A 288,358-nucleotide genomic window follows, 5' to 3' on the forward strand; every position below is an offset into this window, starting at 1 on the left:
CTCTATTAGATGTTATCAATATTATGTTCCTTTTATTGGGAACAATATTTAATTGTATGGATGTACCAAGATTTATTTATCCATTCACCAGTTGACGTATCTTTTTCTTGCTTCCAGTTGCTGCTATAAACCTTTGTATACAGTCTTTTATGGACATATGTCTTCATTCTCTTGGTTAGAAAGTTTTTAATTTTGATGAAGTACAGGTATCAATTTGGTTTCTTTCATGGTTTGTGCTTGGGATGATCTAAAAGCATTTTTCCTAATCCAAGATGGAAAGATTTTCTCTTACGACTTCTTCTAAAGTTTTGTAGTTGTATGTTTTGTGTTTAATTCTATGATCCAATTAGTGTTGATTTTTATGTATTGTGCAAAGTATACATCAAAGTCTCCTTTTGTTCATGTAGATATCCAAATGGTGCATCACCATTTGTTGAGAAGACTATTCTTTCTCCATTGTATTACCTTGTCAACTTCTGTTGAAAATTAATTACTGTTATATATATAAGCCTATTTTTGGACTCTATTCTGGTCCAATGATCCTTAGGCCAATATCACACTATCTAGATTAGTATAGATTTGTTGTAAGCCTTGAAATCAGAAATTGGGAGTTCTCATACTTTATTCTTTGTTTTCAAAATTGTTTTGACTACTTTAGGTTCTTTACATGCCCATAAGTACTTTCAAATAAACTTATTAATCTATAACAAAACAAAAAGCAAAAAAAAAAAAAAATGGCTGGGAGTGTGTCTGAAATTACTTTGGATGTACAAATCAATTTGGGAATAATTGATATTTTAATAATATTGAGTCTTCCAAATAAACTTTTCATTTAGTTAAATTTTCTTTGATTTCTCTCAATGATGTGTTAGTTTTCATCATATTCATCTTATACAGGCTTTGTTAGATTTTTCCCTAAGTGCTTCACATTTTTTGATCCTATTATAAATAAAATTTTTAAAATTTTGATTTTCAGTTGTTTACTGCAAGTATAATTTTTATTTCCCCATTTATTTAGTTTTTATTTTTTAAATTGACTATATTTTGTTAAAATTATTCCTATAGATGTCATTTTTCATACTGTTTTAAATAGTCTCTTAAAATTTAAATTAAAAGATTTTTTATCACTGGTATATATAAAAAATGATTTTAGTAGGCCTTGTATCCTGCAACCCTACTAAATACATTCATTGGTACTAGAGAAAATTTGTAAATTCTTTGGGATTTTTCTATGTAGACAATTATATCAAAGTATGAATAAAATAAATTTTAGTTATTTCTTTCTCATCTCTATACTTTTAGTGTTTTGTTTTGTTTTGTTTTGTTTTTTTGCCTTATTTTACTGGTTAAGACTTTTGTTATGATATGAGTAATAATGGTTAGAGAGGACATCACTGCCTTACTCTCCATCTTAGCAGGAATGCATTTGTCAATATTACTGTACACATATGAATATATATATATGATATCAGCTGCTTTTTTTTTTTTGGTAAGTGCCTTTAACCAGGTTGAGAATGTTCCCTTTTATTCCTCCTTTGCTGACAGTTTTTATCATAAGTGTCAAATTCTTTTTGGAAAAGACAAGGAATGAAGTGTTCCTAAAAGCCTCTGGAGAGAGTGCAGCTTTGCCAACTCATGATTTACACCCACTTATACTGATTTCAGGCTTTTGGCCTCCAGAAATGTGAGAGAATAAATTTCTTTTGTTTTAATCCCCAGATTTGTAGTAATTTGTTATAGCAACTAGAAGAAACTAATACAATATTCTGGAGGGATATTTAGTAGGATTTGTCTTCCCCCTCATAAAATGAGTTGGAAATTCTCAACTTTCTTCTATTTCCTGGGAGAATTTGTGTATAACTGGTACATTCTTCCTTTAATGTTTGTTAGTATTTGCCAGTGAAGTTATCTGGGCATGGAGTTCTCTTTGTTTGGAGGTTTTTAACTAGAAACTCAATTCCTTTAATAGACACGTAATCAGCCCTGTTATCTATTTCTTCCTGAGTGAACAGTGGAAGTTTCTATATTTTGAGGAAATTGTACATTTTATTTAAATTACTAATTTAGTGACTTAAAATTGTTCATAATTTTGCCTTAATGTCCTTTTAACTGGGGTTTGGCAAACTATAGCCTGAGAGCCAAATCTGGCCCTGTTTTTATACACCCCACGAAGTGAAAATGTTTTTTACATTTTTAAACTGTCACAAAAAGAGTCAAACAAACAAGAATATGCTACAGAGGCTGTATTGTGGCATGGAAATTCTGAAGTATTTATTTTTGGTCCATATAAAGAAAAGAAATTACCAATACTTGCTATGATGTCTGTAGTATCTAGAGATGTCACTTCTTTCATTGCTGATTTTGGTAATTTGTGTGTTTTTTTTTAATCAATTTTGTGATCAATCAGGCTGAGGATTATTAATTGTATTGATCTGCTCAAAGAACCACCTTTTTTGCTTCATTGGTGTTCTTTAGTGTCTTTCTGTTTTTAATTTAAATGATTTCTGTTCTTATCTTTATTTTTTTACTTCTTCTTTCCTTCTTTTTTTAGTTTTAATCTATATATACCTTTATAAATAAAGTAGTTTCTTTATAGATCATACGTAGCTCAGTCTTGTTTTTTATCCAATCTGATAAGCCCTTCATTTTATCTGGGGTGTTTAGACCATTTCAGTTTAAGTTGATCTGGGATATGATTAGTCAATCTATTATATTAATCCTTATTCTCTGTTTGTTCCATCTATTCTTTGTACTTTTTTCATCCTTTTTCATGTCTTTTTTTTTTTTTTTTTTTTTTTGCGGTACGCGGGCCTCTCACTGTTGTGGCCTCTCCCATTGCGGAGCTCAGGCTCCGGACGCACAGGCTCAGCGTCCATGGCTCACGGGCCCAGCCGCTCCGTGGCATGTGGGATCTTCCCAGACCGGGGCACGAACCCGTGTCTCCTGCATCGGCAGGCGGACTCTCAACCACTGCACCACCAGGGAAGCCCTTCATGTCTTTTTGTATTAATTATTTTCATGATTTCATTTATTTTCACTACTACTTCTACCTCTTTTTGAAGTTTATTTAGTAAATATTTAGTTTGAAATAATTTCAGACTTACAGAAAATAATGATAAAAAGAAATATAGGGACACCTTCTGTGATAGTCCCAACTGTAAAAATTTCCCCACACCTTTGATTATTTTTTCCGTATATACATATTCTTCTTCATAATATTGTTACTAATCATTATCATTATTATTGAACTATTTGAGGGTAAGTTGTAGACATGCTGTCTCTCAACTCTAAATACTTTTGTGTGTATTTCCTAGGAACAATGATCCAAATTAGGAATTTAAGATTTTTACAATACTACTATATAATTTATAGACATTATTCATATTTTGACATTTGTTCCAATAATGTTGTTTATAGTGAATCTATCTTTGTCTATTTTACCCTTGATATTTTCTAAGAGAGTAGACAAGTTATTTTGTAGAATGTTCCTCTGTCTGGAGTTTTCCGACATTTCCTTCTGACTAGATTTAGGTTACATGATTTTGGCAAGAACACAAATGAAAAAATTTTGTGTCCTTCTCCAAGCATTATACCAGGAGGCACAGGTTATTTTTTTTTTCACCCATTTCTCCCACAATGCCATTCCTCACCTCTAGCAACCACCAGTATGTTCGCTGTGTCTATGAGTTTGGTTTTGCTTTTTGTTTTCTTTTTTTTTAGATTCCACGTAAAAGAGAGATCATACAGTATTTGTCTTTCTCTGGCTTATTTCACTTAGCATAATACTGTCTAGGTCCATCCATGTTGTCACAAATGGTAGGATTTTATTTTTTTTTTATGCCTGAGTAATATACTTACAATTCGTATCACAATTTCTTTATCCATTCATCCATCGATGAACACTTAAATCGTTTTCATATCTTGGCTATTGTAAACAATGCTGCAATGAACATGTAGTTGTATATGTCTTTTTGAGTTAGTATTTTTATTTCTTTGTATAAGTGGATTTGCTGGATCATATGCTAGTTACATTTTTAGGAATTTCCATACTGTTTTCCAGAGTGACTGCACCAATTCACATTTCCATCAACAATGTACTCAAGTTCCCTCTTCTCACATCCTCACCAGCGCTTGTTGTTTTTTTGTAACAGCCATTCTAACAGGTGTGGGGTGGTATCTCATTGAGGTTTTGATTTGTATTTACTTGAAGATTAATGATGTAGAGCATCTTTTCATGTAACTATTGGACATCTGTATGTCTTCTTTGGAAAAATGTCTATTCAGATCTTCTGCCCATTTTTTAATCTGATTGTTTTGTTATTGAGTTGTATGTGTTCTTTATATATTTGGGATATTAGCTTCTTATCACATATATGATTTGCCAATATTTTCTCCCATTCATTGGGTTGCCTTTTCATTTTGTTGATGGTTCCCTTTGCTATACAGAAGTTTTTAGTTTGATGTAGTTCTACTTGTTTATTTTTGCTTCTGTTGCTCTTGCTTTTGGTGTCAGATTATAAAAGTCTTTGCCAAGACCTATGTCAAGATGCTTACTGCTTATATTTTATTGTAGGAGTTTTATGATTTTAGGTCTTATGTTCAAGGCTTTAATACAATTTGCATGTATGTTACTCATATTTCTTTTCCTTAGTAGTAGCCATAGGGCTTACAATATTCTTCTTTAACTTATCACATTTTACATTCAAATAACATTATACCAATTCACAAAGAGTTTAAGAAAATTATAACAGTATAATTCCAATTATGCACTCCCATCCATTCTACTATTGTTTTCATAATTTTACTTTTATATATGCTGTAAGGTCCACATTATATTTTCACATTTTTGCTTTAGAGAATCAAATATGTTTTAAAGTATTAAAAATAAGAAAATATGTAATTTCTATTTGCATCTTTTTTGTGTGTATTATTTCCCACATTCTTTTTTCTTTGCCTAGATTGAAGTTTCTATCTAGTATCATATTACTTAACATGGTCTGAAAAATTTCTTAACATGGCATGCTGTCAGTTAAAAATGTTCTTTATTTCATCTTAGTTTTCTGTAAGATATATTCTTTGGATGTACAATTCCACTTTGTTTTTATTTTTTGCCCAGTCCTTTGAAGATGTAAAAATCTTGTATTCTGGCTTGCATAATTTCCGATCAATAAGATTATTTTTATTTTTTCTTGGTGTGTAATGTTTTCTTTTCTTCTCTGATTGCATACAAAATTTTGAAAATCTTCTTCCCCCCACACATTTTGACTATGATGTATCTAAGTGGGTAGTTTTTTTATCTGTTTGTTTCTCTTTGTATATATACTGATTAAGATTCTATGGGCATTTTGATCATTATCTCTTCAAATATTTCTTCTGCACCCAAATTTTCTCTTCTCCTTCTGGGACCCCAATTACACATACACTTGACTGTTCCATGTTTTTTCTCTGCTCTTGGATTCTCTCTTTCTTCTTCTTTCTCTCTTTTATGTCCATCTACTAATAAATCCATTAAAGGAATTCTTTGTATCTGGTAGCATTTTTAGAATGCTAGTATTCTTATTTTACCTTCTTATGTTATCTATCATTTTACTAAACTTTCCTCACACATGTATGTTGTCCACTTTTTCCAGTAGATCCTCTAACATATTAATTTTAGTTATGTAAATGTCCCTATCTCATAATCCAAGACCAGGGCCATCTCTGAGTCTGATTTTGTTGATTACTTTATCTCTTGACAATAATTTTAATTTTTTGCCTTACATTTTTCAGTGTCTCATAATTTTCTTGAGTATCAGGAATTGTATGTAAAATAATAAAGACTGAAGTAAATAGTTTTTATGCTCGTAAATGGTCATGCCTCTTTTGTTATGTTGTTAGTGTAGGGGGATGAGCTAATTTAGTTTGTAGTTGAACTCTATTTGGGTTTTGTTATTGCTATTAGTATCTTCAGGATACTATGATGGTTAATTTTCTGTGTCATCTTGACTAGACTAAGGGATACCAAGATAGCTGGTAAAAATAGCTTGTTTGTCTGTGAGGGTATTTCCAGAAGAGATTAGCATTTGAATTGGTAGATTTAGTAATGAAGATTGCCCTCACCAGTTCATCATTCAATCTGTTGAGGGCCTGATTAGAAGAAAGAGGCATAGGAAGGGCAAATCTACTTGCTCTTCTTGAATGGTGTTATCCATCTTCTCCTGCCCTAGGACAGCAGGGCTTCTGGTTCCTGGGTTTTTGGACTCAGACTGGAACACATATGTCTGGCCTCCTGGTTCTCAGTCATCTGGGTTTGGACAGGAACTACACCAGCTTTCCTGGGCTTCCAGTTAGAGATGGCTAATCATGGGACTTCTCAGCCTCCCTGATAACATGAGACAACCCCTTATAATAAATCTTTCTCTACACGTCTGTATGTATATATCCTATTGGTTTTATTTCTCTAAAGAACCTGACTCATACTGATACATATTCTTCAAATTCTTCTAGTAATGGGCTGTTGTTTCCTTGTGTAGAAAATAGGGAGTAGAGAAATAGACATTTTTTAGTGGCCCTCCTCCTCTTTCAACTTTAGTCATTTCTGCACACCTGCAACCATGGATAGGCTCTTTCTACATGACCTCGCCCTTCCTAATGCCAGGCTATTGCTGCCTGTTACTTGTTGCTTGAACTAAGTGGGATGTGGAGATAGTGGTTCACTATTGTCCTGGTCCAGCCTCAGTCAGAGACTAACCTGGTGTTATCAGACTTGGGAATAGGACTTTCTCTGCGTTTATTCTCTTCCTCCTCATGGCAGCCAAGCTCCTCTTTATGACTTCAGTTGGTCTTGGGTGAAAGCTTCTACAATATTCTAAATAAAAATCAGTTCAAATTAAGTATATTATTCTAAAATATTTGCATATGCAAAGTAATCTGTTAAAATTGAGAAATACATCAGCATATAAAATTGGTAATAGCTGCCATTAAATGAATAATTACTTTTTAGTAGGATCTGTGTTGTGTTTTTGCATATATTTAGTATTTCATTTAATCCCTGGAAGAAATCTTCCACTTTATATTATTATACTTATTTTATAGATAGAGTAATGAAAACTCAGAGAAGTTAAATAACTTGCCCAGGGTTACACAGCTACTAAATGGCAGAGCTGGTATTTACATCCCAGATCTTCCTAACTCCAAAACACTGCTGCTTTCCACTATACTTCAAAAGAATTTAAGTAGCTACTTAAAGCTAAGAGCGTAATTGCTTCATTTAGCTAACATGATGCTAGCAAAACATCAAAGAAGGGAATTGCAAATTGGATACCAATGGTAAAAAAGCATTGATTTCTTTAATCATAAAAGAAACTTGGGGCTTGAATATCTAAAATAACTAAAGTGACTTTTTCCACCTAAATTTAAAGATATCTTCTCAGTTTTTCTTTTCATCTTAATTTAGTAGATGCATGGGTTTATTGACAGTAATTTATGATTATAAATTAAACTCAGGGTATCAGAACCTATTAATGAAGAAATCAGTCTCAGAAGCCTCAGCTCAAGTGTCTTTGTTATAGCCTCTCATTAAAGAGATCATAAGCTTACTCAAAGACAAGATTAAATAATCATGATGTTATAGAAGTAAACATAATTTATCAGATATAGAAGTACAAGCAGTAAAGGTGACTACAGAGAAATACTAGAAAGTAAAAATCATTCATATAAGCAATAGGACCCATGATTTCTGAAGTTTAAAGTTACTCTCTGGTAATAAAATAGATGTTTGTTAGTATCCCAAATATATTTAAAGCTAGCATTATGTATAACACAAATCAGAGAAGAGTTCTGTCAACTTATGATATCATTTCCTGGTAAGACATTGTTTACAGTGAAGTCTGCAGCAAAGTCTGATACTTTAAGTTTCACAACTGAGCTTCATCTCATGCATGACCATGTGATATTGACAAGTAAATAAGTAAAGAGTTAGGTCCTGAGCTATTGTTGATGATGATTCACTGTATGTGTCATCAGTGCAAATGGAGGCTTTGTTTTAAGTTGAACAGAGGAAGGCTTGTAGCCAAAGAAACTTAAAATACAACCTGTCTCTAGTTACCAGGCAGAAGGCCATTGATACTTTGGGAACACATGGATTCAATGTAGACTCCAGAGACACCATTACTCAGACTGGAGATGGAGGTGAGTTGTTGCAGTTGGGGTGGGGAGGGGAGGTGGAGAAAAAACTTTAGTAACGCGGAGAAAAAAACCTTCAGTTTATATTTCACTGAAGTGAAATATAAACATCCCAGAATTGACCAGAAGATGTGGAAAAGAACAATATGGTGAATGCCAGGAAAAAACACAAACTGGATCACAGCTTCTCTTTTATAAAAAGGTTAAATATTATTACCTGTTACTTAATGAAGAGAAACTAGAAATTAATAATAAAAGCCACTCTCCTTTGGAATTCATTGTGTATAAGTATAGTTTAGGAAATTCTACATAGTTTTCATAAATGAGTGTAGATTTACTTATGCTCAATAAATCCTTTTGTCGACTTCAAAAATTTCTGAGTTAAATGAAAACACTTTAATATTGTTTCATACTGATATATGAAACATGTGAATATTTTCTGAATATTAGAATTAAGATTTTGGTACCCAGAATGAACAAAATCAGGAATAAAACCCCTTTCTCAAACAATCCTGCATTAATGAGCCTTAATTTTATTTGGGTATGATACACCTCGTAGTAGCATTTACTCCTGTATTCTGAAATCTGTATGTACTCTTTGTCTCCTAAGTAAGCTGAGATTTTGGAGGGAAGGAAATCATGAATTATCCATCTTCATGTCTCCAGTGCCTAATATATGCATGGAATACAGGAGGGGCATAATATGTTTATTGAAATAAACTGAATTAAGTAGAATGAATAAAGACTAGGATAAAAGAAGCAATGTGTCATTGCCTAAAGAGGACTGGCATGTGGATTAGGAAGTGGTCTTAAATGGTGACTTTGGCATTAATCAAAGGATGTTTAAAGGATTGAGTTCCTTCATCTAACAATGCAAACCTTGAACTAGATCACTTGTTTTTAAATATTTGGTTTGGTTTTGGTTTGGTTTTGATTTTATTTATAGTCCTGTTCTCAGATTAAAAACTTACCACAAATCCCAATATACAAAAAAACTTAAAAAAGAACTGAACTGGATAAATCAGGGGCACAGGTTATAGAGCCCTGCTTGCTCCTTCCACTGCTGTTTGCTCTTATCCCATACCATCCAACAACAGCAATCCTTAATCAGTCTCCTCAGTAAGAGTTGGAAAGAGTAGAGTTTGAAAACCAGCATTCTACTATGTGATCTTCAAGCAATGAGTAGGTATAAAAAGCACTATATATATAAAATGTGTGTATGTGTAAATAATAAAATATATAAGTATACATCATATATAACATAATAAAATAGAAGTATAAATAAATAAAATAGAAAAATATAAATAAAAAAATAAAAATATAAAAATAAAATATATAAAAATAATAAAATAGTGTTGTATATTTAAGATAACATGCTATTATTTCAACTTTTTTTGTAAAAACTATTTTTTACTTCCAAAATGCTGTTTATTATTTATATAAACTAGTGTTCTTTGCTCAATTAATATACGGGTTTTTTTCAAAGTGAAAAAAAAAAAAAAGATAACATGCTATCACCATACCCTGCTCTTGCCATGCCTGCCTTGCTATGATTGAGTCAAGGTTTTCCTATATAAACAATTAAAATGATCATTTGTGCTTGTTCTTACAATTCTGTATGACTCCTTTTAATATATCTTCTTTTTAATATCTAATCTAGCTGTAATTGCTAAAGAAGTATATAAAACAAGAAAGGTGATTCAGTATTAAGGATTCTTCCTCAAGTGTGATTCATTTTGAATTCCATATTTTACTCCTCAGCTGCTTTGTAAAAATAATTTCCTTAATCTAAATTATTGCCATACTCATGAATTTAATGAGTACAAAATTATATAGTAAATATTTTCTATTAATTACATGTTTGAAATATAAATGAAAACTTATTTTAAAATTGCTATAACAGGTTTATCATAATTTAAAATGGTATATAGGTTGTGTTTTACTTTGTAAATATCAAAGTAATTTGATAATTACTTTGTAATCTTGCCTTGATGTGATCATACATATTTCGCTTGTCTCCATCAGTGCCCTTTATACTAATAATATTTCCTGATTAATATAGTTTAAAATATTGTCTAACTTTTATGAAAATGCAAGATAAAAATTCTTCCGAAGTTATTCACTGCCAAGGAAATAGAATAAATTCTCTGTTGTATGCTTCAAACCCACAATTTAAACCCATCATAGGTTTTATAATTTACACTTGTAGATAAAAACAATTATTTTGACTAGGATTCATATATTCCTTTTGTGCTTATGTATTCTGCAAGAGAATGTTTGTGTAGAAGATCAAGCCAAACACAAGCCCTTGCTTTTATGCAGGCTATGTATATAGTAAGCAAAAAGCAAAAATTCCATTAATAATAATACCCTAAGTTTCTCGAGTGTTTAACTTATGCCAGTCTCTGTTCTAATATTAAAGATGTTAAACAGAAAAGAATTTAGGAACAGACTCATGGCTAAGCCCCTTGGAAATGACTCCCTGAACCTGTCACATCAGGAAATTGAAGGATCAGAAAGCTGCCTCTGCAATTTTTAGCTACAAGAGCACATTGGCTTGCAGTTATAATCAGGAACTAGGAATTCCCCCTCCAGAATGTTGGATTCAGAATCATATCACTAATCCCTCAGCAGTAGAAAATAATAATAATTTGAACACTTCTCACTCCACTTAACTCATTTCCAAATTCAAATCTTATACTAATTCATTAACTCCAAGATCCTAGCTCCTAAGAAATCTGGGAAACAGTTTCAGCATGCTAGAAGGAGATTGGAATAGGGATTCAAGTGGGCCAATCTACTAAATCCAACAACCACAAATACTACTTTTTGTGTTAAGATTGTGAATTATTTTACAGATTGAGATTGGTTATTTTTAAAATTGGATCATGACAGAGGATCAAGAAAATCTATTTCTCTCCTCCAAACCTATCCATCATAACGTGGCATAAATGCTATTTTTGTTAAAGGAAAACCAATAGCCCTGGAAACCAAAACTGCACCATAAATAGGCCATGTATTTTGAAAAACTTCTAGGAGATAGACTAGAATTACAATGAGGAAGAAAGAAGATTGAAGAAAGCCCATCACAATGTAAAATACATATAAGAGCAAGTCACTGAAAGGTTATTGTAATTCCATGATATTCCTAAATTAGCATCAAGAAATAAGTAATCAAGAGGGACTTCTTAGTCAATTCTCAGAGTTAATATTTGATTAATAATGCACCTTCCCCTGAAGTTAAATTTATTACAATAGCACAACTGTCTAAATAGGTTTATAATAGTACGTGTGGGGGGATGCTAAACCATGTACCTATATAAATAAATCTGCATTTTCATTCGGTAATACAATGAATTTTCTATAATTGGGGGGGGGGGATAAGTAACAGACCTAAGGAAAAGGACGAAAGTGAGTGACCAAAATAACTGAACCCAAAAGAAACAGAATGAGTCAAAGAAAATTCCAAGACTGTCATACAGAGTGAAGTAAGTCAGGAAGAGAAAAACAAATATTTGTGGGACCTAGAAGATTGGTACAGATGAACTTATTGGCAAAGCAGAAATAGAGACACAGATGTAGAGAACACTTACGGATACCAAGGGGGGAAGGGAGAATGGGATGAACTGGGAGATTGGGATTGACATATATACACTACTATGTATAAATAGATAATTAATAAGAACCTACTGTATAGCACAGGGAACTCTACACAGTGCTCTGTGGTGACCTAAATCAGAAGGAAATCTAAAAAAGAGGGGATATATGTATACATATAACTGATTCACTTTGCTGTACAGCAGAAATTAACACAACATTGTAAAGCAACTATACTCCAATAAAAATTAATTAGAAAAAGAAAATTCTGAGTATTTGAAATGCTAAGAGCAGTTTTTGGGAAAAATTAATCCTGAAAAAAAAAGCCTGTTGTGAAAGAGGAGAAAATATTAAACAGCAAAACACACTTGTAATTTTTAAATACAAGCTAAGTAAGTTTGAATTTGGCTAAAAGTAAAATTCATTGTCTGAAAGGGAAAATCAGAGAAATCTTCCAGTACCTAGAGGATCAGTCTAAAGGAGATTTTTAGAACTCTGTCTAATGTGTTTTCCTTAAGATGAGAACAAAGAAAATGGAATAGGAGAAATGTTTGTTGCTTTTGTTGTTGCTTTTGCTTGTCCTTGTTAGGATTTTTAAGAGGATAATTTGTCTAAAACTAGTCCTTAGATTGCATCTATCAAATGCTGAGAAACAGTTCATTCTTTCCTTAACTTTGACCTATCAATAAGCTAGTAAAATTATAGAAATCTTAAGATAAAATAAAATTTAAAAGCTTCAAGAGGGAAAGAAAATAGTAACTTTAAAGGAATAATAAAATTTGCATTAAATTTCTCCTTTTCAATATTGGACACTAGAAACATAATAATTTCTTTAAATTTCTGAATGAAATTTATTTTCAACTCAGAGTTATATTCCCATTAATAATTAAAATCTGGAAAATGAAACAGATATATTTTTGGTAAAAATTACTCACCAAATAATAACTGGTACTTGGTCAGTTTGTCATTTGGAGAGTTTGGAAAGAATTTTATAAGAATGTAAGGCAGAATTTTTTTACAAATGTATTTAAATAAAGAGATAGAATACAATAGACATTAGCTACAAAATAAAATGGTTAAAGTGATATTTAAAATCTAAATTATTTTTTACGCATACTGAAAGACATTAAGCTATGGATCACAGTTTGTATTTTTAAAAAGCTGAGAGGAGCTTCAAGATGGTGGAAGAGTAAGACAAGGAGATCACCTTCCTCCCCACAAATACATCAGAAATACATCTACATGTGGAACAACACCTACAGAACACCTACTGAATGCTGGCAGAAGACCTCAGACCTCCCAAAAGGCAAGAAACTCCCCACGTACCTGGGTAGGGCAAAAAAAAAAAAAAAAAGGAGGGAGCTGTGAAGGAGGACAGGTTTCCACACACTAGGAAGCCCCTTCGCGGATGGAGACTGCGGGTGGTGGATGGGGGAAGCTTCGGAGCCGCGGAGGAGAGCATAGCAACAGGGTTGCAGAGGGCAAAGCAGAGAGATTCCCGCACAGACGATCGGTGCCGACCAGCACTCACCAGCCCCAGAGGCTTGTCTGCTTACCCGCGGGGACAGGCGGGGGCTGGGAGCTGAGGCTCCGGCTTTGGTCGGATCCCAGGGAGAGGACTGGGTTGGCTGCGTGAACACAGCCTGAAGGGGGCTAGTGCACCACAGCTAGCCCGGAGGGAGTCCGGGAAAAAGTCTGCAGCTGCCGAAGAGGCAAGAGACTTTTTCTTGCCTCTTTGTTTCCTGGTGCACGAGGAGAGGGGATTAAGAGCGCTGCTTAAAGGAGCTCCAGAGATGGGTGCAAGCCACGGCTATCAGTACAGACCCCAGAGGTGGGCATGAGATGCTAAGGCTGCTGCTGCCGCCACCAAGAAGCCTGTGTGCAAGCACAGGTCACTATCCACACCTCCCCACCCAGGAGCCTGTGCAGCCCGCCACTGCCAGGGTCCCGTGATCCAGGGACAACTTCCCCGGGAGAACGCATGGCACGCCTCAGGCTGGTGCAATGTCATGCCGGTCTCTGCTGCCGCAGGCTCGCCTTGCACTCCGTAACCCCTCCCTCCCCCCGGCCTGAGTGAGCCAGAGACCCCGAAGCAGCTGCTCCTTTAACCCCGACCTGTCTGAGCCGGAACAGACGCCCTCAGGCGACCTATACGCAGAGGCTGGGCCAAATCCAAAGCTGAACCCCGGGAGCTGTGCGAACAAAGAAGAGAAAGGGAAATTTCTCCCAGCAGCCTCAGGAGCAGCGGATTAAATCTCCACAATCAACTTGATGTACCCTGCATCCGTGGAATACCTGAATAGACAATGAGTCATCCCTAATTGGGGAGAGGTGGGCTTTGGGAGCAATGATATATTTTTTTTTCCCTTTTTCTCTTTTTGTGAGTGTGTATGTGTATGCTTCTGTGTGTGATTTTGTTTGTACAGCTTTGCTTTTACCATTTGTCCTAGGGGTCTCTCTGTCTTTTTTTTTTTATTATTACTTAAAAATTTTTTTTCTTAATTACTTTTTATTTTAATAACTTCTTTATTTTATTTTATCTTCTTTTTTTCTTTTTTTTTCTCCCTTTTATTCTGAGCCATGTGGAGGACAGGCTCTTGGTGCTCCAGCCAGGCATCAGGGCTGTGCCACTGAGGTGGGAGAGCCAAGTTCAGGACACGGGTCCACAAGAGACCTCCCAGCTCCACGTAATATCAAACGGCGAAAATCTCCCAGACATTTCCATCTCAACGCAATACCCAGCTCCACTCAACAACCAGCAAGCTACAGTGCAGGACACCCTATGCCAAACAACTAGCAAGACAGGAGCACAGCCCCATCCATTAGCACAGAGGCTGCCTAAAATCATAATGCCACAGACCCCCCAAAACACACCACCAGGTGTGGACCTTCCCACCAGAAAGACAAGATCCAGCCTCATCCACCAGAACACAGGCACTAATCCCCTCCACCAGGAAGCCTACACAACCCACTGAACCAACCTTAGCCACTGGGGACAGACACCAAAAACAAAGGAAACTACGAACTTGCAGCCTGCAAAAAGGAGACCCCAAACATAGTAAGTTAAGCAAAATGAGAAGACAGAAAAACACACAGCAGACAAAGGAGCAAGGCAAAAATCCACCAGACCTAACAAATGAGGAGGAAATAGGCAGTCTACCTGAAAAAGAATTCAGAATAATGATAGTAAAGATGATCCAAAATCTTGGAAATAGAACAGAGAAAATAAAAGAAATGTTTAACAAGGATCTAGAAGAACTAAAGAGCAAACAAACAATGATGAACAACAAAATAAATGAAATTAAAAATTCTCTAGAAGGGATCAATAGCAGAATAACTGAGACAGAAGAACGGATAAGTGACCTGGAAGATAAAATAGTGGAAATAACTACTGCAGAGCAGAATAAAGAAAAAAGATGAAAAGAACTGAGGACAGTCTCAGAGACCTCTGGGACAACATTAAACACACCAACATTCAATTTATAGGGCTCCAAGAAGAAGAAGAGAAAAAGAAAGGGACTGACAAAATATTTGAAGAGATTATAGTGGAAAACTTCCCTAATATGGGAAAGGAAACAGTTAATCAAGTCTAGGAAGCACAGAGAGTCACATACAGGATAAATCCAAGGAGAAACACGCCAACACACATATTAATCAAACTATCAAAAATTAAATACAAAGAACAAATATTAAAAGTAGCAAGGGAAAAACAACAAATAACACATAAGGGAATTCCCATAAGGTGAAAAGCAGATCTTTCAGCAGAAACTCTGCAAGCCAGAAGGGAGTGGCAGGACATATTTAAAGTGTTGAAGGAGAAAAACCTAAAACCAAGATTGCTCTACCCAGCAAGGATCTCATTCAGATTTAAAAGACAAATTAAAAGCTTTACAGACAAGCAAAAGCTAAGAGAATTCAGCACCACCAAACCAGCTTTACAACGAATGCTAAAGGAACTTCTCTAGGCAGGAAACACAAGAGAAGGAAAAGACCTACAATAATAAACCCAAAACAATTAAGAAAATGGTAATAGGAACATACATATCGATAATTACCTTAAATGTAAATGGATTAAATGCTCCAACCAAAAGACATAGACTGGCTGAATGGATAAAAAAAACAAGACCCATATATATGCTGTCTACCACAGTCCCAACAGACCTAGGGACACATACAGACTGAAAGTGAGGGTATGGAAAAAGATATTCCATGCAAATGGAAATCAAAAGAAAGCTGGAGTAGCAATTCTCATATCAGACAAAATAGACTTTAAAACAAAGACTATTACAAGAGACAAAGAAGGACACTACATAATGATCAAGGGATCAATCCAAGAAGAAGATATAACAATTGTAAATATCTATGCACCCAACATAGGAGCAACTGAATACATAAGGCAAACACTAACAGCCATAAAAGAGGAAATCAACATTAACACAATCATAGTAGGGGACTTTACACCCCACTTTCACCAATGGACAGATCATCCAAAATGAAAATAAATAAGTAAACACAAGCTTTAAATGATACATTAAACAAGATGGACTTAATTGATATTTATAGGACATTCCATCCCAAAACAACAAAATACACATTCTTCTCAAGTGCTCATGGAACATTCTCCAGGATAGATCATATCTTGGGACACAAATCAGGCCTTGGTAAATTTAAGAAAATTGAAATCGTATCAAGTATCTTTTCTGACCACAACGCTATGAGACTAGATATCAATTACAGGAAAAAATCTGTAAGAAATACACACACATAGAGGCTAAACAAGACACTACTTAATAACCAAGAGATCACTGAAGAAATCAAACAGGAAAACAAAAAATACCTAGAAACAAATGACACTGAACACACAACGACCTAAAACCTATGGGATGCAGCAAAAGCAGTTCTAAGAGGGAAGTTTATAGCACTACAATCCTACCTAAGAAACAAGAAACATCTCAAATAAACAACCTAACCTTACACCTAAAGCAATTAGAGAAAGAAGAACAAAAACCCCCCAAAGTTAGCAAAAGGAAAGAAATCATAAAGATCAGATCAGAAATAAAAGAAAAAGAAATGAAGGAAACGATAGCAAAGATCAATAAAAATAAAAGCTTCTTCTTTGAGGAGATAAACAAAATTGATAAACCATTAACCAGACGTATCAAGAAAAAAAGGGAGAAGACCCAAATCAATAGAAATGAAAAAGGAGAAGTAACAACTGACACTGCAGAAATAAAAAGGATCATGACAGATTACTGCAAGCAACTATATGGCAATAAAATGGACAACCTGGAAGAAATGGACAAATTCTTAGAAATGCACAACATGCCGAGACTGAACCAGGGAGAAATAGAAAATATGAACAGACCAATCACAAGCACTGAAATTGAAACTGTGATTAAAAATCTTCCAACAAACAAAAGCCCAGGACCAGATCACTTCACAGGCGAATTCTATCAAACATTTAGAGAAGAGCTAACACCTATCCTTCTCAAACTCTTCCAAAATATAGCAGAGGGAGGAACACTCCCAAACTCATTCTATGAGGCCACCATCACCCTGATACCAAAACCAGACAAAGATGTTCAAAAAAAGAAAACTACAAGCCAATATCCTTGAGGAACATAGAGGCAAAAATCCTCAACAAAATACTAGTAAACAGAATCCAACAGCACATTAAAAGGATCATACACCATGATCAAGTGGGGTTTATCCCAGGAATGCAAGGATTCTTCAATATATGCAAATCAATCAACGTGAAACACCATATTAACAAATTAAAGGAGAAAAACCATATGGCCATCTCAATAGATGCATAGAAAGCTTTCGACAAAATTCAACGCTCATTTATGGTAAAAACCCTCCAGAAAGTAGGCATAGAGGGAACTTTCCTCAACATAATAAAGGCCATATATCACAAACCCACAGCCAATATCATCCTCAATGGTGAAAAACTGAAGCAATTTCCACTAAGGTCAGGAACAGGAAAAGGTTGCCCACTCTTACCACTATTATTCAATGTAGTTTTGGAAGTTTTAGCCACAGCAATCAGAGAAGGAAATGAAATAAAAGGAATCCAAATTGGAAAAGAAGAAGTAAAGCTGTCACTGTTTGCAGATGACATGATACTATACATAGAGAAAACTAAAGATGCCACCAGAAAACTACTAGAGCTAATCAATGAATTTGGTAAAGTAGCAGGATACAAAATGAATGCACAGAAATCTCTTGCATTCCTCTACACTAATGATGAAAAATCTGAAAGTGAAATTAAGAAAACACTCCCATTTACCATTGCAACAAAAAGAATAAAATATGTAGGAATAAACTTACCTAAGGAGACAAAAGACCTATATGCAGAAAATTATAAGACACTGATGAAAGAAATTAAATATGATACAAATAGATGGAGAGATATACCATGTTCTTGGATTGTGGATTGTGAAAATGACTCTACTACCCAAAGCAATCTACAGATTCAATGCAACCCCTATCAAACTACCACTGGCATTTTTCATAGAAGTAGAACAAAAAATTTCACAATTTGTATGGAAACACAATAGACCCTGAATAGCCAAAGCAATCTTGAGAAAGAAAACGGACCTGGAGGAATCAGGCTCCCTGACTTCAGACTATACTACAAAGCTACAGTAATCAAGACAGTATAGTACTGGCACAAAAACAGAAATATAGATCAATAGAAGATGATAGAAAACCCAGAGATAATCCCATGCACATACGGTCACCTTATCTTTGATAAAGGATGCAAGAATATACAGTGGAGAAAGGAGAGCCTCTTCAATAAGTGGTGCTTGGAAAACTGGACAGCTACATGCAAAAGAATGAAATTAGAACACTCCCTAACACCATACACAAAAATAAACTCAAAATGGATTAAAGACCTGAGTTTAAGGCAAGACACCATCAAACTCTTAGAGGAAAACATAGGTAGAACACTCTGTGACACAGCAAGATCCTTTTTAACCCACCTCCTAGGGAAATGGAAATAAAAACAAAAATAAACAAATGGGACCTAAAGAAGCTGAAAACTTTTGCACAGCAAAATAAAACATAAATAAGACGAAAAGACAACACTCAGAGTGGGAGAAAATATTTGCAAATGAAGCAACTGACAAAGGATTAATCTCAAAAACATACAGGCAGCTCATGCAGCTCAATATCAAAAAAACAAACAACCCAATCCAAAAATGGACAGAAGACCTGAGTAGACATTTCTCCAAAGTAGATATACAGATTGCCAATAAACACTTGAAAGAATGCTCAACATCATTAATCATTAGAGAAATACAAATCAAAACTACAATGAGATATCATCTCACACCGTTTAGAATGGCCATCATGAAAACAGCTAGGGCTTCCCTGGTGGCACAGTGGTTGAGAGTCTGCCTGCCGATGCAGGGGACATAGGTTCGTGCCCCAGTCCGGGAAGATCCCACATGCCATGGAGCAGCTGGGCCCATGAGCCATGGCCACTGAGCCTGCACGTCCAGAGCCTGTGCTCTGCAACGGGAGAGGCCACAACAGTGAGAGGCCTGCATACTGCAAAAAAAAAAAAAAAAAAAAGAAATCTAGAAACAATAAATGCTGGAGAGAGTGTGGAGAAAAGGGAACCCTCTTGCACTGTTGGTGGGAATGTAAATTGATATAGCCACTATGGAGAACAGTATGGAGGTTCCTTAAATATCTAAAAATAGAATGACCTTACGACCCGGCAATCCCACTACTGGGCATATACGCTGAGAAAACCATAATTCAGAAAGAGTCATGTACCAAAATGTTCATAGCAGCTCTATTTACAATAGCCAGGACATGGAAGCAACCTAAGTGTCCATCAACAGATGAATGGGTAAAGAAGATGTGGCACATATATACAATGGAATATTACTCAGCCATAAAAAGGAACGAAACTGAGTTATTTGTAAGGAGGTGGATGGACCTAGAGACTTTCATACAGAGTGAAGTAAGTCATAAAGAGAAAAGCAAATGCTGTATTCTAACATATATATATATGGAATCTAAAAAAAAAAGAAAGAAAAAATGTTTAGAAGAACCTAGGGCCAAGACGGGAATAAAGATGCAGACCTACTAGAGAATGGACTTGAAGATACGGCGAGGGGGATGGGTAAGCTGGGACAAAGTGAGAGAGGGGCATGAACATATATACACTACCAAACGTAAAATAGATAGCTAGTGGGCAGCAGCCGCATAGCACAGGGAGATCAGCTCGGTGCTTTGTGACCCCCTAGAGGGGTGGGATAGGGAGGGTGGGAGGGAGGGAGATGGAAGAGAGAAGAGACATGGGGACATATGTATATGTATAACTGATTCACTTTGTTATAAAACAGAGACTAGCACGCCATTGTAAAGCAATTATACTCCAATAAAGATGTTAAAAAATAAAAAAATTAAAAAGAATAAATAAAAACATCACACGTATTATCTCATCTAATTCTTTAAAAAAAGTTGATAATTATAAGGTCTAGAACTGATTAAAGTGATAGTATACTATGACAATATGATTAATTACATGAACAAACTGTAGGATCAATTACCCTTATTTAATAAGGTGAAAAATCTCACCATAATCTTGATTGATAATGAAAAAGCATTCTAGAAAGTTTAACGTGCATTTGTGATTACAAAGAAAGAATAACAAATTTATATTTTACAACAAATTTTTAGTTAATATATATCAGAAATATATCAAAAACGTCGAAGTTAATGGTGAAAGATTAGATACATTTTCTATTATGGTCAAGGACTGGACAAGAATGATGTTATTACTCAGTACTGTACTAGTCATTTTTTTATTGACTTTATTTTTTTGGAGTAATTTAAATTTCACACTAAACTGAGGGGAAACTGGAAGTATTTTGATAAACACTCACACATTATATCTTTTAAAAATGAAGAGTTGTAACTGTCTTTAAATGCATCATATAAGCTGGTTATGTAAACTCCATAAAAGCAAGGACTATTTTGTCCTCAGAGGCTAGAAATTGCGTTGCATATAGTGGGTACTTAATACATAAGTATTAAAGTAGCCAGACAAAATAATGATGTATAAATGTTGATAACCTTCTTATACAACATAGAAAAAATTAAACCAAAAAAAAAGCAACAAAGTTATAGAAAATCTAGGAATAAAACTTATAAATGTGTCGAATCCATATAAAGTTATGCTGACATTTTAATTATGGATATAAAAGACAACTAGAATAAATTTAGAATATTTCATATTGTGGAATGGAAAATCTTTGTAATATAAATGTGTGAATACTTGTAAACTTAATGTTAAACTTCAAAAAAATGATAGACTATAAGAAAATAATTGAATATATGGAATGCATTAGTAGCAGAATGTATAAAGAGTTAAAGAATTTTTTTTAAATAAGTCATTGCAAATATGAAAGTTGCTAAGAAGGTAAATCTTCAAAGTTCTCATCACAAGAACAAGTTGTAGTATTGTATGGTGACAGATGGTAACTAGACTTGTTGTGGGGATAACTTTGCAATGTATACAAATGTCAAATCATTATGTTGTACACCTGAAACTAAGTTGGGCCTTTAGCTGATCATCACCAAGATTCACCAGAGGTGAATCCTTTCCTTGGTTAAAGCCAGCAGAAAGGGAGATGATAGAATTGCCTTATAATCCCTCTCGGAATGCATTTACTATGTATTAGATTTAGTTCGAAGTTTTTTGGGTTTGGTTTTGTTTCTTTTAAGAAACCAAATTTGTTTGTGTTATCCCTCCAAAAGTCTCAAAATCAGATCTTCCTGGTACCAAACATTCACAAATACTAATCTGAAATGATTTTTTCTTCCTTTCTTTTTAAAATTTTCTTGGAGTACAGTTGATTTATAGTGTTGTATTAGTTTCATGTGTGCAACAAAGTGATTCAGTTATACATATACATATATTCATTCTTTTTCAGATTCTTTTCTCATATAGGTTATCACAGAATATTGAGTAGAGTTTCCTGTGCTATACAGTAGGTCCTTGCTGGTTATCTATCTTACATGTAGTAGTGTGTGTATGTTCATCCCAAGCTCCTGATTTATCTCTCCCCGCAACATTTCCCCTTTGGTAACCATAAGTTTGTTTTCCATATCCGTAAGTCTGTTTCTGTTTTGTAAATAAGTTCATTTGTATCATTTTTAAAATTAGATTCCACATATGAGTGATATCATATGACATTTGTCTTTGTCTGACTTACTTCACTTAGTATGATAATCTCTAGGTCCATCCAAGTTGCTGCAAATGGCATTATTTTATTCTTTTTTACGGCTAATATTCCATTGTATATATGTACCACATCTTCTTTATGCATTCCTCTGTCGATGGACATTTAGGTTGCTTCCATGTCTTGGCTATTATAAATAGTGCTGCAATGAACATTGGAGTGCATGTATCTTTTTGGATTATAGTTTTCTCCAAATACATGTCCAGGAGTGGGATTGCTGGATCATATGGTAGCTCTATGTTTAGCTTTTTAAGGAACTTCCATACTGTTCTCCGCAGTGGTTGTACCAATTTACATTCCCACCAACAGTGCAGAAGGGTTCCATTTTCTCCACAAAAAGTCATCAAAAAGTCTGAAATGATTATTTCTTAAAGGTGATCTGGAAGAAAGAAAGGAGCTATGAGGCCATTTGTAGGAGTCACCTTTTAATCTCTAGTACTGAAGCAAGATAATTATCTTTCTTCTTTCCACTGGTCTCCCAGATTCTTAGAGAAGTGAAGAAACTGACTTTCTGCTCATAAAACATTTTGGACTTTATAATTCTTAACTCTGCTGTTTTCTGTTCCCAGCTCTCTATAAGCCATTGTGTGATTTTTAACTCCCCACACACTGGCAAAACTTTGACTTGAAATTCTGTTTATGTTCCTTGAATTTTATGAATTCCCCTTGTCTTTTTCAATATTTATTTTTTTGTCTAAGTTTACAACTACATCTCTCAATGTTTCATTAACATGAAAGTTCCATTTGCTCACTGACAAAAGCAATCTTTCACCACTTTATCTTTTTCACTGCTGTGGCCTCTCCCGTTGCGGAGCACAGGCTCCGGATGCGCAGGCTCAGCGGCCATGGCTCACGGGCCCAGCCGCTCCGCGGCATGTGGAATCTTCCCGGACCGGGGCACGAACCCGTGTCCCCTGCATCGGTAGGCGGACTCTCAACCACTGCGCCACCAGGGAAGCCCTACCACCACTTTATCTTTTGTTTGCTCTGAGAAAAGCAAACCTTCTTCTTCTTTTTTTTTTTTTTTACCACATTTCTCTTCTAAAAGATATTTTTGATATGTTTAAAAAAAATTTTTTCCATCTTGGGATGATATTGTCATACTAAAATGGAAGTCACCTTGCTCCAATGATGATTTATAAATGTCAAAAACTGAAGGCTGGGCATTGGAGAGGAAAGACCAATTAATTCTCTTATTAACTAGTTTTTCCAAAAGGAGATCTTGAAGACTACCAAAAGTTTCTGCATATTAGGAAATATAAAATCTTTGTTTTTTTTTTAAATCTCAGAATTTTTTTTTTAGTAATCTTGTTTCTCATTTTTGAGGTTAATTCTCTCTTTTTTTTTTTTTTTTTTTTTTGCGGTATGCGGGCCTCTCACTGCCGTGGCCTCTCCCATTGCGGAGCACAGGCTCCGGACGCGCAGGCTCAGCGGCCATGGCTCACGGGCCCAGCCGCTCCGCGGCATGTGGGATCTTCCCAGAGCGGAGCACGAACCCGCATCCCCTGCATCGGCAGGCGGACTCTCAACCACTGCGCCACCAGGGAAGCCCGAGGTTAATTCTCATATAAATCCTTACTAAGGTGACAATTTTCAATGCTCTTTTTTAAAAAAGTAAATTAAGTGTAAACATTTTTAGAATCAAACTGATAAATATCCATTAAATGTCATAGATATTTTGGGAGAAAACAAAACATGAGTATTCTCCACGAATTTAAAATTTAATTACAGAAATAACATGTGGACATAATACAAAGGAATTTACAATACTATGAAATGAATAATAAATACCAAATGAGGTTTATGGGATAAAAGTTATTCAAGGGTTTAGTGTGGGAACAAATTGCTTAAAATGGAACTTAATCTGCATTTGGAGAGACAAGCACTTGCTGAAATACTGGTCAGCAACTGACTGCTCTAGTGAAATAGGGATGTTTGGCTCATAATACTTGGATATAGAAATATGAAGGAGATTTGAAGGTACTCTTAAGAGTGCTGACTCCTGGTATTATTATGATTGTTTTGTTTTATTTGTACAGAGTAGAGACAGGAGGCTTACTCTAGTGATTTAATGCAGAATTAATAGAAGGAAGGAGGACTAGATGCAATAAGCCAGTTAAAAGTTGTTCTGGTCATTTCTGTGAAATGATAAAGGGCAAAATTATAACGGTGGCTGGAGGAAATGTGGTAACAATTTGTCAGATTGGGGGTATTTCCTGGATATAAATGGCCACTTTCACCACAGGAAAATGTATACTATGCAAATGTTAAACCCAATCAGGTTCACTTGCTTCTTTCTGCCATTTCTATGTGTCAGACCCTATTTTGAACATTAAAATATACAACATTTTTAATGAAACCTCTTTTACAAATTCAGAAAATCGGAATGTAGAGGGAAAAAAAAAAAAGGCATTTCCAGAAGAGTAACAACTCTATCTGATCACAATATGTGGTACTTTATTAGGCACTCAGTGAATACATGTTAAACATCATATGTATAAGCATGTAAATATTGGGAAACATGGCCTACATCACATATCAACACTGTCATACCAACATCTTATGACACATATACACATATGTTTCAGGATTTATATTAAGTTGTGACTGACCAATACATACAAACCCATTTAGTATGATTATTTTATAGTAGAGAAAGTAGATCACTGATTATTTGGGGCTTTATGCTTTGGTTAAAAACTATAACCCTGAATTTTTATTAATGCAATAATCTGAGAATTCAAAATTTCAAGTTTGCATGACTAATACTGATTTTAGTCAAATTCTGAATTCTTGCTTAAAATAAACTAGTTAATAGCCTTACCAGTTAAAAGCCAAAGAAAAAAGAAAACTATCTATAGAGTGCCTACTATGCCCCTATACTGTACTAGATGTATAATTATTGTCAGGTTGAATTCTCTCAGTGACTGTGAACTAGATTTTAATTAACATAGTCATAATTCACAAGTAATTATTTATTCCTAGGTAGTGTAGCACAATGCAACATATGTGTCTAGCTTTTTTTTAGATAAAACTATTTTATTATTTTAATGTGTGACTTTCTCTGTGGTTTCAAATATGCATGCACACCATTTGTATACATAAACAATATTATTCCAAATAATAATGTATCAGTCATAAGAGGCTAAATTATATTGTAGAAACAAACAAAAACAGAATTGGATAACAGGTACATTTATCAGGTGTGTTCCAAGTGCAATAAAGATCAGCAGAGGAGCTCTGCTCATTTTAGTCAGAGACCTGGGTTGACAAAGACTCCACCTAGACTTGTTCTCAAGGTTACTGTAGCAGGAGAAATAAAATACGTGGAACCACACACTGGATTTTAAAGTTTCCTGTCAGAAAAAATACATCCTGTTAGCCAAATCAATGCACACAGCCACCTCGAACTTAGAAGGAGATTTACATTTGTTTATTCACATTTATTTACATAAAAACTTAAATTTCTATGTTTTCTAGCTAGCAACGTAATAGTAAATTGTTTGTAATCAGGCTAAGAAACACTCTTTATCTAATGGATTCGTCTCTATTCTGAAAGATCTGTAATATTTTCACTATTGAAAAACTAAAGATGAATTAATTTTCACTTTTGGCCCAGTATTTAGCCAAAAAAAAAAAAAAAAAAGACCTACAGCCTCTTTCAGATGAACATGAATCACAATGAAGTATTTGAATTATTTATAAAGAATGAGTTCTGAAAATGATATATTGAGATATTTCCATATGTCTTACTAAGTAATGGACAATGTTAAGATGCATAAATTTTAGAAGAACATCTTCTATATGACTTGATAAATACTTCCTCCAAGTACCCCTGAATTTCAAGTCATCATTTTTATGGATTTGTTTAACTACCATTTACGTACTGACCTCATTTTCTTAACATTCTAAAATCTCTGAACACCCATTCCTTTCCAAAAGTAATTTTATTCAAAGTCTGTGGGGAAAGGTTAGCACAATCAAAATGAATATATTACTTTAAATTTTGTATCTCCTTAGCTCTCCGATTCACTGTATCTGTCTTTTAAGCTCTTGGCCTTTTGACATCCCTAGACACAAATTCAAATAATGTGGAAAATATATTACATTGTAATTTGTGTGAAATACAGAGCAATGGCAGATTTTTCATGGAAATGAATAAAGTTCTGAACAAGTGAGATGGCTATAATTTTTGAGACATAAAAGTCTTTTTCGGGGCTTCCCTGGTGGCGCAGTGGTTGAGAGTCCATCTGCTGATGCAGGGGACGCGGGTTCGTGCCCCGGTCTGGGAAGATCCCACATGCCGCGGAGCGGCTAGGCCTGCTGAGCCGGCGCGTCCGGAGCCTGTGCTCCGCAACAGGAGAAGCCACAACAGTGAGAGGCCCGCGTACCAGAAAAAAAAAAAAAAAAAAAGTCTTTTTCTGAGTCATTGGGAAGAAAGCTAGACAAATCAATTATATAAATGAGAGAAAAGGAGAGGGAGAGAGAGAGAGAGAAAACAGAGAAAGTTTTGTTTTTTAACTCACCTTATGAGTCTATAGTATTATACAAAGCTAAATATTAGTTCATTCCAAGATTTTATTTAATCTGCGTGTTAAATATAAGACCCTTAATAGGAGGAAAAGGAGATTAACATCTAATGAGCTTCCACGCTCTTCTAGACATGATGATAGGCATGTGGCCAAGTAGGTAAGAAATAAGATAGATGATAGATATATGTGTATGCACACACGTTTCATGTATATATATATATATATAATATATATATATTATATACACATACATAATTTGAATATAATATATGTATATAAATACATACGTACTTTGGGTGAGATATTTTCTAGCTATGCTTTCATTTTCTCATTTATAAAATAAAGATATTAATACCTACCTTCCTGACTTATTGAGAGGATTAAATAAGGTAATTACTAAAAGCATATAAGTACTGTCTTCCTTCAATAAAGGTCCCATTTTATGACCATTATTAATTCATTCATTCCACATTGCATTTTTTTTTTTAAGCACATGCCAGTTGCCAGGTACTGTGCAGGCCCTGGGAATTGCTTGTGCAATAACACACATACAAGATAACTGCTCTTGTGGAACTTGTATTCAACTGACTCCATAACACTTAAAAAGAAAGAAAACTTGCTTGGGAAACTTTTGATTTTATGGTTTTCACCCCCACTTTTGATACTAATTTTTGAAGGCAATGTCCAAATGAATAACCCTTCCTCTGTTGTTCAATGAAATAAGTACCATATTATCTTCAGCCTTTCAGAATTTTATAGATATAACTTCATTTTAATCTTGAAAAATCAAGTATCCAATGGAGTTATGGTTAAAAAGATATAGACAAGAAAAGTTTCTGTTTTTGTCTATAGTTTTTTCTTCTTATGGCTCAACACAACTAGTTTTCTGTTGGTTATTATTGCTATCACTGGGACATGGCCTCTGACTTGCTGTGATTCTTTAAATCCTAAAAGCCAGCATTGTGCCTAGAAGTCAAATAGCAAAACACAATTCACTGTGGTCTTTACAAGAAGAATAAGTTTCCAAACATTCAAGAAAAAATAATTCATACTTTCATATTCAAGAAAAAAAATATTGGGTTGGCCAAAGCTTTCGTTTGGGTTTTTCCGTAAGATGGTATGGCGAACCCGAACGAACTTTTTGGCCAACACAATAATTCATATTTTCAATGCACAATTTGAAGTAATGAACCACAGGTCTATAATTTTAGAATAGAAGTCTGAGGCCAGAAGATACAATAGGGTCCAATTTGCAGGCCCTGTATTTGTCACTTCTTTCCTCTACTTTAACTCAATAGCTCGTTATCAATATTGTGAAAATAGCTATATATAAGTTTTAATTTTTGGTTTCATTTTTTTCCTGTTTTATGGAGAAATAATTGACACTGTAAAAGTTTAAGGTCTGTAGGATAATGATTTGACTTACATACATCAAGAAATGATTACCACAGTAAGTTTAGTGAACATTCATCACCATATATATATATATATGTATATATATATATATATATAAAGAAAAATACTATCACAAAATACTTCTGATAGCTATCAGGATTAACTCTTTTAACAACTTTCAAATATAACATCCAGCAGTGTTCATTATATTTATTATGATGATTATATTTATATTATATTTATCATGATTTAGTACTGATTTATCTTATAACTGGAAATTTTTACATTTTGACTACCTTTATCCAATACCCCCTCCCACTACTCCCTGCCCATGACAACCACAAATCTCTTTCTATGAGTTTGTTTTTGAAATATAATTGACCTATAATATTATGTTAATTACTGGTGCACAACATAGCTATATTTTAAATAGAATAAGGTTGAACAGTATATACAGAGTTTGTAAAAGCCAGCAACATAGAGAATTTCTGCAGAGATCTAGATGTGATCATGTTTTCCTCTTTCATATTGCAATAAAGATTACTAATCCAGCTATTCATGCTGAAGATTGTCTAGTAAATCCTAATCTTAACCTTTCTCAGGGCAGTATTTTGAATTCTTTTAATACTCTTTCAAAATATTGCTAACGAAATTATTGCAAAGCATGATGTTCTGATCTTCAGTCATCTTGATAATGACTTAGACATTTATTGTACCCTGGAATTTTATAGTCACCTATTGAGACAAAAATAATTTTGTACTTCCTCCCTTATCCTTGTAAGAGGCAGAAATTGAGCAGTAGAATTTTCAAATGAGGAAACCAGAGTTTATAGAACCCAATCATCAAATAACTATGGTTAGTTAAATGTTAAATTTAAAGAAAATCTCAGGTTATGGGGCAATCCGTTGGAAGAGTCAGTCAGTTAATATGGATGAAGAGTTTATTCCTCTCAAGCACAGTTTCCCTTGCTCTTTGGAGTTCTCATTTACAAATGAAAAGCAATGATTATTAATTAATCTCCAGGAGGTACATCAATTGACTCTGACTCTTATTAATCTCCTCTCCTACCCAGCTTGTCACCAGGTGATCATACTGCTTCCGATTCTTCACACTCATCTAGCAGTTTCCGGCTTTCATGCCTTTGCTCATTAGCTCTGTCTTCTCAGTGCTCTCTTTTTGTAGAGCTAACATCTTCTCCTCCTTCAACCCTCAGCTCAAATGTCTTTTTTTTTCTAGGAAGTGTTGCCAGAATCCCAAAGGTGCTTCCTCAAAGCACTATTAACACCCTGTGGATTTCACTATCAGAGCATAAATCTCTTTAAAGTGAATCCATGTCAATATTCTTGTTTTAACCACTATGTTACAACTGATTCGAAGTCAGATTCTGTGTCTCATTCATTACATCAATGAATTTATGCAACAAATTTAATGCTCAGCAAGGCATTAAATAAATGTTAATGTGGCTGTTTATTTTGGTGTAGGGATGTTCTATCCAATACATTCATTCAGAGAATCTGTAATAAATACCTGCTGAATACCTACCAGGTGCCAGGTACTATGTTGAATAAAAGAGCACACGTTTTACAAGCAAATAAAATAGTTCAAAATTATTATGATGGGGTAAATGTAAGGCACAACTGCAGCACACAAGAGATATTTCTAATCAGTTTTGGAATACAGGAAAGGCTTTGACAAGAGGGAAATATTGAAGCTAAGGTTTAAACTGTAGTACAGTTCATGATCCCTTTTCTGAAATCCTGTAACCAGATGCATTTCTGACTTCAGAATTTTTCACATTTTAGAAAGATAATATGGTGCATACTTAATATATTATGTAATGTCTCTAGTGAGATTTGGGGTAGCACACCAGTATTCAAAATATTTATATTTCAGCAGAGAAATGAAAATATACACTTTAATTTTGTAAACAACATAATAGTATCACCTTAGTTCAAGTCATATCTTGTATCCAGATAAGCACAGGGTTCGGGTTGATTTTCTTGCCAAATAAATTCCAAAACTCTTTGTTTCCAGAGCTTTTTGTAATAGGAAATAGATAATTTTGGATCAAAAATAAGAGCAAACATTTATCAGGTTCTTACTTTTTGCCAGGCACCATTGCTTTATATGTTTATGATTGAATCATTGTTACAGTCTTATAATGGATGCACCTGTACTACTTTATGAGGCAGAGAGGTTAAGTTCACAGAGAGACTCAAAGTCACACTGCCAAATGACTGAATCAGATTTGAAAGAAGGCAGTCTTGTGCCAGAGTCCTCCATGCCTTTAACCATACACTGAAATGTTTTCTGTAAGTTATGTAAATGAATGGAGTTGACAATGGAGAAGCAGGAACAGGAAAATGAATGAGGAGAGAAAGTAGGGCAGAGCACAGTACATATCAATATGCCCCAGGTACAGCACAAAAGGTTTTCTTTATAAGGCAGGTAACAGAGCTAGTATCTTGTAATTTATTTGGAAATGAATAGGCAAAAGGGCAAAGGAGTGTTAGGAGATAGAGTGTGGAAGAATTAACTTTATTCTGAACATTGTGCATTATTCCAAGGGATGTGTTCCTACACAGTTGGATAAGTGTGTAGCTTGGCAAGGGGTTGTACGGTGGATTTGTAGATATGAGGCTATTAACAAAAGGATAGAAATTAAGCCATGTGGTTGAGTAATACCTAGGAAAAATATACTAAGAGAGAGGCAGAGAGAGAGAAATAATGAAAATAGGAAAAATAATAAATTCATCAGGAAACAATTATGTAAAAGAAGATCAGAGGAGCCTAAGAATAATGCAAAGAAAGGAAAATGATAAACTAGAAGACTGTGATGTTCTGGAAGCCTGAGAAATACAACACAATACAGTAAAAATAGGAGTTAATTTAGTAAATATTAAATAAAATCTAAAGTACATAATATGAAGGTGTTAGATATATCTTCTTTCTTAATTTAAAAAAAGAAAAACTTTGGTCAAAATAAGATCCCTAAAACTGCAGAATAACTACAGAATAACTGCAGAATAATGTACTAACAAAACATTAAGAAGCAAAATTGTATGATAAGGCTAAAGAGGACAGTGGAAAATCTGTAAAAAAAAAAACAACCTATTTTTTATGAAAAAGTAATATTATATTGGAATTTTGAAATATTCTAAAATTGATTTATGGTGATGAATGCACAATATGGTCAAATCAATAATTGTTGAATTTTTACACTTGAAATTGTGAATTTTATATGTAAAGTATATCTTAATAAAATTATAAAACAGTAATACTATGATGAAGTAATAATGTAATTATTATGAATTAATATATTATTAATATAATATTATATATTAATATATTAATATTATATGAGCTAAACATCTAACTCAAGAAATTGGAAAATAAAAAACCCACAAAACCAGAATAATATTAAATATGAGCATACATTAAGCAATTAGATATATAAAATCAGTAGGCAGAAGTTAATCTCAAGGGATATTTCTTTTTTTTTTTTATTGCAGTACGCGGGCCTCACGGCCTAGGCCCGTGAGCCATGGCCACTGAGCCTGCGCATCCGGAGCCTGTGCTTCGCATCGGGAGAGGCTGCAACAGTGAGAAGCCCGCGTACCGCAAAAAACAAACAAACAAAACACAAATATTTAGATGTGTCAAAGAATTAATGCACAAAAGGCAAAAAGAAAAAAAAATACAGGAAATAAAGCTGTAAAAGCACTTGAAAAAAATACACTAACCATATATATTGTTTTCATATTATTAGAATCAGGAAAGCTTTATTAAACAAGGCACAAATCCAAAAGATTGAGAAAATTGAGTTTACCTAATATATTAGTATATCTTTAGAAAAACCTTCGTGAACAGACTCAAATGCAAACATTACACTGATGAATCCTGGGTAAACAGAATTCTGAGATGGCTCCCATGATTCCCTGCTCCTGATAACCACACAGTTGTATAATTCCCACCCCTTAAGTGTGAGTGGAATTTGTGACTTGCTTTTAACCAGTAGAATGTAGCCAAGGTGAATTAATGTTACAGGTGTAATTAAGGTCCTAGATGACTGACTTTCATTAATCAAAAGGGAAATGAACCTGTCCTGATTTTAAAGGTGAGCTCTTTTATAAAAGATACAGACTTTCCCTGAACAAAAGAGACACAAAGCAGCAAAAATTCTCCTTCTCACCTTGAAGAATTAAGCTCTTAGGTTGTGAGAGGACCTGGGAGAGAGCCATGTGGCAGGGACAATGGGCAGCCTCCAGGACCTGAGACTGAAAATTTTACTTTGGGAAATGGGACTGAGACTCTGAGCTATACTTAAAAATTATTTTAACCTGTTTGAAATGTTTATCATTGCATATATTACTTTCATAATGGATTTTAAGAAAACATACTTGAAGAGGAAAGTAACTATAGAGTCAGTGCCTATGGACAACAGTGTGAGGAGACTGTGAAAAGAAGATATTAGATAAGGCAATAAGGCAATAATAAGATAGAAATGAGAAATTGAGGGTTTTCTTTATGAGATATTTAATGCTGTTAGAAAAGATACAGAAATTTAAAGAGTTTGAACATAAAAGAAAGTAGGAAATGATATAATGAGAGCTCCAAGAATGAAGAAAGTAGTGGGTATGAAAATACAGTTGACCCTCGAACAACTTGGGGTTTAAGGATGTTAACCCTTTGCACAGTCAAAAATCCCCTTGTGGGACTTCGCTGGTGGTCCTGTGGTTAAGAAGCCACCTTCCAATGCAGGGGATGTTGGTTCGGTCCCTGGTCGGGGAACTAAGATCCCACATGCTGCGGGGCAACTAAGCCTGTGTGCTCTAGAGCCCCTGTGCCACAGTTAGAGGAAGCCCTTGCACCGCGACGAAGAGCTCATGTGCCACAATGAAAGATCCTGCATGCCGCGACTAAGATACGACGCAGCCAAGTAAATAAATATTTTTTAAAAACCTCATCTGTTTAAAAAAAAAAAAATCCACGGGCTTCCCTGGTGGCGCAGTGGTTGAGAGTCCTCCTGCCGATGCAAGAGACACGGGTTCGTGCCCCTGTCCGGGAAGATCCCACATGCCGCAGAGCGGCTGGGTCCATGAGCCATGGCCCCTGAGCCTGCGCTCCACAACCGGAGAGGCCACAACAGTGAGAGGCCCGCGTACCGCAAAAAAAAAAAAAAAAAAAAAAAAAAAAATCCACTTGTAACTTTTGATTCCCCTAAAACTTAACTACTAATAGCCTACCATTGACCAGAAGCCTTACTAATAACATAAACAGTGATTGACCCATATTTTGTATGTTATATTTACATGTAATTATTCTTACAGTAAAATAAGCTAGAGAAAAAGTATTAAGAAAATAATAAGAAAGAGAAAATACATTTACAGTACTGTACTGTCTTTATCATTACAGTAAGTTTATGTCATCTGTTTACAAGATGAATCACCTGTCAATACCTACATCAATATTGTCTTATATGATACAAAACACTGTAGATGTTATGCATATTACTAACACTAGACATTAAAAATTAAAAGACAATGTGAAAAATAAATTAATATTTATTTACAAGTATAACAATTCATGCATTTACAATATAATGAGGCAGCAATATGATTACTTCATGCCTGCCTAGTATAATTGATGTGATTGCTTCACTGTAGCCTAGCCTATACACTAATAAATAGGTCATTATAAAATTTTTATGGCATACAGTATCACAGTCATATTCATAATAGAGTATTAGAAACATTACATTTTTATAAAAATACTTATTTTGATGATAGACTGATATGCATTTTCTCTAATTACAAGACAGAGACACATACTGTACAGTAATGTAATTCTTTGAAAGCAGAGTTATAAAACAGTAAGAAAACTTACACTTTATTAATTTTATATTAAATATCACTCACCTCATGCCTATGTAAGGATAGGCTCTCCACTTCAACATGAATCTTGCACACGATGGTCTACATGGTAAATACTTTGATGATAATGATGATGATGACACCAAAACGTCTCATACAGTTCTTGCTGTACAGTTATTAGATTTTCACACAAAAACACATACGACACAACAGATAAGTTTATTAACTGTAGAGCATGAGGACAATTTACTCTTCATTAGCTGAAAGTGGATCATCATAAAAGTCTTCATCCTCGTCGTCATCTTCACATTGTGTAGGCTAAGGAGGAGGGGAAAGAGGAGGGGTTGGTCTTGCTGTGTCAGGGGTGGAGGAGGTGGAGGGGGCGGAAGAGATTGAAGGGGAGGCAGGAGAGGCAGGCACACTCAGTGTAACGTTACTGAAATACATCATAATTTCTGTCTGGACTTTTTTCACTTTTTTATTTCTCTAAAAATATTCCTATATGTTATCAGCCCCTCATCTAGAAGCAGAACTAGAGACATTGTGATTGGGGGCAAGTAGATCAGTTCAGTGTCTACAGGGTTGAATGCATGGGGTTCTGGGTGGCCAGGGGTGTTGTCCAACACCAAAAGAACTTCAAAAGGTAGTCCCTTACTGACAAAGTACTTCCTGACTTCAGGGGCAAAGCATCAATGGAACCAATGTAGAAAAAGGGTTCTGGTTGTCCAAGGCTTCTCGTTGTACAACCAAAAGACTAGCAACTGGTGTTTATCTTTTCGCTTCAAAGCTCGGGGCTTAGCAGCTTTATAGATAAGGGCAGTCCTGATCATGAACCCGACTGCATTTGCACAAAACAGTAGAGTTAGCCTATCCCTTCCTGCCTCAGATCCTGATGGTTGCTTCTCTTCCTTTCTAATAAGTGTCCTTCGTGGCACTTTTTTCTAGAGTAGAGAACTTTTGTCTGCATTAAAAAACCTGTTCAGACAGATATCCTTTCTCTTCAATGATTTTCTTAATGGCATCTGGGAACTTGCCTGCTGTCTCTTGGTCTGGAGAAGCTGCTTTTCCTGTTAACGCTGACATTTTTTAAGCCAAATTTCTTTCTGAAATTATCAAACCATCCTTTGCTGACATTAAATTCTCCAGCTTTAGATCCTTAACTTTCCTTTTGCTTTAAGTTGTCTTATAATGACTTTGCTTTTTTTCAAATAATATTAGAGTCCATAGGTATGCCTTTGTTATAGCAATCGTGCACCCATATAAAAGCTTCATTTTCATTGTGAGATAAAAAGGTATTTGAAAAAAATGTGCAAGGCTATTGCACCTGCTGGCATAGCTGCAGTGATGGCTTCTTGAATTTCCTTTTCTTTTTTTACAATCGTCCTTACACTGGATTCATTGATCTTGAAACAGCAGATAACCACAGCTACAGACCTGAATTTACGGTACATATCAAGCAACTTGACTTCTTCTTGTAATGTTGTGACTTTTCTCTGCTTCTTGGGAGCACTTCCAGCATCACTAGTGGCACTTCGTATGGGTCCCCTGGTGTCATTCAAGATTTACAAAGTTGCACTAAACGTGGTGAAAAACACGGGAAAACCTCGAGAGATGACGTTTTACCTTGATATGCGATTTACTAGAGAGAAACTGCTCAGGCAGAGATGATTACATGACGTTTTAAGCAGATACACACAGCACTTGCGTTCACCACAATAGCAACAGGAGGTGGCTACAAAACTATTACAGTAATACAGTATGTACTACAGTTAATTTTATGCAATTATGATTTAATACTGCATCTTTATGTTTGTTTACCTTTCTCTCAACTGTGACATGTATGGTCTGTGTTTGTAAGTTTTGATCAATTTAACTTTTTTATAATAGATTTGTGTGTATTTTATAGTAGTCAATGATAAGATAGACTAGTATCTACATATATTTTATGCATTCATGGCATAACCAACTTTTTCTTAATTTTTCTATATTTCTAGGCTACTTGGTTCATCTGTAAGTTTTTTTAAATTGTTACAAATCTCCAAAAATTTTTCCAATATTTTTATTAAACAAAATCTACATATAAGTGGACTCATGCTGTTGAAACTGGTATTGTTCAAAGGTCAACTGTAATTCAGTGCTGCATCATTGGGCAATCAATCTTACTACTCAGGGGAAATTCACAAGACTTGGTGAGATTAGACCAATGACACACTAAACCATCAGAAGACAATATCTTTAAACTATCTTCCAGCATTTTCCTGTATGCCTTTTTTCCCCTAACAACGTCATTAATTTCTTCGCACCGAATCAGAAAGTAGCCTAGAGAGTATGTAGTCCGGTGATTTCCATGCTGTGTTGAAGAAGAAGACAAAGAGACACAGTGATTCTCAAGTGAGAAGAAAGGTCAGAGGGCAGAGTAACAGAATATAGTTGTGGGGAAGTGCTCAGCAAGAGAGAAGATATTTCAAAGAGCTTTCACATTTATAATCTAATTTTATCCTTAAACGTCCCTGAGGCAAGTAAGCTAGGGCTTATTATTTTTATATTTCAAAGGAGGATCTGAGGTGCCAAAAGGTTAAATGACCTTGCTATATGTCGTTTTCTGCACATAGTTTGGTGATTTCTATCTATAACACCACGTGAAGACGAAGGGGCTTCAATGGTTCTTCTGATGATCAAAACACCTTTTGATTGTTTTTGAGAGCTTAAAGGTTTTATACTCTCTAAACTTTCTTCTCTCTTACCATTAAGTGCAATTTTGTTTTGTGATCCAAAGGTTTCTTGACAGTAGTTATCTCAGAAAAGAAGGGATTATAAATGATTTTTTATTTTTCTCATCTTCATTTTACTACAATAAGCATGTATGAGATTTATAATCCCTAAATTATAACTGTTATACACTTTCAAAATTTATTTTAATGCATTTAAGAGACTTCCTGACTAGACAACCATGTTTGATTTATCCTTAAAAATATATAATGCAACATGAAATAACTTTTTAAAAGAGTGATATATTTCTATTGAGGACTAGAGTAAACATTTAAAACCAGAGAGGATGTTGCTTAGAGTATGGGTTATAAGCACGGTCTCTGAAACCAGACTCTCTGGGCTCCTATTCAAGTTCTGTGTAACGTAACAAAACTCAGTAAACATTTGCTGCTGATGACAATTAGGTAAAATGGTTAAGGTGCACAAACTTTAGCATCAGTAAAATTTGTAGTGAAAAACTGGCCTCATCATTCTTGAATTTATTACCTTCTACAGAGTACTGAAGCTCAGTGTTAATTATGTGTAGAAGAGGAAATATAGCACTTTGTTTACAAAGTTCATTGAACCAATAATGATTGCTATTCATTATTAATTAGATTGTCGATAACAATAAATTATTGCTATCTTTAATAACTGCAAAGCCTAATTATTTTATGTAACATAATGATACTTATGTAGAATAACTTTCATTATGCTGACTAGGTGATTCTCTGAACCAGCATAATCAAAATCATTAGAGATGCCAGGGATATAAACATAATTCTACCAGGATCAACTAGATATTAGAGAGAGAGCAGTTTCCTTGGTGAGCCACATAGGTGCCTTACATATTTTTTTAGCTTTGTTGAGAAGATCCACTGTCTTCCATCCAAAGGGTATTTCAGGGGAAATGTTGAGTTCATTGATCAATTTCAGAACTAGCTTACATACTAAGAAGGACAAATATCAGCTTCTCTCACCCACATATCATTACCCACTGTCTTTTTCATTCAACATATATTGACTGTATACTTACCATATTCCAGTCATTATTGTTGGGTCTGGAAACACATCAATAAATGAGCAAGACAGACAAGCTCACTTTCCTTGTCAAGCGTAGAATACAGGGAGGAGAAAAAACAAATATGTAAATAAGATCATTTCAGATAGTTTAAGTACCATGAAGGGAAAAAAACCGAACAGATAAATTAATAAACCATAATTTGATAGAGAGTGACTCGGGCAGGGATGAAAAGCAAAATATTACATAGGGTGGTCAGGAAAGACCTCTCTAATGCAATGACATTGGAGATGAGATCTGTATGACAGAAAGGAAAAATGCATGAACAGATCAGGGACAAAGAACCTTGCAAGCAGAAGGGAATACCATAAGCAGTGTAGTGAATGAGACTGAGAATGGTATACAGTGAGATTGTAGCAGTAAACAATGTCCAGATTCTGCACAGCCTTATGGAATTGGTCAGGCATACAGGTACATTTTCCTTTGTTTCTGAGCAGCTTTGGGAAGAGTTTGCCTGTCAGTGGTGGTAACTAGCAGCTGGGGAATTCCACACTGGCTCTGATCAGCAATGCTGTAGGGACAGGACTCAAATCAAGTACAACCATATGCATTTGTTTGAATCTCAGACTTTGCTTTTTAACTGCTGCTATAACTAGTTTAAAGATGTCAGATATTTTGCACTGCTTACACTTTATTCTAAGCATGTATTATTTTAAAATTCAATAAATAAGTAGCTGGTGATCCCTCTTAAACTAATTTTGTAGGTTAATGGCTTATTTTGAGTCTAAAAGAAGAAATTTTATTGTTTTTCTAAGAATCCCATGATCAAGTATACTCCAATATAAAATAAAAATGAAATTATTTTTTAAAAAAAGAATCTCATATTTGTACAATAAATATAATATTAAAAATAATATATTATACTGTCTCCTCCTATGTTAGGGATTTAAAATGTTTCCTTTAACAAGTACTAAATCTTAAATTTAACTCTTTAAGAAAGATCGATTTACCTGGAATGCCCCAGGAAAAAACAGAAGAATATGGGTATAGAATACCATCTCTTATTCTCTATTTTATGATCCATTCAGATGTGTCATTCAACATAAGCACTAAGTATCATAGCACTAAGGCAAGGGACTATTCATTGAAATGTTGGGGGAAAACAAGGCAATAGCAGACTGATTCTTCCCCTCCCCACAGTTTCCCCAATCTCCCAAGGCAAGAGCCTCTTGAGGAAAGAACATCATGCCCTACAATGGTGTTTGCCAGCAGTAGATGCTGGGGCTCTAACTCATTTGAACCACATTTTGACTGCTGCTAATCTCTCATTAATGAAATGAGGCTTGCTGTATGTGGATAAGTTTTCTTCCTCTAGTTATAGTAGGAAAGCGTGGACTAATCCTATTCTAATTCTTTGCCCTTGACAGTTTACACTGTAATTTGAGTTCAAGAATGTGAGAGTGATTGGCAGTCTTACTTCTCTTTCCTTGCATACTTGTAGACTATCTTTCCTAGTTTACCTTGCAGATAGAGTTGGCAGTTTCACATATTGGTAGTCATGGAACGTAAGCAAAAGTGGTGTCTATCACTTTCTGAACTGACCTATAAACATCTCCTATGTGCAGCCGGCCACACTGTTGCAAATGTCAGATTGATGAAGGCAAGCACCGCAGACCTGAAAGCCATGTATTGAAGATGGTGCAGCCACAGGTGAAAAAGCCTCGACCCCAAATCATCTCATGGAGAGCCATTGCTGGTCTGGAGCTTCATGTGAGTCAGAAACATGTTTCTCTTGTGTCTGAGCTATTTTCTGATACATTGGTCTTGACAGTTATTGTTACCTTAGGGAAACAACAAGTATTTTAATTCAGAAAAAGAAGATATGGAGAAGTTAGCTCTTTTCTGCAGCATCAAATGAAGTGGTGTAAACAAAATCAGAAAGTATTTCTAAGAGGATTTGAAACATCTAACATATCAGACACATAATCTTTCAATGAAAGCCTTCCTTTAGGAATAACAAATCTTCCACACTTGCTGGAAAGCCATCTTATAATTATCAGGCCACTGATTGTTGACAGATTTAACAAGAACAGATGAAATTGGGTTATCAGAAAAGTAAAATAAAATTATTAATAACATTTGTTTGACTAAATAAGAGAAATATGTTCACATTAACTAAAAAAATATATATGTTTTGCTTTTAACCTATGTCTAAATTCATGGAACCATGATTTTACATTTTGGGATAATAAGAGGAGTTTAAGTCATGTTTATCTCTAATTATATTCAATAAAAATATTGCATGTGATATTATAGGCTTTGCAAGGGGTGTTTGTGATATTCAGTGGAGCGCATTATATAAGTGCTTACGTATTTGGCCTCTGAATTGAAATTTAGTCTTAATTTACAGCCACACACACTTCTATCTAAAAGCTGATATCTTATATAAAGGCAATGGAATAACATAAAAAATCAATAAAAAGAATGAGGGTTACAAGGGGATTAGAACCATAGACTCCAAATCAGGCTTTCTGGCAAATATACAGATGTAATATGGTTCTTCTTTTCTAACTAGCATGTCACAATTTCAAAAAATAGAAAATTAAATTAAAATTTAATTAAACAGTAATTCCACTACATCAACTCTATTCACACCACAAAGAGCATAATCGATTGACACAAGATTGTATTATTTTATTTAGGAGAAGGATTGGTGAGGTAACAGAGCATAGCATAGTTATTAACAAAGTTTTGAAATTTGAATGGTCTAGATTTATTCTGTCCTTTAACAATTTATTTCACATCTTTGGATTTTACTAACCTCATATGTAATATTGACTAGAAATGATACATATAATACCTGTGAGATTTAACAGATAAAATGCCTGCATGATACATCACACAACATTTGGCACGTTGCAAGCTCTCAATAAATGTTAAACATATTTTCTAAATAATCTTTATTATTCTTTTTTTTCTAATTACAAAGTAATACAGAAAACTTCATACAAGATGGGGAGTACATAAAAACACAATACAATAATGGCAATGAATCCTTGTTGAACATTTTCAAATTACCAGGTTCCTTTTAAAGAATTTCCCATGTTTAATTCATTTAATCTTTAAAAGGTATTCAATACAAATAGTATTCACTTTGCATCAATGAGAAAACTAAGGCTCAAGAAAGGTGAAGTACATTGAACAAAATCACAAAACTAGTATCCAAATAAATTTAAATAATTTTCAAATGTAAGCTTTTAACCAACACACCACACAACTGTTCTCCATAATCCCAGTAACCAGAAATCTCACTGTCCACCTCTAAACCCTCTGACTAGAAATAAGCGCTAATATATTTGACATATGTCTTATTAGTATTTGTTTTGGTCAGATTGTTGATGATGATTTTTAACATACCCTTTGTACTAGTTTCCTAGGGCTGCCAGAACAAGGTACCGCAAACTAGATGTCTTAGAGCAATAGATATGTTTTTCTCTCAAGGTTTTGGAGGGTAGAAGTCTGAAATCAAGCTGTTTGGTGGGGCCGTGCTCCCTTGAAGCCTCTTGGGGATGGGGGATCCTTTCTTGCCTCTTCTAGCTCCTGGTAGCCTTAGGCATGCATTGCCTTATAGCAGCATAACTCCAAACTGCCTCAGTCTTTACATGGCTGTCTTCCCTCTGTACCTGCTTCTTCATATGGTGTTCTCTTTGTGTATTTCTTTCTTCTCTTCTTATAAGGACACTAGTCTATTGGATTAAGGGCCCACCTCAGTTCCTTATGACCTCATCTTAACTAATTACATCTGCAAAGACTCTTTCTCCAAATAATATCAGTCTCTGAAAAACTGAGAATTAGGACCTCACCATATCATTTTGAGGAGCACAAGTCAACCCATAACACCTATAATAATAACAGAAAGTAAACTAGTTTCTTAATTTACATACTTTTAAAGTGCTACCAATCATGTATCTGTTAGGAGAGTGAAAAAGAAGATTCTAACGTTTAGGAGATTGTTTTAGACCAAAAATATGTTTTGTCCTAAAATATACCAGAAAACTGTAAACTGTATTAGTGTATGGATATTTTGATTTCCTATTTTCATGAGTTATCTGGATATATACTTTGTTTTCTCTTGGACTCTCCAGGCTACAGACTTTTGCTAATAGAATGGACTAGAAATGAAACCAAAACAAGGTTAATTTCTATCCCTTAGGGTATGAAATTAGATATTAATCAGATTAGAACATAAAAATCCTAGACACCTTTCTTCAGCCAAACCAAAAGTTGCTGAGGAAAGAGAAAATAATTTGAAAGTATTTTTACATTTGTGGAAGTAAGAGAAACAGGTGCTAAGGCTGTTCATTAAGTAAGAACAGGTGAGTCAGCATTTTCAGATCAGGCACACTTTCTGCTCTATATTTCCTTTGTAACTTCGCTGAGATGCTTCCATATAATTGCTGTAGAACAGGAATATCACAGTAAGCATGGAACCTTGATTTTTATCAGGATATATGTCTACAAACGATGAAGGATCAAGAGTGTCCTTCCATTCACTGTCAATGATTCATTAAAACCTATTAAGCATAGAGCATTATACTAGGTACAGGAGGTGATTCCAAAATGAAGAAACTTTCCTAGATCTTAATAATCTAGGAAACAAACTGAGTAAAATTTCAGTCTTGTATCCATGTAATTTCATAACTCTGTAGATTTGTTTAGTTTTATACAAAAAAAGGATTTATGGAACTCTTAAAATACATATTGTGTAGTAATATTTTAAAAAAATAGTCTTTGGAAAAATAATCTAAAATGATAGAATTTGAATACATTTTAATGTATCACAAATATTCACATGTTAAATATTTCACAGATATTTTTGTTACAGGATCTAGAGCATAGAGTATCAAATGTCTTTCCACTAAAATATAGCCATGCATATTTTTTTCATTTCTAGAACAAATAATAGACCTGGAAGTGATTATGTTTTGAAAATTAACTAGTGCTTACTATTAGAATATTTATTAAAACAGCCTACCAGTGATTTTAGCTTTGGTGAGCATTCATTACTGACTAATGGGAAAGCATATGTCTCAAAACTCATCAATTTTATCATTTTTACCTATCTTTAAAATAAGATCCATACATCCAAGATGTTGAATATGTATATGTATATTTCTTTAATGTAATTTTTTTTCTGAAGAATATACATACAAAAAAGCACAAATCGCAAGTGTACAACTCAATAAATTTTCACAAGTTAAATACATCTATGTGACCAGTAGCTAAGCCACAGAGAAGACTATCAGATTCTTCATATCCTTTCTAATTTATAATCTCACAAGTGTAAATACTTTTAGCATAATGGGTTAGTTTAATCAGGTTTTAACTAATGAAATCATATGTATTTATCCATAGTATAGGATGTAATTTTGTTATTCTCGATCTATATATTGCTATGTACTGTTATTCTCAATCTATATACTGCTACGTATGTATTTTGTATATATTTGCTATATGTACAAAACATATACATTATAATACTACAATTACTTTATCCACTCATATTTGAGTATTGAACATATTAGACTTAACTCTCACAGCTCTGATTTTTAAAATAGTTTTTAAAAGTTAAAGATATATATTTAATGAATACTCTTAAAAACCATGAAAAACTTCATGTATGATTTAAAATATACTCAGTAAACAAATCTATTGTAAATAGTGGAATGAATCTTGACAAATCAGTATTTTGACATGTGGAAATCAGAGTTCTGTTGTACAATCTTCTATTTCAAACTTTTAACAAATAATTGTAAAACTTCTCCAAGGTGTTACAGCTTAGAAATTGCTTGACTGTTTTTTTTTTTTAACATCTTTATTGGGGTATAATTGCTTTATAATGGTGTGTTAGTTTCTGCTTTATAACAAAGTGAATCAGTTATACATATACATATGTTCCCATATCTCTTCCCTCTTGCGTCTCCCTCCCTCCCACCCTCCCTATCCCACCCCTCCAGGCGGTCACAAAGCACCGAGCTGATATCCCTTTGCTATGCAGCTGCTTCCCACTAGCTATCTACCTTATGTTTGGTAGTGTATATATGTCCACGCCTCTCTCTCGCTTTGTCACATCTCACCCTTCACCCTCCCCATATCCTCAAGTCCGTTCTTCGGTAGGTCTCTGTCTTTATTCCTGTCTTACCCCTAGGTTCTTCATGACATTTTTTTTTTCTTAAATTCCATATATATGTGTTAGCATACGGTATTTGTCTTTCTCTTTCTGACTTACTTCACTCTGTATGACAGACTCTAGGTCTATCCACCTCATTACAAATAGCTCACTTTCGTTTCTTTTTATGGCTGAGTAATATTCCATTGTATATATGTGCCACATCTTCTTTATCCATTCAGCCGATCATGGGCACTTAGGTTGACTCCATCTCCAGGCTATCGTAAATAGAGCTTCAATGAACATTTTGGTACATGACTCTTTTTTTTTTTTTTTTTTTTTTGGTTTTTGGTTTTTGGTTTTGGTACGCAGGCCTCTCACTGCTGTGGCCTCTCCCGTCGCAGAGCACAGGCTCCAGACGTGCAGGCTCAGCGGCCATGGCTCACAGGCCCAGCTGCTCCGCGGCACGTGGGATCCTCCCGGACCGGGGCACGAACCCGTGTCCCCTGCATTGGCAGGCGGACTCTCAACCACTGCGCCACCTGGGAAGCCCACATGACTCTTTTTGAATTATGGTTTTCTCAGGGTATATGCCCAGTAGTGGGATTGCTGGGTCATATGGTAGTTCTATTTGTAGTTTTTTAAGGAACCTCCATACTGTTCTCCACAGTGGTTGTATCAATTTACATTCCCACCAGCAGTGCAAGAGGGTTCCCTTTTCTCCACACCCTCTCCAGCATTTATTGTTTCTAGATTTTTTGATGATGGCCATTCTGACTGGTGTGAGATGATATCTCATTGTAGTTTTGATTTGCATTCTCTAGTGATTAATGATGTTGAGCATTCTTTCATGTGTTTGTTGGCAATCTGTATATCTTCTTTGGAGAAATGTCTATTTAGGTCTTCTGCCCATTTTTGGATTGGGTTGTTTGTTTTTTTGTTATTGAGCTGCATGAGCTGCTTATAAATTTTGGAGATTAATCCTTTCTCAGTTGCTTCATTTGCAAATATTTTCTCCCATTCTGAGGGCTGTCTTTTGGTTTTGTTTATGGTTTCCTTTGCTGTGCAAAAGCTTTTAAGTTTCATTAGGTCCCATTTGTTTATTTTTGTTTTTATTTCCATTTCTCTAGGAGGTGGGTCAAAAAGGATCTTACTGTGATTTATGTCATAGAGTGTTCTGCCTATGTTTTCCTCTAAGAGTTTGATAGTTTCTGGCCTTACATTTAGGTCTTTAATCCATTTTGAGCTTATTTTTGTGTATGGTGTTAGGGAGTGATCTAATCTCATACTTTTACATGTACCTGTCCAGTTTTCCCAGCACCACTTATTGAAGAGGCTGTCCTTGACTGTTAAAGGACTTGTTCTGACATCTTATTCAGTGATGCTATATTATTCATGATATGTGTAGAATTAATTTTCTTTGCCCTGGGGGATTGTAAAGAATCATGCATCATGACTGAAGAGAAATTGAACAGTTAAATCCTTAAATACATGTGACAAGAAGTAAGACTACTCCTCTACATTATCCAGACTATTTGGCTGGCTGCCAGTGATGTTCAAACTAGAGGGAGACCTCTGACAAGATGCACTGTCTCTGAATTAGAATGTCTATATTATAGCTGATGATGAAAACACAAATGTCAGTTGAAATGACCCAAGTCTTCGAAACTGCTGACATTACTTTTCCTTTATAATTCAAATAAAATTAATATCTCTTCATCCACTCAGTTGGACATCCAAGACCCTTCTTTTATCTTCAGGATGCCTGGCTGCCTGCTGCAGACTGAGGAGAGGAACTGTTTTTCTTCTCATCACTTCTGGCCCCACTTGTCTCTCCTTTTAGGCCAAATTGGGTGCATCAAAGTATTTTGCTTAAACACAAGTACATTTAATTTAAAAGGAAAGAACACTTTGCATTTGTCCTGAAAACTGCTTACGTCAGTTGTAGTTTTAAAATGCCATTTTTCTTTTTTGCTTCCTTTCTCCATTTCATTGCTTTTTTATAATCCTTTATATTAAACAAAAATCTATAATATAATTTAAATTTTGCCATAAATGTATTTATTACTTTCTTTTAAGGTTTGTTTAAGACCTATCTTCCAACCCCAGGATCGATTAACTCCTGTGGGGATTTAGTTCTGTGCAAACTTCAAAGATCTAAGAACTCCTAGAATTGTTTCCAAAATACTGTAGTAAATGTATTATTTTTTAAATTTTTTATTTGAGTATAGTTGATTTACAGTGTTGTGTTAGTTTCTGCTGTACAGCAAAATGTATCAGTTATACAAATACATATATCCACTCTTTTTTAGATTCTTTTCCTATTATAGGTCATTACAGAGCATTGAGAAGAGTTCCCCATGATATATAGTAGATCCTTATTAGTTATCTATTTTATATGTAGTAGCGTGTATATGCCAATCCCAATCTCCCAGTTTATCCCTTACCCCCTTCATTCCCCCCTGGTAACCATAAGTTTGTTTTCTACATCTGTGACTCTATTTCTGTTTTGTAAATAAGTTCCTTTGTACGACTTTTTTTAGATTCCACATATAAGCGATATCATATGATATTTGTCTTTGTCTGACTTACTTCATTCCGTATGACCATCTCTAGGTCCAACCATGTTGCTGCAAATGGCATTATTATGTTGTAGTAAATGTATTATTAAAGAGGTCCATGATCCTGACATAACATACTTGGATTGAATGTCAGTTTTGCTCTTTATTAGCTGATGACCTTTGACAGATTATTTAAACTTTCTTCCTTACATAAGAAATGGAAATAATAATAGGATCTATTTGATAGGGCTGTTGTGAGTTGATTTATGTAAGTTACTTACTGCTTGGCACATAATAAACACCGGTGTGTATTGATTATTATATTAATATTATAATTATTATTAAATGGTCCTGAAATTCCATGTAAAAATATTAGCTGTGAAATTCCAAAGTAAAAGAAAATCAGAGTAATGTGGTCTTGGAACCAGGAAGGTTCTGAATCCTACCTCCTTTACACCTGTGAGACTTTAGGCTATAATATAAGCCTTTTGGGCTTCAATTTCCTAATTTGTAAAATGGGCACATTATTCGCACCTTAAAGTGTTGTTTCAGGGATCCAATGATGTAATTAGAGGCATGTTCCAGCACGTACATACAAAACTCCCAATAAGTATGCTTCCTTTACTCATTCTGTTTGCTTTGATACCTGAGTGGGGCTTGTTTTTTATAGCCTACAGTCACTTGACAAGGGTAGAACAACCAACATTCAAGGAGTTGGTAGATTACAGGTAGAGAGACAAAATGAATCATCCCACCCTCACATGTCACATTTTATTTCATACTCCTGCTCAACAAAGCAACAGAAAAGCACAACAGTATGAGATCTTTAAAAGAATGAAATCTATTGCACAAATAAAACATGACATATTATATTCCTGACAGTTTCTCTACCACAGCAAGATTTATTTTTACATTTAACCAAAAAGATAGATGTAACTCAGGTTAAGATTTACAAGCACTGTGAGACTGGATTAAAATAAAATTTAAGCAATGACTTGTAATCACAAGGATTAAACTTATTTCATATTAGAAAAAGATAGTTGAAAATGTCATTTGATCTTCCAATTATTTTCTTTACTGATAGTTACAGTTGTTGTAAAAGATATGATTGGAGAGAGCCAAAGAATGGTAAGAATTCAAAGCATAGTATTTACTTGTTCTACAATAATATTTTTTCAACTAAAGAAAAATACATTTCTAGATATTTCAAAACTTTTATATATCTAATCATTTGTTGGTTACTTACACTAATGGCAAAGAGGGAGAATTATACCAAATTTCATCTAAAACCTCATTTAAATATTCATTTTTTGCAAGAGAAATAAGAGGATAACCAAATATTCACAAATACACATTTTTGATATATAACAGACAGATACAACTGAAAATCAGGCTCTGTTGTTTTTAAAAATTCAAATAAGTGAATGAATAAATGAATGAATAAATATAAGCTAAGAACCACAACACTACTTATCCCTTTAAATTTCTAAAACTATAGCTAGTGTCATTTCTAAATGGGAGAAACAAAAGCAAGAATTAGCTTTGGGGCTCTGAAGTTTCTGAAGATTTTGAATAATGAGAAATCTTTACATATATGTAACATCCATACAATACATCATTTTTCCTTGAAGTATTTACCACCAAATGTAATTGTCATTCAGATATCTTCAGATTGAAACTCATTTGAGCTTAAAATACAGAAATTTGACTGCCTTGATTCTCATGTATCAGGGCACCAAACCAATTTGTAATTTCAAACTAATGGGACTCTTGTGTTCTAAAATTGTCCTAGATCTAGGTTCTTTGGAGTTGAATCCAACATATAAATTCCATTTTCTGTCTGTCTTCCTGAGACTAGCAAAATTAACATGTTTGAGTAGTATAATTCTAGAACCAATCCATCCACCTAGGGGGAAATGTCAACTCAAGAATGTTGGGGAAGTGGAATAACTTTACTATCTTAAGATTTTTCTATCAACAATACATTTGTAAAAGACTTAGTGACCACTCTCAGTCTGGTTTTTGTTGTTGTTGTTATTAGGAGGCATCTATATTTATGTCCCTTTTGTAAATAACAGTGTTCCCCCATGTTAGAACTTGAGAATTCACTTCTGTCTCTGACATATCTTCTGATGTCATCCACATCTACTGCTTCAGGGAACATCCATTTTCTGATTATTTCCAAACCTCTATCTCTAACTAAGATCCTTCAGACCCTCACAGACCTCAAACTCAATAAGACCAAACTCATCATTATCTTTCTCTTCCAACCTACGCCCTACTCCAATGTCCTTCCCTCTAGGAGCCCTTTCCTGAATATTGTTCTCCATCATCCACACCAAAGTCAGTGGTACGAGAGCAGAGTGGGAAAGTTCAGTACACAATTTGCCTTAGAGGGCTATTGCAAAGTGATTAAAATGACTGCCTAAATTTACTGTAAATTGAATATAGCTAAAGAACAGAAAAATCTTTCTGCAACTTGAATTCAGTTTTATCATAAAGTACAATTTTGCTAAAGAGGAGTCACCATTTTTTTCAACATACCAGGTAATAGAACACTTATATGATTATTTAAAGTGAATCAAATATCATTAAGGCTGAATTACTTGAGGAAATATATATATATATATATATATATATATATGTATATATATATAAAGGCAGAGATGTTAAGTTCTAGCTATTATTTGCCAGATTGGTTTAAATTCCAACTTCAATATTTACTAGTGCCATGAATGTAGGAAGTCACTTTTTTTTTTTTTTTCTTGAAGTACACGGGTCTCTCACTGCTGTGGCCCCTCCTGTTGCGGAGCGCAGGCTCCGGACGCGCAGGCTCAGCGGCCATGGCTCACGGGCCCAGCCGCTCCGCGGCATGTGGGATCTTCCCGGACCGGGGCACAAACCTGTGTCCCCTGCATCAGCAGGCGGACTCTCAACCACTGTGCCACCAGGGAAGCCCAAAAAAGGGATAAAAATTTTAAAACAGAATAAACCAGGAAGAAATATTTAGAACACAAGTAGCAGGCAAAAGGTCAATTTTTAAATCATAAATGTGTCATTCAGATTAGTAAGAACAATATAGTTATGTAAAGAATGAATAATGCATCAGAAACATATTTAATATGTAAAATAGCCAGCAAAAATTGAAATCTTTGGCATATGCTATGCTGGAGTACTGTGCATTATGCTTTACAAACATTACTTCATTTAATTCTTCCAACAATCCCATGAAGATAGATATCATTATTAACCCTATTTTGTAGAGGAGGAATCTGAGGAACAGAGAGGTTAATGAATTTGTTCAACATTAGACGACTTTAGCAGTAAGCGTAGATTCAAACCAAGAACTGTCTGAATAAAAGATCTAAATTACTATGGTAGATTGACAATTCCAAATTAGGGAAGTTTATAAAGGAAAAAAATACAGTTTTAAAGAATGTCCCTCTTTTCTGTCTTTACTTTGACACACTTACTTGGGAATCCACAGCTTAGTTAAATCCAACCCTCCACCTGCTCTATTCCTTAGCTTGTGCAGCTGAACACATTCCTATCAACATATAAAATGATGAAATTTCTCCCATCATTTCCGATTAGTTGATGCCTCATTTATTGGTACTTTTTGAAACCAAACTCTGAAGATACTCTTTGTATCCAATTTCTTCTTTAATGTTTCTCTCTTAAATTTATTTATCCAGCTCTGACTTTTCCACTCTTCAGAAACTACTCTTATTCAGGTTGACCATGACCTTTACTTGGCTAAATTCAGTGGTAAAGTTCCAGTCGTCGCCATATTAGACCAATCTGTAGCATTTAAAAGAGAAAGGTACTCCTTTTCTACATGAATTTTCTATACAGACTTGGCTTTCAGGATACATCACACTCTTGATTTTTCTACTGCCCCCAACATTATTTCTTCTAATTCTCTTTTATTGTTTGTTCTCCTTCTTATCACTCACTTAATGGTTGAATGCCCCAGGGCTTAGTTTGGGAGCATTGTCTTTTCTATCTAAATTCAGTCCCTTGGATATCCCATCTAGCCTCATCATTTATATGCTGACAACACCCAACTTAATATTTCCAGTCTAGACCTCTCCCCTGGATGCCAGATCATATAAAACTTCATTATCTTTACTGAGATATCTCATGGCTTTTCAAACTCAACATACCTACAACTCAAAAACAGTGATACCTTCCTTAATTTCCATATCAGGTTAGAGGAATTATATCCTTCAGTTGCTCAGATAAAAAAATCTCAGGGTCGGGCTTCCCTGATGGTGCAGTGGTTGAGAGTCCGCCTGCTGATGCAGGGGACACAGGTTCGTGCCCTGGTCCGGGAAGATCCCACATGCCGTGGAGAGGCTGGGCCTGTGAGCCATGGCCACTGAGCCTGCGTGTCCGGAGCCTGTGCTCCGCAACAGGAGAGGCCACAGCAGTGAGAGGCCCGTGTACCGCAAAAAAAAAAAAAAAAAAAAAATCTCAGGGTCAGATTAATTCCATTCTTTAAAAATTTCTTTGGTATTTGTTTTATTATGTTAAGAACACAACATAAGATTTACTCTGAGTGTATTTTATCAGTGTATTTATTGTTAACTATACTTACAATGTTGTGCAGCAAATGTCTGGAGCTCATTATGCTTAACTGAAATTTTATGCCTATTTATTAGTAATTTCCAATTTCCCTCTTCTCTCAGCCCCTAGAAACCTTCATTCTACTCTTTGATTCTATAAATTTAACTATTTTTGATACTTCATCTAACTGGAATAATGCCAGTATTTATTTCCTGTGACTAGCTTATTTCAATTAGCAAAACATCCTCAAAATTCATCCGGATTGTCAGTAATTGCAGAATCTCCTTTTTAAGGATGAATGTATACATTCCATTGTATGTAAATATCACATTTTCTTCATTCAGCTGTCGATGGACATTTAGGTTTTTTCCACATCTTGGGTATTGTGAATAGTGCTGCAATGGCCATGGAAAAGTTAATATTTCTTTGAAATCTTGATTTTGATTCTTTCTTATAAAAACCCAGAAAGAAGTGGAATTGCTGGATCATATGGTCCTTAACTCCATTTCTCTCAAATCCCACAACCAACCTATCAGGAAATCTACTTTAGCTGTACCTTCAAAATATATCCTGAGATTTGGGACCTGTGAATTTACAATTTTCATCAAATTTGGAAAGTTTTCAGTCATTGTGTCTTCAGTTTTTTTTTCAGACCCTCTCTGTTTGAAGTTATCCCACAGCTCTTCTTCTCTTTTAATTTTTAAATTCTTTTTTCTCTGTATGTTTTATTTTGCATAGTTTCTACTGCTATGTCTTTAATTTTGCTAAGCTTTTCTTCTGCCATGCCTAATTAATCCCTGTTATCCATTAATGCCCTTAATCCCATTCAGTGTATCTTTCATCTCAGTCATTGGAGTTTTTATATCTAGAAGTTTGATTTGGATTTTATTTATACCTTCTGTGTCCCTGTTTAACAATTTGACAGTATGTAACATAGTTATAATGTCCCTTTCTGCTGATCTAAAATTCATTTCAGTTTTTATTGGTTGATTATTCTCCTCATTGTAGGCTGTGTTTTATTGCCTTGAGTAATATTTGATTGAATGCCAGACTTTATGAAGTTGTTAATCAAAATTTCAGAATCAAAGACCTGATCAAAGTAAAGAAGCATTTATTTGGGGTTTGTAAGGACTACAGCCTGGGAGACACGGATTCAAGAAACACTTGAATTATGTTCTGCTGGACTACAAAATGGAGAAAACTTATAAAGGCAAAAACCCTAAGGTCACACTTAGTTACTTGAGTTGTTTATAAAGAATTGTAATTGGAACTAGCAAGAAGTAAGAGTGCTTGTTAAGCAAGGATTGGTTGGGGCTTAAATGGTTGCATAGTTATAAGAAGCAACAACCTTGAGGCCACAAGGTCGAAGCTAGCAGATGTTCTTTTAAAAACGGTTGGTAGTGTCCTTGAGTTTGGTACAGTTCACAGAAAGTTGGAGTTCTCAGTGGTGCAGGGACATGTCTGAGACCAGATGCTCAACGGCCATCCAACTCCATTTTGTATGCCCGAACTATGATTACTCCATTATGATTTCAATCTGTCTAAATTTTACCTTGTAGAGTGCCGGATTTTTTTATATTCCTATAAATCTTAAGCTTTGTTCTGGGTTGTAGTTAATTTATTTGGAAACAGTTTAATCATTTCAGGTTTCGCTTCTATGATTTGTTAGGTAGGTCCTGAGCAGAGATCAGCCTATGGCTAATTATCCCCAAGTACTGAGCCAAGACCTTCCTGAGTTCTCTATTCAATGTTCTTTGAATTATGAGTTTCTCTAGTCCAGCTCCTGAGAATAGACATTGAGATCATCCCTGTGTGAAAGCTGGGAAGTGTTCCCTCTGTCTATTTGAATGGTTCTGTCCCTAGACTTGAGTAGATTCCTCATACATTTACTCTGATGAGTAATTCTCAGAATACACCAGACTACCCTCTGCAGATTTCCAGAATCCTCTCCCTCTGTGCAGCTCTCTCATTTCTGGTAGTCTATCCGATGAACTATAGTTAGCTTAGTTTCTCTGGAAGCTCAGCTCTTTCTCCTCAATTCACAGAATCCTCCAGGCTCAGCTTTAGTGGTGCCTCCTGTACTATGGCCTGTAAACTCTCTCAAAGCTATAGAGGCCACCTCATTTGCTTCCCGTTTCTCAGGGATTACCGTCCTCCATTGCCTAATGTCTAATGTGTTTAAAAAAATGTTGCTTTATGTATTTTTGTCTGATTTTTTTTGGACCTTTCAGATATGGGAGCAAATCACATCCCTGCTACTCCAGTTTCAACAGAAGCAGAAGTTACCTTGTGACTTTTGTAAAAATAGAAAATAAAAAGAGGGATATAATGTTTTCAAATATAGCCAAATAGCACATATATGTGTTTCTTCATACAATACTGACTTCTTATACATTTTTAAACTATTTCATATAGCTTCATTTTCAAATTTATTCTTGCAATGTTTATATTATTTAAATTTTGCTGAACTATATCAAAAAATTTACATTCTTTGAATAAGTTAAGTTAGAAATAAAAATAATTACATTTTCTTACCTTTATTGGATAGACCAATTACATTTGCTCCTTAAGGATAGAAAGGAAATATGATATCACTTGCAATCTGAGATATTTAGATAGAAATAGTTTTTGAGATAATTAAAATTAACCTTCATCAAGAAATGACTCTTGTCATCTAATCTAGCTATCTAAGATTGCATGGCATTTGGGCAATTTACCAAAATCATGCCCAATTTAAATTATTTCATCAAATCCCAGTTGATACTGATATGGACAAATATGAAAAAGGATTATTAATTTTAAATCAGCAACAATACTCCAATGTCTTCCTTCATTTGGCATGTTATTGACTCAGAAAAAAATTAAAAATGACTTCAGATAATTTCCTCATTCTTATGTAAGACTGTCTGAAAAATTATAAAAGAACTAAACAATACAGGCATTACAAACAATACAAGAAAATGAAAGTTAATTACCTACTTTGATTGGTGTTGTTCAAACAAATTAATATTTTATGAACTAAAAATGAAGTGCTTTCTGGAGATTCAGTGGGAAGTCCACTTAACTTGGAAGAGAAATATAAATTTGGGCACAGCATGTGTTTGAGCTTTGGCAGATTACTTAAATATTCTGAACATAAGTATCCTTATCTATAAAATCACATTAACTGTTTATACAAATTTGCTGTGAAGATTAAATGAGGTAATACATTTTGCAGAGCTTTACACATGCACATTGATATAATCATTTGTATTATTAAATATTTCAATATTTATATTATAAAACATTAATTAATCATACTATGAGTCATAGCAGCCTGAAAGTTTATCTTCTCAGTGAAAGATTCACTTTAAATTCAATTTCCCTAGTTAAAAACAATTCTTTATGATATGAAGATTCAAATGTCATTCTCACTGTCAATGAGTATTAAAGTACACGTTGTTCCAGTATTAAACTGTCATTCATAATTTAATAAGTAAGCAACCAATGTTCAATATTCTGCACTGTACACAGGAAGTTATTTATGTATATATACGATTTATACCACTATAGACTGTAATATATTTTAAGTTATTGTTGAATGTTTCTATATGCTAAGACTACAAACTTTGCTCAAATAGGAATAAGGACTTTAAAAAAGAAATCATTCACAAAAGACAACTAATTCAATATGGGACAAAGTTGCCTGGGAATATGATAGGCTAGGAAATCTGAAGGGAATCTTAATATAACTAGATCTTACATAAAATATTTTTTTAATGTGTGCCTGGGCTCCCAAGAGGGAAGAAAATCCCTATGTGACATCTTCCCTACTTGAAAAGCAAACACAAATAAACAAAAACCAGTAAGCTAAAAGGTGAGGTAGCCTAGAAGAAATACAAACTCAGAGATTCAACTTGAAGCTTAGTTAAAGTGATGACATTGAACCTATGTATCCTCTATTTAGCCTCTTTAATAGGACCAAGGTTATCGCAAGAAAGTAGTACACTTGGAGGCCTGCAGGACCAAATACAAATTTTCTCTGGAAAAAAGGATACCCAACATGGGTTCTCTGGATTTCCACAGATTAAAATGAAAATTGTTGAACTCATAAACAAGATCACCAAACATATAAGAGAACATGGAACTATCAGGGTCAGAGAAACAAATTGAAGGAATATTCCTAATTAATTTATATCTTCTATAATTCTTCAGATAACAGAATATAAAATAGGTAATAAAAATAATTATATAGAAAATATTTTAAAAATAAAAGATAAAAATCACACAAAAAGTAGGAAACTAATAAGTATAAAAAATTCCCAGAGATATAAAAATGAAATGAGAATTTGAAAAACATAACCCATAAATATTGATATAAAAATATTAATAGGTGAGTTAAACTGATACAGTTGAAGAAGGATTTAGTGAACTGAAAGATCTGAGGAAATTACCCAGAATGCAATGCACAGAGGTTAAGAGAGGAAATTATGAAGGGAAAATAAAAGAATCAATATAAAGAATAGAGTGTTGTATTCTAATGTATATCTAATCAGCCTATTAGAAAGGAGAGTAGAGAAAATGGGAGAAATCTGATATTTAAAGAGAACATAACTGAGTAAACTCTACTGATGGTGAAGGATAAGAATCCACAGACATAGTGCAAGATATTCTAAACAAGGTGAAAAAAAAAACATAAAAAACCTGTATAAACTATAGAACATTAAGTACAAAGAGTTGATCCTGGAGAAATAAGTAATACTGAAGTCAGACTTCTTACCAGAAAGAGTGTAAGCCAGAGAACATAGGAAAGATTATAAAGGGTTTGAGAAACTTCTTTTAAGGAAAAAAAATATACTATTAGAGTAAAGGTGATATATGTATACTTTTGGGAAAGTTACTACCAACAGAAATATATGAAAAGACATTCTACAAAATGTAGAAAAAGAGGAAATAAATTTGGAGGAGAAGATGGGAGATACATAGATAGAAAGGATAGATATCCACTAAAAGAATAAAAATAGAATGTGTAAGAAAATAAAAGGTATAACCTCTAAACATATAAAAAAGAAAAAATATATGAAAAAAGAAAACTTCAGGTATTGCCCCCAAAAAAGAAAAGGGCAGAAAAGAGAAAAGAAAGCATAAAAAGGGAAGGACAAATAGGAATCAAAAGAATTCACATAGAAATAACTCCAAATATATTTTTAAAACTCTCAATAAACAAAAATGAATTAAGTTTAATATTTAAGAACGAATTGACAAAACAGATTTAAAATATCCAGATACCTGCTGTTTAAAAGCAACTTATTTAAAACATAAGGATAGTTTAAAGTATAAAGTAAAAAGAAGAAAAAAGTTAAATCAGGAAAACTATTTACACAAAATTATATTAAATTCAGGTAACATATTTAAAAATAACCTTTATTAGGGATAAATAGGATCATTACAAAGTTATGTTTATTTTACCAAGAAGATACAATAATTCTAAATCCATGTGCCTCTAATAAAATAATCTCAATTACAGAGAGAAAAAATGATAAAACTAAAGGGAAAAATTGTAAATGCACAGTGATAATTTTCTCACTTATTCTTAGATCAGGCAGAGAAAATTTTTATAAATATTTATAAATTTTGAATAATACAAGTAACAGTTTTGTTTGAAAAGGTTGAACTCCCCACCCAGTATTTAAATAACAAACATTCTGCTTACACACTAAGTCATAAAACAAGTATCAACAAATTTAAAAGAAATCTGTATTAAACATAATATATCTTTCCTTAACTTGTTAGAAACCATTCCCCATTATTTTGTAAATTTTTAAAAAGTATCCTTCTTAGTAATTATGAGTAAAGAAAGAAATCATCCTAAAGGAAATTTAAAATTAATTATAATGGAATAATAAAATTATTATACAGAAAATTTGTGGACTTCAGTAAAAGCGATATTTTTAAGGTAATATATGACCATCAATGTTTATATTAAAAGAGTGGAAAACCTTAAAATTAAAAAGTCCAGTGTTTAAATGAAGAAGGTAGCAAAAGAACAAAAGAATAAAACCTGAGAATCACTGGAAAAAATAATGAAGTTAATACAGAAATTAACAACAAAAAAAGAAATATTGTAGACCCTCCAGTTTCAGCAGATGTGGAACCCCAGATATGGAGGGACAACTGTAGGTATATGCATATAAAGAGATATCTTCTCCAAAACCAAAAGCTATTTGTTCTTATAAAATATTAATAAAATTAGAAAACTCCCAGTTAGATTTCTATCGTATTAGAATCCTCATTACTGGCTCAGGACTTGGTTGCCTAGAATAACTGCTACATTTTTCAACGTCTCTGGCAGCTAGTTTTGCCCATGTGATTAAGTTCTGAGCAATTAGACGAAAGCGGAATCTTCCTTATAAGGCACGAGCCACATCCTTTTTCTTTCTCCTTTTTGCCTTCCTTGGGCTGGATGGAAACTTGATGGCTGGGGATGAAGGAGACTTCTTAGTCCGTGAAGTGCTTTTGGGAGTGGAGACAGAGGAGTGAATAATGAGCTAGAAGGGGATAATGCCTATAGACTTGGGGAGCAAAGCCCTTATATCTGTGCTGATCTACCTGCCTTCAGACCTAAACAGAAGTAAATTAATATATTTCTATCTCACTTGAGCCACCTTTATTTCTAGTCATTGCTAATTTGCTGAAAAAGATAGAATTTTGCAGGAGGAAAAGACTCTCACATGAGATACCTTCTATTTCTTTTTCAATTAAAATAAGGTGAATCATTAATTGATAATTAATTGGGTTGGGAGGATGAAGTTGAAGTTGTGATCAGAGAGGATAAATAATCATTTCAGAAAGTAAACATATCAGGAAACAAGTTAGTATTGCCACCCTGATAGTGGTGACAGTGATTTAGAATTGTACCAATTTGCCAAGTAGTATAACTTTTCTCCAAGATGTTTCAAATGTTTGGGTTGAAGTACAGAGAAGGGTGATAGTTGGAAAGAACCAGTATGGGTGTTGCCAGGAAAGTATTAAGGCAAAAGGTTGAAGGTGTTTGACAGATATTTATTATAATAAATGGGGCACAGGACCTAGATTAGTCAAAAGGAAAAATAAGTGAAAAGTGAGGAAATGATGGATCTTAATGCATTTTAAGAATTTTGTAGATAACTCAGGAAGAGATATGGAAGTTTTGAAGCTCATTGTCTGAGAGTGAAATTATTTCACTCAAAATGTTCTAACTTCTCTCCAAATGTTCAGTTCAAAGACCTTTCTTCTCCACTGTAACTGGTAAAAACAGGACTGGATGAAAGTTGGGAAAATTGCCTTATGCAGTTACAGGTAAAGGCAATGTTGTTTAATGAGAAAATTTTAAACATTAAAAAAAAAAAAAAGAAAATGGTCTTCAGAGAACCCCATTTCCAATGGCTATATATAAGTTCTTCATGAGGTATAGAACCACTCGTGCCCTAAGAATTATCCTAGAAATTAGTATGAACATACAAAATGCTAATAAAAATATAGGCATTCTCATTATCCGAACTCTCATTAGGTGAACTAGATTTCAATGTACTTTTCCAGATTCTTGTGGAGAAAACCATATCCCTTACCATCTAAATTCTTACTACTTGAACTCTCCTTGATATTTGAAATGGGAAGCCAAATATATCCTCGTAGTAAGGGAATCCACTTAGGTATATATGTTACATTTGTCTTTCAATCTTAATCTTCAATCTAAAGTTTTTATTCCAAATATTTTGTACTGTATTATTAATAAACTTTATAAAAGATTTTAACATTGTTCTCCACAGTTTTTTGTCACCACTCCATTTCTTATACCTGATTAATTCAGTGATATCCTGCTGGCTTCAGTCTTAAAATTTTTCTACCTCCTCAAAAATTTTTAAGCCATTTCACTTATATCCTTCATTAGGGTTTTTTTAAAAAGGCAATCTTGAAAAAAAACATTAAAAATACATAGAAAATCAGTTTCTGAAATTTTTTCATGCAAAACAGCTCATCAGATTTCAAATACCCACATATGTCAGAAGTCATATTCAAAGAGTGGTGTTCAACGTGCAGAGGTGGTCAGGCTTGGCTGAGTTGCTACTATTAACGGGTTTCTTTTGTATTTCCCAGGTGGGGTCCACTAGCATTACCAGTGATTTAAATTGGAAAGGTTATAATGAGCATAATTTCAGAGGGTTGAAAGTTGGCAAAGGAAGATCATAAATTGTAATATATGACTGTGGGAGTAAATTTCATTCCAAGTGGAATCAAGATTCTTGAAACAGACGTAAGCTTTAACCTTGTGTTATTTCCATTAAAAAGAGAAGTTTAAAAAAAAGCCATATCAGTATAATGTATAGATCATGAAGAATTATGGATTTTAAGAATTTATTAAAGACATGATTTAAAATGAGCTACAGAAATCACAGGCATCCATAGGCTCTTAGCCTCAGACACATTAGACAGAGCCTAAAATATAAACCACAGGCCATTATCACTGATGAACATAGATGCAAAAATCCTCAACAAAATACTAGCAAACAGAATCCAACAGCACATTAAAAGGATCATAACGCCATGATCAAGTGGAGTTTATCCCAGGAATGCAAAAGGATTCTTCAATATATGCAAATCAATCACTGTGGTATACCATATTAACAAACTGAAGGAGAAAAACCATATGATCATTTCAATAGATGCAGAAAAAGCTTTTGACAAAATTCAACACCCATTTATGATAAAAACCCTCCAGAAAGTAGGCATAGAGGGAACTTACCTCAACATAATAAAGGCCATATATAACAAACCCACAGCCAACATTGTTCTCCATGGTGAAAAACTGAAACAATTTCCATTAAGATCAGGAACAAGACAAGGTTGCCCACTCTCACCACCATTATTCAACATAGTTTTGGAAGTTTTAGCCACAGCAGTCAGAGAAGAAAAAGAAATAAAAGGAATCCAAATCAGGAAAGAAGAAGTAAAGCTGTCACTGTTTGCAGATGACATGATACTATACATAGAGAATCCTAAAGACTCTACCAGAAAACTACTAGAGCTAATCAATGAATTTGGTAAAGTAGCAGGATACAAAATGAATGCACAGAAATCTCTTGCATTCCTATACAGTAATGATGAAAAATCTGAAAGAGAAATTAAGGAAACACTCCCATTTACCACTGCAACAAAAAGAATAAAATACCTAGGAATAAACCTACCCTAGGAGACAAAAGACCTGTATGCAGAAAACTATAAGACACTGATGAAAGAAAATAAAGATGATACAAGCAGACGGAGAGATATACCATGTTCTTGGATTGGAAGATTCAACATTGTGAAAATGACTATACTACCCAAAGAAATCTACAGATTCAATGCAACTCCTATCAAACTACCAATGGCATTTTTCACAGAACTAGACCAAAACATTTCACAATTTGTATGGAAACACAAAAGACCCTGAATAGCCAAGGCAATCTTGAGAAAGAAAAGTGGAGCTGGAGGAATCAGCCTCCCTGTCTTCAGACTATACTGCAAAGCTAAAGTAATCAAGACAGTATGGTACTGGCACAAAAACAGAAATATAAATCAGTGGAACAGGATAGAAAGCCCAGAGATAAATCCATGCACATATGGTCACCTTATTTTTGATAAAGGAGGCAAGAATACACAATGCAGAAAGACAGCTTCTTAAATAAGTAGTGCTGGGAAAACTGGACAGCTACATGTAAAAGAATGAAATTAGAACACACCATAATACCATACACAAAAATAAACTCAAAATGGATTAAAGACCTAAATGTAAGGCCAGACACTATAAAAGTTAGAGGAAAACATACACAGAACACTCTATGACATAAATCACAGCAAGATCCTTTTCGACCCACCCCCTAGAGAAATGGAAATAAAAACAAAAATAAACAAATGGGACCTAATGAAACTTAAAAGCTTTTGCACAGCAAAGGAAACCACAAACAAGACGAGAAGACAACCCTCAGAATGGGAGAAAATATTTGCAAATGAAGCAACTGACAAAGGATTAATCTCCAAAATCTACAAGCAGTTCATGCAGCTCAATACCAAAAAAAGAAACAACCCAATCCAAAAATGGGCAGAAGACTTAAATAGACATTTCTCCAAAGAAGATATATAGATAGCCAACAAACACATGAAGGAATGCCCAACATCACTAATCATTAGAGAAATGCAAATCAAAACTACAATGAGGTATCACCTCACAGTGATCAATAAGAATGGCCATCATCAAAACATCTACAAAAATAAATGCTGGAGAGGGTGTGGAGAAAAGGGAACCCTCTTGCACTGTTGGTGGGAATGTAAATTGATACAGCCACTATGGAGAACAGTTTGGAGATTCCTTAAAAAACTAAAAATAGAACTACCATATGACCCAGCAATCCCATTACTGGGCATATACACTGAGAAAACCAGAATTCAAAAAGAGTCATGTACCACAATATTCATTGCAGCTCTATTTACAATAGCCAGGACATGGAAGCAACCTAAGTGTCCACCAACAGATGAATGGATAAAGAAGATATGGCACATATATACAACGGAATATTACTTAGCCATAAAAGGAAACGAAATTGAGTTATTTGTAGTTAGGTGGATGGACTTACAGTCTGTCATACAGAGTGAAGTAAGTCAGAAACAGGAAAACAAATACCATATGCTATCACATATATGTGGAATCTAAAAAAACAAAAACAAATGGTTCTGGAGAACCTAGGGGCAGGACTTGAATAAAGATGCAGACATAGAGAATGGACTTGAGGATATGGGGAGGGGGCAGGGTAAGCTGTGACAAAGTGAGAGAGTGGCATGGACATATATACGTTACCAAACGTAAAATAGATAGCTAGTGGGCAGCAGCCACATAGCACAGGGAGATCAGCTCAGCGCTTTGTGACCACCTAGAGTGGTGGGATAGGGAGGGTGAAAGGGAGACGCAAGAGGGAGGCTATATGGGGATATATGTATATGTATAGCTGATTCACTTTGTTATAAAGAAGAAACTAACATACCATTGTAAAGCAATTTTACTCCAATAAAGATGTTTAAAAAAAAAAGGTAAACTGTATTCAGACACAAAATGAATATACTTCACATCAGTAGGCATAGTTCTATGCTTTTTAAACATAATGACATTTAATTTAAAGTTCTAATGAGACTCAAAGACAAAAGTAACTCTGGGAAAATGTAAAAATAATTCACAGAAGAGGCTACAGGCAAAACTGTGTCTTGAAGTCTGAAAAGTGTTTCAATAGGCATAGATGGATGGAAGATAGGGTGCGTGGCAGGGGAAAAGGAATCACATACAAAGTCGCAAAGAAGGAGTACATACAACCCATTTGGGGGTCAGGAAATACTCCACTACAGACAGAGGATAAAGTGCTTAAAGGAAAGAGCAAAGAAAAATAGTAAAAAAAATAGGGTCTGTAATTTAGGATATGGTCATATTATGAAGGACCTTCTATGCTTTGAATTTTTCCTTGAAATGGTTAGCTACTGAACAGTACGCTGATGTGATTAGATTTGGATTTTGGAAAGAAACCTCTGCTGAGGAGATGGAGTGTGAATAGGAATGGAGAGAGACAAGGCATGAAATTTGTTCAAGAGACAAAGGAAGGCGAGGCCTAAGGGAAGGCAGCAGCATTAAGGGTGAAGAAAGGGGAAGGTCCAAGGGGCACTTCAGCAAAGAAGCAACAATTTCTTTCAACTGGACCCAGGGTATTTTTTGTTGACAAGAACTGATGAAGGTTTGAACATGAGAGTGGGGAAATAAAACAGAAACAACAGTGACTATAAGCATTCCCTTTTGACCAGTAGTGTGGGTGCGGCCTCCCAGACTGTCAGTAGATCAGTACCTCAGATACCTTTCTGAGTGGATGGGTGGTACCACACAGGTATTTGTATGGTGGTGAGTATAAGAATTTTCCTGGACGTGAAGGTGTTAATGCATATGTTTCCACAGAGGCTTTCAGATGCCATTCTCTTTGAAATGGCTTCTTAACAGATAACAAAATGAGACAAAACAGAACAATAAAACTAATTGGGGAGAAATAGAGTGAATACAAAAATCACTTTACGTTCACTGGCAAACCCTGGCAGTCAATCATATGTTGTTCAGGCAAATCTATTTTGTTAAATGGAGACATTGGCTATAAATATAGAGAACTTTAATATATATGATTTTCCCTCTAAACTCTACCACTATTACTTTATTAACAAAATTATTTCTAAAACACTCACCTGGATATAAAATATTGGGGATTGATCACATAAGTTATACAGACTACATCGTCCAGAGACTACTAAGGTGCATATACTTATGAAAGAACCAACAGCCTTCTGAAATGTTTCTCCTCAGTGAGTTTGGCACTATTCACCTGGCATTTATTAGTGACCATGCTGGAGGTGGACATTTTTGGGTTGATTTGTAAATAAGGTACCTCATGTAATCCATATCAAAGCTCACTAATCCAAAATCAAGATGTCAGATCAATTATTGCCACCATCTTCACAAAACCACAAATCAGCTCATTATTTTATGATCTTCACGCATTACGTGAACTCTGGAAATTACCAAAATGATAGTGCTACAGAGTAATGCAGATATCCCTTGAGAAGAAGATGTCTAATGGGTGAATCATACACCTCAAGGGAACCACAAATACCCTTAGCTTATTAGTCATTGCTTTATAAGCAACTGTGTCTCTGTAACTTAAAAATGATTTTTATTGTGTACTGGAAATTTTTCTCTCTTTATACTGTAAGATGATATTCATGAATATAAAACACAAAATTAGATCATCATATTTGCATTTGTTCCCAGGTTTCCTTAACCTCCATAAATGTGTGCAAATAAATCTTGAGAGTCTACTAAAATGCTTTTTCTAAGAGGAAAAGCATTTTAATAACATCACTACATTTTTTTTTTTTTTTTGCGGTACATGGGCCTCTCACTGTTGTGGCCTCTCCCGTTGCGGAGCACAGGCTCCAGATCACTACATTTTTAAAACAACTTCCAGTGTACAGCTAAATGAGTTAGTCCCATCAAACAGGAGCACTTTGTTAAATATTTATTAAAAAGGAAGACACAACAAAGATTATACATTAATCAGGAACTGAGGCAAATCAGTAAAAATCAGAATATTTTATATATTAAAATTATTCAATAAAGAATTTAGTACAATATGTGGTTGTAAGAATCTAGTATATTAAGTTATGATTGAGTTTTAACTTGAAGTATTTACCCTGGTCTTTTCTGTACATCCTTCCTCTCAGGCATTTTCCCTTGTACCCTTTATATATTAGTAGAGTTTATGTATTCACTTCATATGCAGTCACAAAGATTGAAATCCATGTGTACAGAAATCTGTGTACAGAAAATCCAAGATTTTCCACCCTCAGAAAATAATCAGTCAGTGCTGCACGATGGTAGAGCTGGTGCTGAGGTCCCTTTACCTCTTCCTGGTCGTGTGACACTGGGAAGCTATTTAACTTCACTGTGCCTCAGGCTTCCTACTAGTAAAGTGGGCATAATATTACTACTTTCCTCATATTTTCTGTGATAATCAAATGAGTACATTCATGGAAAATTCTTTATGTAAGTGACTGCCAGAGTGAATCTAGCTCAATAAATGTTAGCTACTGTTGATAAGTATTGAACTACAGAGAAAGGAAGAGAAAATGAGATAGCCTAAAAAGCAAATAATGGAATGGATAACTTCCTATTAGACCAGGAAGACCTCTCCATCAATACTACCTGAGAGCAGAAGAGGAAGTCTACTCAGGGCCAGTTGCTTGAGGAACTCATTACCAAACCAGAGCCTGGAAATCAGATCCTGTGGATAGCCAACCATGTGATGATGGAAGATACCCCCAAACACTTCTGATCAGTGCATGATCCTGGTAGAGGATCATGGTACATTGGATCAACTTCATCCTGTGATCGAAGTAGGACTAGAGATGAGCAGATAGAGATTTCCCTATGAGCATGAGCCAGGTCAGCAGTAGACGCCTCACTTCTGTTACACATGGTTGTGATTTGCATGGTCTGACACAGTTCTTCACTTTTCAATTTGGATATCAACACATTTACACACAGTACAAAATAAATAAATAAGTAAATTTTATCACAATAGAAAAGAGTCTAACAATTAACCTGTTGCTAGTCTTTAAAAGGCATTTTTGCTAATTGCAAGGATGATAGAACTTTATTTTAAAATAGAACATGGACCATTTGTACAAGTCTGCCTGCCACCTGAAAGCAAGACCATATTTTCCTCTACCATTGATATCTCCTCTGACTTAGAGATAGAAAGTCTATACCAATATTATCTGTCTGTAGAGGAACTCCCCAGAAAGTTGGTTGGAAACTGGGAAATGGAAATGACACTTGTACATTGCACCTTGAAAAACTTAATTCCCAAAACTTAACTGTTGTGGATGAAGAGAAAAAGACCTGTTGTAACTGTCCCTTCTGGTGATTGGATTTAAAATAATAACGATAACCATAACAATGCCAGTGATTTCTAACATTTATTGAGCAGTCAATATGTACTGGGCACTGTATGTTACCTAATTCAGGGAGTATATGGTAATGAATATAAACTTGATTAAATGTACTGAGGAAGTACAAGGAAGAAGTAATGGTATTGTGGTTAATCTCAACCTGGGAGAAAATAAATGTGTGACTGTTCTCTTCCTGATACAGTGATATAGAGGTGGGGGAAGTCCAGTGGGCTTTCCTCCAGAAAGGACTCAGAATTTCCACATACAAACTTTGTAATTTACCTATATCCAATGTCTGATTCAGAAATAAGACATTTCAGCAAATCATTGAAAGTTCTTCTCTTGGTGACAGACTCATAGTAATCTAAATGTGAAAGTGATTTATAAAATCAGAACAACCATGATGCTTATCTGTAACAACAGAAACTATTTATAGAGACAAGAACATTCCTAGTCTATACACCCAGCACATTGTCTCACTGTAGGCAGACCTAAATGAGAAGCCAAATACTGATGAAGAGTTAGCTCAGTGTGTAAGTGTGATATTGTGATGTATAAGAAAAATATATGTTTGGTCTTCAGATGACCAAAATATATTTCTCACATATATTTGGTCTTTTCCTATGGTTCCTGACTCACAACCCAAAACCCTTAGAATTTCCTTAGTGCTGTGCGCGACAAATGTGTCTTTTGTTATGTTAATGAGGTGACCTAAGGATGGGGGCTGATTGCCAGGGGAGCCAGCCCTGTGATTAGAGGGTTGGAACTTTCAGTCTTATCTCCCTGAGCTCCTGGAGGGGAAAGTGGGCCAGAGAGTGAATTGATTGCCAATGGCCAAAGCTGTAATCAGTAATGCCTGTATAATGAAGCCTCCAAAAAAACCCCAAAGGAGAAGGTTCAGAGAGCTTCAGGCTTGGTGAACACATGGAGATTTGGGGAGAGTGATGCCCTAGGAGAGAGCATGGAAGGTCCCTGCCCTTTCCTCATAACTTGCCTTGTGCATCTCTTATATCTGGATGTTCCTGAGTTATATTCCTTTATAATAAAACTGATAATCTAGTAAGTAAAATGTTTCTTTGAGTTCTTTGAGCTGTTCTAGCAAATTAATGGACTATGTGGAGGAGGTCATGGGAACCTCTGGTTTATAGTCAGTTGATCAGAAGTGCAGATAAAAAATGGACTTAGAACTGGCCTCTGAAGTCCAAGGAGGGGGTCATTGGAAACTCCAATCTATAGCTGGTCTGCCAGAAGTACAAGAGATAACCAGAGCTTGTGATTGGCATCTGAAATATGGGGACTGGGTGAGGGGGTAGTCTTGTAGGACTGAGCACTTAATCTGGGGAATCTGAAACTATCTCTGGGTAAATAGTGTCAGAATTGAGTTGAATTATAGGACACCGGCTGGTGTACCAAGCATTGCTTGAGGGTGTGTGGTGAAACCATGCCACCGCTAACATACAATTTGGAACTGGTACCAAAACACCCAATTTAGTAAATAATCAGAACAAAGGGATATGATAAATTGAATATTAACCTAAATTAGGCTTACTTTGCCTGATGCAACGATCTGACAGTAGGGATGATTTTGTCCATACTCAAGGACCAGGGTATTCTGATGCATTTGCTAAGTCTCTCTGTTCTGGGGCAGAACTAGGATGGACACTGTAGGTGCTTGCTTTAAGGATCTACTTTTGTTAGTCTTCTGTGGCCAGCCAACAGCACTCTGATTGACATTTGTTATTTTGAAATGTTAAAACTTGTAATCAAGTTATAATCTTGTCCATATGATCTGGAAGATATTTTGTCTGCTAAATATGAACTTGAAACTTCCTTTTTGACTTCAGGGTTTAATTCTCAGAGAGAAAATTTAATTCTCTGATTTCTAGTATCTAAGAAGTTGGCATACATACCTAATTGAGTTTTTAAATTTTTGATGCAAAAAAATCTGGACCTAAAATAGAATATTAAGTCAATCATCTAACTAGTAATATGCCTTTCAACTGAGAAGTTTATTGTGCCATATGTGAGTTTACTATGCAATTCTTAGAATAGCCTAAGAATAATAATTGCAATCACATAAAAAGTGAAAACACATGCAGCTGTGATCTGCTTCCTTAGAAGCTTAGCAAGACAAATCCCATTTATCTTGACTTTCAGTCTACAATTGTTATACCATAAATAACTTCTCTTTCTTTGTACATTAGCTTTAAATATGCATATCCATTCATCCCATTATTCTTAACCTGCATGAACAGCTGGATTCATTACAAGAACAGAACTTTCTCTTTCTTCCACCCAGAATGAGATGAGAGAATAATTTTAAACATTTACAACAAGATTTGAATGAAATGGCAAATAGGCAGGATGCGGATGCCTTTCCGGGCTTTCTGTTCCAGTAGCTTCTTGTTTTCCAGTCGGCAGAGTGCTGTGCTCTTCTTAATGAAACCCAAGTGTTCTGTATTGCTTGCCCTATAATTTTCTGGACTGAGTGAGCTGTTGTCTGTGCCAAGAGAGAACTACACACTTCATTATCTTTTCAATAGACCTGAAAATTATTTGTTTAAAAATATTTCCCACTGTCATTTTTAGAGGTGTTTGCAAGAGTGATTGTTATAGAGGTCCCAATAATTATAATTTAAGAGTTGCTTCATATTTATTCTCTCCTATATTTCAATAAGAAACAACGTGAGATTTAAAAATCACCTGTCTTCCATGGCTTTGTTTCTTTTCCCAAGAGTTGTCCATTCTTTATTCATCAATATTTTGATTCACAACCTACTCCCTTCTCATGAATTCATTATTCCCTTTTCATTCTCATGAGAGCACTTCACAGTGCATCTTCTAAGGGACAGATTGTACCATGCCCTTGATTTCTCTCTTCACTACCCACAAAATCATCACGTAACAGTGCTGGAAATTTATCTTGTATGTACAGCATTTCATTGCTGATGTTTTTTGAGCTTTTTTCCCCACATTTTCCCAGTGTACTTTTCTAAAGTACTTCATAACTCAATTCTACAAACATGTCTACAATTTCAAGAGTTTTATAGAAATTCAACCATGGTCTGTGTATAGACAATTTATATTTTTTAAGAAAACTAGCCCAGAGCTCCCAATTCCCTCTTTATTCTAGATCTACATAACTGCTAATGACAAAGCCAATTTGAAATACTATTGATTCCTGACATTGTCATATTTTAATATCCAGTAAATTACTTTTTTTCACCAGATAGATTCCACTTCCTGCTATTATCCTTTCTTTCCTAGTCTTTCCACACAGTGGCAGATAAAAGTTCTTGTCCCTGCCTTAAAGAATTAGCATACATCATCTCAAATCACTTTCTTTTTTATACCAGTTTACATTAAAGAGCTCAAAAGGCAATACCAAATTCACCCATCTGCATTAGGAGTAGCAGGAAGGCACCAGGAAATGAGTAGAGATGTAAGTGAAATCCTTTTTCTGCTGCTTAACAGCTTTTAATTAAAAAAAAGACCTATTTGCATGTAATTGTGATTTTTTTTTTGGTCTGTTTTGCGGTACGCGGGCCTCTCACTGTTGTGGCCTCTCCCGTTGTGGAGCACAGGCTCTGGACACGCAGGCTCAGCGGCCATGGCTCACGGGCCCAGCCACTCCGCGGCATGTGGGATCCTCCCGGACCGGGGCACGAACCCACATCCCCTGCATCGGCAGGCAGACTCTCAACCACTGCGCCACCAGGGAAGCCCCTGTGATTTTTTTAATGTCGTGTTTTATTTGGAGCAGACTTTATACTATATTAAAAATTAATACTTTATCAAGAATTCGGTGTAATGGTTCTCAACAGCTACTCTACTATCTTCTGAGCATCTTCAATTTCAGACTCACCTGCAGCTAGAGTTCTAGATTTGATTTAGATTCAGACAAACAGATAAACTCACACAAGAATTGAAAAGTGAAAAACAAAAGAATGAAAGGCATCTTCTGGCTGTGAAGCACAGTCTAGGAGATGTGGAGTTTTCTACAGTAATATTAGCAGTAGTCCCACTCTTCCATCTCCACAGGACTTGAAAGCAGGGCACAGGTATTTTCCTGATAATGATAATGATAGTGATAATTAATGATAATGGCAGTTACTTGGTTATGATGGTTGATTGTGGCAGTGGTGTTAGTTCTGGCACCGGTAACTCTCTGATTATACAAGAGGTAACAACTCCCTTGACAGCTGTTCTGCAACACATCTTTGAGAGAATTTCCTAACCTAGAGCTTCTTTCTGCAGTCTTCCAATGAGTCTCTATACAATTCATATGCTATAAGAAATCCATTCTTGTTTTCTTTGGTCTGCATCTTAATGATGATTTTTAAAATAACTGATGGCAAGATTATTTGAAAGTAATGGATTCTTAAGAGAATGAAAAATTGGAGTTGATTAGGTGACCTGGTTTAGTTTTAAGTTGGCAATGTTTCTACTAACATGAGATGGGCTATGGGTAGTCTATGACATGCAATGTTAAATGGGTTACTTGAATTATGAGAGATAGTATATGAGATTGGTTGAGGTCATAGACTTTAGAGATTTATGGCTTACGATTGAATTCAGGTTCTACCATACAATTAGCCGTGTGGTCTTTCGCAAGTTATTTAATTTATCTGCATCAATTTTCTCATCTGTATGATAGTACTAACTTAAAACTTTGTATGAAGATTATATATATATATCTAAAGTGCCTAGAAAGATGTCTGAAAGGGAGTGCTTTTTTGTTATTTGTAAGTATTATCATTACTATCATTTTTGGTAGTTGTTATTTGTCAAGAACTGTGAAGTCTAAGATTATACCCTACATGTAAGCTAACAAGTTAGCCAGCCAGGTTTTCTGAATACTGGCAGGAGACATGAGATTCCTGGGTCAGAGACAGCTTTTTTACTCAAAGCCATAGCAATAGCCAGCATATCAGGATGTTTGCATATATTTCTTGAGCCCCAATTCCTACAGAACAACAAAAAGAGTTTCAAAGAACACCTGCTTGATGGGTTACATTATAAGAGAGGAACTTCAAGCTTAGAGAACCTGAATTTTTTATAATGGGCAATAAAACTCCCTGACTTATGCCTCAGTGAAAGACATTATCATTATCATACTGGATTGTAAACAACTAGACTTTGCTACTGTCTTTATCTTCCAAGGCTGTTTGTTATACAAATGTATTTGAAAAGAGTCTGGGACAAAGGCAGCCAGTGCCTCTGCTGATGAGATGTACAGAAATTTGAGCAACTCATGGAGAATTGTTTCAAAAAGATCTACCTCTTATTTCTACACCATCTTGGCTTCTGGTGAATTTTTCCATGAGTATATGCCACTTTATTGATTCTTCTAATAAATCTGACTGATCGAGGCTTGGATTATATCTGTTCAGCTTGTCTCGTACATCATTTAACTAGGGCTATCATCAATTCCTACTCCAAGACGGAGGATGAAACAAACTGCACTATTGACCATAACCATGGTCTCCGAGGTCCTCACACATATCCAGCTGAACAAATCCCATAAAACACCAAGGCCTAACTTAAGAAGCCAGGAATTTTTCTCTGTAAATCTTTGTACTAACGTTTCCCCTTGTCCTGAGCCATTAATCTATGTAAAACAGTGTGTAGTAACAATCACAGACAATGGCCTAGTCCTCAAGGAGGAAATCTAGGATGGTTCTATCATTCCTAACATCTCTGGCCAGTGAGTTAAAGATTATCTGAATGTCTTCATGGGTCAAGGCAGTGTCATTTACCATTTCAGATAAAGTCAGGAAAAAAATTTCCTACCACCCTTTCTAATTGGACTCCCATTATAGGGATAAACTGTCCTCAGGATATCTATAAATAATGAGTCAGTTATCCCTCCAGGAAGTCCCCCTGAATAATCAAGGATAACCTTATTTTGGAAAGAGCTCTATAATCTGAGGGCTAAATGATCTACTGGCAATGGTTCCTTAAATACTTGAAAGTCTCTAAAGTGCAATTCACCATGTTTCAAGCAGGAAAGGAAGTTAGTGTCTGGTTTCCATGCAAGAATTATAGTCCTGAAGCACATTTGTTCCCTTTGAAAAGAAAGTGTTATTTGCAATTATCAGGGCCCTCCAACTGGGACCTACATAAATTGAGGGGCACAGGTTGCAATGCTTCCACTGTGGCTGAGAAGAGGAAAAACATGAAATTGTTAGAGGAGGAGAAAAGATATAATTATGAAACATAGCTTCATCATCAGTTGGAAAACAAAGGACAGAAGTATTTACTCATAATTTCTCCCTTGCCCTATTATATATGGACTTTTTTGCTTTTTTTCTCTTCCTTTTGTCCATACTTCACATAGCCTATGGTTGTAGGCATAGGCTTTATGTCATCATAGAATGTCAACACAGAATTGTGATTATACTAATGAATATTGAGACTGAACACCTCCCAGAGAAAGATTCTATGACTGCTAGAATTTGTTTTTGGTTTTTTTTCCTTTTGGAGAGTTGCTGAAAATATTTTTACTGTTCAGTGATGGTTTAATTATGTTTAATATTAGCTTATTGTTATTTCTGTTGTGGGATTTTTTTTTTTTTTTTTGTAAATTTAAGTATGGAAAGAAGGGTGCTTGTGGAAATAGAGTAGTCAAATGGGTAAACTGACAGTAGGGTGACTTCCTATATTTTGGAAGTTTGAAAGATGAATACTATATAATTCAATTTCTGGCTGATTTATGTTTGACCAATCAGATGCTATTCTGTGAGATTTGAAGACTGATGCAATCTGAAGACTGTGCTTCTGTTGCTTCAGCAGTTTCTGCTGGTAAGGGTGGTAATGGCAATTGATTTTACTTTGGCAGCATTAGCAGATATTCCAGTCACTAACCTCATAGATATTAAGAAGAAGGACACAGCATGAATCTTCCATTAAAGACTGTATGTGGCACAATGTGGTTCGGGACCGAGGAACATCAAACTAGCTTCCTGATTGGGGGTCTTCTTTTTTTTTTTTTTAACATCTTTATTGGAGTATAATTGCTTTAAAATGGTGTGTTAGTTTCTTCTTTATAACAAAGTGAATCAACTATACATATATCCTCATATCTCCTCCCTCTTGCGTCTCCCTCCCACCCTCCCTATCCCACCCCTCTAGGTGGTCACAAAGCACTGGGCTGATCTCCATGTGGTTGTGGTGTTACAGATCTTGGACCAGTCATTCCTTAATTATAGAAGAGAACAGCCTTGCTGGCCTGGTCCACAGTGAAGATATTTTCCTGTAAATTCATCCCATATTCTATTTTATTAACCTTCCTAACAATTCTGTAGGCTCTTTTTAAAACTCTGTAATAAATTATTTCCTGCTTAACATGGGTATAGTGGGCTGTTTTCTGCAACTGAAATCTGATTGATATAGTACCATAGGTTTACTCTATAAAAATAATTATTTTTAATGAAGTAGACAGTTTTAATGCCCTATAAATTGTGAGCACAACTCATATAAGATAAATTCCTTCAAGTTCCTGTATATTTTCTTTTAAAGTAATCTGTAGTCATTCTAATTCCTTCGGACCTAAAATCAAAATCAATCCATTTACATTTGACTGCTTTGAGTTACTGTATTATTCAGGCACTGGATTTTTTTTTAATAGTTTCTTATTTCAGAAGTGTGCACAATGTTTACAGAGACACTTGCAGTTTTTCCATAAGTAGTTAATTACAAATAATTTTTTTAATAGCAAATACTAATACGATGGCCACAGCTGCATCTTGATGTATGCAATCTTAAGATGTTTTCTAGGCACTTATCTCTTTAATAAGGTGATTCTGTTTTATTATTCAGTTGAATAATAGAAGATACAATTATCACGGACAATGATGGAAGATTGAATATTGTCACCACATTATCAAGATGAAGTCATTCCCCTTTGAGCTTTCAAGTAAAATTTGGCTGAAGTCAATTGCCAGATTTTCTTTTTAGAAACTCATTCAGTCAGGAAATCTGTTATACATGTATTGAACATTTAGTGTATACAGAGAACTGAAGTCTTCAATAGAGCACAGGAAAAGCAATTACCAGAACATTATTTTGAAATGGTGACACTCACTTGCCCATGCTGTTTTATATGACTGAGACCACATGCAGAAAATTAATCAAACAAAACCTCAGGGGTAGGATCTGAAGGCATCTACTCGACTTAGATTCCTGGGGTTCCTTCCCTACTGCTCTGCCACAGAGCATGGAGTTTCATCCTGGAACTTCCCAGTGGATTAACACGTGATTTTTGTAAAGTTTTACTAAATATCTAAGTAACTTATACTCATATTAATTCCTTTCAAGGCAAGATAATTATAGAATTTAATGAAAAGACTATGGAATTTGAAATTCAAAATATTATAAATACGGTTTTAGGAAAGTTATTTAGCCTTAGCCCAAAAGAAATTATCCAGAATGCAGCACAGAGAGTTAAAGGCATGGAAAACATAAAAGGGAGGCTAAAGAACATGGAGGATAAAGTGGGAAACTCTAACATATGTCTAATGGACGCTCCAGACCAAGAGGGGAAAGAGAATAGAAGAGAAAGAATGTTATTTAAAGAGAGAATGATTGAAAAGTTTTCAGCACTGATAAAAGAAACAATCCACAGATTTGACAAATCTCACTGAATTTCAGTCAAAGCTGTGAAAAAGACGGGCATAATCCCCATAAGTAAGAATATTATAGACTAAAGGGGAAAACAAATATTGAGTAATCCTGGGTCACATAGGAGCCCAGTGATGAGCACAGCACATGCAATCAGGTACAGGTTTTCCACAAAGGTGACTCGGATTTTCATTCAGAGTCTAGGTCGGTGGGAAGGATGTGGAAATAGTACTAGCTTCACCAGATAAAGAGTTGGGTATGAAACAGGACTTCTCTCCTCCAGTGCAATGCCTATTAGTGGGATAGCTGAGAAAGGCAAACAAGAAATGATGTGGAGCCTAATTTTGCTCAATATATGTTTACAAAGTGTTATCAAAGTTTGTCTATGCTTTGCTCAAATCAAATAATAAATTATTATCTAGTGTTCAGTTCTATTGTTATTACAAAATTAGCTATAACTCCATCAAATTTAAAGTACTGAAGTTCAATATTATAGAAATTATAATAATGTATGTTCAATAACAAGTCATTAATAGTGACATCCTGTATAAATAGAACTTCATTCTTCTGTGCAGAAAGTGAAATTATAAAATCATTCTTTCAGAAATTAGTACTGTACTACCTTGAAATATGCTAATCAAATAAATTAAGCTTATATTAAACATGTAGGATGTGATCACTATTCCTGTATCAAAATTTCTTATATGGTATAAAAAGCACCCTAATTATAATCTTTGAATAAAGAAGCAGTAATATACCAAATACACATTTAGCTGTAAAATTTATATTAAGGGTAAATGGCAAGTCCTAGTTTGTGGAAACAGGGAAGACCAAGTCTTCAAATCTTGATTGCTACTTATCTTTTCTCAAATTCCAACTTTATTTCATTTTTGTCTATTATACCTATCACTACTGTTACCCAGCATGCATTATGAGCATAACGGGTAATGAAGATAGGAAGATATTCTAGTTCCATTCTTGGTCATCAACAGGGACTTGATTTCCATCATTTATAACACATGTTCCAATTCCACATCAGTTCTGCTCATCTCTTCACCCTTTTGTTTTGATCTTGTTCCTACAATTTTGAATCTGTTGATTGTTTGTAATTGTCCTGGAATATTATTTGCCAGAATGATTTCTGTTTGACATTAATCCTCAGTCTCCTTCCAGTCCTGGATCATTTAAGATAGGAAACAGAGAAAGTAAAGCTTCTAACTCCATAGAACATCCTTTGAAACCTCAGTTCCTCCATTTCTGAATCTGTTAGAGCAAAGGTGATGTAAAAATTGTCTTATATTTGGAATCTAAAAAAAATAAAATAAAAATTTAAAAGCTGAACTTATGGTAATAGAGAATAGAATAGGGGTTACCAGAGGCTGGGACATGGTGGAAAAGGGGAGGTAAGACAAATAAGAGTGATGGTTGCCAGGGGTGAGGGGCAAGGGGTCATGGGGAGTTATTGTTTAATGGATCCAGAGTTTCAGTTTTGCAAGATGAAAGGAGTTCTGGAGATGGATGGTGGTGACGACTGCACAACAGTGTGAATATACTTAATACCACTCAACTGTACACTTAAAAGTGGTTAAGATAGTAAATTTTATGTTATGTATATTTTACGACAAAAAACGAGGAAAAAACGGACACTTATGGAATATTCCTCTCCTACATCTTGTGATAAAGACATACTTTGTTTTCACTTTTCTAATAAGAAGCACTTTTCCTATCAGAATATAAATTCTAATAAATTCCTTTGGTGATAAAAAAAACATTTTGTCCTCTAGGAGGACCCAACTTGTCAGTCATGACGCATTTACCTGAGCCACCAATCAAATTACCTCCATAGTTATTGAGACACTGTGCTGATGAGGCAATTGCGAATGTAGTAAAGAAGATGGCCTGTCAGCTCAGTGTAAACTAGACATGAGTAACTTTGATGATAAAGATGTATATAGCAAAATATATGAAATACATGTGCTCTTTGGGCTTCTACATGTTAGTTTGTATTTTTATGTAATATACACTATGCAGACCTATAAATACTAACAGTTCAATTATAAATTATATCATCCTTTAGTAGTTGAATTCTATCAAGTGGAAAATACAGTCACTTACATGAGTATTGAGTGTGATAGTCTTTTTTCCCCTCTTTTTTATATATTTTTAAATTTTATTTTCATTTTTGGAGATTTTCAAAGTAAAAAAAAACAATTGCTTAAATGTAATAGCCAATGTTTTGAGGTATATGCTGAAGCTTTGCCTCTCTTCAATGGGCACAGCCTCTCTTCCTGCAGAGAGGTGGGCCCAGCAAATGTGCTTATTATCTTTTTTACTCTAGATCATATAACTGATTGAATGAAACTGATCCTATCAAATTATTTTACTCAAGAATTTGAATTAAACTACATAGGCAGTGAGTCTTGTTACTCCAGCACATTGGTAAAATCCAAAAGCCAGTCCTAACTTCCCTGAGTTCAGGGGCTTTATTGCTCACTATGGGACATCTTATATCCTTTCCCTGAGTTCCTTTTGTGCTCAGACTAGTTGGAAGTTGCTCGTGTTCTTAGTCAAAGAAATTGTGGCTAAGATACTGACTGTCAGTAAGCAAGATACGATTTTCAGTAAAATACTCTATCTGAACTTTGAAACTACCTAAACTTACCTAAAAAAAGTTCAATATAATTACGGGATAGGATACCAGAAAATGAAAAAGAGGAATGCAATGATCAGTATGAGGTAAAGTTTTTAAAAATTAGAGAATTATAAACATTTTTCTCCTCTGGTACAAATTCAGTTGTCTGGAATGGATTGGACTTTGAGAGAAGCCTTAGGGTGACCCTATACACACTCATTGTGAAATCTTCCTGTAAGCTGGTTTAGGGGACAAGCATAATGACTTTAAAATATTGATAAACTCTTTCATTTTTCTATTTATCTGGCATTCCATGTGTATTTTAGTTAGAAAGTAAAACTAGCTTTCAAACAGTAAGTTCAAGAGCTATTCAAAACTGATATGCTTCAATTATTAGTTTACATTTTTTCATTATTCTACATCTTAAGACATGATTTAGAAATTCTCCATAAGATTATTTTTATTGATTCATGGAAGAAATGTTATAACATTTCAAGCCACTTATGGAATAAGCTGTTCCACAGGAGTGAATTTTCCAGGTAAATGAACCCTAAGTAATTAAGCTCCAATTTTTAATTAAATTTTAAAAATACCCATTTCCCTGATTTCTTAAACCAGAACACTGGATATAATTCAACATTTTCTGAAGAGGCAATTGAGGGATTTAGTGCTATTTTTACTACTTGCATCTGGCTTCCCATTTTTCTAGTTTTCTATCTGTATCTGAGAACTTCCAAGAGTTAATATTGGCCCAAGAATATAAAACCTTTTCCATTTGGCAGTGCAACAGTCTTCAAGAATTACCATTTTTGAGTCTTGCTGCTTTCTCAGCAGTTTCTTTGGTTTTACAATTTAAAGATGAGGCAAAACTTCTAATGCCGTAGAAAACCATTTGAAACCTCCATTCCTCCCTTTCTGAATTCTTCAGAGCAAAGATGACATAAATGCTTCCATTTATAGAATGCTTTTATTTACATGAATTTGACAATGCCTGGAGTATAAATTGATATTGGGGAAACTAGCTGAATGATGTTGAAGAATGTGGCTTTGTGGCTATAATTTAACTGAGATGTGAATTTGAAGTGATAAATATTCACCTCATTATTTAAGTGGAATATACTTCCCTCCAGTCAAATAGTTTAAAAAATGTTAGAATACATAATTTTTTAAATATTTGATTAAAAAGTGTAGGCTGAAAATGACAATTAGAGTGTACATTTTTAATACATATACTCACATTGTTCATAATTAACTGCAGGTCTATGGGGTAAAAATTAAGAGTAAGAGTAACTTTAATTAATTGATTAAATAGTAAAATTTCAAGAATGCATACTTTATTACATAAATTTGATAGCTTCACTTAAATTCACTATATTTTGTAAAAAACTAAGTTGTTACATTCATTTAACTTTATGTTTGTTTCTTTTTTTCTTTACTAAGACTAAACTATAGACTAAACTAAGAGCTATAGGAAAAGCAAGCAGAAGTCTCCAAGAAAGAAACAGATTAGAGTCCATGATAGGTTTATAAAATGAAAACATGTTGGCACATGGCTGTAGAGTAGAATTATTGGGGGAGTTTAAAAAATTTCTCATAACCCCTCCTCTCTCAAGATTCTGACTGGGGTAGGACGAATGTTTTTTTTCTTTTTTTTTTGGACGAATGTTTTTGAAAAGTCCTTAGGTAATTATAAACTGTGGCTAGGGTTGAAAAATACTGTATGAGAACTTACCATGTTGATAAAAAATTGCCTTGTTATTATACCTTTTTGACATCCAAAAGCATTTAATTTCAGTGATATTAGCAATAATAGCAAAGGAACTCATGTCAACTATATTGCGTTAAATTAAGAGAATAGATCCAACAAGAAAACTGCAAGATTTCTGCTTAATAAATAGAATGATGAACTTGAGTCTATCTAAAAAAAAAGAAAATCTTATTTATTTTATTTAGAAGTTTCATGTAAATGTGACCCTTTTTATGATAGAAGGGAGCTAATTTTCTGGGTGAACTTTAATATTTTCCATAGCACCACTCTCTTAAAGTGTTAAAGAGATCAACATTAACAATTTGTGATACCCCCCCTAAAATTTCAGGGTAGGTTTGGACTTTTCCTCTCACCCTATAACCTTTTTATTTTAAAAAGAAATTTAAGAAACCAATAAAATTTAAAACCACTATTATAAAATATTAGTGTTATATCCCAATATAAAAAAGTCACATTTACAATAAATTCAATTCTTGTAAGCAAACACGTAATGAATGATTAGAGTATAAAAAACACAATTTTCAGATCAAATATATTTAAATTAATTTTAATAAGTACAAAAAGATAATGTTTAGCATTAATCTGCATGTGATTAATTAAGAATGTTTAAACAGCAAGCATACTGACACATTCAATAAGGGTCAAGTTATCTTACATACATAAAAAATGACTTTTCCCAATTACAGCAAGGTCACAAATTACAAATATAATTAGCTTCAGAATGATTTTTTCAAACAAGAAAACTTACCATACAAGCGTACTGTCACCCTGAAAATTTAAAATTAATGAATACTCAAAGTTTAGTTTTGGAGCTTTATCATGCATTATCTATGCATGTGATTGTATTATTAATGTGTAGCAAGAGGAAAACATTCCTTTCCTTTTTGTTTTTTACTTTTCTAATTTAGCAACAAGTATGAAGCTTTCTTAAGTTCCCATGCATGTGACCTCTAAAGGGAATATTTCATGAAAGGTCACATTCCTCTATTTGGAGCACCCTAAAACCTGAATTTGTATCTGCTCAAGAGAATCTTGAAAAAAATGAGATACCAATAAATCTGAAATCCATTATGGAGCAGGCACCCAAGATCAACAATCAAGGACTTATCCATGGATGGTAATGTTTAATTCATGAAAACTGTAACTCAAAGTTCAGTTTCATTTAGGCCTTTCCAATCATACATTAAACTTGTTCACATATTATGCTGGGTTTAAAACACAGCCAACTGCTTCAACTACTGTGTTGAATATTTAAAAATAAGTAATTGGGAACAAATCTTTAAGCCATTATCCCTAATGTAATTCTGTCTAACACTTTTGTTTTGCTTTCCTAATACCATTTGTTTTCATAAATCAATTTTGTTGGAGTTACACTTATCTATCCAATAATACAGGCTTGCATTTGGCAACTTGTTGTGGTAAAATAAGTCTTCTAAAACAAAGCATGAAAAACAAATTTTTATACCAACTAAGCTAATTTTTATACCAACTAAGCTAATTTAACACTTACAGTGCCAATACTGGTATTTATATGGTGTCAGATTAGACTTCTTTCTATAAACAGTAATTTGCAACAAACTAATGAAATCAATACATAATCCTTGAAGTTCATGTTTTAAAAGTTATAAAACCAACAATATGGCAAATAAAAACAAAATCTCTCCAACCCCTAACACAAAACTGTCAAAAATTTTTTTAAAAAAAGAAGAAAAATAAAATAAAGAGGGAAGTGCTTATTATTTTGTGTGCTTAATCAACTGTAATCATTTTTTATACATTATTATACCTATGGACCAAAGAAGAAAAATGTAATATATTCCCAGAAACTAAATTGTAAAGAATATTAGTGAATAGCTAGTTTTACAAAAAGGGATTCTTTGTTGCTGTACAATTCAAAAAGATATAAAATTAACCAGAGACAAATACAGTAGATGACTTGGTATTTACAAGTGATCAACAGGATATTAAATTTAATGGAGGCTTTAACAAACCTCCATTGAGAAACTTGGAATTCAAAGATTTTTCTATCTTACCTTATCAGCACAATTGTGATATCATTTTGAATTTAATGGCTCAAAAGAGCCAACCAGAAATACATCAGAAAAATGTTGACACCCTTGTAGGAAGGATATTTTTTAAGAATATATAGGGCTCAAGACTAAATTCCAATGAATAAATTGGTTGGATCTATTGAAAAAAAACTATTCTATTGACTAAATTAATCACTAGTTTAATAAGAGCTATGTTTGGAATTAGATCCATTATAAAATAAATTGTTTAGATTTCATAAATTTCTCAAAATATTCTTTTATACCTGGAAAATACACACAGATACACACACACACACACACACACACACACACACACACACACACCCCTACTTCTAATCAAAGCTAAGACCTTATTAAAGGTTCTTTGAAAGTATTACTTTAAACTGACACACAAACCTGTTCTTTGTTCTTCCCTACTGGCAATATTAACTGATATTATGTATTAACTTCAACGTAAAGTGGTTTGAAATGGGGTATATAATTACATGTATTAAAAAAAGTTCATCATAAAAACAGGCAAAAATACAATATTTTACCTAAATAAGGTTGAAAACTGTGGTCTAAATATGTTGGATAATTAAGAATTTTTGAGAAAAACGATATAAAATTCTTATAAGAAATAGATTTTCATTACCTTTCCCAAATGCCTTTCACATGAACTTAATCTATCTTAGTATTTTAATCATGATGCTTACCTTGATAGAATCATGACTGTTAAATATCTCTGTATATACTTATGTATGTATAATTTCTCACCTTTCTTAGAAATTAAAAAGGGGAAATGCCTCATTAGGTTTAACTAGCAACAGACATTTTTCAAGTGGGTTTTTCTCTTTGATTTTTTCCCCCGTTTTTGAAGTCTTGAATTTGTTTTTGAGTTTGATGAAAATATGAGTGCATAAATATTAATGGAAAAGATTAGTATCTTTCATATAAATGTTGATAACACAAGATTATGGATATTAAGAATTTTATTAAATGCTGAATTTCATTTCTTAAAGCATGAATTCAATAGAGAAAAATATCATAATTTGTCTTGTCCACACTGTTATGATTTTGATTCAGTGTCTCTGGTTCCTAAGCATGCAAGTGTTAAAAATAACCACACCCCACCCCAGTTTTAATTTTATGCTTCTGGATACTTTGGATTAAGAAAAGGTAAGCCCAAGGTTCCCATAAGACCTCAATTAAAAAGAAAATAACTGCACTACAGGGTAGCAATCAGTCAACTCATAATTCTCTTGAAATTCTGAATCTTTTTATAGGAAAAAAATCTGAGAATTACTTCAAACATATGCAGATGGATATACGAATGCCAGAAGACGAATAACAAGAACACCAGTATAATAAAGCTATTAATATGGTCCCAAATTTCAAAATAAGTCATAAAAATGTTGATGTTTCACAGGCATTGTCTGAGGGTAACAAATATGAAGCATTTGAAAAAAAATTCTTAATAGATAATGAAGAGCCATGACTTTGCAGAAGGTGGACCTGAGCTACTTCCCTTATCCTCCCATTGGGATGATGACAGGCTGTGTCAAAGTACAACATCCATAGGCTCCATAGAGCTTCTCTGCCCTTTTAGAACCTATGATATTATGGCAGAGTTGAGTTCCTTCAACCAGCAATATGAAAAGAGCCACATCATAAAAACTTTATATATATATATATATATATATATACACACATATATATATGTATATATACCAAAAACTGTGAGTGAAGTAATAGCTTTTGTGCTCTTTTTAAACAAACTATGAACTATTCAAAAAAACTGGAAATGTGGCTCAGGGGGATCATTTATCCAAACCTGAGATAAATTCGAAATAGAGAGATCCCTGAAAAGACTGCTAAACATGAAGATTGGCACTTTAAAAATCACTGAAGTTTAAAAAAAATTATTAGATGGTTCTATATTAGTTCCATTTTATATTCAAACAAATAGAAACATAAATAGAAGAAAAGAGCAAAACAGTCACCATCTTACCACACTCGTGATCTCATAGCTCAATAAACAACTCTCAGTGCTAAATTAAGTTATATATTACATTTGGTCTTTTATTTAAAGTCTTTATAAGAATGAGATGCACTTTGATTTTCAACTGAATTCTGTGGATGTGATGTGAGTGGTAGTGACACCATCCAGATGGCATGGCTAATAGTAGGAGGTAAAAAATTTTTGTTGAACAAACATTACCTTAATCAGAGCAGTAACTATACAATAATGAGATTATATCTCTATATATGTACATGTATTTATCTACATTTTGTACATACCATAACTCTTTATCTCAATATACAGCTGCATAAAATAGTCATAATATTATGAGCCAAAGAGACAATTGTTAGTTTATTAAAAATGTTTCCCAAAAAATTAATCTTATTTTAATAAATCCATGTAACTTTTTTGTGTTTTTAAAATGATTTATGGAAGGGAGAATAATTGTAAAGACTCTGCTTCTATAATTTAAAATCCTTTTCCATGGAGCATCCTCCCTCTCTCCAGCAAGACTAAAAGCTCCTTTCAATTTATATAAACTTTAAAAGATTAAGAAGTGTGTAAGAAAAAATTCCACGAAAGTAAGAGAAATAATAGAAAATCCTGATCCACATTATTGGAATATCTCAACCGTCAGGATATCATTAGGCTCAAATTAGATTTTAACAGTTGGAAGTAAAAATAAAAATAACAATAATGATAACTTTTCTGGTCAATCTACCATAAATTTTAATAAAACAGGTACCATCAATGCAGGTGCAGCCTTTTGCCAAAGGTACAGATGAGTCTTTTCTGTTGTCCTACAGAAACTGCTATTCACAAATACTTTTACATATGTACATATTTATAAATTTATAATGTATAGTCACACATTAAGGGGGAAATGCAGAACTTATAAGAACAATATTTAAAGTGTCAAACAATACATACCATACAAAGCATTTTTTATTGCTTGTCTTCAGGCATTGTGTACTGTCTTAGACTACCATACCCTTCCCCAAACAGCCCAGAAGAGCTATGATATATTTAAATATGTAAGAAAATAGGTTATCTTCCATTCCAGTGTATGAATAAAGTGCACTTTTAAAAACAATTTAGATGACAAAGAAGATGCTTTTGGAAGGGAATTAAAGAAATACATTAATTGGCTCATGTAACAAATTTATTTTATTAAGGATTATGGATTACTTTTCGTGAGGGAATTTTTAATGTCAAGGCTGTCTTCACCGCAAATTCTGTTAATAAGATGCATTTGTGACCTTGGTATTAATACAATCATGCAAAGCACATAACAGAATCACACTGAAACAAAAGAAAATGAAAAAAAATAAAATTTAAACGAGGCAAAGAAATAGCAGTTTTTGTTGTGATTTTGCTTATTTCCATAAGATACTCCTTTTATTGATTTTATGAACATACCTATTTATGCACTATACTGAAATACTGTACAAAACTGCAAGAAATGCCACTATTTGACTACTTACGTTTCTACAAAAACACCATCATATAGGTGTATCTATTAGTAAAAGTCAACTAATAACTGCTAATGTATATGTGAGTCAAAAGGATTTTAAGTTTGCCCAAAATGTTGAATCTAGGCATGAGACACAACTATTAATTTCTATTAACATATCTCAGGGACATAAAGAGTATTTTTTAAATACTGAAAGGAAAATGAATTTTACTCATTAATAATTAGTAATTATATAAAATTGAAAATTGTGGTTTCTAATTTAGCTACATGTTTGTGTGTGTATCCTAATTGAGCTAATTGTGTGTGTGCGTGTGTGTGTGTGTGTGTGTGTGTGTGTGATGTCTGTGCATGTGAACTAATCCGCAATCTGTTGGTGATGCTTTAAAGTTTCAGTTTAAAAATGTTCAACTCTTACCAAAACCTCTTCAGGTATACAAAGCTGCAAATTTGAGTCAGAGAAATTTAAAGTTGCAATTTACAAAAGCAGATTTACATTAATTCTTATCTGAAAGAGCTGCTTTCAAGACAGAAAAATGTGCCAATTAACTGCCCTTTCCTTTGTAATTAGTGGCTTCTGAGTCCTGATGAAAAGAAGCCTTAAGGCAGAATTTGCAGTAAACAGGAAAGGAGAGAATCATAGAAGTGCTTATATATATTCTGTGACTCCTATGAATTCTCATTGATGGGAGTTTTTGGCACAATTTTCTAATCCAGTATGAATGTTGTTCCACAGCAGCCAAACTGGATGTTTTTTCCAGTTTCCAGCACCAAGAAAATTTAGCTGATCAATTTCAATACAACACATACTGGAAAGAGTAAGACCTATTTATTGTCTTTTTCTTTTTAATTTAAGGTAGTTTCCAATGATTAAAATAATCTGTAGGATTTCAATTATTACTTTCAAATAAACTCTAATGCTAAAAATGTCATATCCACGACATTCCAATAGTTATTAAATTCTAGGCATAATGAACATCTTGTCAGGGTGACTCATAATTATTTGAATTTGTCATGCTGTAATATGTACATGGCTATGGACACTCTACAGGGTAATTAAAAGCTGATTTCAAATCTCTAGTTTCTCTTCTGATGTGTACTAAGCTTCCAATTATACTAGCAGGGATTCTGAGCACTTGGGAAGGGAACTGATGTTGCAGATATGAGGTTCTGTTATTTAGAGGAATTCATCTTGGAACGACAATGTTACCTTACGTTATAGTTAGGCAACAGTAGAAAATACTCCTATGTAAGACCTAAATCAAAAGGGTCCATAAAATGTGGTGTAGGATCTCCATTTTCATCGCTGTTAGGAAAAGAGAAAATAAATCAGGTCATCTGAAATCCACTTTAAACCAGTTCCTAGGGTAAATCTTTTCAAAAGGCAATGGCTTTTTGGGCATGGGGTGCTTTCTGCCTGCAGTACCACAAGTTAGCAAATGCGTGTCTCTATTAGAGGTCTATAAGCTATGTTGCTATATACATACTGTACATGTTGGTTCACAAATTAGCAGTTATTAGTCAGACTGTACATGGCAAAACAAACCAGGTTTAATGTTGCTATACATCCCAAAGACAACCTGTGTCTAGATTCAAGGACTGACCCCTAATACAGGTTCTCTGTTTAAGTATGTAGCCCAGTAAACTAAATTAAATGTACCAAACAAAACTGGGAAAACTATTCTAGACATTCTGTCAATTTTGCTAACACTGTTGAAGGTTTTCTTGGCTTCAGCTGGCTTGTTTTCCGGCTTCTTGTTGGGCTCTGGCGTGGTTGCACTCTTGGAGATGGTGGAGAGAACTGGGTCTTTTGAAAGATTCGGGGCATAATTGGCAACTGCCACTGCATAAGCATTGTTCTGTATCATGACAGAGGCTTTTTCTTTTTTCTATTGAAAAATACAAGAATTAACAGAAGGTGGGTTGAGACTGCTTCTTAATATTTTCCAAACTCCAGTTCAAATTCTGAAGAAAAGTATCTTGATAAGCATCATTATCCATTAGAAAGAAGGAATTTAGGGAAATAAATGTAGTTTATTAAGTCCTAAAACCATGAGGGAGAGGAAACCCCCAGAGTAAATCAATGATATCATTTTCCTGGAGAACCATTTTCTTGTTGTTTACATGGATCACTGACAATCAAAAATACAACTTTAACAAATGACACATTTTTGACTCTTACAAGTCACTCAAATATTTGTTGAATGAATGTGTGAATGAATAAATGAAATGTAGACATAATTTAACGTGAGAAATGATCATCTACAGTGAATGAGCTCAAATTTTGAATTAATAATTTAATTTCTTTAACTTGATAACAGGATTTCTCCCCTTCATGTCAAAATCATACAGTAATGTTTTACTCAGATGGTAGGAAATTGTATCCATATACAGATGTTAGTGTAATAAATACTAAGAACATAGAAGGAAGATGAAATACAAACTTTTGGATTTCTGCCTAGCTCATCCACATGTTTCTCCTCATACTTCCCAGTTCAGTTCTGACCCACTTTAGTCTGGGTCACAGTTTTCTCCTGCCTGGACCAAGCAGCATTCCTTTGTACTCTTCCACTTGGCTTGACCTCATCCAATCATTAGTCAAACTACAACCCCCATGGGGACTTTTTAAAGACATAAATTGGATGAGGTCACCTGTCTGCTTAAATCTCTTAAATACCATCTCATGAAACTTAGAATAAAATCAACACTTCCTGCCATGGTGTCTTTTTTTGTTCATTATATACCAGTCTCACTGAAATAACTTGCATTTGGAGAACTTCTTTGTTTGATGCCTTTGGCTATGCTATGTCCGATAGGGCCAGAGTAAAGGGACAAAGTAGGTAATTAAATAGTTAATCCCACTAGGGGACTGTAAGTAAAGAAAAAATTATGGGAGACTCCTGTAAGTTAATGGACACTCTAGAAAGTAGGTTTGCTTAGCCACAAAACCAAGCAGGCTTGCTTAACAACAAAACCATGAAACAGAAGCACGAGACATGCCCCAAAACAATAAAACGATGGTGGCATGAGACCCACATCCTACCCAGTGAGCTCAGTAAATTAATGTTTCCTAGGACACGTTCCTATATGCACACTAAAAACAAAAATATACGGAAAGGTGACATACTAAAACCTGAGATGATTTCACATTTTTAGCACAAGTTACTGCCTTTTTGCTCATTTCCATTGAGGCATGACAGTCCCAGCTTGACCATGTAGGGACAAGAAAACTCCCCTGCCTGACATGGAGGAGGAATTGATGATAGAAGCATGACATCTACTCAAGAATGAGGAAGAAGGGGTTTTTTCCCCCTCCCACTGTTCCTTTGATTATAAAAATGTAGCCTGCTAAGTTCTTGGGGCACAGCACCCTCTGGCCTGCCTGCTTGTAATCCTCACAAGCATCCTATTCTAATACATCACGTCTTATCTATCTCTTTGTCTCTCACTTAATTCTTTCTGCACTGAGACATAAAGAACCGGAGCACGGAGTCCCCTGAAATGCCACCTAGTGTTTTCACTTCCTCATCCTGGAATGGCTTCCCTGCATCCCATTTTCCACATGATCAATACCCTCTCATATTGTGGTCTTGGTTGAAGTGTCATTTCCTCAGAAAGTACTTCCTAACCACTCTATCTAATGTCATCCTGGCTCCCCATCTATACTCTTTTAGAGCACCCAGTTTACTTCCATCATGTCATTTTTCAAAATGAGTAAATGCTTTCTTTAGTTGTGTGATTATTTGACTGACATCTTCCTTTCCTATTAGAATCTAAGTTCAATGAAGGCTGGTGCTATTTCTGTCTTGTTCACCATTATAACCTTAGCATGATTCCTTCCATGAAGTAGGCAGGTAATATGTAACCAAATTAATGAAACCTGAAAATATTTACTCAACATTAAATAATAATATTTAATGAAACCTGGAAAACTATTTAACTGCACTTCTGTATTAATACAAACTCATTGCTAGTTATCTAAATGCAAACAAATTTGAGCAAGCAATGAATTATCCAAAATAATGAATAGTGTAAATCAACAGATTTATAGAACCAACTGACCTAGAACAGAATTTCAAGTATCAGTATCTCACAATGTCCAAGTAAAATAAGATAACAAAGGGCCTCTGAAAGCCCAGGAGGATCTGTAAACAGGCCCACGTTTCCTGTCCTTCACTGACACTGGGTTTCTCCCTCACCTCTTTCCCTTGCTGATAAGGCATTCTTCCAGAACTGGCTGGAGGAAAAAAGGAAAAGGGGTAAGGGATTACCATTTGTAGCTTTATGAAAGCTATAAAACATCTTTTCTCATGTTGCACATGGAGGGTAATCCTCAAGCATCTAACTGGTAGCAATGATAACTAACACCCTGTGAGCCCTAGGATGCGTCAGGTTGAGTGTTAAGCCTAAGGGTGTCATTGCTGACAAAATTCACTACTGGATAAGAAGTAAGTTCTATGTTGTAACCCCAAGTTACAAAATCAGAAACAGAAGCTAAAGAGCTTTTGTGACATGACCAGGTCTCCTGTCTACTAAGTGGCTAAAAAAGCACACAAACTCAAATGTGTGTGGCTTCCAAACCTCTGCTTGGAGCATGCCTCGTGACTACCTCTGAGGAAGCTTGTGAGTATCTTTTTCTCAAGATTTTCCAATTGAAGTTTATATTACTAGGTCAACCTTCTAAAAGGACTTTTTAACCCATAAAGTTCTGACATATAGTGTTTATATTGTTATTATTTCAATTATACCTAAACATCACTTAAACTGATATCGAATTGCAGAGATTGGTCAATGCAGAATTCCTAGCAAAGTTCCTGGCACAGGGCAGGCTCAAAAAATGTTTGCTTCATGATAAATGAATGACATCGACTAGAATGATTACTGTGATTATATATATATATATATATATATATATATATATATATATATATATAATGTATATAAGCATATAATGTATTTTATAGAATACAATAACCATTTATTAGATTAATAGAAATAGATTCTAATAGTGTGTTCTGCAATTCTATTATGTAATTATCCCAAAAGTCCTCAATTTCAGCATCTATAGATGTAGGAGACTGAGAAATAATAAAATAAGCTCAACTGAAAAACAATGCTGCGGAATTTCCACGTTTGTGGAAACTGTTTCACTTGTGATTGAGACATATAAGAAGGAAGTGGGAAAATATGACTATACACTAAAACAACAAATGATTTATTTTTATACATTATCTGGGGAAAAAAAGTAAATTATGCTGCTTTAGAATCAGTGGATGCTGTTACTTAAGTGGAATGAAAAGGGAAGATAACCCATACTAATGAAACTTTCTTTTTTTTTTTTTTTGCGGTACGTGGGCCTCTCACTGTTGTGGCCTCTCCTGTTGCGGAGCACAGGCTCCGGACGCGCAGGCTCAGCGGCCATGGCTCATGGGCCCAGCCACTCCGCGGCATGTGGGTTCCTCCCGGACTGGGGCACGAACCCGTGTCCCCTGCATTGCCAGGCGGACTCTCAACCACTGCGCCACCAGGGAAGCCCTAAACTTTCTATTTTTTAAATGACGTTTTATAAGAATCAGAATATTCTGAGGTTATTACTTTATTAGAGTGTCCAAATATATAATTAAAATGTTAAGTCTGGAAAATTCCTGATTACAGAAATCAAAACATCTTACATCATCGTGGCAAACCAGTTTTGGCTTTCTTGGAGTATTAGATAAAATGAAGTGTTAGTAAATTGAGCAAATGCTCTAGCTAAAATATAGACACCTAGTAGTGAAGTGACCTAGGATATAAATGAAAATAACAATCACATAGTTTCAGAGCTGGAAAGAATCTCAGAGACTGAATAAGGAAATGGAGCTTAGAATAAGGAAATGGAGCTCTCATAAATACAACAGTCTTTGGAGAAAACCCCAGGTTTACAAAGTGGCAAATTTATGCTTTCTACATACCATGTTGCTTTTTTACAGTCATTGTGGCTACTAGAAAGCCCATTACTTGTAAAACAGCAACATGCTCTCTTGTCAGATAATGCTATTGTTAACTGTCTGCTAACCATCCTGACTGAGAAAAGTGATACTTACAGAAGATTGTTTGAAGGTTATACAGTCCATCCACTTCTCTAAGTACTCTAAAGTCTTTCCTTGGATTAAACTGGGCCATGAGAAAGCTATATACTTGGACCATATTAGCTTAGCTCCTTGAAGAATTGCCTTCACTGAGTTGTATATTAATGTAATGCCTTCAGCTTTTATTGAAGGGGACTACAAGAAACATCAATATAAAATTCATTACTGCTTTTACTGGGAAAATGTTGACATTACTTGCAATAGCATCCAACTTTCCCTAATATAAAACCCATATGATATTGTTTAAAAAAGAGATTTTTAGTATAGGACAATCGTTCTTTCTGAGGAAATTTATACATCCATTTTTTGGTTTAAGAAAGATAAGTTTCCCCCATGGTTTACTCTCATAGCCAAGAAGCTCAAGATTTGAATCTCAGCATAATCTAGCTATGAACTACAGTTAATGTTCTGGCCCAAATGGTGGACATATTTGCAGTCTATTTTCCTTCATCCTGATTTTCTACTTCTATTTATATCTTATTATAATAATTTAAGTAATGTATTCTTTTGGTAAACTGCCCGAAATGCTTTTGGAACAAGGCATGATGTTTAAAAATGTGTATAAATGAATAAAAACACCTGAAATACAATGTTTTCTATGAATTGCATGGAGTGAATCACAAAACAATGGCACATTTCATGTTAGTTTGGATATTATGGTACTATGCCTATATTTCAAGTAATTTAATATATAGTGTATTTCCAGAGAATATGCTTTTCTTGGCCAGTGTAGAACAACTGACTCAGATTTAGAAATAAAAACAATCTCGAGACAAAAGGTATTTTTAAAAATTTAATTCAAATAAACTATGTGCTAAATGCTATGTCAGGTATTGGCAGAGAAATAATGAATAAGACAAAACTATTATCCTCTTAGATCAGGTAACGTACTGTTAGAAACAGATTTGTTTATAATAAAAGTATAATTTAATGAGGTTACATAAAAGAAATTCATGCCAGGTACTGTAGAAGGATAATGGGAGGATGGCAATTAGATACAATTGGATAGATTTGAAGGAATAAGTAGTTCATCAGTTAGAAAAGAAAGGAGAGGGCATTTTAGCAAGAGGGCTGAACACATCTAATGCCATGGAGATGTGTAGGAGCATGGAATTGGGAGATGTTTTTAATGGCTAGAGGAAGCATATGAGCATGGACTTTAGATTTGTGTTCAATCTTGGATTCACCACTTATTAGATGTGTGATCCTGAGCAAGTAACTTTACTTGACCAATCTTATATTTCCTCATTTCTAACATGGAGATATTCCCAGGCACATAGTAGTAAGTGCACAATAAATAACACACACACAAAATTTCTTATTATTCATCATGTAAACAAATATATGAGAAGGCTATATATTTGGACCATATTAGCTGAGCTGCTTGAAGAATTGCTTTCAAAAATTCATTAAAGAACTGAAAAATTAAATGAACAGATTTCTGTTTTAGAAAGATAACTCTGGCACTACTATAGAGGATGGATTAAAGGGAGACATGATTTAGAGATAATGAGGAATAAAGAGTCTCAAAATAATGAGAGATGGCAAGGGCATGGTCTATGACATATAGGTAGGAGAATGGACACCATTCAATGACTGATTAGGTCTTAAGGGTAACTTCCAAGTTGTTGGTTTCTGAGATTAGGTTTTGCCATGAACTAAGGTATATATGAAAAAAAAATGTAGGCATTTAGGAGATTTTTTGTTTGTTGTTTCTTTCACCTTTTAAAAGAGATATGTAAAGACTGAAATGTCATATTCATGTAGAAATGCCTAAGGAACAGGCTGGATATATGAGCTTGGAAGTTAAAAGAAAGGTATGGAGTATAGCTGTAGATAATAACTGTGGAAGGTAAGATAAAGGTGTTGGCTGTAGTTGTGATTTGGTTATACTTCATTAATTCATACCATATTTATTGAGCAACTAATATATACTAGGCCCTGTGCGAAGGGACAAGGATAAATGATTTATTAAAATAAACATGGTCATTGTTATCATGATCAGTGAAGGAGGTGGTATATAAGCGTGCAGTTACAAACTGTGGTAAAGAATTAAATGCAAAAGAGCAGGATACTATACACACTTATAAAGTGATCCAATTATTCAGGGGTGTGGGGAGCAACTGTTCAGAAATTTCCTGGGCATTGGTATATGTGCTGAAGATGAGTGGGTTTTACCTGTTTGGATATAATAAATAATGAACAGTGTTGCTGACATTCCTACAAGTATTGTCAGTAAAATCCTTAAAGTGAGAATCACATATGAATAGTAAAAACAAAAACATAAAATAAATGTAAATGACTATCTTTGGGGATAAACAACAGCAGATGCTAAGGAGATTGGATCTACTCTGAACTCAGGCAAAGAATCTCAAAGAACAGAATGAATAGTGGTAGCTGCCAAGATTTGAGGAAGGAAGTTGATATTCTAAGGCCTGTTTTAAAGGCCTAACAGAAGAGAAAAAGTTGCTGACTTGGGCCTGAAATGGAATCTTGGAGTATAACAGTATTCAGTGGATTCAATAGGGATTCCTTAAGAATGGAAAATTATCTTATCTGAAAATGTAGAGGTCGTTGCTGTCCTTCAGTTATAGGACAATGAATGGAAAGAATTACAGTGAGCTGAGAATTAAACTAGAAATGAGAATATACACATTATAAGCAATGTTTTCAAAAAGCTTGAATGGAGAAAAAGAGGGTGGAATCTGATAATGGGGGAATGGGTGACATACAATCTGGAGAGAGTTTTGGTTTTGCCTTTATGGTAAATTAAACATATTAAGCATCTTCAGAAACTTAAAGCAAGGAGACAGTTGAAAAGGAGAAGATAGCTTTGAAGAAGTAAGAGAAGAAAATAATAACTGATGCTTCAAGATTGAAAAAGGGACAAGAAGAAAAGAATCAAGAGATGGGGTGGAAGTCTTGAGGAAGTGGAAGAACACTGGGTGTAAGAGAAGGTTCCGGAAGAACTTGGGGGGTTGCATAAGTAGATATTTTCTTATAAGGAAGGGCATAAATATTTGCCCTTCCATATAAGTTAGATTATTTGATCCACCACTACATTTTTAGAATGATAAAATTTTGTTGACTAATTTCACACCTGAGGCTAAATGTATAGTGTATACACTTGTGCAAGATCACAGAGCAAGGTAGGCTTTGTCTTCTAATAGAGGGCTCAAATGTGTCTTGAATATGAAGTGAGTGGATTTATTTATTTATTTGCAAAAACTAACTTTAAAGATCAACAGAGCACAATCTACATGAAAACTGTATGTTAAATACATATCTCTTTCTTTCAAACATATAATATTAATATGAATCTCTGAGTGATTATTCTTATGAGACAAATTAATACTTGCCAGTTAACAAACCTTTAATAACTTTTTATATACTCTTTGGATTGACAGATAATTTAAGTGCATTTACTCATGTTTACTAACTTCAAAAAAGAGGACTTCCTCCAGTCTGGTTAAACTGAAAGGATGCCAATTTGGCTGATGGATAAAAACTTTGTATTTCAGGAGAATTATTGTTCTCCACTTAATTAAATCTAAGGATAACTAAAGCAGAGGTAAATTGCACTGAAATATTTTTTTTAGGCATATGTGCTAGTTTGGGGCACTATACTAGTTTTCCTTTTAGTTCTAAGGACCTGGTTACTTCCAAGGTAGGTTTAGGAAATACCTCCCCAGATTCATTTCAATCATGAAAATGGATTGAGTACCCATTGATAAATTCACCACTGTAAAGTTTTAAAAGTCTTTCCGTGAAGGCAAAGAAGTCTTCTCATTGGTATTACATTGCCAGATTTAACATCAGAAACTTATTTATTCTTTTATTCAACAAAACTTTCTGAAATGCCTACTAAGTGACTGGCACTGTGCTTGGCACTCTAGCTGTGGAAAAGTGATTAAGAACAAGCAAGGTGCCTGATACAATGTTCCCTTTAACTTATCCACTGAACTTGAACCACTTATTACTGAAATAATACAAATTTGTTAGTTGTTTTCCTGCAAATTAGGTTGGAACATAAATGATTTCAACCTAGATTTAGCTTCACTATGTGTGATCTGCTATGTGGGTGGAGTTAAATCCAGTATTCATCAGTAGTAGGTTATTGCTTTTAGAATGCATTATCAAGAATGTGTTTTTCGCATTTATAGGTACTTCTCTTTTCCAAGTTCAGAGGGTGAGAAGGCATATTATTTGATATGCCAAATCACAATATCAATTTGATTGACACCCTCATCGCATTAAAAATAATATATCAGTATATTTCTACACAGGGCATTTACACTACAAACCACTATTTATCTTTTGTGACATATTTACAAAGCATTTTATCTTCAAAAAAAGTTAGTATGAAAGTGCATGTGTAACTAATATAAAAAGAAGTAATTGCATAGATAGCAATGGAAAAGCAGTATATTTTATGGGGAATGAAAACATCAATCAACAGTAAAATGCAATGGAAATGGTAAAATAACCTAGAAGTTAAGCGTGGAAAATTAATCAGATTCCCTTTAATATTTACTCATTGGCTATTAGTATACAAAACATAGCTTATAAAATGAAATAAACCAGCAGTCTTATGAGAACGTTTACAGTTTACAAAATTAGGGAAAAAGAGCAAGACTTTTAAACTATAACGTCAACTGTTTGTACGTTTTAACTGCAATATTGTCATAGAAATTTGAAAAGAAAAATTTGTATTCAAATAACTGAAAAGGAAAATCAGCAAGTATGTTATTCCAAATTTAATGGAAGGGTATTCAGGTAGATATTTTATTAAAAAGGAGCCCTCCAAGTAGAACTTTTTACTATTATTAAGACTACATTATATCTCATTGTGACATATACAAAACCTCCTCTTAAGACAGATGAATAATAATCTATAGACTAAGAAAGGAAATGGCTATTTATCAATGCACAAAACTCCCACTTCCTTCAGTACTTGAAACCTAAAAATAGACACCTGAAATAATTACCAAAGAAGTTAATCTTCAAAACAAATACTTTTTCTCTTATAGACTTCAGGAGCAACTTAAAATGTCTAGGCATTTCTACCTAGTTACTTATTCCATACAACATGGGAGAGATTACGATGCTGCCAGTCTTTTACATCCAAGCAACAGAGATGGGGGTAGGTGAAGAGTAACTCAGCCCACCTGATAGGGCCTAAAATTCTATAACTGGGAAAGTTAATGCCCACTTTTGTTTTCCAAATCTTTTTCCTATAAACCAGCGTGGTTAAGAGCATGAATTTAATGGTCAGGCAGATCTGGGTTTAAGTATACTTATTAACTTGTGTGAGCTTGAGCACGTAAATAACCTCACTAAGCCATCCATAGCTTCTTCATCAGAAAAAAATGAGAATTAAAAAGAAACCCTAGTTATAAAGTTGTAAAGATTACATGAGAGAACATATCTAAAAAACTTAGCACAGTGCCTGACACACAGAGCTCAAAAGATGCTAGGAAGTGGTTTTAACAGAAGTAATACTACCAGCACTCCTAAAGGATTTCAGGCAAGAGCGTACTTTGAAAGAAATCTTTTATGTTTGAATGTTCTTAATGTCAGTTTTGAGGAACAGTATCTGTTGCAAGCTAAATCTGTTGGAGGATTCTCTTAATCACGGTGAGAAGGAAGTTCTCACTTACCTTGTCATTTACTACACTCTTTCCATCCCAAGCCCATCCTCTTTTGGTGAAGTAATTAACAGTTGCAAATTCAATTAGAGCAGAGAACACAAATGCATAACAAACAGCAATAAACCAGTCCATGGCAGTTGCATAAGCCACTTTGGGGAGAGAATTCCGAGCACTGATGCTTAGAGTTGTCATTGTTAGAACAGTTGTTACTCCTGCAGAAAGATAGGAAGCAAAAACATCAACAAATACCAGCAGGACAGCATTGGAAATACTTTTTTTTTTCTTTCCCAAAGGTACTTTCAGTGCCACCTCTAGCCATTAAAAAAGCAAACAAAAATCTTCAGAAAGAAAACAGTGCAAAGTTAATTATTGTAAATGGTTATTATACTTTTTGAAGTGATGACTCTGAAATGCTTTCATTTTCCATTTTTGTTTGTATGAATCTCCTTTTTCTCTTAAATACCGTTGAGGTTAGAAAGATTGGTGAAACTGAAATAGAATTTCCTACGAGGAAAGAAGGACTTGAAATTGACCAATTGTCCATTAACATTAATTAAAAAAAAATCTTTCACAAAGCCTCACATTAATTTGTTCATCATTTATTTGAATCATTCTAAGCAGACGACCAATCATCCACACTAGTAGTCACAATAGAACTATGATTAAGAAGTTCTTCATTCTAAGTATAGCTACCTAAGGATGAAATTAATTCTGGATTGCCTAGCATTGTGAGGACATAATTTCTTTCATAATGCAGCTTAGAATCTTCAGAAAATAAAACAAGCAACTAAATCCCAAACCTTATAAAATTTAAATCACTAAAAAGGTATATTATATACTTTTGTTGGTTTAATAAGTAATTTCGTTCCTTGCATTATAAAGCTTTTCTGCCTATAGTCTGGGAAGTCACAGTGGTTAAGTAAAAAGAAAGCAATAACTCAGAAGCCAGTCACAGTATCAGCAGGTCAAAATGTCTACAATTACCTGGTTTATCAGAGATTCAAGAGAAGATTAATTATGTACATAGGGGATACATTAAATTAAAAGACAACTGAAATGTTAAAGAAATGTTCATTCATATACTGAAATTTTTTATATTTAATTTTTACTTTCCCTTAGGATAAATAAAACAGCCTTTTTTCTCACTTACCATAGAGTTAGAAGTTCAAAATAGCAATAATTCTATTTAATCATGAGTGAATGCATCTGGGAATATGATGGTAGTAGTAGGGATAAAAAGTAGAAAAATAAATTTATCTCACCTGCTGCTGAGTCAATATTAAAAAACACATTTACAGAAATACATTGTGTTTGCATGCATCAAACTGTGAAATGTTTTAGATGGTGTCTTCTTTTGAGAATTTGGTAGAGGAGAATAATTAAATAGAACACATGCCAGATACACCTACACATACCCACAAACACAACCATATCCACCTGTACACACACACACACACACACACACACACACACACACACATATACATGGCAATGAAAATGATGAATCAATATATGAAACTATATTTAACTTCACCAGCAGTCAGGGAAAAAAAAAGCAATAATGAGATACCTTTTCAAAACAATATTATCAGCAAAATGTTAGCAAAACTTTAAAAGATTGATACTATCCTGGCATTGAAGAGGATGTGGGGCAATTGACATTCTCTTTAACAGGGGTTACAAATATCTAAGAGACTGTTGCCTAATCTGAGGTCATAAAGATTTAGGCCTATATTTCCTTTTGAGTTTTATAGTTTTAGTTCTTACATTTAGGTCTTTGGTCCTTTTTGAGGTGATTTTTGTGTATGGTAGATGTCCAAATTCATTCTTTCTCATGTGGATAGCCAGTGGACCCAGCAACATTTGCTGAAAAGACTTTTCTTTCCCCATTAAATGATCTTAGCACTGTTGATGAAATCAATTGATCATAGATATATGGGTTTACTCTGGACTTTCAATTCTATTTCATTAACCTACATGTCTGTCCTTATGCAAACTTCACAGTTTTGATAACTTACAGCTTTAGAGTAAGTGCTGAAATTGGGAAGCAGGAGTTCTCCAAATTTCTTATTCTTTTTAAAGATTGTTTTAGCTTTTCAGGGTCCCTTACACTTTCCTATGATTTTATGGTCAGTTGCTCATTTTTTCAAAAATGATCACTGGAGTTTTGGTAGGTATTGCATTGAATCCCTTGTTTGGGGAAGTATTACCATCTTAACTACATTAAGTCTTCCAAGTCCCAAACATGGGATACATATCTATCCATTTTAATCACATATACATATAACATCTCCATTTATTTAGAACTTTAATTTCTTTCGGCAACATTTTTTTTTTTTTTTTTTTTTTTTTTTTTTTTTTTTTGCGGTACACGGGCCTCTCACTGCGTGGCCTCTCCCGTTGCAGAGCACAGGCTCCGGACGCGCAGGCTCAGCGGCCATGGCTCACGGGCCCAGCCGCTCCGCGGCATGTGGGATCTTCCCGGACCGGGGCACAAACCCGTGTCCCCTGTATCGGCAGGCGGACTCTAAACCACTGCGCCACCAGGGAAGCCCTCGCAACATTTTATAGTTCTCAGTATACAAGTTTTTCATCTTTAAACTTAAATTTATTTATAGGCATTTTATTCATTTGGCTGTTACATAACTAAAAATAGCTTCTTCTTAATTTCCTTTTCAGATTGTTCATTGCTACTATATACAAACAAAACTGATTTTTTTAATGTTGAGCTTGTACCCCGAAACTTTGCTGAATGTATTAGCTCTAATAGTTTTTATGTGGCTTAATAAAAGTTTTCTATGTATAAGAACATGTGATCATGTGATCTGCAAATACAGTTTTACTTCTTCCTTTCCAAATTGGATGCCTTTTATTTGTTTTTCTTGCCTAACTGCCCTAACTAAAGCCTGAAGTATGATGTTGAATAGAATTAGTGAAAGCAGACATCCTTGTCTTTTTCCTGATGTTAGAGCAAAAACTTTTAATCTTTCACCTCTAAGTGTGATGTTAGCTTTTCTTTGATCCTCTTTGTTGGATTAAAAAGTCCTTTTCTAGTGCCAGTTTGTTGACTGTTTTTATCATGAAATGTGTTTCATTTTGTTTTTCAGAATCTACTGAGATGATTTTGTGTTTTTTCATATTTCATAAATATGTTTGGTATTACATTGATTGCTTTTTGTATGTTGAACCAACCTTACATTCCTGAGGTAAACTCTACTTGGTCACAGTGCGCAATCCTTTGTATATGTGGCTGGTTTCAGTTTGTTAGTTTCTTGTTGAGGACATTAACATCTATATTCATAAGGGATGTTGATCTGCAGGGTTTTTTATTTCCCTTGTGATTTCTTTGTCTGGTTTTGGTATCTTGGCAAAATGGCTCTATAGAATGAGTCAAGAAGTTCCCTCATCTATTTTTTCAAAGAGTTTGAGAAAGAATGGTGTTAGTTCTTTCAATATTTGGTAGAATTAACCAGGAAAGCCATCGACCTTAGGCTTTTATAGATTTTTTTGATTACCCACTTCATGGCTTTACTTGTTATAGATTTATTCAGACTCTTCAGTCAACTTTGGTAACTTTCTGATTTGAGGAATTCGTCCAGGTTATATAATTTTTTGGCATACAGTTGTTCACAGGTTCCCTTATAATTCTTTTTATTTCTACAAGGTCAGTTGTAATGTGCCCTCTTATTTTCTGATTTTAAAATTTTGAGTCTTCTCTCTTTTTTATCTTGATCAGTCTAGCTAAAGTAAAGACTTGACAATTTTGTTGACATTTTCAAAAACCAACTTATGGTTCTATGTTGATTTTCTCTATTGTTATTTCCTTTCTCTATTCCATTTATCTCTGTTCTAATTTTTATTAATTCCCTCCTTCTTACTTTGCGTTGCGTATGCACTTTTTTTTTTTTTTTAGTTTTTAAGGTGGAAAGTCAGAATATTAATTTGAGATCTAAAAAAAAAATAATGTAGATGTTTACAACCATAAAATTCTCTTTGAGAAATGCCTTTGTTGTATCCCACAAGTTACAGTATGTTGTATTTTTATTTCCATCCATTCTAAAGTATTTTCTACCATCTCTTGTGATTTCTTCTTTGACCCAATGGTTATTTAGAAGTTTCTTATTTAATTTCTAAATATTTGTAAATTTTCAAATTTTTATCTATTATTGATTTCTAATTTCATTCCATTGTGGTCAGAGAACATGCATTGTATGATTTCAATCTTTAAATTTATTGAGAATTGTTTGTGGACTAATGCATTGTCTTCCTGAAGAATGTTCCATGTACACTTAAGAAGAATGTACATTCTGCTTTTTTTGGGTGGAGTATTCTATAGATGTCTGCTAGATATGGCTGGCTTATACTGACATTCAAGTCTTCTATCTTCTAGTTCTAGCCACTATTGAAAGTGGGGCATTGAACTCTTCAACTATCATTTTTGGACTGTTAATTTCTCCCTTCAATTTTGTCGTTATAGTCATGTATTTTTAGGCTTTTTTGTTGGGTGCATATACATTTATAATTGTTATAACTTCTTGATTGACTCTTTTATCATTATTTTATATTCTTATTTGCCTCTGGGAAAGTTTATTGTTTCAAAATCCATTTTGTCTGTTACCAGTGTGGACAGTCAAGCTCTTTTTTTGGTTATATACTATTTCCATCCTTTTATTTTACCCTTATTTGTATCTTTGAATTTAAAGTTAGTCTCTTGTAGACAGCATATAGTAGGATCATGTTTTATTTTTTGTTTTTTATCCATTCAGCCAATTTCTGCATTTTAACTGATGGATTTAATTTATTCACATATAGCATAATTTCTGGTAAGAGAAAAGTTACTTCTGCCATTTTCTATTTATTTTCTATAGGTATTTTATATTTTTATTTCTTAGTTCCTTCATTACTTCCTTATCTTGTGTTAGATATTTTTTAATGTACCATTTTAATTCCCTTGCTATTTCTTTTACTATATGTGTTTGAGTTACTCTCTTAGTGTTTGCCCTTGGGGATTAAAATGTCTAATTTGAATTAATACCAGCTAAATATCAAGAGTATACTAAAAATTGCTCCTTTATAGCTCCATACCCCTCTTTATGCTGTTATTATCACAAATTACATTTTTACATTGTGTGCCCATCAATATAGATGTACAATTCTTGCTTTGTGCAGTTGTCTTTCAAATCAGAAATAAGGACTTACAAACAAAAAAATACATATTTATACTGTCTTTTATATTCACCTGTTATTATCTATTTCTTTCTGTGGATTTGAGTTACTATCCTTTCATTTCAGCCTTAATGGTTTTCTTTAGCATTTCTTGTGTGACAGTTCTGCCATTGACAAAACTCACTCATTTTTTGTTTATCTGGGAATATCTTAATTTTTGAAGTGTAGTTTTGATGGATATAGAGTTCTTGTTTGAGAAACTTTTTCTTTTGACACTTTGAATATGATATCTTACTGTCTCCCAGCCTCCATGCTTTCTGATGATTCGTTAGCTGTTAATCATATTAAGAGTTCTCTTTACATGAGGCATCACTTTTCTCTAAGTGGTTTCAAGATTCTCTTTTTTTTCCAGTTTGATTCTGATGTATCTATTCATGGGTCTCTTTAAATTTATTCTATTGCTGGTTTACTGAGCTTCTTGAATGTGTTGACTTGTGTTTTTCATTAAATTTGAAAGTCTTTAGTCACTATTTCTTCAAATATTTTTAAAACCTTTATCTCTCTCCTTTCCTTCTGTGACTACCATTATACATATACTGACATGCTTGATAATATGCCTGAGGTGTCTTGGGCACTGATTATTTTTCCTCCTTTTTTTCCTTTCTGTTCCTCATACTTAAGAATCTTAATTGACCTATCTCTGAATTCAGTGATTCCTTCTTCTGACTGCTTAAATCTAATGTTAAGTTCTTCTAGTAAATTTTTCTTTTCAGTTATGGTACTTTTGAATTACAGAATTTCTACCTGTTTACTTTTTATAATTTCTATCTATTGATTTGATATTCTCTGGTGAGACATCATTATTATACTCTTCTTTCATTCTTTAGACATGGTTTCCTTTAGCTCTTCTATTTTAACTAATGTAGCTTATTTAAAGTCTTTGTCTACTTAGCCCAACACCTGGGCTTCCTTAGGTACAGTTTCTAATGAATCTTTTTTTTGGTAAATGGGCTATACTTTTTTTTTTTAATTTGCAGAACTTATATTTTTGTTGTAAACTGGATTTCTTTTGTTTTTGTTTTTGTTTCCAGTACGTGGGCCTCTCACTGTTGTGGCCTCTCCCGTTGCGGAGCACAGGCTCCGGACGCGTAGAATCAGCGGCCATGGCTCACGGGCCCAGCCATTCCGCGGCATGTGGGATCTTCCCGGACCGGGGCACGAACCCGTGTCCCCTGCATCGGCAGGCGGACTCTCAACCACTGAGCCATCAGGGAAGCCCATAAACTGGACTTTGAATACTGTAATGTGGCAATTCTGGAAATCATATTCTTGCCCTCTCCAGGGTCTTTTGTCAATTGCTACTTGTTGTATTTATTGTCTCTGTTTGTTTAGTGACTTTTCTTAACTAATTCTGTAAAGTCTGTATTCTTTTCATTTGGGATCACTTAAGTCTCTGTTTTCTTAGCTTAGTAGTCATCTAATGATTGCATAGATTTTTGCTGAAACACTTGAAACCAAAAAAACTCTCAGTCTTTGTCAGGTGATTCTGTGTGCAGGTTGGGATATGTCTTCATCATTCAACCAGGCAGTTTACAACTCTGCCTTCGCATCCACTTCCTGCTTGTATAGAGGCTCAAGGTCAACAAGAGGGGAGAGCTTTGGGCTTCCTCAGTCTTTTTTTGTGTATTCACATAGCTCTATGTATGCATGTGGCCTTCTAGATTCCAGGAAATATGTCAGTGCTTTTCAAATCACTTATGTACAATTCATTCACCAGCTTTTCCTCTCAAACCTTTTGGTCAGCCCATTGTTTGCCCCAGATGTTATCCAATGCCTCAGGCAGAAGCAGCTAAAATATTTGCCTGGAAATGCTTTCAGTATGCATCCTTCAGGTGGTAGCTTTGGCACTGGGGGAATTCTGAGTCAAATGAAATAAAAACAAGCTTTTTGAGAAGATCTTCCAGGGAGGCATAATACAGATGAAGTAATGACAATTCTTTTTGGATGAGCTCCATTTTCCTCCTTCTGGTACCAGGAATTCAGGCTTTATTTTCAAGACTACCATTTAGGTAGGGAGTGGGTACGGGACTAGTGTAAGTTGCAACACCATAAAGATTACTATTCTTTACCAAGATTCTACCATTTTTCTTGAATACATGTACTCAGGGTTGCAAGCTGTTGGCTAGTTTCCAAAGTTCTGAAAAAGCTGATTTTAACAGTTTTACCAGTTTCTTATTGCTTTTATGAAGATGTGGGATTTTAGTATTTCTTATTCCACAGTTTTCGGTGATGTCACTTCTAACATTTTGAGGGTCTACCCTGAGACCTAGGAGTTATCTTTCTAGATAAGCCAGGGCAGTATAAAATACTGGATAACAGTATAGATATTTCCTCAGAAGGCCTTATCATCAGATGGCTTGGGTTTGAATTCTGGCTCCATTACTTGCTGCCTGTGTGATTTTGAGCAAGTTTCTCAACTATTCTCATTATGTTCATCTTCAAAATAGAATTTTAGACTATATCTACTTCAGAAGAACGTTGTGAAGGTCAAGTATGCATTTACCACAAAGCCTGGAACATTGTATTAAATGTTACTTATTTTACTTCTCTTTTTCGTTGTTATTACTATTACGTCTATCAGAAATCTACTTTACTTAAATGATAGCAGAAAAATATTTAAAGGTAAATGATACACAAGGCCCTTTACATGAATACTGCTTATAAAAGTAAGAAAGTGGCAAAAGTGGCATAGTCAGTGTTTGGTAAATAGTTTAATAAATTGTTGAATACCTACATTAGTAATACCAATACAATATTGAAAAGAATAAAGTTGGGCTATACATTGATGGCAAAAAATCTACAATACATTTTGCTTAAAAATGTTTCATGATTCAAGATTCATGAAAATATACACAAATGGATTTGTGCATCAACATAGATATACTGCATGAACTTAGTAAAAATAAAATCAGAAAAGACACTCATCTTAAGTTACCACTTTTGTAACTTTAGGGGAGAAGATAGCACATGGTTTGGAATGATGAAACAGAACTGGGCTTGTGACTGATTTTTAATTCTTTTACTTTTTTTGGTATTTTATCAGGTAAATATAAAAGGACAAAATCTCTAAGGATACAATCTAAGACAATAATATTAGTTACTTTGGGGAATTAACATTGAAGGAAAGTCATTCTTAAAAATTTTTCCTGGAGTGAACCTGCTTTGATTCTGTGATAAGAAAAATACAAAATTTTTGATTTAAACAAGAGATACTTAATGACTTTTAATCTTTTCTAATTCAAGTGTGAATTCCTGGGAACGACTGATATATACATTAGTGTTGACTAACTTAAAGAAAATCTACAAAAAATGCATGTTCAAATTATGGCCAACTATAAATTTAACTATGATTCTAAGTCTATACTGCTAGCTTAAAATTAGATTTGAGTCTAGTCATTCAAGCCAATAAAATGTTATAGCAATTTCAATATGAATCTACTATGAGGCTCTTTTTCACCATATTCAAATCTTCCCTATATCTAAATTTTATTTTCTTTCGTCTGATTGTGGAAACTTGACATTAAAATTGTTAACATGGACTATAAGCTCCTTCCTCCTTCCCTCCCTTCCTTCCCTTTTTTCCTTTTACTGGAGGGGTAAGATTCTCATATGTCAGCTTTTCTGGCTGCTAGTTGAGTCTAGCCTGGTCCCATTACACTGTAGATAGAAGAGCTAAGAATTAAAGAGCTGCACTTAGCTAGAAAGAAACCTCACAAACCTTCCACAAGCCCATCTCCCAACAATGGGCATTCTTCTATACCTAGTAGGACCTCTACAAATGAATGTTCCCACAACATTACTTTAACAGACTTGTGTCTTCCCTTATCACCTCTGTGTGACCACCAAATCCCAATGCTTCTTTGGGAAGCCTAAGTTGCTTTTTCAGTAAAATAAAAGGTAGGTATTTTAAAGTGCTTTCAGCCCTAAAATTCTATGCATATATGTGAAAACTATGCGACCATTTCCCATACACAGATAATATCTAATGTATAGCTATTTTATATTCTGATTTTATTCTGTGTAATATTTATTTCAAGGTGTAGGTGCCAAAAACCTCAACTCATAGTAGCTGAGAAAATGGTGTCAAAGTAAAGAAATGCTAAGTATTGAGTGAAAATATACATTGAAAGGAGAAAATCAAATCAGGGGAAATGATTTCAGCACAGAGACTGAGACTGTGGGCTCCAAGGCCAGATGCCTGAATTCTAATTTTGTGACCTTAGGGAAATTTCCTAGCCTCTTCGTTCCACAATTTCCTCATTTGTAAAGTGGGGATTAGGTATAGTGTTTTCCCATCCTGTTGTTATAGCAACCAAATGAGTTACTGCATGTAAAGCAATGCCTCTGTTATAAAAAAGACACCTCAGTGTGTGTGAGAAAAAAAACATCACTCTGAAAGCAAAGTCAGGACATATTTAAATCAGAAAAATAAAATAAAATACTCCTTGAGACCTTTATCCCCATCAAATGCTTGTTTGTGGTTAGGGTGTGGGAAGTTAGGAAGTTAGGAAGAAGTGTCAGAAACCAAACAGGCACAAAAACTGCAATAGAACAGAAATGTCAGATTGTTTGATACCACCTGCTGGCTACTGCTAGAAATGGCAGAAACAACAGACATCCTGGAAACAAAATGGTGGATTCCCCACCCCACCCCTGCCTGCCCCTTCAGCCCAATGGACAAAGCAATAATCACCCCTTCCCCCGAAAAATGATAATAATAACATTTACAAATACAGTATAAGTGCAGTATGAAAGGTTGTAATTTTAGTTTATTTCTCAGGTTGAAATTTTAACGCATAACTGTACTACATCTGAATAACAGAAAAGTTGAAACTTCTATGTGTTAGAGACAGAAATTAGAACTTGGATACCATATCATTGCCCTAAAACCTAATTATCTCAAATTCCACTAATTTTAAATTTGTGAACTATTGATTATAATCTAGAAGAACATGATCGAAAGGTTAATTATAATGTAGACAACACTGTGAGGGATTACAAAGTTTTCTTTATGATTACCTGAATACATCATGGATTTAATAAATCAAAGCTCATATCCCTTTCCCCAAACCCTTTGTATCTTGATGTCCCTTTCTCAATGAAAGGCCTCTGCGATCAGAATGAACTCATTTTCATATTCTGTCAGTTTGGGCAACACATGGTTTCCTCTCCCTAGAATCTTTTCCTTGTCACACATCCTTCTTTTTTACCTAGTTAAATCCTATTTCTTCTCTTAAATTATTGAGTACCTACTTACTGCAGTACTTTTTGTAGGCACTGGGAACATACCAATGAACAAAATAGAAGAGATTCCTGCACCTAAAGAATGCACATTGGACTAGTGCTGCAGTACACACAGCTCAACTTGTTCTTTCTGCAGGATTTCATCCATAAAGGAAAAAAAATAGGCACCTATGACCTGGTCCTATGCATACCTCCATAGGTCGTGTCCTTTTAAAATTTTCTGTTGGCTTACATGACTGTATATCCCCAATAAACTATATGGATTACAGTTTGTTTGTCTTCTTCTCCCCGAAATGTAAAAGTGTGCACAACAGAGGGTAGGAGAGCATTAAGTAGTTTTTAAATTAAATAGTTTTTAAATAAATAGTGCATAGCAGAGTGCAGGAGGTCGTTAAATAGTTTTTAAATGGAAACTACTCCCCCAATGATCTGTAATTGATAAGCCTTTATTTATTAAGATAATGGCAAGAAATCTCTTCCTTCTTTTATAAAGCAAGTAGGCATTGAGTTCCCGTTCTGTGCTGGGCTCTGTGGCGCTGTGAATGGAATGCGAGCCAAACCAAATCAGCTCTCTACGAGACATTTTCTCAAAAGAGCACAAAGTAACATAACATCACAAGTGGGCAGGGTCTATGATGAACTGTAACGGGGTGACCGACCTAGACGGGAATTTGGGTTAGACTTCCCCAAGGAAATGAAGGGATAAATTAAAATGGCCACCAGACAATGGAAGATAATACTAGACTGAGGAAAGAATATGCACAGGACCCAACCCAGAGACATGGGGAAACACGGCATTGCGAGGCATGGAGAGAATCCTGCAAGGTGGGAAGGCAGAAGAGAAGGGTTTCGTGAAGAAGAGAGAGGGGGAGGCAAGAGCCAGACTATCCAGGGCCTGTTTGATGGTGTTCAGGTGATATAAATTCTTTTCAAGAGCAATGGGAAAGCTTTACAGAGTCCATTTTGAACTGGTTAGTGACATGGTCAGTATTTCTTGTTTAAAATATTACTCTGGCTATTGTTCCTCTATAGTTAAGGTGGTTGCTATTTTCTTTATTTTTCTCCAGCATTTTCTGTTTGCCTTTTGTTTAATATAGTTTGAATACGATATGACTAGGTATGTTTATTGTTTGTTTTGATTTGTTTTGTATTTATCCTTCTTGGTGTTCTCTGAGCTTTTGGACCTATGGTTTGGTCATTAATATTTGGCAAGTTTCAGCCTGTTAATGTCAAATATTTCTTCTGTTCTTACTGTCTTCTTCTTCTGATATTCCAATTATGACTATGTTATACCTGTTAAAATGGTAGCACAGTTCCTGAATGCTTTGTTGTTTTGTTTTTGTTGTTGTTTATTCAATTTTCTTTTCCTGTTTGAATTTCAGTCTGTGAGGTTTCTAATGATCTACAGACAAGCTCAGCCTTATTGAGTTGATTGATGAGCCCAGTAAAGGCATTTCTGTTATTGTTTTTTTTTTAATTTCTATCATTCCTTTTGATTCTTAGAGTTTCCATCTCTCTAATTATATAACTGATTTCTTCTTGGATGTTGTTTCCTTTTTCCATTAGAGACAGTAACATATCAATCACAGTTATTTTAAATTCCTTGCCTAATAATTCCAACATCCCTGGCATGTCTGAGTCTGGCTCTGTTGTTTGCTTTTTCTTTTCCGACTGTGTTTTGTTTTTTATTTTTCCTTTTGGCATGCCTTCACAATTTTTCCCCAAGTTTTATTAAGATATAATTGGCATGCATCACTGATAAATTTTTGTTGAAAGCTGATCATGTTGATTTGGGTAATAGGAACGGAGATAAATAGACCTTAAGGGTAGGATTTATGTTAACTTGGCTAGAGGTTGGCTGTGTTTAATGTTTGCTGTCATTATAGGTGCCGCAGGATTCAAGGGTTTTTTTGTGTTCTTGCTTTGGCTTCCCCTTTTGACTTTGGACTTCCCTAGCTACTCCTCCTCCCAGGGAGTCTTTGTCTTCAGCTCTTTCTGCTGTAAGCTGCTGCTCTTCTACGGGCGTCACCTTGGCGTGGCAGTAAGGTGTACGGGAGGGAGATTGGTCTACAATCTTCTGATTAGATCTCAGGCTTTTAGGCAGCCCGTGTCTCAGACTGTAGCTTCGCAGGTGTTCCTCCACTTGTACAGCTTTCTTCCCCATTCTGCTTACTCCTTGCAGTGGCTGTAGCATGCCCAATCTATTTCCTTGATGCTCTGATCTCTGTTGATAGTATTTCATTTCCTCAAACCTCCTTAGGTGAGAGAGTAAGACTGGCCTTCTGTCAGCTGGGATGAGGCTCTGGCCAAGTCCCCTCCCCTGGACACAGGCTTTGGCTATGGAGAAGGCTCTGGGTATATTTCAAGAAGCTTCTTCTCCCTTACCCTTTCCTCTGCCATTGTCAAGAATGGATATTTCTCAGATCTTTCCCTTGAGAATCTAGTGGGGTTCCGGGGAGGTAAAACCCATGAATATGTGGGAATCCCCCATAAGATTGTGGCCTTAGGAGTTTCTTACTTTCACATGAGTACACGCTCAGTTTCTAACAATTCATGACAATGACCATTCAAGTGCCTCTACCAGATGCTTAAGCAGCATCTCTTTCAGGTAAAAAGAAAATCTTAGCTGTGTCTCTCAGTGTGTCTGCCTCTTCACAATTTGGGATGGCAGTTTGCCTGTCACCTTGATTCTTGTACGAATGCAGTAAAAGCCCTTAATTTTCATTTGTTTAGCTTTTTCATATTGTAAGGATGGGAGGGACAGCTTGCAAGCTCTTCACATGTCAGTGCTGAAACCTGAAGCTCAGCGCCTTGATTTTAATACATGATTTTTTATAACTTCCCATGTTATTAGTCATACGTATATTTTTTCTCTTCTGGGTTTCTGGTTGTGTCTGGGTGGTTGAGTTTGACAGTTAATCAGAAAAGCTAGGTAATATTTAGCAAGGTAATGAATCAATATAATATAGACAACCTTCTGGAAGTAAAGAATGAACTGATATCAGCAGATGACTGATAGTCAACAAGGCAAATTCATGAATCTCTGCATTTGGCCAGCACAATTAAATTTGAAACAGATGCTCTAACAGTTCCCTGTGTTCCTGCTAACTGCATCTTAAAAGAAGAAATTTGAAGACATATAAAAATGAATTAAAACGAATTATAAGGTCAGAGTATTTTTATATCACTATATTGAGATCATTTAAAAATAACTTGTTAAAAACAGGAAAATTCAAGAAATCAACCAAATTTTTAATCATATGTACCTGATTTATTCAATCAGTACCTGATTTATTCAACCAGCTTGCCTAATATTTGTTCCCCCACTAACTGGCTTGATTATATTTTTGGCAAAAATATTACTTGTAAAATCTGGCCAAATTATTTAATGCTTCACTACAAACATAAGCAAAATCATATTTTAAGATTGAAAGTAAGAAGAAAATTCAAACAATAATGTTACTGACCCTAATTTAACATCTATGCACACTAGTTGTTAAATTAATAAGATATTAAGAACCTTCATGGGTACAGACTGCAATTTATTTGCAATCAGTGTATGTGAAAGTACATATACATACATGCATATGAATATTCAGGAACTCTGGGGCATCAGTGGTGGAGCCTCAAGCTATGAGGATCAATTAATATACCAAGTCTGTGTTGAGTGCCCCTTCCAGGTTATCAGAGAGCACCCTGAATATTCCCAGAACATAACATATCATAATATAAACCATTGTTTACCTTCCCTTCTCCTCAAACAGACTGTAACCTCTTTGAGTGTAGGAATAACATCTTTTTTGTTTACCTTGTGTTGCTAAGGTCTAGCAAAGTGTCTGGCACATATTTTCTAACTGAATGGATTAATAAATATAGTTTTGAAGCAAATACACCTATTTGTGTGGATATAGACATATATTATAAATGAGTGGGTATGTTTGTGTGTGTTTGGGGTTAAATACATAAATACACAGAAACAGTCTGATACTAGCTATTTTTTTCCCAGAATTCAATGACTAGGGAAGTGGATGCCTTGGAAGATTTGGGATTAAAAGATGTCCAATCATTTAAACAGTTTTAAGTAAATATTTTACGTGCTCCATAAGTCTAATCAAAATATTATATATGTAACATTATATATATATATACACACACACACACACACACACAAAATAGTGTGTACATAGTATATGGTGTACTATATACTAATATATAATGTATATATATATATGACATATATAGTTATACATGTAATATATACATATGTAAAATTACATAAATATACTAATGTTATGGTTAGTTCTTAGAAAAGTTATTAAGCTAAGCACCAACTAAAGACTGTTCTCTGGAGTGAGCAAGTAGGAAAGCAGACAAGATAAAATGAAAGTACCACCTCATCCTCTCTCTCATTTAACAATTGTGGTGGAAGACATCCAAGGGTATGATTGTTGTGGTATCAGAGACCTAGGCTTCCTCTTTCTTGTTTCTCTGCCATTTTTAAGGTAGTGCCCATGTCCTTGAGCTTGAAGAGGGCTTGCCAGCACTTGGCCTGCATTCCAGCAAACAAGAGGGGAGGGAGAAGGAGGGGCACATAAAATATTTAGGTTCTTAATATCTTATTAATTTAACAACTAGTGTGCATAGATGTTAAATTAGGGTCAGTAACATTATTGTATGAATTTTCTTCTTACTGTCAATCTTAAAATATGATTTTGCTTATACTTGTAGTGAAGCATTAAATAATTTGGCCAGATTTTACAAGTAATATTTTTGCCAAAAAATATAATCAAGCCAGTTAGTGGGGGAACAAATATTAGTCAAGCTGATTGAATAAATCAGGTACACATGTCTTTGAGAACTTAGTCGTATGGCCACATCTACCAGTAAAGGAGGCAGGGAAATGAGTGGGTGTGTACATCAAGTCAGTGTAGTGTTCACTTGATGTACACAGCTAGAATTGAGACTTCTAATGTTCTGTAAGTTATTAGGGAATAACTAATCACCTCTGACAGATGGAGGCCTGTGATGCTTTAGGCACAGACTATATAAATTATCTGAAAAATTGGGAAAGGAAGAAAGGAGTGTTTTATATTAACCCTCTAACGTATCAAATTACCTACTAAAGCAAAACTCTACATACCTATGTACACTGGCCTCCTGCAAGTTATTCCAATGGGCTTGCTTTGCAAATGCAGCTTTGAGACAGTCCCAAGGCCCACTTCCCAATAGTTTGGTCCTATCGAAATAGAGATTCTAGACCTACTATTTCCATGCACATTCTGTCTTTCGACCACTCTTCTTTAGTTCTCTCTGTAGGCCGTTCGTTACCACTCGTAGCTCGATTGTTCAGATTGCACAAGGTAACATAATTGCTCTTCTACTCCTCTAACTTTACTGTTCTCTCTGGGCAATATAATTTACTCTCATTTCCTAACCTGTTCCTACATGACAAATATCTTTAAGGATGTATCTTATGAACTCCAGTGCCAAATATCTCACTCTGGCCATCTTCTGGATATCTCTAATGGGCTCAATAAAAGTTTATTGAGCTTCCTATGTGACATTTTTTTTTTTTTTTAGATTTTAAAAAATTAATTAATTTATTTATTTTTATCTTTGGCTGCGATGGGTCTTCATTGCTGTGCGTGGGCTTTCTCTAGTGCGGCAAGCAGGGGCTACTCTTTGCTGCGGTACGCAGGCTTCTCATTGCGGTGGCTTCTCTTGTTGCAGATCATGGGCTCTAAGCACACGGGCTTCAGTAGTTGTGGCATGCAGGCTCAACAGTTGTGGCTCACGGGCTCTAGATTGCAGGCTCAGTAGTTGTGGCGCATGGGCTTAGTTGCTCCACGGCATGTGGGATCTTCCTGGACCAGGGCTCCAACCTGTGTCCCCTGCATTAGCAGGCGGATTCTTAATCACTGCACCACCAGGGAAGCCCGATATTAGTTTGTTTTTTTTTGCGGTACGCAGGCCTCTCACTGTTGTGGTGTCTCCCATTGCGGAGCACAGGCTCCAGACGCACGGGCCCAGCCACTCCATGGTATGCAGGATCTTCCCAGACCGGGGCATGAACCTGTGTCCCCTGCGTTGGCAGGCGGACTCTCAACCACTACGCCACCAGGGAAACCCTAGTTTTTTAATTAAAAATCTATCCAATCTACTACATGTCTGCACTTTGTTATACATGAGTATACAAAAATATGAATTATATGCTCAGGGAGAATATAATCTACTGGAAGATGCAGATAATCAATAGGCAAATTTTGCAGATGGTGTAATAAATAACAGAGAAAATATGGGGTGCTCTGAAACTGCCTAAAAAGTACCTGTCCAAGATTTTGGGATCGGAGAAGGCTTCCTACAGGAAGTGATATATAAAAGGAAATTTGAAGAGTCTGAGGAATATGTTCAATGAAGAAAAAACATGTTCCTGGGTCTAATGTAAGTCAGTGTAGCAAAAGGTACCCTCACAACAGGTTAGGTTGGGGAGGCCCATGAAGGCCACATAAACATGGTAAGTGTTTCAGTCAATGGCTGTAACGTACAGTCATGGAAAAGTTTCATGCAGGAGAGGGTTATGTGACTAGATTTGAGTTTTAGAAAGATCACTCTTGCCACACTGTGTAGAATGGAATGAAGAATAGTAAGACTAAGGACAGAGAGATCAGAGAAACCTTTTATAATAATCCCACACTGTTAAGTCCCATAGAAATCTCAAGTTTTAAACCTTCACAACTGAATCTATAGTCTAAGCCAAAACCTACCACATCTCCCATAATTCTCTATTGTAGGGAATGACGTTACGTTTATCTAGTCACTCAAGTAGAAATCTAGGAGTATTCTGCAATGCCTAATTTCTCTCCCCGTCAGATTCACCATGTCCTGCATATTCTTCCTCCCTAGCTTCTCTCAGATCTATAACTCTTTCTCCACCAATATTCATTGTCCTATTCAGGCCTTCATTATTTCTCACCCAGATAATATCAATTGTCTCTTAACTAGTCACCCTCCATCACTAATACCATTTCAATCTATGTATACAATATTCCCCATAATAGTCTTCCCCTATACTCAAATGCCTCCAGTTTACTCCCTCAGTAAAATACCCTTCAAGCAGTTTCCATGGCTTTAGCGTGGAATGTACTGTACACGAACTGGCCTCTGTCTAACCATCCTTACAAACAAATGAATCCCATGCCTGAGATACACCGAGCAGTAATCTGCTGTTCTTCATATGCTCCATGTTGCTTTTGATAATCGCGCACCCTCTGCTTAGAATATGGCCTTTTCCATTATGCTAATTTGCAAGGCTTGAGTCGATTCTTCTTCCCTTGGGGTTTCTCTGACTTCCTCAGATTTAACTGCTTCCTTCTTTTTGCTCTTACCTTATTTTGGAATATTTCTCTCCCAGCCCCTATGATCCTCTATACCACTTATTTATTTACATGTCTCTCTCACTCCTCCATACTCTGAGCAGCCTATAGGCACGTGGAAATGCTACCACCTCATTCAGATTCTGGCAAGAGTAAATCCTTATTGTTTGTTGATTCATCAAATGAAATAATTAATTTAAAAATCTGTGAACAGTAACACTGGGAGACCATATTCACAAATTCTATAAGAAGGAACATACAGGTTAAGAAGCTAATAAGCTTTAGAATGAAACAGAGGTTTAATCACAACACTGTAATATAAATGGAATATAAAGATAGTGTAAATTGATGCCTTTTCCACTTAAATCGCATATTCTTACGTTACTCCAGATAGAATTAAAAAGTATCATTTAGGAGCACCTACTATATGCCACATCTTATTATAAGAACTTTTCATGTATTAATTTGTTTAATTCTCATAACAACCCTGTGAGTTCGGTATTATTATCATCCTCATTTACAGTTGAGGAAACTGAGGCTAAGTGAGGCTGACTACCTTACTAAAGATCGCACTGTTAGCAAGTAGTAGAGGTGGAATGCAAACCCAGGCAGTCTGCCTCAGAAGTCCACACTCTTCACTAAATTGTACTGCCTAGGGCTTCCCTGGTGGCGCAGTGGTTGAGAGTCTGCCTGCCGATGCAGGGGACATGGGTTCGTGCCCCGGTCCGGGAAGATCCCACGTGCCGCGGAGCGGCTGGGCCCGTGAGCCATGGCCGCTGAGCCTGTGCGTCCGGAGCCTGTGCTCCACAACGGGAGAGGCCACAGCAGTGAGAAGCCCGCGTACCACAAAAAAAAAAAAAAAAAAAAAAAAAAATTGTACTGCCTAGTCTATAAATGGTCTTCTCTTTCAAAGCCAATTATATGTCCATATAGTGTCTTTTTCAAAATCATGATTCTAACACTTCAGCCCCTAAGCTCTTTATACATTTTAAAGTTATATCGTGTATTAAAATGTTTCGATTGCTTGAGAAATGGCTTATACATAGAGACAATGTGCAGTAAAATCAGGCACAGATTTGGATTCTGCTTCTGCCACAGCAGCTCTGTGACCTTGCTAAGCTTCATTTCCATCTGTAAAATGTAAATGATTTTTTTTTGGTGGGAGGGGGACTGTTGAGAGGATAGAGTATGAGCATGTATGCCTGGTACGTAGAATTGTCCAACAAATGTTAAATTATCCTCCTTTCTCTCTCCCTCTCCCTGCCACCTTCTCTCTCTCAGCCTCAGTGACTTTATCTCTAAAATGGGAATTATGATATATTATAATATAGTATTTTATATACTTGAACATTAAATGAGACATGCAAATGTCCCATTTGGAACCTGTCAAATAAAAAGTGCTATAGCTTCCCTGTTATTTCTGAGTTGTTTAAGCCCCCAATATGTAGATAAAGCAGCTAAGAATCCAAACCAAGGATGCAAGAGCCCCATCTAGTGGTGGTTTAAGAAAAAAATCAAGACACCTAAGGATTATACTACTTAAATGGTCGCCTAGGAAGCCTTGGGCTATTTTGTTTTATTCATTTCCCACCTTGAGAAATAATCTAATGTGGCTCACAGGGAAAGAGAAAGGAAAGCCTTGAACTGGATTCTCCTTTGTTCTTCCATTGTTCCAAGAATGTCCAAAATCTTTTCAGAATGGATCCACAGATTTCCGGTCTTGTTAAACTCATTATCTTCATTGCTGAACTACGCTATTCCTAGATTTCTAAAAGGATGTGATTCAGCTCCTCAGTTAGGCATGATTTGATAGCCTAATGCTATCTTATGGATTCAGCAGTGTCGTTATGACTTAAGACCAATCTCTCGCAAGAACACCCATCAGTCAAAATCTATTACATTTGAGAGGTGACTTCCAAGAAGTCTAGCATATGGTTTACATCTAATCTCAAATGATATCAGGAATGAGGTGGAAGTTCTGGTTAAGGTAAGGCTAGATCTAAAAGTGGTTGAAAACAGCCTTTCTGGGATCCCTGCACCTCTGCTCCATTACCCAGGGAAGTTCAATCCAGCATAACTGCTAAATACCCCAGTGATTGTTATGAACTAACTGCATGTTTGTGTTCCCCCCAGATTCATATGTTGAAATCTAATCCTTGATGTGATGGAGGTGGCGACTTTGATAGGTAATGTGGTCATGAAGTTGGGGCCCTCATTAATGAGATTAAGGCCCTTATAAGAAGAGGCCAGAGAGTTAGCTCACTCTCTTTCTGCCACGTGAGGACACAAAGTCAGCAACCTATAATGAAGGAGAGGCCTCTCACCAGAACCCCACCATGCAGGTGTCCTGATATCCAACTTTCAGCCTCCAAAACTGTGAGAAAGAAATTTCTGTTGTCTATTAACCACTGAATCTATGATACTGTGTTAAAGTAGCTTAAACTAAAACAGTAATATTCTGATTTCATAAGTTTAAAAGAAAATAATATATTCAGTATGATGACAATAAGGCAATAAAAGAACAGACCACAGAAAACACTATCTTGTATGAACTCCCCACTGTTATCAAATCTTTTTATTATTTCAATCTTGTAATTGTATTGTCATAAAATACAAGGTGACTGTTCAAATATTAATAGTTTTGGTGGTATGGTGGTATCTTATAGCTCCCTGAGGTGATCTAACTAGGGAGATATTATGTTGTTTGTGATAAATAATGCATTATTAAATAATTTTTATCAGAAAAAAGTCACCCAAGTAGAAATCATTTCCTTGAAAGACTAGTAGGTATTTGAAAATAAACAATAGTTTAAATTTTTTTGAGAGTTTAAAAACTAAGAATAAGGCTTCCCTGGTGGCACAGTGGTTGAGAGTCCGCCTGCCGATGCAGGGGACGCGAGTTTGTGCCCCGGTCCGGGAAGATCCCACATGCCGCGAAGCGACTGGGCCCGTGAGACATGGCTGCTGAGCCTGTGCGTCCAGAGCCTGTGCTCCGCAACGGGAGAGGCCGCAGCAGTGAGGGGCCCGCGTACCGCAAAAACAAAAAACAAAAAACAAACAAAAAAACCACTAAGAATAAATATGCACTCAAAATTTTGCTATAGTGAAAATAAATATTTAATGATCTAAACCCGTTTAAATAGTAAAATAATCAGAGTAGAAAAATCTATTATTTTCCACTTTGTTATTTCAAGGCGTACGTGAAGAAAAAAGAAAACAACTAAAAAAAAAACTAAAAAAAAAAATCAAAACGAAACAACGACAGTAACAAAAAATCCTCCTCTTGAAACACCTAAAATCTCCCTTATATATTCTACAAGGTTATCAAGCTTTCACAGATGAGTTCCAAGACAAAGTACATTATAAGAAATGGTTTTACAGAATGCAGTCAAAAGCAGTCATAGAATTCTCCACCTCAGATTAAAATTAAACAGAAGTTTCTAATGACTAAGGTGAACCTATTATAAGTACCTATACTTTTAAAGACCTGGATTAACTAGGTTAATTTTGCTTAAAAATGCAGAATATGACACCAGGACAGAAGAGAACTTTGAAAAGTCATTTAATGCATTAGTTACTATACCATGATGTGACCGTATCAACTTCTGGGCAGGAAATAGGGCAAGCAATCTGAAATACTTCAATAAGCAGCTGCTAATGCCAAAAGTTAACTATTGTTCAAGTCTGAACATTCACCTCTAGTTCTGATCTATGTTTAGTAAGCCTGACTCTCAAACAGAAATTACCTATGTTTGAAGCAATCACCCAGGAGATTTCTGATTTCAAGCTCTAAAAGAAAAGAAAACAAAACCAAAAAGAAAGGGAAAAAGTAGTTTGATGGCATAATGGTGCCGTAGAAAAAGTGAAAAGATTAGAGTCAGAGAGTGTGAGGTCAAATTCTTTCTTTGTTACTGACCTGCTGTCTGATAATGGAGTAGTCTCTTGATACTTTTGGACTTCAAAATTCGTGTCTGAAAAGGGGAAATAATTACTTTCCTAACTGGGGATATATTTTTTTCAGAATTAAATAGTGATTAAATTTGAAGTTTCTAACACAGTATATAACCCATAGAGGTGCTCCGAAACACGCTTTAAATTTTTTTTCTCATCACTATGACCACATAGATTTCAGTGTAGGAAATGGGATTGGATAATCTGCCCTCATAACTTGAATGGTTATAACTGTATTGAAGTGACATTGGCATGTCCTGAAAAGAATCTAAAAAAAAAAAAAATCCACTGACAAAATAACAGCATACACTTTTAATTCTCTTCCTGTGCCCTTACTAATAATCCATTCTCCTCAATCAAGCTTAAGCACCTATATTCCTGAAACAACTTCTAAACCTGCCCCTAGACTCGGACCAGCAAAGCTTTCTAATCTTCCTTGCCATGGCTTATTAACGTATCTTGCTTCAGTCACTTTCCTAATTGGCAGTGGCTGACTGGGATGAGTCTACCAGCAGGGAGGAGTGTGGCTGGTGGGCTGGCAGCTTGCTGATTTGCCTTGTGCCAAAGTCAATTATGGGATGCCAGGTGTGCAGCCTGTTAGCGCTCTGCAGCCCATGCCTTGTGGAAGACAGGGATTTGGAACGAGGTTTGCAGAGACTTTTTTTTGCCCTGCACAGGCTTTCTGTTCATTGCTTTCATATCCTGCTACCACCCAGACATTCTACTCCTGCTGGCACTTTCTCCATACTTTCCAATTAAAACCGTCCATGTCTCCTTCTAAGGCTGCCCCGATTCTTTCGCCTAGATAGGCTGAAGCTGTATCCAGGTGATTTTCTGATTTTCTCTCTCTTTTTAAAGTTCTTTTCAGCTTGATTGTGGTATAATTGGCAAATAAAATTGTAATATATTTAAAGTGTACAGTGTGATGAATTGATATACATTATGAAAGGATCCCCACCATAGAATTACTTAACCTCATCTCACATATTTACCTTTTTTCTTTCTTTTTGGTGAAGACACAAGTTCTATTCCCTTAGCAAATTTCAATTACACAGTACAGCATTATCAACTATAGTTACCATGTTATACATTAGATCCTCAGACCTTATCCATCTTATAACTGAAAATTTGAACCCTTTTATCAGCCTCTCCCTAATGCCTCACACCCAGCCCCTGGCAACCGAGATTCTATTCTCTGTTTCTATGAGTTCAACTTTCTCTTTGCTTGGAGTTTTTGCTCAGTTCTTATGCAGTGCTCTTTCCTATCTCTTCATGCCTTCAGCCATAGACCACTTGGATTCACAGAACATTCTACAGTATCCTTGGTTCTCAGAAAATACTCAGGCTTGCTATTTGTTGAATATATAAGACAGTAAAAATGTATGTTTACTTTAAGATTTAATAAAACCTGTACACATATTGTTTCAGGGATCCTCTTAGCATCCCAATGAGGTAGACAGCATAAGTTTTACATCTATTCATAGTGGAGAAAATCTAGACTTTACAGAGGTTACATGCTTGCTTAATCTAGAGGTGGAATCAGAACCTAACAGAAGCTCTCTTCATTTTTGGTGCAATATTCTTTCAAACATGTAGTTAAGTGCTCAACATTATTTGCTGTTTTATTTAATAATTTTATTTATTATTATTAGTTGTTTTATTATTATTATATTTGTTACTTCAGATCTTGATTATCTCTTTATTAAACTACAATAACCTCATTATTAAGGGACTTTCTGCCCAGTAGGTGACTGGTTTCTCAAAAGTTGAAGTGGAATGTTCTTCTTATCTGCCATTTTTATGATCACCTATAGTATGTGTTTCATGTAACGGGTACACAGAGCCCACTTATTATATAGCTTTCCTGAACTAAATGAAGAAGCATGTTTTTCACTCACCAATTCCACTGTAAAAAAGATATTTCTAATATTGAATAACTTGTCGGACATGCTGGTGGAGGGGAGAAATGCTCCAGAGTAGGACTAATGTTGAGACCTATAGGGAACTAGACAATGATGAGGGCAACAGGATAAAGGGAAGGTAAGCATGAGGGAAGGGAGGAAGACTAGTGGCAATATTGAGAAAGGTATGAAGAAAGCGGATATATTGGTAACTCAAAATGATAGTCTAATAATTAGATATTTAATATTTGGTTTTATAATGTATACAGTTTACATAATATAGAATTTTAACCACACCCAAAGAGAGGTCAAGCCTTTGCTCTCAGCTTCTGGGATGTGATTTCTAGACCTGGAATGTCACACTTGATAAGAGTGGCTTTGCCTGGGGGCTTCGGTGCAGCTCAATAGTGACAGTTGAATTTAGGGTGGGAGTTTGGGAACATGCCATATCAGCTCTACCTCCTGAGCAGCTGGAAACTGAGATCAGCCACAAGACCAATCAACCATGCCCATGTGACAGAGCCCCAGTAAAGCCTCTGGACACCAAGATGCAGGTTAGTTTCCTGCTTGGCAATATGTGCTGTCACATATCAGTGCCAGGAAAGTACTGCTGTCCCTGACTCCATGGGGAGAGGCCAATGAAAGCTCTGCATTTGGTACTTTGCCTGGACTCGACTCTATGTGCTTCTTCCCGTGGCTGGCTTTAATCTGTATCTTTTCCCTGTAATAAACCATACCTGTGAGTGTAACAGCTTTCACTGTGTTCTGTGAGTTCTTTTAGTGAATGAACAACTCTGAAAGTGGTTTCGTGGACTCCCTGAACTTACAGTTAGTGTCAGAGTGACTGCAGCCCTCTGCCCTGTGTTCCTTCTAAACTTCACAGTTGGCTAACCTATTGCAATGAATAAGTTTTATTTGCTTATTGTTTTTCCCTGTATCCATACAACCTTCTTTTGGAAACAGCACTCTGATTCCCTAATTTTAAAAATTAGGAAAGTACCCCACTTGACACTTTTAGTCTCTATAATTTTGCTAACCTAACTCTCGTTGAACTCACAAATGTGCTTATCTATACTATCTATCTATCTATCTATCTATCTATCATCTATCTAAAATCATTTTCCATTTACTTATTGCCTCAGTTTAACCTACTTAATTGGCCATCAGCTTAAAAAGAGGTAAAAATAACTGCCCTCTTGAAATTTAAATTCTTGTCGGGGAGGCAGATTACACAAAAGTATATATTTTTTCTATAAAATATTGGAAGATGATATGTGCAATGGAAAAAAAAACATAGAATAGGGCCAGCGGGAGCAGAAGATTCAGGATTGGGAAGCAGTTCACGATTTTAAGTTAGGTTGTCAGGTAGGTCTCTTCAAGAAGATGACATTTTAGAAAAGCCTGAAGGAAATGAAGGAGTTAGCCACACAGATATCTGGGAAAAGAGAAACCCAAGCAAAGGGAAGAGACAAACCTTAGAGGTGAATGGCTAGTATATTCATGAAATAAGAAAGAGACCTGAGTGGATGCTAGGGGAAGGGAGGTCATAGGAGGGGTGTGAACCTGTCCATGATGATTGTATCAGGGATAAGAATGTGACCCATGTCTAACCAATAAGACTCAATTAGGGGACTTTGAGATGGGATGCACATCTAAGATGTTGTTTCTTATGGATATCTATACAAGCTCATGATTAATTAAGAATAAAATTAACAAAGAGGCTTAAGTCCGCTGGACTTGAGCTTCATTTGACATAACAAAGGAGACTCGATTAAAAACTGAACACACACTGGCGTATTTCACTTAAATACAGGAATATCAAAAATTCTGAAATTCCCTTCAAACAATTGAACACTGATGATATGAATATCAAAGAAGTTGGATAACTGCCCAGGTACGTCTTACCTAGAGGTGTATAGAGTTCATAACTCCCAAAATATGCCATCTTGGGATATCCAACCTAAACTAAAACAAGATCTGACCACTCTTTACCTATTTATTGATAAGAAGGAGAGAATTAAGTATTAGATAATAAATAGTAATAATAATAGCAAACGATTACATAGAATTTACTATGTGCCAGAATTGTTCTAAGTGTTCCATGTGTCTATGAATGTATGTGTGTGTGTTGATTCCCTAAAATACCTAATGAGGTAGATATTATAATCCCAGTTTTACAGAGGGATGAAACTAAGGTACAAAGAGGTTTAAAAAGACTTTCCATAGCTTACCTAATTTGATCATAGAAGAGCCAGATTTTGAACCAAGATACAAACATACCTTGGACATATTACAGGTTTGGCTCCAGACCAGCACAATAAAGTGAATATCACAATAAAGCAAGTCACATGGAATTTTTGGTTTCCCAGTGCATATAAAAGTTATGTTTACACTATACTATAGTGTATTAAGTGAGAAATAGTATTGTCTTAATTAAAAAATACTTTATTGCTTAAAAAATGCTAAGCATCATCTGAGCCCTCAGTAAATTGTAATCCTTTTATAATAGTAACATCAAAGGTCACTAGTCACAGATCACCAAAACAAATATAATAATAATAAAAAAGTTTGAAATATGGTGAGAATTACCAAAATGTGACACAGAGACATGAAGTGAGCAAATGCTGTTGGAAAAATGTCACCAATAGACTTGCTTGATGCAAGGTTGCCACAAACCTTCAATTTGTAAAAAATGCAACATCTGCAAAGTGCAATAAAGTACAGTAAAACGAGGTATGTCTGTGCTCTGATTCCAGAATATGTGCTCCTAATCATTTCATGACCTTCATAGCAAACTGCTATTTTTTCTTTTTTTTTTTCTTATTGTAGTAGAAACCACTAGCTCCCAATCCAATATTTAGTCAATCATAATATTGGAACACTGAATTTATTCAAGGTGGCAATTTCTCAGACTCTCCGGTTATGAGACCAAGTTAGGCTAATAATATATAAATAGAGATTGCTTGAAGGGACTTCTGGGAAAGTTCATTAATGGCAAACACAGAGCTGGAACAGGTCTTTTGCCCTTTTGCTTACTCCTTCCTGTTCCTGGATATGAATGTGATGCCTGGAGCACCAACAGCCATTTTGGACAATGAAGCAAAACTCCATGCTAGGGATATAAAAGAAGAAAGATGAAAAGAGACAGACTGCCTGATGCCCATGATATTATCATATTAGTCTTGGAGGATCTACTTGAGGATTTTTTTCACATGAGAAAAAAGAAACACCTCATATAATCAAGCCACTATCTTTTGGATTCCCTAACATAAGCAGTCAAACTGAATCATGGAAATCTGTGATCTAAGTAGAAAAATGAGCAATCCAAAAATATCCCTTATGGAGTTTTAGTTACTCCAAAAATATAAGACAAGCAGGTAAGTCACTTGCAAATGCAATGTACTTTGTATGTACAAACTTTGCAGTATAAGGCATTTGAACTCCCTGTACTCTTTTACCAGACAAACATACACCCTAACAGACGTTTGTTACTTGGTTTTAGTTCTTAATAGAAAAAAACTCTCTATTCCATAATGAATATAATATTAAGACAGAAATACCAGTACATATTTCTTATATATAAACTTTATTCATATACTCATATGTTCATATATTAATGTGTAGTAATATATTCATAGATAAACTTACTCATAAATTTGAAAAATGATTTGGCTTCAAATATACAAACAATAATTGGCAAACTCGTTATCACTATTCTTATTTATAGGAAGTTCTGAAGGATGTTAAGCAACTAAAAAAACCATAAGCCACAATTTCACAAAATAAGCTATATGTTTATACAAACACAAAATGAGGTTTGTACATTGCAAATACATTGTTTAGTCACAGGAGGCTTGAAAGCATAAAACCTGAAGTTTAAGGTTAGAAGTTTCCCAAGTGCTTTCTTGTACCGTTGGCAACAGAGAGCAACTACCTCATCGTAAGGGTGTTTGGTTTTATTCAAGGACATACCCCAAGTATCTAGAACCATGTGATAAGTAGGTGCTCAGTAAGTATTTGTTGGTGTTGAATGAACTGGATGTGAGCACTCAGAGAAAGTCAAAGGAGGTTTTCCTCATCTATCATTGCAAGATACGTAGGCAGCCCCTTTGAAGATATATCTTTGAAATATCAAGCTGCCCCTACAACCACAAAATAAATGCAATATAAAAAAACTGAATAGATAAAATCTAACACAATGGAACAAAGTTTCTAATATCAAAAGGGTGCACATTCTAATTTCAACTCCTCTGCCTGCTGTCTTATTTGCTCTGTTTTCTTATTCTATTGACAGCATAAAGTCAGACCTCAAACGCTGAGAAATTTGGCATCTGTGTCCCAGGGCATATTAATTTCTTAACTGTAATAGTTGTTGTTGTTGTTGTTTTAACTTGGGGGGTTACCCACCACAGAAAGCCTCTGAGGCAGGAGGAGGGCAGATGATTTAATGATATATTGTAGACCTGATTTAATGGTAAACAGCTTGTAGACCTGACTGTGGATTCAGGGAGAGAAGTTTGGAGAGGGTAGACACTTTGCTTAGGTAACTGCTGTGCATCGGTCAGAGAATGATGTTGAGGAGGCAGAAAACAGTGAAAGATAGAATGGGGGTGGAGAATAAAGAGGCTGGGCAGGTTTCAAATCTCATTCCACACGGGATGTAGGATTTTTAGCTTTTACTTTCACACACATATACACATACACTCACATGGAATTATATTTATTACAAACGTTACACAGAATAACTTGTAGAGATAATACTAAGAATGGCTTTACCACCTAACTGTTTATATTTACATGACAATATGACTTTTGGGTCCTTAAACCTGTACTGAGAATCATTCATACACAAATGAATTTACACATCCACATATAGCCTGGATTTTTAACTTTGTATGTGTTATTTTTATAATCAGTCTTTAGAAACTTTTGTACATTTGTTATAGTTGAACCTAGCAGCCTAGATACTAACACATTCTGTTGATTCACTGTTAAATATTTATCCATCTATTTATCTCTCCTTATACTTAGGTAGTCTTCTATTGGTTTTTTTTGAAAATATATTCCTCTCTATGATTTATGCTATAAAATCTGTCTTTATTTACCTCAATGCAATATTTTGTTTTCCTTACAACCTTTATTAAGCAAATACTTCATCATTTAATTTTATCTGATATGCTATATATTTATATATAAATTTAGATCTTTCTGGAATATCAACTCTGTCCCAATCATTTCCTTTCTGTTATTAATTATTATGTACTTTTCCCTGAAACTTTATTTTCTGTATTATTTGTGCTCTGAAAATCATGTAACCTTATTTTTCAAGTCATTTGAGTGGAAGTTTTGTCATATTTTTAGCCATGTCCGTTTTTTTTGTCTTTGATTCAATAACTTGAAAATTTTGAAATAGATATCTAAGAAGATTCCTAAATCCTGGGAAATCCTTGGTGTGCTCATCAATTTTTTTTTTAAACTCGTGACTTAAAAATTATTTTACGGAGATGAAATTCACATAATATGCAATGAATTATTTTAAAGTGTACAATTCAGTGGCATTTATGCATTCACAGTGTTCTGCAACCATCATCTCTCTCTAGTTTCAAAACATTTTTATCACCCTAAAACACCCTGTTCTTACTACAAAATCACTTCCCATTTTCTCCCGCATCCATCTACTGGCAACCACTAAACTGCTGCCTGTCTCTCTGGATTTGCCTATTCTGGATAATTCATATGAAAGGAATCATACAATATGTGACCATTTTCATCTGCCTTCTTTTACTTAGAATGACGTTTTCAAGATTCATACATGTTGTAGCATGTTATCAGTATTTAATCCTTTCTATAGATGAATAATATTCTACTGTAAGTATATACTACATTTTGGTTATCCATTCATCCACAGAAGGATATTTGGGTTGTTTCCATCTTTTGACTATTAGAAATGATGCTGCCATAAATACCTGTGTACAAGTTTCCATGTAAACATGTGTTTTCATTAATCTTAGGTAATACCTAGAAATGGAATTGTTGGATGATATGGTAATTCTATGTTTAACCTTTTGAGGAACTGCTGAACTGGTGTCCACAGAAGCTGTACCATTTTATATTCCCCCAGCAATATGAATGTTTCTATTTCTCCACATTCTCACCAATATTTATGTCCTTTTGTTTTGTTAATTATTTTGGCCATCCTAGTATGCATAAAATGTACTTTATTGTGGTTTTGATTTGTGTTTCCTTAATGTACAATGATATACATCATTTCTTGTGCTTGTTGCTATTTGTATATTTTCTTTAGAAAAAAGTCCATTCAAGTTCTTTGCCCATTTTTTAAAATCAGGTTTTTGGTCTTTTTGTCTTTGAGTTTTAAGAGTTCTTCATTTATTCAGGATATTAAACCCTTATCAGATATATAATTTGCAAATATATTCTCCCATGCGTAAGTTGTCTTTTGACATTATTGATAATGTTATTTGAGATACAAAAGTTTTCATTTTAGTGAAATCCAATTTATCTATTTTTTCCTTGTTACTCATGCTTTTGATGTCAAACCTAAGAATACATGGCTAGATCCAAAATCATAAAGATTTATCCTATATTTTCTTCTAATAGTTTTATACTTCTAGATTTTACATTAATGCTTTGTATCCATTTGAGTTAATTGTGGTATCTGGAGTGAGGTAGGGGTCCAGCTTCATTCCTTTGCACATGGTGGTCATAGAGTTGTCCCAGCACCATTTGGTGAAGAGACTACTATTTCCCCACAGAATGGTCTTGGCACCCTTGTTGAAAATCCATTAGCCATAGTTGTTTGTTTGTTTGTGGACTCTCAACTTTATTCCATTGGTCTATATGTCCATTCTTATGCCACTACCACACTGTTTTGAATAATGTAGCTTTGTACTAGGTTTTGAAGCTGGGAAGTATGAGTCCAGCGAATTTTTTTTTTCTTTTTCAATATTGTTTTGGCTATTTGGAGCCCCTTGCAATTTCATGTGAATTTGAGGATTGGAATTTCTGCAAAAAAAATAAAAAGCCACTGGATTTTTTACAGGTATTGAATTCAATCTATAGATTGCTTTGGGGATAATTCTATCTTAACAGTATTGTCTTCCTCTCAAAAAACATGAGATATCTTTCCATTTAATTAGGTCTTCTTTAATTTCTTTCAACAAAGTTTTATAGATTTTAGTGGACAAGTCTTTCACCTATGTGGTCAAATTTGTTTCTAGGTATTTTATTATCTTGGATACCATTATAAATGAAATTATTTTTTAAATTTCTTTTCGAATCATTCTTTGCTAGTATTGAGAATAAAATTGAGTTTTTTCCATTGATAATAAGAATAACCAACAGTTATATAGCACATATTAAATGCCAGGCATTGTTCTAAGAGCTTACACATGTCTATGGTCTCAAAACACTATAGTCTATAAGATAAAGGTACACTATCTTAGCATGGCCTACAAGGACTTCCCATTAGGCCTCAAGCTATACTTCTATCTGTATGTATATCAACTGACACTGAAACAGCTCACTGTCACTGAATATACTATGTTCTTTCATCCTTCAATGTCACTGCACACTTTATCCTTTTTTGGCTAGGATTCTTGTCCCATATCATCTGTCTGGGAAACTCCTACTTATCCTTCAAGAATTAGCTCGAATGTTGACTCAGCTACTTAATCAGTCCTTTTAGGGAGGATCCATGCTCCTGTCTTTTTTAATGGTTTATATGTGCCTCTTTTATAATGATTTCATCTTGTGTTGCCATTATCTTTCCTGCTTATTATGATGCCCTCCACTGTACAGAGATAGTTGAATGCACCTTTTAGTTGCACCTTTAGGGCCTGATGCCATATCCAACTTAGTAGATTCTCAATAAAGCTTTCCTAGATGAATGAGTGGACCAAATACGCAAAGGTGATCTACTTTGTCACAAAATGTACTCATCCTAGTTCATATATCCAAAAAGCAGTAACCAAATTCCCCTGCATGGTTTAAATCAAGAAAATTAACTTTGTTATTAAACACACTACTGGTAGCGAATGAGGGAGTCTTTTTCTCCCTCTCTTTCCCTTCCTCCCTTATTCTCTCTCACTTAAAGTATTAAGGTCATTTTTGTTCATCTAAAAACCAAACAAAAAAATGAAATGAAATGAAATGAAATGAAATAAAATAAAATAAAATAAACATAGCTTAGAAATATGGTAATGTTATACTTTACATTAAAACCTCTAAGAATATTCTCCTTATACTAACATGGAAAGAAACGTTGATAAGCAAAATGATTTAACAGAAAGAAGACAATGTAATTCAGAAGATTTGAGAACTTCTTATATTCCTTTTTAAGAGTGTGATACTGACTCTGTATTGTACCTCTCTGAGCCTCAGTTTCCTCATCTATAAGGCAAAACGAATACTCCCTGCTCTGCATACCAGAAACTACTGGGGTGAAGATCAAGAGAGATAATGCTTTTGAAAGAAAGCCATGAAACAAAATGCGCTGCACAGCAAAGTATGTAGTTATTCACTCACCAAACACAGTTCTTGCAGGCACAGATTCTCTATTAAGCCAGAATGACACTTGGGAGAGAATGACAGTCATGATGCAAGGCAGATATGTCTGAATCACAAAATACCCAATTTTTCTTTTCAAGTGGAAATGAGCTGTCATTACGGTATATTCACCTAGAAGAAAAATTTAAGAAGCTTAAGAAACTGTAATAGTCAATAGTTTGAACATTTTGGAAATGGAAGGGATTAGGCAAAGAACAGTCCCTGATTTAAAAAAGGAAAGAATTTGCCCCATATATGACATGGAAAGTATATAACATTAAAATGCCCACTTAGCATAGCAAGAGTATTTAAAAGAAAATTTTCATATGACCAAAAAATTTGAATGGCATGTGTATCGTGTGGAATTTGTTTTTCTCTCTAGGTCATGCTTACTGACCAAGGGATAGAGGATTCATAAATGCTCTGACCATGGATTATCTTACTTGCTCAGGTTCTCATCCCCTTTGGTCCCAACCTCAAGCCTCTGTTTTGACTGTTTCCAGTCCAGTCCTCTCCGGCTCTTTAAAGTATTGATCTCTGGCCACATCTCCAAGATGATCTCCTGGCCCAGATTTTCTACTTTTAATCTTGTCACCAATTCTGAATTTATGTGTTAATGTCTGCTCTAAAATAGTGGAGTCAGTTCTATCTGATACTCATAGCTACCTTCCTTTCTGCTCTCTGGGTTTTTATCTGCCAGATGTGAGATCATTCGTTCATACAGCTGCTTTTTCTTCGAAAGGGCTTTAGCTTTCCCACACAGACCAATAGTAATTATCCATAATCAAGAGTTGAATAGTCATAGCTTATCCAGAATAGGGGGAAAAGAATTAGAAAGTGAGGGGAATTGTAACACTGTGTGAAGGTAAAATTGGCTTCTCTCAAAAGACACACATGTTTTGAATTGGGAGCATAAGTTAGACTACTGTTTTTTAAATTTTAACGCACACCTTGGTATCTCCTTGAAATCTTGTTAAAATGCAGATTCTGACTTAGTAAGGAGTCAGGCCTGAGATTCTGAATTTCTAAAAAGCTCCCAAGCACAGTCTGCTGCTCCTTCTTAGGGCACAAAAGGTTTTAAGCAAACTGACACATTTCCAATGACATTCACCCATTAATCTTCTCAGGAACTAGCTTTTCTTTAGACTCATTTTACTAACCTGTACTGGATTTAATTGTCTCCTTCCCAATTGATTGGCCCAGCAGATCATACTGATTTAACCTAGAGCCATCAGGAGCAACTTGTACAGAATCAGATGCATTGTATGTCCAAATGTAAGTGACCTCCGAGGTTGTATACGCATCTGTAGGAAATCAGGAAAAAAATCTTTTTAAGCATTTTAGTAAGAACTATCAATAACATCCAGCATCAAAGGTCACATATTTCATAGAATTATTGTTTACTATAAAAATTGATATTTTTTAGGGCAAAAAAGTGCCTTTGAAATTTACAACTTCAGTATGAAGGGTGTGAAGCAGACCAAGAGAGACAACCATGACCACAAGAGTATTTTCACTGTAACCACTTTGAGAGATGAAGAGCAAATTTCTCTTTAGAGCCTGCGAAAATCACTGGGCCCTGAGATGGTTAAAACATCCTCCATATTCGCAAGGTAGTAGATGACGGCATTGCAGTAAACAGGTTATGAATGCCCAAGGCCCATTTAACCAGTTAATTTAGAAATAATAATCACTCACGAAAAACTTATGTCCATGTGAGAATAATGATGACGTGTTTATTTTAGGTATTATTTTTGTAGTTTTGTAGGTTTTTCTTCAAAACGTTCACCTAGTTAAGAATTAAGTGACTTGGGCTTCCCTGGTGGCGCAGTGGTTGAGAGTCCGCCTGCCGATGCAGGGGACACGGGTTCGTGCCCCGGTCCGGGAAGATCCCACATGCCGCGGAGCGGCTGGGCCCGTGAGCCATGGCCGCTGAGCCTGCGCGTCTGGAGCCTGTGCTCCGCAAAGGGAGAGGCCACAGCAGTGAGAGGCCCGCGTACCACAACAACAACAAAAAGAATTAAGTGACTTAACTATCATAGTACAATGCATTTCATTAGAAGAATGAGAATTTTGCAGAATATGCAAAATAATTCAGAATGCTATAGTTTCGCAAGTTGAAAACACTTTTTAAAACCTGTTCATTTTAAAATTAATTAATGCACACAGATCTCACTGAACTATACTTGCATAGCATCCTAATTAAGCTATGGATTGGCAGGAGGAGACAAATCACATACAGACCAAGTATAATTTTCTGATTTATTTGTCCAAGGATACAGAACTAAGCAGAAGTGAGATGACTCTAACGCTGGAAGGCAGGCAGCCTATCTTGTCTCAGTACTTCTCTGGCCCTGGCATTTCCCTTGTGCCTGTAGGGGGAACAGCTGACCTCTCCATGCGGGCAGAGTCTTTCCACAGTTGAATAACCAGACAATTCCAGCTGTACTACTGACCTTTCAAAGAACTTCTTCGCACTTTTGCTCAAGGGAATGTTTAGAAATATTAGTTACTCCTGGTCCTTGAGCAAAACTCAGTATCACAGTTACATTTTCAGTTGAGGGAGAGAAAGAACCAGCAATATCTCTGCCTCTAGCTCTCCAGGACACTGGAAAAGCTCATTTACCTGCCATCTAATAGGTTTTTCTAGGTTAATACCATTGTTCCGGGGTGGTTCTGGTACTTACCTTGATCTAAAGTCTGTGATCACAAATCCATTCCCACTTAAGCATTAGTTACAATAAAATGAATGCTGTGTCTTATTCACTGTGTGATCTTTTAATGACATACTACAGCGTTGTCTGGTTTTCAGAATGTTACTAGTAAATGTTAATATCAGTGAAATACATGTATACACCTACATCCACAAATAATTATATTATGTGAAACAATTTTTGAAATAGCATTCTAAAAAAGGATGTATGTATGTATATCATTATACATACTTTATATCATTATATGTATATATATATATGTATTTGTTTTAATAGCAGATCTATTCCTACAGCTTGCATATGAATGAATTCAGTTACCCTAAGGTCTAAATTTTTATTAATTAATTTCAATTAGTTAATCATTGATGATTCTGCTGTTACGTATAAATAAGTAACATTAGTAATGTGTATAACTAGCAATGCATTTGCAGATCATCAAGTGGCCTTCTCTTCAATAAAATTTCAAATGACACGGAATTTAATAAACCAAAAAGACATCACACGCTCCAGTTCATATTAGAAGGCCTCAGAGTACTCAGTAGTTGTGGATCTTAATAAATTATGAGGTTTTATTTTAAGCAATTATAATAATTCTACTTTTGAATTTTGACTTTTACCTATAAACATAAATAAGAGAAGATGAAACTCTACAAACATAGGTGACATTTTAAAGAAACTAGTAAGAGACTAATGGGAGGGACTCTATCTTACTCATATCTATACGTCTTGCACCTGGCACAATGCCTGTCACGAGGAAAATGTTCTCACTTCATTCTTGCTAGATTAATCAATAAACTCATAATATTTTAATTCTGTTATTTACTGTTATGAAAGATGGAAATCTGGATAGAAGCCTAAGAATATGTTAAAGAAAATGACTGATCCTGCCCATGTCTTTTATAAAAAAGCAATTATTTATTTTCATTTTTTAGGCAGGAATGTTTTTTAGATTGGGGGTCTGATGAGAGAAGAGAGAGCAGAAAGTTATGTAATGCAGATTAGAGGCATTTCCTGGCCTACCAACACACATATAAATTTGGAGACCATTGTGATTTTTCAGTGAAGTATAAAAGGAGAGACAGACAAATTTCCTTATAAATTCCATATCTAGATTAGGTTTCCATTAAATAATTTTATTTAATTTTATGCAGTAATCCATTTTGAGTCCTAATCTGCATTAAACATCAAATGCATACTGACCGATTCTTAATATTTGATAACCAAAACGATCCCCAAATCATTTTTATCCAAAAAGAAAATTTATAATTTCTTTTGGGATAATGTCCAGAATACTCTTAGATTTCCATTCAGGAAGTTTTAAATCAAATTAAATAGCAAGGAATTATATAAAGATGTGAGGCAACGGGAATAACGCAAAACGAAACTGAATTCAAAATTTAAATTAGTAGAAAAGATGCTTCTTTTATTTGAGAACAATGATAAAAAGTTCCAGAAATTCTATCATTTGTGGGGACACAAGGGAGTTTTTTAAATAAGTGAGGAGAAAATGACTAGAAGAAAAAGTCATGTCTGCTTCCGCTAAAATTTGTTATGCCAGCATTTTAAGTTTTAGATTGGCTTGTTAGTCTATACACCATGCTCGTGTCCATACTATTAACACTATGTCTCAAGTACCTACTATTGGCAAGGATAAATAAAAGAATATACAACTTTTTTACTCAATGTGTCAGAAAATAAATATGGAGAAAACTAAAAATAATTACTTCAATAGAAAATGCCTAACAGTAAGCTCTGTGTGTTGCCTGCAACACTTCTAGATACAGAAAACCATATTCTCAAATGTACAATATTACACTACTCTGAAGATGCACTCTAAGGGATTTTAAAATTTCATTTAAAATATTTTCAGGTGTATTTATTTCAAATTCAGAATTGAGACATCATACGTCATTTATATTTGGTATCTTAATGGCACTAACTTGTCCACTGAAAAATGCCTTTCCTTCTTAGACCATAACTGCATCTTGAATAAATCCTTTCTTTGGTGTGAAGTCTTTTCAGTTTTCTATTTAATGCCATTTATGCAATGCAAATGAGTTTTTATGTGCTGCATCTGCTGCAGTTTTTCCAGCATCATGTTTACTTTGTATAACAAGATTGACTATCTTAAATAATCTTCGAAAAAGTGCCAGTATTGAAGTGATGGTTTCCGTGAAAAGAAAAAAGGGTTTATTGTTAAACAAAGGGGAGATTCTCAAAGAAAATAGAGAGCTGACACCTTTCGTAAGATTGAACAGAGCAAACAAGATTGAACTCATTCCACAAAACTATGGCCATCAATAAAATTAGAGGGTTTTGCATTCATATTAGCCACCATTCTTCTCTTTTCTTTCACTTGATACAGTCTGTGGGGAGAAGGCATATTATTCAGTCATACATATTTGTATCAGGTGAGAGAACTGCATTTCTATGCAAGAGACTGAAAAGTCAAAACTGCCCAGAATGGACAAAGATGGAGGTGCCAGAAAGAGCAAAGGTTTCTGAAAAGGTCAGGCTATGGAACACACTCACAAAAGAGAGAAGCTGCTTAGCTGTGTCCATGAATTTATCCTGAACCTGCCCTGAATGCCTTGTGGGCCTAGGGAGATGATTTGACCTTCCCTCTTTTCAATTATTCTGGGAGAGCTAATGCTTCTGCTTGACATATAAGATACAACCTCAGTGACCTAAAGAACAGCCAAACGCACAGAGCCTTTTCTGAAATATTTTATGTACACAGAAAGTGCCCACATGTAGCAATCGAGTTACATCATCTCCTTCAAATTTATTTTAGAAAGAAACTTTCCTTCCATTATTAGAGAGTAGAAAGGTAATTAGAGATCCAGCTTTTTTTTTTACCTATTCTCTGTTGCCATTTGCAACAGGTTGATCACTACTTTAACAAATAGAATCTATCCTTAACATTTCATTCTTAGTTGAAAAAAAAGCCATTTATTTAGCATTTTTAATGGGTTAGCACTTGAAAAAGAAGGTAAATGACATAGTCCTGACCTTCAAGGAGCTCCCAGTCTACTTTTTCACATTGATAAAAACACAGGGTGTTCTTTATTAGCAGTAAAGCAAATGACAATTAAACACAATGATTAAGATATGATATTTGAGAGTACAATAGGACTAGCCAATTGATTACTTGAGGGAAATCAGTATGTTTTTTATTTCTGCATCTTATTGGGCAAGTATTAAGCATCCCGTCATATGAGAAGAAAGTATACAATTAAGTTGTGCTGCTGCCTATCCCTGATTTTATTGACCCAAAACATGTACCTTCATCCCCATACTTACAGCTGCCAAATTTCAGAGGACATGAGTGGGCATCCATTGGAAAATCCTCCAAGTGCATTGGACACTCAGCTTGAACTGTAAGCCTAAAAGTCAAAATTCCACTCTTTGTTTACGTAAATTTGCAAGTCAAGATAAATCACTGCTTATTGTGGTCAACAGAATTAATGATGAGGTAGGACCCTCATTAGGGCATCTGATTAGGCTAATTCACATTTAAATATGCTTTTGTTCTTTCCCATTTAGGCGATCCTTCAGAAGACATTTGCACCTACACAATCTGAGCTCAAGTAACAATATTTATTTAAAAATATACTTTAAGCATTTTGTACTATATGGTTAGTTAAGAAGAAGTTATGTACACATTTTTGAAGGTTATTTTCCCATTAACTTCAGCATTAACATTTGAAATCTTGAAGAAAAAAATGAAAAACAAACCTCTGTCATAAAAAGAATGCTATTTTCTCCCAACATTCCATCAATAACCATATAGCAAAATTGATATAGGAATTCAATAATGCCTCAGAGTAGCACCCTTCAAAATTATGTAAATTGTAAATGAATATCATATACTGTATATAGACACATATATATAAATATAGACATAGTTACATATGTAGATATATCTCCTATAAATATCTTGTTGAGACTAGACTATTCAAATTACAGACACAGGTTATGAATGTTAAAGAAATATTTTTTTGTATATACGTGATCACATTAAAGAGTAATCATAGCAAATTTGTTTTAAAGAAAATTATCTACTATTCCATTTCAGACAAAGGTAAATTATATAAAATAGGGAGTAAAGTGAACTTACAGAAGAATCTCTGACAATGAGCAAAACAAATGTAACCAACAATTTAATTATAGCTTATATACTTCCAAGAGAGTATTTAAGTAGAACCCTACACAATATTTTTCCAAACCCCAAATTTCCAATCATTGTCTTAATTCACAGGACTAATTAGCGTGTAAAATCAAGGGGGATACGGCATCAATATTGCAAGATTCAGAGAGAGAAGCAGAAAGAATAGCTAACTTCCATTTTAGGCAATGGTCATTTAGCAATGAGAACTTAAGAGTTTTCTTCTTTAAAGATCAAGACTGTATTATTGTCCCTTCTTAAATAACTTTCACAACTGAAATCCAACACTTAACATTTCATATGAAATAATACATCAAATGCTTCGAATACACATCTGTCTATATACAATGCTGATGAAAGTTATCTATGTTTTAAAGTCTTTATCAAACATTTACCTTTTAGATTATACACCATTTTATTAGATTTGTGATTGTTTTCTTTGTTACATAATATAAGTAACTTATTTTAAAAAGAGTAATTCATGAAAAGAGTTCAAATGGAACAGTGATTAGAGTCAACAACTGTATATTTCTTTTGATAATTTTTTAAGATTGAATCATCTGAACTTGATGTCACATGATATCACTGAGGTTATAAAAGTATTTTTCTCCCTTCATAAGAAGGATTAAAATATTAAATTAAGTGAAACTTGCTTAAAAATCACTTAAAAATTTGATGGGATATTTCATGAGATATTAAAAATAAAATTATGTGCTTGTATAAAGAAAAATTTAAATCATACTATTAAAGTTGTATGTAACTAAAATATAGTATGAAAAGTAAACTGCCAAAAAAAAATCAATTCTTAACAGCTAAGGCAATTTTTAAGCCTTAACACTCTAAGATGAGTGTCAAACTCATAACCTTTATTTTTTAAATATCAAAGCATTTATAAAGTATATTCTGGTTACCTCAATAATCTGTTATGAAAATGTTCAACTTGCTAATACTTGACAGCTAAGTTGGCTGGTTGGTTAATACACAGATTCCTCAGTATTTAATGGCAACATATCAAACCTGAACACATACCTCATTGTGTATAGCAGAGTCCCATCATCCTGGATTCGAAGAAGCTTGTTTGGCATTGTCATATTATGTGCTACTGATTTTTTCCCGTTGTGGAAGAAGGTATCTGGTGTCCAGATTTTGCTGGCCATTAAATTGTTAAGTCGAAGGATGTTCATAGGACCTTTAAATTTTAACCGTTCATCTTTCCATTTTTGTCGAAAGAAAACATCTATTGTATATTCCTGAAATACAAAATAGAATTATTTTGAAAATAATAAATGTTTTAAATACAAAGACACTATAAAATTTTAACAAAAGTAATAATATAAATAATTTAAAAAGAGAGAAAGCTATTTTGAGAAGTGAATTTTGAAAGATCATTCCTTTATCTTATCAATAAATGTTGCCACTTACAATGGGATAAAGCATGTGTATTTGCACAATTAGCTACATATTATTATGAAAAGAAAATAATAAATTTACTTTCTCTGGTGTCTTTCAGTTGAACAAGGTCTTAGGCAAACTGCTTTACTACATTGTATAGTTTAGAACCACTCGGAAAGGGGGCATGCTTTGGCCGGGTCTGGGTGGATTGTCCCAAATCATTCATCTCAAGAATGAGTAAGGAGGCAAGCAGGCAGCCTGATTCTCAGTAGAAAAAAAAGAAGAAAGGAAAAGAAACAACTATTAAATACACACACTGTGGGATCTATATGACATCTCCTGTTGCCAAAGAAACTATAAAAAAAAATCTTATTGCTTTCTTAATCCTAAAAAAATGGTGAGATGTCATACTGTTAACAAGAATGTATTGGGGAAGATGATTTCAATAAAGTTTATTTAATGAAATTGTAATAAAATACTTTGAAAAGGTATTAGAATACTTAAAATATGAATATTTTGCAAACAAACACCCTCAGGTTAAAATGTACTTTTAAATATTCATACAGACCAGCTAGTGATCAATTCCCCTATTATCATCCTCCAATACGTTAAAAGTTGGTTTATTCAATCTCTCTGTCTCTCACCCTCTCTCTCTCTCTTTTCTCGTTCCCCACCTCCCCTCTTTTTTCATTTTCTCTCTGTCTTAGGATAAGAGGATGTATACATTTTAGATGAGATATACAATTCACAATTATGATCGATACTGACAATTTTTCAGTATTAAAAATTTTGGTCAGTGTATGTTTGTGCAGACATTTCCATGATAAATAACTAAAATGTTCATTTATGCACCTGAGATTGGAAATTCAGAAACTGTCCTTTGTGCATAAAGCCATAACCATCACATGTTTGAAAATAAACAACTTAGCAACTGGCAATTTCACTCAACTAAAATTATGTGTTTAAAAAAGGACATTAAAAAGGCCACATACTTATGACAATAACAAATCATTTATACAAACCTTACTCAAGTAAATGAAAGTAAAAGATTCCCAGGGATTGCTCAAAAGTTGAATGGATGAAGATAACAAGAAATGGCCACAGGTAATGACATATGGACAGGAAGTAAAGAGTGGCTCTGGGCTCCTAACCCTTAGAAGAAAATATCATCGTCTAATCCACCCTCACTCTTTGTGGTTTAGTCATTGTTTTTAAGTTCAATTCTATATAAGTGTAACTCAATTTTTAAAAAGAAGCTGGATTAAGAGATGAGTTTTTGCTATCTGACAAATTTTTATGCAAATGTTTCTTCCAACTGTGGTTCTCCCAAATCCAAGCCTGATGTGAACACATTGGACATTTGCTTGTTCAGGCACACTGAATATATTTTACAACTTTCTGTAAAACTTCAAATTCAATTTTTCCATTTCTATAAAATTATGAGATGTTTTATCTGTTTTCAAAAGCTCTTGCTATAGGAGCAAATATTTCAAAAGCTCTTGCTATAGGAGCAAATATTTCATTGTGCATTATTTTACTTAGTCTTCAGAGACATAAGAGAGTGTAAAGAATACTACAAACACTTTGTAACCATCACCAGCAAGAATCACAAATATTATTGAAGCATTCTCTCTCCTGTGTATCCCTCCTCAATCACATTCCCCTACTCTATGAGGAAGTAATCATCTTGAATTTGGTGTTTATCATTCCCATACATGGGCTTATGTATTTACTATATAAATGTATGTGTTCTGTGTCACATTTTTAACATTTCTATAAATGAGATCATACTGTGTATACTTTTCTGACAGATTTTTTTTAGTTACATTGTTGAGATTTATTCATAGCAATATGTGTAGTACTTTGGTTCATTTTCATTGCTACCTAGCATTACCTTGTAAGAACGTTTTACAGTATTCCTCCTTTTTCCATGTTCTTTAATATTTTTTCTATTTCCTTTGTCACTATTGTAAGCAATACTGTTATGAACATTATCAAACAATGCTTTCAGGTGTAAGAGTTACTTTAGACCAGAGGTCGGCAAACTTTTTCCATCAGGGGCCAGTTAGTAAGTGTTCTAGGCTTTGCTGGCCATATGGTCAGTATCACAACTACTCAACTCTTCTATTGTAGTCTGACACAGATAACATTTCAATGAGTCAGAGTGGCTATACTGCAATAAATCTGTGTTTACAAGGAAAGGCGGTCAACAGGATTTTGCCCGTGGATCATGGTATATCCATCACTGCTCTAGAGTAAATGGACAAGTGGGGATACAAAATTTATTATATGTGCAATCAATAACAAGATATTGTCAAAATGAAATTGTAAGAGGTGTATACATTGCAATAAATAACAAGATACTGTCAAATCTTCAAAAATAACAAGATATTGTCAAGTTGAAATCCTAAGGGATGTATACATTTATATCCCCACTAGGTTCTCTACAACTTGGTATAGACAGAATATTTCATTTTAACCACTATGGTTGGCGTGAAATGGTTCACAGTGCTGCCATTTGGCTTTTTCTATTAACTAGTAAAATTTAACACATTTTCATATGTTTATTAAATGCTCTACTTTTTTATGGATTGTTTGCTCATGTCATTTTCTCAGTTTCCTTTTGGGTTGTCCTTTTCTTATTGAGTTATAGAAATTCTTCATATTTTCTATATACAAATATTTTAGAAAAATACAGAACTCACTAAGAATTATAATAAAGATCATAAAGGTATACAAAAGATCATAAATATACCCCTGTATGTTTCTCTTAAACATGTCAAAGTTCTGCTTTTAACATTTAGGTCCTGGAATTACTGTGTATCATATGAGGCACAGATCCAAATTTTTTTTCAAATGGAAAACAACTTTCTGGTACCATTTATTGACTGGCTTATCTTTCCCCACAGCTCAGCAATGGCATTTCTTTCATGTATCTAGTGCTTATATAGGCAGGGATCTGTTTCTGTTTATATTTCAGTCGAAGACATTTTATACTTCCTATTACGGCTTTTTTTTTCTTTATGTGGGAGATATTGTGAAGTATGTTTTTATGATTCCAAATATATCGGTTTCTTTTACTTGTATTTTTGTCACTGATGTTTAATTTTACTGCTTTATGATAAGAGATTATGCTCTGAAGATAGCAATAATTTTCAATGTACTTAAAATAGCTTAAGAAAAATTTTTGTTGAACCTGACCATTTCCATCTTTTAATGGTAAGGCAATTCAGTCCATTTGCATTTAATGTGATTACTAATATATTGGATATGTCCCCAGGCTATATTGTTTTTAGCAGTGACAAAATGATGAGGATAGATGGGATAACTTATTTAGATGTTTCATGATTAACTGATTAAAATAAATAAGAACTCTAGAAAATTATGGAAGAGGAATCATAAAAGAACACAGATACATGCACACATACACAATGAGTAGAGGGAGAGAAAAGTATCAAACTAAGAGAAAAGAAATTTTAAAAGTATATAGAGATTAACAGTGTCAAATAGTGGTGAAAGATCTTGAACGCTTAGTGGAAAAAAAGAGTTCAGAAACCAAAATGCAATGGGTTGAGGAGTGAACAGAGCATACAAGTGGGAAAAAGTAAAGTATAAGGTACTCTTTGCCACTCCTGATTTTGTAAAAGCCATTAAGGGAAATCAGAGTTTAACCAGTAAAATCTAGAGACTAACTTATACCATTTAGCTATTGCCGTGTTAAAAGACACCTAAAATGCAGTAGTTTAAAATAGCAACCATTTATTATTAGCTCATAAGACTGAAGGTCAGCTGATCTCACCTGGGCTCAGTTGATCTCAGCTGTTCTTGTTCATGCATCTGTGGGTTAGGCGGCCATTGGCTGACCTGAGCTGTTATTGTGTAGAGACACTGGGGCAACTCAGCTCTGCTCCAAGTGTCTCTCATCCTACTCCAGGGACCACTGGTCTACCCTGCGCTTACATTTCTCATGATGATGGCAGAAGTACAAAAGAACAACCCCCAATGCACAAGCCCATTTCAAGCCATTGCTTGTGTGATGTCTGTTAACAACCCATTGGCCGGAGAAAGTCACATAACTGAGTTGAGTGACAAATACTTTAGCAGGTCACCTCACTCTCAGTGGGAGGGCATTACGAAGTTAATGAAAAAACATGTTGATATTGAAAGGGGTGAAGAATGGGTGCCAGCACTGCAGCCTATCACACTAGCCCTCTGTGAGAGAAAAATAAAAGATTTTTGTGAATGAAATGAGATGTTTGAGAACATCTGAAACTTCATCATGTGACGCCAATGAAAGTTACATGGGTCTAATATCGGGGGGCAGGTTGGTTATAAGTTAGTAAGTATAACTGTAATCAACTGTATTGTACCTCAATTAAGTGTGGGCCCGTGAGCAGAAGCAAGATTATCAGCTTAGAGCAGTAGCTTACAAAGTGGGGTATGTACATCCATTTGGGTGTAGGAAGAAAATATTAGAATCTTTATGTTTATATAGAATTCTTATCTAAATATAAGAAGTAAATTAAGCTTTACTAATAATATATGGAATGATATGGGCACTCTCACTATGTCCATAAGTAGTAGATGATGGTCATGCATGAAAGGCATGCTATGGGAAGAGAAGAAGGCACAACAGGGAATGGTCAAGTGATGCTGAATTCATTTGCATTCAGTGTACTGTGATTTGTACTCAGGTGAATTTTCAAGTTATAATAACTAGTTTTGATTAAACTAACTAGTGAAAATAGCCAATTGGCTTAAAAATTATTGCTAAATGACACCATGGATCGAAGAAAACACTAATAATTACACAAGCACAAGTGAACAATAAGAAAAGGGGATATCACTTCTATGCCTAATATGAGTTCTTCATTAGCCACATAAAGAATGATGAACTAATAAACTCTACAAAGAAATATGCAAAAGCAAATTCATAATTTTCAATAAGGCTCCTTAAAATACGGGTTTATACCCACTACATTTAATGATGAGCTTCATCTGAAGCACGTGTTGTGCCATGAAATACTGGTTAATGATAGCATAAGGACTATAAATAGTAAGTTGTTTTGAAAGTAAGTTGTAAATAGTAAGTTGTTTTGAAAACCAAATATCCAGAACATGAAGATGAACAGCTAAACTTGGTAGATGGGTGTTTTAAAAATTGGCATGATGGTTCAGTAATCCGTAGCCAATGATGCACTTCTTAAATTTACATATCTTTTTCATCCATGGCAATTATTAAGACAAGTATTAAAATAATATAAATTTAGAATCAGACTTTTTTTTTTTTTTTTTTGCGGTACGCGGGCCTCTCACTGTTGTGGCCTCTCCCGTTGCAGAGCACAGGCTCCGGACATGCAGGCTCAGCGGCCATGGCTCATGGGCCCAGCCGCTCCACGGTAGAATCAGACTTTTGATTGCTATATTATAAAATATTAAAGAAACATATTTATAAATAATAAAGCACAATTTAAACATATTAAATGCTAAAATATTCTCAGGAATAGAAATCTTAAGTATGAGTAAAACTAAATCTATTTTAATAATGACACAATAATTATTCCTGAAAATAATATGTATTTTAACTTTATCTCATTCCAATTTCTGCTTTTGTGCTTCTCAGAATACCTCAATATATTAGTACAAAAGCATATAGATACAGATATATAGATACATAAACAAATAAATAAACAAATAAATAAACAAACAAATAAATACAGCTGATTCACTAGTTTTTATGGTTTTGCTTTCAAGATTAAAATAACAGGGAAAGGAGACATTTCAATCAAATAATATTCATGTTATATCCGCTAAGTTACTACAGGATTTCCAGACAGATTATTTGCATGTGATTCTTTTAAATGCATATATAACACACATTCTCAGTACTTGAAAAGAATATTTTTGAAAGGTTTCTTAAAATAAAACTCAAGTCTGTCATGAGTATATACTAATATAGTAATTATTTGATTTGTGTATTACAAGAAAATTGCCAGAAAGTACAAAACAATGCAACTTCTTCATACAAATAAGACCTAGTCCCTTGAACCAAGGTTCTAAAAGAAATAATACCAAGATCAACTACAAAATCGCTCAGAGAATACACAAACAACTAAGGAGCACAATTAGAAAGAAACAAAAAAAATTCATAAGGACCTATCAGCATGCAGCTATCCTCTGGCCTGTGTATAGGACGCATGAGGCTGTTAACTGAGACTGAAAAGTTGAAGAATCCGTACACTTCAAGATTTGAAAAACTCTTTATGGGAAATTTAATCCAACTTCTTCTTATAGATGGGATTATAGATAAATGTAGTGACTGCCCTGTTTCCAAGCTTGTAAGGGGCAGAACCCAGACAAGGATGTGATTTCCAGCCTAATGTCTTTACTACCACTAAGTGTTATTTCCATGAAATGTATTGCTAACAGGGAAATCACTCTCTATTGCACAGTTTATTGAATAAACATGATTTCAAGGACACATTAATTTAGTGAAGACAGCATATTTTTTAGTGCCTGGCTACGTTAATTATAAGTCAGTGCTTGTAGCCAATTTCTGAAGAATTAGATCTACTCACTAAAACATAACCAAATTGCAGGACGGCTCTTGGAGTGATTTCTCATTTACTTTGATTTACTGAGTGTATTTTTTTTAATTTTTAATTTAATTTAATTTAATTTTGACTGTGCCATGCGGCCTGTGGGATCTTAGTTCCCCGACCAGGGATTGAACCAGAGCCCTCAGCAGTGAAAGCACAGAGCCCTCACCACTGGACTGCCAGGGAATTCCCTCCTGAGTGTATTTTAAAGTACCAGAATTTATTTCATTATACCCTTTTGCTATTAAAGGTTAGTCTCCTCTGAGTAAGTTCCTATCAGTGTGTTTCTTCAATAACGAAGAAAAATGTGGTTTATGAAGCATGTATGTAGCAACTGAAGAAATAACACCCTGAGACTATACAAGAATGGGTAAGATCTAACACTTTCAGTTGGTACTCAAAGGGGTGTGAACCAGGAATTTAGCCCAGTATTAGCATTGCAAAAATTGCAAAAAATGAAAAGCTTAAGAACAGATCAGCAAAAAAAAAAAAAAAAAAAAAAAAACCAACAAAAAACAGATCAGCAGTGTCAGTAAACCCAATTAGTGCAGTTCATAAAATTTTATTATGCAAAGACGCTCACACAAACAGACTGCAGACCACCACATCTACTGCATGTTCCTGACTATTGTGCAGGCGAGATGCCTGGGCTTTCTCTTTGGAACTAGATGCCTGGCAGGTTTACAAACAAATTAGAAACTGATACTAAAGGTTCAGATTCTAACAGTAAATTATTAAAATATATCTAATCAAAATACTTAAGATGATTAATAGAATATGTTAATTGCAATTCACTTTGATACAATTTATTATTTAAAATTCATAATAACCTTATTAAATATACAGAACTATTCCCATTTCACATATTCATTTAAAAAAAGAGGGCTTCCCTGGTGGCGCAGTGGTTGCGGGTCCGCCTGCCGATGCAGGGGATACGGGTTCGTGCCCCGGTGTGGGAAGATCCCACATGCCGCGAAGCAGCTGGGCCCGTGAGCCATGGCCGCTGAGCCTGTGCGTCTGGAGCCTGTGCTCCACAGCGGGAGAGGCCGCAGCAGTGAGAGGCCCGCGTACCGCAAAAAAAAATAAGAGAGAAAGCCAAAATTTGAACTCAAACCTTATGTTTCCCAACATCATGTTCTTTCACTGTACCATATGTAAAAACAATCCTTGGAGGTGGGACATTAAAGGGAAATTTCCTTCTTTATAGACTAAAAAATAGACACTAGTCATGTATTATGGAAAGTTGCAGGCTGAGACTGAAGTTTTGGAATCTCTGTCAAAGTCTTCTTTCCACATTTAAAACTGACTCAAACACAAGATTGAAGGATAACAGCAATAATAATAAGTTGAGTAATGTGAAATAGATGTTAAGTGCATTCAATCTTAAGTCAGATAGAATAGGGTACTGGACCTTTAGCAGGTCACTTAATCTCTCTTTATTTCAGCTGACATATCTGTAAAATGGTGATAATTATACAACTTACTTCCTTAAGGATGAAGTGGTATAATACATGTAAAGTTCTTAGAAACAATTTGGACATCAAAGAAGGTAGCCTGGTATGAATCATCCTCAAAGTGTCCTTCTCCCCCCATTTCCCATACTCAAGAAGGTGGCCTGGCAAGAGAGGGACACCCAGAAGCAAAAGGGCACAAAGTAAAGTGCCAGGGGCAGGAGCTAAGTAGGATGCCACAAGAGGTCCATGAAAGAATAAGCCAGCTGTGCGTCTGGTGTTTTGGATAATAAAGAGGTCTTTGAGAAGAAATCACAAGTGTGCCCCATGAGAGGTCCTGTATTTATCTACCGGCCATTCAAATGTCATTGATTGCCAGGAGAGAACCACCAACAGAATAAGCTAAGTAAAAAGGAATTTCCCCCCCTTTTTATAATCTCCCTTTTTCTTGCTTCAACTCTGGAAGACCCAGAAAGAGGAGAAGAAGCGTAGATCATGGCCTCTCACCAACTGTGCACCCCTTACCTGTGACCACAGCTAAGAAAAGGAGAGAAGCTCTAAATGGCATACGAGATTGAAGTTAAAGTTGGACTGTACTGGGCTCTTTGATGTGTGAAAGTGAACAGAAAGCTACAAGATGCACCCCAGATATTGCCATGATATGGCAAAAGAAGATCCAAAGAGTGAAGTGCTGCTGAGTTTGATCAGTTGAGTTTCTAAAGCCTTGGAATGAAGCCCAAATGCTTTCTCACAGCCTCCAAAGCCCTGCAATGACCCCTCCCTCCCTTACTTCTCTAGTCTCATGCTTAGCAATTCTCCATGTATGTTGCCTATAGCAATAGTGATACTGCAGGGCCTCTGACGTGTCATGCTTCACCTTACTACCCAAACTCATTGATCTCCCTTGCAGTCTCTCTTCCCTGTCAACCCCTACATTTGGCAACTTTTACTCCACATTGAGAACAAGTACAAAGACCACCTTCTTCAATGTATCAACAGTATCTATCTGCCCAGAACATAGGAAAGAAGCAATAATTAGTCCATGAATAAACAAATGAGAGGAGCCACTGGAAATTAAATAGAGTAACAAGGATTCTGGGCCATAACAGCTCAAATGGTGCACAAGGAGAAAGGCATCAGCAGAGGCAGACGGTAGAAAAGCTCTCAGATATCTTATCTCAGTCCCCTGCATGCAATACCCTAATCCTTAAATTCACAAGTGTGAAGTGTGTATGTTTATGTGTGTGTGCATCTGTGTAACTATATTAAACTAATCACAGTAGGCTTTTATATGATATTTACTTTTTAAAATATATTGACACATATTAAAAAGTCAGGCTATAATAAGATCTATGGTAACAGAAATCTATGTTTTAAGTTTTATTTGGAGATGGCTTTATGGTGTTTTGGGGCATTTGGCTACAATGATCTGATCTGATTCATGATCTGATTCTAAGTTATTTTCTAGCTTCATCTGATTCATGATCTGATTCTAAGTTATTTTCTAGCTTCATCTCCCCCAAAACCTCTAAGAGTATTCTGGGCTGCAGTCACACTGAACTTTTACATTTTACTAAATTCAACAAGCTCTTTCACTTTGTGCTAAAACACTTTTCCCATTACATAGCCAGCCAGTCCTTGTTTGTCCTCCACTATCTTCTTTTCCTAGAAACCTTCTCAGATATAGATATCCTCTACCCACATCTCCTCTGCCACCATATTAATCCATAAATACTTCAATAAAAACATGACCACACTGTTTTAAAGTGGATTTTTTTTTTTATCTTAGCTGTTCCCCACTACACTGTGAACAACATGAGGGCAGCAACTGGGTTATACTTAAGTATTTCAGCTCCTAACACTGTGACAGACAGAGTATGTACTTAGCAAATCTGGTTGAAAAGAACAAACACAACGCATGCCTTCTAGTAGCTCAGACGGCAGTAAAGAAGAAAAACACGTTCAGATTTTTATAATCTAGCGTGCAAAGTCATAAAAACATGTGGTGGAGCACAGGTACAAGAAGGACTGACTCTACTTGGAGTAGCCTAGAAAAACATCAGGGAAGATGAAATGGAGCTTGGCTTTGAATAAATGAAAGCTCTCCAGTTGGCCAAGGAGGAGGGTAGGCATAACAAGAACAGGCAAAAACATCTGCAAGGCCAGAGAGTTGTTAAAGATGATGGCAGGTTCCCAGAACAGTGAGAAGTTCAACGCAATCTTTAAAAATAAAAGCCTGTCTGATAGTTATAATGCCTTGCAGCTACTGCCCCCCGCCTTGCCTTCTCTCCCCGACCACGCTGCTTAAAAATGTTGCCTCCACTCTTTCTCCATTTCCTCACCTCCCACATGCCTCAGCCCACTGCAATCTGGTTGCTTTTACCACGATCAACAAATATCTCCTTGTTCTAATCTAATGACACATTTAAATCCTTTTCTTGGCTTTACCATAATATATGACACCGTTGTTTTCTCCCTACTTTTGTAATGCTCTCCTGCGTTGGCACTAAAACCACAGTCTCCTGGTGTTGTAGTTAACTCTCGGGAAAATGCTCATCATGGGACCTGAGACCTCCTGTGTCTGACAATAATCTACACGTAATGGTATCTCCTGGAGAATGTATGGGAGTAACACCGGTGGTTGGTTTCTATTATTCCTCCTCAAGACATACAAGTTCTGCATAGTTTTCCCCAAAAGACGGTCCCACCCTTGTAACCTGGGGAAAGAACTTGCAACTTCTGCAATTTTTATTTTAAAAAATCACTTCATGTTCAGAAATCCTAGCTGTTTTTTATTTAGTTTTTACAAAAGAATGGAGGAGTGGTAAGGAATGCCCTCCCCTGAGGCAGCCAAGTGAGCTATGACTAGATATATGTAATTCCTACAAGCCTCCCTCCTGCAGAAAGGTAATGGATCGAGTCAAACTAGTTCAACTACCTTTATCTGCACTCTTTTATGGAACTATTACCCCACTCCCTGGGTGAGATTTCACTGTGGGCAAAACCTATGGGTTCATCCCATTACTAAATGAATCATACTTCCTTCAGGATACAGAATCCTACCTGGACAGAGGGCCATAAATTATACAGACACCTGACTACTGAACATTGTTGCATCTGATAAGGAGGGAAAAGCAGCGATCTCTGATGTTTGTTCTTAAGGATCAGAGCACAGTCTAGTCAGAGAAGGGAATGCACCTCCATTTGGACAGACATCCATGGTTGCTCCTTCTCAGATTCCTCTGCAATCTTTTTTATCCTCTTCTAGTCTAGAGCTTCTGTCAGGGTATGATTACCATCTCATCCTAATCTCTTTCCTTGCACAAGTTCATGTATGCCTTCAACTACCATCAGATGGCTCCCAAGCCATCTGCACTCTAAGTTCTCTTGAGCTCCAGGTCTATTCCTGCTACCTAGACATCTCCAATTAAATCTCTCACAAAGACCCCCAACTCAATACATCCAAAATGTAAATACTCATCCCCTAGACACCAAAACAAAAGCAAACAAAACTTTTCTTCCTGTGTTCCATATCCCAGTGAATGGTACCACCATCCACCCAATGCCCCCAAGCCTTCATCCTATACATCTCCTTCAACCTCTACTTCCAACAGATCACAAAGACTTATCATTTCTGTCACATCTCTTAAATCTTTTCAGTTCTTTCTTTCAGGGTAGTAGTCCCTCTACCCTGACCCAGTCTACAATCATTTCTTAGCTGGCATATATCAGCTTTCAAACAATTTTTTCCTTTCCTTGTCCTCTAATACAAATTATTGGATTGCAGAAAATCTGACTCTTCACATTCCTTCTGTATTACCCCGGTCCTCCACCTATCCTATGATGGTTTTTGGCTGCCCTCAGCATAAAGTCAAATACCTCAACCCTGTTAAAAGGCAGACTGTCATGCCCCACAACAAGCAATTATGATTCCACAGATCGTAGAAGGAACCTAGAAAACCACTTTTTAAATAAATACTCCAACTGATCCCAACACAAGTGTCTATCATTCTCATTTTGAGGAACATTATTAAAAATTCTAGGAGGGTGCTGAAAAATATTGGTTGAATATTAGCTAAGTCTAATTCCTATCCTTCCAAAATATCAATAACTGTCCAGTAATCAACTTCTACATTCTGACTTGAAAGTGAGGAAACATTAACAGATGGCAACTTCTGATAAGTGTTGACAGCTTAAACCCAGTGTTAATTTTCGGCCAAATATCAAGATCTAATAATTCTCTAAAGCTCTCTATGATGTTAACTACTGAACTACATAATATCCCAATAGCTTCTGGGGTTTCTAAGAGTTAATGCACTCTGTGTTTTCATAAGATAGACAAGTACTAACTAAGGGGATTGATATGATCAATAAACCAAGGTCACCACTTACCTGGCTGCCTGTTTCTTAATAGCCTAATGGTAAACTCTAGATCAGAAATCTTGAGATGACTTCAAAGTGTTCATCATTCAAGATCTAACCCTAACACTTAGCAGTGCAAGAGGTAACCATTTGGGCTGAGTTCTTAGTCTAGGTTTCAGTGCAATAGTTGGTGGCTATACCACTTATATCTGAAGAATATGCTCACACAGTGAAAATGCTTACCAGAATGGGAAAAGACCCCCTATATAGACCAAATAAAAAAGTAAAAACTACACACAGAAGAGCTATAAATTGCTTAAATGTGCAGTCAGCTACTACCAACTTTGTCAATTAGCTGCTAGTACATCCCCAAGTTTACCTTCTTACTCATGAATTTTTTTAAATCTTGAAATTAAAAAAAAAACTGTACTTAATTGCTTAAAAAAATTTTTTTAAAAACTGTACTTAATTTGGCTGTAATTACAATCTTTAATTATAATTTAGATCTGCAACTTTCTTTGGACAATTTCACTAGATAATGATTCTGAGACAGCAGTGTGTGTGTGTGTGTGTGTGTGTGTGTGTGTGTGTGTTTGCTCTTTTGCTTCTTAATTCTTTTTGCTAGGCTGCTTTTTCCTCTCAGGCTAATGTCATAGCAAATCTACATCAGTGACCTGCACAGGAGGACTTAGGAGTTTAAGTCTTGCTACTGAGTATGCACACTGCATAGAAATAAGGGTATTAGCTAAGCTACCAAAAGTGAAATTAAATTTATTCTTTACTGTTTTCCCATTAACGAATTTCTTCTGTAAGACATGAATTAGATATCTTCATATCCACTTTTATGTATAGGTAATAATAATGTGGGTATCTTGTACCTCTGCGTCATACTAAATTTCTTTCTCTTTCGAGTCGCACATATAAGTTTCATTTCTTGACCTGGCCATCCATACTAACATATATCAAACTCGTCCTCATTATTTGTTTTGCTTTCCAACAAAAGTAATATCAAGATTGGAAATCACTCCATGTGAGCACCGTGAGGTCCAAGTCATTTCTCTTCACAAAATGTATACATGTTTTTAAATTGAGCTCTGTCTTCCCTGATATATTTATAATATGAGTAAGTGTGTGTGTTTGTGTGTGTCTGTGTTACATGTGTAAATGAATTACTCAGCTTTCATTTTCTCCTCTAGATTTGGACACGTATCAAACAGCAGCTGTTGCATGGTCAAACTACCTCTTGACTCTCCCTCAAAATCCTCCTCATATCACACATTATTATGTACACCTATTATTAGTGAATTGCCTCTCAGCTCCAAGTCCACCCTCCTTTCCCCTTCTTTGTGACACAGGAGAAGGGCTCTGTAAACAGTGCTCCTTCACCAGTTCACACAATATTAGGCTTTGCCATTAGAAGGTGCCGGAGGGATACTGCCATGTCATAGCAAGAGAAGAGGGCTTTTCTTTCTGGTTCTCTTCCTGGTTCAGGCGCACTGTCATTCTCTGACACAGCTTCAAAGAACTGCCGAGCTGTTAGTTGTCAGCCAGCAGGCAGGCTATTCCTCTGACCAGCTTCAGCATGTACCCTCATATGTTTCTTCACCAGCAGGAGGTGCATACTCCTCTAACCACAAAGTCCTCTCCAGTGAGCTTTAAGTCTTGGCCTTAGGGGAAGGACTCCTTTATGAGTCCTGAGTTCCTTCCTTGTTCATGATGCTTCACCCCAGAAGCAGATGCTGCCCTCTGCATCTGCTAAATCTATATTGCTTAGAGTCTTCTTTTACATTTTTATTTAACCATCTTGTACTAATCTATAATTCATTCTATGAGATTTTCCCTGTTCTGATTACTGTTATGGATCCTTTCCTCTAACTGGGCTCTGATGATAGAGTAAGTAACCCAGTTAGTGGTCTTGCAACTAATTAGACTCCCCCCAACCCAACTATTGGTAAGACTGAGTAAACAAGGTGCATAAAGATGGAAACAAAGTAGAAAATTTGACATGACCAAAGACAATTATATAGGACTATGTTAGGCTAGGTGATTCAAAGAAAATGTGTATTAGGAAAAAACGTCTAGGGCCTTCAAGCGTCTCAAGAGCCTAAGAGATGTTAAATATGTATTTCATTTTAGGGAATTTCTCAGTATACAAGTGCATGTGCTCACATACATACACACACATAATCCAAAATACATAAAGAAAACTAAAAAAATAGAAATAAGTGATTTTTTAATATTTAAATGTTGTCAAACACAATTCTACTCAAGTTAATTCAACCTATATGGCTTGGAATATGAGTGCATTTTCATATTTAATATAATGTCTGGTAGTGTCCCCCAAAATAAGAAAGCCTAACTTGAGCTTGTTAAAATTTCTTTAAATTCTTGGGCTAAAGTCACTGAAGACACCAACATTCTGAATTCAGTTCACAGATGAGTTTAAATTTGCTCTATTGCCAATGACTATACGCCTAACATGAGCTCCCACCTTTTTATTTTTATATATTTATTTTTGCATATAGCTTATTAATATTTATTTCAAATTTATTTCAAAATGACAGCAGCAGACAGGACACACAACTGCTAGACACATTATTACCTGATCATGACTGCTTCACTCAGACACGGTCCTGTCCCAGTTCTGGGACTTGTTGTCCTTAACCTTGAGTGTTCAGCTTCACACATCAGCATTCCCTGCTCTGGGCTGCAACTTGACATCCGTGGATTCCTTATGCTAAGCTTTAATTCTTGCAGGAGAATTATAATGCTTTTTCCCATTTTCTTATTTGATTTTTCCCAGAATTTAGGATTTGTAAAAATATATAAATTTCCCATCAAATGCCTGGAAGAAATTCCTACATGGAAACACTAACTAAACGATCACAGTTTCTTTTTATTTTCCTTTTTTTTAAGAAAAATTCAGCTTTATTGAAGTATAATTGACGAAAAAATTTAAGGTATTTGAAACAATCATAGTGGTGATTTGATATACATAGTGAAAGGATTCCCTCTGTCTAGTTAATTAACATATCGCCTCATATCTATTTATTTATTATTTTGTTTGTTTTTAGCAAGAACATTTAAGTTCTACTCTCTTAGTGAATTTCAATTATACAATACAGGGTTATCAACTATAGTCACCATGCCTTACATTAGATCCTCAGACCTTATTCATCTTGTAGCTGAAAGTTTATACCCTTTCACCGACTTTTCCCTATTTTCCCCACCCTTCAGCAGCTGGCAACCACTTATCTAACATCTCTTTATGACTTTTTTATTCCACATGTCAGTGATACAATGCAATATTTGTCTGGTTTATTCACTTAACATAATACCCTTGAGGTCCATCCATGTTGTCAAAAATGCCGGGATTTCACTCTTTCTCATGTGATATATATATATCACATCATATTTCCATATCTTGGCATTGTGGAAAATGGTGAATAAAAAAAGGAGTGCAGGGAATTCCCTGGCGGTCCAGTGGTTAGGACTCGGTGCTTTCACTTCATGGGTCCAGGTTCAGTCTCTTGTGTGGGGGAACTAAAGATCCCACAAGCTATGCAGCACAGCCAAAAACAACAAAAAAAAACAGTAGTGCAGATTTCTCTTGGGGATCCTATTTTCATTTTGAATATACATACCAGAAGTGGATTACTGAATAATATGATAGTTCTATTTTTAATTTTTTGAGAAACCTCCATACTGTTTTCTATACTGATTACACCAACTTACATGGCTGCCAACTGCACAAAGATCCCCTTTTCTCCACATCATTGACAACATGTATCTCTTGCCTTTTTTTAAAACTATTTTTATTGAGGTGTAGTTGATGTACAATATTATATGTTTCAGGTATACAACATACTGATTCACAGTTTTAAAGGTATACTCCATTTATAGTTATTATAAAATATTGGCTATAATCCCTGTGATGTGCTCTACAATATATACTTGTAGTTTATTTTACACATAGTAGTTTGTACTTCTTAATCTTGTACCCCTATCTTGCCCCTCCTCCCTTCCCTCTCCCCACCAGTAACCACTAGTTTGTTCGCTCTATCTCTGAGTCTGTTTCTTTTTTGTTATATTCACTAGTTTATTTTATTTTCTAGATTTCACATATAAGTGGATAAGTGATATCATACAGAATATCTTGTCTTTTTGTTGATAGCCATTCTAACAGGTGTGAGGAGAGATCTCCTTGTGATTTTGATTTACTTTTCTGTTATGATTATTGATGTTGAGTATATTTTCATGTACCTCTTGGTCATTTGTATGTTTTCTTTCAAGAAATGTCTATTCAGTTTTTATTCCTTATTTAAATTGGATTGTGGTTTCTGTTTTTTTTTTTAATATTGAGTTGTACCAGTTCTTTATATATTTTGGTTGCTATCCCCTTATCAGATTCATAATTTGCAAATATTTTTTTCCCATTCTGTAGATTGCCTTTTCATTTTATTGATGGTTTTTGGCTGTGCAGAAGCTTTCAGTTTGATATAGTCAGTCCTACTGGTTTATTTTTGCTTTTGGTGTCAAATTTTAAAAAATCATCGCCAAGACCAATGTCAAAGAGCTTACTCCCTATATTTTCTTCTATGAGTTTTATGGTTTCAAGTGTTACATTCAAGTCTTTAATCCATTTTGAGTTGAAGCTACCAGCTTTCTAAATTTTTCAGTGATCCCAAAGAGTGGTCAGAACAAAGAAGAGGAGGATTAGTTTAATCCATTATCACCAGTGGAAAAAAGTCTCTTCATATATTTTGCCAAAAATGTAACTGTTTGTCTAAAACCCTCAAATAACAAACAATTGCATGTCTAGAAAAAGCATATATGAAGATTTGTTTACTTCTGATTTTTTCAGGTAAAAGAACTCACTCTGCAAAATGAACAAACAAAAAAACTTTAGCATAGTAACTGTTAGTATTAATATTCACTACACAAAATCTAAAACATTGAAAACTTTGATATTTTGGGGTCCTATATCATTTGCCTTTCTGTTTTGGCTGGCGAGAAAACACCATAGCTTACCATATAAGAACCATAATTTATATAATATTCTGCTAATTTTTCAATGTAGTGCTTGACAAAATTCTGACTCTCTGCACTTGACTCCACATAGAGGTTAGGTGCTCATTCTCACGGTCTCTAAGATAGAGAGCATTTATTAAGACAAGCTTCACAGAAATATTATCTTTACTGCCAACCAATAATGTTTGGGATACACACTCTTACTAAAAATATGTATCTGTGATCTTTTCAAGTTTGTGTACACTGAAATTAACCTATGGAAAGAGGAGGATTAATATTTCACGTCATGATATAGGATACTGCAAGGGAGGAGGAGAGTTATGTTGAAAAGTGGGATTTTTCCTGTTGTTGCAGAATTGTAGCTAATGCCTGAAGTTGGGGAACAAAAGCACTTAAATCTTCACATTCTAATTTGAAAGAACTTCAAAGATCAGCAGTGTTTGGTATCAACCACCTCCCCAAAATTGGGGGTCATCACCCCTCTTCCACTTTACATCTTCAGCCATCCAAGTTAATGTAAAAAAGAACTATGAGGTCAGAGAAATGGCTCTGGGTGGAAGAAAAACTGATTTTTTAGTGATAAAACCAGCATATCTGCTCCCTAAAGGAAAGGTAGGGAGGTCCCAATAAAATGGATAATTATGGGAATGTAAATTGGTATAGCCACTAATGAAAACAGCATGGAGGTTCTTCAAAAAACTAAAAATAGAGTTGCCATATGATACAGCCATCCCATTCCTGGGTGTATAACTGGAAAAAAACAAAAACTCTAATTTTAAAAGACACATGCACTCCAGTGTTCACAGTAGCATTATTTAGAATAGCCAAGACATGGAAACAACTCAAGTGCCTGTCAATAGAAAATTGGCTTAAGAAGATGTGGTATATAAGTATACAATGGAATATTACTCAGCTGTGAAAAAGAATGAAATATTGCCATTTACAGCAACATGGATGGACCTAGAGAATTTTATACTTAGTGAAGTAACTGAAACAGAGAAAAACAAATAATGTATGATATTACTTACATATGGAATCTAAAAAATAATACAAATGACTCTATATACAAAACAGATATAGACTCACAGACATAGAAAACAAACTTAAGGTCACCAAAGGCGGGGGGGGGGCAGGGGAGGAGAGGTAAATTAGGAATATGGGATTAACAGATACAAACTACTATACATAAAATAGATAAGCTATAAAGATTTACTGTATAGTACAGGGAACAGTATTCAATATCTTGTAATAACCTATAATGGAAAATAATCTGAAAACAAAATAACTGAATCACTATGCTGTACACTTGAAACTAATACAATATTATAAATCAACTATACTTCAATAAAAAATAATTGGCTAATATTGTTAATGAGCATCTGCAAAAAAGGAAAACCTTTAGTTTTGTGTGTTTATCCAGGTGGAAAACCTGCACACTTATCCTTCCCCTTGGGGTATCAGATAAAGGGAAGAAATCAGGAAGAGATGACATGATGGAGAAAGGCCAGGCAAAGCAGGGACAAGGGCATCTCCTCTAATTCTCATTCCCTGACCATAAGGAAGGTGGATGAAAAATAATTTTTACAAAAAAACTTCTATAATAGAGCACTGTAGATAGCAGTAGAAGTGGAAGATGGATTACTAAAATTCTTATGCTTAACCAAGGATTTATCGATGATGTATCTAGTCCACTGATTTCTAACCCAACAGACTAATTTCCGTCTTCTACTGATCTCATTTTAAAGAAAAATAAAGACCAGTTCCATAGAATTCAAGAATGTTAAGATTCTAGTTTTCTTTAGATTAATTTATATGTATGAATGTATGTAGTGTATTTATGTAGCTAGGATGACAAGAAATCCACCTTACTCAATGTTAATAGAAGGTTTCCATTTGTAACACCGACCGTAACCACAACCTGTAAGAAGCAGTTATCTATGAAACTGCCCCAGACGTATGGAAGTCAAATAGGGGCCTTAATTGTACAAAGTGGTTTGGGCTTCCCTGGTGGCGCAGTGGTTGAGAATCCACCTGGCAATGCAGGGGACACGGGTTCGTGCCCCAGTCCAGGAGGATCCCACATGCCGTGGTGCGGCTGGGCCCATGAGCCATGGCCACTGAACCTGTGCGTCTGGAGCCTGTGCTCCGCAACAGGAGAGGCCACAACGGTGAGAGGCCCGCGTACCGGGTTCTCAGTAATATCATTATTTTTATTTAAACAATTGTTTGCCACACTGCAGCTGGGTAGAAAATTTTGAAGATAATATAAAATATGAAGGGTTAATCTGAACACTCAAGTTAGAATGTTGCACACAGATATAAGCAGATTAACAGTCTTAACTCTCCATGTATTTGGGCAGACTAAATAGGCATGAGACAGATCCAGAATCTATTACATTAAAAATACGTGTTTATTCTAAATTACCCCCCAAACTTCCCATTATATGAAGTAAAAATACTGTTTAATGAAAAACTCACCATATCTGTATCTGAGACGGGGCCAAAACTGGTCACATAGATGTTAGTGAAGACTTCAGTAATACTGTCTGGTGTAAGAAAAAGAGATTGAATATAGACATTATATAATGAGAACCACAGGAGAGAGAAGGGGTCAAGTACATGGCATGGTTAGAAAGTTCTGTGATATTTGGGAATATTTCGTTTTTGCTTTCTTTTCAACCAACAAAATCTTCACAACCAACAAAAATAGCTGTATTACTTAATTACTTCATAGGGTGTAACAATCCTAAATGCTAAATGCTTAGAAGGATTATGACATTCTTATTTGGAAACTATACCTGACTAGAGCATTTTGTTTTCAGCACACTGCTCAGAATGAATAGTTTCTCAGAAACTATCTTAAATGTACCACCAGTATGGAAAATAAAGTACAGTTGGTATGGTTACTGTTTGATACAGTCCTGTAATTGACCATTAAACCAAATATTTCAAATGGTATTTCATGCTGGTAGAGATTTAGTTTGTAAATTAGTGTATCTTCTCAATAAAGCACAAACACATTGTTAATCATTATAAATAAACATAATTCATATTTTATAAAAAGCTTTATCATTCAGTAACATAAAAATAAAGCAAATAGCATTCATTAATCACAAGGATTACTTCCAAACAAGCTTGCCTTTACATGTATCTAAGAATGCCTAAACCGCAAAGATTAAATTGAATTAGATTTGAAATTTATGTAACTTATAACGTGTAGCACAATTAACTGGATTGCTTTATTAACCAGGTGATTTAGATCTTTGATTTTAAATAAGCCAAATGGCAATGGGGGGAAAGCTCAAAGGAAAAATTTAAAACTAAAACCCTTTCAGTGTTCTTATAAGAAAAAAGTACATCATTAATTTCTACCATCATGAACTTAATGCCTTAACTGCTAAGTGTCAAATGTGTAATTCTACACAAACAATATCATGAAATATTTTAATATTATACTGAACATTAATTCACAACCATGAAAGAGACAGTAAACTGAGTCTGGAATATTGTATCCACTAAAGCAAAAATAAAAAGTAAAAGGATTTTGAAATAACAGAGTCGACTGAATGCTTACTCTTAAAAGGACTTGAAATGTAATAATCTACATGAGAAATCTATGAGATAGATTCTCTGTTATCATCCCAATATATCTGTACACTGATGTACGGGAAGTTAAGGAAGTGTGCCCCATGACCCACACTCTGTTGGGTGGACAGAGCCAGGTTTTAGGAACTAAGCACTCTGGCTCCTGAGCCCTCAGGGTAAACAAAGCCCTGTACCACAGTCAAGAATAAATTTAAAACTAAAAGTATTTTCTTATCAACTACATATTTCTATTTACCACAATACTCTGTGCCAAAAGCACACTTACAGTGTTCCAAATAAATATATTCCTTCAACATTGTTATTTTATATACTATTTTATTCCAAAAAAATGGTATTTGTGAAATTTTGTTGTAAAACTCATTTCTAAAGTTAATTCTCAGCTGCCACCTGCCCCCAAACACTTGCACAGGGTCTACTTCATAGCTATACAATTTGTGCAGTCACATAGGTCCCTGTGCTCAGAAAAGTCCCATGCCTGGTCTAATGTTCTGTTTTTGCTTCCTTGAAATTCTTCATTATGTTTTGCATAAAGGGCCGTGCATTTTCATCCTGGACTGGGCCTCACAAATTATGTAGCTGGTCCTGGCACATTTATTCAATAAACAATTGAATAAAACGTTAGTCACTATAGATATTGGTTTAAAATGTTCCAAGAGAGAGAAATTAAAATGTTCTGGTAGTCTTCACCCAAATAGAGGCAAATGGAATTTATTCTCCTTAATCTGGAGTTGTAAAGTTAGAAAAGAGAGTTGATACAAATACATGAATATATTCATGCTAAGGACATGAAGAATATCCACTTACACACCAAATGGCAAGTAAAGAGTAAAGGAGAATGTGATCATCCTAGTGGCTGCCATGAGGTGCCAACTAAGAATCTAAAGGGAGAAAAATAAAATTACCCTCAAAGCTCTAAACAGTAAGAGCAACACCTCAAGACAGAACAGAGATAGGCAAAGTTACCTTAAAGAAAATAATTTCAAAGTTTAAGGACATCATAAACACAGTTAAAGAATGTATGCATTTCAAGGAATACTCTCCTGCTATGCATGTTCAGAAAAAGTAGAGGAAAATAAAGTGTCCCTAAAGCTAGAGATTATAGTATTACAAAGGCAGCTTACACCACTGCGAAGAAGTGAGTTGCGTACGGTCACTGCTGCTGAGAGATCCAGTAATCTGAAGTCTGGAACATTTACTGAATTTAGAGACCTGGGAGCCACTAGTAAAGTAATGTGTGCAGAGGCCAGCTTGAAGTGAGGGAAGTGAGAGAAGAGGAAGAGCCTAGAGTGATTTTAAACAACCTTTGAGAAGTTCGACTGTGAAGGGAAACAGGACTCCAGCAACAAGGGAAGGTGGGGGAAAAGAGACAGTTTTTGTTTGCTTGTTTAAGGTGGAAGATAGTTAAGGATCTGGCAATGCAGATGGAAGAGACTAAGGGAGCCGCTGAATATTCAGGAGACAAGATCAGTGAAAGAGGAATATTCCTGAGTAAGCAGGTAGTGCATTCATTAAAAGAGATTGACATTATATACATGGAGGGAAGAAGGAGGAGGGAATATCCTTAATTATATCAGGGTGAGAAGACAGAATGTTGAAATAAATGGAAGTAGGTTTTTAGGTCTAGTGGCAGGAAAGTTCCTGGAGAGGAGAGAAATTCTGAGTTACGTGCAAAATATCTGTGGATTATTTTTATTATAATAGATGATGATTCCAAGTAAAAAATTTGATAGTATAATTATATTAATAACATTTACAATAGTATACATCCATAGAAGACCAATGTAGCATCTGCTGCCAGTTCTTTGTCCATAGCCCCTTGACAATCATGATTCCTCTACATCAGGGGTCCCCAACCCCCGGGCTGTGGACTGGTACCGGTCTGCAGCCTGTTAGGAACCGGGCCGCACAGCAGGAGTTGAACGGCGGGTGAGCGAGCAAAGCTTCATCTGCCGCTCCCCATTGCTCCCCATTGCTCGCATTACCTCCTGAACCAACCCCTCACCAGTCCATGGAAAAACTGTCTTCCATGAAACCAGTCCCTGCTGCCAAAAAGGTTGGGGACCGCTGCTCTACATGCTGGGATGTTCTGCTGCAAGCTCCTGTGATTCTCTGCCTGAGGGCTTTTCCTGGCTGTGCAGGGCAGAGTGTAATTGCAGAAAAGTTTGTGTTCCTGGGAACAGCCATCAACCAACGATGGATGAGAGTTGGAGGAACTCAGCTTTCTCTCCCTCTCAGTGGAGACAACTCTAAGGCATGCTCTACACCATTTCCCAGATGACTTCAGGGAGGAAACTACAACTGTCCTCAGCAGTAACCTGCTCACCATGGTACCCTGCTTTGGCTGTCCTCCCTTCCCTGTATCACTTTGACCTCCCTCAGCTAGTGCCGCCTGATATCCCTTCCCAGATGATTGTGTATCTTAGAGTCTGCTTCTATGAGAAGCCAAAGCCAACTACAAACATCATTCACATACTCTAAGAAGAAAAAAAAGATAATAATTAAGGAGTCAGGAAAGATATTAATTGTATTAAAAGACATTAATTAATTGCAGCTAACCATCCAAGCAATAAGGTATATCGTCTTCACCCCTGTAATTTAGATATAACACTAATACTAATAAGGGCACACACTCATAAGATGGAGAGTAAAATCAAACTGTAAATGACATCCCTTCAAGAAGATGAGGATGCTAATAATTTTGTTCACCATGTATCATAAATAGGATGTCGTGCACATATTTTAAGACAAGTTAGCCATTGCTGTTTTGCTTTACTCTCTCAGCAGCAACAAAGACATTTTGCTTCCTGGGATGATTTCTGTTAACAGCTACATGTGCCATTTGTCATCAGTCAAGTTCAGTAAAGTCAACAAATACTTAACAGACTTTTGTGTATATGGAGCTTAGTGTTCCCTATTAAAAGTTGAAAACCTGGAATCTGATCATATAATTTGTCACCATTCCACCACAAAAGAATTGCTGCTGCTTATCCAATATCTTCCTCCCAGTAGACACTTAACACATGTTTGATAAATATAGTGCCCATAAAATCAGGAAGAGTTAAGACCAATAATAAAACCAATATGAATTGTGTTTTCTTACAATCATTTTTCATGATAGTTCTAAGTTTTGGACTTTGATTCTTTACAATGATTTGGAAACATGAAATATAAACGTATATTGAATACATGAAATTTCCTCTCAGTGTGGCTCCTGGTGCTTTTAAATTTTTGAATCTTTGTATATTGTTTGTTCTTGTAGTTTTGTTTATTTATTTTGATTTTTTTCCTACTAATGAAAATGCATTGATTTAAAAAGTATAGCACATTTGGGGATCCGAAACAAGAATCACGATGGCTGTATGTTTATGGACAGGACACAAAGTCCTCAAAGGATAAACTAAACATACCCTATCATGACAGTCACTGATTATGGGTTACAAATGAATGTGACTTTGAAATCACTGGAGGGTCTATCTATCCCCCAATAAGGTTTGGGACTGTTCTGGCCCTTAGAACCATCACCAAGTAGAAGATTTGTAGTGCCTTCTCTTTCTTTGAAATGTCTTTCTTCAGTACCTAATGATTCAGCGTGCTCTGGTGAGGAAGCTGAAGACAAACCTCTCTCCCCAAAGCACTAGTAAAGGAAATCAACTAGGAAAGGGAAGAGGAGACTGAATGCACATTGATTCCCATGGATTTAGTGGGACCGTTTGGTTCAATTAACAAATAGCTGCTAAGAGTTTATTAAGTATTGTCCAGAGACGTCCCCTGCCTGACCGACAAGGGAGAGAATGTTTTCAAAGGGAAGCTGTTAGTGGTGCCAGAAGCAATTGATGTTCCTCAAGGTAATGTTTCATCAAGACTTTGCTACATGCTCAGTGTGGGACTCTGACAGGGGAAAGAATGAAGATGTTCTCAAAGATCTCACTTTTACTATCACAGGTTAGATTCTCTTTTGAGGAGATTCTAGTGACCCCATCCCATTTCAAGTTGTTAAAGATGGAATCCAGAGCACATGGGATACCCTAGAACACTAAGAGTTCAAAGTTTAGTCTGAGCACAGGCTATTACATATCTAGTATCCCTGGGTTAGTTAGAAACTTGGAGCTTATTAATCACCAACCTGAAATCCTATGCTGTTGTCTAAGTACTGATAGAAACCAGCTTAACAACTAAGTTATGAGAATTTAAAAATAAAAACTATGCTGATATAAATTTACATTTTGCTCCCCAAATACATATTAATAAAAAATGATTCTTATGTCCAATATATATAATGATAAGCTTTTACCTTTTTAAGATAATGAATTATTTTATAAATCAACATAAATTGAGCATTCTTAATGTGCTAAGAACTACAATTCACATATATATGTGTGTGTGTGCATATATATTACTAATACAAAGGATTGAAAAAATTCCACTGTATTAATTTTCTTTCTTATAAAAAAGGTGCATAAGTTAAAGCTTGCTAATTGACTCTTTCTTTTATGACCTTTTCACCATCCTCACAAAATACTGCTGTGGACAGCAATATTTCCATTTACTTTGCAAAATAATTTTTCAGTTCTTTCTTTTCTATTTTGTAGAAAGAAAGCATTTAAATGTAATAGAAGCATAGACATTGAAAACACTAAATTTCAAAAGCTCATATAGGCCATGGGTTCAAATATTCAAATTTCTGCCTCCTCTATTTCTAGTCTAGGTAAAAGCCACCATCATTTTGTCAGTTGTCAAACTTTTAGTCTCAGGCTGAACTTCTTACTCATATCCAGCATTTTAATTGTTGACTGGGTTCTGTTGATTATATTTCCTACATCGTTCTTGACTTTCCCTTCTCTCTCAATCCTCACTGGCAATGACCTCTGGAATGGCCTCTTTTAGTTTTCCTGTTTCTAGTCTCACCAACTCCTATATACCCTCCATGACACTGCTAATAATAAATCATGTGATGTCTCTTCTCTGATCAAGTTTTTCTCAATGACTCTCCTTTGCCTAAAGATCAAGTTCAAAGATCACAGCATAGCACATCAGACCCTTCATGATCTTTGTCTCCTTTCCATCCTGATCCAGCACTGTCCCACACTGTATACCTTAGCCATACCCAACTCCATGTTATTCTCCTTCATTCTTTTTCAGGTGGGGGGGGCGGTACTTTTTCTTTCCTCTACATAAAATGCCCTCTCATTTAATCCTTGTTCTTAAAAAATAAGTTCAAATAACACTTCCTCTTTGAAGTTGTCCTTGCCATCCCTGAGTATTTAATTAGTCTTTCTGTTGGTTCCAGAAATGTTTACTTCTTCAAATGAAATAATCAAATCATATTGTAACTTCTAATGCATGAGGAGTTGTTAAATGGTTGTGTGTTTCCCCACTCTACTCACCACTCAACAGTGCCCAGGACTTTGTCCTATGTGCATAATATGGAACGACATAGATTATCACAGAAGATTATGGTCAAGGATAAGGCCCTACCAATCCTGTCACACTCAAATATGAGATAAAGTATTATCTTTACACCTATGGATAACCTGCAATAAATTACATGTAGAAAAAGTACTATGATGGTAAATTGCTGAATTACATTAAACATATAGGGAAAAAATTTAAGGCATGGTTTTAGATTCAGATGCTAAAAGCATAAGATCATTTGCCTTTATTTCTAATAGAGTTCAGTTCTCATATTCAACAATCCAACATTTTTCATCTACAGCATCCTAAAGGTAAATGCATGAAGAGCCTTGTTGGCAATATTACAAACCTTTGCTATCTTTCCCTGAATCTCTTGGATCAGCTTCAAAAAGAAATTCTGTACTTACAAAATGGAGCTAACTGATATTCTAGTTTGATGATAGTATCAATTTCTTCTTAAAAATAAATTTGGCCCAAATTAGTATAAAAGGAAAAAAGAAATCTCCTAAAGTAATTAACTTTATCACCCACCGCTGGATGCTGTTTCCTGACAGTGTGTATATTGGAAAATGTTATGATTATTTTACACCTAACATGTAATTAGGAACTTTTAGAAACTTTATGTAGCAACCCTTAAATACTTATCTGTTGAATTCCCATTGTGTGATAGTAAAAGGAACTTATTACCTATTAAGCATTTACTATATGCACGGACTGGGTTAAATTTTTATATATAATTTCATGATCACCCTGTGAACTGTGCATAATTATATTCATTTTATCTCATCCAAATTCAACAGCTACTTAGAGAGCTGTACTGAAACATTTTTTGTTACTTAAAAATCCCATGCTAATAACTATTTCAATAATAAAATGTCATTCAAAAACACAACCATTGGAAGAATTTTTCATTTAGTTTAAGATTATTTGGTATCTTTAGTGCCAGTATAGTCACATCATATATATATTTATTACACACTTGCCATGCACCAGTCTAAAGTTATATATTTGAGGAGATAAAATAATGTAGAAATAATAATAAAGAAATCTACAGTCCAGTGAAATAGTTGGTGCTGGTTTTATAAAACATGATGTCATTTCAACTTTTCATTCCATCATATACCTGATGTAATATGTATATGTTACATATTAGTATGTATTAGATATACCTAAATATATATATATATGTATGTGTGTATATGGTTTGTTTATATATGTATTATATATTGTTGTGTGTGTATACATATATATAATAATATGTGAATTATATGTATATATTTGTGTGTATGTGTATACACACACCAATATATAAATTTTGGTGTTGAACTGTCCCATATTTAAATCAAAAGCCTTGGGCTTCCCTGGTGGCGCAGTGGTTGAGAGTCCGCCTGCCGATGCAGGGGACACGGGTTCGTGCCCCGGTCCAGGAGGATCCCACGTGCCACGGAGTGGCTGGGCCCATGAGTCATGGCTGCTGAGCCTGCGCGTCCGGAGCCTGTGCTCCGCAACGGGAGAGGCCACAACAGTGAGAGGCCCACGTACCGCAAAAAACAAAAACAAAAACAAAAAACAAAACAAAAAAAAATCAAAAGCCTTATATCAGTCTATCTTAAATCTGGAACTTCTGAAGAGGGCTACATGTAGAAAGATACTGATAAATGGATAAATAAATTTTCTTTCTTTCCTCCTTTCTTTCCTCTTGTTTTTCTTCCTTCAAAAAAATGATAATTGAGGGACTGATTGTTACACTACATCATACACTTAGATAAAAGACAAATAAAGAACATAGTATGTAGCCATCATGGTCTTTGAGGGGAAAGAAACAAGTAAATAGATGACTGTCTACAAAGCATGTGTAAATGGTAAAAATAATCAATCATGCTAAGCGGTGATGCCAGGAGGTAGGAGGTGGCTGATGGTAAGAAGAGGAGTGACTCTGAACCAAAACTGGGGTGTCAGAGAAGGCTTCTCAAGCCATCCTTTAATGCATGCTTCTTTTTAAATATTTTAAAATTTTAAAAGTTGTCTTAGTTTGCTCTCAGAACCTTTCCCTTCTATCAATTCGACTCATTTGATTACATGGTCTCATAGTTGAAAGAAAGAAGGAAAGAAAGAGAGAGAGGGAGGGAGGGAGGGAGGAAGGGAGAAGGAGCTAGCTAGCCATTAACAGTATTATTAATTCTTATGATAGGCTCCCCCCCCTTTTTTTTTTTTTTTTGCGGTACGCGGGCCCCTCACTGTTGCGGCCTCTTCCGCTGCGGAGCACAGGCTCGGGACGCACAGGCTCAGCAGCCATGGCTCACGGGCCCAGCCGCTCCGCGGCACGTGGGATCCCCCTGGACCGGGGCACGAACCCGTGTCCCCTGCATCGGCAGGCGGACTCTCAACCACTGCGCCACCAGGGACGCCCCTGATAGGCCCCTTTGATGCAATTTTAGGAGACCTAGACTTCTAATTAGGGAGAAATCTTAAGAAAGTCGATTACAGCATAGGGTTTGGACCTCAAAGTGAGGGCAGAAACACAGCAGAAGGAACTTAGAAAAGATGCACTAGATGCAGGAGATAAATGAAAGGTTGAAAAAAAAAAGATAACTGTGAAATTAAAGTGATAGTAGAATTCTTTGGTGGTCTTTTAAAATTGTTTTGGATGCTACACCTAGATCTGGTCAGAAAACTCAGTTTAATGCAAGTTCCCAAACTCAGTCTCCTTTGTGATTCATAACATTATTTTACTTTGTTCTAGATCTGTCCCTGAATCCTAATTATGTCTATATATTTTTCAGAACATTAAAATATTTTTATTTTAGACATTTACTACTATATAAGAAGTAGAGATATGAGGAAAAAATGTTTACAGTCAAAATTTTTAGTCAGAATATTTGAAAAGATATATATATATATATATATATATATATATATATGTAATAACATTAAAGACTCATGCATGAAAAAACTGTCCTTTCAAGGATAGTGATTACAGACCGTATTTGAAATAAAAAATTAAATTTACTCTTTTTTTAACACCTTTATTATAGCATAATTGCTTTATAATGGTGTTAAATTTACTCTTTATTAATCTATAGTATACTTTTAATTTCTCAGCTCTGATTGTATATCTTCCATAAAATATTTCAATGCAAATAATCACGTCGCTTCATTCCTTTTTTGATTTGCATTTAAATTTTATCCTTTTTCCTTCTCTGCTCTAATACAGTGTTATGAGCATTTGATTTTTCCCCACTGTCCTAAATTCAGTTTCCAGCACCACGTCCTATAACAGTATTCGTTATATAAACTTGTAGGTTGATACATTTGGGGTTTTACCAGAAAATGATTCCCACTTTGTCCACCCTTACTTGTTCCTGCCATTCCTGGTAGTCTCTTAAACTGCTGTTTCAGCTCTCCAGGCAGTTTTAAAAGGCAGCTGTTGTACAACCCCAGCTAATAGATCAAAGAGATTCACCCCATGTTTGCCTTCACTGAGCTCAGAACGTAGAACTCTCAGCCTTTTGCTATAAGGGCAGAGAAACGTTGATAAATGAGCCTTTATACCTCATGCAAGAAAAACACATCCAGTTTATAGTCACAGGGACAGTTATAGCTAAATCAAGGTATTTCACTTGTGCCCAATACGTCTCACCCCCAGCTCTCCTGTTTGTAGGGAGCTGACACTATGTGTCTGAACTGTTGGGTCTCGGTAGTTTGCTTTTATTTGTGACTCACTGATTATGATGAAAAAACAGAAATAGTAAGTAAGCTATGTAATCGATTTTTCCTTTGGTCCTCCCAGAAATAATAATGTTTGCTTCTTTTCTCAGTGTGGATGTCTTTATGAATCCCATCTGTAAATGTTCACAAGAATATAAACCTAATACAGAAATGAAATACATCATTTCCAGAAAATATTGTGGCCGCTCTCTTTAGTTCCTTAAGAATATATCACCACAGAAAGAGAAGAACTGAGACTGCCTTTTGCCCATGTAAGAAAAATTCTAGACAGACTTTTTAGACTTATTTAGTCAGGTAATTTCATCCATTGTCCATTTCCATTGACCGTACAGTACTTGTCTCTGTGTGGCCAGAGAACAATGAAGCCAGATCACTACTAAGGCTCCCTAACAAGGGAGACAATTTTCTGCAGTCAAGAAGGCTGTGGGCATCCGTACTGATTTTGGAGAATGTCTGGAGCAGAGTGCCTGGATCAGACAATTGAATGGGGAATGCATAGGCAGAGCCAGACCTAGATCAAGCTGTAAAGTAAAAGAAGTTTCTCTCTGAAAGGTCATATTATCTTTTCATGCCTTACTATTTTCTTTGACCAGTAGAGTTGTCCCCATAGCCCTCAAAGGTTCAACAATCACTTATTCAGCACCAGCTGGGTGCATATCGTTTTCACAGTGCTGTGGAGGTTACAAGGAAGTATAAGGGAGTTCACTGTTCTTTTTTAAGTGCATAAAACAAAAAGCCACAAATTGTAAAATAATAATACTCATTACATTTATTACAATGCTTGCTGGTGCTCAGGCTAAAACCTTGTAATTATCTTTGTCTTTTCTCTTTCACACCCACATCCAATCCATACGGAAAACTGTTGGTTCTATAATATATCCAAAATCCTGCTACCTGTCAAGATCTTTGCTGCTTCCACCTTGGTCTAAGCCACCACCATCTCTCACCTGGATAACAATGGTCTCCCAGCTTCCACCTCTGCCCTCATACAGTCTGTTTTCATTATATCACTGAGAGTGGGTCTTATAAAACATAAGAAAATGGAATCATGCCATACCACCACTTGGAATTCTGAAAAAACTCCCCATTTCACTCAGAGTAAAACTAAAGCTCCTATAATGGCCAACAACGCCTTAAGTGATGTAAGCCATCCTCTCTATTATATATCTCACTTCATCTCTCTCTATCAACTTGGCCTCCTTTTTCTAGACATACTCCCACCTTAAAGCCGTTGAACTAACTGCATCCCTCCCCATCCTAGAATGCTATTTTCCCAGCCATCCATATATGTGACTCCTTCTTTAAATCCTCATAGAAATGTCAACATCTCATCTTGCCTTCAGTTTTCCCAATACTCACTTCCCTGCTCTACTTTTATTTATTTATTTTTATTTTCTCCATAGCATTCATCACTTACCGTCATACTACATAATGTATTTCACTATGTGTATTTATTTTTGCTCTGTTCACAAAGATGTAAACTTAGGGGCAAGAATCTGTTTTGTACACTTATAATATTCCAACGGATTAGAACTATTGTTGACACATACTTGGCATTCAGTGAATGCTTATTAAAAAATAAATACATTTAGGAAAGAATGAATAAAAACAGCTTTTACCACGTGTATACTACATGCCAGGACTTTGCTATGTGTTTTGCATATATTATCTTATCTTCTCTCATAAAACACTGTGAGCTAGGTATTACGCCAAATGCAGAAGCTGACATTTGGAAAAAAATGTGTTACTTGTCCAAGGTTAAAAAACAGTTAAGTGACAGAGCCCGGATAGAAACTCACGTCCAGCTAAAACTTGGAATATTAACCACCATGACATGTTGCAAGTAAACTCTTGTTTCACTACACAGTTCTGCATAATCCTAAATTCTGTTATGTGTAGGAAAGGATTTAAGCTTCCTAGATTGGCAAGCAGAAAGTAATTGTCAAGAGCTTTGTTATTCCAGAGTCTAATCCTAATTAAGAAAAATTTTCAAAGATACTGGTTCATAATTTCTATAGAAAAAGGAAAGAAAAACAGAGGGAACGTGTGAATTTTAATGTGTTCTTTTATTTCATCTCATCATATCCTGATTCTCAATTCTTCCTGGGAATTACTCCTAAGTTTCTCTAATGCTTGAACTCTCTTCTGGACCTTCGATTAACACAATACCCAAACCATTTGGTAAATTCAGCATTTTCAAATAAACTAGATGACTTTTTAAAAATCATTCCAACTGCTTGTTTGGAATAATGCAAAGCAACCAACCGGTGGAACCGCAGCTGCTCTCAGTGGTTTCTCTTGAATTCAGTTATGGCCTCAAGAATGAAGACACTTGGTCCCACCTTGGTGAAGCACGGTAATCCTTTAACTTCCCTCACTCATGGCACCAGTGTATACTCTTGTGCACATTATCTTATTTCAGATATGAATCTGTCATCTAGTCTTGCCCCATGTATGTCAGACTTGGCACCACCTGTACCTCAGATTCCAAAATTCTTTGGGATGAGGCCTGGATATAATTATACACACTAACTCATTTTATACACACCGTACAGGCAGCCACGAACTGACTAGACTCCTAATATGCACATTCTGATAAAAATATCCTAGTCTACTCCCTTCCGAGGCACCCTCCACCCACACCGACACTTCACTTTCTCATTTGCCTGGTGAGTCATATCAGTGCTGGGAATTTATATTAAATGCTTCAATCCCAATTTCTTATTTTGTTTTTTGCCAGGATTCTCTTAACCTGAATAGTCCTTATAAATGCAATTGTTCGCTTCTTACAGTATAAACATGGGGGAATGTGTAGTAATCAATAGAGTCCTAGCATTTCGATGTGCTGAACAATATTTTTTAGAATTAAACATCCATCATGCTTTAAAAATACTCCAACAGATTGTTTTTCTAAATGGTGCCTTAAACAGCGGTTGTCCCTCTCTCCACAAGCTCAGTGAAGATAATATATCCTTTGGGGTCAGGCGATGCTCCATTTTTCCCCCCAGTAGACCTTTTAACTGCAAATAACTTTTCTTAAATGGATTCTCAAATTTCTTATTATTAAATCAAAGAAAACAAGAGAAGAATTTTTATGTGCACAAAGCATTCACTTTAGCACTTCCTGCAGGATAGCTCATTTAAACGTGTAGGATTCCTGATACTCTCATTGCCCAAGATTCCCCCCAGGGCACAAGAACCTTCAAATAATCAGGACTGTGTTAGGCACAGCACTACCAGAGCATGATTGGAAGAAAATACATTACAGTCTAATATGCTACACGTTTTCTGTCTTGTTTTTATTTATTTATATTTTTCTGCATTACTTTCAAATACGACTAGGTCAGTTAGAATGGAAGTTCAGTTGTAAGACTCTTTCAAGCTCTTTCTAAATATACACTTCATCAGCTTATTAGACCACTGGAGCTAAATGTGGTTAAAATAGTTTTGTTTACATTCCTCGTCTGTTATTCTCATAATGGTGATGTATTATTACCTGTTCCAAGAGTCAAGAGCCCTCATCTCTGTCTTCATTGAATCTGCTGAAATGTGACATCTCTTGCTTCACATCAGGGACCAAGATCATATCCCTGTTAATTGTTAGCTGGATCACGGCACTCAATGCTCCCGCCCACATCATGCCTCGTGAAAGAACACCATTTCCCTCAAATTCATCCTTTAAACTCCAAAAATCGCTTCTTCAACCACTGCTCTACTGTGTGCCTCAGAAAACCTTAATAATTCTGGAGTTCTCAGAAAATCAAAATCAGCTTTCTACTGATCCGCTTGTAATCTCTTCTCCCAAGACTTCTAATTTTATTCTCCTGTCCAGTCCCTCTCTATGGATTCGCCAAAGTCAATCTACTTGTTGATTTTTTGACTTTCTGGAAATCTCCCGTTCAAGAACCCACTTGCCACCACCTCTTCACACTCTGGCCCAGGCACGAATCAGAGTGGCAATTACTTAGGAGGTGAGGCAAACTCACTGAGCAGAAAGTGGCCACTGCTTTCCAGCTTCCCAAATTTATGGCATCTAACAGCTCCTCTCCTTGAAGTTTATCAAGCAGTTACAGGATTCATGGCAGCCACAAGTAAGTAAGTCTTTGAGGAGTCTAGAGTCTGCATATCAAAATCACTTCTGAGACTCACATAAGCCCTGGGTCTGCAGAGATTGTCACAGGACAATGAGGAACAAATTTAATGGTTTCAGAGTTAGCGTATTCTATTTTCCTAGGGAGGCAAAAGGAACTGCCGCCCTGTGGAGGTTTGATCTAGTGTTAGGGGGAACCCTTATTCCCCAGTCCTCACATTTTCCTGAGAACAGTATTGAAATAACACTTCCAGCCCCATTCCCCACTCATTCATGCCTCCCCTGAAAGAGAACTGTGGCAAGTGAGATTCGGAGAAGGAACTGAACACTTTGTTGGGTTAAGATCTACCTGCCCCAGGAGTGCTGTGTCCTGTGTTCTTGCTTCCTGTGATAAGCATGCAATATCAAAGCTTTTCATCCAGAGACAGAGCTGAAAGTGTCCCTTTCTGGCTACACTACTGGGGTTCCATACATATGAAACAGTGACTACGAGTTTGTGTGTCTATCTACAGGCCCCAATATTCCTGGGGTGAAGTATTAGGAAGCCTGACCATGATCACACGTGTAAGCCACGTTCTCCAATCCAGCTTGGTCAGAAATAAAACTGATATTCTAATCACCGTAGGTCTGCTTCCTGTGTCTATGTTTTCTGTGAGTTTAGGAGAGAAATAAAGGAGTCTTATTACTGGCCTCATAGACCTTCAACAGCTAAAGAGAAGGAATTACACGTCTTTCACCCAAAATGTTGAGTTTCAGTTGATTAGGACTGTGTGAAGTTTAAAGCCCTAAATTTGAATCTGAATTCTGTCATTTACTATCTTTATAATATGAGGCAAGTTATTTAATCTCTCAGTGCCTCAGTTTCCTCGGTTGTGGATTCAACTAAGATTTTTTTTTTTTTTTTTTTTTTTGCGGTACACGGGCCTCTCATTCCTGTGGCCTCTCCCTTTGCGGAGCACAGGCTCCGGACGCGCAGGCTCAGCGGCCATGGCTCACGGGCTCAGCCGCTCTACGGCATGTGGGATCTTCCCGGACTGGGGCACGAACCCGCGTTCCCTGCATTGGCAGGCGGACTCTCAACCACTGCGCCACCAGGGAAGCCCTCAACTAAGATTAAATGAACACATGGTCTGTGCCAGATACTATTCTAGGATCTGAGGACACACAATGTGCTCACACACAAACAGAATAAAATGCATTCATGGAGCTTTCATTCTGTAAAATTGAAAGAGTTCTACAACATGAGGTCAGTATAAGGATTAAACGAGTTGGTATATAAAATGTACTTACAGTGGTACCCAGAGCATAGTAAGCACTCATCAATTAGCAAGCACTCAATAAGTGATGGTGATGATATTGATGATGATGATCTTTGCTGCATTTAGGGAAGCAAAGCCAACTCTAAATCTTGCTATTAATGCAGTTCTTTCTCTGTGATTGTCTCTGAGCTTCATTCAAGATACCCCATGATGCACTGATGATTCTCACCAAAAAAATTGTCACAAATTCTGATTTCTAAACTCCACTCTCAAACCCTACACTTAGCTCCTTAGAGGATACTGTTATTTAATATGCTATGCTATGTCAGGAGGAACTGAATTTTTCTGACTTTGAAAGTACAGGGGTTTCATTTTTGTCTGTGTTTTGTTTCACAACGTTCAACTAAAACATGCTTTGCATATCATACTTTCAACTTGATTGTGGTAGACAACACTGAAAACATTGTCTCATGGCCTTCAATGTGGCAGTAGGACACTGCTAAATAAACACATCTGTGAGGTCGACGAGAATGTGGACAAAACAGAACTGCCATTGCTTTAAGAATATTCTAACCATTTCTCGGTTTCACACACTGGCTAATTAGGAATTCCAGGTGTGCATGCTTGCCGGCTTGGTTCTAGTATAGATGTGGCTACGGTAGCACGCTCCTGCCCCTACGTCCATGCGTAACCACCTTCTGCAACGCAACTGATCTAGATTCAACTCAGAGGGAACTCTCTACACACTCTTCTAACAGAACCCTTTCATCTGCATGCCATGCCAGTTACGAGGATCTTATGCACTAGCTTGGTTACTTGTTAGAATTGTCCATTTTAATTCCTACCTAAAAATACGTGACAGATCCATTTATCTTAGCCACATTAATGTTCTCTACATAAGGACTGATGATGAATTGTTTTCACAGGTAATGGATAACTCTCAAACACAGCTCCTTGTCTTAATACATTCATTCAACTATCAAAAAACATGTCTCTTATTTACAAATGCTGTGATCTGCAATTCTGTCTTCATTTTGAAACAGGAAATGAAAGTCTGGAGAATTTAAATATAGTGTACATGGGGTCATAAAGATAATAATGAGTAAAGGCATTAACTAAAATATTTTCCTCCTGACAAAGTCTATCAAACTATAGACACTGGTTTGCAAAAGTTGACCAAAATTTGCCCATTTTTGTTGTAAAGTCTAATAAAAGTCACTCACTGCAAATTTAAGGAGATATTCTGAAACAAAATCCTTATGGGATTTGACATTCTCAGGCATATTCTCTCTACTACTGTTGTAAAATCTAATGCAAACCACTCACTCCAAATTTAAAGAGATAATCTTAAAATAAATCTTAATTGGACTTAACATTCTCTAACAATTTAGGGCTCACCTTCAACTGTGGACGCTCATGATATCCATGACAATCACTGTAGAAATGGCACTGTCAGCCCCATCAATTATCAGATGATTGAAAGGTGTCATACCTTTCTTTCCTCAGTAATGTGTTGCTAAAACAACACATCTACAATTGCCTGTTTCTAATATATTTTTAATGTACCAAGTAATATTTTTAAAAATTTTGGTAAGTTCTCTAATTGTTTAGAACTCTATTTTTTTAAAAAAATAATTACTTTCAACAAGGAATGACCCCTCATATAGTGATTTTTATTTTTGTATTACAATACAATGATAAATGAGAGCATGAAAGATCTATAAGAGCAGTGGGAGCTTCCCTCACATCCCTGAAAAGAGAGGGGCAGAAAGAAGAACATCAATGTTCTGATGAAAAGAAGATTCCCTTCTCCTGTCCTACTAGCTCTGGGAGCAGTGAAACCAGATAAAATGCCTTATGGTTCCTTGGGAATCTGATTTTTTCAGGAACTCCAAAAATAATAAAGACAACACTCCTTAAAGCTTGAAAAAAGAAACTTCATTAAAAAAAAAACACTGCTTTGCATGGTACAGGTTAACTTACATTCCATCCAACAAGAAAAGCACAGTTTGGAAACAGAACTAGAATTTTTTTTAAATGTAGATGAAATCATTATAATAAACCATAAAACACTACTAAGTAAAAGATTTAGAATTGTCTCTAAAATTTTAATGATTGGTTGTAAGCATCTGCCATATAGTTGCTGGTCATTATTAAGAGGAGAGAATATAAGCCTTAGCAGACTTACATGCAGTAAAGCAATGGTTTGCAAAAGGACAAAAGATGATAAAGTTAAACTGGTTTATTTGATTATTAAACATTTACTGAGTGGCACTCTATGCAGGACGCTGTGTTAAGTGCTGTGCAGATTAAACAATCAAGATGACTTAGTTCCTATATTCAAGAAATTCATAATCTACTCAGGAAGCTAAGGCATGTACAGAAGTCACGGTAATTCAGATCATCCCTATTTAAGTAAAATGAAGCAGTTTTTACCCATTTGCCTAAGTCAAAAACCTTTGAGATATCCCTGATTTTTCGTCTTCTCTCACCTCATCTGGTCTAACAAGTTTTATTTCCACTACCTGCAAGACATATCAAAAAACAGATGTTTTTTAAAAATGAATAAAGCTGCAATAGATAAGGCAGATGATAAGGGATGGATAATAAATGTAGGGAATGAAAAGTAAAGTATTTCAACAAGACAGAGAGGAGATAAGTGGCAGGGGGAGTATTAAGAAGTAGTGGATACACACTATTATATATAAAATAGATAAACAACAAGGACCTACTGTATAGCACAGGAAACTATACTCAATATCTTACAATAACCTATAATTGAAAAGAATCTGAAAAAGAATATATATATATATATATACTTATGTATAACTTTGTTGTACACTTGAAACTAATACAACATTGTAAATTAACTATATTTCACTTAAAAAAGAAGAATTAGTGGAGATAACTAATCAGTAAGCATTAATGGACAGAGCTAGGAGATGTTTACACCTGCAGAGGTAGAGCGGGCATGAGGTCTCTAATCTAAGAAAAGACTTTAGAAAAATGCACACAAGGGCAGCTGAACTCCTGGGGAAAGATGAGACTGCCATCAGGAATGAAAATGTAAGCAAGAAATATTTCCATGTATTAAAGGAGAAAGAAAAGAGGTCATCAGAGGGAAAAGAGGTAGAAACACACTAATACTAACTAAAAAATATGACAAGATAATGGCCTATTTGAGAATATATAATGACATAAAACTAATTTAAAGAACAATTTAGCAATGGAAGGTTAAAGAAAAAATTAACTTTATTATATAGAATTTCTAATATGTAATAGTTTAGCCTTTCAGCTATAAAGTTAGTATTCTGAGAATACTTCATAAGACATTTAATAAAGATATCAAGAACATTAACAACCCTAAAATGGTTTTAAAAGACATCTATTCAATATAGGCAAGGGTGATAAAAATAAAATTAAATGTTATGAAAGTATTAATAATGCACTTTAAAAGTCAGTCATTTTAGAATGTATAATTTTATTTATATTAATGGCAATTTTGAGCCATAACTGACATCTAAAATGCATTGTTGGATATAATTCAACTTTTCCAAGACAACTGTAAGGGAAAAAAATGCGTTCACATACAATGGTTTAAAACTACAACACCCACAGCTGGTAATCTTGTCACATAAAAACTAAAATGAAATTTCTTTATCCCTTGCTAAGGGTTCATAAGATATTCTGTAGCTCAAGCGTCACATCAATGTCATATCATCCTGTAGATGGCTTGTCATCACCTCCGTGAAATGTTCATTCCTACCCAATTAAGGGGCATGTAAGATGCCAAAACTTGGAATTAGAGAAATCTAAATTCAAATCTGAGTTATATACCAATAATCTTGTAGCCCTGTGCACACATCTTAAATTGTGCTGCAGTTTTCTTACAGATGGGGCTCAGAATGCTCATCTGACAACGTTCTTGTAAAATGAAATGAAATGATGTCTGTAAAGTGCACTGTGCTTGGCACAGGCTAAATAGTAAAAAAAAAAAAATGGGTATATTTTAAGTTGGTAATAGAAATTATATTAGTTTTATATTGTTTAACAAATTATTACAAACTTAACAGCTTGAAACAGCATCCATTTAAGAAGTCCAGTTTGGCATATGTGGGTTCTCTGCTCAGGGTCTGAGGCAGAAATCACGGTGTCAGCTGGGCTGTGTTCCCTTCTGGAGACTCTGGGGAAGGATCAGCTTCCAAGTGTGTTCAAACTGTTGACCTTGCAGCTGTAAAACTAAGGTCCCCATTTCCTGCTGGCTGCCCTGTCTCATCTCCTTGAGGCTGTCAACATTCCTTGCTACATGGCCCTCTCCAGCAGTGGAGAATCTCCAGGTCAAATCCCTTTCCTGTTTCAAATCTCCCTGAATTCTCTATTTCTGACCATCTCCGACTCCAGAACCAGATTTAAAGGGCTCATATAATTATGTCAGTCTCTCCTGGATAACTTCCTTTCCTTAAGGCAAAGTGCCATATAACAAAAACCTAATCGTGGGATTGATGCATTCACAGTCCCAGGGATTACACAGCAGGAATCATGGGAGATATCTTAGAATTCTATCTACCACAGCATGTGGCAACAGTCTTAATAATTGTCTACTGTATAACACTTTCAATCATTTTAAAAACTTATCTTTTTTAAAGTTTGAAGAAATCATAAGTAATTATGATTAGAAACCTCATATAATCCCTAAAGTTGTTATATCATTAATGTTTAACTATATTTACACACAGGAGATACAACATATTTATGGGAGTTTGAATTGCTAAAGAAAATCTAGAAGAAAGTAGATTATCATTTACTTGCCTACTCATGCTTTCTCAGAGACACCTTATTCCCCTGTTTTGTTCTGTACTTCAATAAATGTAACGTTGAAAACCAGAAATTCCCTTTCATTTAATTCCAATGTGTGACCAAAAAACACCATGCAATTCACAGATTCTGACAAACTTCTGAAGTTTGATTCTGCAACAAGCTTCTACTGGAAAGGCACCCATGAAAGGAAAAGTTTAATCATAGTTAACCCTAGGGTAAGTAGTTAAAGATCATCCAATTCCTGAATTCTCTTAGAAAAAAATAACTATTCATGTCCTGTTTTTAAAGGAACTCTCATTTAAACTCATTATTTCCTAAACTGTGAACAAATCTCCACATTATGACATATTAGCAAGAATCAAAGGGCAATTGGGAAGCTGGCTACTAATAAACATCTACCATATGCCAGGTACTTTTATGGTTACATTACACACATAATTTCAGTTAATCTTTTTAATGTTCTTAAGAATGTTGGTTATTTTATACCTATTTTACCTATGAAGAACCTGAGGCTCAGGGAAGGTAACTAATACGTGCAAAAGCCATATAACTAGAACGTGTTAATGCCAGAATACAAACCTAGGTGTAACAGACTCCAAAGCCGAATCTCTTTCCTGGGTACACTATACTACCTGGTAAGATTAACATGGGTCAAATGGGCACAAAGGAAAATGCACCTAGGAGACAGGGTTCTTGCATTTAATATTCCTTCATTTCTTTGGTTATTATTGACTTATCCTTCTTTCATGTACCATGTTCTTCAAATGTGATTTACAACAAGCCAACCAAAGCTGAAATTTATAAGACTGATTGCATCATTGCATTATTAAGTCCACAAATAATCTAAGTACTAATAAAGTAATGCTGAAATGATCTACCTAAATGACATGGTCTTCTTGTGTCTTTCTCATTAGCTATTCTTGAGCATAATAACAGCAAAAGCTGTGATTCACATCAAGTAAGGAGTAAAACCAGCAGACTGAGAGGCAAAGATTCTGGCTTTAATTCAGCAATACCCTAAGAGATTGTACTACTAATCAATGTCCTTTCTGTCCCTTCATATCTGAACCCAGATCCAAGTCCAGGGTATATGTCAAAGTCAAGGCTGACCAAGAAATGTGATAAGGAGACCCCCTAATCAGATAAATGAGTGGGATTGCAAACAATCCTTCACCTTCCAGAGGTACTTACCCAGAGGCCCCTAGAGTAGGGATATAATCATTGCTATCCACTATCTCTGTTGCATTTGGGGGTTCTTAATTCCTGATTTATCAGACAAAAGCTCTGGAGAAACATGCATGGGTCAGAATGCACATTCTATCACAACATAATTATGTGATAAAGGGCAAATAAGTGGTCTCTTGCTCTCATATTCTTAAAGAGAGAAAAAAGTGGAGATCATCAAATTACTACCTTGTGGGACTGATAATGAGTATTAAATCATAGGTGAACTGCTTAGCATATTACCTGACACTCAAAACATGTTGGATATTATTATTATTAATTTATTATGATCAGCATCATTTTATAATGTAGCCTCTGCAGGATGACTGCAAGGCCTCTGTAGATTTATAAGAGAGCCTCTGCAAGACAACTGAAAATTTTCAATCATCCATATGAAACTAATAATTGTTCTGCATAATTTCAACATGGAAAAACATTTAGACTTATGCTACTCGGTTTTTTGAAATATATTTTTGTAGTTTTGTTTTTGTTCCTATCACATGAAACTAGTGGCTCTTCCAGTGCTTCTATTTTGGAGTTAGAATGCGGTGCTGAGTGCCCTACAGACAACAGAACCCATGGGGCCTTTGGTTCACAATCATCACTCATATGGTTCGCCCAATGCAGCAACAGTGAAGGCCACAGAATTAGTTCTTTTACTATATTAAATCCAAGCTCATCCTAATAGTTCTAATTCTATGTGCTATTGAATTTAAGGTCCAGCACAGCAACTGAACCTATATGTCAATCAACAGTGTTTCTAAGAAGAGTGACCCATTGGAAGAAATGCTGGAGGTCAAAATCACTAATATTTAAAGATAAAACTTGAGATAGCCTTATCCACCAGAGGGTAGACAGCAGAAGCAAGAAGAACTACAATCCTTCAGCCTGTGGAACAAAAACCACATTAACAGAAAGATAGACAAGATGAAAAGGCAGAGGGCTATGTACCAGATGAAGGAACAAGATAAAACCACAGAAAAACAACTAAATGAAGTGGAGATAGGCAACCTTCCAGAAAAAGAATTCAGAATAATGATAGTGAAGATGATCCAGGACCTCGGAAAAAGAATGGAGGCAGAGATCGAGAAGATGCAAGAAATGTTTAACAAAGACCTAGAAGAATTAAAGAACAAACAAACAGAGATAAACAATACAATAACTGAAATGAAAACTACACTAGAAGGAATCAATAGCAGATAACTGAGGCAGAAGAACGGATAAGTGACCTGGAAGACAGAATGGTGGAATTCACTGCTGTGGAACAGAATAAAGAAAAAAGAATGAAAAGAAACAAAGACAGCCTAAGAGACCTCTGGGACAACATTAAACGTAACAACATTCACATTATAAAGGTCCCAAAAGGAGAAGAGAGAGACAAAGGACCAGAGAAAATGTCTGAAGAGATTGGAGTCGAAAACTTCCCTAACATGGAAAGGAAATAGCCACCCAAGTCCAGGAAGTGCAGTGAGTCCCATACAGGATAAACCCAAGGAGAAACATGTCAAGACGTGTAATCAAATTGGCAAAAATCAAAGACAAAGAAAAATTATTGAAAGCAGCAAGGGAAAAACGACAAATAACATACAAGGGAACTCCCATAAGGTTAACAGCTGATTTCTCAGCAGAAACTCTACAAGGCAGAAAGGAGTGGCATGATATACTTAAAGTGATGAAAGGGAAGAACCTACAATGAAGACTACTCTACCCAGCAAGGATTTCATTCAGATTCAACAGAGAAATCAAAAGTATTACAGACAAGCAAAAGCTAAGAGAAATCAGCACCACCAAACCAGCTCTACAACAAACGCTAAAGGAACTTCTCTAAGTGGGAAACACAGAGAAGAAAAGGACCTACAAAAACAAACCCATTACAGTTAAGAAAATGGTAATAAGAACAAACATATTGATAATTACCTTAAACATGAATGGATTAAACATTCCAACCAAAAGACACAGGCTTGCTGAATGGATACAAAAACAAGACCCATATATATTCTGTCTACAAGAGACCCACTGCAAACCTAGGGCCACATACAGACTGAAAGTGAGGGGCTGGAAAAACATATTCCATGCAAATGGAAATCAAAAGAAAGCTGGAGTAGCAATACTCATATCAGATAAAATCGACTTTAAAATAAAGAATGTTACAAGAGACAAGGAAGGACACTATATAATAATCAAGGGATCAAACCAAGAGAAGATATAACAATTATAAATATATATGCACCCAACATAGGAGCACCCCAATACATAAGGCAACTGGTAACAGCTATAAAAGAGGAAATAGACAGTAATACAATAATAGTGGGGGACTTTACACCTCACTTACACCAATGGACAGATCATCCAAAATGAAAATAAATAAGGAAACAGAAGCTTTAAATGACACAATAGACCAGATAGATTTAATTGATATTTATAGGATATTCCATCCAAAAACAGCAGATTACATTTTCTTCTCAAGTGCACACGGAACATTCTCCAGGATAGATCACATCTTGGGTCACAAATCAAGCCTCAGTAAATTTTAGAAAATTGAAATCATATCAAGCATCTTTTCTGACCACAATGCTACGAGATTAGAAATGAATTACAGAGAAAAAAATGTAAAAAACACAAACACATGGAGGCTAAACAGTACGTTACTAAATAACCAGATATTTATTTGAATAAATCAAAGAGGATATCAAAAATTACCTAAAGACAAATGACAATGAAAATACGACAATCCAAAACCTATGGGATGCAGCAAAAGCAGTTCTAAGAGGGAAGTTTATAGCTATAAAAACCTACCTCAAGAAATAAGAAAAATCTCAAATAAACAATCTAATCTTACACCTAAAGGAATAAGAGAAAGAAGAACAAAAAAACCCCCCAAAGTTAGCAGAAGGAAAGAAATCATGAAGATCAGAGCAGAAATAAATGAAATAGAAACAAAGAAAACAATAGCAAAGATCAATAAAACTAAAAGCTGGTTATTTGAGAAGATAAACAAAATTGATAAACCATTAGCCAGACTCATCAAGAAAAAGAGGGAGAGAACTCAAATCAATAAAATTAGAAATGAAAAAGGAGAAGTCACAACAGACACCGCAGAAATACAAAGCATCCTAAGAGACTACTACAAGCAACTCTATGCCAATAAAATGGACAACCTGGAAGAAATGGACAAATTCTTAGAAAGGTATAACCTTCCAAGACTGAACCAGGAAGAAATAGAAAATATGAACACACCAATCACAAGGAATGAAATTGAAACTGTGATTAAAAATCTTCCAACAAACAAAAGTCCAGGACCAGATGGCTTCATAGGTGAATTCTATCAAACATTTGGACACGAGCTAACACCCATCCTTCTCAAACTCTTCCAAAAAATTGCGGAGGAAGGAACATTCCCAAACTCATTCTATGAGGCCACCATCACCCTGATACCAAAACCAGACAAAGATACTAGAAAAAAAGAAAATTACAGACCAATATCACTGTTGAATATAGATGCAAAAATCCTCAACAAAACACTAGCAAACAGAATCCAACAGCACATTAAAAGGATCATACACCATGATCAAGTGGGATTTATCCCAGGGATGCAAGGATTCTTCAGTATACGCAAATCAATCAATGTGATACACCATATTAACAAATTGAAGAATAAAAACCATATGACATCTCAATAGATGCAGAAAAAGCTTTTGACAAAATTCAACACCGATTTATGATAAAAACTCTCCAGAAAGTGGGAATAGAGGGAACCTACCTCAACCTAATAAAGGCCATATATGACAAACCCACAACAAACATCATTCTCAATGGTGAAAAATTGAAAGCCTTTCCTCTAAGACCAGGAACAAGACAAGGACGTCCACTCTCACCACTATTACTCAACACAGTTTTGGAAGTCCTAGCCATGGCAATCAGAGAAGAAAAAGAAATAAAAGGAATACAAACTGCAAAAGAAGAAGTAAAACTGTCACTGTTTGCAGATGACATGATACTATACATAGAGAACCCTAAAGATGCCACCAGAAAACTACTAGAGCTAATCAATGAATTTGGTAAAGTTGCAGGATACAAAATTAATGCACAGAAATCTCTTGCATTCCTGTACACTAATGATGAAAAATCTGAAAAAGAAATTAAGGGAACACTCCCATTTACCACTGCAACAAAAAGAATAAAATACCTAGGAATAAACCTACCTAAGGAGACAAAAGACCTGTATGCAGAAAACCATAAGATACTGATGAAAGGAATTAAAGATGATACCAACAGATGGAGAGATATACCATGTTCTTGGATTGGAAGAATCAATATTGTGAAAATGACTCTACTACCCAAAGCAATCTACAGATTCAATGCAATCCCTATCAAATTACCAATGGCATTTTTACAGAACTAGAACAAAAAATCTTAAAATTTGTACGGAGACACAAAAGACCCCGAAAAGCCAAAGCAGCCTTGAGGGGGAAAAAATGGAGCTGGAGGAATAAGACTCCCTGACTTCAGACTATACTACAAAGCTACAGTAATCAAGACAATATGGTACTGGCACAAAAACAGAAATATAGATCAATGGAACAAGATAGAAAGCCCAGAGGTAAACCCACGCACCTATGGTCAAGTAATCTATGACAAAGGAGGCAAGAATATACAATGGAGAAAAGACAGTCTCTTTCAATAAGTGGTGCTGGGAAAACTGGACAGGTACATGTAAAAGACTGAAATTGGAACACTCGCTAACACCATACACAAAAATAAACTCAAAATGGATTAGAGACCTAAATGTAAGACTGGACACTATGAAACTCTTAGAGGATAACATAGGAAGAACACTCTTTGACATAAATCACAGCAAGATCTTATTTGATCCACTTCCTAGAGTAATGGAAATAAAAACAAAAATAAACAAATGGGACCTAATGAAACTTAAAAGCTTTTGCACAGCAAAGGAAACCATAAACAAGATGAAAAGACAACCCTCAGAATGGGAGAAAATATTTGCAAATGAATCAACGGACAAAGGATTAATCTCCAAAATATATAAACAGCTCATGCAGCTCAATATTAAAAAAACAAACAACCGAATCCAAAAATCGGCAGAAGACCTAAATAGACATTTCTCCAAAGAAGACATACAGATGGCCAAGAAGCACATGAAAAGCTGCTCAACATCACTAATCATTAGAGAAATGCAAATCAAAACTACAATGAGGTATCACCTCACACCAGTTAGCATGGGAACCATCATAAAATCTACAAACAGTAAATGCTGGAGAGGGTGTGGAGAAAAGGGAACCCTCTTGCACTGTTGCTGGGAATGTAAATTGATACAGCCACTGTGGAGAACAGCATGGAGGTTCCTTAAAAGCTAAAAATAGATTTACCATATGACCCAGCAATCCCACTACTGGGCATATACCCAGAGAGATAACCACAATTCAAAAAGCCACATGCACCCCAGTGTTCATTGCAGCACTATTTACAATAGCTAGGTCATGGAAGCAACCTAAATGCCCATCGACAGATGAGTGGATAAAGAAGATGTAGTACATCTATACAATGGAATATTACTCAGCCATAAAAAGGAATGAAATTGGGTAATTTGTTGAGACGTGGATGGATCTAGAGACTGTCATACAGAGTGAAGTAAGTCAGAAACAGAAGAATAAATATCGTATATTAACACATATATATGGAACCTAGAAAAATGGTACAGATGAACCGGTTTGCAGGGCAGCAATTGAGACACAAGTAGAGAACAAACATATGGACCACAAGGGTGGAAAGCGGCGGGGGGTGGAGATGATGGTGCGATGAATTGAGAGATTGGGATTGACATGTATACACTGATGTATATAAAATTGATGACTAATAAGAACCTGCTGTATAAAAAAATAAATAAAATAAAATTCAAAAATTAAAAAAAAAACTACCTCCAATCACACTATTTAATATTAAGGCTAATTATCAATTATTTGAAATCTTTAAATCATTGATAAAAAAATAAAGGTAAAACTCATTGTTAAATGCCTCAAATGTATATGAGAAGCCCAAATAAGGAGCTACCCAAAGTACCAACAAGTCTATGTATTTTTATGTATATGGGCATTGGATTCACATACATAGTCAATTGACAGATAATGAATTCTATTTATTCTGCCAGGCACTGAGGACACAGTAGCAAACTAGAAAGACATGGCCTCTGCTCCTCATGCATTTAATTCCACTGTCCCTGGCAATTACTGTCACAGAGGTTTGAGATTGCAGGCTAGCACTTCAGACTATCTCCTCTTAAATCCCTGCAATTTGAGCTCTGGCTTCCCAGCCCAAACGGCAAAGCTCTTTATGCCTCGGAGTTGGGGAAGAAGGTTTTGATGGTGTATCATATCAATTTGTCAAAAAAGCATAACAATGAACTTGTAAACACACTAAGCATGTTACCCACAAAACATAGTTCCTGAATTATATCTTGAAATAAGATATGACTGTATCACCAAGCAGTGCATATTATTTGTCACTACTGAAGATGAGTTACACCCTGAGAAATGGGTACTTCCTGCTAGGAATGGTAGTCATTACGCTGCCAAATATCTCCAATTCTTCTACTCCTGAGTTAATGGTGGAGTTGTACTTCTCTGCTCCCTTGAAGTTAAGCATGTCTATATGCCTTCCTTTGAGCAAAGAATCTGAGCAGTGACATTGTGTCACATGTGGGCAGAACTTTAAGTGACAATTGCTCCTGATCACATGTCTTTTCCCTGACCCGGTGACCAGCGATACTTTAGATGGTGGAGGTCCATCAGCCTGAGACCCTAAGGGATGATGATGGGTAGGCGAGCCCAACCCTTACATACCCGTTGCACCTCAGTGGACAGTGTTGTGTCATGAACAAGATAAATAAGGGAGAAATAAAACATATTTTAAACTGAGAGTTGTTACTGCAGCATAAGCTAGTTAATTCAGACTAATACCTTAGTAAGGAAACGTAGGTCTCTGACCCTATAAAATTGACAGCCATCTCAGAACAGTGGTGCACAAAAGCTCCTCTTTGAAGTTATTGAGGCAAATGCTAGCCAGACTCATCTGGTGACAGACTGATCTTACTATACACATTTATTTTTCCTTTTTAATTAAAAGGTTACAAATAAAGTCCTATGAGAGAAAAGAGGAAAACACCATCATTTTTAACCAGCAACTTATAAATAATTCAGTCCAGCACTGGGACCTCCTGCATCAGAATCAAGAACATTTGATGAAATGCAGATTTCTGGGCTCAAACTAAAACTGACTGAATTTTTGAGACTGTGTTAAATTTGCATTTAACAAATTCTCCAACTGATTCCTTCACACCCTTCATGAGAAATCTTGGTTTAGGACTAGGGCCTGCAAACTAATAATACTCAGGTGTGTGTTGTTTGCGTTACACAAGATTTTGTTTTGATTAGCATTAGAATTGGTTGGTCTTTAAAATTAAGAAACTTCCCATGAAAACTGATATTTCCAACAACTTGGGAAAAATAATTGGAGTATCTAGCAACTCTAATCTCAAACACTTATACAGCAATAATCAGATAAAACTTAACCCTCTTTAAACAAGGAATGTACCTGCTCCAGTTCTTCAGTTGTCATAATGTCAACCCATTTTTTACCTGACCTGCCCAAGAAAAGCATTAGGGTTTGGGTCCCCTTATTCTGGTTTCTGGAAGCTATGTTATACAGACTGGAGGTTATGCTCTGGAAAGTGGGGAAAAAAGAAAGCCATTGGAGAGTATTGAGCAAAAGAATTACACAACCAAATCTAGTTAAAAAGTAAAAATCAATATAGAGAACAGGGTAGGGCTAGATTTATATACACAAGTGTTTTGGGGGACAGCACATTATTTACTTGCAAGGTAGGTAACTTAACTGAGTGACATGAGCTGAATGAGATCTCTGGCTAAAGGTGGAGGACACACCTCCTGTAACAGGGAAAGCCATTACTTAGTTTCAATTGCTGTCATCAACTCAATTTCAATTTCTGGCATCAAGAATTTTGGCCTAGGATCACCAAATATGCCATTTTTGAAAGAGAAAGAAATCCACGCTTTTATTGGAAATTTCCTAATTTTTAAATATTTTAAGCTAATTATTTATTTAAAAACAAAAATAAGTTAAACAATCAGGTTAATATCTGTATATTTGAGGATCGCAGAATTGGAGTCAGGAGACTGGAAAAGAGTAAAGAGAATTTGAAAACTCATCCTCAGATGGATTTTTAGCTCTTGTAGCTTGACAAATGTAGATTACCATTAGCCATGAAAGAGAACCACAGGAAGAAAAGAAGTTTCGGGTAGAAAATTATGAATTCAGTTTCTAGAAGTTTGAGAAATGTATATATGAAAAGGCATAGTTCATCAGTAGTCTATTCAACAATATTAATATTATTAATTCATCTATTACAACAAATATTATGATTACTCTCTACCTTCTAGAAGCATTACACATAGAACAGGGGCTAGAACAACAGACAAGGAGTCATAAATCTCTGACTTTAGGAGACCTTAGATGCCAATAGGTAAAATGGGAGTTACAAGAAAGTATGTTAATTTTATTCCAAGTATAGTAATGGGTGATTTGTTCAACAGAGATGTGTGTGTGAGGGGATGATAGTCATGTAAGGTTACTAGAAAGTATGACGTCTAAGCTGGAACCTAAAGAAAGGCGAATGTGTTCCCAGTAGACTCAACAGCCTGTATAAAGACCCTCAGGCTAGAGAAAGCCAAATGCCTTAAAAACTGAAACAAGGTCAGTGAATCTAAGCCACTTCATGCAAGATAGCGATAAATAGTGAGCAATAAGGCCAGAAAAGTGAACAGAGGCCAGAGACTGTAAAGTCTGCTACGTTAAATGCTCTGGACTTGATCCTAAAAGTAGTGCGTGGTCATAAAGAGAGTTCATCTGGGCAATAACGAGCAAATTTACATCAGAAAACAGCGGCAGGATGAGAGAGAATCTACATATAGGTTAACATTTGAGGCTATGGAATTGAATGAAATTCTTCTGGGAAAATCATGAAAGTGAAAAGCAATAAGAGTTAAAAGGACAGGATCTTGGAGAGCACCCATATTCAAGAAGAGAGAAAATAAAAGAGGGACCAAGGACTGAAACAGATGAAGAAATGTGGAGAGACCAAGAGTCAGGAAAGAGGTGGTAGATCTATGTTACCAAACAGAGCAGAGAAGCTAAAGAGGGTGAGCTTCGAAGAGATGTAGCCATTTACATCACAGAGAGAGAGAGAGAGAGAGAGAGAGACAGAGTGTCCAGCAATGTCTAGAACACGGGCAATTATAATTTGGCACATTTATCACTACCTCACTGGTACCAACCACTTCCTAATCAACCTTGCTCGGTTTTAAGAGAAGCTCTTAATTGGCATTTTTGTGCACTAGGAGTATCTACTTTTGTACAAACTCCTAATTGCTAGGAGTTGGAAGACCAAACAGCCTTTATTCTCTTAGCTGGCCATACTTTATAGAGGCCTAGCAGCCTTATTCTGCTAGCTTGTATTCAGGCCCATACTCTATTTTTCTACAATGAAGAAAAAATTGGCTTCAGATTTCTGTTCCAAGAACCTTATTTTCTACTCTATTTGCCTTGAAACAAGTCACAAAAGGATGGGAGAAATTTTAGATGGAAAGGGCATTGCAAGTCATTGCTACAGTCTCCTTACCTTCATGTTTTGGAAACTGAGGCACAGAGATAATAATTGGCCTTTTATAAAAAGAAAGGGGTTTTTCATAGATAAACTAGTGTTTTTTTTAATGCTCTCGTACACTGCTTTGCCCTCACAGCCTCTTCTGATCAAAGCAAAGGCCCTTTCCCCTCTTTGTGTCTTTAAAATAAAAATTTAATCAGTTATTTAAGAACTTGGATCCTCCGGGTTTATAATCTGGTCTCTGTCAGGCACTCTCATACAAACCATGTATAATATTTTTAAAAGGAAATTACAATTTTCATCTGTCCAAAAAGAAAATTTTGGAGCAACTTAAATAGAGCATAAAATAATTTAAAGAGAGAGCTCCATTATTTTTCTGCCCTCAAGATTACATATGTGGTAAAATTCTATTTACCACAATACAATATTCAGAATTAAATCAGTTTTATAATCAATTATTTTATAATTTTATAATCAATTAATCAAATTGTATAATCAATTATCTATACTGGATGAATTCACAAGCTCCATGTCAATATTTTCTTTCCCACAACTAGCTAACTGTAATATCCAACAAATCTTTTGAAGCAGAGTTCAGATATCATCATGGTGTTATCACAACATAGCTCTAATTTTTTAAATATATAGAGAGATAGGGATATGTTCTTATTTATATAGAATGTGACAGAATTAGAGTGTACTGATAGCTGGATAGAGAAATTGTATTTAACATACACCATAGACTTTAACGGTCAATCTAGTATTTACTGGCAATTTTGTGAAAGTGTATCATAAGGAATAAATTTATCTATGATTATACTCTGATAAAAATAAGATTTATCACTGCAACCTTTAGAAACATAAATTATGAATTCCTAATTATCAGAGTAAACCAGAGGCAGTAATGATAATAATAATAAGTGAACACTTAGCCCTTCTTGTCATTGCATTATATTCTGTATGAATGCTCCCTGAGGTTGTACAGCATGGCAGCCCTAGCTGAGTACTTTCTCGCTACTGAAAATGTGACCCAAAGACCAGCAGCACTGGCATCACTTGAGGGCCTGTTAGAAACCCAACATCTTGAGATCCACAGAGATATATTGAATCAAAATCTGCATTTTAACAGTCACCATCCAGGTTATTCATATGCAAATTAAAGTTTTAAGTACTTTAGGTATATTGACCCATCATTGGAATTAATATTTTCTATTTTACAGAATAGAAAATTGAGGCACAAAACGATTAAGTAACTTTTATTAGCATTAGTAAATGTGGCAGGCATTGCCAGTAGCCTACTGAATAGCCAACACATCTTCCTTCTTTCTAATAAATCCTCAGTTTTATAAGGGCAGAAATGTGCCCAACCCCAGGTAGGGCACTCATTTTCCCAGATACTCTCCTAGCTTGAAATAACTATGAGATAAATATAGAAATCGGCTGCAAGTGCTGGAAAGGATTATTTTTCTGATAAAGGGAACTAATGGAACTGGCACCATCCCTTCGTTTCATTCCAGCCTTAACCATGGATATGATAGCTGGAGCTGCAGCAGCCATCTTGGGATCAGAAGGTAACAACATAAAGGACTAAGTCACACTAAGGAAGAGGAAGTGGAAAAATAAAAAAGTCTCAGTTCTTGATGTTCTTGATGCCATCACTTAAGAACTCAGTACTAGGAGCCACCTACCTCCAGACTTCTTGTGAGAAAAACTGATTCCCCACTGAAGTCACTGCAGATAGATTTTTCTGTTGCTTTCAGACAAACGCATCCTTAACTGATAAAAGCTACCATGAGGGGGCTTCCCTGGTGGCTCAGTGGTTGAGAATCTGCCTGCCAATGCAGGGGACACGGGTTCGAGCCCTGGTCTGGAAAGATCCCACATGCCGCGGAGCAACTGGGCCCATGAGCCACAATTACTGAGCCTGTGCGTCTGGAGCCTGTGCTCCGCAACAAGAGAGGCCGCGATAGTGAGAGGCCCGCGCACCGCGATGAAGAGTGGGCCCCGCTTGCCACAATTAGAGAAAGCCCTCGCACAGAAACGAAGACCCAACACAGCCATAAATAAATTAATTAATTAATGTAAAAAAATTTTTTTTAAAAAGCTACCATGATATTCTTCTTTCATCTATGTTTTATTATTTTATTCCAATGTTATGTTGTTCCAACTGGCATTAAATTTGCACTATAAAAAGCCACTGGGGATTATGATATCCTCTGCTAATGTCTTCTTCAGACAGAAGTATGTAAAGTGTCACATCACCCTCTCTGAGCGGGTGGGGGAAATTACAGAAATGACAGGCTGCAAAACAGTTCCCTAAAGGGAAAGGATTTGATGAAGAGTCACTTTCCGCCCCACTAACCTTCGTATCCACTCACTTAAACATGAACCTGAGTACTTTTCCTTATCTGCTGATAGATTTTGCTTAACCTCCCAGCTGTTCCAAAGCGGCGGCAACAGTGGCAAAGATTGCAGCTGCCCCTACAAATGGTCGCAGTCAGATACCTGAGAGTGAAATGCTTGTATTAGAAGCTGTCACCAGAAATGACAAAGACTAAATTGGGTGTGGCAGCAGCTAAAGGAGAGTGACAAAGGCAGGCAACATCCGTGTAACAAGCAGACCTCCATCTACACATAAATAGCTCCATCCTGAATCAGCAACTGGGCCCCACGTGACTTCTCATCAGCCCCGTATTTCACAGATAATAATGGAAATGCTCAACGACCCTCCCTGCTAATGCTATGAGTCAGATCATCAGTTTGGTGGCAGCCAAAAACACCTCCAGGAGTTCTGCAGATTATCTGGGGATCTTGAAAGAATGAGAGTGGAAAGGAATTCTGCTACAGAGATATTCTCCTCACTACTTCATCTGCCTGGTGTTCTCCTTTAAGAATTCAGACACTATTATTCAGATTTATATGTTTTAACAAGTCAATTTTTTTTTTTTTTTTTTTTTTTTGCGGTACGGGGGCCTCTCAGTGTTGTGGCCTCTCCCGTTGTGGAGCACAGGCTCTGGATGCGCAGGCTCAGCGGCCATGGCTCACGGGCCCAGCCGCTCCACGGCATATGGGATCTTCCCGGACCGGGGCATGAACCCGTGTCCCCTGCATCGGCAGGCGGACTTTCAACAACTGCGCCACCAGGGAAGCCCTTAACAAGTCAATTTTTGATATTTAATCTATTTTAAATGGCTACATACTGTAATATAAGCACTACTGATCATAGAGCTCAGTGTATAGCTTTCCTGTTAGTTCTCTTTGATCCTGTAATTTTGTAATCATTGCTAAAGCAAAAGCTACTCAGAATGATAAACGGATACTCAGTTTTAGCTTTTAGTTATCAAGGGACTTTGTTCTCTTAGTAATGCTCTAATGGCAACTCCCTTTAAAATCGCTGGACACTCACCCCCATTCCATTATAACATTTTCACCACCTAAACCCACCCATTCACTCTCTTAAGACTCTAGAGTTTCTCTTCCTCTAATAGCTGTTGGATGATTCCTTTGCTATTCTCCAAAGCACAGTCATCAGCTTCACATTTTTTGCTTCGATGATTATCCTCTCACATGCCCTAGATAACTAATTAAATCTACCCTCCCATATTCCCCTCTACCTGACCTGAACACCAGCCACGCAATTCCATTTTCTTTTAATTAAGACTTCCTCTCTCTTGGTATCCAAAACTTTAATCTTCCTTGTAAACCTGGCTAGCATTTTAGCTCACTATTTCCTTTCTTGAGAAATTGCAGAGTTTATGCAATCATGCAGCAAAAATGAATTTGTTCCATTTACCCTAATTCTCTGCCTATGGTTGATTTGCTTATTTCTCTCGTAAAGGCTTCAAAAAATTCATATAATTGAAAAACTGTGGACCCTCCAGCCTATATATATGAGTAGTAACTCATCATTTTTAAAGCTTCAAAATCTAAAATCTTCTCACCAGTAAATAGGAGTAAAACGGAAGCCTCTCATCTTTTTCTAAAACATTCCATGACGTTTGTCTTCCTCCTCCAAACCACTCCTCCAGTTTAAGTCTGGAGCTCTCTTCGTCCAGGGAAGTTTTTAACACACACACACACACACACACACACACGCACACACGCACACACGCACACACACACACACGCACGCACACACACACACACATACAGCATTCTAAAAGCAGCTGATCCTTTTACGTTCTTAATGGAAGTCAAATGCCTTCCCAGTACTTACTAAAATATTTATGTACCACTACAAAACATAACCTAAACAATGGGTTTGGGAATGCTCTTAGGAGGCATTTATAATTTTTATCCTCTCTTCAACCTTCCTTAACTTTGTGGCATAACTCTATTCCTCTGCTCGATAGACAAGATCCAATTGTACTACTCAATATATGATATTCCTCAAATATTCACAGAATTTATGAATTATTAACCATCTCCACAAAATAGCTGAAGATAGCAGTATCTTCTTTTTGACATATTTTTCCTCTGGATACTATATCAGAAGAAGAAAATCTTACCTTTTCTTTTATTATGTTTTAAATCAACTTAGTAATATTGCGACTGAACATGTCCTCTTAAGAATCCTGCAATACTTTAATACAGAAAGAATAATGCCACACATACTACTGGGACAATCTTTGTGCTACATTTTGCATTTATTCCCCTAAAAAGGAGCTACCATCCTGAATCTTAACAAAGATATTTATAAAAAGAATGCTCTTATAACAGAGTACTGTATTTTTGAATTTTGTGCAAAACCATTTTTTATGTTCTTAATGTGCATGTTTTAAATATTAAAACAAACAAAAATTAAAAAAATAAAAATTGACATAACTTAATTCATATTAAATTAAGATGGAGATGGAGTCATACTTTTCCATATGCTAGTTTTTTCATTTGTTAAAAGGTATAATAATAACATACAGAGACATCAAATCTACCTTAATGTAAGTTACTTAAAATGCAAAAACCCAATGGAGAATTTGAAGGGATTATATGTACCTTATAAGTTGATATCCTTAATTTGATGAGTTTCTATATGAAATCCCTTTAGATTTAAACATTAATTTTATTCTTATGCTAACTTACTCCTAAATGAGAAGATCTAAACCTTGAGGAATGAGGGTATTTCAAATTAGAAACAAGTTTTCAGAATTCTGTGTTGGGTCAGAAACATTAAAACTCAAAGGAAATACACTAAATCCTCATGATATTACAACTCATATCATTAATTTTTTTATTCCACAGTTCATGTCTAGTTATCATTTAACTCATCTGTAGCTCAAAACAAATTAAGATGAGGCAGAAAATAAGTTTTCCTTAGAAAGAGAACTGAGGAGTATCCAGAAGTTTCGACTGGAATAAACACTTCCCTTTCTACCTCTAGGAATGCCACTCTTACCATAAATACTCTCAACACCCCTGCTACAGACACAGAAAGACATGCCCTCTGGATGTTATACTCTTCTGTAGATATCACAGTTCTCAGCCTGACAGTAAGCATATCAGAAATCTCTCTTCTTTTTATGAGAAAAGACTTACACTTCAATAAAGAAAAACATACAATAATTATAGTTGAAAGGCAGAAAGAGCCAAAATATGATATCATATGAATCTCTGCAAAGACTCAGTCCTGTTCGGCATAGTATTTGCAGCATTTACAGCAGGACCCAGCAAATCCTTGGCCCTTAGAAAGAAACAATGGAATGAATGAACTAGGCTTATAGAGACAGAAATTGGCTAACTCCAGTTGTATGATGCAAGTAAAAGTGATTTCTTTTCTTTATTTCAATAGCATGTTCTTATAATGGAACACGTGTTGTACTGTTTCGAGTCATTTTGAGAATCACAGTGTACCTACCTTATCTGCCCTCCAAGGGGCCTCATCCCCTGGAGACCAACACTACACCTTGTACATCTTTATATCCTGCAGAGTGTCTGGCATGTCATAAGTCTTCAATACACATGTGTTAGGGAACAAACTACTAGAATAACTTCATTTGACTCTTTTCAGGTTAACACATCAAAAAGTAATGAATTGCTGGCTGGCCAAGCTGTTCACTTGGCCATCTCCACTACCAATATAGATTTCTACAATATGATTGGAGATGTATCCATCAAAAAATAACACTAACACAAATGGATCCGTCATGCCTATGGTCCAATTTATCCACTGTGTATTAAGGAGTGAAAAAAAGAAAAATGTTCATTGCACCTGAGCTTAAAAGCTGGCAGGAAAACAACAGAGTGAGTGGGGTGTGCTTGTGCCCGAAAAGAGCAAAAATAACAATCCCTCAAAAGTATGACTAAGGGCAATACCTCTCTAGCAGCAATGGTTGAGAGAAGAAGCTGCTATTTACCAAAACTGTTTTAAGGTGAAAAAAAAAAAGCCTTAGCGTTAGTTCATTGAAACATGGGTAGTATTCTCTGGGTCACTCACTTCAGTGATGCTCCCTTGAATTTTGCAGGAGATGCTGTTTGGGAAGAAAATGTCGCCATCCAGTCTAACGCAACCCATTGCTGCCGTGTACGCACTCAGTCTGCCTTTCCTATAAAATAATCACAAGCTATATATATAGTTAAAACATCAAACTGAGAAAGAGTTCTGCAAAACCTCACTCTAACCATTTCTGAAGAAGCCGGTCTTAGCACCATTCCCTAAGAGGGTAGGCAAGCAACACACAGCTTTAGAGTGAGGGTGTACAGAAACGCTAAGATGTTTCTTAGTCGGCTTGTAATACTAAAAAGAATCCAAAAGTCTGCACATAACATGACTGTGTTTCTCGTTTTAGCTAGCATGCACTGTGAGGAAGCCCGTACTATGAAGGAAGCCCATGTCCAGAGTTTCCAGCCTCCCAAACAGCAACCCACTTCAGGCACCTAGTACCTTTCCGTGTTCTGTTTCATGCCTCCCACAAAATAATTTTCAATAAAGAGGAAATGAAAAAACCTTGATATCCATTATTTACATATTTACCCAAAGCTAATTACACACTTCTGTGAAGTCATCCCAATTTATTTTTATTTTCTCGCTCATGAAATAATCAAACTCGGTGTTTCCTGTGACCTTTTCGCAAGTGCAAGTGGGTGGAGAAGATCTGGTGGCAGAGAGTGAAAAAGGCTCTGAAATCTTCTTATGCCTAAGAAGGTTATCCCACTCCAGGCACACTGGGGGACCTCAGAAGACCTAGTCAGGAGGGAAGGGAGAGTAGATTCTCTGCTGCCTCCTGCCTCTTCAGGAGCATCAGCCCCAATCACAGCTGCTGAATGAGGAGAATGCCGAACATCAGAGCTGTTACGCGGAGGACCAGTACCTGAAGTTTACCCCGCCTCCACCTGAGACAAGAACTTCTTAAGGGCTCAGCCGCTTCCTTTCTGCTCAGCTCGCAACCCACTTGTCCCCTGCCCCTTTCAGTTCCGTATAGAGATTTCAGATCATTCTCAGTGCGTTATCTCCTTCCTGATGCCTATACCACCCCTCACCTCATAAGATGCTGTCAAGCATCAGGCACACACCCGGTAGCTGCAAGACCCAGAGCTCGTGCCATTCAAGTTCCTGGCACATCCCAGGCTAGGATGGTGGACACGCTCAGTTTCATGTCCCTAAAATCATCATCTGCATCTCATAGTGAGGTTTTCATTCTGTAAATATGATTTTGTTCTTATAGGCAAATTCAGTATCATGAACTGATGATGCCCAATTGTTATATGTTACAATAATCTGACATATTTCTTTTGTGATTGGCTTTGTTTCCAGAGATTCTGTACATATACAAAAGTGTACTACAAAATGAAACTAATAGCATGAGAAACATACAAATATATCTTTTCTCTATGCCACACATTTATCCTTTTCTAGAAGTCACAGCTTTTACAAATTAAAGAAAACATTGAGTGATGGACTCTATTGCATTCATAGTAGAAGTAGTAGTAGAATCGACAATAACAGCAATAATGTCTACAAGTATTGAGTTCCTACTCTGTTTGCCGGACGCTCCAAAAATTTTTTTTTAAATTAAATACTTAACAAACCAATAAGTCACATACTTTTAGCCCCCCGTTTTACAAATAAAGAAACCAAAGCAAGGAGAGGTTGAGTGAAAAGTTTGTACTTCATATAGTATGGCAACAGAATTCAAATTCAAAGATGCTGGTATTCAGAGGCACTGATCTTAACCACTTCTTTATAAAATAATACGATGCTATTTTGAGGTCAGACTCCCTCTTAGGTTCTGGGAGAGACCATATTTTTTGTACTAATTTTTGCCCACCGAATATCCTATACTTTATTTTTATAAAATTGAGAGTAGTAAAATTCATAGAAACATGTTATCATCCATCTCTCTACAGCCTGAGGAGAAATATCCAAGAGTGAAGTTGGAAACTGACCCTCAGACCCTAAGTCTATAACCTGACATCATGTTTTTCATGGTTTTAAGCATACAGCTGCTTCAAGTTTTAGAGGACAAAACAAGAGCACTATGTACCAATTCTATCTAGACAAGCTCCTTGAAACAGCTTTTCAAAATGCAGTTAAGCACAGTACTCTATCTAGATTTTCCAGACTGAATCTATAATTTAGATACCAAGCCTTGTCATGTCTAATAGTTGTCATTGTTGAGCACTGTGAATGTTAGCTGTTATAAATATACGAGGCCTGTCTACACTTTCCTTTTCTTCAACGACTCTCTAAACACAGTCCGCAATGCAAATGTGGCTCCTTTTATTCAGTTAACAATTTGAAAGCCTCTTATGGAACATCAAAATCCATAGGTGGTACCTGAGTTGTTAGCTCCAATGACTGAAAGGAAGACTAAAGGAAAAATTGATTCAGTTATAAGTTCTAGCTAAGCTGAACATATGGTCTTGGTAGATACATTTCCAGACTTACAAGGGACTAAGCCAACCAAATGCACAAGACCTACCAGTATGTTCTTGGCATGTTTTCAAGGATACTACCTTATGATGTTCTCCTTGAAGTAGTCTCCTCTGATATTCCTAATGGTCCTAATACCTATCAATGCATGCCACATTATGCTTTCTTATTTGAACCATACCATATTATTGTGAGACAGACAGGGTAAGTAGAACCTCCCCTCCAATTTCACAGGTAAGTAAATGACGTCACAGATGGGATAAATGAATCGCCCCAAATCCCCCAAATCACACAGTTAGTTCAAGGCAGAATCACATCTAACATAAGCCAGGAGTTGGAATAATCGTAGTGATTGTTTCCATTCACCAAGAAGTCAGCCTAATACGCTGGTGCTAACAGTGAAAGGCCAGTACAGTAATTAAATGATAATTGCTCTGATGATTTTAAGGATAAGGTAAGTTCTATAGCCGATTCTTTTCATGGGAGCATACTAAGTAACATAAAATAAAATAAACGAATAAAATAAAATTCATTCAAGAAATATTTAATTCCATGCTTACTATGTGCCAGGCACTGTTCTAGATGCTTGAGAACCAGACAACAAAACAGACAAAAGTCCCTAACCTCAATTAGCCTGCATTCTAGCAAAAGAGACAAAAGTAAGCAATTGACCTAATGATTTAAAAATTATCTTGTATATTAAAAAATAGTAAGTGCTAAGTAAAAACAGAAAATAAGGCATAAGAAGGAGCAGTATTGTTAAAGGATGAACACATAACATTTATCACATTGGTCAGGGTAGGCCTCGTTGAGAAGGTGAGCTCAATGGGTATCCAGGGAAGAGGGAACAGTTGGGGAAAAGCTCCAAGGAGTGTGTGTGTATCGTGGTGTCTTCATGGAACAGAAAAGAAGCCAATGTGACTGTAGCGGTCTTAGCAAGAAGGAGAGTTGTGTGAGGTGAGGCCAAAGAAGAATAGGAAAACAGATTATGCAGGACTTTGGAGACCATCGAAAGAAATCTGTGTTTTATTCTGACTGAAGTAGAAACCATTGCAGGATTTTGAGCAGTTGAGTAATGTGATCGGGCCCTCAGTTTAAAGAGGGCCCATAGGTCTGTACACCTTAAATGTTTACAGTGCTATATGTCAATTTACCTTAATAAAACTGGAAGAAAAAAAAGAAAACCCATAATTAATTATTAAATACCTTAAAATTTTATCATTCGACCTATTGTACAATCCTTTTCATGTATAGAAGTCCCAATTTATCCTCCTCCTCTCAGAATAAAATGCTAATATTCCCATTTTCCCTAAGAAGATATCAAGGCTTAGAATGTCTAAGTAACTTGTCTGGGATAAGAGCTAGTAAGTTGAAGAGCCAGGTGAAAAGAATAATTTTTCTAACTCTTAATACAAAACTGATTGCTCTTTCCTATGTACTCATCTATACTAACGTTACAAAGGAGAAATAATAATAATTGAGATTAATTATTCAGATTATCCATCAATAGAGATGTTCAGTTTGATATATTAAATTGAATCAAACCCATTTTTCCCCTTATTATTAATTTCTGGGATATAATGATACAAATAATTTCCCTGAACTTTCTATTTGAAATGACATATGAACATTCAGGCTGAGAATTTTGGACAGAGAAGAAACCGTAATAATAACTGAAACTTACAACAGTGTATTTACAAAGGTTTTCAAAGTCTTCTAGTCATTGTTATGTATTAACTCTCTACTATATGCCAGTCACTGTGCTAAATCCTTTGCATATATCACTGTATTTAATATTCATCAAAAACCCTAAGAATAGTAATAGTAATCCATGACAGACGTAGCCCCAGAGAGGTAAAGTACTGAAAGGCCACAAGACTGCTCAGTACTCCATCTAGAATTTTACCTAAATCACCACAGTCTAAAGTTAGGTTCTCTTCACTCAGCCACACCACCTTCCTGCAGCAGGATGCACAAAGTATCACCTCAACATTCCCAACTAAGAGGTCAGCCAGATGTGAGTAGCTCCATTTTCCAGCTGATTAACTGGTCATAGAAAAGTTAATCAAGTAATCAATATATTTTGTTAGAGTCACCATATGCAAATCAATATTTAGTTAGTGACAGTACAGAGCATTTAAGATACAATACCTTGCCTCAATAAGTTTACGATCTTGTTAAGGTAACAAGAGACACATAAAAAGGTAATAAATAATTCAAGGTAGCACATAATACGTACCAAATGAGATACAAAGCCAACAACAGCCAAAGAAATTCAACAGAGGGAAAATTGAATCTGGGTGCTTCAATTCAGTTAAGAAAGGTTATTACTGAAAAGGATCCACATTGAGGTGGTCTTCATAGGAAAAGAGAGTATGAGGAAGAATAATTCCAGTGAGAGGGGAATATTTTCCCCTCAAAGGCTAAGGGAGAAGATGTGAATGGATTATCAAGAGAAAATGAATAGATGTGTTTGAAGTACAGGATAGATGGGTGGCAAAGTAAAAATTAAGCCAGAGAAGTAAATTGTAAAATCCTTGATTGTCATGTTCGGAACCTATGGAAGGAGGGAAGGAATTGATTGTGTTTAACTGCTAGTATGTTGCGTGTACACTGTAGTTTATGTAATCCTCTCAACAACACTATAAAGTAGAAATACATCATGGCCATTTAATTTATTTATTTTTTTAATTTTGGGAAGGTATAGTTGATTTACAATGTTGTGTTAGTTTCAGGTGTACAGCAAAGTGAATCTGTTGTACATACAGGTATATCCACTCTTTTTTAGATTCTTTTCCCATATAGACTATTAGAGAGTACTGAGTAGAGTTCCCTGTGCTATACAGTAGGTCCTTGTTAGTTATCTATTTTATATATGGTAGTGTGTATATGTCAATTCCAATTTATCCCCCATTTACCCCCTGGTAACCGTAAGTTTATTTTCTATATCTGTAACTCTATTTCTGTTTTGTAGATAAGTTCATTTGTACCCTCCTACATGGGAAAGGAAATAGTCACCCAAGTCCAGGAAGCACAAGAGTCCCATACAGGATAAACCCAAGGAGAAACATGCTGAGACACATATTAACTGAACTAACAAAAATTAAATACAAAGAAAAAATATTAAAAGCAGCAAGGGAAAAGCAACAAATAACACACAAGGGAATCCCCTTCATGACCATTTTAAATGAAATGAAACAGCGATTACCTGGCCAAGACACAGTTTTGGGTGTGTAGATGGAGAAGAAATTCTAATCTAGATCGATCGATGCAAGGCCTATATTCCTTTCCCCCCTACCCCCTCATCACCATCTACAGAAAGCAATGGGGAGCTATCAAAGGTATTTGATCAAGACAAGAGAGTAATATATGAAAAGTATTGACTACAAGAAGACCAATCTGACTGTGAAATATTAGCACATGTCCACTATCAGAGAAGGATTGGGGAAGGAAGACACTAGGCAAGAAGAGCCACTTTGTCTATTGCATTAACCTACAGAATGAGTGACAAGGATCTATATTCGAATGCTGATGACCAAAGTAAAAAGAATGGAAGAGATATTTTTAAAGAAATATGAAGAGATAAATGGTAATATCCATGTCCTTTAACAGGTAGTTTTTACTTCCCAACTATACACCCACAGTGTAAACATTTCTCTTAAAATCTCATACACAAAATCCAAGATCTAGCTTAAATATCTTAAGTCTTTTTGACAGCACATGATTTATTTAAAAATAATAAAATCTAAGCCTTGGGAAAATATCTGCTTTAGTGCAATCTACCTCTCAAATCACCATCATGAATTATGACAGCCTCATGCTAGGCATACTTCTGTTGTATGAGTTTGACATTAGCTCCTTGCTATATATGCTAACATGGACAGTAATGCCTTCTATTCATGGTCATTAGAAATGTTAATTACTAAGAAAATATTCTTTTCCTTTAGTTTTTCCTTATTTTAACTTTTCTTTTAACTTTTTATTTTATATTGGAGTAAAGAACTTATTTACAAAATGGAAACAGACTCACAAACTTGAGAGTTTTTCTTTTAGTAGACTAAGTGTATATTAAACAATTGAATTATCTCTGAGAGATACAATGCATCATACTTCTGAACATTATTCTTCCCCATCACTTCTCTCTTGAAATGCAAGGTACCACTCAGGATTCAAGTCCAAAACCACTATCAATTAAATGGCATATTATTTAAAAACAAGTTGGGTCTTTTCCAACCTTTTCTGACTCCTGGGCAATGCAAACCATACAATTGGCAAATATGTATAGAATTAACAAGCAGCTACATTTTTCAAAGACAGTATTGACATAAACATCCAGGCGTTTAGTCACTACACATCTTTTCAAGCAATTTAATATTGCAAAGTTGCCAACCTGGTAATAATCAGGCTAACTATATAAACCTTCATTCAGTACCAAGCATTCAACTAATTCATCTTAACTTTGAATTAGTTATTAAACTGAACATCCTAATTAGTATAACATACATTTGATAAATGTGTGCATGCAGATATATACATATATATATATATATATATATATACATCTCATGTTAGAATTAATGAGTAACAATATTTTGACTCAGAATCCTTTCAGGAATTACACACCTATCTTACTTGTACATAATCTCCTTAGTATCACCCATCTATGCTAAAGGATAATTAAAATTTAACACATTAACCAAGCCTAGTTTCCTTTACCTTTATGGATAAAAATAGATCTGTTTTTCTGAGTTGAGAATGAATGTTTAAATTTGAAATCAAACTGTGCCACAGGTCAATAAATTAGGCCTACAGCTGAAGTATACCCAAAATGTCTTTGAAAGTTTCAAGAATGCCAAACCGGTGCTATATTTTAGAAACGTCACATGCACGTGTAAAGATATATCATCACGAATCCTGTGATGATTGCTAAAATTTATCTGGTTGCTAAAATTCAACCCAGATACTCTTTTATATTTTTATGTTTCCCATTTCTATATATCTGTACTAGTGTGAAAGTAGGCATCTGCAAAATTCAATGAAGGAAACGAAAGATACTATACAAGCATATCTGCCCAATAATGTCACGCTTTCACATAGTCTAAGTTTGATAAACTTAGCCATTATAAATAAACTAATTTAAAAACTATTCATGCACAAAGTCTGGGCTCTATATGACTTCAGGTAGTCTATAAAAGGTATGGTAAATACATTATATCTGTATAAAAGGAATCAGAGAGAATGTTTATTTCATATACCTTATTTTCTATTACCTATGTTTTTTAATATGTGACAATGCATTCATGTGTAAAATGTATTAAAATATAAATATTACCCTTAACTTTTAAAGGCATTATTTTGTGAGCATTTAAGAAAAGGAAAACTATTTTTACCTCCCAGTCCTGGTCTAAGCCGATTATCGTAACCATCCAGAAGTCTGTCTAGAATTCTTGTAAAGATGGTAATGTTATTTTTAGCCTCATCTTCTTGGATGTTAGCCAGCACCAACCTAAACAGATAATTTTACAAGCTGATATATATACATACGTGTGTTTTGCAAGTGCCAACATGCTCTTCCTCCTTGATTTGAATTTTAAGGCTCCCTGAGCTATTAGTGTCACCCGTTTTCCTCCTTTTTTTTTTTTCCACTCCTTTAAATGCCAGTATGTCTATAGGGAAGGTAAACATGCTGTTGGAAATAGATAATAAATACTAGCTTATCAGAAAGTTTGATGCCAAAATTATTTCAGATTTCTATCACTTCGCATTTTGTGTGACCTATTCAATTTTTCTAAAATGCACTCCCTAGAATATATTATGATGGTAGATTATCACATGCAGATAGTATTAGTAATGTTGTTCTGCATTTGGAAAAGTACAAAAACCAAAGGGTCTACTGAAAGAATTCTTCAGTGATTTGAATATTAATTGGAAAATAAATTGCCTCCTTGGAGGCACAGAATTTTTCCATCTTTCTCAGAAATGTCTTTTCTTTTTATGTCTTTTTCTCTTTTAAGCCAAGATGATTTTCTAACTTTGGGTATACCTCCACCCAATGGCCAAGTGCAATATAGACATCAGGGAAACTCCGCTGGCTGTGTTCCAGACTCCAATGAAGTCAGGAGGTGGAGGTGGGCTCTGAAAGCATCAGCAGCACACACACAGCTGCAGAGAGCCTTGGAGGAGTACCTCTCCTGACTGGTCTCTGAGGAGAGCAATAGAGGTCATCCAAAGATTAAAATGCCCAGCTACTTTGTGTGTGTGTGTGTGTGTGTGTGTGTGTGTGATAAATTTGCGGAAAGAATAAGTGGTCTTAAAATATCACCAGAAGAGGGTTAGAAACACTGATTTTCTCCATTATTTCTCCATCAGAAAGCCAGACACCTGGTTTTGTGACATCCAGCAATTTGGTGCAGAAGCAACTGGATGTATAAAACAGAATGTCCCTTTTCGCTGCCATTTTTTCCCCCAGAATGATTCAGAGATTTAAATTACTGGTCCAGAAAAAGAATCATTTATATAATAGAATAAAATACTGACATGAGCATTACTGGTCAAATATAGAACAGAAAACTAGTAGAAGAAAATATGGTTAAGTACTGAGGATTTTCAATGATTATTAATGGACCACAGTTTGTTCACTCCTCTAAAATCAAAGATTATATGTAATTGCATTCTGATCAAGGTGTACTGTGTGAAATATCATTGACAGAATTCATTTGCATTTAAATGATTACACAGCTAGTAGCTAAAAATAGTCATAATACATCGAAAAATCAGTAACCAACTTCAAGCAAATATCCTCTTGGGAGAAGAGAAAATACTAAAATATTGATATAGAGATAAACATTAAAAAAATTATGTAAGCAAATTAGTTCATACCTCAAGCCTCAAAAGTTTTTATGTTGCCTTAAGCTAACTTTAAAACCAATCACTAAGATCGTCATGAAGTTCCACTTAGAGATTTTCACTGGAAAGCGTTTTTTAGTCACATATCACATTTTCTTTCTAAACTCAATATTAAGATATTAAATGAGGAGCTATTTTCCAATTAAAAATAAGACTTCATAAAGAGATTTCTTCTCAGTTCTAGAAAGTATTTTCAAACTTTGACAATTACTGAGACAGGAAAATGAAAATTTTAAAGGGAAATAAAGGTATCATAAAATCAAAAACACTAATTTTTTTAAAAGAATAAATTACATGGACATTATTATGAATCATATTTTAAGTTCTCTGGCATTTTGAAAACCATACCCTAAATTTAGGCAATTAATAAAAGCTGCCCATTGATGATAAAAAAAAGTCAGAAAAGACTACAATTAAGATGATGCTATTGAAAACAACAGAAATTAAATTTGATATTTGTAGAATACAGGCAAAACAGAATTTGTTATATTTTCAAAGTAAGTACTTTTTATGACAGTACCATTTTAGAAGTAAAAATTTCTAAATCAATAATATGAAAAGTTGATTAATAAATCAAGCTTTTGTTTTATTTGTTTGTGATTGTGAAGTTGTATAGTACCTCCACCTAGAGGTTTCAGATCCACACATCATTTAGGTTTTCTATGTTGACTGAAAGAGCCAAGACCAAAAGGAAAGAAAGACAGAAAGAAAAAGAAAAGAAAAAAATTAACACTCAAATCATTTTAGCTTATGCTTTTCTGTTGGGTTTAAAGGAAAACTGATGGTTTCTTTACTGAACTTTGGTGTTATTATAATCGCATATAACAACCACTTCAATTCTTTGCAAAAATATGCCATCTAAAGGGCACTCTTTTCTTCCGTGATTTATTTTTTTAGAAAATGTTTGTATTCACTTTTATATTTTATCGCTAAAAACAAGAAGCAGCGAACTTTTAATAGTCTCTGTCATTTAATAGTTCTGTTTCTTGGTACAATATGTTTTCATTAGAAATGATCCTTCAAAATACTTCAGCTTCTGAAAAGCCACCTCTGCATTGATAACATTCAAGAAACACACCTTCACCCTGAATTTAAAATGGCAAATACAGTAAATAATTGTCTCACCTGGCTGGGTCCCACACCAAGAAAACAAGAAGCAGCAACTGCATGTTGCAGATGTGCAGTTTCATCTTCATCACCACTCTTTGTAAAGTCATGGAAGAAAAACAAAATACACTTAAAATTACATTCAGTCCCACCATCCAAATAGCCCAAAAGAATGTCATTTCAACTGGGAATTGGAGTTAAAGATATAGAGATTATTCCAGTGGAGTGTGTGTAGGGTGTGATGACTGGAGGAGGGTCTTTTCTTTTCTTTTCTTCTTTTTTTTTTTTTTTTCTCTTAACAGAATGATGACCAAATAATCAGACTTTGCTCTGCCAGGAACTTCCCTCAGCCACATCGTCAGCAAACACTGTTTTGTGGACACACACACGTATTAAGAACACACGGGACCCTGCACTGACATTTGAGCTAGAGATAAGAATGGGTTGGAGGGGAGAGTGAAAAAGGGGAGGAGAAACGGGTATTTCGTGCCACATCCCCTCAACCAAGACCGCCTCCGCGACCACAGCGGGAAAAGCAAGGGGCAGCCAGCCCACTTTTTTCGATTATTCTTCTTTCATTACAATGAACTGCAGTCCTCACGTCTTCACTACTTCAGTCCTTTTAAAATAAAATAAAATCACCTCCCTCCCTGCCCAACCACAGTTGCCCAAGACCACGTCTTGGAGGCAGCCGGGTTCGGATTAACTGCTGCGAAACAACGCGTTTGACAGCTGTTCCGGAGCCGAGGACCGCAATCCGAGCCGGAGCGTGAGGCTCCGGGATCCAGCGGAGGCAGGCAGGCAGCGGCGATCACAGCGTGCAAAGTTAAAAGACTATAAAAGAGCCAGGCTAACGTGCTGCCGGGCGGGCGTCTCGGATCTAATTGTAGTTGCAAATAGGCTTCTGGTGAGGAGTATCGAAATTATTTTTTAAACATGCTGGGGAGGAGGGGGCGACCTGAGCCGCTTCGGTTTCCAGGGACCATCGGAGAGTGAATGGGGGGAGATGAGCCATGCACGGGAGGCAAAGGTAAATGGGAAAGCAAGGGTCCCTCTTGGGACCAACGTGTGCGACCTTACCTGAAACGGCAAGCAGAATTGGGTGTTTTCCTCCCTTTGCCCTGATCTAGAGGAGATAGGAAACTTGAGAGAGAGAGACAGACAGACAGACAGACTGCAGCAGCCCGGCGAGCGGGGAGCGATGGGCTGGTAGCAGCCGAAGGAGAGCGCGAGGAGTGGCGGCGGCGCGAGGAGTAGAAGGAGGCGAAGGCGTCCGTAGTGGCGGTGATGGGCGGAGGAGGAGGAAGAGGAGGAGGGGGAAGCGTTGGCAGGAGCTGGCTGGGTGCGGGGGGGACGCGAGCAGAGGCGCGGTGCGCGCAGGCAGCGGCGGGCACGAGCCCCACGCCTGGAGGAGGAGGAGCCAGGCCCGAAAGGAGGGCTAACGAGGTTCTCGGCAACGCAGGGACGCCCCCCTACCCCCGCCCAGATACCGGGTAACCGCCCACCGCCCGCCGCCCGCCGGGCACCTGCCAGGGCACATCCCCAAGCGGCGGCGAGCGCCTCTCCCGGCGCCCACGCCGCGCCAGAGGAGCGGAGCCCACTCGCCGCCCGGGACTGCGCCCCGCGGCCGCCCTCAGGGACTCCCTGGAGGCCCCGAGGTTCCAGGGGGCTGCTGGTGGGTGCTGGTGCGGCTTCGGGGACGCGGTGTGTTTGTGCGGCCCTAGATCCCCGGGACCTCGCCCTGCCGCCCGCCCCCCAGCGTGCCCTGGCTCCGGAGCGACGTGGCTGCCGAGGAGAGGTACAGCTCCCGCTGGAAGGCGAGGGGACTCATCACGCCTGTACTTGGTCATCAGCGCATCCACGCAGGACCAAGTTCGAGGCATGTTGCGTGGAATCAGACAGCAGGAAGTTTCTCTGATTTCCTGAGCCCTTCTGCTGTACCACTCATTCCTTCACACTCCTGCAATCAGGACCAATTTCCCTTCAAAGCTCTGAGGGCTGGAGACTTCCCTGGAGCTGGTCAGTCAAGTCATCTGCAAATTATTGGGAAACCCGCTCACTCTCAGCAATTCTTTTCCCCCATATCTTTTCACAAACGTCCTCCCTACCTGGAGGACAAACTCAATCAACCGCTCCAAAAAAGTTTACGTACTCCCCACCCTACCCACCTCCACCCCCAGCAAAAAGGAACCTGCTGTGCTTCTACTACCTCTGCAAATTCTTTCCGCAGCGGGGCGGGGTATGTAACATGTTTTGAGGTTTTCCCCCTTTAGGGGTTTTTGCTGGTGTAGAGACCTGTTGTAATTTCAGTCCCATCGTACACTTTCAGCCTTGTGCTTAATTTGTCTCATTTCTCTTCTACTTTATCTGAGGCGATAAAATCCAAACGTGCAACTTGAACAACAACAAAAAGAGAGACATTTTCCTCTTCGTACTGCAGGTAAGACAGAACGTTATGCACATCCTTCTAAAGCAAAGCAGAACGGGTGTTTGTCTCTTCAAGAAGTTGTAATAAATGGTAGACATTTTAAACGAAAAAACAAAAAGTATGCTGATATGTTTCTGTCCCTTTGCATTCAGAGTCAATATATGCCAAACACTTCAATTTTGTTAGATATGAACCCAAAATTGAGATATTTTTCCTAGATGGTACAGTTTTCATAACAACAGGCACTTCTAATCGCCGGTAAATTTTAGCTTTGCTTTGAAGATTATGTGAGGACAATAAAACCTTTACATTGCAAATTTTTCAAGCTGTTCTTTTTAACCTATTAATCACCACTTTCTAAATGAGCATTTAATAAGCTACAACCTAAACAAACATTTGCTCTACTTAGCTGCCTCTGTGAAGAATGGAACACCACCCAGCTTTCTCCTCCATCATTAATATTCCCTTCCTGACTTGCCCACTGCAGAGTCTAATTGAAATTCACAAAGATAAAGGCATGCCATTTAAAACCTTGCAACTAGGGAATCTAACCATCTTCTACTTAGTGTGAACACTTCACTTCCTACTGTATTTTCCTATTTTCCATTTCTATGAGTCAATCTTTATTAAGATCTCTATCACTTCACCATTTATATTACTACTAAGTTGTTTATATTTTGATAATGAAAGTTGAACAGCCCATGGTTTCTTCCCAACCTTAATTGCTATGCTACAAAATTTCTCCTTCATAGATGTACAATTTTTGTAAATATCTTCATAGATTATTTTCTTACCACTATAGTCTTTTCCTTGGGTGCTAATGACGAATTATGGATTGTAGCTTTAATTGTTTTATCTCAAAATTTGTATTTATTGGAATTTGTTCTCAAAAAAAAACCTCTACCATTAGCACCCTTAATAAATTTGTAATCTCACTGCCATATGACCCGTTTATGTGGAAGTTCACAAAGTTCAAGCTGTTTTGGATGATTTTCACCGTTTGCTTTTTAAAAAACTATGTTAGAACAATCTATAGATTTGGATATACACTTACTTGAGAGAGACTCAGTAAAAGCTAGATTCAAAAAATTCATTATAAAACCATGATTTTTAGTTCTTCCCCACAAAATGCTTTGCAATTTTATTGAAGCCGGATAGCTGTGATTTAAACTTCAAAGTACATTAAAGGAAATGGAAATCAGAAAAGCCGATTGCAAGCACCGGACCTCTACTTTTATTGCTATATCTTCACTGATATTTCACTGTGTTACTAGTCCAGTCAAATTTCTTCTAGGATTGTCCAGCTTCCACAAATATCTGAAAAATCCAGCCTGATATCCTTCTTTCCTCTCTGTGATGGAGTGCAGCGAACTGCCTGTGATTTGAGAGCCAGCCTGCGTAGGTCATGACTAAGCTCTTCCTACCCACTCCTTGTGGAGCAGGTCCTAAGGCAACCAATCCTGTAGAAGAACTAACAACTAGTCGGTTACCAGTAAATCCAATCCCGCCCAGGCTAAAGCAGTGCAAAACCTTCTGTTTGAACATGTTTGAATTACTCTCCCACAAATTGGATTTAGGGGGGCATCACTTCTTATATAGTTCCCATCCCTAAAAACCAAGTCCCTAAGGAGATTTCCACATGAGGACCAAGAAAAAAAGAAAATGAAGAATTGGGAGATCATGATTTTGTCTCCTGATATCTCACAATATTGTATAGTTTTAAAATTCATTTAAAATTTAAAATTCACAAAACTGTTCGTGTTTTTTAGCAGATATTTTGTAGAGCTTCCTTTTTTAGGGCTCAGTTATATTGAGACTTGGCACTACTGCTCCAGGGAACTACTACTCCATAATCTATATATAGGGGACCTAATGAATCTTTAGGTTCTATAAGATGTGTATATAGGTATATATAATATATGTACATATATATTATATACATACATACATGCATACAGATATACAGATATTTATCTGTAGAAAGACAGATACCTGAACTAATAAAATAGGCATAAGGATTTTAATAAGAATAGCACTTATATAATACATTTCTACAAAATGCTTTCAGTCTCACTGTCTTAGTGAGTTCAGTCATCACTGGTCTTAGTGATGTTTATATACCTTGAAGAGAAGTACCAGAATTACTTCAACAAGAATAGCATCTCACCATATTTACAAATTTTTAAATATCGGCATATATTTCATATAATAAATTTATATACACTTTACATTCTTATGAGTCATTCATTCAAATGAGAATATATATTTGTGAAAAAATAGAAACTAAAGCATAGATTATCCTGTTTTCACAGAATGAAATATTATTCTGTACTTTTCCCCAGAATACTTTACTAATTTCAAAGTATGCTTGGAGTGCAAGTCTGTTCTCACATATTCACCACATTATCATTCAAAAGAAGAAAAAAACTGGAGCAAATACCCATTTGTTAATTCTCAAGTGGAAACCATGGCTTGGTGAAGCTCCATTTTTCCCTGTAAGTTGAATTTAGATAGATAGTTCTAATATGTCCACTAGACTCCAAGATTTTGCAAGAAGAGACAGCTGGAAAGTGGGAGTAACTAGCCTTATAAACAAATAATTCCAAAACTACTCGGTTACATTAATGTATCTAGGTCACATTTCATTACAGCTAAATATATCACATACACTAACTTGGATACACTAATGCACATTACCTTCTTCAAACAGAATAACTCTCTGTTTATAAAATAATTTTACAAACCCTTATCCAACTTGCAAATCAAATATATCATGCATTCTAGTGCATTTCTAAGATATTAAAAGCTTAAAAACTAAAATCCTAGTGATTTCTAAGATTTTAAAAACTACTTACATCAAACACAGATACAAAGTAATTTGAAAGGAAATCCTTTTGCTATCCTACTTCGTGAAATTATAGGCAGAATATTTTCACGTTATCCAGTTGCTTCCTAAAACAAAGAGAACATTTCAGTAATGCAAACCAAAAACTCCCTCATTGCAAAATACGCTGTGCATTTCATTGAAGGATAAGCTGCTACACGATTGGCAGCTTTTGCCTGTGAGGCACGTTCCCTAAATAATAATCATTGTAATGAAAATAATAAATGTAAACCTATAATGTCTTCATTAGTATAAAAGCTTAGACCCCATTCTAAATACTTTGCACAAATTTATTTAATTAATCTTCACAAGCAAGAGGTTATTATTATTCCTATTTCGCTGATGCAAAACTTGAGGCACAGAAAGGTTAAGCTAGCTCAGGTATTCCAGTTGGGGAGCCAGGAGTAGAGCCGAAGCGATATGGTTCCACAGTCTCCATGTTTAATTATTATTCTGTATTACCTCTACATTATTCCTTGACAGCCAAAATTTTAGCTTCTCATGTGTAGTCTCACCATTGAAACTTTGGACAAAACATTTAACTGTTGAAGTCTTGGTGTCGTCTGAGTAGTGTAAGTCTGTTAATAACAGCCGTATATTCATTTAACAAGTCTTATTTAGTGTCTGCTGTGTATGTACAAGACCCCATTAGATACCACTACTCAGGATATAATTATGACTAAGGCATGGTCCCTACCCTCATGGGAGCTTATATCAAATTGAAAAGGCATAAAATAATGTATGCTGTTAATTATAAACAAATTAACGACTGAAGCCTATACATGTACTCTAAAAACTTTGTTTGTAAAACAATACTACTTTTACTAAGGGTAACATACAGCATAAGAAAAAGAATGCGACATAGGGAGTGTTTCCTTTAATAATTTACAAATCTAGATGTTACCATGTAACAATTAATAAATGGATTCTTATTATTAAGAACATGATTAAGTACCTTCTATGAAACAAAAAAAAAAGCCCCTAGGCCCAGGAAAATTTTATATCCAGAATAAAAAATAATCTATTTTATGGGGATATTTTCTGAATAATAGCACCTCATCAGGAAAAATCATGCAGAAGAAACCACTAACAATAACAACAACAAAATCAGAGGACAGAGGAAGTCCAGGACCTAATTTGAGCCTATGTACATACATCTCAGGTAGGATAATATTGGTCTCAACGAAGGATTATTCCAATATCATTATTTTTAGCATCAAAGCTCTTCCATCGTGAGAGGAAGAGAGAATATACATATTGTGAAGAAATAAGTGAAATACAATCAGGCTATGATTATTTCATGGTCAGTCAGAGAGACATGAAAGAGAAAATAGAAACCAATTATTTCAAAGAAAAATATGAATAATACCATGGCAAATTAAATATGGATACCAAATAATTTTAAATAATAATATGTAGACCATTTCTACTTTCTAGAGACCTCTTTTATTTGCCAGAGTGACCTGCTCATAGATGCCCAGTAAATAAATGCTGATTTCTTTGTAGAGTTAAGCACTTTGGAACACAAAGTGGGAGCCTTGGTTCCAGAGTTTAAAATGTCATGACCTTTGGCAGTACAGCTGTGATATATGGTAACTCTTGAAGCTCTCACCATCTCTCACCGCTCCCTATACATCACTGGAAGTCACCTTCTTTCCTCAAAAGGTCTCTTCTCTGGTGTCCTCTATCTTACCACCATCCTCCCACCAAAATTCTGAAAAATGGATTCCCCGAACACACACACATTTACTGTTGCTGAGAACATACCTCCTATCTACCCCCATCATCTGACCCATTCTACCCATTACCAGTCCCATCTCCTGAGCTCTGTCCTCATTTGGACTACTGCAATGCCAATACGTAGTAGCCAACTGGTTTCTTTACCTCCAATCTCAGTTTTTTTCAGTTTGTTTTCTACAGGACCAAGAAAAGAGTCTTCCAAAACCAATTCGATAGTGTCTGTCAATCATTTAAAATCTTTTGTTGATAAAAGTATAAGGTGCAAACTTTTACACATCACATATGATCCCTGTTTATATCTCCAGCCTCAACTGTGATCTTTCCACAGACACCTTGTCACACACATGCACATGCCGGCACACACACACACACACACACACACACACACATCCATAATTAGCATTCATTTCTCAACATCATCCCGTTCTCTACACTCCCTACAAAGGAAAGTGTTTACATTTCTGTTTCTCTCAACAGCCAGTAGTTTCATGTCGCTATGCTTTTGGTTATCATTGCCCCTTCAACTGGAATGCCATCTTCACATCATCTCCCTGGTGAGCACGTCACGCCTCAGCCCTATAAACTATTTCTTACCCGTCTAGATACAATTGTTCATATTGTCCTTTTGTGTGCCTGCTGAACTTAGCACAGGCATTTAACACGAAACCTGGAATATCCCATTTAACTTATTTATTAACTTTTCTATCTCACACCTGTGAGCCTCATCGTAATCATCTTTACCTTCCTGGTGCCTAGCATAAAACCAGGCATATCTAATCTTTCAGGAAATTCTTGAGGAATTTATGAAAGAATGAATCAGTGAATGAATGAACAACCTGGTGAATAAATAAAAGAACACATGAGCGTCTGTGCCTTCATATGTATATGAGAGACAATATTTCTTCAGAGGAAATGAGATGCAAGAGAGTAGTGGTTAAGCGCTCAGACTCTGGTGCTAAGCCTTTCGGTTCAAATCCTAGTTCTACGGCGTAATCACTATGCAACCATGAACAAATCCCTTAGCCTCACTGTGCTTTAGTTTTCTTACCTATAGAATAAGGAGAATTGTAAAACCAACTTCACAGGTCTTGTGTGAGTGCTCTGAGTTGACACACGTGCACAGAATAGCAACTGGATCACAGACAACACTGCAGTGTTTTCTGGTATCACTGACATGTTTGAAAGCCCTTAGTTCACTGCCTCGGCATTTAGTAGGTGAGATGAAGTTACACTCCTCACCCTTGAATTTATTGCATTTTTTAGTCTTATCTTTCCACTGTATGTTCCCATCCACTTTTTCTCACTAACATTCAGGTTCCCACCTTCACAGAATAATCAGGCAGAGCCCTCCTCATATACCTACATTCTCTTATGTTGCCTTATTTTTGTTCTTATGAATACATGGTTTCCCTCATTCTCTTTCTTTTTTTTCTGCTCTTTTTTCCCTGTCCTCCTTTTAGTACACCATGCCCTCCTTTTTATTCCAGCTCGGCCTGCATTTCCATCTTTTGTTAGTTCCCTAATGTCCCCTTTTCCTCCCTCTTTCTTGATATTTATATATAGCATAAGTCTGCTTTTGTGCACACACTTGTCTAACATATGGATGAAGGTGTGTTTATAAGAGTGCATACAGGCAGGGAAGTGTCTATTTTGTCCAGTGGGAATGTGAGTGTCTCTGCTACAAAGGTACGGGCAACCCTGTCTGTGTTTCTGTCTGTCGGTCTCTCTATAAACCATGCTATTAAATTATTCAAGTGCATTGTGTGATTCATTATAGGAACTGAATAGAAAAGTCAAGTGACTGTCTCTTTTGAACTGGCTACTGGTTTTCCTGCAATAAAGAGATTGCCACATGTTGGATCATTTGTTTAAAAGAGGCCCATATCTGTAACATCCAGAGAGCCAAAGACACTAATCAATGTAGAAGTTTTCAGCCACTCTGCCAGCCATGCCCTAGATTAAAATATGATTACAAGTTGCTATTCCTTTTTTGTGACTTCCAGGTCTCTAATATTCCCATGCTACTCAGCTGGAAGAGAAAAAAGTAAGAGACATTTTTGTGTTAGGAGTTAGGCATTAACAAATTATCTTTAAAGAATATTTTTTTGGGGAAGCTATTGTAAAAGTGGCTTATGACAGACATTAATGCTGTCTGGCAAATAGGGCCAGTTTCCAGCCTAGATGTATGAATAGACAGAATTTCATTACTTTCCTTGAAATTAGAGGTGACAATGGAACTTTCTCTGACCAATGAAAGTTGAGCAGAAGGGACACAGGCCATTTCCAGATGGAGGCTGGGTGAGCCTGTGTTCATTCACCCTGCTGTCTCCTCCATCATCTGGTCGTAGCCAGAGATGCTCCAAATGGTACCTTAGTGGTTCCTTGAGGAGGGCATCCTCTGAGCTAAGATCAGAGCTCCTAGCTGACCTGCGATGGACATACAGAATGAAATAGAAATAAATATTTGTTGTTTTAAGCCTCTAAAATTTAGGATGGTGTTTAACTTGGCCTCTCCTGACCACTGAAGGATGAAGAGAAAAGGAAGTTTTGTTGTGTTTTCTTTTTCTTTTAATTTTTATTGGAGTATAGTTGATTTACAATGTTGTGTTAGTTTCAGGTGTACAGCAAAGTGAATCAGTTGTACATAGACATATATCCACTCTTTTTTTTAGATCCTTTTCCCATATAGGCCGTTACAGAGTATTGAGTAGAGTTCCTTGTGCCATACAGCAGGTTCTTATTAGTTATCTATTTTATATACAGTAGTGTGTATATGTCAATTCCAATCTCCCAATCTATCCCTCCCCCACCTTATCCCCTGGTAACCATAAGTTTGTTTTTTACATCTGTGACTACTTCCATTTTGTAAATAAGTTCATTTGTACCTTTTTTTTTAAATTCCACATATAAGCGATATCATGTGACATTTGTCTTTCTGTGTCTGACTTCCTTCACTCAGTATGACAATCTCTAGGTCCATCCATGTTGCTGCAAATGGCATTATTTTGTTCTTTGTTATGGCTGAGTAATATTCCATTGTATATATGTACTTTATCCATTCCTCTGTTTATGGACATTTAGGTTGCTTCCATGTCCTGGCTACTGTAAATAGTGCTGCAATGAACATTGGGGTGCATGTATCTTTTCAAATCATGGTTTCCTCCAGATATATGCCCAGGAGTCGGATTGCTGGGTCATATGGTAGTTTTTAAGGAACCTCCATACTGTTCTCCATAGTGACTGTACCGATTTACATTCCTATCAACAGTGTGAGGGTTTGTTGTGTTTTCTTTTTAATATGAAATATTGAATGATGGAGTGGCATACAAAATATTTTCTGGCAGGGAGACTTTCTTAAACATCCTGAAATCACAGCATATAAATAGTTGCTTACCGAAGTCTGAACCAATGGATTTCTTTGATTTGGGGTAACACTTGTTCTTTATTTCCATCTCTTAACAGTTCTTCGCTTTCTTTCTCCACCTAAACACTCAGAGGGGTTGAGACAAAGTCTAAGGTGGTTCCTGACAAACAGTTTCTCTGAACCTCTGCTTCGTCCTGCCCCACAGCAGCACAGACACTGGATGTGGTGCATACAGACACTGGATGTGGTGCTGATGAGGACAGAGCATGGTATTCAGTGAGTGCCAGCAGGAGCTCTGATAACCGAAACATCTGTCAGGTTCCAGAAATGGGATGGAAAAATGACAAAAAGAGAAGGGATAAGAAAAAGAGGATGACTGGGACAACAACTGTTAGATGTTAAAGTGAATGAGAGGTGGATAGGAAAACTGGTCCTGATGAGGAATTCATGTTAGGAATATGTCTCTGTGTCTACTACATAAAGAATCAACAAAAGAAATTGACTCTGACCTAAATATAGGGAGAAAATTTTAAAGCCATTTGCAGAGATTTCCAACCAGGTAGAAAAGGCAAGTTAGTCACGATCTTTAATTCTATTGTTGTCATTATACAATTCACAGGAGTAAACATTTCTAGATTCAAATTTCTTTTAGCCAATCAACTTCATTCAAGTACAAACCATTGCAACAATGTAACATGAGAAGAAAAATATACTTGTCTTGAATAAGCTCTTGAAAGACCCAGAAACTATGATTTATCTCTCTTCTTATCACTCACTGTAGTTCTCATATTGTAGATGCTCTGTAAGTGTTAATAGAAGAATGTAAGGCTGTGTCAAGGAGTTCATATATGTTGTTCACTGTAGCTCATCTGTTCTCCCCTGATCCATTTTGACCCTCACTAGCCTGGTCTCCATGCAGTAGTCTGAGTTGTCTGTCCAAAATACAGATCTGTTCATGTCACTGCCTAACTTAAATTCCTTCACATATTTCCTATTTCTCATAAGGTCAGGACCAAAATCCTTATCATGGCCAAAGTTAGTCCCAGATGCCTTGACGCCTGCCTGGCCTTGAAACATTGTTTCCTTTGCTTCATCAACCACAGCCTTCTTCAGTTCTTGGAATGTACCAGGCTTCCTACTGCTATTTCTCCTCCTGCCATAGGTCACTGTAGTACCTATCTCCTCTGCTGGAAAGTTCTTACCCCTTCCACTCACCTGATTTGCACCAATTCATATTCATATAAAAAAAATAGGAAGCTTTTCCTCAAGAAGCCTTCTCTGACATAGCCTCCCCACTTGTCTCTGTTAGGTTCCTTTGTTATATGTGCTTTCTCTTAGAGAACTTGTCTCAGTTTTTTTATTGATATATGATTGTGTGTCACTATTTGGTTAAAATCTATTAAGCAATCATGCTGTATATTCCATGAGCTCAGGAGCCATGCTTATTTTTACTTAACGTTGTACCCCCTGCAATTAGTACACTGCCTGACAGAGATAGTTGTTGAAACAAATAAAGGGATAAACAGATGTGTAACAAACACAGGTTTAGATGTATAAATGTTGCTTTCAAAACTAGCATCTCATATCCTTATACATAAATCTGCAGTTCAGTAACTTGGATTGTTGCCACATTCATAAAGAGTCTATGGAGAACTAATAGCTGAACTTCAGGTCACAGCCTCTCTGCATTTATGAAAAATGAGAAGGGACACAGTGTTGGGACTGAGAGGGGAAGCGGAGTGGCTGGGAGAATTAATTCAACCAAGGCAGGCCAGCAAGAGGAAACGATAAGAAAGATAATGGTGTATTGGTTCACAATGAGGAAAGCTGTTTCTCCTCATCCAGTAGCATTTGGTAATGGTGGAAGCCAGTGGATTCCTTACGTCAAAGAATAAGACATCAAAGAATGTGGAATACCTAGGTTCCAGTCTTCAAGAATTCATCATCCCAGCTTATCTGGCCTTAGTATATTCTGCCTGGAATGGGGTGATTTATCCTTATTTAGTTTGAATGCAGGACTAATTAGCAGCCCCATATGAACTATCTGGATGTGGGATCTATAAGTATTCTAAAAGGATTTTTGCCATATAGGAGTTGTAGTGGATGGAATAAAAGATACCTTTTATTTCTTATATATTCTTATATCTTGAAAACTCTGCTTATCTACTAACAGAATAATTTCCCTAGGAATTTTATTACAAATGGGAATTTTCTTTTTGTATCAGTTATTCCTAACTCTTAAGTCAAATGAACTGTTTATCTGTCCCATATCCCTATAAATCCAAGTGTATGCTCAGAGAAATGTATTTTACATATTATAAATATAAAATGAAATTAATATTTGCACATATATATATATATATTTATAGCACAATCTGAACTAATCAATTAAGACTCAGGGGTCAGTAAATTAATCAGCTGCTGCACAAATCTGCCCTGCCACCTGTTTTCATATATAAAAGTTTACTGGGTCATAGCCATGCCCATTTGTTTAGGTATTGTCTAAGAGCTGCTTTTGTGCTTCAGTGGCAGATGGAGTAGTTCAACAGAGTCTATGTGGTCTGCAAAACTTAAAACATTTCTATCTGACCCTTTAAGACAAAAAGTTTTCCAACCTCTGAATTAAGTCAGAGTTGCACATAGGATCTGAGCAGCAATTTAGAAAAATTGGGCCATATAACAGGATGGTTCTTACATCCCTTCCTTAAACAATTTCTATTTGGGAGGCACCTTTCTAGCTCCTATGGGAATATGTTCAATTAGTATCAAAAAATGCCTTGGTGAATCAAATAGTTATATTTTTTTCTGAAAGAATTGAAAGATATTTTAATATACAATTTATAGAATGTAAAGCACTACCCTTGGTCCTATTTAAAATTAAAACCAGAAAAAAGCGGGACTTCCCTGGTGGCGCAGTGGTTAAGAATCTGCCTGCCAATGCAGGGGACACGGGTTCAAGCCCTGGTCTGGGAAGATCCCACGTGCCGTGGAGCAACTAAGCCCATGCGCCACAACTACTGAGACTGCGTGCCACAACTCCTGAAGCCTGCACACCTAGAGCCTGTGCTCTGCCACAAGAGAAGCCACCGCAATGAGAAGCCTGCGCACCACAACGAAGAGTAGCCCCCTCTCATCACAACTAGAGAAAGCCTACGTGCAGCAACGAAGACCCAATGCAGCCAAAAATAAATTAATTAATTAAAAAAACAGATTCTTAAAAAAAAAACAGAAAAGAACAATGTGAACACCTTCAAGAAACAGTTTGATAAAAGAACATGAGATCTGCACCAAAAATCTAAAATAAGAGGTCTTGTGTGCATCTTCCATTTTGGTGAGTGTTCTTCCCCTGTGCTCCCATACCATCCTCTGCTTGCCCACACTATACTACAAAAATATGTTCACCTATCTCCACAAGAGGAATGTGAACTCCTTGAGGATAGGAGCTAATGATGTATTTCTGTACCCCCTTCTGGGTAGTACAGTAATGAGTTCTCAATAAAAATTTGTTGAAAGAAATGATAAAATGAAATATGGATAGATGGCTAGGTCAAATAAACATCGTTATTCTGCATGATTATACCAGTGATTCGTCATAAGATACTGAAGCAGGTTGAGCTGGAGAGATGAAAATGTGTTTTGTGGAGATAAACACCTTCTTACTGATGATTCTGTGAACACGCATGTTGATGTTACCTGTTCTTGTTACTTAGCAGAGGAATTTCCCAGTGTATCAGCACAGTTTATGTCTCAGGATTGTCCTAAACATTTCTACTATTTAACTCACAAAATGTACTGAACTAAACAACCACAGATAACAACCACAACTTACATCCATTGACGTTTTATCAAAGTACCTGAAAGCAGAGAGAAAATGAAATTGAATTTAATTAAGAAGAGATTGGATTCTTTATTCAGGTATCATTGCCTACCAATGATCAAGCAATTAATTGTCTATGAAATCAAATTCTAACGTATTGGTCTCTCTGCAGATGATTGTGAACTCTTGGGCATTGACTTTTGTACTGTTACTTGGTAGAAATTATGGGTATCCGAAAAAAACATGGAGGTGGCTCTGGAAGAGAGAGAGATCTCCTTTAAATGTACAGTAGGAACATTGATTTACTGCGTGAAAATATCAGTGCAATGACTTAACTATTCTTAACACTAGTTAAGAATTAACAAAACTTTGGAGGAAAATAAAGCAAGACGGTGCCATTTTGTTCCTGTAATATTTTTCGTCGGTTATAACTGCTCCCAAGGATGGATCCCACCCTAAACTCTGAAAATAACTAGAACAAAATAATGTAGAGTCTCCTGGAACCAGTTTAATTACAAGACCTCAAGTCAGTCTTGCTGGGGTTCCATTCTGTCTGTCTTTGTAGTTGTAGTAACAGAGTCCTTTGGTTGAGATTAAGTTCCAACCAATTCTTGGTTTTGGTAAGTGGCATGGCACTTAATTCTTCCACACCTGACTCCTGCTCTGATTCCATCTTTAATATCCCCTCTCTTTAAATAATCAGTTACTGTTTCATTTCTCCTAGTCTTCCTGGGACCTCAATCACAGTTGTGAACTCTGTGTCCCTCTAGCTCTGTTCTCATTTCCTTGTTTATTCTCTTCCTTTACATTTTCTTAGGGTTTTATCTAACAGTGAAAAAGGACCTGGCCCCTTAAACAGCACTATCCTGGAGAAGGCTGACAAAGTTTAATGGATAAAGAAGTGTTCGGACTTTAGAGAATCATAGACTCAAGTGTTCACAAGGGACCTTAAATGCCCTCTAAACCTATCCTCCCATCCCCTTCTACCTAGGACCATGACTGATCTATAAGGCTGAATAACTTCAAGATCCTATTGATTTTATTTATTAAGTCATCTAGGAAATCAGGGAAGAATCTTCTCATTACCACCACCCCAGAAGCTGGTTTGTTCATTATATTTTCTGGTTGTAATTAACTTTAAATGTTTCGGTATCAGTGGTATGACATATGTGTATGGACAAGTTAAATTTAACTAACATTCTAGAAGAAGTTAATTACCCTAAGAAATGTCTCAATATGAAGCAACCCCTTTGGGTTATTGATTTGCATAAGCCTTAGGAAAAATAACGTTTGTTGATGATAGCAATGGGATTTGAGATATGTGAAAAGTTAAGAGGAGTTTAAGAGGATCCAATGTCCTTGCATGAACAAGATGCAAGAAGTTCAGCAGCAACCAGTGTCCATGGTGCAGCAGGCCATGTCTAAATTCTTTGACCTGGAGACACCTCGCCACTGGATCCACTTACAAATACTGCAGATCCTGCCATCAGAACTTCCTGTGTCCCCTTCAGAGCAAGTGTTTTTCATGGATGATGCTGGTCTGTGAACCTGTGGGCAAAAGAATAAACCTCTCTGAATTGAACTAAAAGGAGTTCTATGACTGTGCCTGCTTATTAATAAATACCTTTTATTTGGGGCAGATTTTGGCTTAAGAATTACTTTCATTGTAACTTAACATCTGATAGAGAGGTTGCAGGGTAGGGGCTGCCTCTAACCAGGGGTGGTTACTGATGTTTGCCGGAAGAACCTGCCTTTACTAAAGGACCAAACTGGTTCTGGCACAGTTGGGTGATTTGAAACTGTTCACAGGAACTGTAGAGTTTGAAGATGAGAAAACAAGGAGTGAGCAGCTGATATTTAAAAAAATGTTGCCAGGGCTTTATACTTGGCGTAGGGTTAAAGGTAGCAATAGTGACACAGTTTGGCTGGAATGGGTACAGAAAGCTTACTCACATCTGAGCCTAGGCTCTTGAACTTGGACAAGGCCTCCCTGGGAAAAGAAACTTATAGTATAGGTAGGAGAGCTTGGGGCAGAAAAAATGCCTTATTTCTAGAACACTTGCTGATAGTGGAAAGCAACTCTTGAACATGGTTGTTGGTATATAAATCAGAGCCAGAGATATTTTAGGTCTTAGCTTCCTTCCCCAAAGAAAGCACACCATGCTAGCATGGGTACGACTGGAATTGAAAGATTACCGATTTATAGCCATGGATCAGAGCTCAAGAGAAAGATGAAAGTTTAGCACGTCTAAAACTAGCCAAAAAAGTCATTAGATTCTATTAGATTCTCTACTAGGGGGAGGGCATGATTAATGAGTTAATAACCAGGGTTGGGAAGGCTAGAACATTGCAAGAACAGGAAACCAAGCACAGCCTTACACCATCTGGCCTTGGGAAGGTCTATACTGCCCCCACTCACAGATTGACACTTATATCAGAGCCTATTTGGAGAAAATTAACGTCCAGTCCCCTCTCTCCCCTCATTCCCCATCTTCTCTTTCTTAAAAAGCAGCAGATTAAAAAAAGAAATGCTTCTACTTCTTTCTTTTGGGCTGAAACCCTGCCTGCAACCACTGGGTGCCAGGGAAGGGGAGCTACCATGACAGACTTTATTTTCTTTAGTCAATTACTTTTCATAAGAGTTCTATCACATTTAATATGGTAGAAGTAAAGAGTTTATAAACAGTCTTTTTTCAAGTTAAAATAAGTAGTCTATAGTCACATTTAAAGAATTTGGGGGAAAATGTAATTTTTCACTCATTTATAAATCATCCAAGTTAAAAAAAAAATGTAAATGGACACCTAGTCCTTGTAGTACATGGGCTCTGCATAAGCGAAGGAACCTGGCTGTATAGCCCAAGATATTTCCATTTAATGGCTAAATAATTAAAATAAGCAGTTAATTTATTACATTATCAACTATCTTTACAAAGAACTTTTCTTACTGCATTTGACAAACTCTCAATCAGCTTCATGCAGTAGCCATGTAGCGAGCATTGTTAAAAGAAAGTGAAAGAAAATGCGAGAGCGAGATCCTTAGTTCATTTTGGCTGCAGTAATGGAAGCAAGTTCTCCATTTTTAGTAAAACTTAATAATAACTCACATTTATCAAACCTCTACACTGTGCATGACACTACTCAGAGAACTTCAGATACAGCATCTCACCAGTCTATCATAACAGCCCTTTCAGATATTAGCTCTGCTTCAAAGATTAGGAGAATCAGGTTCAACCTGGCTAAGTTATTCATTCAAGGTGACAGGGCCACTCAGAGCTGTGTCATGGCTTTCAGAAGCACTAGACATTTTTTCCTTTGTGGGCCCCTTTGTAAAAAAAAAAAAAAATTCAAATAATAATAATAAATTAAAATAAAAGAATATTTTGTTAATTGAATAAGTATAAAGATGATTATTACCCAGGCTGGATTCACTGTTACATGTTCATTATTCTTATATTAAGTTGTTTCTTTCTGATTTTAAGAGAATTTAAAATTAAAATAGACACCATGCCTACTGTGCCTAAGAAGTAAGTTGGCCCTGCAGACAGAGGATTCAAACTCATATCTATGGAGTAAGTTAAAAAAACTACATCCTAAATCACCAACGTCACCTACTTTTCCACTTCTCCCAAACTTTAAAAAAAATGTATATTAATGTAACAGGCTTAGGCTAAATTCTATGAGTTTGTAGAATTCCAGTTTCTTTTCTTCCAAGATAAAACACTCCAGAATTAGTTCGGGAATGTACAAAGAAAATTGTCACCACATTTGTAATGCTGCAAAGTGAAAGGAAATGTTTTGTTCATAATCATATGAACTCTTCAAGCCATAAAGAACAAAGATGCTTAACCTATCTTTAACATTCATTTCTGTGTTATTGAACCAAAACTGCCTGCAGGTGCATGTGGCTATTTAAAGGGAATTGTAAATCGCTTTCATATCTTACTAATGTAGTGAGGATGTATAAATAGTTGCACATGGCAGATAATTAGTTTATGCCAACACATTATTGTGCTTATGAGCATCTGGATATCAACTACTTGGCAAACCATCCAAAGGAAGTTATTGCTAACAAAATACTATGAAGTCATTTGCAAAATGCTGAGGGGTGAATATTCAAGTGACAAAAGGAATATGCTAAACTTGTGCTAATGTATATTAAGATTTAATTTAAATAAGGAAATTCAGAGAAAAAGTATGCTTCACAATCAGGAAATGGTGTACTTAATATTTCTTGGGACCTGTTTTCCTTTTATTACTTTCTTGTTAAATAAGAAGAGAACAAATGCATACATAAAAATACACATATTATATAAATTGCACTTTTTCTACTTTACAGAAAACACTTAGAAAAACATTGGAAATCTTTATTCCTAGAAAAATATATATATACATACATATATGTGTTTATGTTTATTATGCCATACTCTTTAAAAATTCTAGAAGAAATTCTAAGATACATTGTCATTCTTTCTCTTGTCAGGCAGTCTGAAATCTGTCCACCCACAGAGAAGGCTAAATTGCCTAGAGCCCTTGTAAACTGTGGGCATTGTTTTCTCTTATACCCCACGTACCACTCAGCTTGGAGGTGGCTAGGGCTCCTATTTGGTACTCATTGCAACATCCAGACCATTCTCTTCCCTACTATCAAAAAAACCCAGCTTCTTTGAAGCCACTGTCTTCAGTATGTAGCCTCTTATCCACTTTTGCTGCTAATATTTTCTACCTTTCACCGCTTTTTATTATCACCTCAATTCCCATCATTCTGTAGGTAGGTAAGACCTATTGACACTGGAACCGTTTCACCGAACACACTCTTGACTTTTCTTACCTGACTCAGATTCCGTGATGCACCATCTTATTCATTGCCCTACCTAGACCCCTTCACTTACCCCTCTCTTACTTTGTTGAACTAATTTGGGAAAACCCCAATCCTCTTTGAATCCAACTCTCGACAGACTTACTTGGTGCCGGCAACTGAGTAGCTGCATGTGCCTATAGAGAAACACAAAATGTCATGATCAAAACCCTCAAGTGGACCCATAGTGCACCAGGGTAATCCTATTGTATTTCTTTAGACAGCTTTCTCTCACTCTGCTGCATGATTATTTCATACCTTTTTTTCAAAATTTTTATTGGAGTATAGTTGTTTTACAATGTTATGTTAGCTTCTACTGTGCAGCAAAGTTAATCAGCTATACGTATACATATATTCCCTCTTTTTTTGGATTTCCTTCCCATTTAGGTCACCACAGAGCACTGAGTAGAGTTCCCTGTGCTATACAGTAGTTTCTCATTAGTTACCTATTTTATATATAGTATCAATAATGTATATGTCTCAATCCACATCTCCCAATTCATCCCACCCCCTCTTCCCCCTGGGTATCCATACATTTGTTCTCTATGTCTGTGTCTCTATTTCTGCTTTGCAAATAAGATCATCTATACCTTTTTTTTAGATTCTACATATATGCATTTATATACAATATTTGTTTTTCTCTTTGTGACTTACTTCACTGTGTATGAAAGTCTCTAAGTCCATCCATGTCTCTACAAATAACCCAATTTTGCTCCTTTTTATTGCTGAGTAATATTCCATTATATTTATGTACCATATCTTCTTTTTTTCTTTTTTATTTTCTTTTATTATTTTTTTAACATCTGTATTGGAGTATAATTGCTTTACAATGGTGTGTTAGCTTCTGCTTTATAACAAAGTGAATCAGTTATACATATACATATGTTCCCATATCTGTAAGATATCTTCTTTATCCATTCATCTATCAATGGACATTTAGGTTGCTTCCATATCCTGGCTATCGTAAATAGTGCTGCAGTGAACATTGGGGTGTGTGTGTCTTTTTGAATTATGGTTTTCTCTGGGTACATGCCCAGTAATGGGATTGTGTGGTCATACAGTATTTCTATTTTTAGCTTTTTAAGGAACCTCCATACTGTTCTCCATAGTGGTTGTATCAATTTACGTTCTCACGAACAGTGCAAGAGGGTTCCCTTTTCTCAACACCCTCTCCAACATTTATTGTTTGTAGACTTTTTGATGATGGCCATTTTGACCAGTGTGAGGTGATACCTCATGGTAGTTTTGATTTGCATTTCTCTAATAATTTGTGATGTTGAGCATCTCTTCATGTGCCTCTTGGCCATATGTACGTCTTCTTTGGAGAAATGTCTATTTAGGTCTTCTGCCCATTTTTGGATTGGGTTCTTTGTTTTTTTAATATTGAGCTGCATGAACTGTTTATATATTTTGGAGATTAATCCTTTATCAGTTGCTTCATTTGCAAATATTTTCTCCTATTCTGAGGGCTACCTTTTCATCTTGTTTATGGTTTCCTAAAAGGAATCCAAATTGGAAAAGAAGTAAATCTGTCACTGTTTGCAGATGACATGATATTATACATAGAAAGTCCTAAAGATGCCGCCAGGAAACTACTAGAGCTAATCGATGAATTTAGTAAAGTTGCAGGATACAAAATTAATACACAGAAATCTCTTGAATTCCTATACACTAACAATGAAAGATCAGAAAAAGAAATTAAAGAAACAATTCCATTCACCATTGCAACAAAAAGAACAAAATACCTAGGAATAAATCTACCTAAGGAGGCAAAAGACCTGTATGTAGAAAACTATAAGACATTGATGAAAGAAATCAAAGACGACACAAACAGATGGAGAGATATACCATATTCTTGGATTGGAAGAATCAATATTGTGAAAATGACTATACTACCCAAAGCAATCTACAGATTCAGTGCAATCCCTATTAAATTACGAATGGCATTTTTCACAGAACTAGACCAAAAAAATTTACAATTTGTATGGAGACACAAAAGACCCCAAATAGCCAAAACAGTCTTGAGAAAGAAAAATGAAGCTGGAAGAATCAGGCTCCCTGACTTCAGACTATACTGCAAAGCTACAGTAATCAAAACAGTATGGTACTGGCACAAAAACAGAAATATAGCTCAATGGAACAGGATAGAAAGCCCAAAGATAAGCCCATGCACCTCTGGTCACCTAATCTATGACAAAGGGGGCAAGAATACACAATGGAGAAAAGACAGACTTCAATAAGTGTTGCTGGGAAAACTGGACAGCTACATGTAAGAAATGAAATTAGAACACTCCTTAACACCATACACAAAAATAAATTCAAAATGGATTAAAGACCTAAATATAAGACTGGACACTATAAAACTCTTAGAAGAAAACATAGGCAGAACACTCTTTGACATAAATCACAGCAAGATCTTTTTGACCCACCTCCTAGAGAAATGAAAATAAAACCAAAAATAAACAAATGGGACCTAATTAAACTTAAAAGCTTTTGCACAGCAAAAGAAATCATATTTCATACCTTTTTGTCTCTCCTCAGACACCCACAACTCCTTCCTGCCTTTCTCTCTGCTGATTATTTTGCTTCTCAGGGAAAATAGAAGCAAAAAGATAACAGGGAGATTTTACATGCTCCCACCAACAAATCTAAAATGCTATGTGTACTCATGTCTTCTACTTGTACACTGGCCTCTGTTCCATCCTGTCTCCCCAAGAGCACAACTTCACTCATTTTCCCAATTTGATTCACAGCATGAATTTTTCCATGACTACAGGCTCATTCCCATTAGCAGACAAACATACTATAATATACTTCATTAAAAATAAACAAACAATAGCCAAAATCCTTCTCTTGAACCTGTATTCTCCTATAGCTACTGCCTAAAGAATTTGCTTCTCTTTTAGCAATATTCCTCAGAAAAATTCTATATTCAAATTTTCCACTATTTGTCTTCCAGTTTTTTTTTCTTGGACTCATTTTGGCCCCAGTTATGAAAAGCTCATGTTAATGACACCAATGGCCTGCATGTCACCATTTGTAAGGATCACTTACTTCTCAGAATTCACTTCCTTCCTCAACAGCATTTGAAATAGTGGCTCACAACCGTCTCCTTGAAATACTACCTTTACTTGACCTCTTGGACACCACTTTGTCTACTTATTCTCCTACTTCTCTGGCCATCACTTCTTTGTCTCCTTTGCTGAATGCTTCTCATCTTCTCTACCTTCAAACTTCAGAGTTGACAAGACTCCATCCTCAGATTGTATTTCCTTGCTCTCTGTGCTCACTCTGTAGGTAACCTCATCCATTCATGGCTTTAAATACCATCTATACATACACTGAACCTCCAGTCTATGTCTCTACCTTAGAACAATTCCTGAATTCCAGACTCATATATCTATGTGGTTACTTAACATTTCCGTTTGGATATTTAGTTGATCATGGCATTAAAGACCTAAATGTAAGGTCTTTACATTACATGAAAAGTTGATCGCATCCAAAACTGAACTCCTGGTATTCATCCCCCAAATATGTTCTTCACATAGTCCTCTCCAGCTTCATAAATGGCAAGTTCATTCTTTACATTGTTCAGATCCAAACTGCAGAGTCCTTTATGCCTCCTCTCTTTTACCCATCTATCTGCAAAACTTCTATTCTTACCCTGAAGATATCTAGAATTCTTCCCATGCTCACTAGCTCTACTGTTTAGTCCAAACTAAACTCTGTTACTCGGACTATGAAAATTGCTGATAAGTGTTCTCTCTACATCTATCCTGGCCTCTCTACAGCCTATTCCCTACACAGCCACATCTCTGTGTAAGAGGTGCTTCGGCTTTCCTCCCAGCCACTTGGAAGCTAAGCTAATTGTACAACTAGCCCTCAAGGGATAAGGAGTGGACCCCAGATCTCTCTCTATATATATATCATTCTGACCAGTTTTCAGCATTTTTCATTTTTTCTAAAGTCACTCAAAATAAATGGTATTTCCAGCCAGAGTAATATATACATATTTAAAACTCCAATATTAAAGAGATCTGTACTGAAAATTTAAACTCTGCTTCTCACCCCTAAGTTGCTCCATCTCAAAGGCAAAAATGTTTAACCCTTTAACTGATTTCTCTCTCTCTCTATATATATATATAATATTCCTCTATATACAGGTAAAATGCATAGATTCGTATTTTCTGGTTATTTGATTTCAAATATTATCTACAGAGTTCCTGCTCTGACGATTTTAGGTCTCTTAAAACTCAACCCAACTTTCTATCTCACTGGTCCTATTTAGGTTTTTTTTTTTTTTTGGTCCTATTTAGTTTTATCACTATTTCTAGTTGAATGAATAAATATTGCATATGTGATTATGCCTAGGTAAATATTTTGCCCTAGAGAGCCAAGTAGAGTAATTCTTATTCCATTTTATTTCTTTTACAGTATTTTCTTTTTCCCTAAAGTTTTAATTATCTTACATGTTCTTGACTATATCCTGAAATGTTTTTTCAATCACTCATGGTGTCAGAAATTCTACTGAAGTCATCTCTCTCTTTACTTTTTTTTTTTTTTTTTTTTGCGGTACGCGGGCTTCTCACTGTTGTGGCCTCTCCCGTTGCGGAGCACAGGCTCCGGACGTGCAGGCTCAGCGGCCATGGCTCACGGGCCCAGCCACTCCACGGCATGTGGGATCTTCCCGGACGGGGGCACAAACCCATGTCCCCTGCATCGGCAGGCGGACTCTCAACCACTGCGCCACCAGGGAAGCCCCTACTTCTTTTTTCTTTTTTTAAAAAATTTTAGGTGTTTCCAGTTTTACTGAGAAGTAACACACATCACTGTATAAGTTTAAGGTGGACAGCATGATGGTTTGATTTACATGTATTGTGAAATGATTGCCATAATAAATTTATTAAACATCCATCATCTCATATAGATACAGTAAAAAGAAGAGAAACAAGTTTCTCCTTGTGATGAGAGCTCTTAATATCTACTCTCTTAATAACTTTCTTATAATATCATACGGTGGTGTTAACTGTAGTTGTCATGTTGTACATTACATCCCTAGTACTTATTTACCTTATAACTGGAAGTTTGAACCTTTTGACCATTTTCCTGTAATTTCCCCTCCCCTTAAAACTTTTTTTCTCCTAAAGACCTCCCTGCTGGAGTCCTTATTCTCCTCATCAGTTCTACACTGATTGATAGGATTTTTGACAAAAATATTTATTTAAGTTTCATTTCATCACCTGTAACAAAGAGTTAGGACAATTTTCTACATATCATGCTGGGTTATTATGAGGATTAAATGAGCTATATAAGAAAATACTCTATCAACTACATAGAGCTAAAAATGCATGATAACATTACTACTATCATTATTAAAATTGCCATTCTCATGTTGAGTTATCAAACCAGCTTCACAAATACAAGATACTAAATTCAAGACTTCAGAGAGAAGAAGCTCTTCCATCAATAACTGCCTGGCCAACCCAGGTTAGTATCTGGTTGGTAGGCAGCATAGCGTTTAAAGGAACACAGTTTGTTATGAAAAGACATGGATTTGAAACTTGGATTTTTCACTAACTGACATTAGTTAAGTCATACATTAGCTGTTGTAACAAACCCAGGAACATAATAAAAGTTCACCTCTAAATATTGTTTTTATTTTCTCTTGTGATTTGACTTGAATTTTAGATTGAAAAGCTCTGATTTTTTTTTTTTTTCCAGCTAAGTATCTTGAAAAACTTTCTCATTTAGGACACTGTGGGAAACTAGAAGAAACACCATCTTTTGACATTGTGAAATCAGGCACCCAGGATGGGAATTTGAACATTTTCTTTTTTTTTTAATGATTTATTTAATATATTTCTTATCTCTCTCCTACCTTCTTCTAGCCCCTCTGTTTGCTGAGATATCAAGTCAAAGCTAGCATGTTATGTTTGAAAAAAAATTATGAAGATTTACTTTATTAGTGAGTTTCTTAAAGGATCTGCTCTGGACAAATGTCTTAAGTCTCTTCTCAGGAAACACTTACATCCTATTGCTGCTCACACTGGTTGCCCTAAAACTCACTCCTGGGGTCCCCCATCTTCAGTGCTGCTCAGTAAAATGTCAGTTTTAATTACCCCTAAGACACTTCTATCCGGCCATTCATTTTAACTTCTAATCCCTGGTGTTTTTTTGCTGCCAATAAAATCAAGAACTATTGAGTTCAGTGACAAATTTAAAAAACTAATTTATTCAACATTATTGAAAAAGACACTAAATTTTTGTTATCTCTCACTCAGGAGTTTTTTTTCTATAGAAACCCAGGTTTTGTTTTTGTATGTTTGTTTTCAGGAATGTTATATGAATTTCCTCAAACAGGCCACACTTTAATAAAACCAGGCATGTATTCAAATGTATTTTCATAATAGTGTACCTACCTTTTACCTAATAAACAGTAAAATGACTCTCTGAAGTGTTTTTTGTTTTGTTTTGTTTTTGCGGCACGCGGGCCTCTCACTGCCGTGGCCTCTCCCGCTGCGGAGCACAGGCTCCGGACGCGCAGGCTCAGTGGCCATGGCTCACGGGCCCAGCTGCTCCGTGGCATGTGGGATCCTCCTGGACTGGGACACGAACCCGTGTGCCCTGAATCGGCAGGTGGACTCTCAACCACTGCGCCACCAGTGAAGCCCTGCAGTGTTCATTTTATCATTTCTTTTCATCAGGAATTTCTCCTGAACTTAGGAGGGAGAAGAAACAGCCATGCTTTCTGGCAGCTGGTCACTGGCCCCTGTTAATATCTGATTTGGGATTTATGCAACCTCTAGTTCTTCCCTTTTACAAAAGAAAGTTGTTAAGAAAGTTAATCTGATAATTCTCTGACCCACAGATAAGCAGCAGAAAAATGCATGTCACCTTGTTCAGCCCAATGGAACCCTTGCTGGTAGCATGGGCCATGACAAGACAGGACAGACTGGAGCCACTGGCCAGGACTGAAGGCTGAACACAACTCCATTTCTCCAGGACAAGCTCCTCTACTCAGTGTTTCTACAACTCTTCTCCAACTTTTTTTGAAAACTGATAATAACAATAAACACTACCTGACATTTGCAAAGAACCAGAACTTTTTTTTCTTTCATTTTTCATTTCATTTGACCTACTCTAGGGAAGACAGATAAATTTACTCCCAGTTTACAGAGGAAGAAATTGAGACATGAAAAGATGTAGTGAGACAGTGCAGGATATCTACCTGGAAGGATTGATAGGAGGATGAAATGGGATTAGTATAGTGCCTATAGAGTAAATATTCAAAAATGCTAACTATTTTACAGGAGACTCATGATAAAGCTCAGCTTAGAGCTGAACTACTCTCTTTTCACTAAATCACATAAAAGTTCGCTAACAGATTTTCAAATTAAAAAAAAACTCCTCTACATGACTAGACACAAATACGTTTCATTTTGAGAATTTGAAAATGAAACAGGGGCCATTTATTTTTCTTTGTAGTTCCTTCTGCTGTTTCTCTCTTCTTCTGAGTAGATTTTCTCCCTCTCTCTCTTTTTTTTTTTTAAACTTAGCGGTTTCATTTTGTGTTTACCAAATAAGCACTTTAAATTAAATTATTTATATTATGTTTTTCAAAATTAAAATAAGAAACATACATATTATTGATTTTATACTGTTAAAGCCAAATTTGTAAAGTATACCATACATATTTTAAAACTTTAGTTAAAAAAATATATAATGACAAGAATAGGATGAAAGGTTTGGAAAGATACAGGTAACTGATTTTTTAACTCTTTCATCATAATAAGCTATTTTTGCCTGGGTTGTTTTGCAGCAACATTGCCCTTTTAAAATAAAAAATAATCAGTTATTGTAAACCACAAATATATACATACACAGAAACACCACTATAATAAGAAAATCAGTAGTAGATATAAAAGTCAGTTTTATAGTGCATCTAATAAAAAAGATACATACAATTCTTAAACATTTTAACTTAAAAAAATACATGTGCATTTGCTTGCCAATATTTTGATATAGAGAGGTTGATGTGGCATTTTCTTTGAATTTAAAGTTTTATATTATACCTCTAACATGAATCATATCCCAGATACACCATTTACAGTTCCAACTTATTTCTTTTTAATTTATTTATTTTTCTTTCTTTACGGATTTCATTTTGCATCCCTTCCTACTTCCCTCTTTTCCTTCCTCCCAATATAATGAGAGCTTGAAGAGGCAGGTAAAGCAATTGGATTCAAAACTTGATTACCATTCAGGACTTGGGTATAATCCTTCATTAATCTTTATATTTTCACCCTAGTTTTTAGTTATCTTGTTACTGAACTGAATTTGGTCTGCTTGCCTGTGCACAGCAAAGCCAATCTACTGACACCAATCTACTGGTTTTGGTGAAGGAAAGTACAGTGTTTATTGCAGGGTGCCAAGAAAGGAGAATGTGTAATTAATGCTCAGAAGACCTGAACTCCCCAGTGGCTTTCAGGGAAGGATTTTTAAAGATAACATTTGGAGTGAGAGTTACAGCTCATAGACTTTCTTCTCATTGGTTGGTGGTGAGGTAACAGGGTAATGTTTTGAGATCTTAATCATCAACCTTCTTGTTCCAACCAGTCTGGAGTCTACATGCTCATGGTCAGCATGTAGTCACCATCCTCCAACTGGGTGGGAGTCTTGGTTTCTGCAGAGCAACTCAAAGATATGTATCAGATTATGTCTATCCCTTGAAGAGAAACTAGGACTCTGTTTTATCCCTGAACTATTGTTTAAGCTATCATTACTTCACTTCCCGAATTAGTAACTGCTTGAAACTGCTCTTTGGAACTCAGGGAAGGTCTAGGAGAGTAAAGCCTTTTTCTACAAGAAACGGGGGACACAGAGGGATCTTTGTACCTGAGAGAGCCCAGCAAGGTCCTGTTCAGTTTCAATCCTCTCTTTTCTTTGATACTCCTCAAACCTAATGGGAACAGGGGTGAGACAAGAAAGGGAATAAAGTTTTGGGTAGAGAGGTTAATCATAAACTCGGCAAAGGAGCTCAGTCTGGGGGGACTAGGTTTCAATCTCTTCAACATCAAATTATCAGAATTATTTTCGCAACCCACATTCATCAACACTTAGCAATGCAGTATATTCTGTTTTCATACGATATCAATTTACAAATATTTCAAGTTAGCTATTGCCCTGATAAATACAATTGGCACATACAGGTTGAGAACAAATGCTATTTTGAGAAGCATCTTAATCCAAGAAGGAGCAGAAGGGCACAGACATTATAAAGAGAAGACTATGGCTGGGAGCAATTGCTGACGAGGGTCATGAGTCAGTGCATTTTAAGGAGAGAATGGGAAACATTCAAGCCAGTTGTCAAGAGGCCAGATAAGAAGGAATTTTCTGTAATTACTTTCAAAGCATTTATAAATTTTTAGCAAAATTGACCTTAATAGGTAAAATATTCTTCAGAGACTGGGTTTGAATAAAGCTAACACACACAGTCCAAACATCTGGGCCATCCATGGTATAGCTCCTTACCTATGTCATAAGGTAAGCTAAGCGTGGGTAAGTTAGCTAACTTCCCTGGTGGCGCAGTGGTTGAGAGTCCGCCTGCCGATGCAGGGGACACGGGTTCGTGTCCTGGTCCGGGAGGATCCCACATGCCGCAGAGCGCCTGGGCCCGTGAGCCATGGCCGCTGAGCCTGCGCGTCCGGAGCCTGTGCTCCGCAACAGGAGAAGCCACAACAGTGAGAGGCCAACATAACGCAAAAAAAAAAAAAAAAAACGAAATGCTTCCTGAGTTCCAAAGGTTTGTTGTTGAGGAAAATATACAAATAAATACAATGCACTGTGGTAAGTAAAATAGTAGAAATATAGCCCTATAAATGTTTCGTAAGAGTCCAAATTGGGAAGGGCTTATACTGAGCCAGTTACAGCTGAGTTGGAGAAGACTTCACAAAGGATTCTTGTGCTAAATTAGTCTGTTAGCTAAAACTCTATATAAAGTATGTCTTTTAACTTCTCAAAAGAGTGACTTGATGAAGAATCATAATTTATTTTTAGAAATTATAAATTATTCTGTTGAAAACTTTACCCTAATTAGTATTCCTTCTCCTTGACAGATTAGAGACAGATAGTTTTTCATGTTGGTCTATCCAAGGGAAATGTAGGAAAGGAATAATGTAATTAGTGAGGCACAATACGTGTCAGAAATCTGACATATTCTGGGTTAAAATTTTTTTTAATGTTTGCACAAAACTCATTAGGCATCTGAATAGTTCAGGGAATTTGGATGTTGTATGTGTAGCACTCGGCTCAATTAAGCAGATGGTATAGGTTGAAAGAGATTTTAAGAAGGAAAAAATGAAGAGTGAAAATATTTTGGTGACATTACCTTTCTATAATCTTTGAGAAACTATTTTTGAGAAGCAGTCTATCACAAACAAAATTATTTCCAAGTAGCATTAGAACACCATCCTGTGTTCTTGTTCGTATATATTCACCTTAATTACTTTGTCTATGCATTTGAAGGAAAACTATAAACTGATGGATGGAGATAGTATATATAAACCTAATTAGGATCACAATATAAAACATGCATTTTGAACTGTTTCTTCCAGTCCACCTCTCTCTTTCTCCCTCTCTCTCTCTCTCTCTCTCTCTCTCTCTCTCTCTCTCAAACCCACACACACACATACACACACACAAATATTTTACCTGGTTAATTAAAATGTTTGCAATAGCTTTAATGTTATATTGAGTAGTTTAGTGTGCCAGAAAACTGCTAAAATCTCAAGTTCTTGTACACGCTATCTTAACTGATAACTACAATTTTGACATGTAAAACCAGAAATGCTTCTTTCTACCATTAGAAATTAATTTTTCATTCATATATTCCAGGTAGAGAAACACATGTTCAAACTCACCCTCCAGCATAGCTGACTGGCATTAGAACACTTCTAAGAGCAGGTTTTGACATAGCTTTGGGCCTCTGGAAGGTTTGAAGTCAGCTGGGTAGGTGAAAAAAAGGAACAACAGGAAGAGGTGAGGATAACTGTGCATAAGATCTCTCTGTTTTATAAATTGGCTAAGGAAGGCATCTAGTCTAAAATTTATTACTTTAAAAAGGTGCCCTAGAGAAACCTCAGGGCTTAGTCATAGCCAATATTGTAATGCAAACAGTATATATAATTTATGGTCATTAAGACTATTAAAATGTTCTGGCAGAGGATTCCAACCACTAATGAGCTGGTTGGTATCCCCCAGAGTCAGAAAGTGCATTAGCCTATTTGATCCTTTGAAAATGTATAAGAGAGATAGGTGCGTTGTGGCCTCTCCCGTTGAGGAGCACAGGCTCCGGACGCGCAGGCTCAGCGGCCATGGCTCACGGGCCCAGCCGCTCCGCGGCACGTGGGATCCTCCCAGACCGGGGCACGAACCTGTGTTCCCTGAATCGGCAGGCGGACTCTCAACCACTGCGCCACCAGGGAAGCCCCATTGCTTACCTTTTTGAGAGGGGTCATTGCTAATATTGTGTTTGGATCTAAGACCAAAGATTGTTTCTTTGGCTAGCAGACATTTTCACTTTGAACATACTGAAAAGCCTCAGTCTTGTTCTGCTATCCATCCGTTCATCTCATTTGACCAGAATTCTTCTGGAACCAAGATAAATGTAGTAATATTATCCTTTCTTCCATTTATCGCTTTAGAGGCGGGCATGTAATCCAGTTTCAACTAATAAGACACAAGAAGAAATCTGCTAGGGGCTTCTGGAAAAGACTTCTTCACTCCCAAATAGAGTCACCAAAGAAGAAATGATTCTGTTTCTCCCACTGAACACTTGTGGTATCTCCAACAAAGAGATGAATCTTTAACAGCCATTTTGCAATTAAAAAGAGACTCAGCCTGAGGGAATTACACTAGTATAGTAGAAGGCATGAGAACAGAAAGAAGAAATTTTGCCCCAGATAACATCCTGATTTACAAATTTAACTAAATCTGAAACCATTCTATCTCTGAACTTTTCCTTTTTTTTTTTTTCTTTTGGTATGATTGTTTCCTTATTATTGAAGCCATTTTTGTTACTTGCACCCAAAATCATGTTATCTGTATAGAATCAAAGGGAAGAATCATGCACAGCAATAGTTCTAAAAATGCATTATTAAATTACAAGGCGCAAAACCCAAGTTTATTCACTACACTCAAACTGAGATTTCTTTATTCCTAATTCTCACACCCAGATAAGGAAATGCATTGCAAACATGTTGCAGCTGCTGAATGACTCAGCCTGGCACATTTCCTGTCTGGAATTATGTGCTGCTCTGAGTACCTCTCATCAAACATTCACCCCAGGAGCATAAGTATGTGCATTCGACAGATATTTATTAGACACTCATTATTGAAACTAGCGATGATACGGAATATAGCAGAAGTTTAAGACATGGTCTTTGCTCTCATGATGCTGACCATCGAGTTAAGAGAAGAAGGCATGAATAAGTAAAAAAAAAAAAAAGACAAGAAAAGGATGTCACAGATAGTATAAAACCAAATGTTAAATAAATGGTATCAAAAATAAATCCCACAAACTGAAAAGGGAAAATTAACATAATCTGGAGCACTCAGTAGAGTCGATGGAGTTTATATTAGGCCTATTAGACAAGTAGAGTAGGGAGATTCAGGAAGGAAGAGGAAATATTTTTCACCGTTATTCTTTGTGCATGGTACCTTATTGGATTGAGCAAGGTATGTCTAGAGAACATGAAACAGAAAGGTGCTGTAAGAGAAGAGTCAGAAATAAGAGAAGCAAGTTTGGACACACTCTGGAAGCCTTGAACATCAGGCTAAGAAATCTGACCTTGACCCTGTTGGTGAGAAAATCATTGGAGGTTTTAGCAGGGAAGTACCACGGTGAAAACATTCTTCTTGAAAGAGAAGTCTGGTGTCTGGGTAAAGGATTGGAAGTGAAGAATTGAGAGCAGAATGTCAGCAAATAGGCCATTGCAAAAGTCTCTTCTTATGAGGAAAAGCTATACTCATAATTCAAATCCTTAGGCAACGTTGTCACTTAGAACTAAATTGACTTGAATGAGATTGACAATTCAATCTCAAGGAAACCTGGAGCAAGGTATTTGATACTATGGAGGTTAATAACAAGATATTGAACGAATTTGTCTCTTTTGGAAACTATCATTATTTTGATAGAGCTTCATGTTCAATGTAGGAGTTTCCAGTTGATACAAAATGAGAAATGGAGATCAGTGGCATATTGTCCCTCATTCCATTGTTGCTGTTAATTCGTGATTGTAGGATCTGCCCAGAGTAGTCAAGGGAAATGTAGCTCCATTGTTCCATAAACAACAGAAATAACCTTCATTAGCCAAGTTGGAAAACAAGGATGTCACTTCTTCCTAACAAGATTTTTGTTACACTTACAGTCTTTAATTATGAGATTCATTTATTCAGCCTTTGATTATACAGTCTTTAATTATGAGATTCATTTATTCATCCAAGCATTTATTCATTCATTTATACTTGTATTCCACAAATATTTATTGAGCTCCTCTTCTGTGCTAGCTGTTCAGTGCTCATTACTAGAGATATTTAAAACGTAAACAAGATAGCCTCATCCCCCTTTACAGGCTGTAGTCTAGTTGGAGAAGGCTCCCATGAACTATAAAGTACTATAACCTACAACTGTAAGCTTTATGATGTGATCAATACAGGCTTCTTTGAAAGCACACAGGAAAGGAAATGAACGTATCCTAGAAGTCACAGCAAAGATGATATCTCTGTTCTATTTCTAACACTTAACAGCTGTGTCATCTTGGGCAAATTAATTAACCTCTCTACATCACTGTCTTCATCTGTACAATTGTACATCATTTATGGGGCTATTGAAAGAGTAAATTTCATTCATATACGTGTGTGTATGTGTGTGTGTGTGTGTGTGTGTGTGTGTTTATAAAGACTGCCACCTAATAAATCAAACACTCAATGAATGTTAGCAATTATTATCATATTATTGTTATTGTCATCATAATTATCATAACTATTATGCTGAGTCATGAAAAATGAGTAAGGCTCACCTAGGAAAATGAAGCATAAGGAAGGGAGGTTATTGTGAAATGGAGCAAGGCCCTATGGTCCTTTTCCCCCAAGTCCCCCGCCTGCCTTTTGCCTGTGGAAAAACTTGAGCCAAAGCATAAGTTTAATCAGAGAAGTGAGAAAATGCAGAAGCAAAGAAAAGCAGTCAAACAGGACAAAACAATAATAGTTTAGTCATTAAGCAAAGTTAAGGACATTTAGCTCCTCTTCATGGACTACAGCCATATCCTGTGAGCTACCCTGTAGATACTGAAACCCCACACCAGATGGAAGAAGTTAACTGCATGATGACCAGACTGCAGTCATGACATAAGCTGCCACAATTTCGAGAAGTGGGCTCAAAGAAATGGGAACAAACCGACCCTGGAACTGAAAATTAATTGTACTTAAAACAATCAAGATGGCACTGGTCAGACCACTGCATGACCAATTTCAAAATGACAGTCAAAGCTGACTGTGCTGTTTCTGCATGTAGCCCCCCCCCCCCCGTCTATAAAAGCTCTTGCCCCCTGGTTGTCAATAGGGGACAGTTGACCTTTGGACAGAAGTCTGCCCCCAACCCCCCACCCCACTGCTGGCATCCAAAATAAAGCAAACTTTCCTTTCCACCAACTTTGCCTCTTTTTTGGCTTTTGAGCAGCGAGCAGCAGAACCTCCACTTTCCATTACAATTGCATGCAGATGTACAGAGGCTCTAACTGCGGGGTGGAGATGGGGGAATTTAAGAGGCAAGGCTATGGAGGGAGGACAGTTCTTTCCAAGGAATCTGTTCATTATTTGTGTTGCAGCAGTATTTTCTCTCAGTTTGCAAGGGCTTGCTGCTTTCTCCCCGTTTGTCTCTGTGTTTCCTGTTCCCCAAGCAACAACCTCTGTGTCTCACCAAGCCCCGGCAACCAAAGGCATGCTTCATGGTGTTCACCATATAATGAATGAGAAAGTGATTATGGTTCAAGGTTAAAACAAACTCCCATTGGGTATAAATCTGAATGCTCAAAGCCTTCCTATGTATTACTTTTTTGGAAAACTGAAATGTATTAACATATATTCATTTCAGATGTACAACGTAATGCTTCACTATTTGTATATTTGTGAAATGATCACCACAATAAACCTAACGAACATCCACGGCCACACATAGTTACAATTTTTTTCTTGTAATGAAAAATTTTAAGATCTAGTCTCTTGTTATGTATTAATTTTAATCAGACTACCTCCAACTTAAACCACAAACATCCCAAAATCATATGCAAATATCTGTCTATATCCACCTTTTAAACTTTTTCTCAAGAAGAATAAGTATTTTTCATCAGATTTTCAAAGGAGTCTTGACCCCTAAAAATTTGCTATAAAAGTTAATGATAACCCTGGGCCATCTTTTACTATAACTATGGATAAAGCATAATTTTCCAGCAACTTTAAAATGATTTACATGTCTTTTATACCTATTTAGGTTTTCAGCTTATGGTATCTTCTGGGACATTGAATTCCACAAGGATACTCTCCATTATAGAAAGTAATTATTTCTATTTTCTTGTACTAAAAAATCCTTCAAGTATCAAGCTACATCCACAAGTTCTAGCATTACAGAATCTTGGGAACAAGTCCCCAGTGAGAATCACTTTATGGCATTGCTTCTCAAATTATCAGTAAGAAAAGATCTTTTTTTTCTTCTTCCCTCTGATCTGTTGCAGAGGTACACTGTTGTAAAATAAAATTTTTAAGTGCAGCAATGTCATATTTCTGTAAAAACGTCTAAGTGCATACTCTCAATTTTTATACTTACTCGAAATAAGTAAAAATAGTTCAGAGACTTGCAGCAGTTTTTGGACCACACTTTGAGAATCATATTATAGGATCCCAGAGATAGAATGCATTCTCTTCTATGGGCATTTTGTTTTATAAGGGAGTTGGTGAAGATTGAAAGGCCCACATGTTTCAGAGAAGCTATTTTTTTTATTGTGGTAAAAAACACATAACAGGGGCTTCCCTGGTGGCGCAGTGGTTGAGAGTCCGCCTGCCTATGCAGGGGACACAGGTTCGTGCCCCAGTCCGGGAAGATCCCACATGCCGCGGAGCAGCTGGGCCCATGAGCTATGGCCGCTGAGCCTGCGCGTCCGGAGCCTGTGCTCCACAACGGGAGAGGCCACAACAGTGAGAGGCCCGCATACCGCAAAAAATAAACAAAACAAAACAAAAAACCACATAACATGAGATGTACCCTCTGAACACATTTTTAAGTGCACAGTACAGTATTGTTACATATAAGCCCAGTGCGGTACAACAGATCTCTAGAACTTTTCCATCTTGTGTGAATGAAACTCTATACCCATTGAACAGAAATTTCCCCATCTTCCCTCCCCTCCGAAACAAATTATTTTTAATGGTAAAAATTCAATTTACGAAGGAGATAGGAACAACGGGCAAATTCCCAGCCCCACCTTAATGTGTTTATAGAATGATTAAATCAGGTAGTACATGTAATCAGATGACAGACCTCAACAAGAATAATGAATGCAATAAAGTGAATTCTCTTTCTCTTCCCTTAGCAGGTCTGAAAATACCACGATGATGGGAGTTGCTGTGTTTTTTGTTCACTTAAAAGATCAGGTATTACCTTATATATAGCCTTCATTTTTATAAACTTTCTTATTAAGATATGCATATGGCACAAAAGGCGCATGAAAGGTTGCTCAATATCACTAAGCATTAGAGAAATGCAAATCAAAACTACAATGAGGTACCTCCTCACATTGGTCAGATGGCCATCATTAAAACGTCTACAGATAACAAATGCTGGAGGGGGTGTGGAGAAAAGGGAACCCTTCTACACTGTTGGTGGGAATGTAACTTGGTACAGACACTATGGAAAACAGTATGGAGGTTCCTTAAAACACTAAAAATAGAACTATCATATGAGCCAGCAATCCCACTACTGGGCACATACACAGAGAGAACCATACTTCAAAACAACACATGCACTCCAATGTTCATTGCAGCACTATTTACAATAGCCAGGACATGGAAGCAACCTAAGTGTCCATCAACACATGAATCGCCATAGTTTCCTTAAAAAACTAAAAATAGAGTTGCCATAAGCTCTATTTTTAAAATCAGATCTTAATGCAACTCTGCTTCAAATACATTTCTTTTCATCCTTATCTTATGATCAATACTTATACAAGAATGCCTGAAAAGTGAAGTCAAATTTCAAGGTGATTGCTGTGCAGCCAGATGGGAAAGTTAAAATAAATCCAACACGAGGCATTGTAGGACCAGCATCTTATGAGGCACATAGAAAATAAAAATTAAAGATGTTAAAGGGAAGAAGAAACACTTTTTTCCTAAGGGTTGGGATGAAGGTTAATGTAAATAACTTTTTATTTGTGTTGCTTCATTATTGAGTTATCTTCTGCATTTTAATCTTTGGGGAAAATAATTTATTATTTTTTATTATGAGACACATTATGCATGTGTGTCTCATAATAAAAAGTGCACATGTTATGTGTGTGAAATGCACATGTTATGCATTTCATTGCATAATATGATTCAGAAATTGTAGACCAGATATGTTAAGAGTAGAAGCAATGAGATTGAAGATGTTAAAATGAAAAGATAACTAGAGGACCAGATCTTGGAGTTGTTCTGGAACGGCACATTTTCAAAACATGTACCTTATAAATGGACAGAAGAGAAAATCTTAAAGTGAGTTTATCTTAAAGCAGGGTAAAGATTGGAGATGAGAGAGATCACACCAATTTTCTTAAATAAAACAGGCAAGATTGAGAAATCCACTTTAATTTCCAAAGGAAAAGGCAATGTGATAATCTGAAAGAGACAGGTAAAGGAATAGAATGGGGAGGTGGATGAAAAGACAACATTTTAGAATAATTGTTACAGTGAATGTGTTGCCAAATTAACAAGACATGAATAATGTAATTTTCATTGAGAACCCAGCTAGAGCCAAATAGCACAGTTCAGCTCTGGTAGTCATCAACACTGGGGAAATTCCCTGAACTGATTATGGGGAGATTCCCTGAGTCATCTTTAGTGTTACTAAGGTAACTGAAACATTTTTCTACAGTTGAAAATGCACAAAATTATGCCTGCATTTCTCTTCTGAATAAACATACAATATGATTATATAAGTGAAGGAAATGACTCAGAGTCTGTATGCATGAGATTGAAAGTCTTGGTTGTGAAATGGTTTATCTCTTTGATTAGATTTTATTAAAGATACACTTAGATTTCTGTATGATCATAATGATCAGTTTCATGAAACCTATCCACTGGATAAAAATCAAAAGCAAAATTAAAAGTAGTTATCTGATCAGATCTTGTCATAGTCTAACTATTTATAACATGGTGAGTTGGCAGCTTCCTCCTAAGCACTAAGGGCACAGCTCTGCCTACTGAATAAGTGCTACCTGGACATCCCGTCAACCCTTCAAATAAAAGAACAAAGCATTAGTTTATTATCTTCCCTTCTCCAGCTTTTCTGCTTCCTGTATTCTCAAATTCTGTTGATATCATTTGTATTCCAGGCATTCAAGCTGGAAGTCTCAGAATGATTTTCTATTCTTTCTTTTGTCTTGACATTCATAGCCAATATGCTGTCAAATTCATTTGATTTTGCAATAATAATAATGAAATGGGCAATCTTTCTTGAGCACTGACTATGAGCCAGGCTCTATGCTAAAACTTTGTATGCATTGTTTCATCAAATTCTTATCCTCATACCAATCTATAAGCAGTAGTTTTGTTATACTCATTTGTAAAATGATGTAAAGTGTGGAGCAATTGAGCAACTTGTCCAAATCCATGCACCTGGTAAGCAGGGGAGCTAGGATATGAATTTATGCTCTTACTAATATGCTGTCTCCTTCACCTCCTTTCCACACAAATACATTCTCCTCATTCAGTATTTTAGCACTTTTCTATTCCTTCTGAAGTTTCTCATATACCACTGCCTAGCTGATCTTTCTACAGCACTTGCTTCCTAAAATATCGTAAATATATTTCCATTGCTTAATAAAAGCAACACAAATTTGACAGCAAAATGGTCAAAACTTTCATTCTTTGGATCCAATTCATCCCTCCAGCCCCATCTTCCCCCATTTCCAGCCATACAACCAATATTCCAGCTGAATTATCTCTTTTCCTCAGGGGACTATGCACAGGCAAAATCTGGAAAGAGTTGAGTGTTTGAGGAAAGGAGAAGTCTTTCCTGCAGGATAATAGAGACTAGGCTAGAAACATGGTGGTGGCCAGACTGCAAGGGAATTTGAGTGTCATGCAATTAAGTTTGACTTTTGGCCTGGAGTCAAATGAGCTTGACTGTTGGTAGAGGTGGGGGTGGGTAGAAGGAGTATAAATTTGGGGGCACAGTGTCTGTTCTTACAAGGTTTTGATGATATTCCCTGAAGAAACAGCTATCTCTATTTTTGGTTTACATCAGCATGGTTAAGGATATTAGAACGTATAGCAAGATCAGTTAGTTTAGTTTGCTTCTAATAGCTCTACAGTTGATGTGCGCTGTGAGACTGTCTTGAACCAAAGTATTTGATTTTTTCAAGATTTGAAGAAGTAGCAGGGTGAGGGAAATGTCAAAAGAACTTTAAACAAAAGCTAGCAATACGTAATTATGTACAAAAGATAAAAGTAAGAAATAAAGATTAACCTAGAAGTAGTTGCTTTGATGAAATCTAATAGCTAAACCAACCTATTATAGGGCACACAATATGATAGTGGATAATTAGCAGATAGTTTCATTAAACAATTTGGAAATATAACTTAAAAAGTTCTTATCATTCAAAAATGTTTTTGATCAATCTGATCAAAATCTTCGCTCAACTTTCTTAGAAATCTTCACTCTCTTAGAAAAATCCAAACATAAGAGGTCTATCTTTGCACATACGTGTTATTATACAGGATATGAAATCAAACAAAAGATCAAAATATCTCAATAGGCAGCCTCACATTTTATATTCTAAAAAATGACTATTTTTCTTTTAGGTTTTATAAAAACAATCTATTAAAATATTATAAACACAATAGTAGGTTTTGTTGACTTTACAAAAGCAAAAGAGCCAGTTATTTTGCCAACAAAATGAGTTCTTTTCAGGAATAGCAGAGAAATTTCAATTTGGGACAAGCAAACTATAGGTAAGCATAGACAAGTCCAGGGAACAGAGGAAAGGGTCTTGCTTTTACAGAGGGAAGGAGGAAATTGTGGAGGGCTATGGTGGTTCTTCATTGGTTGCAGGCAGTCGGCAGCTTGCTGTTGGGTCAGAGCAGTCTTTTCTTCCTGCTGGGGTCTGTTAGCTGCGGTGAAGGATACAGCTCTGAGAGCTCCCCCTTCAGGGGCTTCCCGACTCCATTTTAAATGAGGCTTCCTTTACTCATTTTCACAGTTTCATTAAAAGAACGCTTTCAAAGCACCAAATAGCTTCTATTGGGCAATTAAAAAATAACTTATATACATCAGAATAGCAGTCCCTCTCTTGCATTCCATGCATGTGAGAAAGAAGTCTGAAGCCCAGAAGTGCATGTAGTTGGGAGACCGAGCATTTGATGGGCATGACATTTTCTAGCCAGATAAAAATACACATGCATATGTCTGTATGACTCATTCCACACAACTCAAAATTGCTAGAGAGTGGGTGTAGCTATGAATATTACTGCACAATGTAGTTTTCAAAGAAAAAAAAACAAATTTGGCAGCTTCCAATCTTCCTGAGTAACTTTAGATTAATTGAAATTTTAATTAATAAAATGCCCAACTAAAAATGCATCAAAGGCATGTCAAGTGCTAAAGAACAAATGAAGAAGATGAATAATACAAACCCAAGGTGGTAATTGTTCCATAAATGCACATCTTTTTTTTGTCTGTCTATCTGACTGCATCTTAACTAAGTTAGGCCATGTCTCAGCCAGTAAATTGAAATAAGCAGTTGATTTTCTTTTACCAGTACTTCAGTTTCATTGTATTTCATATCCAGATTGAAAGATCTGAATTGTCCAAATAACTTTTTTCAATTTCAAACATCTCTTTGTAAACTGTGACTTGATTATTTGTTGTGAATAAGCTAGGTTTAATAGATAAGAAAAATAATAGCAATAGCCTTGATAGCTATCATTTTCCCTTATATGTTTCCATAAGTGTTTCCAGTCACTCTGGAAAGTGACTTTACATGCATTATCTCTTTTAAACCTAAAAGAAAAACATATGAACTTCTTATTATGATTATCCTTTTTTTTTGCAGGTGAAAAAACAAATAAATAGTATAGCATATTCTACACAACTAGTAAATAACATAGTCAGGATTCAGTCCCAGGTTTGTTTGATGCCAGATTCCTTCCTAAACTAGCATGATACTGAGCATCTCTAAAAGAGGAGTGCTTCAAGTTAACAAAGGTTACGGGCCATTAATAGAAATTAAAATATAGGTGAAAGTGATGGTATAAAAGCATGTCCACAGAGGTTTAAACATGTATGTGAAGATCAATGTATAAACAATTATATATTTACATAAATGCAGCTTATTCGCTGCATATTCTCATTTTATATAAATTGTCTAAATAATTTACTCCACTCTAATGTAGCAAAACCAATACTATTTAATTTTTTACACAAAGGCATATACAGACATAGTAGTGTACAAAAGTTGTGTAGGAAGCTTGCTGTTAAAAAGTTTATAAATGGACTAAATTTTATCCATAACAGAGTCCAGTGCACAGATTTTTGTCTTGGTAAATCACTTCATAGAAATTTTTAAAAACTAGATGGTTATGACAAATTCAGTCCAACCAGACCAATAGTGAATGAACCTACTTCATGAGGCCACAGCTGTGTGGAGGAGAGAAAATAGGACCAAGGTATAGAAAACTGCCTTCCTGGTTCAGTTCAACACATCTTAATAGTCAATGCCAGTCAATGCTATTGATTATGAAATTGGCATTGTGAACCCTAAAGGCTTCGCTTGCTGTCCTGACATCCATTTTATTGACTTAGGCATAAGTGAGCTTCAATCAGCAGATATTTGCTTTGTGCATGTTGAATAAAGCAAAAAGCAAACAAGAAAGAAGCATGACTTTTCTCTAACATTGTCTGTGCTTTTTTAACCTAGCCTCATAGGCTTCATTCACAAATTCACAACTGTCTATAGGTTTGCGATCTGCAAAATAGTTCACATTGATCTCACCTCTCCTGATTTCATATAGCCAAGTTAATCTAAATAATACGTTTAGCTTTTACTATTAGTCAGATTCGAATTTTCCAGTTGTTTCACAGTTGTTCTTCTTTCCACAGATAGTAAATCCTCCCCAGATGGTAAATATAAGCTTATTAAGGGCAGAATGTGTCATATTAATTCATTTACTCATGCATATAGGCATTATTTTATTCATACAAAAGGATTTATTATCATAAAATTATTCAGCATTAGCACATCCTTTTCCTGTTTTAAGCTAGAAAGAGTTACTCAACCATGCTGAGCATCCGTTTTCTCATCTCTAAAATGTGGATAATCAAAGTGAATTATAATGATAGTGAAAATTAAATGAGAAAATTTCTGGAAAGTGCCTCAAACGGTCTGGAAGGGGGTCAGCACATGGTGTTTCCTGTATTTCCTTGAGTAAGGTCTTGGTGCATGCTAAACTGGATGCTAACATCTAATTTCATCAAAATAGTCAAATTAATTTTCGGTCTAGACATAGCCATTTATTTCTCTAACTCCTTCATAAAATTGGAGTTTAAAAATGAAAATAAATTTTGGTCACTTGATATAGTCAGGAAAATATATCAAATGCATTGTAGAAGATACTTTTGGAAAAGGAGAGAAGGAAGTGAATGAGGTTCAAGGGTGGAGGGAGTATAAAACGGGTGGGACCTTGCACTGACCAGTGATAACTTTGCATCACAGCCTGAGAATTATGATTTAATTAATGTATCATTCCTGAGAAATTGGGAGGGGAGAGGGAAAATAAACAAACAACAAAAATACATTCAACTTGTTTGTAGGCACCAATAAAAATAAATAAATATAACATATCCATATGTGAGTAAAGACAGTAAGTACCATTGACCCTTGAACAAAAAGAGTTTGAAATATATGGGTCCATTTATATGCAAATTATTTCCAATAGTAAATATTACAGTACTACACGATTGGTGGTTGGTTGAACCCGTAGACATGGAAGAATGGTGGAGAGTGGACTATAAGTTATACACAGATTTCTGACTCCTTGAGGGTTAGCGCCGCAACCCTCACACTGTTCAAGGGGCAACTGTACATGTTTTTATAGAGTATATATAGTTTCTCTCTCTCTCTCTTTCTGGCTATTCACGTTACTGCTAGGTGTGAGTGATACAGGACAGTTAAAGTATGTTCTTCTTTAATTTGCACAGCTATTTTAGTCACATTGGCACTTATCTTCTACTTTTCCCTAGACTGCATATACAGAAGATAGACTAGCAACTATTACTTCAGCCTCCTCTAAACAATGATGTACATCAATCTTATTGAGAAAAGAAAAGTGATGTCTTCTAACATGGAATTTAAACTAGAGAGTGAAATGTATAGATTCCATCATAAAGGATCATTTATACTTAGATAAAATATTTTGAAATCCCACCAAAGCTTTAAGATGGAAATACTTCCCTTTAACTCAGAAGTTTTAGTGGCATTCCATTATTTATAATGGGGAAAGCAAGATATCTTGGCAATCAGATTGGTGTGGGGATTGATTTAAGATTATTTTGAACAAAAAAGAATGCATTTTATGTAAAATATAATAATGATGCTATTTTTATATCTCTATGAAGAGATTTTTAAAGCCAAACATCCATGATCTACATTCTCCTATTGATAAAATTACCTCATTTATTACATTTATAGAAATAAACCTCCTAGATTTCTACTTTACTTAACATTATATAAGGTATGTTCTTTAGCAGAAAAGGACTATGTATACAGGCAGAGTAGTAGAATATTTCTGAGAAGAGTTTCCATCATAGCTTTTTTCTATGCTGTCTTGTTATCACAGAACATCTAGGAGACAAAACCTTAGAACAATGAGCGATGCTCACTGGTTTTCACATGTTAGTCAAAATGAAAGCTTAAATACCCTCTTTCGGAGTGTAGAGAGATCACTCACTGTCCACAGAACATACCTTGAATAATATTCCTTTAAAAACATATTTAAAATTTAGAATTTTATATTGTGCCAACTCATTTTCAGGGAAGAAAGAAATTTAAACCAATGTCTTGATAAATATATAAAATCTAAGGCATCGAGGCAAAGTTGTATGTGTTTTAATCCTTAGGTTATTAATCTTTTATTATCTCCTTTCTTAAAATCAAAAACAGACTTGCTAATAGGCCTCTGAATAATTTCAGTGAAATTATTCACTAAATAAAGAGAATGGATTTATACAGTGAACATATTGATTTGCATGGATTTGGGATTTACTTAAGTATAAAAATTATAAAGAAGTTATTATACCACTAGATTAATAATAAGGAATAAAGTATTCCCTATAAAATTATGATTTATAATTTCAGAATTATGCTCTAAATAGCAGAGCTTTCTATTTTTAATATTTGATAATAAATTGGATAGGAAATTTTGCATCAATTTGTCTATGGAGTAGTGAGTTTTTATATAGTTGCCTGTAGTAAGGCAAGTTAGAAGGTGGCATGTACTCAATGGTCTAGGGACAATGTTCCTTCACGTGAATATGGGGCACAGATGCTTGGGATTCATGCATGAAGACCCCCATTCACCAGACCTAAATGCAGGACCCTCACCCAGATGATTCTGGCGACTACACTTAGAGAAACTGCTTTAGAGTCTGACTCATCCTCACAGACTGAGAAAGCTGAAAATATTTAAGTACAAGTATGGATCTATCAGTCTGGATCAGATGTTTGTCACCCAAGTGGACAGAAAGCAATATATATAACAAGCGGTACACTTAGGCTACTAAAGCAGGCAATTATAATCAGAAAGCTGCTTAGAAAATATAGACTCGAAGCAAGATAATCTATGAGATTCAAATAAAATGACATCAAGGTACAAATTGTTATTGATTGCACAAAAAATCCTGTAAGTTATGCAGAATTGTTTTTGCCATTTCCATTTTTATGAAAAATATGAATAGATAGAAACTTATAGAGGACACAATAATCCTTCACATTTCCATCACTCAGAATTACCAAATGTTAAAATTTAGTGTATTTCATTCTTAAATACTTGAATTCCTTGATACTTAGTTTTACATAATTTATGTTATACATATGATAAATGCATATATTGTCCCTTAGCCTATTTAACATTATAAAGTCGTTGGTGAAAACCCTTTAGTCCCTACTCTCATTTATAGTATACTGCAAGTTGTTTTCTTGAGTCACGCATGAGCTGTCAGAAATAGCGTTCATCCATACAAAAGTCCTGAGTGTCTGTTGCCATACTGTCACTGTCAGCTGTTGACTCACTATGCTGCTACTGTCCATTTAAAATGCATCCAGGGATATTGACAGCATGCTTACTCAGTACAGCAGTCAGAAGGATATGTTATGTTTGTAGATACAAACCAACAATATATGAGGAAAATATCACATAAAGATATTACAACTACTAAGTCATTCCAAACACATAAACAGTAAGAATTAAGCAAATAAAGAATTAGAAATGTCACACCCCCAAAAGAAGTTTACATTTTAAACAGAAAAAAAAAGATTGACATATAAGAGGATATAAACCTAAATGGAAGAATAAAAAGTTTGCATGTCTACTATGGTTCTAAAATAATAACATAATAGCCTAAAATAGAGATAATTAAGAAAGGCTTTCTGGGAGAGTGGGATTTTGACCCAAATCACAGTGATCATGGGCAAAAATTGGTGAAGAAAAAAATGGAGATATTCTTTGCTGATCCCCTCCAAAATAATAAACTATTCTACTTGGGCACTGCTACCTACTCTATGCCCTCATGGCAAATTACAGTTTTACCATATTGTAGTTCTATGGGGTTGTGTAGCAAAGAAATGTCTCCATATTTGTTCACTTAAGACACTGAACTCTTTTTCAGATGATTCATTTTTTTTTTTTTGGTTTGGTAAAATTTGCAAAAGTTGGTGGGAATGTGTACAGATTCGTGAACAAGTTTGCATCATGGTAAAAATCATCCTTCAGAATCTGGAACCTGGTGGAGGAAATGTGTGGAGGTGGAGAGGGGAAAAGGGAATTGTATCAGGAAATTGGCAGGGTGGCCAGTGCCCTAGTGCAGGTGTGAGGCAACAAGGATGAGACCCTCATGGTACAGAGGAAATAAGAAAACGTGCAATCTGTGATACAAGGAGGCAAAGGAAAAGAACATATTGATTGCTTGGATATAAAGTAATGAACAAAAGAGAGGGACAAAAACTGGCCCTTGTTAGTAAAATCTTACTAGCTTTTTCTCTTGATTATCTTTAAAAGGCAGAAAGGGATTAAGAAGTCAGTGGGGGCAAAAATAAAGTTCTATGAGTGAATATATAGGTGCTATGCAGAATAAAAGTAGAATTAATAAATTCAAAGAAAGTGGAATTTAGTTAAATAGGAAATTAATCAAGAAGATCCATGAAAGTTGGGTCATCCATTATATATATATATATTTATGCACTATTTACATATATCTAAGTTCACCTTATCTGTATTTTATATATGTATGTATACATATATATGTAGTATATACAGTCAACTTTCTATAGCCAAGTATTCTGCATATGCAGATTCAACCAACCACAGATCAAAAACATTCAGGAAAAAAATTACCAGAAAGTTTCAAAAAACAAAGCTTAAATTTTCCAGGTGTCCTGCAACTATTTACAAATCATTTGCATTGTGTTAGGTTTTATAAGTAATAGAGATCATTCAAAGCATACAGGAGTCTATGTGTTGGTTATATGCAAATACTATGCCATTTTATATAAGGGACTTGAGTATCCTCAAATTTTAGTATCCTTGGGGCGGGGTTGTCCTGGAACTAATTCCCCATGGATACAAAGCGATGATTGTATACACACATATATTAATAGTATGTTTAACAATATTTTTATGTTTTTGAACTGTAAGGACTGGAACTCAAAGGAGATTGTAATGTTGAGTTAAAGGACATATAAACAGAAAAATATACAAAAAATAAATATGGGAAACATATACTAAAATTTATAATTCATGAGTTCGTGTTCATAGGAGAAAATGACGTTACAATTAGTTTTTCTTAAAGCCTGTGATGCAACAAAACGAAAGGAAAAAATAGATTCTCTATCCACTGCCTATACTGGCGTCCTGTGGAATGACACAGTAAGAGAAGTCAGGCAATAGTAATTTCAATCACTTTCAAGATTGATTTATTTTCAGTTGCAAGTTCAGTCTGGTGAAAGGTGTTATAATGGCAGCTTGAGATTCTGGAAGTAAAGTAGAACATGAGAAGCAGTAATTTAAAGTGTTCTACACGTAGTCCTCTACCTTGACCGAGAGAATCACTGCAGGCATTCAATTATTGGACTCTATTTTTGTTTACACTAATGCTACTTAACTTGAATTTTGTCTGTAGAGTGAAGGGTCCTTTATGTAATTTTTATCTATGCCTTTGGTAGATAAAATATACAGTGTCTTGTTCTCCAGTTACAATAATGTGACACTGGGCCATTGTAATTATGGCACTAGGAAATGTGAGGTATTTATGTAGATGATATTATCACCAATATGTAAAGAATTTTACCACTTTAAAAAGTTCTCCACGTTGTTACCTCATTTGATGTTTAACAATAACATTATGTTTAAAATTACAAAAAATTGACGGAGTGCTTTCTCATTACTGGGCCAAGAGCTATGTAGCTATTTTCTTTACAGCAGGATTTTTCAACCTTGGATCAAGTGTAGCATCTTGTGTCTGTAAGTTCATACAGTACTATTTAAAAGTTTTTCTATGCCATTTTGTTAATAAACAATATACCTCTTCTGAATTATCTGAATGATCATCTTATAATTGAATACTGATACATTTCAGGTCCTGCTTTGGAATTTAAATTTGCAGTCACACGTTATTTACTAAGTGAGACCCTAAAGTAATAACATTTAATATTAAATGCAATACTTCTCACTGAAGTCCAAAACTGAGACATCTGTAGATATATTCTTGGAATGCTGAATACTTGGGGTTCAGGTTTCAGTTTCAGAGAGCAGAATACCCTGAATCTCGTTTAAGCAGGAAACAATGTAGTATAGAGAATCATCAAATGATTTTCAGAATCCCTAGGAAGTCAAAAGAAATATGGTCCTGCAGGAATGATTCCCAAAGATGCTATAGAAATAGGAAGTCAAAGGGCATGCTGCTACTTCACCATAAAAGTGCTGCCTGCAGAGCCAGCAAACTGATACTACAGGTCCTGGCTTGAGAAGAACACAGCCTTAGCTATAAGACACACAAGCACTTAAGTGTATTGTATCAGTGTATTGACAGTATCTTGGTGTGTCTAGACAGAGTTTAGCATGAGGGAGATAATCGACTAATAGTTATTGAAGCGATGAATGGGTATTTTTTTTCTCCTCTATTATACTACTCAAAGTCCATTTGGGCAAATGGCTACAGCAATTCAGAAAGTTAAATATGGCCATGGAGAAAAGCTGGACAGCAGTATTGTTAGACATATTGTTGCAGACTTTTTATATTATTTAATGTAATTAGCCACAATGATAAAACATAATTCCTGAAACTTCAGTGACTTAAGAGAAAGGTGGTCTATTTGTTATACTCAGGTGAACTTTACAGGCGGTGGGAGGAATGGGAACTACCCTGCTTGATAGCTCGTTCACGGACCAGAGACGCTGGGAGCAATGCATTGAAGATAGCTAAACCTGCAGCCTGGATCAACAACCAGTTGGTGTCTGGAAAGGTGAAGGTGTCAATGGTCCAGGCCTTGAAGTGGCCGCATAACTTTCATTCACCTCCCATTGACAAACAGTCATCCATCTCCATCTGAGTACAGTGAAGACAGGGAGTACAGCACGATTGTTTATTTTATCTCCAGGAGGAATAGAAAATAGGGTTTTGATGGAAATAACTGACTTTGTGACAGCGTTGGAAGGGAAACCATAGCATTTGGTTTATAAAAATCATTATGTTAAATTGTATCATGAATGCCATTTTTGAGAGACATTCATGAATATTATAGACAAAAACATTTTATCTGTAAAAGCAGTAAAGATAGGACTTTAAATATCTCTCTGTGACCACACAGTTGAGAGTTAATACATCTTTGGACAGCCAATAACAGTTTGTGAGGGGAATTCCCTGGCAGTCCAGTGGTTAGGACTCTGTGCTTCCACTGCAGGGCTCATGGGTTTGATCCATGGTCAGGGAACTAAGATCCCACATGCTGCAAGGCGTGGGCAAAAATAAAAAACAGTTTTTGAGATTTTTTTTTTCCACATAACAGACCAAGGTCATTCCCATTGCACCAAGCATCTAAACATTTTTCAAGGGAAGCAAGTCACAGTTGCTGCCTCTCCTTAAATAAGGTATTTTTTGCTTCTTGACAAGTAGTGTATTCCTCCTCCACCAATTATTTGTGTTTCATGCAAGTGTTATTTAACAGACACTGATACAAAATTGTTATCTCTAAGTTGGACCCTTAAAAGAGAGTTATGCTGAATCTAAGTGATTGTATGCAAAAAACAGAAATAATAAATAAGAATGGTGAAGAGTTGCAAGAAATGCAAGGGCATGTGACAGATGAAGACTTTTAGAAAAGGGGCAAAATTCTGTAGCTGACCTGAACAATACAGAATTTGCATCCTTCTATATATTCTCATTTTTCTCAATGTCTCAAATCTAGTAAAATAATTTCTGACCATAGCTGGTTTTATATATTTTTTAAATGTCATGTAAAAAAATAGTATAGAAAAAAATACACAGGAGTCAGAGACAATATTCCCAAAACTATAACTTGAGAAAGAAAATCAGATCTTACTCCTTAGGAATAATGCGTTATAGGAAACTTACTCTTTGATGAAGACATGGAATCTTATCTGTGCTCCTCCTAAAAGTAAAGAAAGTTCAGAAATGCCATAGGCAAAAGGTTAAGTTGCAAAAACTTAATTTTAGTTTGGCTTCAAGAATATGTAATTTTCTCCCATTAGCAGTTAAGAATTGAGAATATTGTACACCTGAAACTAACACATTGTAAATCAACTACAGTCCAATATAAAGTAAAAATTAAAAAATATAAATAAAGATCACACTTTTTAAAAAAAAAACCACAGGCTGCAGAAGGACTACCCCACCCCAGACAGAGCGGAGATCAGGATTGGAAAGAATCCTGAAGACCTCATGGAATAGATTTCATGTGCTTTGGTTGAGGCAGGTACAAGTACGTTATAAATGCCCATGGGAGCACTATGGAGCTGTAAGATAAATGGGATCATGAGTGGAGAAAAAAAAGGAATTGAGCATATCATTCTCATAACATAAGATATTTCAATATCTTAAATGTATGTTGACAACAAATGTTATCTCTGTAACAGTTATGTTTACATGTCTTTCTCCCTCATTTTCTAAAGATTTCTTGAAAACAGTAACATTTTCATTTATCTTTGCACAAATTAGATGTCTAATGAATGTGTGTTGTTGGTACTGATTAGGCATAAGCACATATATTTTGTCCTTCTATCATCGGTATGTTGTCAGAAAAACGGCATTACAAGTACACCCACAAATCATATGATTTTGCAAGGAAATTCTTAATTATTTTCACTATATTTGCTTAGTGTGCCACATTTACCTTCAATCAGCAATGAATCATGTCAGTTGTAAGAACCACTAACTTTTTTATTGTCACTGGCACAGTTAGACTAAAAATTCAAGTGTCGATAGATGACTAACATAAACTTAGGGATTTTGCTGAGCTAGAGAGACTTTCTCCAGCAGAAAGATTTGGCTTTTCATTGGGATTGTGTAAGATGTCAATGTGTATATAGCATTACACATTAATGTTATAATCAAAATGATTTTTATTCATTCAGTGTGTGTGTGTGTATATACACACACACACACACACAAATCTTTCACCATCGTTTCATCTTTAGCAACAATTCTCTGGTCTCGTGCTAGGTTGGAGGCCTCCAGAGAGAAAGCACTTATCTGGAACTAATGATGTAAGACTATTCTTAGGTATTCTACATATGAGTTATTTTTATTTTTATTAATTTTCCACAAATATGGCTATCATATCTATTCGTTTAGAAATTTTAAAAATACAAGAAAGTATAAAAGCTAAAAATGATCTTAAATCCCAAACCTACAATTAACTACTATGACGGTTTTAGTTTTAGTTTTAGTTTTCCTAGTTATTTAGAGTAGAAATAAAAGTTTAAAACTTTTTTCATAAAGACTTAAAGAGTAAATATTTTAGGCTTTGTGAGTCATATGATTCCCGTCATGACTACTCAGCTCTGCTGTTGTATCTGAAATCAGCCAAAGACAAATGTAAATGAAGAATCATGACTGTGTCTTCAATACAGTTTTATTTATGGATGCTTAAATTTGAATTTCATACAATTTTCATGTGTCAACAAATATTGTTCAACCTTGTAAATATTCTAAAGAGCATTTTTAGCTGGCTGGTTGTTCAAAAAACAGGCAGCCGGCCAGATTTGACGAGGGCCATATTAAGCTAGCCCTTAGTTTAGACACATAGATGTAGATACAGCTATATCCATCTGTCTACATATATATGCATGGAATAAACAACTAATTTTAAAAACCAGGACCAAAAGATATTACCTGTTTTAGAAACTTTTAATTCTCACTAATTTTTGTCTTATTCTATGGCAGGCGAAAGGAATACATTTTCCACCTCTTTAGCAGTTACCCAGAACCATATGGCTAGTTGAGTTTACTGGGTGAGGTATTGAAAATTGGGGGTAAACCCTGATGTCTCAGACTGAGCTGGCAGGGCCACCACATAAAAGTAGATGAGGCCTTGGTTCACCGCTTGCACAGCAGATGTTGCATGAATGAGAAATGAATCTTTATACTTTAAGCCGCTGAGCTTTTTTGCAGCAGGTCCTAATCTAATGCAATGTTAATTGTATCTAACTTTTAGCCTTTAATAATATATTCTGAAAAAACATCTTTGAAAACAGCATGTTTATGGAAATATAATGGTTCATTACATGGGTCCACTATAATGTGCATAACCAATCCTTTAATCACTTTTCAGACTTGAGTTCTTTTCTGATTTTTGCCCAATATGAACTCAGCTGTAGTAAAAAAAGATTTGTAGGTAAATATTTATATTTTATTCTTATTTATTTACAAATTCTGGAAATGTAGTCATTGAGATAAAGTACTGAATATTTTAAGGACCACTGATATATAGTCACAAATTATTCATCATACAATTTGTGACATTTTAAAGTCTTGCTGGCCATATGTGTTCTACAATCATTTTATTACCATTGGTCAGTATGGTTTTTTACATCTTGCTTGATTAGATAAGGAAATAGTATTTCTTCATACTAGTTTGCATTTCTTAACTAGTAAGGTTGACTTCTTTCCATATTTTTATTGGTCTCTTGAGTTCCCTTTTTTTTTTTTTTTTTTTTTTTTGCGGTACGCGGGCCTCTCGCTGCTGTGGCCTCTCCCGCTGCGGAGCACAGGCTCCGGACGCGCAGGCCCAGCGGCCATGGCTCACGGGCCCAGCCGCTCCGCCGCATGTGGGATCCTCCCAGTCTGGGACATGAACCCGTGTCCCCTGCATCGGCAGGCAGACTCCCAACCACTGCACCACCAGGGAAGCCCCGACTTTCCTTTTTTATTAAAAGTTTATTCAGGTCCTTTCCTCCTTCTTCTAGGTATTCAAGGTATTCATCTGTTTCTTACTTATTGCTAATGTTATTTTTTAATCAACAATGATATTTTATTTACCCTTTGCCGTATCTGCTGCAACTATTATTCTAGGTTTTCATTTGCCTGTTACTTTACTTAATGTGGTATATTGTCCCCATGTATATAGATTTTAAAACTTGGTTTAAGACTGTAAGTCTCTTTATGATTTCTTCATTCACTTTTATGCTTACAATATTCTTCCCCATCTGAAAACAGATTCATATCTGCTAGTATTGTTTCTTGTTCTTTTGTAGTTTTATTTTTACCATTTGTGGGAGATAGAATATGGCCTCTTAAAGTTGTCCATGTCTTAATCCACAAACCTGTGAACGTGTTATCTTAGATGGCAAAAGGGACTTTGCAGATGTGAAGAAGTGAAGAATATTGAGATGGGGAGATTATTTGGATTATCCAGATGGGACCAATGTAATCACAAAGGTCCTCATAAGAGGGAGACAGTAGATGCAGAGTATGAGAAAGAGATGTGCTGATGGAAACAGAGGTCATAGTGATGTGGCCACTAGTCAAAGAATATAGGCAGCCTCCAGAAGCTGGAAAAGGCAAGGAACAAATTCTTCTCTAGAGCCTGTAGAAGGATGCAGCTCTACTCACAACTCAGTTTTCTCCTTCGAAGGTCTATTTCAGACTTCTAACCTCCAGAACTGCAAGATAATAAATCTGTGTTGTTTTCAGCCTCTAAGTTGGTGGTAACTTATTACAGCAGCAGTAGGAAACTAATACAGCGTTTGATCCACTTGGAAGTTATAGATACAAAAATGAGAGTTATTTTTATAAGAGCAAGAAAACAAGAAGGGTCTCAGAAATAGCTTATGTACATATGAAAAACAAAGAGCTCTCTAAAAAGCTATGAGTGTCTGTTAAAGTATGTTTTTAGTAAGAAATACAGTGAGAATTTTGAGGGTCTGGGGTGTCTATACCCTGTAACCCAGTTAGACTGGTTCAGGGACTTTAGTCACAGTGATATGTTACAAAGAAAGAGAGAGGTGCCTAGGGAACCCCTGCCAGGTAAATTCAAGTCTCTACTTGCTCCCAACAGAAGTTCTACTTCAGGATAAAGTACTCTCAACTGGGGCTGCTATGAAGGTGACCTGCCCTCTGAAATCCTCGCCCTCTGAAATCCTTCCTTTATCCTTCTGACTACCGGTTATATATTTCTACCAAAGGTTACCTACAAAAGGATCTAGAAACACTAGCTAAAAACAGAGAATTTTAGAAATATGTTTCAAAGCTCAATTTTATTATTTTGTGATATCCAATAACAACATCGGAGTTGCAGAGGTTACTGTTATTGGTTTTGGTGTCTGTACTTTTCAACTTTCTTAACTATTTGAACGTGGTATTTCTCCCTTCCGTTTTGGGGGGTGTGTGTGTGTGTGTGTGTGTATGTGTGTGTGTGTGTGTGTGTGGTGTGTTTTGTGCCCATTCTTTTCTTACCTATGGTCCTCAATTAATTGAAATACTCTTCCTCAGCAAAGGAGCTGTTTGCAGTGGTTGAGTGGAGTTTTCGAGTCAGACTGCCTGGTTTGAATCTTCCTCTATCACTTAGTCTGTGACATTAGCAATATACTGACCCACTCTGAACCTCAATTTCCTCTCCTATAAAATGGAGACCATAATAGGAACTACCTCATAATTTGAAAACAAAATAATTTGAAAATAATAAGTGGGAAATATTTGGGCATTGTCAAATGCAAAGTTCCCACCCAAAGAATTTTGACTATTTATTCTTCCTTTCTCCTCATAACCACTTCAAACCTTATCTACCCTTCAATGCCCAAACTAACCATAATTCAAAATTTACTTCTGGCCACCACACATCATAACCCTCTTTCACTCCTTGGAACTTGTATAAACTACTGTATTAAAAGTCAGATATTTTTACCTCATTGGATTCATAATAATATACCACTTAATTTAAAAATTTTTTTTACATCTTTTTATTTAACAAATGTATGTTCAATAGCAAGCAATTGTTGGGATTTCTGTTTCTCAGTGTCCTACTATATAAAGTGGGGATATTAATATTGGGTTGGCCAAAAAGTTCATTCGGGTTTTTCCATTATATGGTACAGAAAAACCCAAATGAACTTTTTGGCTACCCCAATAGTATTTACAGGCTTATTGTGAAAACTAAATGAGTTTATGCATGTAAAGTGCTCAGAACAAAGCCGGGCACATGGGAAAGGCTAAATAAATGTCAATTTTTACTAGAATTATTACATGCAAACCACTATAAAATTATTTAACGTTATAAAAAGATACTTCTTAAAAAGCCGTCTTGCCTATGCCTTCTTTATAGTACATTGTAAGTTTTCAATAGATATCAAGTCAATGAATGTGAAATGCAAAGATGAATTGTGGAAAATTAATATTTGGGTATAGAGTCATTTCAGAGAAATTTTGAGGTGTGATTGGACACATGAATGTATATATATATATATATATATATATATATATATATATATATATATATATTTCAAAAGGAAAAAGAAAGAATGAGGAATGTAGAAACACCCTGTTTTTATCTGCATACAACCAACTGAGAGGATTTTGGCTGCCTGCCCATAAAGGTGATAGAGATGAGGGCAATAAGAGCGACAACAACTGATCTATACAAGAGATAGCTAGAAATGATCTGAAATGGCACAGGATTGCAGGGTGTTTATTTGCACGCCCATGCTAACACTCTGCAACAAATTCAATAAAAAAGATGTGACAGAGCTGATAGGATTTGTGTGTAAGAAGGAATTTAGCTTGTAAAATATGAAAGAAGATCCCTTTTCTTACAATGTCATAGAAAAGCAGAAATTTCTCATAAACTGAGAAATTTGGCAGAAGTATAATTTGGGAAGAGGCCAGAAAGGAAGTTTTGTGCGATAACAAAGGATATCACTCAAGTGCATGCTAATTATCAGTGCCCAGCTATTTTTAGGTGAAGTTTCCTCTGGAAATTCTATCCCTTTCTAGATATATCTGCCAGTCAGAAGGGGGGGAAAAGATAAGAAGAGAGCAATCCAGCCTCTGGGAAGTTCCCATTCTTACATATTGCAGTATATATACATTCTCTTGCGGTGTGAGACTATTCATCTGAGTATATTATCTTCAAAATCATTCATTCTTTCATTAGTTCAACAAACATTTATTCAACAAGCATTGACTGAGCACTCTTTTATGACAGCATTGTGCTAGATATCCTGGGAATGTGTTTGTGACTAATAATAATAGTTATTATAGTATACTTTATAGAAAACTTACAGTGTATTTACTGTGAGTCACGCTGGGGATTGTTCTCAGCATCTGATTCTCACCAACAAAAAACTACAAAACAAGTAGTAATAATATCCATGATTTACAGATGAATAAATGAGGCACAGAGAGGTGAGCGACTCTCCCTAGTCCATAAGCTTGTAAATGTCACAGCTGGCATGACTCCAGTCTGTCCCCTTAGCCACCATGCTGAAGATGCTTCTGAGATGACCTGGTGCTCTCAGAAAACTTATAGACTGGCGTATTGTTAATATAAACAATGTATAATTATAAATAGTTATAATAAAGTGTGACCAGAGCTGTACAGGTGTACTTATAAAGTATTGTGAGAGCACATAGGAGAAGTGTCCAACCCAGGGAATCAGAGCAGGGAAGAGCTCATGTAAACTGAAGCCTGATGCAGAAAGTGAACTAATTGGATGTTGGGAGGTCCACATGTTCCAGGGAAAGGAAACAGTATGAAGTCCCTAAGGTGAGGGAGGATAAGATCTGGTCCATTTGAGAAATGAAGTAAACTTCACTAGACCTGGAGGAAAGGGTGATGAGAATGAGCCAGTGATTTCAGAAAACAGTCAAGATGCTAGAGCTGCAGGTTTCATCCTGTTCATTTAGGTCTTGCCAAAGAGATGATGTCTGACTCACCTTCCAAAGCTGCACTTGTAATAAAATGTGCATGCATGTTTGGGTGGCCTACTACTTTGTCAGGCAGGACCATTCCAGGCAGATTTAATGGGAAGCCTGATTCTCTGCCTCAGCCCTTGGCCTTCTGGCATATTCTCCTGACTGACTTCTCTTAGAATCAATAGCAGACAATCCTTGCTTTGAAAAGAGTCTATAAAGGTTTTTGTAGGATGATTTTAGAGCTAGAGGAATTAACTTATAATGGTGAGTAGAGGATGAGATGTTAGAACAGGGAGAACTTATAGGAGGATTGATTAAGGGAGTGAAGTGTAGATGCCCTTTTATGATGTCAGAGAGTGATTGGAAAGCTAAAAGTGACGTGAAGAATGATTTTAAAAGGTTCTGAATAAAAACAAGGCTTTCAAGAAGAAAGTCAATATTCCATAGGGCTACAGAAACATTTGGTGGAGAGAGCAAGAGTATTAAAAAAATAAGCATAAATTAAAGCTAAAATAGCAAGATTCAAAATATAGGTGAGAGAAGTTGTCTATCCCATCAAAGTAAAAAGCATAAATAAAATATCAGACAAGAGCAAACTGTCAGATAGAAAACAGAATATAAAAAGAAAAGAAGGTTCAGATTGGTTTTAAGGTATTAAAAAGAGACAATAAGATGATACAGAAAGAGAAATTAGAAATCAAGGAAATGTCCTTTAAGACAAAATATTAGAAGTCACATAAAAGAAAAGTAATGTGTGCCAATACCGAGGAATTAGAGGTTAAAAATTACTCTACAGCAAACAAATCAACTCAAAAACTGTGCAGAGTGATTAAGGCAGAATTTGATATTTCTCTTGGGTTTGATATTTGATGGTTTTCTGCTGAGTTTTACAGCCCTTTAAAAAGGAAATCCAAAAAAGCTTTGTATTAAAGGTATATGAATAAAAAGTGCAAAGGCCAGTACAAAGGAAATTACCAATAATAATTATTAGGGAGAGAGGAAAAGCATTAGAATCTAGAGACCACTAACCTTGATCAGTAGATCACAAGACTTATGTAGACATCTTGCTGCAAGGGTTGGCCAGCTTAGCAGAAGGCAGGACTCACAGGGCAAATGGTATGCCAGACATCCAGAAACAGCTGATTGTGAATTTCAGAGGCAATCTGAAAAAGGCCAAAAATAGAGAGGTGGGAAAATTATTAATTAGTTTATTAAAAATATGGCTCTGATGGTTAACTATAATTCTTTTTCTAAATTTAGATCCAAAATAGCGTTTGCCAGGTTAGCTGCTGAAATAAGTGAGGATGTTATGTATCAAAGTGATCCACATTCAATGCTCAATGGGTGGGGAAAGAAACAAATTAGTGTGACAAGAAGAGCGAGGCAAGTGTACCCACATGGTCCTATATTTTCATGTGTGCTCTGTAGACCCTCTCAAAAGACAACAGAAATAAACTGGAGAAAAGACAAATGAAAATGATTTAAAAGAGAGATGCTATCCTAGGTTAATAAGCCTAGGTACCTTATGCAGATAGCACCCTCTTGACAATGCAGATACACCAAAGATGAGAATATTTAAAATCTATAAAGGGTATTCCCAGAAAGCTGAAGCAAGAGGCACAGTGCTATAAAATGAGGCCAAGAGAGACATGATAATATTGAAGATATCAAAGTGCTGGCGGGGCCACTGGCAATGCTTAATTTGCTTTGGACAGGTGGAAGATGCAAAATGACATTAGGGCAATAAAAATAACAGCACAGAAGATTAAAAATAAACATAGGGGATTTGAAAAGTATTAGAATTCAGGATACATATAATTAAGCTTTGCCAAGTGCCAAATCGTATTTGCACATTACAGCTCCCACGAAATGCATGCAGCTCCTTCATTGATGAGTCATTTTAACGTCCTTATAGAACAAGGGCAAAAAAAACTTGACAGGAGGCTCTTTATTTCTCACGAGAGGATGAAATGATCAATGTCAAAGTATTTTATCAGTCAATATTTTTGTCTTTCAAATACATGAAGACAGAAGGTGGCAAAAACTGGGAGAGATGACGAAGCACAAGCACAGCACAGCGGGGAAAGCACCAGCTTTGGCAGGCTCGGAGCTCTTTGACATCAGGCTTTTAAATCATCAGCTGTAAGGCTGGACCAGTTACCCAAATGGAGTCTGTTTTCTTTTCACATGTAAAATGAGTAAAACAGTTGTTTATCAGTATTCCAAGGTTATGGTGGAAATTAAATGGAGTCATTATGTAAAATGCTTAACACATAGGCACTCAAATACTGTGGTAGATTTTAGTAGAGGTAGCAGTTTTAGATCTAAAGGCTCAGGGTGGTGGTGGAGGGACAACACTGAAATACAATAGGTCTTCTACATCGCGGGTCTGCACTTGTGGATTCAACCAACCTTATATCCGCCGTTGGTTGAATTCGCAGCTGTGGACCTGTGGACAGCGAAGGCTGACTGTACTACGCCATTTTATTTAAGGGACTTGAGCATCCCTGGATTTTGGTGTCCGAGGGGGGTTCTGGAACCAATCCCCTGTGGATACCAAGGGAGACTGTAATGAAACAAATTTGAAGAATTGGAAAAGGAGAGTTTTAGAAATGTTTCTATGTAGCTACCTGAAATCATTGTGATAAGGAATGTTTTGCAAAAAGAAAAAAAAACGAAAAAACATCTCCTAAGCATGAGAAATGTGAGAAGAGGAGAAAAAACAACACAATGTGAGGGAAGGTATTTGGAGCCCCTCGGCTATGGAGGAGGAGAGAGACAGGATGACATCCAGTCAGAGCTACAGTGTTTATGGGACATTATTAAAAGCAAATAGCAAAGAGAGCGAACAAAGGTGGGAAATGCTCTCAAGGGGGAGAAGAAAGAGTGGAATATTATTCATTCATTCATTTATTCATTTATTTATAGATTTGACAAATATTTACTGTGCTAGGCATTAAGAAATCGTTAAAAGAAGAACCAACAGGGAAAAGAAATTACACAGAAAAAATAAATTGCCTAGAAAAAGAGATTGATGAGCACCACACACTTTTGTTAGCCTTATATTAAATGATGATATGCTTGATGGTGATTGCGGCAGGATAAAAATCTACAGCAAGACAATTTGGGCACTACAGATCTGTTACAGCCTCACGTGAAAAACGCCTGATGTGAGTTTCACAAATTTGAGAGGAGGGTTTTCAAGAGTCTGACTCAACCCATAAGTTGCACTTGGGGAATAGAGGGAGGGAGGTGGGCTTCACAAATCTTTCTCTAATAGAAACATTAAGAAAATTTTCTCAAAATTAAAAAAAAATTGATTGGACAAAATAATAACTTGTCAGCCAGACAGCATAGTTGAGCTAATCAAGTTACAGGCCACTTTAAAGATTTCTTCCCACTGCAGCAAAACTAAACAAGAAAAAAATAAAACAAATATTACCATATTTTAAAAATATTCACAATGTCACATATAGTTTCTGCAGTTATAACATTGCTATCACTCAGCGAGTGGCTGAATAAATTAGAAACAGAGCACAGTATTATCCATTTTTTAAAAATAACCCAACACAAAAGGTTGCCAAGATACTGAGCTTTTATCATCTCTAAAGCTTGTTCTCCTGGTTACTTTTGTTCTGTCTACTTTATGTGACAATGTTTGTTGCTATAGTTAAATCCAATTTTCATTTTTAGTGCTGTTGCATGCTGCTAAGATGCACAAAAGGTTAACAACACTGTCTTTAGGCAAAATTTCTCTATCAGGGTGCAACTGAAGTTTATTTCCCATAGTAATTTTTAAAAGTCTAAATGCCATCAGGATTGCTTAGCTTGTGCTAAGATTTTTCCAGATAAAATATATTCTCACTTTTCTGGCAATTGTGTTATGGGTAGAATTCTCCTTTGCATCCTCAGGTATTTTTATATAATGTGAAATACTGACTGCATGTTGAAGTGCTGCCTGGTAGGATTTAATACTTAAAGGATCTTACCTTCACAGGCTTCATCCTTTATCATGGGTTTTATAAGCTTGATATAAAAGTGTTTTGAAACACTGATATTACCTTACATATTCAAGGAACTTACAACATAAAGGGGGAAGGGCACAGACAAATAAATTGTGATGATTATGTCTCAGAAGTGGAAATGGCAGGGAAAAAGGGAAAATTTTTTATTATTTATATATACTTATATATAGTGCATTGTTAGATAAATATATATGTAATTCTGTGACATAAGTATATAGATAGATCGATAGGTAGATAATTAAGATCAAACATGCTTTTCTATGCTTCCAAAATTTTCTCTAATAAATTGCTTTTTTGTTCCAGAAAAAAAAAAATACATGTCAAAAACTACAGTTTGAAACTGGTATAATTGTGGTCTAAGCTGCTCTGAAGATAAATCCACCAATATTGAAAGAGAGAGTGCAAGGAATATTTCTCAAAGAAAGTAATATCTCAGCTAAAATCTGACTTACCGTAACTCAGTGCTTTGCATCCTTCTAACCTGCATGCCTTTTGCTAATTCCTATCTCCATGCGTTTCTTTCTTCCATCCTGCCATTAGAAAATATTCACTTTGTATTATTACAGTGTTCATTATCTTTCAAGCTTCAGTTCACAAGACACATGTCCATCACTGTTTCATGAGTCAACTGGAAATGCCTTTTTTTTTTTGGAAGACTATCCTGAGTATTCGCATCTTATTATTAAATTCTGCACTTAGTTTTAAAAAGAATCAACTGCAAAAATTTCAGGTCAGAGAAAACCCAGATTCCTATCAGTATTTGTGTGTCAAAATTGTAATGCACCTGTCAAAAAGTAATGCATCTGTGGGTTACTTCTTAGGTCAACTTCATAGAATTGTAGGGCCTAGACCAAGGAAGATAATGGTGTCATTGGGCCCAAGATTTTATGATTACTTTTGAAGTATTATAACTAAGTGTCACAAATAAGTATTATAACTAAGTGTTAAGCATTCATATAAGAGGGACCAAAATAATAATAATATGGAACTCTGAAGAAAATGAAAATATTTAACCCGAAGAAAAGAAAATTGAGGGCTTCCCTGGTGGCGCAGTGGTTGGGAGTCTGCCTGCCGATGCAGGGGACACAGGTTCGTGCCCCAGTCAGGGAAGATCCCACATGCTGTGGAGCGGCTGGGCCCGTGAGCCATGGCCGCTGAGCCTGCGCGTCTGGAGCCTGTGCTCTGCAAAGGGAGAGGCCACAACAGTGACCTCTGTAGGTTTGTGTAGTAGGTTTGTGACAGAGCAGAAAATAGGGAAAGTCCACTGATTCATGGGTCTGAAATCATGCTTGTTTATTATTTTGTAATGGTCTAATCCATAACCCAAACATCTTATTGACTAGTTTTCCTTTAACAGTATTTTTTACGCTTGCACAAAGAAGTGTAGTTGTTGCCTAATACATCCAGTACAAAGACTGCTTGACTTTCACGATCCTAGGAAGTCTGGTCTTTAACTGTCCTCATAGTGGATGAATTTTGTTCAATGTCAGGAAAAAAAGTAATCTGACTGAAAGATTTTTCCAACTAAGGCATTAACCCCTTAATTGGTCCAGGATATTTGCATTTTAAAAGAGACATGCAAATCCAAATGAAACTGGAAGAGGAGTATCTGTTGGTAAGACTTTGCTATCTAAGTGAAAGGAGCTATTTGGGGATAGAAGCAAAATGAAATAGCTCATCTTCCTGCATACACTCAAGTTATAGATCCAGAAACCTAAGAACCACATGCACCACGTTTTCTCTTCACAGCTGGCTCTAGGTAGACTGAGATAATTCCAGATTTTATAAGCTTTTCTCAATGTCAGCTCTACCTAGATTATTTTATTCTCCCGGGGGTTATGCTATGCAGGTATGGACTGTTTGGGGTTCCAATCAACTGTTTCAATAGGATGCTGCTAGAGTTTCATATGCCATCTCCTGGGAAGTGAGCTAAAGTCTGGAGAACTGGACTATGGTCAGAGCAGACCTCTGTACAAGATGCTAAGCCTCACCTGCTTATGGATGTTTGCTTTTATATATTGCTAATCATGAAACCCAAACATCCAGGTTCAATTAAACAAACTAAGACTGCTTTTTCAATGTGAATTGTGGTCATTTATGAAGCTAAATTATTTAGCTAGTCTTAGGGAAAAGAAAACCACTAATAACAATGGCAATGAATTTCATTTTTTTGTTTTTTTTTCCTAATAAATAATTTATCTTGTTTTGACCAAAATCCAAACATTTGGTGGTAATTTCACAGTGCTGGACTGAAGTAAACAAAAATAATTTGTAAAGTGCCTACTTGAAGAATGGGACCTAAAATGTTATTTTTAATTATAGCTTAATTTATTCCTAATAACTTAAGGAAGAACAAGAACAATACTGAAGAAGCTTTTACAACATTGTGACAAAAGTTTACAAGTTGGGCTTTGTTAAAATATGTGACTCATAGGAACATGGGATAAATTATGCCCTTCCAGCCCCAGCGATGCTCAATTTCAAAGCTAAAATAGTACTTTGTATTTTGGATGAAATGATGAAAGGGCTACACAGGCACTTCTTTACTGCCTCAAGGAAATGTTTCTCAAAAGTAATAGAGAAAGAAGCCTGAAGCATCCCTTATGAACAAACTATCAATACTTCTGTGTTCAAGGCAATAAGTGGACTTTGGGTAGGAATAAGGAAGTCAGGAAGCCAGTCCAGGTTGGAGAGTTAGATTTATCTGATTCCTATATTATGCTCTCTTCAGGAATAATTAGAGAAACTTAAAGGACTTTATCAAATGCTATGCATGTATATATGTTGTTATTTACAAAAGAGTGTATGTGCTTGGTAAAAGATCAGTTAAGAAAGTGGCAAGAACACTGAGTTTGGAGAAAAAGGATAGACCTGGCTTTGAACTTCAGGCCTGTCATATTCTAACAGGGCACCTTTGATAAATTTAACATCTTCTTCCTCTACTCCTTAGTTTTTGTCATCTGTAAGAAAGAAAGAGAGAGACAGAAAGAAGGAAGGAAGAAAGAAAGAAAGATAGAAAGAAAGAAAGAAAGAAAGGAAGGAAGGAAGAAAGGAAGGAAGGAAAGAAGGAAGGAAGGAAGGAAGGAAGGAAGGAAGAGAGAGAGAGAAAGGAAGGAAGGAAGGAAGGAAGGAAGGATGGGGAAAGGAAAGAAAGAAAACCAATATTACTTATTATGTAATTTCCTGTAAGAATCAAATGAGATACTACAGGTGAATCATAATTTATGAAGAGTTATGCTAAATCAGTTACTGGATTTTTTAAGTATTTATTTTATTCTGAAATGTCCTAGTATTTGAAATAGTAGGTAATAGAACAGATACATGTATTTAGTGACATTTTTAAAAGCCTGCTATTCTCCTCAATCTGCTTGTTGTAATGGCCATACCTAGTTTTCCTTGTTTCAAATTCAACTCATATCACTTTCGTCCCAAATATAGTGGTTTAGGGTACTGGTTCTGAATCTAAACTTATGAGTTTGACTCTCAATTCTGCTACTTATTAATGATCTATGTTAATTCATTTTACTTTTCACTGCCTTTGGGGTTTTTTTCCCTATAAATGGGAATAATGATAACACTTCTTAACCAATAAGGTTATTTGGAGGATTAAATGACATAGTATATGTCAAGTTCTCAGTTCAGTGCTTCACACATAACCAGGACTCAATCTATGTGGCTATTTTTATTATTTTCACCCCAGCCCACAGAGTCAAATAAAGTAGGAACACTTATCTCACCTAGAGATCCCTTTACTTGTATCTAATTCCATCTACTTCTGGTTTGTGAATGACCTTGTTTCTTTTTACACTTATTCCCCCCCCCCACTTTTTTTTTCCTTGAAAATCTTTGATTTCCATTGCTTACTGTGTGCCATGTATAAACCTCACAAATCTTCTCAATTCTCTTTATCACTAAATGACTCTTTAGACAGACCCTAAGAATGGATACATCGAATGAACTTTTTCCATCCTCCCTATTCTTGCTCTCTCTCATACCTCAGATAATTCTAAAGGAGCTATCTTTGGGGAAAAATATCAATTTAGTAATAATACATATGTCTAGTGTATATGCATATCTAACTTCATGATTCTATAGCTACCTGCATCCTTCTGACCCCTTAACCATGGCTTCTTTCTTAAATTTCTTTCATTTTCACTGTATGTTTTGTCTCAGAGGATGCATTCATTTTCTTGGCTTTAGTGATAACCCCAGTTCAGATGACTCACAAATTTCTATCATGCGATCTGATCTCTGATCCAGGCAGGAAACCTCTAACTTTTCACTGAATGGCTCATGTCAAGTATAAAAAACTAACATAACTACTCCAAACATAAACTTTTCACTCAAAATTAGCCCTCCCTTCTAGTTTACCTACCTCTGTCCATGGTATTTCCATTGCCCCAGCTCTTCAGATTTGGAACTGCACAGTCTTCTTTGACTCATTCCTCTCCTTTATTCCCTATATTCTGTAAATGATCTATACCTCCATATTTTTACTTGTAAAGAATTATTTTGTTCTTAACCTTCTTCTGATCTCCACCATTATGGACCACATTTCCCTCACAATTAAATGACTATTACAGCACTTTCTTTAGCTTTTCCAGAATTGCTGTTCCTTCCTCACTCAATTAATTTTTCTGACTTATAACAGGCAAATTAGTTATCATTACATGTATTTTCATCTTGTGACTCCCTACCTAAAAGCCTAAATGTTCACCAATGTTACTACATCAAGTCTAAACTCCTATGACTAGTGTTCAGACTTCCCATCACCAAAGAAAAGAACGACATACAAATGTTCATACCGCACTTCTTTGTAATACTTATGTTCTGTTCAGGGCTGCCTTTCACTGGTACTCAAAAACATCTTGCATCTTTTCTTTACTTTACTTTCTTTACTCACATCTGCTATTGTTATATGAGGATGTGTCTCTCCTGCCACCAATACAGATCCTACCAGTCTGTATCAGTCTACAGATTCTTGTTGTAGAGGGCAAAAAAATCAACATGGTAGAGGCTATTAAAGCTTTTTCTCAGAATTGTAACATTTCACATCTGTTCACATTTCACTAGACAAAGTAGGTCACTTGGTGAAGCTTGATGTCAGTCGGGTGGGGATGAATCTTTTCCTCAGATGGAGAGGCACAGAAAATCCCATGGCTAAGCCTGATGCCAACAGAACCGGGACATATAATACGTCCATAAAGGAGCAGCTAATATTTTGAAAATTTATGAAGTCTACTACAGTCCACTCTCTGTCACAAATATTTACTTTCCTCCCGTCTGCCTGTAAAGTATACTCATTCCCTCTCCAAGGGAAACAACTCAGCACACAGCATATGAGACCAAAAACTGACCTGATGATATTCTATATCTATATCAGGTCAGGATATAATTCCTCTTGAGTTATATATTTATGAACTAAAAAGACAAATTAAAAGCCCACAACATACCCAACCAACAAACCTAGCAAATTTTCACATTCAGAAAGGACAAGGATAGCTGGCACATGGCAGTGATGGGTTGACAGTCATGCTCTAAAGTTGCTAGAGGGACTTCTGAGGCATGTTACCCCGGAGAGGAAGTGTGTTCTTAATCAGACCCTGAATCTACTCCTTCAAAGCAGCTTCCTAGTCCACTGTTCTCCTATCTTTTCCAAAGCATACTGACTTTCCTCTTTTATGAAATAATTATTTCAAACTACCATTTTATGAATTCATGGAGTACTAATATTTTTATATATTTATTTTAGACATTCTGATATTATTTTATGTATTTAACATTATCTCTCCAAAGAATTTGTAAACTTCTTGATTTAGGGAGACTGAATATTATCAGTGTTTCCAAAAAATGCATTATTATGCATGTAACAGCAATTGGGAAAAATTATTAAAAATACATGAATAAGGACGGTTTGATTCAGGCTAACACTTTACAAGGATAAGCAGGTCCACCAAAGGTGTTGCAGTAACAACTTTATAAGAATTTTAAAATTATGAAAAATTATGAATTATGAAGAGTATGAGGGTTCATCCAATACGTTGACATTCACAGTTACTTAAATGCAGCCATGACCATATGGATGGTTCCTTGACTTCATGCGTCTTTTATAGGCTTAGACTTTGTTTGTGTATTTATTATGGAAACATTACTGGCCCAGGGAAGTCCTTGGAGCATTCAGTAAAACACCAACAGACAGTTGTCCTGGTACCTGTCTGGCCTTCACCCTATTATGAGACTTTGAAACCTGTAATAACTTTATCTAGGGCTCTATTTGTAGATCAGAAAAAATATGCTCTGCCCTTCACTGTTCCAAGGTGTCATGAGAATACCTGAGGTGACATGATCAACTGTTTTGAGTTTGTAGTAAAGAAAACTTCATTGCAATTATTAAAGTCATGCATAGATAAAGCCATGAAGTAAGCAAGTGTGCCTTGAAGTTCTTCTGTCTCTCTGCCCTTGCATGAAGTTAGAAAAGAGAGAAGACTGTAGAAGTAATTATCTTTGGTTTTGTTGGTTAGAGAGATGCTTTTGGACAAGGGGGATTGATGACTTCCTCGAGAAGTCACTTATTGCCATGTAGATAGCAAAGAAAAATATCTCCCCACACAATCCTGTGTGATATAGATGTTAAGAATTATTAATAGTGAGTGCGAAGACCTAATATTGACAATTGGTGTCACACTATTCAATAGAATTTAGAGTGAAATGCACTGAAAGGCAGTTGGATTGTGACTCTAAATTTTATCCCTCTTCTTCATTCCAACTTGGAATCTTCATAAAGCTCATGTTTCCTACAGTTTTGTTATCTCTTAATGACATTCCTTAGTTTTATTCTGCTCTCTACTATATATATATATATATATATATATATACACATACATACATATATATAATGCCTTCTACTATGTTCTGGGTATTGCCACATTTTAAGAGATGGTCTGGGGACTTTCTAGTTTAGCATCTGATGTGGACAAGGCATATGAGAAGTGAAAAAGTTATCACACTGGTCTAGAACTGAAGAGTTTTTGTGTGTGCATATTACACATTGGGAAAATACATACGGACTTTAAATATTATGAGATGCCAGGCAGTCTGGGAAGATTGCGGGCTGTAAATTAATTGCTAGTACTTTAGATTCTGAAATGTTAATAAAAAAATAACACTCCCCAAGGGTTCAACATTAAAAGTCAGCCTTTTGGTTAAGGACTCTTGCTGTTTCTTATAAAATTGATACTAATGATAGCTAACATTTGTTGAAGGTTTCCCATGTGTCAGGACCAATTCTCAGCACATTGCGTGCATTAACCCATTTAATCCTTATAATAGCACTATGAGGGATGTATTGTTATTATTCTTTTGAGATGAGAGACTGAAGCACAGAAAGATTAAGTAATCCAGTCAGGGTTATTCAGCCAGGATCCAATCCAAGCAGTTTGGTTTTATAGTCTGTGCATTGACCGCTATGCAAAATGGCTTTCCAAGGGATAAGAATTATTTTAAAAATAGGAGCAGAGTAACTGCTGGGAGCCTGGATACATATTGTAATGGTGGCCTGAAGTTCACTGTTATCTTAATGAAAATCTGACTCTTCAGTCAGACCTGAATCCACAGCCAGCCTGTTTGCAGGGGGCTCCAGGATTCATGGGACATGTAAAATTTCCCAGAGGCCTGTAAGCCAGACTGTCTTCTCTGTGTATCACTGGAAGCCATAGTACAATAAGGAGGCTGAATTTATGTGGAAAAAGTAGCTTATTATTAGATGAATTAACATTTCATTTGTTGAGACTTCATCATCTGAAATGTGTAACACTAAAAAATCTGTAGTTTTTTTATTGTATACATAGATGGTGAAAACTCTGCAAGGCAAATGAATAGTGCAAATAAGTTTTTAATGTGAATATTTAACACTTAGAACAGTAATATACACATAGGAATTAGGGAGGCTAATGTTAGTTATAGGCTGGCTAAAATCTTATTCTTGCCTCTCCAGATATTATCACTATTACCTGATCCCTTAGCCAATGTTCGTCCCAGACTTTTCATTTCATCATTCTAGACTCATCTAGCCAACCTCTCACTGTGCTCTGCTCACTCAATTTATATATGTTGCTATCTGGTAACCTGTCATCCATCTTCTTTGTATCTCTGAAATATATACCTGCTCTCATTATGTTATGTCTATAACCCATCTCTTCTCTTGTTATCTATTAGTTTATACTTTGCAGCCAGATTTTGCTTCTCCAGCTCCTTCCCTTAAAAAATTCATTGGGAATGCCGAATGATGTGATGCCCCTCAGCCATTTTCATATCAAGGGACACATAGGAAAAGATAATCTTCGTATATTCTAGGATCATTTAATGAGACTGCTTGTGTCAGAGGCAATAAGCCAGGGATTCCAGTTGCCTCAGGCCATGTCGGCTGACTACAGGACTGAGAGAATCAGTATAACATTTCACCTTTAATGTATTCTTGCACTTATTAGGAAGCGCTGATTTAGGGGAAAGAGTATGTTGTTGTGACCAGATAAGCCAGGGTCTGCATTTTGACTTTGCTATTCCGTAGCTCTATGCTCTTGATAAAATAACAATAGCCTATCTTCTGCCTTCTAAGCTATAAAATAGGAGTAGTAATATTGAGAGGGAAAGGACACTTCTGAACTTTCTCCCATTAGTCCTAGTCTGCCTGTTCCTTTTCCAATTCTTTTCCGGAAGAGAAGTTGGCAGTTCAACTGGTGAGACTTTTAAGATGCTCACTGGATCATATTAATAGCAGTTGAAGGGAAAGGAGGGAAGAGAGGGGTAAATTAGGAGTTTGCGATTAACAGATACACACTATTATATATAAAATAGACAAACAACAAGGGTCTACTGATAGCACAGGGAACTATATTCAATATCTTGTAAACACCTATAATGGAAAAGAATCTGAAAAAATATATATATATGTATAACTGAATCACTTTGCTGTACACCTGAAACTAACACAACATTGTAAATCAACCATACTTCAATTAAAAAATTTTTTATTTAAATAGTAGTTGAGGTCAAAGGGCAGGAACACATCCTCTGCTTCCTGCCTTCCAATCTGTCTCCACCATGAAGTCAGGCTAGAACTTAGAAAGCTGTTCATGGGAGGAGAAAGAAACCAACTCAGAGGTCTCTTCCCCTTAAAAGCTTGCCTGAAAATTGCATTGGATTTGTTAAGAGATTACTCCTTTAAATGCCTTCTATGTTGTAGACATGATTTAAATCATGGCGGATTAAAAATAATGAAATTCAGCTCTGTTCACAATGAGCTTAGCGTACAGCAAACAAGAACAATCACTGAAATAAAACTTTAAGTGCTGTGATCTAAGTGTGGGCAGGAAACCAGATTGGCAATGTTAGAAAAGGCATTCTAGGAAAGGAAGGCTACAACACCATTAAGATGGCCTAGCATGAGATTTTAATCTTTCCCCCCATTGATGTCTGTACCATATTCCAGGGTAGGAGATATTTCTGCTGCTCCCTCCAAAAATCTGAAATGAATAGAATTCTGTGAGGCTTAATGCCACCACTGATGCTCTCCTGGTACAGTGTCCTATTTCGCCAAGGACTTTACTCCAAGTTTACCTTTATCCTCAGCTATACCTTGGAAGGTGAGGAACACATTTCCTTCAGTCCCAGATTCTTCAACCTTATTTAGAGTTTTCTTGTGCTCCCACAGCGGGGAGGAAGGGTACAGGACCCCTTCTGAGAGTCATACACCCGCAGCTCCCCATCTCGCTAATGTTTCCACTTCCCATTTCAGGCAGCTTGGCCAGTGTTATCTTGTCCCTCTGCTATCACTGTTCATGGCATGCACCTTGTACTCTGATTCCTAAAAACTTAATGATTGACAAACAAAAGGAAAATTTCAGAATTTGAGGTACTTTCAATTCTAAAAGCCTAATTCTCGCAAATCAAAAAGCCGTGCTTTTTAAATGTCATTTTTGAAACTCAGAAGCATTCCTGTTATAAAGACATGAATTCTTCTTGAGATGTTGGAATTGGGGAAGGTATCATGTTCCAGGGAAATGTGGAAGGTGAGTTTGGGAGAGAACTTTGGTTGATATTCAAGCATCTTCTCTCAGGCCCAAAATATACAAAATAGCAGAATTTACTGCTGACTCCCAGGAAGGCCAAGCCATGCTGAGCTTGACAAGTAAGTTTTTAAGAACTGGGAGGAAAAATCAATACAAGTGATTTTTATGGAAACCAAGGTAGAAGTAAGTTTCAAGGAGATAGTGTTCAGCAGAAAGAAAAAAAAAAAAAGAAAGACAAAGGACATAAACAGTCTATTCACAAGAGAAGAAATGCAAAAGGCTAATAATCATATGAAAAAATATTCATCTTCAGTAATAATGAAAGATATCAATAAAAATAATAATCAGGAATAACTTTTCCTCATCACTTTAACATTGTTTTTAAAACATGGCATTATTCAGAGCTGTGAAATAGGTATTCCTATTCATTGTTGATGAAAAAATATAGAAATACAGCTGCTTGGGAAAGTAACCTGGGTAAAATATGTCCAGCCTTAAAATGTATTTAACCTTTAATCTAATGTCTCTACTTTTAAATATTTGTAAGAATAAAATGACATGTTAAAAAAGGATTTCTGCATGAACACATTTATTTTTGTGACTTTTTATAACACTTGAAAAAAGCTATCATGTTAAAGTAAAAAAACAATCATTTATATACACTTATATCAATTTCTATAATTTGCTTTATACACAACAGTTTAATGTATATTATATATTGCATAATGCATATCATATGAGTATAATATATACCATATAAAGCATTACATGCTTATTATATTAATCACATATACCATGTACATATGTATAATGCACACTATGTGTGTATACAAAAGTTAATTAATTACTCCTATATGGTGTTTTTTGAACCAATTCCTTTATTTTCATCTTTAAGAACAATTTGTGTATTCCCCACATTTTCTAAAATGACCAAATCTTATTTCTACAATTAAAAGTCATTACAGGGCTTCCCTGGTGGCACAGTGGTTGGGAGTCCGCCTGCTGGTGCAGGGGACACGGGTTCGTGCTCCGGTCCGGGAAGATCCCACATGCCGCAGAGTGGCTGGGCCCGTGAGCCATGGCCGCTGAGCCTGCGCGTCCGGAGCCTGCGCGTCCGGAGCCTGTGCTCCGCAACAGGAGAGGCCACAACAGTGAGAGGCCCGCATAGCGCAAAAAAAAAAAAAAAAAAAAAAAAAAGTCATTACAAAGAAAGAGAAAATGATGAACACAAGTTTTTATATGTTGGAGGAAATGGAAATAAGGGTTAAAAGTGTTGATTATATTTGACATTTAGAACATAACTGATGACTTTTTCCAAAGCAATTTCAAGATTCTGGCTAAATTTCATTGTTAATTCAGTCGAGGTGAGACGAGTTCATGTAAATCTCATTTTCAGTTTATTCATCTTTTAGGGTGCAATTTTAATAGGTACTTGAGTCCAATATCATGGAGTGGTGATTCTTACTTTTTTTCAATATCGATGGCTTTATATCCCCAGATTTTACCCCCCAAATCATGGTTTATTTCATTTAGCAATGTAAAATGCAATGTAAATAGATGAGGCACAACACGGCAACGGTTTATGTACAGACTGTCTATAGAAGTAGGCATGGCATGCTACAGTGCCACGCAGTAGATTAGCAAATTCTTTTGGAAGAACAAAACCCAGAGGAAGAAGATCAATGCCACTTTTCCAGGCAAACTGTTTAAAGGGAAAGAGAGAAGACCATGGTGTGAGGAAAAGAAAAACATAGTTAATTTTTAATATTTTTGCCTAGGCAATTCATGTGTTAGGTAACTTAAAGTAAAAATGAAGAAAAAAGTATCTAAGATTTTGTCCCCTTTTTTCTTAGATTTTTTTCTGACGGAATTCATGTGTTTCAGAGGAATCAAGAATACAGGCCAGAAATTTCAGATATCAATACCTAAAAGATAGGAATTCAAGTGATCCACTTATGTCTCTGTTGGATTAGAAGAAAAGAAAACTTAAGCAGGGCATAAGAAGGAAACTGGCACATCTGCACCTGTGATGAGCAAAATGAAGAAAATTTAAAATGCTGGAAATTATTTGTGTAGAAAAGGGACTCAGATTCATATGTCAACTGATGGTTTAATGCTCTTATACATTTTAAAAATAAGGTTCTTAATGCTATGCATTTGGCTAAGAATTGTACCTGATTTCATTCATTCAGCAAATACTTTTTAAGCATCTGCTTAAAAAAATCTGCCTGTCTACCAGGTACTCTTCCAGCAAAAGAGTACATCATTTGCACAAGAAAATCCCATCCCTCTTTTAATTTAATCCTTTAAGTGAGACATAATTGTTCTTCAAAAGTACCCACCCTTTCATTAACGTCAGTTTGTCCACTGTACATGTTAAGTCTGCCACCCAATCTGGGGCTATGAAACAGGTAGCAAATACCACAAACTGCCTCAGTATCATGAAGTCGCTACTTTTGTCCAATTCATTTCTGACTTCGATGCTGCCACTCACAACTCTTGAGCCTTAGTGTGTGTCTGATCAAGTTCCTGAAGCCAACACAGCATCATCCCATGGCTGGTCAAGAATAAGTGGCTGTCATCTATGCTGGTAGAGGTATCTTGACAAACTGGAGTCTGGCAAGACCCCAGTATTTGAGAACACTTTCTTGACTCATGCTGTCTGCCAACACCCAGTGCAGTTGAACTTGAACTGAAGGAAAGATTTCAGAAGGATCAGATGCAAAGCTGAAAGAGATTGTAACAAACCTGAGTTGAAATTTCAGCTCACATGGATTCACATTAAATACCAGTTTGTTTTGCCATTGTTTCTTGTAATCAGTTCCATTTGTAAAAAGGATTACTCTCTTACTTCTGGTGTACAGAGACCATGTTAAGAATAAACATATTTCACATTGCTTGGTGAAAACTATATATATATATATATATATATATATATATATATATATATATATATATACACACACACATACAAACATATAATGTCATGTTGTAATATGCCCTGAGGAAAACCAAAGAACAATGTAGCAGAACAGATGTGACGTTAAGGAAGGTGGCTATTATTTTAGATTGGATAAGTCAAGAAGTATAGCCTCCTGAAAAGGTGAACATTTAAATAAATCCTTGGATGGAGTAGAGGACAGGAATTAAGAAATAATTCAATAAATAATAGCATAACAATAAGGAGAATAATCAAAGGTGATAATCTGAGATTTATGCACCTATATTCTGGCATGTAATTTAAAAAGTCTTGCTGTTTCATGATAAAAATGCTTCTATTGCAAGGAGAATAGAGGTTGGTGGTGAAAATTGTCCAAAAGTGTCAAGTGAGAAGAATGTGGACAAGTCAATCCATGGAAGTCCATTATTTTTAAATTTCAACATTTTTATATTGAAATAAAAATGTATATAGAGACACAGATCCTCCTTCCACTCTCTGAATGTCTTTTGTAGGCTACCTACTATGGGAGGAGAAGCAAGAACACCAAGAGAAACCTACCCCTGAGGTCACACAGAGACTACCTAAGACGACAGTGAACTACCCCAACATCAGTTGGACAAGAACAAAGTACCAGCCAGAAGAGTCTAACATTAGAGGAGGGACAGGTGTGGTATAAGGAATTTCAGGCTTCCAGTCAGGGCTGAAACTGGGAGTGGAACACGGACTTTGAGAAAAATCCTCCACCAGTGACCCGTTGTTGTTCCAACCACAGAATAATAGCACTGCCATAGAAATATTTTTTATTAAGGTAAAATTCACATAGCATAAAATTCACCATTTTAAATATTTTACAGTATTCAATTCAGTGGCTTTTTATTATATTCGTAATATTGTGCAGCTATAACCACTAGCTCATTCTAGAACATTTTCATCACACCAAAACGATACTCTATACCCAATAAACAGTCACCCCACTTCTCCCAGCCCCTGGCACCTATTCATCTGTTTTTTACCTTTACAGATTGCATATTCTAGATATTTTATATAATGGAATCATACAATATGTGGCCTTTACGTTTTTCTTTCACCTACATATAGAGACCCAAAGGTCAACAAGAGATGAGAGCTTTGGTCCTTCCCAGGTCTTGCCTCAGCGTACATCCAGTCATGAGTATGTGCGTGGCCTTCTAGATTTCCAGGAATATGTCAGAGTTTTTCAAGGCCCTAGGGCCCAAAACATCTCAATCACCTTCCTTTCCTTCCAAATTTTGGTTAGTCCATTGTTTGCTCCAACCGTCATCCATTTCCCAAGGCAACAGCAATTAATATAATTCCCTGTAAATGTTTTTCACAAATGTCCCCTGGGTAGCTGCCTCAGCACTGTAGGAATTCTAAGTTAGGTGAGTTAATGAGTTTAATTCTAAGTTAAAAGTAAGCCCTTTGAACTGCTCCTTCAGGAAACCACCAGACAAGTCAACACAACAGCAACAACAAGAGAAACAAAAACTAAACACATTTCTTTGCAAATGTGGTCTATTCTACTTCCTCCAGCACCATAACTTATGGTTGTTTTCTTTAGGGCCACTTCTGAGTTAGGGAGCAGGGGATGGGGCCAGAGTATGCTAAAACACCACAAAGCTCACTGTTCTTAACTGAGATTGAGCTGGGTTTTCTTGATAAAACGTTTCACCGGGAACTACTGGCTTTTGATTAGTTTCCAAAGGTCTGAAAATATTTTTAGTATTTTATTGAAAATAAAACCATACTATATCCACATTTATTTAATATGGCTAATAAATTTAAAAATTATACTATTAAAAGCTGGTATTATAAGTTTCAAAACAATGATATTAACTTCCACCTTAAACTGGAATGAGAAGAGCAAACGAAAGTCAAGCCAAACAAAAGGAAGATAATATTAAGACAAAAGTAGAAACCATGAAGTTGAAAACAGAAAAGCAACATATAAAATTAATGAAACCAAATGCTGATTATTTTTAGACATTAGACACATTGCTTAAGAAAAAAAGAATGCAAAAATATACAGTATTAGCAAGAAAGAGGGTGATATTCCTACAGGTCACCCTAATATCAATAAATTAGTAAGGGAATATTATGAATGATTTTATGACAATAAATTCTGAAATTTAGATAAAATAGACAAATTTAGTAAATGATACAATCTACCAAAGATTACTTAAGAACACATATGTTACCAGAAGACATACATTACCAGAATAATCTGGTATTTATTAAAGAAATTGAACTGTTAGTTAATAATTTTCTACCACAACTGCCAACAACAACAACAAAACAAGCAGAAATGATTTTAGGCCCAGTGGATTATACCAAACATTTAAGAAACATAACATCTACATTATAAACTACTCCAGAAAGTAGAGGGGTAGAGAAAAAGTCTCAATGCATTTTATAAGTACATGACTACACTGATACATAAGCCAAAGATATTGCAAGAAAAGAAAACTACAGACCAACATCCCTCATGAATATAGACATAAAAAGCTTTTGAAAATACTACAAATCAAATCCAGAAGTATATTAACATCGTAAGTGGGCATTATCTCAGGAATTCAGGGCTCTTCCACATTCAAAAATATGTAAGTCAATTAAATTTGTCCTTTAATAAAGTGAAGAAGAAAAACATATAACCATGTCGATAATATAAGATAATATCTTTGATATACTTCAAGAATTCATTTCTGATAAAAATATCTTCACAAACTAAGAAAGCAACTCTCTCAACCTGATAACAGGCAACTATAAAAACAAAAACAAACAACAACAAAAACAACAAACTACCGCTAAATCATACTTCATGGTAAATGCGTAAGGGCTTCCCCTCTTACATCAGGACCAAAGCAAGTGTGTCTTCTCTTACCACTTCTAATCATCATATTAGTGGTCTTAGCCAGTGCAATAATGCAAAATATATAAAGAAGAAAGAGAAAGAAAGAAGGAAGCAAGGAAGGAAGGAGGGGAAGGAAGAAGAGAGGGAAAGAAAGAAAAAGAAAAGTGACTATATTTACATACAACATGGCAGTCTACATAGAAATATCTCATAAAGACTACAAAAAAGCTGCAACTAGTGCCAATAAGTGAATTCAGGTATAACAAGGTATAGTGGCAATATGCAAAAATTGATTTTATTTCACATATAAATAATGGGAATTAAAAATTGAAATAGCAATTATCATTTACAATGGCACCAGAATCACTTAGATGTATCTTTCACATCTAAATATATTTATGCAATATATTCAAGACTTGAGTACTAAAACCTTGAAAACGTTGAAGAGAAATCAAAGACATAGATAAATGGAGAAATGTACTGTATTCATAAATTGAAAGATTCATTGCTGTTAATGTTTCAGTTCTCCCCAAATTTATTTACACAATTCAATACAATTCTAAATGAAACACAAGCAAAAGTTTTGTTTGATTGGTTGGTTTGGAGAAATCAATTAAGCTAACATTAAAATGTATATGGAGAAGCAAAGGAACTAGAATAGCCAGAAGAAGGAGGAGGAGAAAAAGGAGAGGGGGAGAAGAAGAAAGAAGATGGGGAGGAGAAGAAAAACAAAGTTGAAGGAAGAATCACACTACCTAACTTTAAGACTAACTATAAGTAAGGGAGTATAGTACTGGCAAAAGCATAGACTCATAAATCAAAAGAACAGGAGAGTCCAAAAAATAGATACTCACATGGTCAATTAACTTTTGATAAAAATGCCAAGGCAAGTAAATGGAGAAAAGATGGTATTTTCAACAAATGGTGCTGGACCAATTGGACATCAGTAGCAAAACAACCCACTTCAACTCATACCTTGTACCACATACAAAAATTAACATAAATTGGAAAACAGACATAAAAGTAAAAGGTAAAAATCTAAGGTTTCTTGCGAAATATTGAGAAAAATTTTTTCAACCTTGGGTTAAGCAAAGATTTCCTAGATAGGACACCACAGGCATGAATCATAAAGAAAAAAATGATAAATTAGACTTCATCAAAGCTAACGTTCCTGCCCTTCAAAACGCACTATTAAGAAAATAAAAAGATGAACTATAGACTGGAAGAAAATATTTGCAAAACACATCTCTTATAGAGGATTGGTGTCCAAAATATATACAGAATCTCTTAATTCAACAATAAGAAAACAAGGTCACAACTGAAAAATAGGCAAAAGGTTCAGACAGATGTGTCACAAAAGAAGATATATGGATGATAAAAAAGCACATGCAAAGATGCTCAACATTACTACCAACAGGGAAAGAAAGCTAAAACCATGATAAGGTACCACTACACATCTATAAGAATGGATAATAAAAAAAATTTTAATGCAGTATCAGTTGTTGTGAGGGTACAGAAAAACTGCAGTTTTCATACATTGCTGATGGGAATGCAGCACAGTACAGTCACACTGGAAAACAAATTGGTAGTTCTTGTAAAATTAAGTATACATTTACTATCCAACCCAATGATCCTGCTCCTAAGTATTTATCTGAGACAACGAAAACAGTGTGCACTCGATGATTTGTATGGAAGAGTTATAGCGGCTGTCATCATAATTACCCAAAACACAAATTCCCTTTAGTTGGTGAATGGTGAACTGTGGTACCACTATACAGTGGAATACTGCTTAGCAAAAAGATCAATAAAAAGCAACAAACTACTGATCCATGCAATATAGACAAATCTTAAATGCATTATACAAAGAGAAAGAAGCCAGACTCAAAAAGTTGCATACTGTAAAATTTCATTTCTATGAAATTTAGCTAAGTAGTTGTCAGCTTCTGACTTTAGGCAGAGGAAAGTGACTACAAAAGGGCATAAAGACATTTTGTGGGTGATGGATATATTCTATATCTTGATGATGTTGGTGGGCAAATTTATACAACTGTATACCTAAAAAGGATATATTTTCCTGTAAGTAAATTATACCTCCATAATCCTGATTTAAAACAAGCAAACAGAACAAAGAAACTTATTGGAAAAGAGCATGGAGAAACCCGTGAGAGTCAAGCTAAAGTATGGTATGTTCCTTGACAACTTCAGAATACAGTTTTTATTGGTCGAAAGTGTGGAATAGTAAAACTGGCGCTTCACGTAGCTAATCTATACAGAGTTATGGTAATCATAAAAGTCAGGCTTCACTTACCAAAATCCAAGTTCAGTCATTTATTTGTCCTACTGTATCCCAATTTCTAGTGTCATTTTAAGTCTTGCCTTTCTTGAGGCATCCTTATTTATACCTGGTTTAATTATTAATAGCATCCTGTTTTCCTCTCCAAAGTGTCCATATTTTGGCAATAAATCACATGGTCACCCTACTTAAATATGTAGCCTGTTAGGCAACTGAAAGACAGGTAGAAAAATGACTTTCTCTGCATGGAGTTTCTGGGAAGAGGTTCACACTGAGTGCTCTTGAAAGAAAATGCTCTGTGAGACTAAAGTTTAATATTATCATTACAAAAAAGGAAATGTGCAGGGTTATGTACTCAGCATCTTTCATATGCTATCACACATCAATTAAAAGTTTGCTGAATATACTACAAATCTTGGTCAGCACTTTTTTTTTTTTTTTTAGCAATTTGGTTACTTTTTTAAATAGGGAAATTAAGCCATTAGTGAAAATGAAGTCTAAAAACATACTTAATGCTGGCACCTCTCTACTCTTATCCACAGAGCATCAGCAGAGAGCCAAAAAAACAAAAAAAGAAGAAGAAAGATGAAGTCAATGATGAGCTCTTCTCCAGGATTTAATTAGATCAAGTTACAGATTCTTCCCTGTTCTTAGGTCATTCCTCCAAGGGTGGAAAGAAAATTCAAATTAGTGTGGTATTTAAACTATCTGTTAAAAATTCCATTGAGAGAGAGGCATGGCCCCATTTTATATTTTACTCTATGTCTTAAAGAAATAAAATGAACTTGGAACAATTACTGAATTCAAATGAAGCTGTTCTGAGATTCACAGGGATGACAGAGCTGGTGTTTTCTCCCCACCACTAAACAGGTCCCAAAGACAAACACCAATGAATTAGACATTACTCTTCTGGTGAGTGGAAGCTAGATAAGGCAAATTGAACTATTGAGAAAATTACATTTCTTGGATGGATCCAAAAATGGATCAAAGCACATTTTTAATGACTATTATAAGAAGTTTCTGTGTAAATATAAAGATACTCATTCCCTTTCCCTTCTTTGAGTTTTACTAAACCACACATGATAATTCACTTATTTCCTTTTCTAGGACATAGCAAATCATATTAGCATGAAAAATTAATTCTCCAAATTCCTGTGAAACATCTGAATCTTTCCACCTGTGGATCTAAAATAGCCAGAACTCAAACTGCAATTTAAAGAATTAAACAACCATTAGTAGAACAGTTAATACTCAGGAAGAGCTGGCATAATTCCAAAGCAATGTTCAAGTTGAAAGCTCCATTTGGGATATTTTACTCATTGTTCAGCTATTCTCAGCTGTGAAGTAAGAAAGGCAATATAATTTACCCCAAGAAATAGGTGAGTCATTTTAAGTAGAGCAGATATAGTAGTAGAGTGTTCCAGAAAAAGTTTTGAGGAAGCAGGATCTTGGAAGAAAAATATAATAGAAGCTAGATGGCTAAAATATGTGCTACTTCTATGAGAAAGCAGCCTTTTTTCATCACTTAGACTCTGATACCTACTTGCAATCTAACCTTGTGGGAAAAAAATTGGGTTCTCTATTCTATAGGAAAATGCAGGGAATAAACCAGTAGTTTTTTGCCATGTCAGTTAAGGAATATGACAGCACTGAAAAGAGAATCAACATTCTTTCAGTAAATAAACCTTGGCCTTAAATAAGTTCTCCAAATACCAAATATTCCATTTTAACATAAAGTTCTTCCTAAAATGCCACCACAGGATTCAGTTAAAATATCATTTCATTCTTTAAATAACAACACAATATCAACATATTGGCTAGACGCTTTCACATACCGTACATTTGTATCATTTGAATTTGTATAGATGGCATTGTATTATTTCATTTTGGATTTTATTATTCTGTTTTATATGCATCTTAAATTTTGTACTCTATTGATATATACTCTATTAAGCCCATCTTTGTAAGATATAGATTTTTTTGTATTCAGTCAAAAAGAAAAAAACAATAAAACGTTGAAAAATATTTGAATAAAATAAAACATGGGCAATATTTGTGCTAATTTTATAATCCCATCTATTAACTAACTAGGTCACCAAGTGAGTCTTTTTTTCCCCTCAGCTGATTAAATTACTACTGTAGTATTCATTTGATCAATATACAGCCATAATAATGAGGTGTCAGACTGTGTGTCAGTATATTCAAAGTGTATCAAAGCATCAGGTGATTCAAAAATCTTCTTAAAATACAAGATTTTGACAATTCGACTTCAGTTCAATGTTAGTTCTTTAACAAGTGACTGTGAGTATATGTGTGTATTTGTGTTGTGTGACTTGTGATTGAATGTTTTTCTAGACCTTGCAATTTTCTGTATCAGGTAAGTATTATCTTCTTAATCCAATCAAAATAAACAAACATAAAATGACATGGGCTCTGCATGTTGGAACCTGGGCTCAGTGATGAAAGGAGCAAAATTAACTTCCCCAAGTCCGTAAAAAAGTTTCAAGCAAGCTTCCAGCAGTAAATAAAGGCAGAGAAATCAGGCAGTATGGTGGAATATAAAAGCAGCCTACCAAGAGCTTAGTGTCCAAAGAGTGCAGCAGGAATCACGGACACAACACCAAGAACAGGTCTCCGAGATGACTCCATTTCTCAGAGGGAGGGAGGACTAGGTAAGCAGGTCCCTTGTCTCAAGAATTACCTCAGAATACCATACCCCAATCAAGACAGAAAAAATAAAATCAGACAGTAATAGGAGCTGGGCATGGAGAAGGAGAAGAACATTTATAAATTCCAAGTTGTTAGAGATAGACAAATCCCAAATCACCAAATGGCAGAATCATGTTCTAACCGAGCATATTCGAATCTCTACAGAAAAGACAAGTAACGTTAGTTCCATATACCTTTGTAGAAAAACCCTGGAAGTGATGAGAAAACTGGCACTTATATGGAAGGATATTATTTGCTCCACTTAAACAATTTCCACTAGACCTATTCACTAATCTTGGTCTTAAAGCTCACTTCTCTGAAATAAGAAGAGGTTATTCTCAAGTTTAGATCAGTGGACCTTGACAAGCATTAAATGCCCCCATCCTAGTACTACGGAGATTTTCAAGGTCTTTATTTCACACTGTAAAGATTGTGTGAAGTTATGAGAGAGAACTTCATGAATCAATCCAGAAGGGGTCCCAAGGGATATATAATATCAAGAAAAGGAGGACCTAAGACGATAATATCTGTTAAGCATTCAAAGAAATAAATTGGTCCCAGATCTTAGAGTAGGAGTTAATTTCTAGGTAGGGAGTAAATTGTTTCATCAGGGATAATTGGAACTCATTCATTCTTAAAATTATTAAGTCATTAATGAACAGGTATGTAAATGAAGCTAGGCTAGTTGGAAGGCTATTGCAGTAGTTCAGAAGATACATGAGAAAGGTGGAAATGGGGAGACATGATGACTTGCAGTGAGTGATAAGAGAAGTAAAAGAGATGAGACATAATAATGTTGTTTGGGGAATTAGTATCAAGAAAGACTTCCATAATTCTGACTTGAGGACCTTGTTTGGAGGTAACAGGAGAATGTGGAAAGCAAGAAGCATTAAGTTCAGTTTTGGCCATGTGAAACTTGAAACGTTTCTGAAAAATCCAAGCATAAATGCCAAGTAAGCAAATAATTGTATGGATCTATAACTCAGAAAAAAGTCTTGACTGGATATATAAATATAAAAATGTTCAGCGTGTGGATATTGACTAAAGTCCTGGAAACCGATGTGATCATATGAGGCTGCTAGGCTGAGAAGAGAAGAGGAAAATACTTAGGTCTTGAAGGAAAAAAGCCAAGAGACAAGGCTGAGTAGAAAAGAAATGTAAGAAGAAAGCCAAGAGGAGTGTATTATAAAGCAAAGGCTCATATACTGTTGAAAAATTAACTTAGTGAATTGAGATCCCATAGGTTTCCTTGGGCAGCATAATTTTACAGAAGTGGCTCTGGCACTTTCAATTCATTAAATTGGACTGGAGTGGGTTAAAGAATCAGGAAATATGAAGAAAATGGAAGCTCTAAGCAGCTCTAGAGAAAAAAATTTTCCTCTATTTTAAACATGGGAAAAAGGAGCATGGCTGAGCATTCAGGGAGGTATTTATGTTTAGTGGTGGGAGGTTGAAGGAGTTCCAAAATACTGACTTTTATTTTCTATAGGAAGTAAGAGACTTCTGAAACTCTGCTGATTGTGGTGAAGCAGAAGAGGCTGGAAGTCTGGGTGGAATAGAAAGATCTGAATTTGTTATTGTGGAACGTAAGACAATTTGCTGAATAGGAAAATGTCCTTTGATATTTAAGCAGTGTTTATATTGTTGAAAAAAAATTGACAATAGTATCATTCCAATCTGAGTGTGTAGATTCCTTTGGCAATGCTCACTTGCCCAAGTGGAGATGCAGAGTGGCTGGGATCATTATGATGTAGGCAGAGTTTCAGGTTTGGAAAAGATTGACTGAGATAGAGGAAAGGGCAATCTAAAACAGAAGGCAGTGAAGAGTGAAGAAAGGAGGTAATGATGGGCAATAAGAAAGATGAGAAATCAGAGTTTAAACTTCCAATAGGGTCAAAGAAAGAAAAGTTGTTATGGAAATGGTTAAACAAATAGTCTGGAAGCACAAGCAGTAGGGGCTGGACAATGGGAAGTTTCAATGAATAATTTTGGAAATGGGTGAGTTGGGGTGACTGCAAGGCCCACAGTGTGACTGTATGAGGGTATGATTAGATGGATGAGTGATACTGGAGAAGATGCAGTAGGAATGGAAGATCCTGGGGACCAGGCACCAAAGTCTGCACTGAATGTGTATTCCACAAGATGAGTTAATACTATCCAAAAGGAGGACTCTCAGGACGTAGAGCTAGGAAAATAGAAAAGGGTTTCACAATCTCACAGGTGAGAATTAGTCTGAAGTGGAGTCTGTGTTTTGTAAATAATTTGCTTAATGGGACTGCACGGGAAGCAGTGTCCACAGGAGAGCAAAGGGGAGGAAATAGAGAAACATAATGACTACTAAAATTGAGGCTGACCTCAAAGAGTTAGATGATTGTGTTGTAGTCACAGGAAGTAGAATGTTCAACCTAAAGCATCTGAGTTTAATTTGCTATATTTAGCATTTGTTTATTTATACATTCAGAATATAGAATAACAGAGCCAAAATCTGTATAACTGTCAGAGACAAAGTAATCATGCAAATTTATGGAATCCCCTAATGAATGAATAAAAAGGATTTAAGTTTCAGGCAAAAATAATAATGAAAATTTAAAAAAAAACCAAAAAGGCACGTGGAATTTAGAAGAAGAAGAAGGATAAAAAGAAAGAGAATGAAGCCCAGTTACCACGATTTCCTGTGACATTTCCTTCAAAACTAATAAGAATTCATTTCAAAAATTATACACATGCATTAACTTGACTTCTTTACCAGAATATATCTTTTTGATGTTTTACACACGTGTTTTCATTTCCAAGAGTGTAAGTCCTCGCTTTATTTCAGTAACACATTAAATGTACTAGTTGTAAAGGCAGGGTCTAATTGTTCTATTAACTCTGTTTCTTCAAGTGCAAATTCTACTTGTTGAATTTGTTATTCTTTCATAAATGTGGATTTTCTTAAATATATGGTGATTAAGTTTATTGCAACATATTTTTGCAGCATCTTCTAC

The 288,358-nt window shown here is 35.7% G+C and overlaps 1 protein-coding gene across 2 annotated transcripts; it reads right to left on the reverse strand.

Annotated features, from left to right (window-relative positions):
• Nucleotides 1-85,440: 85,440 nt before the first annotated feature.
• Nucleotides 85,441-204,546, reverse strand: GABRA2 (gamma-aminobutyric acid type A receptor subunit alpha2; the record flags this gene model as incomplete). 2 transcript variants are annotated; one of them, XM_079920077.1, is made up of 10 exons in its annotated part: nt 85,441-85,855; nt 90,050-90,229; nt 95,755-95,957; nt 127,985-128,137; nt 129,166-129,309; nt 134,023-134,105; nt 135,917-136,137; nt 156,201-156,268; nt 201,814-201,929; nt 204,455-204,525. In XM_079920077.1, the coding sequence occupies 10 exons, from the start codon at nt 204,523-204,525 to the stop codon at nt 85,559-85,561; spliced, it is 1,536 nt and encodes a 511-aa protein (XP_079776203.1). In that variant the 3' UTR covers nt 85,441-85,558. The 2 variants fall into 2 exon arrangements, with proteins under 2 accessions (XP_079776203.1, XP_079776204.1); XM_079920078.1 differs by lacking the exon at nt 90,050-90,229 and having other exon boundaries at nt 204,455-204,546.
• Between the last annotated feature and the right edge of the window lie 83,812 nt (nt 204,547-288,358).

Source organism: Stenella coeruleoalba, assembly GCF_951394435.1.
Source record: "Stenella coeruleoalba genome assembly, chromosome: 4".
NCBI lineage: Eukaryota > Metazoa > Chordata > Mammalia > Artiodactyla > Delphinidae > Stenella > Stenella coeruleoalba.